At 38.0% G+C, this 288,358-nt stretch overlaps 2 protein-coding genes across 4 annotated transcripts; one reads left to right on the top strand and one right to left on the bottom strand.

The window, feature by feature from the left end:
• Positions 1-75,576: 75,576 nt before the first annotated feature.
• On the bottom strand, positions 75,577-220,601 carry LOC131821769 (hephaestin). Of its 3 annotated transcripts, none has more exons than XM_059158072.1 (21): positions 220,444-220,601; positions 211,447-211,649; positions 202,113-202,357; positions 187,006-187,218; positions 186,156-186,338; positions 184,813-185,067; positions 182,614-182,782; positions 181,000-181,136; positions 160,437-160,568; positions 149,371-149,582; positions 148,285-148,435; positions 146,052-146,264; positions 122,860-123,073; positions 119,982-120,121; positions 118,987-119,118; positions 87,501-87,607; positions 85,990-86,215; positions 83,268-83,407; positions 82,222-82,384; positions 79,235-79,279; positions 75,577-76,650 (listed from the first exon to the last, which is right to left on the bottom strand). In XM_059158072.1, exons 2-21 carry the CDS (start codon positions 211,620-211,622, stop codon positions 76,418-76,420), a joined length of 3,486 nt encoding a protein of 1,161 aa, XP_059014055.1. In that variant the 5' UTR covers positions 211,623-211,649; positions 220,444-220,601; the 3' UTR covers positions 75,577-76,417. The 3 variants fall into 3 exon arrangements, with proteins under 3 accessions (XP_059014055.1, XP_059014056.1, XP_059014057.1); XM_059158073.1 differs by having other exon boundaries at positions 220,356-220,472; XM_059158074.1 differs by lacking the exon at positions 220,444-220,601 and adding an exon at positions 211,777-212,114.
• A 1,408-nt stretch (positions 220,602-222,009) lies between these two features.
• Positions 222,010-268,341, top strand: LOC131820973 (hephaestin-like). Its single transcript, XM_059156801.1, has 9 exons — positions 222,010-222,024; positions 224,624-224,814; positions 226,144-226,388; positions 241,259-241,471; positions 242,139-242,321; positions 243,410-243,664; positions 245,695-245,863; positions 247,339-247,475; positions 268,120-268,341. Exons 1-9 carry the CDS (start codon positions 222,010-222,012, stop codon positions 268,290-268,292), a joined length of 1,581 nt encoding a protein of 526 aa, XP_059012784.1. The 3' UTR covers positions 268,293-268,341.
• The last annotated feature ends 20,017 nt before the right edge of the window (positions 268,342-288,358 follow it).

The raw sequence follows: 288,358 nt of genomic DNA, 5'->3' as shown, positions 1-288,358 counted from the left end.
TAAGATGCATAAACCTCTGCTCAGACTTATCCAAAAGAAAAGAGAAAGGACCTAAATTAGTAAAATCATGAACAGCAAGGGAGAAATCATGACCAATACCAAGGAAATAGAGGCAGTTATTAGAATTTATTACCAATAGCTATATGCCAAAAAACTAGGCAATCTGGAAGAAATGATTGCATTCTTAGACACTTATAAACTACCAAAACTGAAACAGGAAGAAATAGACAATCTGAACAGACCAATGGCTAGCAAAGAAATTGAAAAAGTAATTGAAACCCTCCCAAGAAACTAGAGTCCAGAGCCAGATGGATTCCCTGGAAAATTCAACAAAACATTTAAAGAAGAAATAATATCTATTCTTTTGAAGCTGTTTCAAAAAAAAAATGAAATTGAAGGAAAACTTCTAAACTTGTTCTATGAGGCCAGCATTACCCTGATCCCCAAACCAGACAAAGATTCCACCAAAAAGGATAATTACAAGCCACTATCCAGGATGAACATGGATGCCAAAATACTCACCGAGCTCCTAACCAATAAGACCCAAAAGTACATTAAAAGGATTACTCATCACAGCTAAGTGGGATTTATCGCTGGGATGCATGGGTGGTTCAACATATGCAAATAAATCAACATGATAGACCACATTAACAAACAGACAAAAACAATATGATCCTCTCAGTTGATTCAGAAAAAGCATTTGACAAAACAAAGTGTCATTTCCTGATTAAAACTCTTAAAATATAGGGATAGAGGGAACAAACCCTCTATCATAAAAACCTCTATCATAAAAACCATCCATAAAAAACCCACAGTGAATGTTATTCTCAATGGGGAAAAACTGAGAGCTTTTCCCTTAAGGTCAGGAAAATGACAGGGTTGTCCAATCTCAACATTATTATTAAACATAGTACTAGAAGTCATCAGACAAAAAGAAAAGAAAGAAAATGCATTCAAATTGGCAAAGAAGAAGTAAACTTTCTCTCTCTTTGCAGATTATATGGTACTTTATGTGACAAACCCAAAATACTCCACCCCAAAATAATTAGAACTTATACAGCAATTCAGCAACATTTCAGGATACAAAATAAATCCACAGAAATCAATTGCATTTCTATACACTAACAGTGTGACTGAAGGAGAAATTAAGGAATCAATTCCATTTACAATAGCACCCCAAATCATAAGATACCTATGAATAAACCTAACCAAAGAGGTAAAGGATCTATACCCTAGAAACTACAGAGCAATTATGAAAGAAATTTATGAAAAGAAAAGGAGATGGAAAAAAATATTCCATGCTCATGGATTGGAAGAATAAACATTGTTAAAATGTCTATGCTGGGGGTGCCTGGGTGGCTTAGTGGGTAAAGCCTCTGCCTTTGGCTCAGGTCATGATCTCAGGGTCCTGGAATCGAGCCCTGCATTGGGCTCTCTGCTCAGTGGGGAGTCTGCTTCCGCCCCCCCCCTCTGCCTGCCACTCTGTCTACTTGTGATCTCTCTCTGTGTCAAATAAACAAATAAAATCTTTAAAAAAAATGTCTATGATGCCCAGAGCAATCTATACTTTCAATGCAACCCCTGTCAAAATACCATTGACATTTTTCACAGAGCTGGAACAAACAATCATAAATTTGTATGGAACCAGAAAAGACCCTGAGTCCTTGGGGTTTTTTAAAAAAGAAAACCAAAGCTTAGGGCATCACAATGCCTGACTTCAAGCTATAATACAAATCTGTGATCATCAAGACACTATGATACTGACACAAAAACAGAAACATAGATCAATGGAACAGAATAGAAACCCCAGAAATGGACCCTAAACTTTATGGTCAATTAATCTTTGATAATTCAAGAATGTATATCCAATGAATAGACAGCCTCTTCAATAAATTTTACCCAGAAAATTGGACAGCACATGCAGAAGAATGAATCTTTGTCATTCCCTTACACCATACACAAAGATCATTCTCTTATACCAAGCACAAAGATATTATCAAAATAGATGAAAGACCTCAATGTGAGACAGGAATCCACCAAACTCCTATGGGAGGACAGAGTTAATAACCTCTTTTGCTGCTGCCGCTTGGAACAATTTGTTAAACTGTAACCCTTGGAGGATTTTACTAGTTGCCAAGCACATTTAGATATGGTCTTAAGAAATACATATACTGACAACAGGTCTTTGGGGAGAAGGACGATGTACGACTGTGAAGCTGGACAGCTGGGATGCCCGGCTCGCTCAGGGTGGAAGGCTGCCCCTTCACCGAGGCCAGGCATCCGGGAACGCCTGGCCCGCCCAGGGCGGAACGCCTCCTGCTTAAGGGAAGCCGAGCACCCAGGAATGCCCGGTCAGCTCAGGGTGGAACAAAAACTGCCCACTTCCCTTTTTCATTGCACTCCTTTCTCTTCCCAGACGTGCTCGTTGTTAGTTAGATGAGTCCTTTGAATGTGCTTGGTTAACTATAAACCTTACCCTCCTCCTTGCTTGCCTGCAAGATGTGACTAATGTTTGACCTTCATTAGTCCTTCTGTTGGCTATTGTTTTTTATCTAATAAAAGTGAGACTGGAATTGCTCATGGCAGCAGTCCTTTTCAACTGTTGTCCCCTGCTCCTAGTCTTTTGCAGCTGACTTGTTTGTGCCTAATTCTTCTCTCGTCGCCGAAGCGGCACTCTTTCACATTGGCCACATGACTTCTTTCAAGAAATGTCTCTAACGGCATGTGAAACAAAAGAAAAAAATGAACTTTGGGGATTCATCAAGATAAAAAGCTTCTGTACAACAAGCGAAACAGTCAACAACTAAGAGACAACCTATGGAATGGGAGAAGATATTTTCAAATGACAGTGCAGATAAGGGGCCACTATCCAAGATCTATAAAAATCTTCCCAAACTCAACACCCAAAAAACAAATAATCCAGTCAAGAAATGGGTAAAAGACATGAACAGGAACTTCTCCAAGGAAGACATGCAAATGGCTAACAGACACATGAAAAAATTTAAAATCACTAGCCATCAGGGAAATATAAATCAAAACCACATTGAGATACCACCTTACACCAGTTAGAATGGACAAAATTAACAAGACAGTAAAAAACAAGTGTTGGAGAGGATGTGGAAAAAGGAGAACCCTCTTACACTGTTGGTGGGACTGCAAGTGTGTGCAGGCCCTCTGGAAAACAGTATGTAGGTTCCTCAAGACGTTAAAAATAGAGCTACCCTATGACCCACCAATTGCACTACTAGGTATTTACCCCAAAGATACAGATGTAGTGAAAAGAAGAGATAGCTGCGCCCAAATTTTCATAGCAGCAATGTACGTAATAGCCAAACTGTGGAAGGAGCTGAGATGTCCTTCAACATATGAATGGATAAAAAAGATGAGTTTCACATATACAATGGAATATTACTCAGCCATGAGAAAGGAGGAATATCTACCATTTGCATTGACATGGGTGAAACTGGAGGGGATTATGTTAAGTTTAGTAAGTCAAGCAGAGAAAGACAATTATCATATGATATCATATGTGGAACATAAGGAATAGTGCAGAGACCAAAAGGGAAGTGAGGGAAGACTGAATGGGAAGAAATCAGAGAGGGAGACAAATTATGAGAGATTCTGGACCCTGGGAAACAAACAGGGTTACAGTAAGGAGAGGAATTAGTGTGTGTGGGGGGGTAACAACATGATGGGTATAAAGGAGGACACACATGATGATGAGCCCTGGGAGTTTATGCAACTAATGAATCATTGAACAGTACATCAAAAATTAATGATGTATTATATGTTGGCTAATTGAGCATAATAAAGTAAACATATGACTGATATCTCATGCTATTTGTCTTTTTTCTAACTTACTGGTTTTGCCTAATATTATACTCTCTAGCTCTATCCAAGTTTTCCAATGGCATGATTTCATTCTTTTTTATGGCTGAATACTATACCATGCTATATATAAAGCACATCTTCTTTACACATTCATCTATTGATGGATATTTGGACTGCTACCATAATTTGGCTAAGGTAAGTAATGCTGCTATAAACAAAGGATGGAATTATCTTTTTGAACTACCATTTCTGCATTTTTGGGGTAGATACCCAGTAGTGCAGTTGCTGAATTATAGAGTTATTCTATTTTTAACTTTTTGAGGAACCTCCTTAGTACTTCCTACAGTGGATGTGCCAGTTTGCCTTCTGACGAACAGTGCATAAGAGTTCCTTTTTCTTCACATCCTGGCCAATATCTGTTGTTTCTTGTGGTTTTGATTTTAGCCATTCTGACAGTTTTCAGATTAATCTCATTGTAATTTTCATTTGCATTTCCCTGATGATAAGTGATGATGAGGATCTTTTCTTATGTCTGTTGTCCATCCATATGTCTTCTTTGAAGAAATGCCTGTTCATTTCTTCGGCCCATTTTTTAAAATTTTATTTTATTTTTTCAGTGGTCCAAGATACATTGTTTATGCACCACACCCACTGCTCTGTGCAATACCTACCCTCCTTAATACCCACCTGGCTCACCCGTTCTCTCACCCTCCCCTTCCAAAATTCCGTTTGTTTCTCAGAGTCCACAGTCTCTCATGGTTGGTCTTCCCCTCCAATTTCCCCCAATTCACTTTTCCTTTCCTTTCCCTAATATCCTTCCTGATATTCCTTATGCAAATAAGTGAAACCTTATGATAATTTACTCTCTCTGCTTGACTTATTTCACTCAACTTAATCTCCAGTCCCATCCATGTTGATACAAAAGTTGGGTATTCATCCTTTCTGATGAAGGCGTAATTTTCCATTTTATATATGTGCCATTCTTCTTTATCCATTCATCTGTTGAAGGGCATCTTGGCTCTTTCCATAATTTGGTGATTGTGGCCATTGCTGCTATGAACATTGGGGTACAATATGGCCCTTCTTTTCACTATTTTACTAGGAGTAAATACCCAGTAGTGCAATTGCAGTGTCATAGGGTAGGTATATTTTTAACATCTTGAGGAACCTACACACTATTTTTCAGAGTAACTGTAACAGCTGGCATTCCCACCAACAGTGTAAGAGGCGTTCCCCTTTCTCCATATCTTCTCCAACACTTGTTGTTTCTTGTCTTGTTAATTATGTCTTCTTGTGTTGTTAATTTTTAAGTTGGATTATTTGATGTTTGGATGTTGAACTGTGTCAGTTCTTTATATCTTTTGGGTACTACCCCTTCAGCAGATATGTCATTTGCAAAGTATCCCATTCCATAAGCTATCTTTAAGGTGTGTTGATTGTTTTCTTTGTTTTGCTTTTTATTTTGGTGTGGTACCAATAGTTTATTTTTTTCTTTTATCTCCCTTACCTCAGTGGTCCAGTTTCATTCTGTTTTATTTAGCTGACCAGTTTTCCCTACACCATGTTGAGGAGACTCTTTTTCACATTGCATATTCTTTTGTGCTTTGTTAAAGACTAAATGGCCATAAAATTTGGGGTTCACTTCTGTTTTTTTTTTTTTTTTTTTTGTCTTTTCTGTTGGCTTATGTGTTTTTTTTTTTTTTTTTGGCAGTATCATTCTTTGATTACTACAACTTTAGAATATACCTTAATGACTAGTACTGTGATACCTACAGTGCTGCTTTTCTTTTTCAAAACTGCTTTGGTTATTCAGGTTCTTTGAAGTTTCATACAAATTTTAGGATTTTCTGGCTCTAGTTTTGTGAAAAATGATATTGTTATTTTTAAAGGTATTGTATTAAATATATCAATTGTTTTGGATACTGTAGACATTTTTAACAATTGTTGTTTTTCCAATCCATAAGCATGGAATATCTTTCCATTTCTTTGTGTCATTTTTAATTTCTTTCATCAGTGTTTTATAGTTTTCTGAGTATAGGTCTTTCACATATTTGGTGCAATTGTAAATGAGATTGATTTTTTACTTTCTCTCTACTGCTTCATTATTAGTGTATAGAAATACAACAGATTTCTGCACATTGATTTTGTATCTTGTGAATTTACTGAATTCATTTATCCGTTGTAATAGATTTTTTGGTGGAGTCATTCAGTTTTCTTTTTTTTTAATATTTTCTTTATATATTTGGCATAGAGAGAAAGAGAGACAAAGAGCATGAGTAGGCAGGGTGAGTGAGAAGTAGGTTCCATGCTGAACAGAGAACCAGACATGGGACTCTATCCCAGGTCCCTTGGATCATGACCTGAGCCAAAGGCAGATACTTAACCAACTGAGCCACCCAAGTGGCCCAAGTTTTAGGTTTTCTAAATATAATATTATGGCATCTGGAAATAGTGAAAGTTCACTTTTTCCTTACTTTTGGTGACTTTTATTGTTGTCATTGTTGTTGTGTGATTGTTTTAGCTAGGATTCCAGTACTATGTTGAATAAACATGATGAGAGTGGACATCTGAATTGTTCTTGACTTTAGGGGGAAACTTGCAATTTTTCCCCATGTTATGTTATGTTCCCTTATGTCAGCCATTAGATAGTCATATGTGGCCTTTATTATGTTGAGATATGTTCATCCTAAACCTACTTTATTGACGTTTTTAACATGAATGGATATAGTGTGTCAAATGCTTTTCTGTGTCTATTGGTATGATTTTATGGTTTTTATCCTTTCCCTTATTGATATGATATATCATCTTGCTTGATTTGTGAATACTGACCTATCCTTTCATCCAGGGAATAAATCCTACTTGATAGTGGTGAATGATTATTTTAATGTATTGTTGGATTAGGTTTGTTAGTATTTGGTTGAATATTTTTTCATCTATGTTCTCAGAGATACTGCCCTCTAGTTTTCTCTCTCTCTCTCTCTCTCTCTCTTTTTGTGGTCTCTTTATCTGGTTTGTGTGTCAGGGTTATACAGTCCTCATAGAATGAATTTGGCAGTTTTCTGTCTTCTAGTTTTTGGAATAATCTGAGAAGAATATGCATTAACTCTATATGTTGGTGATTTTGCTTGTGAAGTGCTTCATCCTGGACTTTTGTTTGTTGGGAGTTTTTTTTTTTTTATTATTACTGATTCAATTTTATTGCATATGATTGGTATGTCAAAGTTTCTATTTCTTCCTTCTCTAGTTTTATTAAGTTATGCCTTTCTGCTGGGAATGGCCAGCAATCCCTGTACCAGGGGATGGAATATTACTCCAAACTTTGCTGTGAACGAAAGGATAAAGAAACAGGGCCAACGCTCAGAGGAGAAGACCCTTTGCTCTTCTTTGCTCCTGCTTTTACTGGTTCTTCAGGATAATCACAAATATTTATCACCGTTTCTCAAGCACCAGATATGTGACAAGGGAACTTACTAAAACTAGGAAGATCTGTTTACCAGAAAGATAAGATATGCTAATCTGCACGTTCTATTAAACATACCCTAAGGGACCATGCATACATTTCTTAGAGCACAGGGCTGCTGTTTGGGCTAAGAAAGCTTTAGGGAAGGCAAAACCGTCTGGCATTCTAACGTGGAGTGGTCACACAGGTCTTGGAATTCCAAAAGCCTATCCCCCTTCTCCAAAACCTTCCTTTACCCCCAAGGGCCTCTGTGTTACATTTTAGCAGGCAAGGTATTATGGCTGATTTCATGCTCTACATTAACCCCAACAACTTTCCAGGTATTTAGCCATTTCTTCTAAGTTGTCCAATTTGAGGTCATAAAGATTTTCATAATATTCTGTTTCAGTTGCTTTCATTTCTGTGGTGTTGGTTGTTATTTCTCCTCTTTCATTTGTGACTTTGAGTGCTTTACATTTTTTTGTTTTGTTTTGCTTTGTTTTGATGGCTATAGCTTTATCAATCTTGTTGAAATTCATAAAGAACTAGCTCCTGGTTTCATTGATCTGGTGTTATTATTGTAGTTTAGTTTGTATGCCATTTATTTTTGCTCTAATCCTTATTTCCTTCCTTCTGATGGTTTTGGGTTTTGTTTATCCTTATTTTTCTTGCTCAGTTCAGTGTAAGTTTAGGGTTTTTTGTATGAGATTTGTCTTGTGTTTTGAAGTAGGCCTGTATTACCATCAAATTTCCTCATAGAATCATTTTTACTGCATCTCAAAGGTTTGTAACAAGTGTGTTTTCACTTTTATTTTTCTAAATTTTTAAAAATATTTTCTTTTATTTTTTGTTCTCCCATTCATTGTTAAGTAGGAAGTTATTTAACCTCCATGTATTTGGGGCTTTTTCTGATTTTTTGTGTATAGTTGATGTCAAGTTCCATGACTTTATTCTCAGAAAAGATGCATGGATCAAAACCACAGTGAGATACCACCTCACACTGTTAGGTCCATGATCAAAGGAGTGAGACAGATACAAAGCGAAGGTCAAGCAAACCTTTATTTCGCACCAAGCATAGAGAATCAAACCAACCATTCGGTGCCACCTCTTACAGAGAGAGCAAGCGACTCCCAGCCTCACAGACTAACTTTTATAGAGCAGAGGCCAGGTGGTTGAACCTGGCTACACACAGGTGGCCAATGAGATTCCAACACACAGAAAGCTGCACAGTCATGCTAGGTCACACACGGGTGGCCAATTGAATTATAATTCACCCCATAGCAGCTATTTGAACTAGTCTATAACATTGGTCAGAATTGGCACCCAAAAGGCGCCCAAAAGGTGGGGCCCACATTATTTCATAGCTAGGGAGACAGTATGCATACTCTAATGATTGGATGTCTCCACCTGGCCTTACTCATCCCTGCATCCGGCCTGTTACCTCCACTTGACCTGACCCACCCTTGTATTTGGACTCTGTTATCAGGGACTGGTTGACCATATTCTACTGGTTTCCTGGATTTGCTTTTAAGTAAGTTCCCCTGGCATGTGGCGGGGGTGGGGGGCGGCTAAATAGGCCCTTATGCCACCAGTCAGAAAGTCAGAATAGCTAAAATTAACCTTTACAACACCAGTCAGAATAGCTAAAATCAGGAAATGACAGATGCTGGTGAAGATGCAGAGAAAGGGGAACCCTCCTACACCATTGATGGGAATGCAAGCTGGTGCAGCCACTCTGGAAAACAGCATGGAGGCTCCTCAAAAAGTTAAAAATAGAGCTACCCTACAAACAAGCAATCACACTATTGGGTATTTACATTAAAGATACAAATGTAGTGATCCAAAGAGTCACGTGCACCCGAATGTTTATAGCAGCAATGTCCACAATAGTCAAACTAAGTAAAGAACCTAGATGTCCATCAACAAATGAATGTATAAAGAAGATGTGGTATTTATATACAATGGAATACTATGGAACCATCAAAAGAAATGAAATCTTGCCATTTGCAATGATGTGGATGGGACTAGAGGGTATTATCCTGAGCAAAATAAGTCAATCAGAGAAAGACAATTATCATATGATCTCCCTGATATGAGGAATTTTAGAGGCAAAGTGAGGGGTTTTGTTTGAGGGGTAGGGAAGGAAAAAAATGAAGCAAGATGGGATCAGGAGGGAGAACAATCCATAAGAGACTCTTAAACTCACAAAACAAACTGAGGGTTGCCGGGGGTAGCGGGGTAGGGAGAGGGTGATTGGGTTATGGACACTGGGGAGGGAATGTGCTATTATGAGTGCTGTGGATTGTGAAAGTCTGATGATTCACAGACTTGTACCATTGAGCTAATAATACAGTATATGTTAATTTTAAAATAATAACAAGAGAAAAAAAGTAAAGATGCATGGAATGACATCAATCTTCTTGAATTTGTTGAGGTTATTTTGTGGCTCAATATATGATATACTTGGAGAAAGTTCCCTGTGACCTTTAAAAAAAATGTGTACTCTGTTGTTTTCGGATGTAATGTTCTGTTAAATCAATCTGTTTCAATGTGTCTTTCAAAGCTACTGTTTTCATCTTGGTTTTTCCTTTGAATGATCTATCCAATGATATAAGCAGGGTGTTAAAGTCCCCTACTATACTGCATTACTAGCAATGAGTTCTTTTATGTTTATTATTAAAAGTTATTTTTTTTAAGATTTTATTTATTTGTTTGACAGAGATCACAAGTAGGCAGAGAGGAAGAGAGAGAGAGGAAGAAGCAGGCTCCCTGCTGAGCAGAGAGCCTGATGTGGGGCTCTATCCCAGGACCCTGAGATCATGACCCGAGCTGAAGGCAGAGGCTTAACCCACTGAGCCACCCAGGTGCCCCATATTATTAAAAGTTTTATGTATGTTTATTATTAAAAGTTTTATGTATTATGTACTCATTTGGTTGCATAAATATTTGCAATTGTTATATCTTCTTGTTGGAGTGTCCCCCTTTATTATTATGTAGTGTCCTCCTTCCCTATAGTTACAGTCTATTGTAGAGTCTATTTTGTCCAATGTAAATTTTGCTACTCCAACTTTCTTATGGCATTCATTTGTGTGATAACTATTTCCTCATCCTCTCATGTTCAACCTGCAGGTGTTTGTCAATCTGAGATGAGTGTCTTGTAGGCAGTATATAGATAGGTCTTGCATGTAATCTCTGTCAACCTAAGTTTTTTTAATTGGAGAACTTAGTCTATTTAGATTCAAAGTAATTATAGATAGATATGTTTTTATTGTCATTTTTTACTTGTTTTGTGGTATTTTTTATAGTTTTTCTCTGATCCCTTGTTCTCTTTCTTTCATGGCTTGCTGGTTTTATTTAGTGATATACTCTTTATCCTTTGTATACCTATTAGTGGTTTTTGAGTTATGGATACCATTAAGTATGTATATAATGCCTTTTCATATAGCAAGTCTATATTATTGGTGGTTATTTAAGTTCAAAGTCATTCTTTACTCCTCTACCCCTCACATTTTAGGTATATAGTGCCATAGTTTACATTATTTCATTTTGTGAATTCTCTTGACTTATTTTTTTACAGAAGAACTTATTTTTACTTCTTCTGTGCTTCTTAATTTTCATACTCTCCCATATGATCTTTACTTTCAACTCAATTTATCCCTTTTAATATATCTTTTAGGGCTGGCTTTGAGGTCATGAACTCCTTTAGTTTTTCTTTGAGAAATTCTTAATCTCTCCTTCTTTCTGAAAGATAACCTTGCTGGATAGAGTATTTTTGGCTGCAGATATTTCTCTTTCAATGCTTTGAATATATCGCGCTGCTCATTTCTAACTTGTTAAGTTTCTGCTGAAATACTCATTGAATGCCTTATGGGGTTTCTTTTCAATTGTAACTGTCTTTTTGTCTTGCTGTTTTTTTTTTTCTTTATCACTACTTTTTGCCATTTTGATTACAGTGTGTCTTGGTGTGCACCTCCACTTGTTGATTTTGATGGGTGATCTCTGTGCCTCCTGGATGTGGATATCTGTTTCCTTCTCTATATTAGGGATGTTTTCACCTATTATTTCTTCAAATAAATTTTGTGCATCATTTTCTCTCTCTTCTGTTGGGAATCACTAAAATGTGAATGTTATTACATTGAATTCTCTGTTTTCATTTTCTGTAATTCTTTTCTTTCTCTTGGTCAGATTGATTACTTTCTATTACTCAATCTTCTAGTTCATTACTTCATAACTCTGCTATTTGTTCTATCATATATATAATATTATTTATAAAATATATATATTTGTATTAAATATATATTTAATTTAATTAGCCATTAGTTGCTGATGTAGTGTTCAATAATTTATCAATTTCATACAACACCTAATGCTCATCACATCACCTGCCCTCCTTAATGCCCATCACTCAATTAACCCATCCCCCTACCACCACCTCCCCTCCAGCAAGCCTCAGTTTGTTTCCTATAGTTAAGAGTCTCTCATGTTTTTTTCCTCCCTCTCTGGTGACTTCCCATTCTGTTTTCCCTCCTCTCGCCTACAATCCTCTGTCCTGTTTATTATGTTCTACATATCAGTGAAACCGTATGATAATTATCTATCTCTCATTGGCTTCTTTTTCTCAGCATTATATCCTCCAGTTCCATACACATCAATGTAAATTCCAAGTATTCATTTTTTCTGATGCCTGAGTAATATTCCATTGTGTGTGTGTGTGTGTGTGTGTGTGTGTGTGTGTGTGTACCTCATATTGTCTTTATCCATCCATCTATCAATGAACATCTTGGCTCTTTGCACAGTTTGGCTATTGTCAACATTACTGTTATGAATATTAGGCTACAAGTTCCCCTTCAGATCACTACATTTGTATCTTTGGGGTAAATAGCTAGTAGTGCAATTGCTAGGTCACTCTATTTTTAACTTCTTGAGGAACATCCATACTGTTTTCCAGTATGAATCAAGTTTTCCAGAGTGGATCAAGTATATTTTCCAGAGTGGATCGAGTATATTTTTATTTAATTTATTGTGTTCTGATCTCCAATTATTTTTTATGTTTTTTTTTTCTCTTTAAGGGTTTCACTCATGTTCTCCTCTTTTTACTCAAGTCCAGTGAGTATCTTTATGATAATTACTTTAAATCAAATAATGTTATCGAGCCTGTTACTTATATTCATTTCACTTGGGTCTCATGCTGTAGTTTGTCCTGTTCTTTTGTTAGTGATATATTCTTCTGTCTTCTCATTTTGCCTAATACTCTGTGTCCTTTCGTGTGTGTTAGAAAGTCAATTATGTCTCTTGCTCTTGAAAGTAGTGGGAAGGACAAGCACTTTCAACTGGGCAGTGCTTATCCTCAACAGTAGACACATAGCCATCATGCACATCTGGACCAGTTGGGGTTTCTCCACAAAGCATATAGATGTGGGCAGGGGCTTTCTGCTGCAAGCTGTGGACACCGGTCTTCTTCCATAGGTAATATGCTGCTGCTAGAGAGAGTAGGACCAGACAGGGGTGCTCCATAAAGCTCATGCATGAAAGGGGTGCAATTTTAACAAGGTACACACATCTTCCAATGAATAGTGTGAGATGCAGTGTTGGCAATGTTTGTGTGGGACTTCTGGGATAAGGAATTCATGGCACCAGGACTGATGCACACCTAGCTGGTGGGAGGAAGGCATGGCAAAAGCAAGTTAGGTAGTGAGTGAGGCATTGTGCAGGTTCCTGCAGGTGGCTGTGTGTTTATGATGAGGGCTGGTGGAGGAAAATGATACCTGCTAGCTCTTTTGTTCCTGGAGAAATCCCTCAGTAAACTCTGAGATTACTAACTAACTCTATCTTCCAGAAGCCAATGTTTTCAAATTGTAACTTGACAGGCTATTTTCTGTGCTGCCTTTTTAAGGGCAAGAGCTCAGCTTCCTATAAGCCTCTGGGGCTTTCTCAGAGCTGAGCCCACTAAATTTTAAAGTTCCAGGTTTATGTCCTGCTGGTGGCAAGCACTCATTGGTGTGGTAGTTGGTTTCTTGTATTTCTATACACCTGGAGCACTCATCCTCTGGCAGTCAGATCCATGGAATTTAGGTGCCCACTGAGTCCTGGCCCTTCCTAACCTCTTTGAAATGGTCCCTTCTCTATAGTTAGTGGTGGAGTTTGTTTGGCCAGACTTGCATTCTTTTTCTGGGTAGTTCACAATGATACAAGTGCTATCTAGTTGTATCCATGGGATGAGGTGATTTTTAAGATCCTCCTACTCTGCCATATTCCCCAGAAGTGTAACATATTTTTTTTCATTTAAAGCCTATTTTATATCATATTAGCACACATATATCTGTTATCTTTTGGTTATTACTTGCATGGAATAATAAAGATGGAAAAATCTTTACATTATCAGTCTATGTGTACTGTATCTACAATAAATTTCTTGTACATGGCATATAGCTGGGTTGTGCTTTTGTACACTCAGCTGATTGGTCTTTAGTTGGGGGAATTTAATTATTTACATTTCATGTAATTACAAATTAGGAAGACTCTTGCCATTTTATTATTTGTTTTCTGCCTTATAGCATTCTTGTCCCTCATTTGTTCCCTTACTGCCTTTCTTTTGGTTTTATTTACTCACTCTTATAATGATGATGTTATAAGTGAAATTGTGTCCTCCCCAAAATTTATATATTGGTGCCTTAACTCTTAGTACCTAGATGTGACTGAATTTTGAGACAGTGTCTTTTAAAAAGATAGTTAGTTAAAATGAGGTCATTAGGGTGGGTATTAATTCAAAATGATTGCTCTCCTTATAGAAAGGAGATTAAGACATACACACACACACACACACACACACACACAGGAAAAAAGATGTGAAAATATAGGGAAAAGACAAGGAAACAGGCAAGAGAATAAACCACACCTGCTCAAATTTTGATCATGGATTTCTACCTCCAGAAAAGTGAGAAAATAAATTTTTGTTGTTTAAGCAAAAGTTTAACAAAGTATGTGGTACTTTGTTATGAAAATCATGCCAAACTAATATGAATTAACTTTGATTCCCTTCTCTATTCTATTTGTGTATATTATATAATTTATTTGTGCTTATCATGGGAATTATATAAAATATCCTAAAGTTATAACATTCTACTTTAAACTGATGTCAACTTAACTTCAATCACATACAAAAATTCTACTCCTTTACTTCTCTGTCCCACTCTTACTTTATATTTTTTGATGTCAAAATTAATTTTTTATGTATTGTGTGCAAATTAAAATAGATTTAGAACTATTTAATGCTTTTGTTTTTAAAATCATTAAAAAAAAGTGGAGTTATGAACCAGAATTATAATACTGATTTTTATATTTGTCCATGCATTTATTTTTACTGGAGTACTTTATATATTTGTATGACTTCAAGTTACTTTCTCATATATTTCCATTTCAATTTGAAAGACACCTTTACCACTTATCCTAAGGAAAGTCTAGTGGAAAGTAACTCCCTCAGCTTTTCTTTATTGGAGAATATCAATTTTTCTTGCATTTTTGTAGGACTGTTTTACTGGACATAAAACTATCAGTTGAGGGGCATCTGGGTGGTCAGTCAGTTAAGTGTCTGACTCTTGGTTTCAGCTCAGGTCATGGAACCGAGTCCCACATCTAGCTCTGTGATCAGCAGGGAGTCTGCCTGAAGATTGTCTCCCTCTGCCCCTCCCCCCATGCACACATATTCTCTCTCTAAATAAATAAATACATATTTTTAAAATTATCAGTTGACTTTTTTTTTCTGACAGTACATTAAATATGTCATCCCAATGTCTTTCAGCCTGCAAGGTTTTTCCTGAGAAATCCACTGATAATCTGACTGAGGATTTCTGGTATGTTATGAATCAGTTTTTTCTTTTATTTTAAAGATATTATTTGACTTTGGCTTTTAAGAGTTTGATTTTAATATTTCTTACCATGAATCTCTTAGGATTTTTCTTATTAAGAATTTGTTGTATATATCCATATATTTCCTCAAATTTGAGAAATTTTTAGTCATTATTTCAGTTATGATTTCTGTGCATTTCTCTTTCTTTCTTGTGAGATTCTTATAATGCCTATGTGGTCCCCTTCTTGGTGTCCCATAAGTACCTCAGGCTATGTTTACATTTTTTCATTCCTTTTTTTCTAGTTCTCAGACCCATTAATTAAAAATGACTTGACCTCGAATTTGCTAATTCTTTGTTCTGCCTGTTTATATCTGCTATTGATCTCTAGTGAACTTTTGAATTCAGTTATTTTGTTTTTCATCCTCCAAAATTTGTTTGATAGTTTTATTTAAAAAATAACTTCTTAATCTCTGAAAAAAAATCTAATTTTCTTCATATTTAATTTTCCTGATTTCCTTTAGATTTTGCCTAGATTTTCCTTGAGCTCCTTGAGTATGTTGAAGACATAGTTCCAAAAATCTTTGTCTAGTAAGTCAAAAGATTGTGTTTCCTTAGTGTCCTTTCTATAGATTTTTTCCCATTGAATGAGCTATGTCTCATTGTTTCTTTGTATACCTTGTGATCTTCTGTTGAAAATTTAATATTTGAAGAAAAGGAACCTCTCTCATTCTTTGCAGACTGGGTCCATGCCTAGGAAGACTTCAGCAAAATCAGACTTGTATGAAGAATTAAGGTGTTCTTGGACTTCTGGCTATCCTTTTTCTCTGAGCCTACACATACACTTTTTTTTTTTTTTGAGAGAGAGATAGAGAGAGAGAGAAAGAGAGAATGTGAGTGTTGGGGAGATGGACAGATGGAGAAAGAGAATCTTAAGGCGGCTCCACCCTCAGCATGGAACCTGACATGGGGCTTGATCTCAAAACACTAAGATCATGAGATCATGACTTGAACTGAAATCAAGAGTCAGATACTTTACCAACTGTACAACGCAGGTCCCTGACCCATCCATGTACATTTTATCCCTAATTCCCCCATACACACAGCTGTTACTAATTGTCTTAATTTTCATAAGTCTTTCAGTTGTGCATCTTTTGGAGGACCTCAGATATTCTATTGCATGATTTGGATTATAGTCATTTGTTGTCAGTTGTCTACAGGTCTGAATTTCAAGCAGATTTCACAGACTGTTGTGAGCATTGCTGCTTTCAATGCTCTTCATCCTAATATGTAAACTATGCTGTCTTTTTTTTTTCACTTTTATTTTATTCATAATTAGTTAACATACATGGTTATATTACTTTTAAGTAAACAATATAGTAATTCAACACTTCTATACATCACTGTGTGCTCATCACAAGTGCACTCTTTAGTTCCCATCACCTATTTAAACCATTCTTCCAACTTCCCTTCTGGTAACCATCAGTCTGTTCTCTGTAAGAGTGTGTTTCTTGATTTATCTCACTCTCTTTTATGTTTTCCCTGTGATTGTGTGCTTTTTTCTTAAATTCCACACATTAAAATAGTAATATGGTATTGGTTTTTCACTGACTTACTTATTTTAAGTAGTATTATACTATCTACCTCCAACCATGTCTTTGTAAATGCCAAGATTTCATTATTTTATGCACCAACAATATTACTTTGTATGCATATAACACATTTTCTTTATCCATAATTCAATATATGGGCATTTGTGTTGCATTCATATCTTGGTTACGGTAAATACTGCTGTGATAAACATAAGAGTGCTTGTAACATTTTGAATTTGTGTTCTTATGTTCTTTGGTTAAATACCTAGTTAGTGCAAGCACCAGATCAAATGGCAGTTCTATTTTTAACAATTCAAGGGAAATCCATACTGTTTCCATAAGTCAGAAAGGGCTGGCAAGACATATTCAGGGCACTAAATGAGATGAACAATCAGTCAAGAAGACTTTAACCAGCAAGGCTGACATTCAGAACGGATGGAGAGATAAAGAACTTCAAAAACCAGCAATGTTTAAAAGATTATCTGACAACCAAGCCAGCAATACAAGAAATACTAAAGGGGGTTGTATAAAAGAAGAAAGAACCCAAGAATTACATAAAACAGAAATTTCCAGAGACAATATATAGAAACAAGGACTTCTCGGGCAACATGATGTCAATAATAACTTTTTTTCAATTATCACTCTCAATTTGAGTGGACTAAATGATCCCATAAAACAGCACAGGGTTGCAGGCTGGATAAAATGAAAAAAACAAACAAACAAACAAAAAAACTGTCCATATGCTGTCTACAAGAGACATATTTGATACCTAAAGACACATCCAGACTAAAAGTGAAGGAATGGAGGAGCATCTTTCATGCCAATAGGCCTTAAAAGAAAGCTGAGGTAGAAATTCCCATATCAGATAAATTAGATATTAAGCTAAAGACTGTATTCAGAGATACAGAAGAACACTACATCATTCTTAAAGGGTATATCTACTAACAAGATCTAAGAATTGTAAATATTTATTCCCACAATATGGGAGCAGCCAACCACACAAGCCAAAATAAAGAGTTATATTGATACAGATACATTAATTGTAGGGGATCTTAACACATCACTCTCAGTAATATACAGATCATCTATGTGAAATCCAAAAAGAAGCAAGAGCTTTTAATGACACATTGGACCAGTTGGACCTCGTAGATATATACAGAACATTCCACCCTAAAACAACAGAACACACATTATTCTTGAGCACCCATGGAAATTTTCTCCAGAATATACCACATACTGTGTCACAAATCAGGTCTCCATTGATACCAAAAGATTGAGATTATTCCCTGTATATTCTCAGACCACAATGCTTTGAACCCGGAACTCAATCACAAGAAAACGTTTTGAAGGAATACAAACAATTGGAAGCTAAAGACCATCCCATTAAATAATGTTTGGATCAACCAGAAAATCAGAGAAGAACTTAAACAGTTCATGGAAACCAATGAGAATGAAGACACATCTGTCTAAAACCTATGTGATACAGCAAATGCAGTCCTAAGAGAGAAATATATAACATCAAAGCTTCACTCAAAAAAAAAAAAAAAAAAAAAAAAAAAAGAAAAGAAAGAAAGAAAATTGAAAAATCCAGAACACACCAGCTATCTTTACACCTTAAATAACTGGAGCATCAACAACAAATTAAGGCAATCTTATGCACAAGAATGGAAATAATTAAGATTAGAACAGGGATCAATGAGTTAGTAACCAGAGATACTATAGAACATGTCAATGACCTTAAAAGCTGATTCTTTGAAAGAATTAATAAGAAATAGATAAGCCACTGGCCAAACTAATCCAAAAGAAAAGGGCGAGGACCCAAATTAATAAAATTATGAATGAAAGGAGAGAGATCACAACTAACACTAAGGAAATAGAAAGAATCATAAGAAATTATTATAAACAGTTATATAACTAGTGGAACAGAGTACAGAGCCCAGATATGTACCTGCAACTCTATGATCAAATAATCTTTGACAAAGCAGAAAAAAATATACAGTGGAAAAAAGACAGTCTCTTCAATAAATGGGGCTGGGAAAATTGGACAGCTATGTATAGAAGAGTGAAACTCAAACATTCTCTTACACCATACATAAAGATAAACTCAAAATTGGTAAAAGACCTCAACATGAGGAAGGAATCTATCAAAATCTTGGAGGGAATATAGACAGCAACCTCTTTGACATCAGCCACAGAAATTTCTTTCAAGACATGTCTCCAAAGGCAAAGGAAAGAAAAGCAGAAATGAACTTTTGGGACTTCATCAAGATCAAAAGCTTCTGCACAGCAAAGGAAACAGCCAACGAAACAAAGAGGCAACCTATGGAATGGGAGAACATATTCGCAAATGACACTATAGACAGAGGGCTGATATCCAGGATCTACAAGGAACTCTTCAAATTCAACACTCAAAAAACAGGTAATCACATCAAAAAATGGGAAGAAAACATGAACAGACACTTCTTCAAAGAAGACATACAAATGGCTAACAGACACATGAAAAAATGTTCATCATCACTGGCCATCAGGGAGATTTAAATCAAAACCACATTGAGATACCACCTTACACCAGTTAGAATGGCCAGAATTAACAAGACAGTAAACAACTTGTGTTGGAGAGGATGTTGAGAAAGGGGAACCCTCTTACACTGTTGGTGGGAATGCAAGGTGGCACAGCCACTTTGGAAAGCAGTGTGGAGATTTCCCAGAAAATTAAAAATAGAGCTACCCTAAGATCCTGCAATTGCACAACTGAGAATTTATGCCAAAGATACAGATGTAGTGAAAAGAAGGGCCATCTGTACCCCAATGTTCAGAGCAACAATGGCCATAGTCGCCAAACTTTGGAAGGAGCCAAGATGCACATCAGCAGATGAAAATATCAAGAAGATATGGTCCATATATACAATAGAACATAAGGCTTCCATCAGAATGGATGAATATCCATTTTGTGTCAACATGGATGAGACTGGAGGAGATTATGTTGAGTGAAATAAGTCAAGCAGAGAAAGTCAATTATCATATGGTTTCACTTACTTTTGGAGCATAAGGAATAATATGGAGGATACTGGGAGAAGAGAAGTGAGTTGGGGGAAATAAGAGGGGGAGATGACCCATTAAAGTCTGTGACTCTGAGAAACAAACTGAGGGTTTTGGAGGGGAGAGGGGTGGGCGGTTGGGTGAGCCTGGTTGGGGGTATTAAGGAGGGCACATATTGCATGGAGCACTGGGTGTGGTTCATAAACAGTGAATCTTGGAACACTGAAAATAAATAAATTAAAAAAAAAACAGTTATATGACAAGAGGTTAAGCATCCCCAAAGAAATGGATGCAAGTGTGGTTCAACCTTCACAAATCAATCAATGTGATAGAACAAATCAATAAGAGAAGAGAGTAGAGCCACATGGACCTCTCAATTGTTGTAGAAAAAGCATTTGACAGGAAACAACATCTGTTCCTCATTAAAACTCTTCAAGTGTAGGGATAGTGGAAACATTCCTCAACTTCATAAAATCCATCTATGAAAAACCCACAGCGAATATCATTCTCAATGGGGAAAAACTGGCAGCCTTCACATTGAGTGAACATGACAAAGAGGTCCGCTCTTGTCTCTGTCATTGAACATAGTACTAGAATTCCTAGCAAGAGCAATCAGACAACAAAAACAACAAAAATAAAAAGTATTCAAATTGACAAAGAAGAAGTCAATCTCTCTCTTCAAGTATGACATAATAGTTTATATGGAAAACCCAAAAACTCCACCCCCAATTTACTAGAAATCATACAGCAATTCAGTAATGTGGAAGAATACAAAATGAATGCGCAGAAATCAGTTGCTTTCTTATACACTAACAATGAAAATATAGAAAGGGAAAATAGAGAATGGATGTCATTTACTATAGCACAAGAACCACATGATATCTGGGAATAAACCTAGCCAAAGAGATAAAGGATCTGTACTTGAGGAACTACAGAACACTCATGAAAGAAAATGAAGAAGAAACAAAAAGATGGAAAATAATTTAATGCTCACGGATCCAAAGAATAAACACTGTTAAAATGTCTATACAGCCCAGAACAATCTATACTTTCAATGCCATCCTGATCAAAATTCCACTGTCATTTATCAAAGTGTTGGAACAAACAATTCTAACATTTGTATGGAAAATGAAAAGTCTCCAAATCACTAAGGAAATGTTAAAAATTAAAAACAAAGCTGGGAGCATCAAGTTGCCTGACTTCAAACTTGAGTACAAAACTGTGATCACCAAGAGAGACCAGTACTGACACAAAAGCAGACATATACACCAATGGAACAGAATAAAGAATCCAGATATGGACCTTTAACTCTATGGCCACATAATCTTTGACAAAGAAGGAAAAAATATACAGTAGAAAAAAGACAGTCTCTTCAATAAATGGGGCTGGGAAAATTGGACAGCTATATATAGAAGTATAAAACTCAACCATTCTCTCACACCATACACAAGGATAAGCTTGAAATGGATAAAAGAATTCAGGAAGAGGCAGGAATCTATCAAAATTCTGAAGGAGAATATAGACAGTAACCTCTCTGACATTGGTCACAACAACTTTTTTTCAAGAGACATCTCCAAAGGCAAAGGAAAGAAAAGCAAAAATGAACTTTTGGGACTTCATCAAGGTCAAAACCTTCTACTCAGCAATGGAAACAGTCAACAAAACAAAGAGGCAAACCACAGGATGGGAGAAGATATTCGCAAATGAAACTATAGACAAAGGGCTTATATCCAAGATTTATAAAGAATTCTTCAAATTCAACACTCAAAAAACAGATAATCACATCAAAATATGGGTGGAAGACATGAACAGACACTTCTCCAAAGAAGACATACAAATGGCTAACAGACACAAGAAAAATGTTCATCATCATTAGCCATCAGGGAGATTCAAATAAAAACCACATTGAGATATCACTTTACACCAGCTAGGATGGCCAAAATTAATAAGACAGGAAACAACATGTGTTGGAGAGGATGTTGAGAAAGGGGAACACTCTTACATTGTTGGTGGGAATGCAAGGTGGTGCAGCCACTTTGGAAAGCAGTGTGGAGATTTTCCAGAAAATTAAAAATAGAGCTACCCTAAGATCCTGCAATTGCACAACTGGGAATTTAGGCCAAAGATACAGATGTAGTGAAAAGAAAGACCATCTGTACCCCAATGTTTATTGCAGGAATGAATGGCCACAATCACCAAACTGTGGAAAGAGCCAAGATGCTCTTCAACAGATGAATGAATAAAGAGGATATGTTGTATATATACAATGGAATATTATTCAGCCATCAGAAAGGATGAATACCCAACTTTTGAGTTAACATGGATGGGATTGGTGGAGATTATGCTGAGTGAAATAAGTCAAGCAGAGAAATTCAATTATCATATGGTTTTACTTACTTGTGGGGCATAACAAATAACATGGAGGACAGCGGGAGATGGAGAGGAGAAGGGAGTTGAGGGAAATTAGAAGGAGAGGTGTACCATGAGAGACTATGGACTCTGAAAAACAAACTGAGGGTTTCAGAGGGGGTGGGTGTCAGGGAATGGGTGAGCTTGGTGATGTGTATTAAGGAGGTCATGTATTGCATGGAGCACTGGGTGTGGTGCATAAACAATGAATCTTGGAACAGTGGGAAAAAAAATTGATTCCACAATTGGTGGCAAAAACGACATCCAGGTTAGGGTGTCCTAAAGTGAAAAATTTGTATCAATTATTTGAACCATCTAATATTCTTTCAATAAATTATCTTTCTTACTATTATATTAACTACAGAAATGTTCTGTTGCTTGGAACCAAGTACCCTGATAAAAAGAAAGATGATGAATGTTGATGAATAATGTTACTTGCAAAAATATCATGAGACAGTAAATGATTAATATCAAGACTGAAAATAAATAAGCTCACTTGGTTGAACAGGCACACCGTTGTAATTCCACTTCTTTTTTTGTTTGATTCTTTGTTTGTTTTTGTTTTTGTTTTGTTTTGTTTTCTGTGTTTGCCTTTGGTGTCAAATCCAGAAAGTCGTTGCCATGGCCAATGTCTAGGAACCTTGTTTTTTTTTTTTTTTTCTAGGAATTTTATGGATTCAGGCCTTATATTCCTCACTATATTGCACTTTTAGACTTTCTTTTTTTATATGATAGGATAGTGTTTGTTTTTTTCAGAGAAGGATTTTTTTTTAACATCAGAAGTTTGGAAACAATCTAAATTTCTATAATTTAAGAACCGTCCTGGGTTATCTAAGCTACATATTAAAATGATTAAGAATATTGATGTTGATTTGAGTCTCTGAATTTACTGTTCCCCTTACAGCCATGTATTCTCTTGCAACACATTTCTCAACACTCTTTCAGTTAAACCAGGGCACGTGATTACTATGAATAATGAATATTGAGCAGATATTGTTTATTTTTTTGCATGTGTTAATTTTTTAAAATATTTTATTTATTTATTTGACAGAGGGAGAGCGAGAGTGAGGTAAAACAAGCTGGGATAGTGGAAGAGGGAAAAGTAAGCTTCCTGCTCAGCAGGGAGCCCAATGAGGCGCTTGATCCCAGGATCCTGGAATCATGACCTGAGGCGAAGGCAGACGCTTAACAACTGAGCCACCCAGACACCCCTGCATGTGTTTATCCATATTTTGCAACATGATTTATTGATGAGACTGTCCTTACCTTATTGAATACTCTTAGCTTCTTTGTCATAAATTAATTGAGCATATTTGTATGGGTTTATTTCTGAATTTTCTATTTTGTTCTATTGATATATGTGTCTATTTTGTGCCAGTATCATCCTGTTTTGATTACTACAGCTTTGTAATATAATTTGAGGTCCAGAATTGTAAAGCCTTCAGTTTTCTTTTTCATTTTTCAGATTGCTTTGGCTTTTTGGGATCTTTTGTGGTTCCAATCAAATTGTAACATTTTTGTTCCAGTTCTATGAAAAATGCTGGTGTTGTTTTGACAAGGGATTGCATTAAATGTGCAGGTAGCTTTGGGTAGTATAGATATTATAACAATATTTGTTCTTCCAACCCATGAGCATGGAAGTATCTTTCCATTCCTTAGCATCATCTTCAATTTCTTTCATCATTGTTTTGCATATCTTTCATCTCTTTGGTTAGGTTTATTTCTATTTCTTCTTATTATTTATTTATTTTTATTTATTTTCAGAATAACAGTATTCATTATTTTTGCACCATATCCATGGCTCCATGCAATCCGTGCCCTCTATAATACCCACCACCTGGTACCACGACCTCCACCCCCCGCCCCTTCAAAACCTTCAGATTGTTTTTCAGAGTCCATAGTTTATCATGGTTCACCTCCCGTTCCAATTTCCTGCAACTTCCTTCTCCTCTCTAACTCCTCAAGTCCTCTATGCTATTTGTTATGCTGCACAAATAAGTGAAACCATATGATAATTGACTCTCTCTGCTTGACTTATTTCACTCAGCATAATCTCTTCCAGTCCCGTCCATGTTGCTGCAAAAGTTGGGTATTCATCCTTTCTGATGGAGGCATAATGGTCCATAGTGTATATGGACCACATCTTCCTTATCCATTTGTCCATTGAAGGGCATCTTGGTTCTTTCCACAGTTTGGTGACCGTGGCCATTGCTGCTATAAACATTGGGGAAGAGAAGGACCTTCTTTTCACTACATCTCTATCTTTGGGATAAATGCCCAGTAGTGCAATTGCAGGGTCATAGGGAAGTTCTATTTTTAATTTCTTGAGGAACCTCCACACTGTTCTGCAAAGAGGCTGCACCAACTTGCATTCCCACCAGCAGTGTAAGAGAGTTCACCTTTCCCCACATCCCCTCCAACACACGTTGTTTCCTGTCTTGTTAATTTTGGCCATTCTAACTGGTGTAAGGTGATATCTCAATGTGGTTTTAATTTGAATCTCCCTGAGGGCTAGTGATGATGAGCATTTTTTCATGTGTTTGCTAGCCATTTGTATGTCTTCATTGGAGAAGTGTCTGTTCATATCTTCTGTCCATTTTTTTGATATGATTATCTGTTTTGTGTGTGCTGAGTTTGAGGAGTTCTTATAGATCCTGGATATCAACCTTTTGTTTGTACTGTCATTTACAAATATCTTCTCCCATTCCGTCGGTTGCCTCTTTGTGTTCTTGACTGTTTCCTTTGCTGTGCAGAAGCTTTTGATTTTGATGAAGTCCCAAAAGTTTATTTTTGCTTTTGTTTCCTTTGCCTTTGGAGACATATCTTGAAAGAAGTTGCTGTGGCTGATATCAAAGAGATTACTGCGTATGTTCTCCTCTAGGATTCTGATGGATTCCTGTCTCACGTTGAGGTCTTTTATCCATTTTGAGTTTATCTTTGTGTACGGTGTAAGAGAATGGTCAAGTTTCAGTCTTCTACATATAACTGTCCAGTTTTCCCAGTACCATTTATTGAAGAGACTGTCTTTTTTCCGCTGTATATTTTTTCCTGTTTTGTTGAAGATTATTTGCCCATAGAGTTGAGGGTCCATATCTGGGCTCTCTACTCTGTTCCACTGGTCTATGTGTCTGTTTTTATGCCAGTACCATGCTGTCTTGGTGATCACAGCTTTGGAGTAAGCTTGAAATCAGGTAGCATGATACCCCAAGTTTTATTTTTGTTTTTCAACATTTTCTTAGCAATTCAGGGTCTCTTCTGATTCCAAACCAATTTTAGGATTATTTGCTCCAACTCTTTGAAGAATACCAGTGGAATTTTGATTAGAATCGCATTAAACGTATAGATTGCTGTAGGCAGTATAGACATTTTAACAATCTTTATTCTTCCAATCCAAGAGCATGGCATTGTCTTCCATCTTTTTGTGTCTTCTTCAATTTTTTGCATGAGTTTTCTTTAGTTCCTCGAATACAGATCCTTTACCTCTTTGGTTAGGTTTATTCCCAGGTATCTTACAGTTCTTGGTGCTATAGTAAATGGAATCAATTCTCTAAATTCCCTTTTTGTATTTTCATTGTTAGTGTATTAGAAAGCCATTGATTTCTGTACATTGACTTTGTATCCTGCCACATTACTGAATTGCTGTATGAGTTCTAGCAGTTTGGGGGTGGAGTCTTTTGGGTTTTCCATATAAAGAATCATGTCGGGGCGCCTGGGTGGCTCAGTGGGTTAAAGCCTCTGCCTTCGGCTCAGGTCATGATCCCAGGGTCCTGGGATCAAGCCCCGCGTGGGGCTCTCTGCTCTGCGGGGAGCCTACTAACTCCTCTCTCTCTCTCTCTGCCTGCCTCTCTGCCTACTTGTGATCTCTGTCTGTCAAATAAATAAATAAAATCTTTAAAAAAAAATAAAGAATCATGTCATCTGCGAAGAGAGAGAGAGTTTGACTTCTTCTTTGCCCGTTTGGATACCTTTTATTTCTCTTTGTTGTCTGAGTGCTGTTGCTAGGACTTCTAATACTATTTTGAACAAGAGTGGTGAGAGTGGACAACCTTGTCGTGTTTCTGATCTCAACGGAAAGGCTGCAAGCTTTTTCCCATTAAGGATGATATTTGCTGTGGGTCTTTCATAGATAGATTTGATGAAGTTCAGGAATGTTCCCTCTTTCCCTATAATTTGAAGTGTTTTAATCAGGAACATATGCTGGATTTTGTCAAATGCTTTTTCTGCATCGATTGAGAGGACCATGTAGTTATTCTCTCTTCTCATATTAATTTGTTCTCTCACATTGATTTATTTGCAAATGTTGAACCATCCTTGTAGCCCAGGGATGAATCCCACCTGGTAATGTGCTGTTGGATCTTGTTTGCTAGAATCTTGTTGAGAATCTTAGCATCCATATTCATCAGCGATATTGGTCTGAAATTCTCCTTTTTGGTAGGGTCTTTATCTGGTTTGGGGATCAGGGTAATGCTGGCTTCATAGAAAACAAAAAGGGGAGGGAGTCACCAGAGGCAACCCGTTGGAAAGTATTTCTTATTATTTTTGGTGCAATTGTAAATGGGGTTGTTTTCTTAATTTTTCTCTCTCTGCTACTTTCATTATTGAAGTATAGAAATGCAACAGATTTATATACATTGATTTTGAATCCTGTGACTTTACTGAATTCATTTATAAGTTCCAGAAGTTTTCTTCTAGATTTATTCAGGTTTTGTATATATAGTATCATGTCATCGGCAAATGGTGAAAGTTACTTCCTCCTTACTGATTTGGATATCCTTGTCTTCTTTCTGAGCTTAGGGAGAAAAAAATCTCAATTTTCCCTGTTAAGGGTGATGTTGCCTGTGGATTTTTCATATATGGCCTTTATTGCATTGAGATATGTTCCCTCCAAACTTACTTTGTTGAGAGTTTTTACCATGAATTAATGTGTATTTTGCCAAATGTTCTTTTTTTTTTTTTCTGTATCTATTGAAATGATCCTGTGATTCTTTTTTTTTTTTTTAAAGATTTTATTTATTTATTTGACAGAGCGAGAAATCAGAAGAAGGCAGAGCAGCAAGCAGAGAGAGGGGGGAAGCAGGCTCCCTGCTGAGCAGGGAGCCCAATGTGGGGCTCGATCCCAGGACCCTGAGATCATGACCTGAGCCGAAGGCAGAGGCTTAAACCACTGAGCCACCCAGGTGCCCCTGATCCTGTGATTCTTATCCTTTCTCTTACTGAGTGATGGAGCACATTTTACTATGTGTTGATGCGAACCTCTTTTGGTTGAGTTTTGGGGAGTTCCCTGTGCTGTCTCTGTGAATTCTGTTTCCTTCCACAGATTTGTGAAGTTTTCAGCTATTATATATTAAAATAATTTTCTACCCCCTCTTCTTCCAGGATCCCTATAATGTGAATGTTATTCATCTTATTGGTGTCACAGAGTTTCAAACTATTCTTTTTTGTTTGTTTCATTTTACTGTCCAGCTTGGTTGCTTTCCATTACTTTGTCTTCCTAATCATTGGCTGGTTCCATATCTTCTAATGTGGCATTGTTTCCTTTTTGTAGATTTTTTAAATTTCAGCTATTAAATTCTTCCTGCCCAACTGTTTTTTTTTTTTAATTTCCAATCTTTTTTTTTTTTTTTAATTCTCACTGACTTCTTCCACTTACTTCTCAATGTCAGTGAGTGTTTTTATGACCACTACTTTTTATTCTTATCAAGCATATTGTTTATCTCCATCGTATTTAGCTGTGTTCCTGTGATTTTTCTCTTTTCTTTCATGTGGGACATGTTGCTCCTTCTCTTTATCTTTTTCTATATCTCTTTGCTTGTTTCCACGTTTTACTTAGGTCAGGTATGTCTCCAGGTCTTGAATGTAGTGACCTTGAGTAGATGAGACCATTGTTACATGTGCCCTATAGAATGATTCTCCTTGGTCACTAGAACCAGGCATTTCATAGGTGTGAGCTTTATGGAAACCATTAGACCATTGTTACATGTGCCCTATAGAATGATTCTCCTTGGTCACTAGAACCAGGCATTTCATAGGTGTGAGCTTTATGGAAACCATTTCATTGGTGTCCAGTTGTGTCTGAGACACGAATGCCTTCATCCCACCTGGATGAAAAAACTTGATTTGCCTGTTGTGGGGACACTAGGCCAGGTTTGTTCCCAGTGCTATTGAGAGGCAGGTCTTCAGTCACCACAGTCTCATTGATAGACAAAGCTGACAGTAAGTTTAGTTGTCTGCAATTCTCTCCCCTGCCACAGCTTTAGGTGTACTCAATAGCAGGAGACTGCATGCTAGGTGTGGTGGTTCAGAGACTGCTCTGGAAGGATGCTTGCTGAGGCAGGTGAGTTGGATAAGGCAGGTACACAGGGGAATATTAAGGTAGAGCACGTGGCGTTAGCTTCTGTAAGCATCCAATGATCTTGGCTGGGGAAAGGGAATAGAAATGGCAACCACCTGCTCTTGGCCACCAGCAGCACTTTTGTTCCCAGGGAATTCTCCTGCAGATCCATGCCTTTCCAGAATAAATAAATCTTGTTTTACTACACCATAGTTTTGTGTGTGTGTGTGTGCGCGCGTGCGCGTGTGTGCTGTGTTTTCCCCAACTGTTGGTTCTGTGCTGTATTTCTGGCTGAATTATTTGGTAATCTGTCTCTTTAAGGGTGGGGACTCATCTTCCTAACACCTTTGGCTCTCTTGCAGTTAAGTCAGCTGATTTTAAACCTCTGCAATTCAAGTGCCACTGTTTTGTTTTGTTTTCCCCAAAGCCAGATAGTATAAGAATTTGTCTTCTCAATATAGTTCCCTAGTGTCAGGGATACCAGTTGTGGGGTCTGATCCTCTTGCTTTTTGTACATGTTATATCCCTCCTGTTTGTGGTTAGTTGCACCTGAGGTTTGGTTCTGAATCGCATCTCTGTCCCTTCTACCCTATTGATATTTGATTCTCTCTACAATTAGCTTTGGAAAATTTGTTCTGCCAGTCTTTCAGGTCATTTTTAGAGTTAGTCACATAGATGTAGTTGTTACCTCAGTGTGTCTGTGGGACACGGTGAGCTCAGAATCCTACTCTGCTATCTTTCCTGAGTCTCACTTTTGATATTTCTGTGTGTGTATGTGCATGATACTTGTTTGTTCAGAAGTGTGTTCTTTCATTTCCATGTATTTGTGTATTTTCCAGTTTTCTTCCTATTATTGACATCTACTTCCATAGAATCATAATCAGAAAATATCTGATTACTAACTTCTTGAATTTGGGGGGACTTGCTTTGTAGGGAAATAAGCATATTTTTTTTAAGTATTATCAGTGTTCATGGGGCTCTTGGGTGGCTCAGTCAGTTAAGCTTCCAGCTCTTGGTTTCAGCTCAGGTCATGATCTCAGAGTTGAGTGATTGAACCCTGTGTCAGACTCTGTTCTCAGTACAGAATCTGCTTGAGTTTCTCAATCCCTCTGGCTCTCCCTTCACTTGCTTTCTCTCTGAAATAAACAAAATCTTGAAAACATATGTATCTGTGTGCATTTGAAACAAATGTGTATTCTGGTACTGTTTAATGGAATGTACTGTATATGTCTGTTGATCCATTTGATCTATAATGTTGTTGAAATCCACTTTTTTTTAATTGATTTTTGGTCTGGCTGATCTATTATTGAGAGTAAAATATTACAGTCCTGACCTATTATTGTATTTCTGATTATTTCTCATTTTAGTTTTATTTATATTTGCTTCACATATTATGTGCTCTGATATTGGGTGCATAAATATTCACATTTGTTATTACTTCTATTTTTATTTAAATTAAAGGTAGCTAAAATAGAGTGTATTACCAGGTTCAGGGTAGAATTTAGTGATTCATCAGTTGCTTATAACATGCAGAGCTCGTTACATCAAGTGACCTCCTAAATTTCCATCACCCAATTACATCCCTACATCTGCCTCTACTCCTGCAACCCTCAGTTTGTTTCCTGTAGTTAAGAGTGTCCTATGGTTTGCATATCTCTGTTTTTATCTTGTTTTATTTTTCCTTCCCTTCCCCTATGTTCATTTTTTTCTTTCTTAAATTCCACATGAGTGAAATCATATGGAATTTGTCTTTCAGTAACTGACTTTTTTGCTTTGCATAATATACACTAGTTCTATCTACATCCTTGCAAATGGCAAGGGTTTCATTCTTTTTTTGGTTGAGTAATATTCCATTGAATATATACCACTTATTCTATATCCATTCATCCATCAATGGAAATCTGGACTCTTTCTATATTTTGGCAATTGTGGACACTGATGCTATAAACACTTAGGTGCATGTGCTTCATCAAATCACTATTTTTGTATCCTTTAGATAAATGTCTAGTAGTGAAATAGGCGGGCCATAGAGTAGTTCTAAATTTAAATTTCAAGGAACCTCCATACTGTTTTCCAGACTGGATGCACCAGTTTGCATTCCCATGAACAATGTGAAAGGGTTATCTTTTCTCCACATACTCACCAATATCTGTTGCTCCATAAGTTGTTAACTTTAGCTATTCTCACCAGTGTGATGTGATATTTCATTGTGGTTTTGATTTATATTTCTCTGATGTGAATGATATCAAACATATTTTCATGTGACTATTAGCCACTTGTGTATCTTCCTTGGAGAAATGTCTAGTCATATCTTCTGCCCATTTCTTAACTGGATTTGTTTGTTTGTTTGGGGGTTTCTTTATAGACTTGGGATACTAGCCCTTTATTTGATGTGTCATTTGTAAATATCTTCTCCCATTCCCTAGGTTGCCTTTTATTTCTGTTGATTGTTTCCTTTGCTATGAAAAAGACTTTTATCCAGGTGAAGTCCAAATAGCTCATTTTTGCCCTTCCTTCCCTTTCTTCTGGAGATGTAACTAGCAAGAAGTTGCTGTGGTTGAGGTTAAAGGGTTTGCTGCCCGTGTTCTCCTCTAGGATTTTGATGTCTCACATTTAGGTCTTTCACCCATTTTGAGTTTATTTTTGTGTATGGTGTAATAAAGTGGTTTAGTTTCATTCTTCTGCATGTGACTGTCCAATTTTCCCACCATTATTTACTGAAAAGACTGTCTTTCCCCACCTCCATTGGATATTCTTTCCTGTTTGTCAGAGATTAGATGACCATAGAGTGGAGGGTCCATTTCTGTTTATTCTGTTCCATTGATCTTTGTGTCTATTTTTGTTCCAATACCATATTGTATTGATAATTACAGAATACAGCTTGAAGTCCAGAGTGACACTTCCAAATTTGTTTTCCTTTTCAATATTTGACTATTCTGGCTCTTTACTGGTTCCATACAAATTTCAGACTTATTTGTGACAGCAGTATGAAAAACGCTGGTGCTACTTTGGTAAGGATTTTGTATTGACCGAGTAGAGTGCTTTGAGTAGTATAGCCATTTTATCTATATCTATCTATCTATCTATCTATCTATCATCTATCTATCATCTATTTATTTTTTATTGTGTTACATCAGTCACCATACAATACATCATTATTTTTTGACGTAGTGTTCCAAGATTCATTGTAGTATAGTCATTTTACCAATATTTGCTTTTCCAACCCATGAGTATGGAATGTTTTTCCCTTTCTTTGTGCCTTCCTCAATTTCTTTCATAAGTATTCTATAGTTTTCAAAGTACAGTTCTTTTACCTCTTTGTTTAGGTTTATTCTTAGGTATCTTATGAGTTTTGGTGTAATTGTAAATTGGATCAATTGCTTGATTTCTTTTTCTGCTGCTTCATTATTGATGTATAGATATACAAGAGATTTCTGCACATTGATTTTATATCCTACAACTTCGCTGAATTCATGTATGAGTTCTAGCAATCTTTTGGTGGAGTCTTGCAGATTTTTTTTTCTTTTTTTTTTAAATTTCTTTTCAGTGTTCCAGAATTCATTGTTTATGCAACATACCCAGTGCTCCATGCGATACATGCCCTCCATAATACCCACCACCAGGCTCACCCAACCTCCCACCTCCCTCCTTCCAAAACCATGAGATTGTTTCTCAGAGTCCACAGTCTCTCATGGTTCATCTTCCCCTCCAATTTCCCCCAACTCACTTCTTTCCATCTCCCTATGTCCTCTGTGTTATTCCTTAGGCTCCACAAATGAGCGAAACCATATAATAATTGACTCTCTCTGCTTGACTTATTCCACTTATCATATTCTCTTCCAGTCCTGTCCATGTTGATACAAAAGTTGGGTATTCATCTTTTCAGATTTTCTACATAGGGAATCATGACATCTTCAAATAGTGAAAAATTTGAATTCCTCCTTGCTGATTTGGATCTATTTTATTCCTTTTTGTTGTCTGATTGCTGAGGCTAGGACTTCCAGTCCTATTTTGAACAACACTGGTGAGAAGGGACAACCCTGTTGTGTTCCTGAACTTAGAGGGAAAGCTCTCATTTTTCCCTATTGAGGATGATATTAGCTGCGGGTCTCTCACACATTACTGTTATGATGTTGAACTATGTTGCCTCTATTCCTACTTTGGGGAGGGTTTTTGCCAAAAAAGGATGCTGTATTATTTCAAATGTTTTTTTTTTTTTTCCTGCATCTATTGAGAGGATCTCATGGTTTGCATCCTTTCTTTTTTAATGCATTGTATCAGGTTGATTGATTTGCAGATGTTGAATGAACTCTGCAGTCCAGGAACAAATCCCACTTTGTTGTGATGAATAATCCTTTTAATGTACTATTGGATCCTATTAGCTCCTATATTGTTGAGAACTTTTGTATCTATATTGATCACAGATATGAGTCTGTGATTTTCCTTTTTACTACAGTCTTTGTCTCATTTAGGGATCAAGGTAAGGCCGGTTTCATAGAATGAGTTTGGAAGTTTTCTTTCCATTTTTATTTTTTGGAGATTTTTCAGAAGAATAGGCATCAAATGTTCTTTAAATGTTTGGTAAAGGTCCCCTGGGAATCCATTGGCCTTAGACTCTTGCTTATTGGGAATATTTTGGATTCTGACTCAATTTCTTTGCTTGTTATGTGTCTGTTCAGATTTTTTATTTCTTCCTATTTCAGTTTTGGTAGTTAATATGTTTCTAGGAATTCATCCATTTCTTAAAGACTTCCTAATTTTTTTTTTGTTCCTATAATTTCTCCTAGTATTCCTTTATAATTTTTTCTATTTCTGTAGTGTTAGTTGTGATCTCTCCTCTTTCATTCATGACTTTATCGATTTGCATCCTTTCTCTTCTCTTTTTTATATGACTGGTTAGGAGTTTATCATCTTGTTAATTCTTTCAAATAGCTCCTAGTTTTGTTGATCTATCTTCCTTTTTTTTTTCTATATCATTGATTTCTGCTCTAATCTTTATTCATTCTCTTCTCCTGAAGGATTTATTTGTTGTGTTTATTTTCTTTTTTTTTTAATTTTTTTATTTTTTATAAACATATATTTTTATCCCCAGGGGTACAGGTCTGTGAATCACCAGGTTTACACACTTCACAGCACTCACCAAATCACATACCCTCCACAATGTCCATAATCCCACCCCCTTCTCCCAAACCCCCTCCCCCCGGCAACCCTCAGTTTGTTTTGTGAGATTAAGAGTCACTTATGGTTTGTCTCCCTCCCAATCCTGTCTTGTTTCATTTATTCTTCTTCTACCAACTTAAGCCTCCATGTTGCATCACCACTTCCTGATATCAGGGAGATCATATGATAGTTGTCTTTCTCTGCTTGACTTATTTCGCTAAGCATGATACGCTCTAGTTCCATCCATGTTGTTGCAAATGGCAAGATTTCATTTCTTTTGATGGCTGCATAGTATTCCATTGTGTATATATACCACATCTTCTTGATCCATTCATCTGTGGATGGACATCTAGGTTCTTTCCATAGTTTGGCTATTATGGACATTGCTGCTATAAACATTCGGGTGCATGTGCCCCTTTGGATCACTACATTTGTATCTTTAGGGTAAATACCCAATAGTGCAATTGCTGGGTCATAGGGCAGTTCTATTTTCAACATTTTGAGGAACCTCCATGCTGTTTTCCAGAGTGGCTGCACCAGCTTGCATTCCCACCAACAGTGTAGGAGGGTTCCCCTTTCTCCGCATCCTCGCCAGCATCTGTCATTTCCTGACTTGTTGATTTTAGCCATTCTGACTGGTGTGAGGTGATATCTCATTGTGGTTTTGATTTGTATTTCCCTGATGCCGAGTGATATGGAGCACTTTTTCATGTGTCTGTTGGCCATCTGGATGTCTTCTTTGAAGAAATGTCTGTTCATGTCCTCTGCCCATTTCGTGATTGGATTATTTGTTCTTTGGGTGTTGAGTTTGCTAAGTTCTTTATAGATTCTGGACACTAGTCCTTTATCTGATATGTCGTTTGCAAATATCTTCTCCCATTCTGTCAGTTGTCTTTTGATTTTGTTAACTGTTTCCTTTGCTGTGCAAAAGCTTTTGATCTTGATGAAATCCCAGTAGTTCAGTTTTTCCCTTGCTTCCTTTGCCTTTTGCGTTGTTCCTAGGAAGATGTTGCTGCGGCAGAGGTCGAAGAGGTTGCTGCCCGTGTTCTCCTCAAGGATTTTGATGGATTCCTTTCGCACATTGAGGTCCTTCATCCATTTTGAGTCTATTTTTGTGTGTGGTGTAAGGAAATGGTCCAATTTCATTTTTATGCATGTGGCTGTCCAATTTTCCCAGCACCATTTATTGAAGAGGCTGTCTTTTTTCCATTGGTCATTCTTTCCTGCTTTGTCGAAGATTAGTTGACCATAGATTTGAGGGTCTATTTCTGGGCTCTCTATTCTGTTCCATTGATCTATGTGTCTGTTTTTGTGCCAGTACCATGCTGTCTTGATGATGACAGCTTTGTAATAGAGCTTGAAGTCCGGAATTGTGATGCCACCAACGTTGGCTTTCTTTTTCAATATCCCGTTGGCTATTCGAGGTCTTTTCTGGTTCCATATAAATTTTAGCATTATTTGTTCCATTTCTTTGAAAAAGATGGATGGTACTTTGATAGGAATTGCATTAAATGTGTATATTGCTTTAGGTAGCATAGACATTTTCACAATATTTATTCTTCCAATCCAGGAGCATGGAACATTTTTCCATTTCTTTGTGTCTTCCTCAATTTCTTTCATGAGTACTTTATAGTTTTCTGAGTATAGATTCTGTGTCTCTTTGGTTAGGTTTATTCCTAGGTATCTTATGGTTTTGGATGCAATTGTAAATGGGATTGACTCCTTAATATCTCTTTCTTCTGTCTTGCTGTTGGTGTAGAGAAATGCAACTGATTTCTGTGCATTGATTTTATATCCTGACACTTTACTGAATTCCTGTATAAGTTCTAGCAGTTTTGGAGTGGAGTCTTTTGGGTTTTCCACATATAGTATCATATCATCTGCGAAGAGTGATAATTTGGCTTCTTCTTTGCTGATTTGGATGCCTTTAATTTCCTTTTGTTGTCTGATTGCTGAGGCTAGGACCTCTAGTACGACGTTGAATAGCAGTGGTGATAATGGACATCCCTGCCGTGTTCCTGACCTTAGCGGAAAAGCTTTCAGTTTTTCTCCATTGAGAATGATATTTACGGTGGGTTTTTCATAGATGGCTTTGATGATATTGAGGTATGTGCCCTCTATCCCTACACTTTGAAGAGTTTTGATCAGGAAGGGATGTTGTACTTTGTCAAATGCTTTTTCAGCATCTATTGAGAGTATCATATGGTTCTTGTTCTTTCTTTTATTGATGTGTTGTATCACATTGACTGATTTGCGGATGTTTAACCAACCTTGCAGCCCTGGAATAAATCCCACTTGGTCGTGGTGAATAATCTTTTTGATGTACTGCTGAATCCTATTGGCTAGTATTTTGTTGAGTATTTTCGCATCTGTGTTCATCAAGGATATCGGTCTATAGCTCTCTTTTTTGGTGGGATCCTTGTCTTGTTTTGGGATCTAGGTGATGCTGGCCTCATAAAATGAGTTTGGAAGTTTTCCTTCCATTTCTATTTTTTGGAACAGTTTCAGGAGAATAGGAATTAGTTCTTCTTTAAATGTTTGGTAGAATTCCCCGGGGAAGCCGTCTGGCCCTGGGCTTTTGTTTGTTTGGAGATTTTTAACGACTGTTTCAATCTCCTTACTGGTTATGGGTCTGTTGAGGCTTTCTATTTCTTCCTGGTTCAGTTGTGGTAGTTTATATGTTTCTAGGAATGCATCCATTTCTTCCAGATTGTCAAATTTGTTGGTGAAGAGTTGCTCATAGTATGTTCTTATAATAGTTTGTATTTCTTTGGTGTTAGTTGTGATCTCTTCTCTTTCATTCAGAATTTATTTATATGGGTCCTTTCTCTTTTCTTTTTGTTAAGTCTGGCCGGGGGTTTATCAATTTTATTAATTCTTTCAAAGAACCAGCTCCTAGTTTCGTTGATTTGTTCTATTGTTTTTTTGGTTTCTATTTCATTGATTTCTGCTCTGATCGTTATGATTTCATTCTTCTGCTGGGCTTAGGGTTTCTTTCTTGTTCTTTCTCCAGCTCCTTTAGGTGTAGGGTTAGGTTGTGTACCTGAGACCTTTCTTGTTTCTTGAGAAAGGCTTGTACCACTATATATTTTCCTCTCAGGACTGCCTTTGTTGTGTCCCACAGATTTTGAACCGTTGTATTTTCATTATCATTTGTTTCCATGATTTTTTTCAATTCTTCTTTAATTTCCCGGTTGACCCATTCATTCTTTAGAAGGATACTGTTTAGTCTCCATGTATTTGGGTTCTTTCCAAACTTCCTTTTGTGGTTGAGTTCTAGCTTTAGAGCATTGTGGTCTGAAAATATGCAGGGAATGATCCCAATCTTTTGATACCGGTTGAGTCCTGATTTAGGACCGAGGATGTGATCTATTCTGGAGAATGTTCCATGTGCACTAGAGAAGAATGTGTATCCTGTTGCTTTCGGATGAAATATTCTGAATATATCTGTGATGTCCATCTGGTCCAGTGTGTCGTTTAAGGCCTTTATTTCCTTGCTGATCTTTTGCTTGGATGACCTGTCCATTTCAGTGAGGGGAGTGTTAAAGTCCCCTACTATTATTGTATTATTGTTGATGTGTTTCTTTGATTTTGTTATTAATTGGTTTATATAGTTGGCTGCTCCCACGTTGGGGGCATAGATATTTAAAATTGTTAAATCTTCTTGTTGGACAGACCCTTTGAGTATGATATAGTGTCCTTCCTCCTCTCTTATTATAGTCTTTGGCTTAAAATCTAATTGATCTGATATAAGGATTGCCACTCCTGCTTTCTTCTGATGTCCATTAGCATGGTAAATTCTTTCCCACCCCCTCTCTTTAAATCTGGAGGTGTCTTCGGGCTTAAAATGTGTTTCTTGGAGGCAACATATAGATGGGTTTTGTTTTTTTATCCATTCTGATACCCTGTGTCTTTTGTCAGGGTGTTTAGCCCATTCACATTCAGGGTAACTATTGAGAGATATGTATTGCCTGTAAGGTGACTGTTACTGTATATGGTCTCTGTTCCTTTCTGATCTACCACTTGTAGGCTCTCTCTTTGCTTAGAGGACCCCTTACAATATTTCCTGTAGAGCTGATTTGGTATTTGCAAATTCTTTCAGTTGTTGTTTGTCCTGGAAGCTTTTAATCTCTCCTTCTATTTTCAATGATAGCCTAGCTGGATATAGTATTCTTGGCTGCATGTTTTTCTCGTTTAGTGCTCTGAAAATATCATGCCAGGTCTTTCTGGCCTGCCAGGTCTCTGTGGATAAGTCAGCTGCCAATCTAATATTTTTACCATTGTATGTTACAGACTTCTTTTCCCGGGCTGCTTTCAGGATTTTCTCTTTGTCACTAAGACTTGTAAATTTTACTATTAGGTGACGGGGTGTGAGCCTATTCTTATTGATTTTGAGGGGCGATCTCTGAACCTCCTGAATTTTGATGCTCGTTCCCTTTGCCATATTGGGGAAATTCTCCCCAATAATTCTCTCCAGTATACCTTCTGCTTCCCTCTCACTTTCTTCTTCTTCTGGAATCCCAATTATTCTAATGTTGTTTCGTCTTATGGTGTCACTTATCTCTCGAATTCTCCCCTCGTGGTCCAGTAGCTGTTTGTCCCTCTTTTGCTCAGCTTCTTTATTCTCTGTCATTTGGTCTTCTATATCACTAATTCTTTCTTCTGCCTCATTTATCCTAGCAGTTAGAGCCTCCATTTTTGATTGCACCTCATTAATAGATTTTTTGATTTCACCTTGGTTAGATTTTAGTTCTTTTATTTCTCCAGAAAGGGCTTTTATATCTCTCGAGAGGGTTTCTCTAATATCTTCCATGCCTTTTTCGAGCCCGGCTAGAACCTTGAGAATTGTCATTCTGAACTCTAGATCTGACATATTACCGATGTCTGTATTGATTAGGTCCCTAGCCTTCGGTACTGCCTCTTGTTCTTTTTTTTGTGGTGAATTTTTACGTCTTGTCATTTTGTCCAGATAAGAGTAAATGAAGGGGCAAGTAAAATACTAAAAGGGTGGCAACATCCCCAGGAAAATATGCTTTAACCAAATTAGAAGAGATCCAAAATCGTGAGTGGGGAGAAAGGGGATAAAAAGAGGTTCAAAAAGGAAGAAAGAAAAAAAAAAAAGAAAAGAAAAATAAAAGAAAAGAAAAGAAAAGAATTTTTAAAAAAAGAAAACACCTAAGAAAAATGTAAAAAAGAAAAAAATATATATATTAGATAAACTAGTATAAAATCGTTAAAAAAGAAAAAGGTAACAGTTAAAAAAAAAATTTTACCCGAAGGCGAGAAAGAAAAAAAAAAAATGAAAAAGAAAAAATTAAATTAACTGCAAGACTAAAAAAAATCACAGGAAAAAAGCCATGAGTTCCATGTTTGGCTTTCTCCTCCTCTGGAATTCTGCTGCTCTCCTTGGTATTGAAACCGCACTCCTTGGTAGGTGAACTTGGTCTCGGCTGGATTTCCTGTTGATCTTCTGGGGGAGGGGCCTGTTGTAGTGATTCTCAAGTGTCTTTGCCCCAGGCGGAATTACACTGCCCTTACCCGGGGCCGGGGTGAGTAATCCGCTCGGGTTTGCTTTCAGGAGCTTTTGTTCCCTGAGCGCTTTCCGTAGAGTTCCAGAGGACGGGAATACAAATGGCGGCCTCCTGGTCTCCGGCCCGGAGGAGCCGAGAGCCCAGGGCCCCACTCCTCAGTGCGCCCTCAGAGAACAGCGCCCAGTTACTCCCGTCTGCCTGCCCTCCGGCCATGCTCCGAGCTCACCGAGCCTGCGACCGGTTCAAGGTAACACGGAGCTGTGAGCTTACTGTCGGCTTTGTCTCTGTAGCCGGCTTTCCCGTTCCAATACCGCAAGCTCTGCGACACTCAGACACCCCCGATCCTTCTGTGACCCTGCGGGACCTGAGGCCACGCTGACCCCGCGTGGGCTTCGCCCCGGTTTAGCCTCTGGAGCGATGTCCCTCAGCGGAACAGACTTTTAAAAGTCCTGATTTTGTGCACGGTTGCTCTGCTGCTTGCCGGGAGCCGGCCCCTCCCCCCGGGGTCTATCTTCCCGTCGCTTTGGATTCACTTCTCCGCGGGTCCTACCTTTCAGAAAGTGGTTGTTTTTCTGTTTCCAGAATTGCTGTTCTTCTTCTCTTCGATCTGCCGATGGATTTTCAGGTGTTTGCAATCTTTAGATAAGCTATCTAGCTGATCTCCGGCTAGCTGAAGCAGTCTCAGCTTGCTACTTCTCCGCCATCTTGACTCCTCCCCCTGTTGTGTTTATTTTCTAGTTCCTTTATATGTAATGTTAGGTTGTATATTTGGGATTTTTCTTTCTTCTTGAGAAAGACCTGTATTGCTATATACTTCTGTCCTTGGACCATCTTTGCAGCATCTCAAAACTTCTGAACAGTTATATTTTCATTTTCATTTATTTTTTTTAATTCTTCTTTCATTTCCTGCTTGAAACATAATTCCTAGTAGGATGTTCCTTAACCTCCATGTATCTGTGGTCCTTCCAAATTTCTTCTTGTGGTTGATTTCAAATTTCATAGCATTGTGGTCTGAAATTGTGCATGGCATGATCTATATCTTTTTGTACCATTTGAGGCCTGATTTGTGATTCAGTATATGATCTATTCAGGAGAATGTTTCATGTGCCTTTGAAAACAATATGTATTCTGATGCTTTAGGATGAAATGCTCTGAATATATCTTTATAAGTCCAGTTGGTTGTTCAAATCCTTTGTTTCCTTGCTTATCTCTGCTGAGATGATATGTCTATTGCTGTGAATTGAATATAAAAGTATCCAACTATTATTGTATTATTATCAATGTATTTCTTTAAGTTTGTTATTAATTGATTTATGTACTTGGCTGCTCCCAAATTAGGGGCATAAACTTTTATGCTTTCTAGTTTTGTTGCTGTTGTTGTTGGATAGATCCCTTTATTAAGATATAGTGTCCTTCATTTCTTATCAGAGTTTTTGGTTTAAAATCTAGTGTTTCTGATAAAAGTATGGCTACTCCAACTTACTTTTTATGTCCATTAGTATGATAAATTTTTCATAACCCACTCACACTCAATCTGGATGTGTCTTGGGGTCTCAAATAAGTCTATTGTAAGCAGCATATCAATTGATCTATTTCTTTTCTTCCCATTCTGATACTCTATGTCTTTTACCTGGAACATTCAGTCCACTTTCATTCAGAGGAATTACTGAAAGATATAAGTTTAGTGCTATTGTATTAGTGTAAGTTTCCTGTAGATTGTCTCTGTTCCTTTATGGTATCTGTTACTTTTTTTTATTGTGTTATATTAGTCACCATAAAATACATCATTAATTTTTGATGCAATGTTCCAAGATTCATTGTTCATGTACAACACCCAGTGCTCCATGCAATACGCACCCTCTTTAATACCCACCACCAGGCTCATCCATTATCCCCCATTCCCTATAAAACCCTCAGTTTGTTTCTGAGTCTACAGTCCTGCATGGTTCTTCTCCCCCTCTTATTTCCCCCCTTCACTTTTCTTTCCTTCTCCTAATGCCCTTCATGTTATTCCTTATGGTCCACAAGTAAGTGAAACTGTATGATAATTGATATACTATGTTTAACTTATTTCATTCAGCATAATCTCTTCCAGTCCCATCCATGTTGATGCAAAGGTTGGGTATTCATCCCTTCTGATGGCTGAATAATATTCCATTGTATATATGGACCACATCTTCTTTATTCATTCATCTGTTGAAGGGCATCTTGGCTCTTTCCATAGTTTGGCGATTGTGGACAATGCTGCTATGAACAGTGGGGTACATATGGCCCTTCTTTTCACTAAATTTGTATCTTTGGGGTAAATACCCAGTAGTGCAATTGCAGGGTCATAAGGAAGTTCTATTTTAAATTTTTTGAGGAATCTCTACACAGTTTCCCAAAGTGGCTGCACCAACTTGCATTCCCACCAACAGTGTGAGAGTGTTCCCCTTTCTCCGCATCCTCTCCAACATTTGTTTCCTGCCTTATTAATCTTTTCCATTCTAACTGGTGTAAGGTGCTATCTCAATGTGGTTTTGAATAATGATGAACAGATTTTCATGTGTATGCTGGCCATTTGTATGTCTTCATTGGAAGAGTGTCTGTTCATGTCTTCTTTCCATTTTTTGACATGAGTATCTGTTTTATGTGTGTTCAGTTTGAGAAATTCCCTACAAAACTTGAATATCAGCCCTTTGTCTGTAGTGTAATCTGTGAATATCTTCTCCCATTTCTTGGGTTGCCTATTCGTTTTGTTAACTGTTTCCTTTGCTTGTAGAATCTTTTGATCTTGATTAAGTCCAGAAGTTCATTTTGGCTTTTGTTTCCCTTGCCTTTGGAAACACATTTTTTAAAATTTATTTTTAATTTATTTTCAGAGTAACAGTATTCATTATTTTTGCACCACACCCAGTGCTCCATGCAATCTGTGCCCTCTCTAATACCAACCACCTGGTTCCCCCAACCTCCCATGCCCCACCACTACAAACCCCTCAGATTGTTGAAGAGAGTCCATAGTCTATCATGGTTCAACTCCCTTCCAATTTCCCCCAACTCCCCTCTCCTCTCTATCTCCACATGTCCTCCATGCTATTTGATATGCTCCACAAATAAGTGAAACCATATGGTAATTGACTCTCTCTGCTTGACTTATTTCACTAAGCATAATCTCCTCCAGTCCTGTCTGTGTTGCTACAAAAGTTGGGTATTCATCCTTTCTGATGGAGGCATAATACTCCATAGTGTATATGGACCACATCTTCCTTATCCATTCGTCCATTGAAGGGCATCGTGGTTCTTTCCACAGTTTGGCGACCGTGGCCATTGCTGTACAGATGGCCCTTCTTTCCACTACATCTGTATCTTTGGGGTAAATGCCCAGGAGTGCAATGGCAGGGTCATAGGGAAGTTCTATTTTTAATTTCTTGAGGAACCTCCACACTGTTCTCCAAAGAGGCTACACCAACTTGCATTCCCACCAGCAGTGTAAGAGGGTTTCTTTTCTCCACTTCCCCTCCAAAACATGTTGTTTCCTGTCTTGTTAATTTTGGCCATTCTAACTGGTGTAAGGTGATATCTCAATGTGGTTTTAATTTGAATCTCCCTGAGGGCTAGTGATGATGAACATTTTTTCATGTGTCTGATAGCCATTTGTATGTCTTCATTGGAGAAGTGTCTGTTCATATCTTCTGTCCATTTTTTTGATATGATTATCTGTTTTGTGTGTGTTGAGTTTGTGGAATTCTTTATAGATCCTGGATATCAACCTTTTGTCTGTACTGTCATTTGCAAATATCTTCTCCCATTCCGTCGGTTGCCTCTTTGTGTTCTTGACTGTTTCCTTTGCTGTGCAGAAGCTTTTGATTTTGATGAAGTCCCAAAAGTTTATTTTTGCTTTTGTTTCCTTTGCCTTTGGAGACATATCTTGAAAGAAGTTGCTGTGGCTGATATCAAAGAGATTACTGCGTATGTTCTCCTCTAGGATTCTGATGGATTCCTGTCTCACGTTGAGGTCTTTTATCCATTTTGAGTTTATCTTTGTGCACGGTGTAAGAGAATGGTCAAGTTTCAGTCTTCTACATATAACTGTCCAGTTTTCCCAGCACCATTTACTGAAAAGACTGTTTTTTTTTTTTTTCCCACTGGATATTTTTTCCTGTTTTGTCGAAGATTATTTGCCCATAGAGTTGAGGGTCCATATCTGGGCTCTCTACTCTGTTCCACTGGTCTATGTGTCTGTTTTTATGCCAGTACCATGCTGTCTTTTTGATCACAGCTTTGTAGTAAAGCTTGAAATCAGGTAACGTAATGCCCCCAGTTTTATTTTGTTTTTCAAAATTTTCTTAGCAATTCGTGGTCTCTTCAGATTCAATACAAGTTTTAGGATTATTTGCTCCAGCTCCTTGAAGAATACCAGTGGAATTTTGATCGGAATGGCATTAAAAGTATAGATTACTCTAGGAAGTATAGACATTTTAACAATGTTTATTCTTCTGATCCAAGAGCATGGAATGGTCTTCCATATTTTTGTGTTTTCTTCAATTTCTTGCATGAGTGTTCTGTAGTTCCTCGAAAACAGGTCCTTTACCTCTTTGGTTAGGTTTGCTCCCAGGTATCTTATGGTTATTGGTGCTCTAGTAAATGGAATCGATTCTGTAATTTCCCTTTCTGTATTTTCATTGTTGGTGTAAAAGAAAGACACTGATTTCTGTACATTGACTTTGAATCCTGCCAGGCTACTGAATTGCTATATGAGTTCTAGCAGTTTGGGGGTGGAGTCTTTTGGGTTTTCCATATAAAGAATCATGTCATCTGCGAAGAGAGAGAGTTTGACTTCTTCATTGCCAGTTTGGATACCTTTTCTCTTGGTTATCTGAATGCTATTGCTAGGATTTCTAACACTATGTTGAACAAGAGTGGTGAGAGTGGGCATCCTTGTCGTGTTCCTGATCTCAACAGGAAGTCTGCAAGCTTTTTCCCATTAAGGATGATATTTGCTGTGGGTCTTTCATAGATAGATTTGATGAAGTTCAAGAATGTTCCCTCTATCCCTATACTTTGAAGTGTTTTAATCAGGAACAGATGCTGGGTTTTGTCAAAAGCTTTTTCTGCATCAATTGAGATGACCCTGTGGTTCTTCTCTCTTCTCATATTAATTTGTTGTACTACATGGATTGATTTGCGAATGTTGAACCATCCTTGTAGCCCAGGAATAAATCCCACCTGGTCACGGTGGATAATCTTTTTAATGTGCTGTTGGATCCTGTTTGCTAGGATCTTGTTGAGAATCTTAGCATCCACATTCATCAGTGATGTTGGTCTGAAATTCGCCTTTTTGGTAGGGTCTTTGCCTGGTTTGGGGATCTGAGTAATAGTGGCTTCATAGACAGAGTCTGGAAGTTTTCCTTCTGCTTCCATTTTTTGAAACAGCTTCAGGAGAATAGGTGTTATTTCTTCTTTGAAAGTTTGGTAGAATTCCCCAGGGAATGCATCAGGTCCTGGGCTTTTATTTTTGGGAGGTTTTTAATCACTGCTTCAATCTCATTACTAGATATCAGTCTATTCAGGTTGTCAATTTCTTTAAGGTTTAATTTTGGGAGTTTGTAGCTTTCCAAGAATGCATCCATTTCATCTAGGTTGCTTAGCTTATTGGCATATAACTGTTGATACTAACTTCTGATGATTGTATCTACTTCCTTGGTGTTAGTTATGATCTCTCTGATTTCATTCATAATTTTATGAATTCGGGCTTTCTCTCTTTCTTTTGGAATAGTGTGGCCAATGGTTTATCGATCTTGTTGATTCTTTCAAAAAACCAGCTTCTAGTTTCATTGATATGTTGTACTGTTTCTCTGGTTTCTACCTCATTGATTTCAGCTCTAATCTTGATGATTTCCCTTCTTATGTGTGGAGTTGGTTTGATTTCTTGTTGATTCTCCAGTTCTTTAGAGACAGCTGATGTTTTCTGGATTTTTCAATTTTTTGAGGGAGGCTTGGATGGCTATATATTTTCCCCTTAGGACAGGCTTTGCTGTATCCCATAGGTTTTGGACCAAAGTGTCTTCATTCTCATAGGTTTCCATGAATTGTTTCAGTTCTTCTTTGATCTCCTGGTTCATCCAAGCATTCTTAAGCAAGGAGATATGTAGCTTCCAGGTGTTTGAGTTCCTTCCAAACTTTTCCTTGAGATTGAGCTCCAGTTTCAAAGTATTGTGATCTGAGAATATGCAGGGAATAATCTCAGTCTTTTAGTATCGATTGAGTCCTGATTTGTGACCCAGTATGTGGTCTCTTCTTGAAAAGGTTCCATGTGAACTTGAGAAGAATGTGTATTCTGTTGTTTTAGGATGGAATGTTCTGTATATATCTATGAGGTTCATCTGGTCCAATGTGTCATTCAATGCTCTCGTTTCTTTATTGATTTTCTTCTTTGATGATCTGGCTATTTCTGAGAGAGGCTTGTTAAGATCTCCTACTATTAATGTATTCATATCAATATGACTTTTTATCTTGATTAATAGTTTTCTTATGTAATTGGCCGCTCCCATATTGGGGACATAGATATTTACAATTGTTAGATCATCTTGGTGGATAGTCCCTTTAAGAGTTATGTAGTGTCCTTCTGTATCTCTGACTACAGTCTTTAGTTTAAAATATAATTTATCTGGTATGAGAATTGCTACTCCAGCCTTCTTTTGAGGCCCATTGGCATGAAAGGTGCTTCTCCATCTCTTCACTTTCAGTCTGTGTGTATCTTTAGGTTCAACATGGGTCTCTTGTAGACAACATATGGATGGGTCCAGTCATTTTATCCAATCTGCAACCCTGTGCCGTTTTATGGGTGCATTTAGGCCATTCACATGGAGAGTAATTATTGATAGGTATGTTTTATTGATATCATGTTACCTTTGAAGTCTTTCTTTCTGTAGATTTTCTCTATATTTCTGTTCAATGCTATTCTTAGTATTTTTCCTCTTTTATAGAACTCCAATTAATATTTCCTGCAGTGTTGGCTTGGTGGTTGCATAGTCTTTTAAGCCCTGCTGGTCTTGGTAACTCTTTATCTCTCCATACATTTTGAATGTCAGTCTTGCTGGATGAATTATTCTTGGCTGCATGTTCTTCTCATTTAGTGCCCTGAATATATCTTGCCATCCCTTTCTGGCTTGCTAGGTCTCTGTGGACAGGTATGACGGTATTCTGATGGGCTTTCCTCTGTAAGTAAGGAGCCTCTTTGTCCTAGCAGCTTTAAAGAGATTATACCTACAATTATGGTTCCTCAATTTGACTATCAGGTGCCTTGATATATATATATATATATATATATATATATATATATATATATATATATATATATATGGAATCTATAATCTTGGGTGGAGTCCGTTTGGCCTCTAGTACATGAACTCTGTTTCCATTCACGAGATTGGGAAAATTTTCATGAAGAACTTCTTCCACTCTATCTTCTAGACTTCTTCCTTTCTCCTCCCCTTCAGGGATTCCAATGATTCTGACATTGGAACGTTTCATGGAATCCTTTATTTCCCTGATTCTGTTTTCATGGTTTCTAAGGTGTTTGTTCCAGGCTTCCTCCTGATCCTTTCTCTCTATCTGTTTGTCCTCCAAATCACTAATTCTATCTTCTGTCTCAGTTACCCTAGCTTTGAGAGAATTTAGATTAGATTGGAACTCATTGAGAGCATTGTGAAACTCAGCCGTGGTAGCTTTTAGCTCTGCCCTAACATTGTGAACATCATCTCTTGTCGCTTTCAGCTCAGCCCTAATCAATTCCATTTGGTCATCCATGGCTTTCTCCAACCTAGCTATTGCCTGGATAATTGTTAGCCTGAATTCTCTTTCTGACATATTGTCTATGTTGGTAGCCATTAGCTCTGTTGCAGAAGATCCATCCTCTGTATTTTTCTTCTTTGGGGCATTCCTCCTCCTAGTCATTTTGGTGAGAGGTGACTGAACAGATGTAGCTGGATGTATCGAATATGGTGCAGTCAGGGTGCCCCCTGGAACACTTCTGAGCAATCAGGATTCCCCACCCAAACAAGAGAAAAAAGAAAAGAAAAAGAAAGAAGAGAGAGAGAGAGAGAGAAACAGGAAACAAAGGGAAGATGAAAGAGAAGGTTCAGCCCATATGGCCCCCAATGTAAGATTTGTGAAGTATACAAACAAAAACAGACAAACAAAAAGACTGATAAAAGTATATGACAAAAGAAATATATATATATATATATATATATATATATATATATATATGCGCCAATAAAGGAAGAACCTCATCAAAAAGAACCCCAAGTGTAAGATTTATATACTATCAGGACGAGTACAAAAACACAGAAACAGTGGCGGAAGAAAAAGATGGGAGAGTCATTATAAATTATCAGTGTGGGCGAGGAAGGTTGTTTTGATTCTTCCTGGATGTATCTTGATATCTTTGTTAAAGGACTCAACTTCCCTAAGATAAGGGGGGATTAAATATTGGTTTACCTATAGGTGTAGTATTGACTGGGGAAAGGAGGTTACTTTGAAGTTTAACCCTATATGAATATTAAAAAATAAAAATAAAAATGGAATAAACTAGACTAAACTAAACTAAAATAAAAAATGGAAATTCAAAAAATAGAAATGCAAAAGACAAACAAAGGTGTATGTATCAAAAAGTTCAGGTTAGAAGGTTATTATGGAATTTGGTGTACTGGACAGCTCATTGTGATGGTAAATAGGTTAAAAAATTATCTATATATATATATATAAAATGAGCCAGAGTAGTGGGAACAAATTAAAAGTAAAAGTTGTCCTATGGAGTAGTGGTGGTTGTTCTCTTGTAGTCTTTTTTATTTTTTTTCTTTCCTGGTTGGTTTTTTGAGGAAAGGGCCTTCCACGTGTGTTTTCAGTCAATGATGTTCCCTGAGTTAAGTCATCCAGTCCCCCTCAAGGGGGTGGGCTCTGAGGAAACCGGTTTCTTCAGGTTTTTGTTCTCTGGAGGTTTTTATGTTTGTTCACTTTTTTTTTTTTTTCTTCTTGCCTTGACCGCTTTTGATGGGTTTTGTAGGTTTAGAGGAAAGCAAACTGCACCCTGACTTCCCTCTCAGAGAGAAGCCTCAGTCTGTTATTCTGTGGGTGTTGTAGAGCCCATATAAATTTCCCCTTGGCTGCTGGCAGAGCAGGTTCCAAGTCGCGGTCCCTGGGGACACAGGATCTTCTGCTTGTACTCAAAACCACAGCAGCGGCGGCTGTCTGGGCAGCTCCAGACTGCCAGAGAGGTTCCAAGCAGTGATCACACACTGAGATTTTCCCGCTGGCCCAGGCTGGGAGTGCCTGGTCTTTCTGGGTCTAAGAGCACCTGGATTGGGTGCACCTCTCTCAGGGGAGGCTGTGGGTTATGCACACATCTCAGGCTCTGAGAACGGGGCACAGGTCCGAAAGCACCAGGCTGGGCCTTCGTGCACCTCTCTCAGGGGAGAGTTTGGGGCACCAGTCTTAGGATCTGAAACAATGGCGCATGTCAAAGAGCGCCAGCTGGGCCTTTGTACCTCTCTCAGGGGAGGATGAGGGGTGCACGCATCTCAGGCTCTGTAGCAGGGCTCACGCATTTTGCCATCTGGCTTGGCTCCCATCCCCTCACAGGAGCCAGACCCCATGCAATCTCAGGCATGCTGGCAGCTCAGGGACCAAGACCTGGTTTCTCCACTGCACTCTCTCTGGCTCAGCACCAGCGGAGGCTGTCCTGGGATCAGGGACTTAAGCCCCTGTCCCTAGCCACCCTGATTCCCACAATTCCCCTCACCACGGTGATCTTTTGGTTTTTTTGGAGTGCTTTCAACCAGTCTCCAAGTTAATGCTGGTCCCCAGATGCAGGGCACTCTTGCTCATATTAGGGGTATTACTTTCCAACTGGTCACCTCTGGTGGCTCCCTCCCTCTTTTATTTTTTTTAATCTTCCGCTATCAGTCCACCATTCCCACTCTGCTTTACCTTCCCACTGGCGTCTTCTGCCCCTGTAGAGATCCAGATGTGCATAATTCTGATCTCAGGCTGATTTCATGGGTGATCGGAGTTCTTTGGTAGGTAATCAGCTCACTTTAGGGTACAGGTTGAAAAGGTGCCTCCTCCTACTTCCCTGCCATCTTGCCCCCCCACCCCTGGAGACACTTCTTGAAAGAAGTTGATGTGGCTGATGTTGAAGAGGTTACTGCCTATGTTCTCCTCTAGGATTTTGATGGATTCCGTATCATATTGAGGTCTTTCATCCATTTTGAGTTTATCTTTGTGTATAGTGTGAGATAATGGTCAAGTTTCATTCTTCTATACCTAGCTGTCCAATTTTTCCAGCACCATTTATTGAAGAGGCTGTCTTTTTTCCACTGGATCTTTTTTCCCACTTGTTGAAGATTATTTGACCATAGAGTTGAGGGTCCATGTCTGGGATGTCTACTTTGTTCCATTGGTCTGTGCCTCTTTTTTTATTTTTTAAGATTTTATTTATTTACTTGACAGAGAGAAATCACAAGTAGATGGAGAGGGTCTGTGCCTCTTTTTATGTCAGTACCATGCTGCCCTGGTGATCACAGCTTTGTAATAATACTTGAAATCAAGCAATGTGATGCCCACAGCTTTGTTTTTCTTTTTCAACATTTCCTTAGGTCATTTCTGGTTCCATACAAATTATAGGATTGTTTGTTCCAGTGCTTTGAAAAGTGATGGTGGTATTTTGATCGGGACGACATTGAAAGTAGATTTCTCTGGGCAGCACATTTTAACAATGCTTATTTTTCTGATCCATGAGCGTGGAATGTTTTTCCATCTTTTTGTGTCTTCTTCAATTTCTTTTGTGAGTGTTCTGTAGTTCCTTGAGTATATATTCTTTACCTCTTTGGTTACATTTATTCCCAGGTATCTTATGGTTTTTGGTGCTATTGTAAATGGAATCAATTCTCTAATTTCACTTTCTACAGTTTTCATTGTTAGTGCATAAGAAAGCAACTGATTTCTGTGCATTGATTTTGTATCGTCTCACATTACATTACAGCAATTCTGTTTTATGAATTCTAGTAATTTGGGGGTGGAATCTTTTGGGTTTTCCATATAACATATTATGTCATCTGCAAAGGGAGAGTTTGACTTCTTCTTCACCAATTTGAATACCTTTTATTTTTTTGTTGTTTGATTGCTGTTGCTAGGACTTCTAGTACTGTGTTCAACAACAGTGGTGAGAGTGGGCATCCTTGATGTGCTCCTGATGTCAGTGGGAGGGCTGTCAGTTTTTCCCCATTGAGAATGATATTTGCTGTGGGTTTTTCATAGATGGATTCTATGAAGTTGTGGAATTTTCCCTCTGTCCCTATACTTTGAAACATTTTAATCAGGAAGAGATGCTGTATCTTGTCAAATGCTTTTTCTGCATCAATTGAAAGGACCATTTGGTTTTTCTTGGTCATGGTGGATAATCTTTTCAATGTACTGTTGGATCCTATTAGTTAAGGATCTTGTTGAGAATCTTGGCATCCATATTCATCAGGGATATTGGTCTGAAATTCTCCTTTTGGATGGGGTCTTTGCCTGATTTAGGTATTGAAGTAATGATGGCTTCATAGAAAGAGTCTGAACGTTTTCCTTCTGTTTTTATTTTTTGAAACGGCTTCAGGAGAATAGATATTATTTTCTTTGAATGTTTGGCAGAATTTCCCAGGGATTCTGTCTTTTTGTTTGTTTGTTTGCTTGCTTTTGGGGGAGGTTTCTTGTTTTATTAGGAGGTTTTTGATCAGTGATTTAATATCATTACTAGATATTGGTCTATGCAGGATGTCAATTTCTTCCTGATTCAGTTTTGGAAGTTTATAGGCTTTCAGGAATGCATCCACTTCTTCTAGGTTATATTGGCAGATGACTGTTGATAATAGTTTCTGATGTTTGTTTTGATTTCCTTGGTGTTAATCATGATCTTTCCCCTTTCATTCATAATTTCCTTAATTTGGGTCCTTCTTTTTTCTTTTGGAATAGTTTGGTCCGTGGTTTATCGATCTTATTAATTCCTTCAAAGAACCAGCTTTTAGGGTTATTGACGTGTTCTACTGTATCTTTAGTTTCTAACTCATTGATCTTGGCTCCAATCTTAATTATTTCCCTTCTTGTACATGGGATTGGCTTAAATTGTTGTTTTTTGTCCAGTTATTTGAAGTGTAAAGAAAGTTAGTGCATTTGAGAGTTTTCTTTCTTTCTTTCTTTCTTTCTTTTTTTTTTTTTTTTTTTTTTGAATGAGGCTTAGATGGCTAAGTATTTCCCCCTTATGTCTGCCTTTGCCATATTCCTTAGGTTTTGGACCTTTGTGTATTCATTCTCATTGGTTTGCATGAATTGCTGAAGTTCATCTTTTATTTCCTTGTTTATCCAAACATTCTTGAGCAGGAGGTTTTTAGCTTCCAAGTGTTTGTATTACTTCCAAACATCTTCTTGTGATTGAGTTCCAGTTTCAAAACATTGTGGTCTGAGAATAGCAGGGAATAATCTGACTCTTTTGGTATCAGTTGAGACCTGATTTGTGACCCAGTATGTGGTCTATTCTGGAGAAAGTTCCATGTATGCTCGAGAAGAATGAGTATTCTGCTATTTTAGGGTGGAATGTTCTCTGTATATCTATGAGGTCCATCTGTTCTAATGTTTCATTCAAAACTCTTCTTTCTTTGTGGATTTTCTGCTTAGGTGATCTGTCCATGGCTGAGAGTGGATAGTTAAGATCCTTTACAATTATCATATTCTTATCAATATGACTCTTTATTGATTAACCATTGGCTTATGTAGTTTGTTATTCCCATGTTGGGGCCATAAATATTTACAGTTGTTAGATCTTCTTGTTGTTACTTTTCTTCTTTCCTTCCACTCAAATGTCCCATTTAATATTTCGTACAGTCTGGTTCAGTGATCACTAATTCCTCTGATCTTTGTCTTGGAAATTACTTATCTCTCCTATTCTGAGTGACAGCCTTGCTGGATAAAGTATTCTTGCTGCATATTTTTCTCGTTTAGCCCGTTGACTTTATCATACCACTTTCTGGCTTGTCAGGTTTCTGTGGAAAGGTCTGCTGCCTGTCTTATGTGTTCACCCTTGCAGTTCAACTTCTTCTCCCCCCAAACTGCCTTCAGAATTCTTTATCTATCTTTGTATTTTTCACATTGTACTATGATATGTTGTGAATTTGGCTTGTTCTTGATGAATTTGAGGGGAGTTTTCTGTGCTTTTTGGACTTGAATTCCCATTTCCTTCCCCAGATTAGGGAAGTTGTCAAATATAATATTTTCAAATAAACCTACTGATATTATTTCACTGTATGTAATTGTTGAATTACTGACGTCCACCCTTGTGATCTAATTGTTTTCTGCCCCTCTTCTTTTCAGTTTTATTATTTTCCATAATTTTATCTTCTGTATCACTGATTTGCTCTTCTGCTTTTTTATCTTCATTTTTATGGCCTCCACTTGGTACTACAACTCAATTATAACACTTTTAATTTTGGCCTGACTATGTTTTAGTTCTTTTATCACTACAGTGGGAAATTCTCTAGTGTCTTCTATGCTTTTTTTTTTTAAGCCCAGGTAGTATCTTCATAATCTTTTTCATATCTGCTTTGATTAAATCCCTGTTTGTGAGTACTACTTCTTATACTTTCTTTCAGGGTGAATTTCTCCATCTTATCATTTTGTCCAGAAATGAAAAGAAAGATGAAAAGGAAGAAACAAAAACAAAAACAACAATAACAAAAACAACAACAAACTAGATCTTGTCCATGTTTTGGTCTGCTTATTAAAAGAAACTAGATATAAAGATAAGAAAGAAAGAAAGAATATGAAATACAATGAACAGAAAAAACATATAATATGTATATAAAAATAAAAATTAAGAAAGAATTAAAAATAAGGAAAAAATGAAAAAAAAATGAAGAATAAAAGTAAAAGAGATGAAGCTTTGCAACCTAGGTGAGGTTTGGTGGGCTGAGGTCCGGAGCCGATGGCCAAGAAAGAATTCTTGAGACATCTTTGGTGCAAAATGGTGGTTTATTAAAGCACAGGGACAGGACCCTTGGGCAGGAAGAGCTGCTGCCCTGGGCTGTGAGGGATGGCAGGTTATATACCTTGCGGTTGGGGGAAGGTGAGGGGAAGGGAGGTTTCAACGGAGTTTTCATATGTTAAAGAGGGCCTACAAGGTGCGGGGAGGAGGCCTTGCCCTTGTGGCTTGATCAATGTTGTCTTTAGGTCAGCCATTAACATCAAGAGAGTTGGGAGATTCTTGGTGGGGTGTTATGATCCTGCTATCATTTACATTCCCTTCTACCTCAGCCTCCTCCAGTTTATGGTGGGGAGGGAGACATTAGGGCTTGAGGAACTGAGTTATTTGCCTCTGGAAATTTGTGCTATTATTGATAAGGTTAACGTCCCTGTTTGTGGATCTCTAGGACATCTGTAAAGCAAGGGAGATTTCCTGTCTTGCAGTATTGTGATCTCTGCAAGTTAACTATTTATCGTTTTATGGCAATTGGGGTGCCTGAGGAATGCTACACATATTACAGAGGGGAGCGAGTGGAGAGGGGGATGCAAGGCGCCAGCTTTTGCTTTGTCTTCAGCCAGCCTCCTGCTTCCTCATCACATCCAGCCTGTGTCTGAGGTTTTGTTTTGTTTTGTTTGTTTGTTTAAATCTCAGGCATGTGACTGAGTTTCAAAACCTTAACTTTTAGGAACTCCTGTGGCAAGGATCCACACTGTTCCTCCTGGGGTCTTGCCAAGCTTCTGCCTTCTGCCTAACCCCAGGAAAGTGGTTGCACGAGTACACAGTGGTTTTCAATTTATGACAATACAGAGCAGAAAGTCTAGTACCGAGACTCACAGCTTCTACACTCCTATGCCTGGGAACAGCACAGCATTTAGGCCACTCCTGCTCTTCATGTGACCAGGGGCTCCTAAGACAATGGTGTCACACCTGGGATTCCACCTATTTTGCCACCTGAGCACCTTTAAGCTAGGCACGTCCCCCACTGTAGCAGACTTCTAAAAGTTCCAATTTTGTACTCCACTCCTTATAATACTTTGTGGTAGCCTCCATAACCAGGCTCCCTTCCCTCTGCTGTATCAACAGCTATATCCCATCAGATTCAAGTCTCCACACCTCCCAACTTCCAAAAGGTGGTTGCTTTTCTACTTGTAGCCTTGCAGTATTTTTTCTTTCCAACTTCCAATTGATTTCTCAGGTGTTCAAATGATTTGTCATTGGATCTTTTTTTTTTTTTTTAATCTATTCAGTCATTCTATGTCATTGGGTTGGAGATTTGGCATTTAAAGTAATAATGTTAGGGGTGTCTGGGTGGCTCAGTGGGTGCGGCGCAGATTGTGATCCCAGGATCCTGGGATCGAGCCCCGCATCATATCGGGCTCTCTAGTCAGTGGAGAGCCTGCTTCTTCCTCTCTCTGCCTGCCTCTCTGCTTACTTGTGATCTCTTTCTCTGTCCAATAAATAAATAAAATCTTAAAAAAGTAAAGTAACAATATTAGATAAAGACTAGTACTATATTGTTAATTATATTTCTCAATAGTTGTAGATTTTTGTTCCTTGATTCCTCTCATGCTGTCTTCCATTTTAATTAGATGAGTTTTTTGTGATGGTATACTTTAATTCCTTAACATAATCTTTTGTTACATACTACAGGCTTTCCTTGTGATTATCAAAAGGCTTAGGTGAAATATCAGCCTATTTTAAGCTTATAAGTTAACTTCAATAGCTTATAGAAAGTTTAATTTTTACTTCTTTCCTTTTACATTTTAGTTTTGTTGTTACAATATACATTTCTAATAACATGTATCCAATAAAAAATATTGTAGTTACAGTTATTTTAAATATGCTTTTTTTCAAACTTTTAAACTGAGGTTGTAAGTAATTTACACACCACTATTACAATATTAGAGATTCTGGCCTTGAGTATATATTTACTTGTACCAGTGAGTTTTACACAATAATATGTTTTTACATGTGAATCACCATCATTTCATTTCAATTTAATGAGCATCCCTTAGCATTTCTTGTGAGGAAATTTTACTGGTGTTGTACTCCCTCAGTTGTTTGTTTGTTTCTTTGGAAAAGTCTCTCTCTCCTTCATGGAGAGCTTTGTCATGTATAATATTCTTGATTGACTTTTTTTCTTTTATTATTTTGAGTATATCATCATATTCTCCTGACCTACCAAGTTTTTGCCAAAAAATTCACAAATAGTCTTATGGGACTTACTTCTATGTGATAATTGACAAGTCACTTTTCTCTTGAGGTTTTCAAATACTCTCTGTTTATGATATTTGACAATTTCATTTTAAAATGTTTTGTTTTAGCCCTTTTCCAAGTCGTATTTGCAGTTTTTTAGGCCTCATGAATTTAGATGTCCATTTGTCTCTTCATGTTTGGGGATTTTTCAGCCACTATTGCTTTAAGTTAGCACTATGCTATTTCACTTTTTCCTCTCCTTGGAATGTCATGATGTGTATTTTGTTTTGTCTTGTTTTGTTTGTTTTGTTTTTATAATATCCCACAAGCCGCACAGGCTTTCTTCACTCATTTTTTAAAAATCTTTTTATTTTCCTTTGTGCTCCTCTTACTAAAAAATGTCAAATGACTTGTCTTCAAGTTAATTGATACTGACTTCTGCTTGGTTTAGTCTGTTCTTGTGCTCCCTATTTAATTCCCCAGTGTAGTCATTTTGTTTTGAATATGAATTCTTCCTGTTTGTTGTTTTTTTATATTTCTTTAATTTATTATTTTTTCATGAATTATTTTTCTGGATTTGTTCAGTTGGTCACTTTTTCAGTTTGCTGGACTACTTTAAGAAAATTGTTCTGGGTTATTTGTCAGATAGTTTTTGGATCTATATTTTTTGAGGCTCAGTTATAGAAGCTTTATTAATTTCCTTTAGTGGCTCAATTTTTACTTAATTCTTCATAATCCTTATATCCTTACAATGGTATTTTCTCATTTGAGTAAGAAGTCTCTTCCAGAACTTACAAATTAACTTCAGCAAGGAAAGACCTTCACAAGTAAGCTTTGCTTAAGGTACTAAATGGTGCTTGCTTCGGCAGCACATATACTAAAATTAAGGTACTAAATGAATGAGTTGGTAGCATCCATGGGCACTCAGTACTTATTATCAGTGTCTGTAGTTGGGTGAAGCCAACTGTGGAGGTGGGTAACCACTGGCTGTGTTTTACAGTTATGTGGGTCCGCTGGCTAAGTGCAATACTGAATCATGGTCACTGGGTGGGTTTCTTGGTTTTAAGCTTGTCTGGCTTTATATTCAAGCGGAAACACTAGCTGGGCTCTGTAGTTACCTTTGTGTAAGTGGTGTTGAAGGCTGTGTTCAGTAATCAGGGATTGCTTTTGGTTGTCTACATGGCTAGGCAAGGTTATTAACAGTGCTTACAAGGTCACTGTGTAGATTTCCTGACTACACAGGTTTAGAGACTATGCTTAACAACTGGGCAGGATGATCCAACACTACATTAAAAAAAAATCATTCACCATGATCAAGTGGGATTTATTGCTGGTATGTAAGGGTGGTTCAACATTTGCAAATCACTCAATGAGACTTATCATATCAATAAGAGAATTGATAAAAAAACAATCAAATGACCATGTCGATAGATGCAGAAAAAGCATTTTACAAAGTACAACATCCATGCGTGATAAAAGTTCTCAACAAAGTAGGGTTGGAAGAAACATACCTGGGGGGGAGGAGTCAAGATGGCGGAGAAGTAGCAGGCTGAGACTACTTCAGCTAGCAGGAGATCAGCTAGATAGCTTATCTAAATATTGCAAACACTTGCAAACCCATCGGCAGATCAAAGAGAAGAAGAACAGCAATTCTGGAAACAGAAAAACAACCACTTTCTGAAAGGTAGGACTGGCGGAGAAGTGAATCCAAAGGGACGGGAAGATAGACCCCGGGGGGAGGGGCCGGCTCCCAGCAAGCAGTGGAGCAATGGGGCACAAAATCAGGACTTTTAAAAGTCTGTTCCGCAGAGGGACATCGCTCCAGAGGCTAAACCGGAGCAAAACCCACGCGGAGTCAGCATGGCCTCAGGTCCCGCAGGGTCACAGAAGGATCGGGGGTGTCTGAGTGTCACAGAGCTTGCGGATATTGGAACGGGAAAACCGACTACAGAGACAGAGCTGACAGTAAGCTCGCAGCTCGGGGTTACCTTGAACCGGTCGCAGGCTCAGTGAGCTCGGAGCACGGCTGGAGGTCAGGCAGACGGGAGTAACTGGGTGCTGTTCTCTGAGGGCGCACAGAGGAGTGGAGCCCCGGGCTCTCGGCTCTTCCAGGCGGAGACCAGGAGGCCACCATTTGTATTCCCATCCTCCAGAACTCTACAGAATGTGCCCAGGGAACAAAAGCTTCTGAAAGCAAACCCGAGCGGATTACACAGCCCGGCCCCTGGTAAGGGCGGTGCAATTCCGCCTGGGGCAAAGACACTTGAGAATCACTATACAAGGCCCCTCCCCCAGAAGATCAACAAGAAATCCAGCCAACACCCAGTTCACCTACCAAGGAGTGTGGTTTCAATACCAAAGAGAGCAGCAGATTTCCAGAGGAGGAGAAAGCAAAGCACGGAACTCATGGCTTTCTCGCTGTGATTTTTTTAGTCTTGCAGTTAATTTAATTTTTTCTTTTTCTTTTTTTTCTCTTTTTCTGCTAATTTTTTTAACTTTTACCCTTTTATAACGTTTTTAAACTAGTTTATCTAATATATATATTTCTTCTTTTTTATATTTTTCTTTATTCATTTTCTTTTTTTAATTCTTTTCTTTTTTTTTTCTTTTCTTTTTTCTTTCTTTCTTTTTGAACCTCTTTTTATCCCCCTTTTCCCCCATCACGATTTGGGATCTCTTCTGATTTGGTTAAAGCATATTTACCTGGGGTTGTTGCCACCCTTTTAGTATTTTACTTGCTCCTTCATATACTCTTATCTGGACAAAATGACAAGGCAGAAAAATTCACCACAAAAAAAAGAAGAAGAGGCAGTACCCAAGGCTAGGGACCTAATCAATACAGCATTGGTAATATGTCAGATCTAGAGTTCAGAATGACAATTCTCAAGGTTCTAGCTGGGCTAGAAAACGGCATGGAAGATATTAGAGAAACCCTCTCAGGAGATATAAAAACCCTTTCTGGAGAAATAAAAGAACTAAAATCTAACCAAGTTGAAATAAAAAAAGCTATTAATGAGGTGCAATCAAAAATGGAGGCTCTCACTGCTAGGATAAATGAGGCAAAGAAAGAATTAGTAATATTGAAGACCAAATGACAGACAATCAAGAAGCTGAGCAAAAGAGGGACAAACAGCTACTGGACCATAAGGGGAGAATTCGAGAGATAAGTGACACCATAAGACGAAACAACATTAGAATAATTGGGATTCCAGAAGAAGAAGAAAGAGAGAGGGGAGCAGAAGGTATACTGGAGAGAATTATTGGGGAGAATTTCCCCAATATGGCAAAGGGAATAAGCATAAAAATTCAGGAGGTTCAGAGAACGCCTCTCAAAATAAATAAGAATACGCCCAACCCCATCACCTAATAGTAAAATTTATAAGTCTCAGTGACAAAGAGAAAATCCTGAAAGCAGCCCTGGAAAAGAGGCCTGTAACATACAATGGTAAAAATATTAGATTGACAGCTGACTTATCCACAGAGACCTGGCAGGCCAGAAAAAGCTGGCATGATATTATCAGAGTACTAAACGAGAAAAACATGCAGCCAAGAATACTATATCCAGCTAGGCTATCATTGAAAATAGAAGGAGAGATTAAAAGCTTCCAGGACAAACAAAAACAGAGAATTTGCAAACACCAAACCAGCTCCACAGGAAATACTGAAAGGGGTCCTCTAAGCAAAGAGAGAGCCTACAAGTGGTAGATTAGAAAGGAACAGAGACAATATACAGTAACAATCACCTTACAGGCAATACAATGGCATTAAATTCATATCTCTCAATAGTTACCCTGAATGTTAATGGGCTAAATGCCCCAATCAAAAGACACAGGGAATCAGAATGGATAAAAAACCAAAACCCATCTATATGTTGCCTCCAAGAAACTCATTTTAAGCCCGAAGACACCTCCAGATTTAAAGTGAGGGGGTTGGAAAGAATTTACCATGCTAATGGACATCAGAAGAAAGCAGGAGTGGCAATCCTTATATCAGATCAATTAGATTTTAAGCCAAAGACTATAATAAGAGATCAGGAAGGACACTATATCATATGCAAAGGGTCTGTACAACAAGAAGATCTACCAATTTTAAATATCTATGCCCCCAACGTGGGAGCAGCCAACTATATAAACCAATTAATAACAAAATCAAAGAAACACATCAACAATAATACAATAATAGTAGGGGACTTTAACACTCCCCTCACTGAAATGGACAGATCATCCACGCAAAAGATCAGCAAGTAAATAAAGGCCTTAAACGACACACTGGACCAGATGGACATCACAGATATATTCAGAACATTCCATCCCAAAGCAACAGAATACACATTCTTCTCTAGTGCACATGGAACATTCTCCAGAATAGATCACATCATCAGTCCTAAATCAGGACTCAACCGGTATCAAAAGATTGGGATAATTCCCTGCATATTTTCAGACCACAATGCTCTGAAGCTAGAACTCAACCACAAGAGGAAGTTTGGAAAGAACCCAAATACATGGAGACTAAACAGCATCCTTCTAAAGAATGAATGGTCAACCGGGATATTAAAGAATTGAAAAAAATCATGGAAACAAAAGATAATGAAAATACAACAGTTCAAAATCTGTGGGACACAACAAAGGCAATCCTGAGATGAAAATATATAGCAGTACAACCCTTTCTCAAGAAACAAGAGAGGTCTCAGGTACACAACCTAATCCTACACCTAAAGGAGCTGGAGAAAGAACAAGAAAGAAACCCTAAGCCCAGCAGGAGAAGAAAAATCATAAAGATCAGAGTAGAAATCAATGAAATAGAAACCAAAAAAACAATAGAACAAATCAACGAAACTAGGAGCTGGTTCTTTGAAAGAATTAAAAAAAAATTGATAAGTCCCTGGCTAGACTTATCAAAAAGAAAAGAGAAAGTACCCAAATAAATAAAATCATGAATGAAAGAGGAGAGATCACAACTAACACCAAGAAATACAAACTATTATAATAACATACTATGAGCAACTCTACGCCAACAAATTTGACAATCTGGAAGAAATGGATGCATTCCTAGAAATATATAAACTACCACAACTGAACCAGGAAGAAACAGAAAGCCTGAACAAACCCATAACCAGTAAGGAGATTGAAACAGTCATTAAAAATCTCCAAACAAACAAAAGCCCAGGGCCAGACGGCTTCCTAGGGGAATTCTACCAAACATTTAAAGAAGAACTAATTCCGATTCCCCTGAAACTGTTCCAAAAAATAGAAATGGAAGGGAAACTTCCAAACTCATTTTATGAGGCCAACATCACTTTGGTCCCAAAACCAGACAAGGATCCCATCAAAAAAGAGAACTACAGACCAATATCCTTGATGAACACAGATGCGAAAATACTCAACAAAATACTAGCCAATAGGATTCAACAGTACATTAAAAGGATTATTCACCACGACCAAGTGGGATTTATTCCAGGGCTGCAAGGTTGTTTTAACATCCGCAAATCAGTCAATGTGATACAACACATCAATAAAAGAAAGAACAAGAAACATAATACTCTCAATAGATGCTGAAAAAGCATTTGACAAAGTACAGCATCCCTTCCTGATCAAAACTCTTCAAAGTGTAGGGATAGAGGGCACATACCTCAATATCATCAAAGCCATCTATGAAAAACCCACCACAAATATCATTCTCAATGGAAAAAACTGAAAGCTTTTCCGCTAAGGTCAGGAACACAGCAGGGATGTCCATTATCACCACTGCTATTCAACATAGTACTAGATGTCCTAGCCTCAGCAATCAGACAACAAAAGGAAATTAAAGGCATCCAAATCGGCAAAGAAGAAGTCAAGTTATCACTCTTCGCAGATGATATGATACTATATGTGGAAAACCCAAAAGACTCTACTCCAAAACTGCTTGAACTTGTACAGGAATTCAGTAAAGTGTCAGGATATAAAATTAATGCACAGAAATCAGTTGCATTTCTCTACACCAACAACAAGACAGAAGAAAGAGAAATTAAGGATTCAATCCCATTTACAATTGCAACTCAAACCATAAGATACCTAGGAATAAACCTAAACAAATAGGCACAGAATGTATACTCAGAAGACTATAAAGTACTCATGAAAGAAATTGAGGAAGACACAAAGAAATGGAAAAATGTTCCATGCTCCTCGATTGGAAGAATAAATATTGTGAAAATGTCTATGCTACCTAAAGCAATCTACATATTTAATGTAATTACTATCAAAATACCATCCATTTTTTTCAATGAAATGGAGCAAATAATTCTAAAATTTATATGGAACCAGAAAAGACCTCGAATAGCCAAAGGGATATTGAAAAAGAAAGCCAACTTTGGTGGCATCACAATTCCAGACTTCAGGCTCTATTACAAAGCTGTCATCCTCAAGACAGCATGGTACTGGCACAAAAACAGACACATAGATCAATGGAACAGAATAGAGAGCCCAGAAATAGACCCTCAACTCTATGGTCAACTAATTTTCGACAAAGCAGGAAAGAATGTCCAATGGAAAAAAGACAGCCTCTTCAATAAATGGTGTTGGGAAAATTGGACAGCCACATGCAGAAAAATGAAATTGGACCATTTCCTTACACCACCCACAAAAATAGACTCAAAATGGATGAAGCACCTCAATGTGCCAAAGGAATCCATCAAAATCCTTGAGGAGAACACAGGCAGCAACCTCTGCGACCTCAGCCGCAGCAACATCTTCCTAGGAACATCGCCAAAGGCAAGGGAAGCAAGAGCAAAAATAAACTATTGGGATTTCATCAAGATCAAAAGCTTTTGCACAGCAAAGGAAACAGTTAACAAAATCAAAAGACAACTGACAGAATGGGAGAAGATATTTGCAAACGACCTATCAGATAAAGGACTAGTGTCCAAAATCTATAAAAACTGAGCAAACTCAACACCCAAAGAACACATAATCCAATTAAGAAATGGGCAGAGGACATGAGCAGGCATTTCTGCAAAGAAGACATCCAGATGGCCAATAGACACATGAAAAAGTGCTCCATATCACTCGGCATCAGGGAAATACAAATCAAAAACCACAATGAGATATCACCTCACACCAGTAAGAATGGCTAAAATCAACAAGTCAGGAAATGACAGATGCAGGCGGGGATGCGGAGCAAGGGGAACCCTCCTACACTGTTGGTGGGAATGCAAGCTGTTGCAACCACTCTGGAAAACAGCATGGAGGGAGGTTCCTCAAAATGTTGAAAATAGAACTGCCCTATGACTCAGCAATTGCACTACTGGGTATTTACCCTAAAGATACAGACGTAGTGCTCCAAAGGGGCATGTGCACCCGAATGTTTATAGCAGCAATTTCCACAATAGCCAAACTATAGAAAGAACCTAGATGTCCATCAACAGATAAATGGATCAAGAAGATGTGGTATATATACACAATGGAATACTATGCAGCCATCAAAAGAAATGAAATCTTGCCATTTGCGACAACATGGATGGAACTAGAGCGTATCATGCTTAGCGAAATAAGTCAAGCAGAGAAAGACAACTATCATATGATCTCCCTGATATGAGGAAGTGGTGATGCAACATGGGGGCTTAAGTGGGTAGGAGAAGAATCAATGAAACAAGATGTTATTGGGATGGAGACAAGCCATAAGTGATCTTAATCTCACAAAACAAACTGAGGGTTGCTGTGGGGATGGGGGTTGGGAGAAGGGGATTGGGGTTATGGACATTGGGGCGGGTATGTGCTTTGGTGAGTGCTGTGAAGTGTGTAAACCTGGCAATTCACAGACCTGTACCCCTGGGGATAAAAATGTATGTTTATAAAAAAAAAATTAAAAAATTGAAACATACCTCAATATAATAAAGACCATATATGAAAAATCTATAGCCAACATCTTACACAATGGGAAAAATTGAGAACTTTCCCCTAAGGTTAGGAAGAAGACAAGGATGTCTATTCTTACCATTTTTATTCAATAGAGTACTGGAAGTCCTAGCCACAGCAATTAGATTAAAAAAAAAAAAAACACAAATCAGTATCAGTAAGGAGGAGGTAAATCTTTCATTATTTGCAAGTGACATGATGCTTTATATAGAAAACCTTAAAAATCCTTAAAAAAAAACACAAAAAAACAAAAAAACACTACTACTAGAAATGATAGTTGAATTCAGTACAGTTGCAGGGTATAAAATCAATGTGCAGAAATCTGTTGTAGGACAGCCTTGGTGGCTCAGTTGGTTGTGTCTACCTTCAGCTCAGGTCATGATCTCAGCATCCTAGAATGAAGCCCCACATCCAGCTTTCTGCTCAGTGGTGAGTCTGCTTCTCCCTCTCACGTTTCCCATGTGCTGTCTCACTTTTTCTCCCTCAAATAAATAAATAAATGAAATCTGTTTTATTTTTATACACCAATAATGAAACAGCAGAAAGAAAAAAATAAGAAAACAATCCCAATTACATTGCACCACAAATAATAAGATACCTAGAAATAAACCTAAGCAAAGAGGCAAAAGATATGTATTATGAAAAATATAGAACACTGATGAAAGAAATTAAAGACTACACAAATACATGGAAAGACGTCCCATGTTCATTGATTGGAAGATCAAATATTGTTATAGTGTTTATAATACACCAAGTAATTGACACAGTTAATGCAATCCTTATCAAAATGCCACCAGCATTTTTCACAGAGCTAGAATAGACAATTCTATAATTTATATGGAACCACAAAAGACCCCAAATAGCTAAGGCAGTTTTGAAAAAGAAAAAACAAAGCTGGAGGCATCACAATTCCAGACTTCAAGTGTTATTACAAAGAGGTAGTAATCAAAACAGTGTGGTACTGGCACAAAAATAGACACATAGATCAATGGAACAGACTATAAACCCCAGAAATATGCCCATTATTGTATGATCGTATAATCTTTGGCAAAGCATGAAAGAATATTGTGAAAACTTGTCAGTTATATGCAAAAGAAAGAAACTGTACCAATTTCTTTTACTATACATGAAAACAAACTCAAAGTGTTATTAAAGACCCAGTGCGAGACTGAAACCATAAAAATTTAAGAAGAGAGCACATGCAGGAATGTCTCTGACACCAGCTGTAGCAACTTCTTTCTAGATGTGTCTCTTGAAGCAAATACCATATGATTTCACTCATTTATGGCATTTAAGAAATGATACAAAGAGCAAAGAAAATAAAAAAGGAAGAGAGACAAATGCAGAAATAGACTCTTCCCTACTGAGAACAAACTGATGGTTACCAGAGATGAGGTGGGTGGGATAGGTGAAATAGGTGATGGGGATTAAGGAGTGTGTTTGTCATGATGAGCACTGGATGACATATTGAACTGTTGAATCATTATTGTGCACCTCAAACTAACACAGCATTATGTTAACTATACTTGTATTAACATAAAAATAAAAATAAAAAATAAAAAATATATTAAAATAAAATAAAAATAAAAACCAAATGGGCAAGGCTGTTATCTTGTTTCCCTGCTTGAATGGGGGTATAAGAATAGACTCCTCAACTTCCCCCATTTTCTGGCTAAGCATGAACCGAAGGCTATGCACAGCAGTTGGGTAGGGCTGTAAGTTTGCTTTCCTACTCAGGTGGGGCATTAAAGTAAGTTCCATGGTCAGTATGATAGACACCTAATTCAGGCAGAACTGCCAACTAAGCTCACTGGACAGACAGGGTCACCTCTTGGCTCTGCAGATGAGTAGAGCTGTTGGACAGAATCTCTGCTTGAGTACTGCTGCAAGTAAGAATATGGTCCACTGAAGTCTAAATACTGGTTACTATAAATCCAACCCCCAATCTATGTCTGTATCTGATCCCCAGGGTTTCAATTTTAGTTTTATATTTTATTGCCTTTTTTAAAGAACACATTTTTATTTTCTTATTGTTTTTATGTTTTTAGTTTTATTTTTCTGCTCTGATCTTTATGTTTTCCTTTATTTTGTTTGCTTTGGATTTACTTTATCTTCTATTTATAATCCCTTTATGTAAGAATTTATTTTTATCAACTTAAGAACATTTTTTCTTTTTTAAAAAAAATTTAAAATTTATTTAGAGAGAACACAAGTTCAGGAGGGCCAGAGGGAGAGGGAGAAAGAAAGAGAAGCAGACACCCCACTGAGCCTGGAGCCCAGTACTGGGGCTTGATCTCATGGCCCTGAGATCATGACCTGAGCTGAAACCAAGAGTCTGATGCTTAACTGACTGAGCCATCCACGTGCCCCTTTTATCTTTCCTGATGCATTTTAGTTCTTTAAGTTTCCCTCTCAACACTGCCATAGTTGCATTCCACACATTTTGATATATTTTGTTTTTAATTTTAATCAAGTCCATATTTTTAAATTCACCTTGAGATGTTTTCTAAATTTATTAATTATTTAGAAATGTATTTATTGATTCCTGTGTTTGAATATTTTCCTGTAGTCTTTCAGTTATTAATTTTTAATTTGGTTCCACTGTGCTCAGAGCAAACACAATGAATAATTTCGATCATTTTAGACTTGGTGTTTCCACTATATCATCTATCTTGATGAATGTTCTATGGTTATGTGGATAAGTGTGTATTCCACTTCTCTTGTTGAAGTGTTATATGTAAATGTCAGATTCTTCTGATTTATTGTATTATTCATATATTTTATATCTGCTTTTACCCTTATTTTGCATTTTCTATTTTTCTTTTTCCCCTTCTGATGTTCTAAGATTGTTTCTTTCATCAGTTGTCTTTTCTGGTTGAACAACTTTCTTTTAGCCATATTTTAAGGGTGGGTCAGTTAGCAACAAATTCTGTTAATTTTCATTGTCTGAGGATGTCTTTAATGCCACTTCAGCCTTAAAGGACAGTTTCATTGATAATTTGATTTGTGACTTACAGTTCTCTTTTTCAGCATTGAAAATGTCATGTTACTTCTTTCTGACCTCAAAAGTGTCAGATAGAAATCCTTTGTCATTCAAGTCAATGTTCCTCTATAAGTAATATGTTGTTTCCCTTTGGACATTTTATGTTATTTATTTATTTTTAACTGTACTTTTATTTATTTTTTATTATGTAATGTTAGTCATTGTACAGTACATCATTAGTTTTTGATGTAGTGTTCCATGATTTATTTTTTGTGTATAACACTGAGTGCTCCATGCAATATGTGACCTTATTAATACCCATCGCCAGGCTAACCCATCCCCTAACCCCCTCCCTTCTAAAATGCTCAGTTTGTTTCCCGGAGTCCATAGTCTCTCATCGCTCATCTCCCCCTCTGATTCCCCATCCCATCATTTTTCCCTTCCTTCTCCTAATGTCCTCCATGCTATTCTTATGTACAACAAATAAATGAAACCATTTAATTGACTTTCTCTGCTTGACTTATTTCACTTAGCATATCTCCTCCAGTCCCATCCATGTTGATGCAAAAGTTGGATATTCATCCTTTCTGATGGCTGAGTAATATTCCATTGTATACACAGACCACATCTTCTTTATTCATTTGAAGGGCATCTCAGCTCTTTCCCGAGTTTGGATATTTTGGAGATTGTTGCTATAAACATTGGGGTGCATGTGGCCCTTCTTTCACTACATTTGTATTGTTGAGCTAAATACTCAATAGTGCAATTGTTGGGTCATAGGGTAGCTCTATTTTTAACATTTTGAGGAATCTCCACCCTGTTTTCCAAAGCGGCTTTACCAACTTGCATTCTTACCAACAGTGTAAGAGGGTTCCTCTTCCTCTACAGCCTCTCCAACATTTGTTGTTTCTTGCCTTGTGAATTTTTGTTATTTTTACTGGTATAAGATGGTATCTCAATGCGGTTTTGATTTGAATTTCCCTGATGGCTAATGACGATGAGCATTTTTTCTTGTGTCTGTTAGCCATTTGTATGTGTTCTTTGGAGAAATGTCTGTTCATATCTTCTGCCCATTTTTCACTTTTTTTTTTTGTTTGTTTGTTTTTTGGGTGTTAAGTTTGAGAAGTTCTTTATAGATCTTGGTTATCAGCCCTTTATCTGTAGTGTCATTTGCAAATATCTTCTCCCATTCTGTGGGTTGCTTCTTTGTTTCTTGACTGTTTCCTTTGCTATGTAGAAGCTTTTGATCTTGATGAAGTCCCAAAAGTTCATTTTCATTTTTGTTTATTACCCTTGCATTTTGGAGACATGTCTTGAAAGAAGTTCCTGTGGCTGATGTCAAAGTAGTTAGTGCTATGTTCTCCTCTAGGATTTTGATGGAGGTTTTACAGTGAGGTATTTCATCCATTTTGAGTTTATCTTTGTGTATGGTGTAAGAGAATGTTTGGGTTTGTCTTCTGTATGTAACTCTCCATTTTCTCCAACTTCACTTATTGAAGAGACTGTCTTTTTCCATTATATATTTTTTCTTCTTATTTGACCATAAAGTTGGGGGTCCATATCTGGGCTCTCTCTTATGGTCCATTGATTAATATGTCTGATTTTGTGTCTGTACCATGCTCTCTTGATGATCACAGTTTTGTAACATAACTTGAAATAAGGCAACATGATGCCCCCAGTTTTGTTTTTCTTTTTCAACATTTCCTTAGCTTTGTTTTCTTTTTTTTTTTTTTTTCCAAAATTTCCTTAATGATTTGGGTCTTTTCCAGTTCCATACAAATTATAGGATTGTTTGTTCCAGCAATTTGAGAAATGCTGGTGCTATTTTGATCAGGATGGCATCGAAAGTGTAGTTTTCTCTGAACACATAGACATTTTAACAATGTTTATTTTTTCAATCCATGAGTATGGAATGTTTTTCATTTTTTTTGTGTCTCCAGTTTCTTTCATAAGTGTTCCATAGTTTCTACAGTATAGATCCTGTACCTCTTTGGTTAGGTTTATTCTAAAGTATCTTATGGTTTTTGGTGCTATTGTAAATGGTATTGATTCTCTAATTTCTCTTTCTATGAATACATTGTTAGTGTATAGTAAAGCAACTGATTTCTGTGCATCAATTTTGTATCCTGCCACATTACTGACTTGCTGTATGAGTTCTAGTAATTTGAGGGTGGAATATTTTGGGTTTTCCAGGTAAAGTATCATGTCATCTGTGAAGAGAGTTTGACTTCTTCTTTGCCAATTTGAATATATTTTCTTTTCTTTACTCTTTTTTTTTTTTTTTTTGTCTGATTGCTGTTGCTAGAACTTCTTGTACTATGTTGAACAACAGTGGTGAGAGTGGGCATCCTTGTTGTGTTCCTGATCTTAAAGGAAAGGCTGTTAGCTTTTCACCATTGAAGATGATATTCGCTGTGGGTTTTTCATAGATAGATTTTATGAAGTTAAGGAATGTTCTCTCTATCCCTATACTTTGAAGCATTTTAATCAGGAACAGATGTTGTATCAATTGAGAGGACCATGTGGTTCTTCTCTTTCCTCTTATTGATTTGTTCTATGACATTGATTGATTTGCCAATGTTGAAACACACTTGCCTCCCATGAATAAATCCCACCTGAGCATGGTGGATAATTTCTTTAATGTTCTGTTGGATCTTATTAGCTAGGATCTTGTTGAGAATATTGGCATCCATATTCAGCATGGATATTGGTCTGAAATTCTACTTTTTGGTGGGTCTTCTCATGGTTTGGGGATTGGGGTAATGCTGGCTTCATAAAAAGATACTGGACATTTCTCTTCTGATTCTATTTTTTGAAACAGCTTCAGGGAAATAGGCATTATTTATTCTTTGGATGTTTGGTAGAATTCTCCAGGGAATCTTTTAGGTCCTGGGCTCTTTTTTGGGAGGTTTTTGATCACTGTTTCAACCATGTTATTAGATATTAGTCTATTCAGGTTGTCAATTTCCTCCTGATTCAGTTTTGGAAATTTATAGGCTCCCAGGAATGCATCTATTTCTTCTAGGTTGCTTAACTTATTGGCATATAACTGTTGGTAATAATTTCTGATGATTTTTTCTATTTCCTTGGTGTTAGTCATAGTATCTTCCCTTTCATTTATAATTTTATTAATTTGGATTCTCTCTCTTTTCCTTTGGATTAGTTTGGCCAGTGATTTATCAATCTTATTGATTCTTTCAAAAAACCAGCTTCTAGTTTCGTTGATGTGTTCTACTTTATCTCTAGATTCTATCTCATTGATCTCTGCTATAAACTTGATTATTTCCCTTTTTATGTGTGGGTTGGCTAAATTTGTTGTGGATTTTCCAGTTCTTTATGGTGTGAAGAGAGCTGATGTATTCTAGATTTTTCACTTTTTTTTTTTTTTTTTTTTTTTTTTTTTTTTTTTGAGTGAGGCTTGGATGGCTATGTACATCCGCCTTAAGACCACATTTGCCATATCCCGTAGGTTTTGGACTGATGTGTCTTCGTTCTCATTGATTTCTATGAATGTTTGAGTTCTTTTTTGATTTTCTACTTGATCCAAATGTTACTAAGCAGGGTAGTCTTTCACTTCCAAGTGTTTGAATTCCACCCAAACTTTTTCTTGTGGTTGAGTTTCAGTTTCAAAACACTGTGGTCTGAGAATATGCAGGGAATAATCTCAGTCTTTTGGTATCAATTGAGCCCTGATTTTTGACCCAGTATGTGGTCTATTCTGGAGAAAGTTCCATGTGCACTTGAAAAGAATGAGTATTCTGTTGTTTTAGGGTGGAATGTCCTGTATATATCTATGAGGTCCATCTGGTCCCATGTGTCATTCAAAGCTCTTGTTCTTTATTGATTTTCTGCTTGGATGATCTGTCTATTACTGAGAGTGGTGTGTTAAGATCCCCTACAATTAATGTATTCATATCAATATGACTATTTTAATTAACAGGTGGCTTATGTAGTTGGCTGCTCCCATGTTGGGGGCATAAATATTTAGAATTGTTAGATCTTCTTGGTGGATATGCCTTTAATTTTTTTCCAACAGAAATGGAACACATTTTAATTTTCATAGGTTTTAGGGACAGCCTGGATGGCATACAAGTAAGAATTTCATTAAAGTTGTATAATATAAGAGGGAATACTTACTAAAATGGGATTTAAATTTCTCCACCTTTTAAGAATGATGTAATGTCCTTCTGTATCTCTGACTACAGTCTTTAATTTAAAATCTAATTTATCTGATATAAGAATTTCTATACCATCTTTCTTTTGCGTCCTATTGGTATGAAAGATGGTATTCATTCCTTCACTTTCAGTCTGCACGTATCTTTAGGTTGCAAATGGCTCTCTTGTAGACAGCATATGGACAGGTCCTATTTTTTTATCCAATCTGCAACTGTGTTCTATATTATGGGAGCATTTAGGCCATTCACGTTCAGACTGATTATTGAAAGATATGTTTTTATTGAAGCCATACCTGTGGAGTCTTTGTTTCTATAGATTGTCTCTGTAAATTTCTGCTCTATGTCACTCCTTATTCTTTTATAGAACCCCCATTAATATTTCCTGTAGACAGCTTGGTGGTCACATACTCTTTCAAACCTTGCTGGTCTTGGAAGCTCTTTATCTCACCATACATTTTGAATGTCTACCTTGGTGGATAAAGTATTCTTGGCTGCATGTTCTTCTCTTTTAGGGTCCTCAGTATGTTTTTCCAGCCCTTCTGGCTTGCCAGGTTTATTTGGACAGCTCTGATGTTATTCTGATGGATTTTCCTCTGTATTTAAGGAAATTCTTCCCCATAGCTGCCCTCAGAAGCTCTTGTCTAAAATAATGATTTGTCAGTTTCACAATTAAGTGCCTTGAGGACTTTCTAGATTCTAGGATCTTGGAGGGTCTTCTTTCTGCCTCTAGGACATGAACACTTGTTCCATTCCCCAGACTGGGAAAATTTACATCCAGAATATATTAAACTATATTTTTTAGTCTTCTCTCTTTTTCCACCCTCTCAGGGATCCCAATAATTCTGACGTTAGAACATTTCATGGCGTCATTTATTTCCCTAATTCTGTTTTCATGGCTTCTAAGCTGTTTCTTCCAGGCCTCCTTCTGATCCTTTTTCTATATCAGTCTGTCCTCTAGATCTCTAATTCTATCTTCCTCCTGGGTTACCCTATCTGTTAGAGTATATAAATTAGATTAGATCTCATTGATAGCATTTTTAACTTCTGCCTGAGTGGCTCTCACTTCTGCCCTTAAAGATTCTATGTTGTCACTAATGGTTTTCTCCAACCTAGCCATTTCCTGGATAATTGTTACCCTGAATTCCTTTTATGACATACTGTTTATGTCCATATCCAAATAGTTCTGTGGGAGAGGGCACAGTATCTTATTTTTTCCTCTCTTGGGTGTCCTCCTCCTAGTCTTTTTGGTGCTTTGGAACAATTGGAAGTCCCCACCAAAAAGAAAGAAAAAAAAAAGAAAAAGAGAGAGAATGAGAAAGAAAAGAGAGAGATAGAGAGGGAAAACCAGGTAGAATGAGCCCCAGAATTAAGATTTATGTGGTATATAAACAAAAACAGACAAGCAAGAAGATCAACCAAAGTAAATGACAAGAAAAATAAAACCCAGTCAGGATGAACCCCAAGAATAAGATTTATGTATACCAGAACAAGAACAAATACATAGAAACACTGACAGAAGAAAAAGATGGGAAAGTGTTTATAAATCCTCGATGTGGGTGAGGAAGTTCATTTTGGTTCTTTCTGGGTGTATATTGTTATCTTTGTTAACAGACTCAACTTTTCAGAGATAAAGGGAGATTAAAACTGGTTTGTATACAGGGGTAGTATTGAATAGGGAAAAAGGATTACCATGAAACTTATATCTATATGTATTTTTTTAAAAGAAAAAAGGAAAAAAAGGAAAGAAAAAGAAAAGCAATTATATGTATGAAAAAAGTTCAAGTTAAAAGGTTATTATGGAGTATGCTGTATTAAACCTCTAGTAGGTAGATTAAAGAAATTAAAAGAATAAGAATCATGAGAATGAATTAGAAATAAAAATTGTAACTATGAAATATACAGGTTTTAGGGCAATACTGGGAGCTTAATATATTGTTTTCTCCTGATGTTGGAGTTTTACAGTTTTAGGGGAACCCTGTGGTGGTTGTCCTCATTCTTTTGGCTGCCTTCAGGGGAGGGGCCTGTCACATTGTTTTCCAGTTAGTCTTGCTTGGGTTGAGTTGTCCTGCTCCTATCAAGGGATTGGGTTCTGTGGAAACCAGTTCTTCAGGCCTTTGTTCTCTGTAGTTTTGTTGTTGTTGTTGTTGTTTGTTTTGTGTGTGTGTGTGGGGGGGGTTTGGTGGCTTTTTGTGGCTTTTCGAGGTTTAATGGAAAGCAAACTGCATCCAGACCTTCACTTCAGAGAGAAACCTCAGTCTGCTCCCTTCTGGGTGGTCCAGAACACATAGATTCCCCCTTTGCAAACTCTGATGAACTATACAACCTCCCACAGATTGGTGCACATGCCCAGCCACTGTCTCAGGGGTCACCTGAAGCATCTGCTTGTCTCTACACCCCCTTGCTACTAAAGCTGGGAGAGATATTGGTCCAGGGAGCCCGCTACAGGTGGCTGCCTTTGTTGGGACTGCTGTCTGGGGACCAGGATAACCCATCTGGTGCACTCAGTGGTGTGGCTGCTGCCACAGGATTCTGACCAGAGATTGCGCTGAGTTCCTTCAGGTGTGGTCTGGGAGCATCCAGACCCTCAGCCAATCCTAGAGACTGCCAGATAGCATCCACACCAAGCTCTCTTAGGCATAGGTGGGGAGTGTGGTCAGATCCTGGCCACATAATGCACTCATAGCGCAAAAGGCTATGATCCTAGAGAGCACCCACCAGACTCCCTCACTTGCAGGTGGGAGCTTGTCCAGCCTAGTGGTGGTGCAAGCAGTGAGTGCACAGCCAGGTGCTCAGGGACCAGGAACTGGAGGCTCCACTGTACTTTCTCCTGCATGGGTGGTCACTGGCAGTGGCAGTCCTGGGAATGTGGGCTTAGGCCTGTGCCCATTACCAGCCAATTCTACCAGCTGCCCCTTAAGTTTTTTGCTCTTTTTGAATGCTTTTAACCAGACTCCAAGTTAATGCTGGTGCCCAATCACAGGGCACTTATGTATTGGTGTATTACTTTCCAATGTGTCGCTTCTGGTGGCTCCCTCCCCCTTCTGCTTATCATCTGATATCATTCCAAGCATTCCCATTCTGCTTTACCTCTCCACTGGTGTCTTCTGCCCCCGTAGAGATCCAGCAGTGTATAATCCTACATCTCAGGCTGATTTCATTGGTGTTCTGCTAGAGGAGACTGGTTGAAATAGGGTCTCCTACTTCTCCACCATCTTGCCCCTCATCCTTAACTTATGTTTTTTTTTTTTTTTAAGATTTTTTTTTATTTATTCATTTGACAGAGAGAAATCACAAGTCTGCAGAGAGGCAGGCAGAGAGACAGGAAGGGAAGCAGGCTCCCTGCTGAGCAGAAAGCCCGACATAGGGCTCGATCCCAGGACCCTGAGATCATGACCTGAGCCAAAGGCAGAGGCTATAATCCACTGAGCCACCCAGGCGCCCCCTTAACTTATGTTTTTAAAACATCACTTTTCTTCATGAAGAACCAAATGTAAGGGGCTAGGTTCAATGCAAGGAGAGTGATCAGGAGGCTACCAGTACAGTCCAGGTAAAAGATTTTTTTTAGGGGGGGTGCCTGGGTGTCTCAGTTGGTTAAGCCACTGCCTTTGGCTCAGGTCATGATCCCAGGGTCATGGAATCGAGTCCCGCATCAGGCTCCTTGCTCAATGGGAAACCTGCTTCTCTCTCTGCCTCTGCCCATCTCTCTGCCTGCTTGTGCTCTCTTTCTCTCTCTCTCTCTGATAAATAAATAAACAAAATCTTTAAAAAAAGATTTTTTTTATACTGGTGTGGTAGTAGAAAAAATAGAAACAAATGAATCATTTATAGTAATTTAGGAGACAAAACAGACAAGAATCACCAATATGTTAACTTCCGGGATTTCTGGCTTGATCAACTGAGTGAACAGAAGTGTCACTTAGTTGTCAAAAACATCTACATCCCCACTGGGAGAAAACCCACCATAAAAATACATCCCTTTTGGGCTTAGGTTTACATTTCCTGATCTGAAGCACAGTTTCACATCCAGAAGAAATGTTCCCCAATTCCACATACTTCTCCTTGTCTCATATTCATGATGATGACCAAGCTAACGAACACCCAGTTGCATGCAAATCATAGTTATTAACTATAGAGTCCCCAGTATGCACTGGGTTTTCCATATCTTCCACGTGAACAATAGGGCAAAAATTTTTGTTGTTAAATATATTGATTAAGCAATGGCTTAAATACTCTACCATTTGATTTTATAACTAACAACTTAAACTTTACATCACTTCCTTCCCCTGTTATGTGTCTGTTGTTTCCCGTGAAGGTCTCCAGAAAGCCATTGACTACTGTAAGCCAAAATGAATAATAGGTTTTAGACAGTGTTTTATTCTTCAACCTTCCATGTTATATGGCAACTGAGTACCAGTCTTGTGGGTTTCTACATTTGATCTGCAAAGGGTACCTAACTAGGCAGACGGGTTGCCTGAGAAGACAGGAAAAGTTGCAGTCAATCAAAGTTTCTATTATATACCGAATGAAACCAGGTATTTGGAGTCAAACAAATTAAGACATGAATCTTTGCTCAATTTCTAGCTAAATGACCTTGGGTAAAATTACTCCATCTGATCTTTTCTTTATTCATATATAAAACATATATCACCTTTATAGAACTAAAACAAGTCAAATACAATCAGGTATTAGGTGATTTGTAAAGTGTAAAGCACTGCCTATTTCAGTTATTATCTTCATTCTGCCTCTATGTCTTCTGTTCTCCACTTGTCATGTAAAATGGTATTAAGGATATTATAGTGAGGTCGGGTCATCTTATCTCATCCATGCTTTATATCTTGTCTGTCTGTGGTATCTGACCAAGGTTTCAGAGAGGCTTGAACTTATAGGTGACAAAGGAATATTGCTCAAAGGTACCAGAGAGAAGGATCCTCTCCTATTAAAAAGCTCCCCAAATTACAAATAGACCTCTTATACCCCCAATTTCAAAGGAGTCAATGAGATCTGTGATCACCTCTCCCTGCCCAGTGGACAGGTTTAAGCCCCCTATTTCCCTCTGGATAATATTTTTAGAATTAAAAAGTATTTTGGTACTTATGGGTTAAAAGATGGTACCAACCACTCTGATTAAGACAGCTTTTTCATTTCCAAAACACAAACATGCAAACTCCACAAACAGGGTAATCAAATCCATATTATACTCTCCCAGTGAGTTCTGTTTCCATCACAGTCACAAACACCCAGAGACCACAGGGATCATTAAAATCACTGTGTTCACTCTTATAGCCTTCCATCAAGTACTTGGATGTACAGGATTTGTTGCCTAAAATAGGGAAAGGACACCCAACATCGCCTTTATTGTAACTGTGCCAGAAACTTGGAGGACTTCCTGAGGAACTTCTGGCACCAGGGGTTGCAGGTACTAATAGCAACAATATTCTATCTACCCAAAATAGTTTTTATTCTTAAGGAAAATCAAAATAAAATTTTTATCTTCAAATACCACCCCACCCATTTTTCAGTATGCCTATTTTCTTAGTCCTTAGTTTAGAAGTGGATTATCTTTGCAGCTTACTTAGCCTTGATCAGAGTGAACTTGCCTAGACCATGAAAAGTAACAGAAACTTAATCAATGAGTTTTACCCTTGGTATCTACTTTGTAAGAAGAATCAGTTATTGGGAATTTCCAGATCTTCCAAGTGTCAGTGGTTGATATATACCAGCTGTTGAAATTTGTGATATAAGATACAAGGGAAATTCATTGCCCCAGCTGCCCATGTGGAGAAAAAAAAATAAAGAGAAAGTACATAACTTCCATGTAAATAAATAAGTGAAGAAATGCCAGATGATTTTGATTCCATCCTCTGCTCCTCTACCTCCCATGTCCCTTTGACAGTAGGGTCAGTTACTAGAACATGGCCTTCTGGGACTGCATTCAGGATGTATCATTGCAGGATTCAGTGTTACTGCTTGAGGGACAGAAGCTTGAAGCTGTCATCCAGGATGGACCTTCTGTTGCGTCGTAGCTTTCTTTGACGATACTGGTACCAGACCACACCACTAAGAGCCAGAGCAATGAGCAGGAGAATGACATTCATACCAATTAAAACAGAAGCCAGTATCTCAATATTCTTTACAGGGATCTTCATGCCCAGCATCCTCACATTTCCTTCTCCAATGTCTCTGAGGATTTTTTCTGAAATGGAATAAGAGAAAAATAGGAACCCTGAGTTGGAGAGTATTCCAATGGGGCACCATTTGCAGTCAATGCCTGGGAAAGAAGAAATAACTCCAACAAAACTGGACAGAAGAACTGCTACTATCCCTAAAAGACCAGCTGATGAAGACAGATTTATAGGCCACAAAGAATTTGTGTGACATGATGTCACAGCTGAGAAAGCCCTTAGGAATCACTGAGATCCCAAACCCTCCATAGAAAGATCTAAAACTCGGAGTAGAAAGGGCCTTGATATATTTCTCCAAATATATAAAGGCTCGTGATGTAAAAATAATAATAATGGAGGTAATTGGATTTGGTTTGCATGTTTCCAGAGGATAGAAGTGGGGGCAATGAGTAGAATCTTCAGGGAGGCAGTATGACTCAATCATCTAGCTTATCAATGCTCAGTTTGACTATTGGACCATGACAGCTACTTGCCACTGTGCTGTCTGGTCTCTCACCTTTTTGAGCCATGATAATACTGATGTCACATTGATCTTTCCAGGTGAAATAATCTTATTGTCTTAGTTCTTGGTATACAGACTTTTGCTGATCTCTAATTAACCCACAGAATAAAATTCAGAATTAAGCCAGGCATTCCAACTCTCACAGTCAAGCTCTAACTTGCCTCTTTTTTTAAGTTTTACCTTCTACTCTTAGCTACAATAACTCATTCTTTGTTTCCCAGAGTAAGTGACACTCTTTCAGGCTCCCAAGACTTTCTTAACACCCCTTCTCCCTCTTCATCTTTCTATACCCCTCTTAAATATTACAGGTCTCTGAAAAGCCATCTTCAATTTAGCTGGACAGTTAATGGTCCTTTCTTGTGTTCCCAAAGTATCCTTCCTGTTTGTATGCCCGTGATTTACTTGCCTGGGCCAAGTGAATTAATCTTCCTCACTTCTGGACTTCAGTCTTCTGCTTTATAAAATGGTGATAAGAACCATACTTAGCAGGGCACCTGGTGGCTCAGTGGGTTAAATCCTCTGCCTTTGACTCAGGTCATGATCCCAGGGTCCTGGGATCGAGTCCCTATTCGGGTTCTCTGCTCAGTGGGGAGTCTGCTTCCCCCTCCTCTCTCTCTCTCTCTCTCTCTCTCTCTCTCTCTGCCTGCCTCTCTGCCTACTTGTGATCTCTGTCTGTCAAATAAATAAAAAGTTTTAAAAAAGAACCATACTTCTTAGCTCAGAGGTTTCTTTTGAGATTAAAGTAAATTAATATTTATAAGATATTTAGCATTGAACCTGGAAGATAGCAAATGCACAATAAAGAATAGTTGTTATTTTTGCCCCCCTCCTTTTTTAACAATGTATACTAACAGTGCAATTATTGTTTTTGTGTCTCATTTCATATCTAGACACAAATCTCCTGGAGAGCAGTGAATATGTCTTACTAGATTTAGTGTCCCTGGAACTTAGTAGATGTTTGATAAATATATAAACAGATGAATGAACATTCTTAAAGAATGGAGAGAAGATGAAATATAATGAGTTCAAATGAAAACTGGAAAACATCCTAGTTCTGAGTTTATATTTTACCACTTAACTCCTCTTGTGACCTTGGACAAATTACCTTCCATCTCAGTTTCTTATGTACACAATTATTGGTACACAATTACAGTTTTTGAAGTTTTTTTTTTTCCAATTGTGGAACCTTTCTAAGAAGGACTTATAAATATATATGTACATAGAAGTATGAATTATGTATATCCAAATATACACATAAAATATGTATATACACACAAATATATATGTACATATACAAATACACACACACACACACACAAAAAAAATATATATATATATATATGACATTCCATTCTCTCAGCCTCATTTTACCTTACCCCAATCACACTAGGACATACCATAGTTCCCTGGTTGACAGTTTATAAGTTACTTAGGGAGATTATTAGGACTTTTCCAAACATAATTGAAAAAAATCGCCAAACTAAACTGATGATCTCTAACATTCTTACTAGCGCTCATAACTTTCTGAGTCTGGACTGAAAAAAGTCCAGGTTCAAATGGTGTGGGAGAGAGTGAAAGAACTATCTGGACCTAGTTTAGGTAGGACAAGAACTTCCACTTTTTTTGGGGGGGGGGGCAGAAATGGCTGGTTCCGGAGAGTCAACAATTTGGTATTCCATAGATACAAAAATAAAAATGGCTGAGGCAGACTGTAGCAGACTGTATGATGGTATTTGTACTAGTTTCGTACTGTTTATATGAGTACGTTAAGTCTGTCATAGCTTCTTCATGTCCAACCCAGAGAAACCCTGAATTTTCTTTCCCCTCACACATTAGGTGGGAAGCTAAGATAACCTTCAACTGGAGATGAGGCTGTTTTCCTCAACTTAGGAAGTTGGGAGTGGGGGCCAGAGATAATAAATCTGCTTAAAGAAGTTGAACCTTAGGTTCCTGGCTTTTGAAATGTTATATAAATCTCATAATGCTTCTCGCTAGTATTGTAGTCCACCTTTTGGTCAGTGAATCTCATCTTCCAGGGGCACTACACCAAGTACGTACTACATGTAACTATCCGGTTTATTTGTTATTCTTACCGTTTCCAGTCTCTTTGGTAATGGTGGTAATAGTGCTTATGTGTTCTGGAAAACAAAAAGAAATTAGTTAGTTTTATTATTCTTACTAATCCACAGGTTTGCTGTGGGCATTGGCATTGGTTAGAGGAATTTCTCTGTGGTATTCTGAGCAAAATGAAGGCACCTGGAATTAACTACCTTATGGTCAAAGTCAGTATTGGTATATGGATTTGATTTTGAGTAGTGACAAAAATATAAGCAAAAACATGGGCTTAGGAGTCCAAAAGGAAAGTTACTCCTCTGCTATTATGTACATATTTATTGGTACTTCCCATCCACATTCTTATTTTGTCACCCTTTCAAACTCCTTTCAGGAAATTTCTGCTCTTAGTCAAAAGCACATTCCAACATATCCAAACTCTTCTCGGGACACTGCTTCCTCTTCTGGCTTTAATGAGGCTGAGATCTTCTCTGAGAACTATGTTTCCTTTATATCCTCTCAATACTGCTTTGAGATAATTGTCCCTCCTTTTTTTGTGAGATATATATATATATATATATATATATATATATATATATATATATATATATATATATAAAATCTTGTTTAAAGCTTATATTATTTGTCTAGAAAACTCACAATCATTTTTTGTCACTGTTACTTGGTAGTTATTTTCATTCATGGAATAAATTTGGTACCTGGCTCAGTCTTCCTCTTCCTCAGTTCCCACCATTCACCACTCAAGTTTTTCACAGTTTCTGGACTTTTAACTCCAAATTTTACATCTACTCTTATCTATCAACACCTTCCATGGTCACATGGGACTTGTTATTTGGAACTGCTTCATCTCAGAAATATAAAATCTAATAACATCCTCCTGTTTCAGCGTTTGAATGCTACTTTTTCCATTTAGCCTGGTATCCTTACTTCATAAAGATCTCTAGCTCCTAGATTCTTCCATTTCCCCCCCAAAACTATTAGCTTCATCCTGTCTCCCCTCCCTTTCCTGGTCTATCTATACTTTATGGTCTATCACTTCAACTACTAATTAACCAGAAGTACTATAATTATCTACCAAAAAACACAGTAACTATGTTTTCCCTGTATTTTGTCTGACTTTGCTGAATACTGGTGGAGTAAAATCAGGTAATTGTAAACACCAGTATTCTTTGTGTCCAACTTTAGACCCTCAGTGATGCCTGCCAATAACCAATTTATTTTCCATCATTCAGAGTTAACTTTGTTTTCCCTTCTCTCAGAATGGTTATTTAAAACCTTAGTCCACTCTCTTGAAGTTCCTTATCTTACCAACCACATTTCACACTCAGCAGATGACTCTTTCTCCTTTCTCACAAATGAAGCAGAGATCATAAAACGTAAGTATTCTTTCTCACAAGACATTGGTCATTTTCTTTTTTTTTTTTTTCCCTCTCCTTTTAGTAAACAAACAAAAACTTACTCCAGTCTAATTTTTCATTCTAGCTCCAGTGTTCATCCCCTGTTTCCTCATTAGGAACATTGTTTCAACAATTAGTCCTTTCTTCCCTATCTGTCTTCAACTATAGCTGGCCAGTTATCACATATGCAGTTGGAGCAATATTGAATTAGACTATCGTGAGGTATAAACAAACAAATAAGCAAATAGGTGAACTTTATGGGCTGGCTTATTGTCAGAGAATATGAACTAACCTTAGTCATTGGCGATATGTATTGTGATAGTCTGTTGTCTATTAAATGGTCCAGATTTTGGATAACTCACCATAGACAGATAAAACCTGTTGTCTTCAATCTATAGCACCTTTTTAGAAGGATTTCATTTATTAATTTGAGAGAGAGAAATGATGAGTGAGGGGAAAGAGAAAGAGGGAGAAGGAAAAGCAAACTCCATGATGAGCAGGGAACCCCATATGGGGCTTGATCCTGGGTCCTTGGGATCACACGTGAGCCAAAGGAAACACTTAACTGACTGAGCCATTCAGGTGCCCTGAGCCTATAACATCTTGATGAAACATAAATTCATCACTTGACTTTGGTTCTAAGGACTGATAAAATACAACAAAGAATTCTGTGGACCTATCTCGGTAGTAAAGAATAGTACTAGAGTAGGAGTAGAAGTAGTAGTACTAGAGTTGAAGCCACATTTTAACACTATGGTTTACTAGAGAATAAAACTTGTCCAAGATACAGGCTATCATAATGGACAATTTCTCTTTCCCTGGGGGTAAATAGCAGAGTTGTGTTCTCTACCCTGGTTTCCTAAGCTTGTTTGAATGCCCAAAGACATGTTCAAACTTTCTGTTTCCACTGACAGAGAGCCAATGGATGGAAATCATAGACTCAGGTCAAGAGGCTCTTAAGCAGTTAATGACTCAAAGACACAAAGTCCATGGCAGCCTAAACTTCTATATTCTTGGTGATGAACAACAATTGTTTGGTAAAGAAATTACCCCAGCAATTCACTCTCCATATAAAAATATAAGACAAAACTTTTTTTTTTTTTTTTTTTCATTCTTGGTAGCATCTCTTTTGGGGTAAACTGTAATCGATGGCCAATATCTCCATCTAGCTTTAGACCAAATTGTTCCAAGACAGAAAGAAATTTTTCACAAGCCCCACAAATCAATTAAGAGGTGACTATTAGAATTATTTCTTCTTCTTTAAGGACTTAGTTGCAAGATTTCTTGAAATAGCACCTCTAATGACCCTTAAAATAATAAATTTATATTCAAATGAAATGTATTTCAAAGGAAACATATCTATGGTAAGCATCAATGCTTTGAGCCTAACAAGTTTCAGGCTGGGTCAACCAATGTGAAAGCAATAGGTGTCAAAGTAATCAGGAGGATGCAGGAACAAGGGGACAATGGAGAATGAGCAATATTAGTTGAGAGAACACTTGAGAGGGGCATGTTTTGTCTTAAGTCCTGGTTCTTCCAGGATCAGAAAGACAGGTGCAAGGGATTTCTAGTCTTCCCAAGACTTCCAATCTTGGGAAGTTAGAGCTTACCTCTTTGGGACAAGACAGTAAAGAGGGTCTCCATACCAGCATGGACATGATCAGAAACATGACAGTGCATCAGCCATGTCCCGGGGTTGCTGGCTACCATCTCCACAACCTCAAAGGTTCCTGGGAACAGATCCACCACATCTGCCCGGTAGCTCTCTCCATTCTACAATAAAGATTGGAGGTGGGTAAGAGGAAATGAAGGGTAAAGATAGAATCTCAGAGCTTATGGGAGCTAAAAAGCTTGGATGTCCCAATCAGGGACATGGGGCTCCAAAATTCATAGATCAGAGCGCAGCTTAAAGAGTCCAACTTATCCATCTTCCCAATAAGCCTACCCACACAAATTGAATCAACAGAGAAGGCCCTCTCTTCCTTTTTCTTAAAGTGTCACAAAGTAAAAAAAAATTCCAGCTTCCTCTGTGGGCTAAACTGTATCTCCATACTTTTCAGCAGACTGGGGAATTTGGCTTAAGCATTGACTCCCAGGAAGGAACCACATATTTCCTTCAGAAACTGAACTCAATTTAATTTCCTCTCTATGCTATCACCTTCGTCACACTTCTTTATCTTTAATTCTATACCAGTGTCTTCAACACTGCCCCCTTTCCTTAGGGCAAAATCTCCTTTTCTTTCAAAACCTGCATGTTGTTTCATGTAGTTCCTGAATTGAAGTTCTTTTAAAAATGGATTAAGAACTTTCATAGATTTTGAGATATCACTCTGAAATTTCTTGCTCGTAGGACCACTGTTCACTATCTCTCTAGCCCTTGTCTGATATCCAATTACATTGATTTCTACAACCTATTTATACCATAAACAAGCTACTCATTTCTTCTATACTAGAAGGGAAAGCTAAGGACTAGAGGGAAGTGACTGATCCTGGAATATACAGCCAAACTAGAATTCCCAGCTCAATTCTCCATGTACAAGACCTCTCCTCTTTCAACTAATATCTTGCTCCTTAACAAGTTATTCCCTTCTTCCTCAATGACTAACAAAGCATTCCTCTAATCATTCTTGAGGTACTCAGTGTTTTTCTCACTCACCCGATATAAGAAGCTCTCTGCATGGAAGTGGACTGTGTGTAGGTCAATATCTTGGCCCATGGCCAGCATGTACCAGGCCACTCGTTCTCCTTGGTACATGGTAAGACCCCTGAGGTTGCTGTAGAGCTTTCCATTAATGGCTGTAAAAAAGAAAGTCTCATTTCTCTCATTTTCATTTCCCATTGCCACTGCCTTAGGGCAAATCCCTATCATGACTGATGATAGCAATAGCTTCTTTTTAATATAGCACATCATTAGTTTTTGATATAATGTTCCATGATTCATTATTTGTGCATAACACCCACGGCAATAGCTTCTTAACTTCTGTAATCTCTATTCTATTTGTTTCCTTTCAGTTCATTTTACACATTGGTCTTATTGGAGTGATCTTTCTAAATGACTAATCTGACCATGTCATTCTACTGCTTAAAATACTATAATAGCTCTCTCCTGCCTAAAAGATGAAGACCACAGCTCCTTAGTTCAGCCAACAAGGTCCTTCAAAATATCAGCCTAAACCACCTCCCCCTGCTCATCTCTGATCTAAAACATTTATTCCAATTAGGGTGTTTTATTCACTAACCCCCATATATTCCCATATGCATGTTCTTTGTGTCCTTGCTCATGTTTCTGATCTTTACCCCTAGAAATACTGCCTTCTTTCATCCATCTTTTCAAATCCCAGTCAGAATTTCACCTTATCCAAGTACACTTTCTTGATCTACTTCTTCTAGCACTTCTCATTCGTTTCACCTCCTTCTACCTCTGAACCCCTACAATATTGTTTGTACCACTATTTGGAACTCACCAGAAACTCCATCTTTTAATTTGTGGAAGCTTATATCCCCAACTAGAAAATAGGCTCCTTGTAAGCAGGAAATGAATATATGTACTATACTAATATAGTTTCCTTGCATTCTTCAGAGCACCCAGGAGACACCTGAACCTATAATATATGCTAAATAACAAGACTTTGTCATGTTCTTAGACTTAATAATGATATTAATGCATGGGCCTCATTATCTGTTTCTTCCCAGGCTATATACTATGCTCTAAAGACAACAAATTACCCATAGCCATGTTGACTCCCATTGTCAGGACTATGTCCAGGACACATTTCTGTACCCCTTGTGTTCTCATGGAGGGGAAGTAATTTTTACTGTACATTATAAGAGGGGAAATAATGGAAGGAGAATTTATAGTCTGTCTCTGTTTTTACCCCAACTAATTGTGAATGTGAAAAAAGAAATTAAAATGATCAACTCCACCCCCTCTGAATCTTCTGTCTCTTGAATCTTCTGTCTCTTGAATCAGTCTGACCTCAGAAAAGAATGCAAATGAATTTACTATTCCATTATAGAGAAAATCCTGCCCCTGCAAAGGGAAAGGTATTGTTGTTTATTTATGTCAATGCCAGGGTTGGAGATTTATCAACTGAAGAGGTGGTATTAACAAGTCATTTAGTTTCAGAAATAAATTTAGTTTTCCAATTAGCCTTTTTAATAGACTCACACTTGATCTTAAGAATCCCTATCTTCTTCTTTTTTTTTTTTTCAATTTTAACTGCTTCAGGAATGTGGAAGAGAAGGGAAGAATATATTATTTATTTTCCCTCAGACCCCCAAATTATCTTCTTATCTCTAGTACCAGCATTCATAAAGAGCTCAACAAGTACCTGATAAATAAGCAGATGGACTGATACCTGAAGAGTTTAAATGAATGAAAATGTAAATAGATAGAAATGGGGATTAATCAAACAAATGGACACTAACAAGTTATAATTCCCCTTTTCTCCTGGGTAAATTATTTTTTCTGATTTGACAAAAGCTAAAAAGTTCACCTTGTTCATTTTGTGACTCCTCTATTCTAATGTGAATCACTTATATCTCTATCAAGGGTAAATAGCTAAAATCCATGTGACAATGAGATACTAATTTTGAGTTCTATTGGATTCACTATCAAAGCTGCACCTTATCCTCAAGTCAGGTCAAAGAAATGCTGCACTAGAAAGGATGGTGAGAAATTACTTCATACATTTCAATGTATTTAAATGTTCACTCTGAGATTTTCTCTTGTTTGTGAAATGATACACAGATCTCTGAAACAAAGGAAGGCTTGGATGTACAATTTCCTTCCAAAATTCACCCAAACATCGAAAAGCTCTTCATTGTATGCAGTATGAATCCAGCACTCTATACTCTAAGGATCTCTTCTCCAATTCTTCGATCTGTACATTGAAACTTTGTTTTGAAAGTAGACTAAAAGACAAACTGTCTTTCATCCATGTATATTGGAATCTATTGACAAAGTAGATCCCAGATCCAGAGCGGCAAAGAAATAAGATAATATTGAGAAACTAAACCCATGATTTTGAAGCAAAGGGGTCCTAATGCAGCCACTTCACCACGTATATTGAGGGTCATAAATTTCCATCTTCTTTTTCTAGTGTGTTAAAATATGCTGGTGCCACTACAACTTTATGGTGTCTCTCAGGCTCTTGCTTTATGGGCACCTGATCTAGTGTGGACTGCTTATCCACTTTGTGTATATAAATGCACAATAGTAGGAGACAGTTCTTCTAATCTGTCCACTTAACACCTTCCTATAATCCTCCCCATCCTTTCAAGAGTTATGCTCCCTTAGGTAGTGATGGGCCTATCTTATACCTGCATGCAACTAGTCAGGAGTTCTTTGGAAGAGGGATAGGTTCTTTTCTACAGACCATGCATTTTATTGCTCTCCAGAAAAGTCTCATCTTGTAGGTTAACATGGCCTGGCTCCTGGGGCCCATGGGCTGCTATATTCTCCTCCAGATACCAAGACTGGTTCTCATCAAAGATCAAGAATAGCAAGGCAAATTCTCTGTCCATGTCATTCCGGCCTCCATAAGGTTCCAGGGTGCCCTTTTGGCAGATGGTCAAGGGTCCAATCAGGCCACTATACATGTCCTGAGAAGGGAAAAAAGGAAGTGACAGTAAAAAACAACAACAACAAAAAAACAAAACAAAACAAAACAAAACAAAAAAAACGGATTTGTTCCTGGGGTTCCTGGGTAGCAGTGCTCTACAGGGTGCAAGACTGACGTCCAGTTCTACTGTGTTCAGCACTTTATCATAATGTCTTACATTTATAAGCACCCCTGATATGTACCTTAATTCATTCTCAGAATCATCTTGGGACAATACTTTAGCTAGGCTGGTCTATCCATTGATCACCAAACCCACAAGGCACTTTTACTATCCAGTATTTTTCCTTATGCTTTCTTTTTCAATCTTTTTTTTTTTCCTGTAATGCCCTCTTCTCTGCCATACACCTTAAATTATGAATACTTCTATTTAGATTTCAAGGTTTAAATTATATACACTTTCCATTGTGGTGCCTTCTCCAGGTTCCCTTTCATTATCTCCTCCTCCAAGCAGAAGTAATCACTCTCTCATGGACCCCCATAGCATTTTCTTTCATATGGCTTTTAAGGAGCTGCTATCTACCTATCTATCTATCTATCTATCTATCTAGATAAAGATCTACTATCTATAGATATAGATATCTATATCTTTATAGATAGATCTTTATCTATCTTTATCTATCTATATATAGATATATCTATCTATTGATCTACAGATATATATCTGTAAATCGATATATATCCTTAGATATCTAAGGATATCTTAGATATCTATAGATAGATATCTATAGATAGATATCCTTAATAGATAGATCGATAGATAGTAGATCTATATCTATCTATGTATTGAGCTATCTATATCCTTACATTTTTAATCACCCAAAGCACCAAATACTTAAAATGTCTCTCAATAAGTGATTGCTCTCAGCTGACTATGAACGGTTGGCTAGATAGACAAACTCATTTTCCAGATGAGGAAACAGGAAGATAATGACTCATCTAAAGTCACCCTAAAGGCAACAGTGAACCTAATTTGGGGCTAAAATTTGAATCCCTTGACAACAATCCTAGATCCTAGGTATATAGACTTTATGATCCAAAAAAAAAAAAAAAAAGAAAGAAAAGAAAAGAAAAAGAAACAAAGGAAAAAAAAAAAAAACACCTTAGGACAAATATGTGGTGCTACCTATTCTCTTCATCTCTCCTTCTATCTATTAAAATAAGCCTCATATTTGAGGAATTTTCCTCAAACTCTGGATTCCATTATTTCAGAGCTGGGCTCTACCCATTTATGAAACTCACCTCCAGGAAACCAATATTGTCTTTACCTTGATGGGATCCACTGCAGAATAATAGATCCAGGAAACACAAGCAGAATCATTGGGCCCTGGGCCAGATCTTTCTGGGATGTTCCATTGGTAAGTGAGAACCTCACCTAGGAAGGGTAATAAGGATTGCCAGTTGGGCCACATTATTTTTTTTTTCCTCCAACTCTCAGGTCCCCCAAGAAGCTGTGGTGGGTGAGTCTCAGGACTATTAAGATCTTTTTTTTTTTTTTTTTCTATTATTTCTGTACCAGTTTCCATTTTATTTTTGTGACTTTGTTTTTCTCCCTCCTGAGACACCCTTAGTCTCTCTCTTACTATCCTTATCTTTAAAAGCTCATGTCTGGGTGCCTGGGTGGCTCAGTGGGTTAAGCCGCTGCCTTTAGCTCAGGTCAGGATCTCAGGGTCCTGGGATTGAGTCCCGCATTGGGCTCTCTGCTCAGCAGGGAGTCTGCTTCCCTTCCTCTCTCTCTGCCTGCCTCTCTGCTTACTTGTGATCTCTCTCTGTCAAATAACTAAATAAAATCTTAAAAAAAAAAAAAAGCTTATGTCCAATCCTCTGGTAAAGCAGTTCTGATACTGTTCTGTTTATAATATACTCCTTCCTTTTTTGTCTCTGCTTTGTTCTCCTTAGTTAACCTGTTAACTACTGCTGCTTCTTATATTCAGCTGTTTCCCACAAGGCTCTGTCTCTAGTCCCCTTCTTCCTTTCTCAATATTTTCTCTATGGAAGCTTTTAGCTAACTTCTGGTGTCAATTATCATCTATTTACTGGTTACTCATAAATACTTAGCCAAACCTCTCTTGACATTAATCTGAAATTTTTAAATTAGATACTGGACATTGTTTAAAGATGGTCCTAACAATACATAAAAAACTAAAATTGTCCTGAATTCACCCCCTTCCTTTGAAAAACTAACGTGTTTACTTAATCTATGCTTCCAGTATCTAGGAATAAGAACAAAACCCTCTTACTTACCCAGATTCAAAACTTTAGTCTTGTCTTCCCACCTTTACACACTCCACATGCAACCAATAGTAAGTTCTATTGATTATAACTCTACAATACATTGTATTGCCATGTTATCCTCCTTCCATTTCCCAATAGTACTGTCATAGTATATACCATTATTTTCTCAAATGGACTATTACAAAACCCCCTAACATGTTTATCTGCCTCCAAGTTTTCTCCTCTCCAATCCATCTTCTAACTGATGTCATATTAATTTTTATAACAGTTTCATTGAGATATAATTTGCATATCTATAACTCGTTCATTTAAAGTGTACAATTCTATAATCTTTAGTATATTCATAGGATTTTATAATATCACCACAATCAGTTTTTGAAAGATTCTTACCATTAAAAAAATTATCTTCACTTTTTAGCCATTATTCTCTAATCACCCACTCTCCCAAGACCCAGACAACCACTAACCTACTTTATGTCTCTGTGGATTTGCCCATTTTTAGTATTTTATACAAATTCAATTATACAGGATAGATGTCAGCAAATTGGTAGACTAAGGAGGTTTTAAAGCTCACTTCTTCCCACAATAACAACAAAAATAAGGAAAATAAGGAATAAACAACTATATACCCACAAAAATATCTCTGAGAGCTGAGTGCTGTGAAGTGTGTAAACCTGGTAATTCACAGACCTGTACCCCTGGGGATAAAAATATATGTTTATAAAAAATAAAAAATTAAAAAAAAAGAATATAATGAAGAAATTGTACCAATCCAGCAGGGCAAAAACCTGAACATGGCAAAAAATTGTAAGAAGTATCTTACCTATATCATACCTGTCTGGTGCAGCTAGTACCAAGGAAGGACACACATGGGGAAAAAGAAAGGAAGGTGAACCACAGCATACCTCATCACCACCACCAGAGAGTCTTTCTTGGCACTAGCAGCAGTGACTGTGTTGCCTGCGGGCCATGCCCTTCTGCCACTTCCATAAGCAAGAATCCTAACTACTTTGCCCCAACACAATATCTGCCCCCTCAAAGCTTATCTTGCCCTCCAAGAAGGAGCTACTAAGGAGCCACTGTCAGTCTTCCCTCTACCCAATGAGTCATAGGTTATTTGCCTCCAGCTTCACAAGGAGTCATTGCTGCTGTGTTTCCTCAGGGAAGGAGCCGCTGCTGCTATACTGCCTTAGAGGAAGATACCAACACAGCATCCTCCCAACAAGAAGCTGCTACCATTCCATGCCCCACACTCACAACAAAAACTGCTGTCTTCTGCTCATTGCCTCTGTGGAAAGAACCATCAGTGTTGCATTTTCCAGGAGAAGAAACCATTGCTTTTCTCTGTGCCACCCCAGAAGGATTTGTAGTGCTCCGTATATCCCACCAGGAAGAAACTGCTTTAATTCCCCACCCAAAGGCCACAGGCACTGTTCCCCCAGAAGGAGACACCAACAGCTCCAACCCCCCAAGAAGGAGCCATTTATGTCCCATTCCCCCACTAGGAGCCACCACCTCTGTGTTCTCCCAAAGTAGAAGCCACTAATGCACTGATCCTCAACACAAGGAGCTGCTTTTGCTGAACTGCCAAAACTAGCCAGTTCTGTTATGGCTCCCTTATGCAGAAGGAACCATTGCTGCTCCACTCGACCCAGAAAGAGCTGCCACTTTTCACTTTCTTTATGGTATACTGTGAAACACAAAAGTTTTTAATTTTGAGGAAGTCCAATTTATTTATTATTTATTCACTTGTGCTTTTAGTATTGTATCTAAGAACAATTTTCTAACTCAAAGACACAATTTTTTATATTTTCTTTAAAAACTTTTGTAGCTTCATCTTTTATGTTTAGGTGTTTGATCTATTTTGAGTTAGTTTTTTTATATGGTAAGAGGTAAGGGGTCCAATTCCATTGTTTTGCATGTTGATATCTACTATGTATCAGCACCATTTGTTAACAAGACTATTATTTCCCCATAAATTTATCTTGGCACCCTTGTTAAAAATTAATTGATGATAAATATAAGGGTTTATTTCTGTAGCCTGAATTCTATTCCATTAATCTGTGTATTTTTATGCCATTACCACAAGTCTTGATTCCTGTAGTTTTGTGGAGGGGGTTGCATTTTTAAATAATTCATTCTCTTGTCAAGTCATTGATCTCAAAATACGGTGTCTTTGTTATATGAGCTGTAATTTAGAAGGGCTCTTCACAAATTGGAAATTAATAACTTTTGAGGAAACCAATAAAAAGCATGCCCTATTTCATTTTATTACTTCTCTTGGAGAAAAATGGAGTTTCTCTAAGTTCAACTTAATCAAAATACTTAATTTTTAGAGAAAATAATAAGATAGCCTAACTTTTATAATGTGCTTATAATGTATCAACCCATAGTATCTGAGAAAACTCTTCTTCAGAAATAGGTAAGCTACAGATGAAAAGGCTTGATTATGTTTGCTAATAAATTATTGCTAAAATTATATAGTTCATATTCTTTTTTCAAAATTACTAAGTACATCAATATAGCTTTTCCTAGTTAGTAAGGATTATTACAATTTCTTTCAACATGCTTACTATACATACATTCATGTATTAGAATTTTTTTCTAAAAATTCATAATGTAGAGAGTACCAAATCATACCAATAATGGCTTAAAATATATCAAGCTATATCACATTCTTGGTTAAGTCTAAGCTTAAACCCCCATAGTTCTGTAAGAATTCTAAATTTTAAAGTAGTTTTTATAAAAAGCATCCCCCTATATCCAATAATAGTGTAAAAAAACATTCAAGATATTATATCCATATATATTTAAATTAATTATATGTCTGAGTCTGAGACATGAGAATTACATGTCTGAAGTAAAGATATACTCCTACTGGGCCAGGATTTGGCCAAATTATATTGAGTTTCTTCTCTATGATAAACAAAAAGAATAGGATAATGAACCTAAAACTTGTGGAGTTTATATTTCAATGTAAGAGACTAACATAAGATAACAGGGGCACAATAATATACACTCTGAGAATTTAAGTAGCCATTGGCCCTGCAGCTCTTAGAAGTATATACGTAGAAATCATTGAAATACTTTTTCTGTACCCCAATGTTTATAGCAGCAATGGCCATGGTTGCCAAACTGTGGAAAGAACCAAGATGCCCTTCAACAGATGAATGGCTAAGGGAGATGTGGTCCATATACACTATAGAGTATTATGCCTCCATCAGAAAGGATGAATACCCAACTTTTGTATCAAGATGGATGGGACTGGAAGAGATTATGCTGAGTGAAATAAGTTATGCAGACAGAGTCAGTTATCATATGGTCTCACTTATTTGTGGAGCATAAGAAATAACACGGAGGACATAGGGAGATGGAGAGAAGGGAGTTGGGGGAAACTGGAGAGGGAGACGAACCATGAGAGACTATGGACTCTGAAAAACAATCAGGGTTTTGAAGGGGCAGGGGATGGGAGGTTGGGTGAGCCTGCTGGTGGATATTGTGGAAGGCATGTGTTGCATGGAGCACGGGGTGTGGTACATAAACAATGAATTCTGGTACACTGAAAAGAAATAATAATAAAAAAAAAAAAAAGAAGTGAGATTCAAAGAAAAAGTGTTTCAATTGATTTCTATGTATATGTTTCTAAGATTACTGTTGTTTTATAGTAAGTTTAGAAATTGGTAAGTGTAAGTTCTCCAACTTTGTTACTCTTTTTGAAGATTATTTTTGCTATGTGATATCAATATTTTCCAAATGTCTTTCTGTTCAAGTCATTCTTCTGTTCAAGCTTTTAATGGCTCCCTTATACCTATAAAATAAAGTTCAAAGAATTCAAGCATCCAAGCCCTTTCCAACTCAACCCTGGCTTATCTTTTAGCCTTATTTCTACTCTTCCTACTTCTTCAAAAAATACACTGACCAAACCTAATTAATTATTTACCTCTGAGCATATCCCACACTTTCACAACTTTGTGTTTTGATCATGTTATTCTTTTTACCTAAACCATCCTCCAACCTCTCCACTGAGTTTTGGACTCCTTTATTCAACTGCCTACTTGATACTAAAGGTTGTTTAATTTTCATCTCAAACTCAACATATAAAAATATATGTATTTGACTTCTCTCTCAAATCTACTCCTCCTATCTCAGTAGTGTAACAAGTTGTTAAAGTCAAAAATCAGGAGTTGTTTTTTTATTCTTTCCCCCTGTATCTCATATCCATCAGCACGTTCGAAGATATCTTCCTGAGAAATAGATCCCCATCCATGCACTTCTATTTGTCTCCACAGCGACTACCCTAATCCATAAAATAGTCTTCTGTCACCTGAACAAACATAATAGATATACAAATGGTCGCTCCCATAACACATACCCCACATAAAACAAATGTAATCTTTTAAAATATGAAGTAGACAATGCTACCCCTACAACAGCTTTCCATTACAATTACAATGAAATAAAAACTCTTTACTATGAATTGTAAGACTCAAGATAATATCTCTGATTTTTGTTTATCTCTCCAAATTCATTTCCTACTCTCATCCATGTTATTCAGTATGCTATAGCTATGCTACCTCCTTCTTACTTCTCAAACACACAGAGATTATTCCTGTTTCAAGATATTTATACCTGTGGCTCAAGATGTACTGAAATTTTCTTAATAGGTCTCATTCCTATGTATCATTCAAGTATCAGCCCAAACATCACTTCCTCATAAGGGCCTGTTCTGGTGATAGTAGCCAAGCTTTCACCTCTGTTTCCAGAATACACAAAGAATTCTTGAGTCAACAATACGAAAACAAACAACCCCATTAAAAATGGGAACATTTTTGAAAAGACATTTCACTATTTTGAACTCTAAAGAGCAGGAAGGTGGTGGCAGAGTAGGAAAATCCTAGGCTTGCTTTGTCCCATAAACACAATGAGATAACTATCAAATCAACCTAAATATCCCCAACATTAACCTAAAGCCTGACAAAACAGAAATCACAACTAAAAGAGAGAAGAGGTCACTTTAAAGAAAGTAGGAAGTGCGGAAACATGGTTAAGTGGAAATTGGACCACAATGGCTGTGGAGGGGAGGAAGAAGGGTGACAGAGAGAGGAGCACATGGGGAATTCATAAGAATATTTCCCCCAAATTACTGACTTGGAAAATGAAAGGGACTGAGTTTTGTGAGTTCTAACTATCACCCAGGCTTAAAGCCTGGAGATTTAAAGGTCTGTGGATTTGGCTGGGATAGATCCTAGAGGTCACTGCAGTGTTCCTGGAGAGAAAGCAGGAAAACAATTCTGGGGAAGACACCATGGAAACAGCTACCTGAAAAAGGCCTGGGGCACAGAGTGAGGAGATAATTTAGTCTTCTCAGAGTTTGTCCCTGAGAACCAATGTTCAGGAAGACACATGTCCAGGAACAAAGGAGCTGACTGACACCATCTTCCTCACCCACCCCTCAGTATAAACATAGAGCTGCCACCTGTGGGAAGCAATATAGCATTAGCACTCACTGTCCGTCTAACTTACTTACACAAAGTCCCACCACCAGTGCTTTTGTGGAACTGCCCTTCTCGGTCATGCTTGCCTCAGTCCCAGTGTGGGACTTCCCCAAGAAGACCAGCACAAACACCTTCCCACACCATGTATCCTGACCAGAGAGTTTTCAAGGCCTTTCTTCTGGTGGTGACAGGACTCATTTCACAAGAAAATTAGAGTACACCTAATTAAAACTCACCACATTCAGGCCAGAACTAAACACTGTCCACAGCAGGCAAAAAGAACCTCTAGGAACTTGCCTGAAGGAAATAACAGCCAAAACACAACAGCAGATTGCATACAGCACACAGCAGAGATACTCCCTGAAGCACCAGGTCTTGGGCAGTACATAACATCTTCTTCATAGGGACATTACTTTCAGAGGCAGGAGACATAACAGGCTTTGTCAAGACACAGTAGAAGGAAGACACATTTAGACAAAACATGAAGAAAGAGACATTTTTTTTCTCAAATTCAAGAAAAAGATGGGCTACAGCCAGAGATCTAAGCAAAACAGATATAAGTAACATACCTGATGAATTTAATTTAAATTCATTTAAATTAAATTAGAATTTAAAGCAATGTTTATAAGGGTTTCATTGGGCTTAAGAAAATAATAGAAGGCATCTGTGAGACCCTTACCACAGAGATAAGAGTTTAAAATTCAATCAGAGATGAAGAATGTAACAAACAATATTCAAAACATGTTTCATGCAATGAGCAACAGGATAGAGGAAATAGAGAAATGAATTTGAGACCTAGGAGGCAAAGTAATGGGAAGTAATGAAGTTGGACAAAAGAGAGAAAGAATTATGCAACAGGAGAATAAACTTTGGGAACTCAATTACTCCATCAAATATAATAATATTCATATTATGGGAGTCCCACAAGAAGAAGAGAGAAACGGGGGTAAAAATTATTTAAATAACTGAAAGCTTCCCTTATCTGGGGGAAGGAAACAGACATCTAAATCTAAGAGGCACAGAGAAGTCACATCAAAATCAACTAAAGCAGGACAACACCAAGACATACTGTAATTAAATTGGCAAAATACAATGATAAATAAAAATCTTAAAAGCAACAAGGCAAAAGAAGTCCCTAACTTATAAGGGAAAACCCAATAAAGCAAACCAGAGATCTTTCAACAGAATCCTGGCAAGCCAGAGGAAGTGGCATGGTATATTCAAAGTAATGAATGGGGAAAACCTGCAACCAATAATATTTTATCCAGCAAGACTATCAGTCAGAATAGGAGACTTGTATGTCTTCCTTGGAGAAATGTCTGTTCATGAGATACTCAACATCACTCAGCATCAGGGAAATACAAATCAAAACCACAATGAGATACTACCTCACACCAATCAGAATGCAAAATGAACAACTCAGGAAACAACAGATGTTGGCAAGGATGAGGAGAAAGAGGAACCTTCTTACACGTTGCTGGGAATCCAAACTTGTGCAGCCACTCTGGGAAACAGTATGGAGGTTCCTCAAAAAGTTAAAAGTACAACTACCCTATGATCAAACAATTGCACTACTAAGTATTTACCCAAAGGATGCAAAAATACTAATTTGAAGGGAAACATGCACTCCAATGTTTGCAGCAGCATTATCTATAATAGCCAAAATATGGGAAGAGACACATCTGGAAGAGCCCAATTGTCTATTGACAGATGAATGGATAAAAGAGATGTGGTGTATATATACAATGGAATATTATTTAGCCATCAAAAAGAATGAAATTTTTCCATTTGCTACTAGATACTATACTAGAGGGTACTAGAGGGTATTACGCTAAATGAAATAAGTAACACAGAGAAAGAAAAATATCATATGATTTCACTCATATGTGGAATTTAAGAAGCAAAAATAAAATAGAAGAAAACAGAAAGGGAAGCAAACCATGAGAGACTCTTAACTATAAGAAACAAACTGAGGGTTGCTGGAAGGGTGGTGGCTGGAGGGATGGGGTAATTGGGTGATGGACCTTAAGGAGGGCACTTGAAATAATGATCACTGTGCATTTATGCAACTGATAAATCACTAAATTCTACCTCTGAAACTAATAATAAAGTATATGTTAATTAAATTAAATTGAAATTAAAATTTGAAAAGTGAAATTAATTTAAATTAATTTAAAAAAAATCATTGAAGGAGAGATAGAGTTTCCCTGAAAAACAAAAACTGAAGGAGTTCATGACTACTAAAGTACCCCTGCAAAAAATAGTAAAGGGACACTTTGAATGCAAGGGACAATCCAAAAGTGACAGCATAAAGGCAAGAAACACAAAAGCAGTAAAAATGTAGAAAAAATAAAAAGTAAAAGCAGTAAAATGTGCTTTTTTCAAAATGCTTTTTAAAAAAGCAGTAAAAATGTAAAAAAGTAAAAAAAGAATCAGTGAATTAACTGACACACACAAAGGAAATGAAATATAATAGCATATAGCTGAAATGTATGGAGGAGAGGAGTAAAGAATGGATTCAAACTTGAATGACCATCAACTTAATATAGACAGCAATTTCCTGAAAGGGTTCTATATAAAATAATGGTAGCCATATATCAAAAATCACTAATAAACATGCAAAGAATAAAGAGAAAATATCCAAAAATATAACTAAATAAAAACAACAAAACACAAAAAAAGATAAAGAAAAAAAAGATCAGAGAACATCTATAGAAGCAACAAAAGAAGTAATAAAATGACAATAAATATATATCTGTCAATAATTACTTTGAATGTAAATGTTTTAAAGACTCCAATCTGGGACGCCTGGGTGGCTCAGTTGGTTAAGCAGCTGCCTTCGGCTCAGGTCATGATCCCAGCGTCCTGGGATCGAGTCCCACATCGGGTTCCTTGCTCCGCAGGGAGCCTGCCTCTCCCTCTGACTCTGCCTGCCACTCTGCCTGTGCTCTCTCTCTCTCTCTCTCTCTGACAAATAAATAAATAAAATATTTAAAAAAAAAAGACTCCAATCTAAGCATATAGGGTTTCAGAATGGATAAAAAAAAAAAGACCTATATATATGCTGCCTAGAAGAGATACATTTTAGATATAAAGACACCTACAGATTAAAAGGGAGAGGATGGAGAAACACATAAACAAATGAATAGTAAAAGAAACCCGAGGTAGCAATACTTCTATTGGACAAACTAAACATGAAAACAAAGACTATAACAATAGATGAAGAAGGGCAATATAACATAAAAAAGGGGAAAATCCAACAAGAATATGTAACAATTATAAATATTTAGGACACCATCATGACCATTCAAATGTATAAAACAATAACAAAAATAAAGGAACTAATTGATAATAATACAGTAATAGCAGTGTATTTGAACATCCCACTTACACCAGTGGGAAGATCATCTAAACAAAAAATCAACAAAGAAAATATGGATCTGAAGGACACTCTGGATCAGATGGAAATAACAGGTATACTCAAAACATTCCATACTAAAACAGCAGAATACACATTATTTCCTCACGCTTGGAATAATATCCAGGAAAGATCACATATTAGATCATAAATAAGGCCTCAATAAATACAAAAAGATTGAAATCATACTATGCAACTTTTCTGACCATAATGCTATGAAACTAGAAGTCAACCACGAGGAAAAAAAATCAGGAAGACCACAAGTACATGGAGGCTAAACAACATGCTACTGAACAATGAATGGGTAAACCAGGACATGAAAGAATGAATTAAAAAATACATGTTAACAAATGAAAATGAAAACGAAAACATAACAGTACAAAACTTTGGGATGCATCAGAAGTGGTCCTAAGAGGAACCTAAGAGGTCCTAAGAGGACCAATAACAACACAGGCCTACCTCAAAAAGCAAGAAAAATCTCAAATAATCATCCTAACTCTGAGCCTATAAAAACTAGAAAAAGAATAAAAAGCAAAGCCTAAAGCTAGTAGAGGGGAGGATATAATAAATATAATAAATATGTGTATTTATAATATAATATATATTATATATTATATAATTATTATAAATATATAAAAGCTAATAAAGATTAGAGCAGAAATACATGATATAGTAGCTAAAAAAGCAAATAACAAAACAGTTGAATGAAAGCAAGAGGTAGGTCTTTGGGAAAAAAAAAAAAAAAACTAAAACACAAAATTATAAACCTTTATTTAGACTTATCAAAAATTAAAGACAAAATAACCAAATACTTAAAATCACAAAAAAAGAGAGAAAACGTAACCAACACTACAGAAATGCAAATAAATATAGGAAAATATGAAAAATGATATACCAACAAATTGGACAACCTGGAAGACTTAGATAAATTCATAGAAACATATAACTGACAAAAACTGAAACAGGAAGAAATAAAAAACTTGAACAGACTGATAACGAACAAAGAAATTAAATCTGTAGTCAAAAACACCTAATGGGGCTTCTGACTCACTCAGGTGATAGAGCATGCGACTGTTGATCTCAGGGTTGTAAGTTAGAGTGCCACATTGAGTGTAGAGATTATTTAAAAATAAAATCTTAAACAAACAAAGAAAAACCTTCCAACAAACAAAAGCCAAAGACCAGATAGTTCCACAGGTGAATTCTGCCAAACATGTAAAGAAAAGTTAATATCTACTGTGTTTTTTTAAATTTATTTTTTATTTATTTTTATTATAACAGTATTCATTATTTTTTCACCACACCCAGTGCTCCATGCAATCCATGCCCTCTATAATACCCACCACCTGGTACCCCAACCTCCCACACCCCCGCCACATCAAACCCCGCAGATTGTTTTTCAGAGTCCATAGTCTCTCATGGTTGACCTTCCCTTCCAATTTCCCCCAACTCCCTTCTCCTCTCTAACTCCCCATGTCCTCCATGCTATTTGTTATGCTCCACAAATAAGTGAAACCATATGATAATTGACTCTCTCTGCTTGACTTATTTCACTCAGCATAATCTCTTCCAGTCCTGTCCATTTTGCTACAAAAGTTGGGTATTCATTCTTTCTGATGGAGGCATAATACTCCACAGTGTATATAGACCACATTTTCCTTGTCCATTTGTCCGTTGAAGGGCATCTTGGTTCTTTCCACAATTTGGCGACCGTGGCCCTTGCTGCTATAAACATTGGGGTACATATGGCCCTTCTTTTCACTACATCTGTATCTTTGGGGTAATTATCCAGGAGTGCAATTGCAGGGTCATAGGAAAGTTCCATTTTTAATTTCTTGAGGAATCTCCACACTGTTCTCCAGACAACAAAGAGAAATAAAAGGTATCCAAATTGGCAATGAAGAAGTCAAACTCTCTCTCTTTGCAGATGACGTGATTATTTATATGGAAAACCCAAAAGACTCCACCCCCAAACTACTAGAACTCATACAGCAATTCAGTAACACGGCAGGATACAAAGTCAATGTACAGAAATCAGTGGCTTTCTTATACACTAACAATGAAAATACAGAAAGGAAAATTAGAGAATTGATTCCATTTACTATAGCACCAAGAACCATAAAATACCTGGGAATAAACCTAACCAAAGAGGTAAAGGATCTGTACTCGAGAAACTACAGAACACTCACGAAAGAAATTGAAGAAGACACAAAAAGATGGAAGACCATTCCATGCTCTTGGATCAGAAGAATAAACTTTTTTAAAAATGTCTATACTCCCTAGAGCAATCTATACTTTTAATGCCATTCAGATAAAAATTCCACCAGTATTATTCAAAGAGCTGGAGCAAATAATCCAAAAAATTTGTATGGAATCAGAAGAGATCCCGAATCGCTAAGGAAATGTTAAAAAACAAAAATAAAACTGGTGGAATCACGTTACCTGATTTCAAGCTTTACTAAAAGCTGTGATCACCAAGACAGCATGGTACTGGTATAAAAACAGACACATAGACCAGTGGAACAGAGTAGAGAGCCCAGATATGGACTCTCAACTCTATGGTCAAATAATCTTCAACAAAACAGGAAAAAATATACAGTGGAAAAAAGACAGTCTCTTCAATAAATGGTGTTGGGAAAACTGGACAGCTATATGTAGAATGAAACTCGACCATTCTCTTACACTGTACACAAAGATAAACTCAAAATGGATAAAAAATCTCAATGTGAGACAGGAATCCATCAGAATCTTAGAGGAGAAGATAGGCAGTAATCTCTTCGATATCAGCCACAGCAACTTCTTTCAAGATATGTCTCCAAAGGCAAATGAAATAATACCTACTGTTTTGAAACTATTCCATAAACTAAGAATGGAAGAAAAACCTCCAAATTCATTCTATGATGCCAGCATTACCCTGGTACCAAACCAGACAAAGACACTACTAAAAAAGAGAACTACATGCCAATACTCCCAGTGAACACAAATGCAAAAATCCTCAATAAAATACCAGGAAACCAAATCCAATTATACATTTTAAAAAGTAATTCAAGACAATCAGTTGGAACTTACTCCTGGGTTGCAAAGGTGGTTCAATATTTACAAATCAATCAATGCAATACATCACATTAATAAAATAAATGATATAAGAGGGGTGCCTGGGTGGCTCAGAGGGCTAAGCCTCTGCCTTTGGTTCGGGTCATGATCCCAGGGTCCTGGGATCGAGCCCCGCATCGGGCTCTTTGCTCAGCAGGGAGCCTGCTTCCTCCTCTCTCTCTCTCTGCCTGCCTCTCTGCCTACTTGTGATCCCTATCTGTCAAATAAATAAATAAAATCTAAAAAAAAAAAAAGAAATGATATAAGAGCCATATGATCATTTCACTAAGTGAAGGAAAAGCATTTGACAAAGTACAACATCCATTCATGATAAAGACCCTCAACAAAACAGGGTTAGAGGGAACATACCTCAACAGGATAAGGGTCATATATGAAAAACCCACAGCTAATATCATCCTCATTGTGGAAAAACAGAATTTTCCCTCCACAGTCAGGAACAAGATAGGGATATCCAATCTCATCACAGTTATTTAACATAGTACTAGAAGTCTTGGCCTCAACAATCAGACAGCCAAGAAGAATAAAAGGTATCCAAATCAGTACCAAATAAATAAAACTTCCACTGGTTGCAGCTTGTATGATAACTAAATACAGAAAACCTGAGAGTCCGCCCCAAAACATTGGGAACTGATAAACGAATTTGATAAACTCACAGGATTCAAAATCAATGTACAGTAATCTGTTACACAGTGAAACAGCAGAAAGAGAAATTAAGGAATCAATCTCATTTACAATTGCACGAAAACCCATAAGATACCTAGGAATAAATTTAACCAAAGAGGTGAAAGTCCTTTACTCTTAAAGTTATAGAACACTGATGAAAGAAATTGAAGATGACATAAAGAAATGGAAAAATATTATATGTTCATATAGTGGAAATATAAATATTGTTAAAATGTCACTACCCAAAGCAATCTCCACGTTTTATACAATCCCTAACAAAATATCACCAGCCCTTTTTACAGAGCTAGAATAATCAATCCTGAAATTTGTATTGAACCACAACAGACCCCAAATAGCCAAAGCAACATGAAAAAGAAAAACAAGGCTGGAGGCGCCACAATCCCAGAGTTCAAGTTATATTGCAAAGCTGTAGTAATTCAAATAGTATAGTACTGGTATAAAAATAGACACATGTTCAATAGAACAAACTAGAAAACCCAAAAATGAACCCTTAACCATATGGACCATTAATATTTGACAAAGTAGGAAAGAATATATTATGGCATAAAGAATGTCTCTTCCACAAATGGTGTTGGGGAAAACTGGACAATAACATGTAAAAGAATAAAACTATATTCTTACAGCATACACAAAAATAAATTCAAAATGGATTAAAGGTCTTAACATGATATCTAAAACCATTTAAAAAATCCTAGAATAGAGCAGAGTAAGTTCTTCAAAAGTGGCTGTAGCAACTTCTTTCTAGATATGTCTTTTTAGACAAGGAAAGCAAAAGGAAAAAATAAACTATTAGGACTTCATCAAAATAAGAAGCTTCTGCACAACATCAAAAATGATCCACAAAACTAAAAGGTGACTTACTGAATGGGATAAGATATTTGTAAATGACAATTGATAAAGGGCTAGTTTCCAAAATATATAGAGAACTCAACACCCAAAAAAACTATAATCCTTTTAAAAATGAGCAGAAGACATGAATAGGCATTTTTCCAAAGAAGACGTCCAGATGGTCAACAGACATATGAAGAGATCCTCATTATCATTTATAAGAAAGTACAAATCAAGACTAAAATGAGATATTCCTTCACACCAATCAGAATGGCTAACTTCAACAACACAAGAAACCAAGAAACAACAAGTGTTTGCAGAGATGTGAAGAATGAGGAATCCTTTTGCTCTGTTGGTGGGGATGCAAGCTGGTGCAGCCACTCTATAAAACAGTATGCAGGTTCCTTGAAAATTGAGCACCTAAGTGACATGGTTAAGCATCCAACTCTTGATTTTGGCTCTGGTCATGATCTCAGGGTTGTGAGATCAAGCCCCGTGTTGGGCTCTGCATTGGGCTTGGAGCCTGGTTAAGATTCTCTATCCTTCCTTCTGTCCCTCCCTCCCTCTCTTAAAAAAAATAAAGTTAAAAATTGAACCACCATACAATCCTTTATTGCACTTATTTACTCAAAGAATACAAAAACACTGATTCAAAGGGATACATACACTCTGATGTTTATAGCAGTATAATCTACAATAGCCAGATTAAGGAAATAGCCCAAATGTCTATGACCTGATGAATGGATAAAGAAGATGTACACACACACACACACACACACACACACACACACACACAGAGGACTATCACTTATCCATAACCTTGCCATTTGCAAGGTCATGAATGAAACTAGAGAGCATTATGGTACATGAAATAGGACAGCCACAGAAAGACAATACCATATGGTTTGACTCATGTGGAATTTAAGAAACATGAGCAAAGGGACAAAAAGAGAGAGAGGCAAATCATAAAATAAACTCTTAATTATGGATAACAAACTTATGGCTACCAGAGGAGGGGTGTGTGGGAATGGGTTAAAAAGGTGATGAGGGGGATGCCTGGGTGGCTCAGTTGGTTAAGCAGCTGCCTTCAGCTCAGGTCATGATCCCAGCGTCCTGGGATCAAGTCCCACATCGGGCTCCTTGCTCAGCAGGGAGCCTGCTTCTCCCTGTGCCTCTGCCTGCCATTCTGTCTGCCTGTGCTCGCTCTCTCCCCCCCCTCTCTCTCTGATAAATAAATAAAATCTTAAAAAAAATGTGATGAGGCTTATGAGTGCGCTTGTCATGATGAGCACAAGGTAATGTATGGAAGTGTTGAGTCACTGTACTGTACACTGAAACTAATATTACACTGTATGTTAACTAACTGAATTTTTTTTAAAGATTTCTTTTATTTGTCAGACAGAGAGAGAGAACACAAGCAGGAGGAGCATCAGGCAGAGGAAGAAGCAGACACCTCACTGAGCAGAGAGTCTGACATGGGGCTTGATTCCAGAACCATGGTAGCTTGACCTGAGCAAAGGCAGATGCTTACCTGACTGAGCCATCCAGGCACCCCAGATTTAATTTTTAAGAGTTTTTTTTTAATTAAATTCCAGTTAGCTGGGACACCTGGGTGGCTCAACAGGTTAAGTGGCTGCCTTTGGCTCAGGTCATGACCCCAGAGTCCTGGGATTGAGTCCCACATTGGTCTCCTTGCTCATCAGGGAACCTGCTTTTTCCTCTGCCTGCTCTGCCTGATGCTCCCCCTGCTTGTGCTCTCTCTCTGAGTCAAATAAAATAAATAAAATATTTAAAAAGTAAATCTGTCATGTATAGAATATATTATGTGCATTTATAATAACTTTCATATTTTGTGGTGTCAACATTTTAAAATTACATATTTTATTTTGATACATGTGTCTATTCCCAGTTGCAAGCCCATACTCAAATTAGGTATAACCTCAGGTTTTGATCAGTGCTCTAATTTCCACCTGGATGCCTTATAGATACCACCCATTCAAACTGTTAAAAAATAACCTTATTGTCTTCCCCACTAAACAAATAAACAAAAACACCCCTTGTTTTCTGTTTTTATTTTCTTTGTGTGTGTTCCCACTATCCAGGTACTTAATACCAGAATATGCTTGTTTAACCTTAAACCAACCAACTCCCTCATCCCCTTGACTATCAATCTCTATATCTTACTGATGCTTCCTGGTGACTCACAAACCCAATTCTCTCAATCATAATTTTCTACCACCTTTGTTTAAGTCATTATCATCATTTGTATAGATTATTACAACAATTTCTAACTGGTTTTCCTGCTTTCAATGCATCTTTACATCCTTCCAGTCCATTTTAATCTGGCTTCTTTTCCACCAATTTATTAAAACTACCAGCTTCTCTAAGAGTAGAAGGGAGTTGGGGTAAATTGGAAGGGGAGGTGAATCATGAGAGACTATGGACTCTGAAAAACAGCTGAGGGTTTTGAAGGGGTGGGGAGTGGGACGTTGGGGTACCAGGTGGTGGGTATTATAGAGAGCACAGATTGCATGGAGCACTGGGTGTGGTGAAAAAAATAATGAATACTGTTATTCTGAAAATAAATTAATTTAATTTAAAAAAAAAACCTACCAGCTTCTCACCTATTGCTACATCCAATGGAAAATTTTTCATTCTTATTTAACCTCTCTGCAGCAGCTGAAACTGTTGATATTTTGTCCTTAAAATGATCCTCTTCTTAACTTCTTTGATACCACCTCCTCCTGGTTTTCCTTCTAAAATCTTGCTCACTTTTTCTCAGAGTTATTTTTCATTCAGTACCTCCTTTAAAAATTGATATTTTTTCAGGTCTTATCCTAGAAATATTACAATCTCATTTAATGCACTCTACTATCACAACTGTATTCATTAATTTGCCTTCAATTACTACTTAAATATTGTTAACTTTCAAATTTATTCTATGAGATCATAACTTTTTCCTGAGTTTCAGGCCTCTATATCTATTAGAGGCCTCTATTTGGTTGTCTTAGAGACATTTCAAATTCAACAGTCAAAAGTGTGCACATCATTATGCGATCTCTCCCATCCCAAGTCAGATTCCTCCCATGTTTCCTATCTTGGTTAATGACATCACTATTTAAACTTTAAGCCCCAAATCTGGGGACCATTCCACAATTTTCTTTCAAAAATGTGGATGTCTTTTAAGAATCCTTTCTTTTTCATCTTCAATATACAATTAGTCACTGAGTCTTGTTGATTTTACTTCATTGATCTTGTTTACAGCCTATCTATCCTCTTCCCTCTACTTCAACTTTCATCACTCTTACTATTAGGTCTTTACACATTGAATTCCCTACAACTGATCTTTTGGTTTTCTTGCTTTTCTTCCATGCTATCCCTTTACGTGTGTGTGTGTGTGTGTGTGTGTGTGTGTGTGTGTGTGTGTGTTCTTAGCCTTTAGATCAGCAGTTCTCACAGTGCATTGAGATTTCCTGATCCAGCAACACAAGAATTACCCAAGAACTTGTTCAAAAGAACAAATTCTTTAACCCCATCCCAGACCTACTGAAACAAAGATTCTAAGGATTGATCCCAGCAATTTATCCTTTAACAAACCTTCTAGATGATTCTGATGCTAGCTAAATTTTGAAAACTACTGATTTAAATCTCATTTGTGATATTATCTACTCTAGAAAATTGTCCTCAACCTTCAAACATTAAATTAAGTACCCTTTTCTTTTTTTCGTGTTTTTTTTTTTCTTTCTAGGTTATTATTTAAATCCGGGGTAGTTGACATACAGTATACTATTAGTTTCATGTGCAGTGACTCATCACTTACATGCAACATCCAGTGGTCATCACAATCGCCCCTTTAATACTAATCACCTATTTAACCTATCTTCCTTCCCACCTCCCTTCTGGTAACCATCAGTTTGTTCTGTATAATTGAGAGCCTGTTTCTTGGTTTGCCTCTCTTTTTTCCCTCCTATGTTCATTTGTTTTGTTTCTTCAATTTCACATGTGAATGAAATCATATGGTGGTGTCTTTCTCTGACGGACTTATTTTGCTTAGCACTATACCCTCTATCTTCATCCACATCATTGTAAATGACAAGACAGAAATTTTTTTATGGGTGATTAATATTCATTGTATATACATCACATCTTCTTTATCTGGTCATTAGCTAATGGGTGTTTGGGCTCTTTCCATAATTTTGTTTATTGATAATGGTACTATAAACATCCAGGTATGTATATCCATTTGAATCAATATTTTTGTAACCATTGGGTAAATGGCTGGATTATAGGGTAGTTCCATTTTTCACTTTCTGAGGAAACACCATCCTGTTTTCCAGAATAGCTGCACATCATTTTGCATTCCCACCAACACGACTAAGAGTGCTCTCCTTTCTCTGCATCAACTGCCACCACCTGTTGTTTCTTCCATTGTTAATATTAGCCATTCTAACTGGTGTGAGGTTATAGGTCAATAGAATTGTGATTTACATTTCACTGATGATGAGAGATGTAGATTATCTTTCCATGCATCTGTTAGCCATCTGTATGTCTTATTTGGAAAAATATCTACTCATGCCTTTTGCCCATTAATTAACTGGATTGTTTTAGGATGTTGAGATTGGTAAGTTCTTTATATATTTTGCACAGGAACCATTTATAAAATATGTCATTTGTAAGTATCTTCTCTCACTCTGTAGGCTGACTCTTAGTTTGTGGATTGTTTCCTTCACTGTGCAGAACATTTGTATCTTGATGAAGTCCCAGTGGTTTATTTTTGTTTTTGTTTCCTTGCTTCAGGAGACATACCCTGTAAAAAGTTGCTCAGTAAGTGTGATGTCAAAGTTTTGAACGTTGCTGTCCAGGTTTCCCAACACCATTTATGGAAGAGACTGTCTTTTTCTCCATTGGATATTATTTCCTGCGTTGTCAAAGATTGATTAGTCATATAGTTATGGATGCATTTCTGGGTTTTCTATTCTGTCCCATTGATCTATGTGCCTGTTTTGTGTCAGTACCATAGCAATTTGATCACTACATTGTTCCAATCCATGAGCACGAACATTTTCTATTTCTCTGTGTCATCTTCAATTTATTTCATTAGTGTTTTATAGTTTTCAGAGTGCAGATCTTTTATCTCTTTCATTAGGTCTATTCCTAGGTATCTTATTGTTTTTAGTACAATAGTAAATGGGATTGATTCCTTGATTTCTCTCTCTAGTGCTTCATTATTGGTGTAAAGAAATGCAACAAATTTCTGTCCATTGATTTTTGGTTTCTGTGACTTTAATGAATTTGTCTACCAGTTTTAGCAAATTTTTGATGGAGTTTTCTGAGTTTTCTATAGAGTATCATGCCACTTGCAAATAGTGAAAATTTGACTTCTTCCTTACTGATCTGAATGCCTTTTATTTCTTTTTGCTGTTTAATTATTGGGACTAAAACTTCCTGCACTATGTTAAATAACATTGATGAGAATGGACATCCCTGTCTTGTTCTTGACCATAGAGGAAAAGTTCTAAGTTTTTCCCCATTGAGTATATTAGCTGTGGGGTTTTATGTACATGTATTTTATTATGTTGAGGTATGTTCTCTGTAAACCTACTTTGTTGAGGATTTTTAACATGAATGGATGTTTTATTTTGTCAAATGTATTTTTGCATCTATTGAGAGAATCATTTTATCTTATCTTTTCTTTTATTAATGTAGCATGTCATGTTAATTGATTTGCAAATATTGAACTGTATTTGCAGCCCAGGGATAAATTTCACTTGATTATGGTGAATGATTTATTTAATGTACTGTTGGGTTTGCTTTACTAGTATTTTATTGAAGATTTTTCCATTTCTGTTCATCAGGGATATTGGCTTATATTTTACTTTTTTGTGGATTCTTTTTCTAGTTTTGGTATTAGGGTAATGCTGGCCTCAAAGAAAGAATTTGGAAGTTTTCCCTCCATTTCTATTTTTTGAAATAGTTTGAGAAGAATTAGTATTAACTTTTATTTAAATGTTTTGTAGAATTCATCTGTGACGCCATCTGGCCCTGGACTTTTGTTTGTTGGGAGATTTAAAAAAAAATAATCTATTTATTCATTTGATAGAGAGAGAGATGAGAGAGAAAGCATGTAAGCAGGGAGGGACAGATGGGGAAGAGTGAGAAAAAAATTTGAAGCAGAATTCTCACTGAGTGTGGAGCCTCACATGGGGCTCAATCTCACAGCTGAGAGAACATGACCTGAGCTGAAGCCAAAAGTCAGATATTGAACCAACTATGCCACCCAGGAACTGTTTCATGGGAGGTTTTGGTTACTGATTCAATTTATTTGCTGCTTAGTCTATTGTTTGAATTTCCCATTTTTCCTGTTTATGTTTTAGTAGATTATATGGTTCTAGGAATTTACCTGTTTCTTCCAAGTTGTTCAATTTGTTTACATATAGTTTTTTTTTTTTTTTTTGTATTCTCATAATTGTTTGTATTTCTGTGGTGTTGGTTGTTATTTCTCATCTATTTTTGTGATTTTATTTATTTGGCTACTTTCTCTTTTCTTCTTCATAAGTTTAGATAGAATTGTATAACTTTTGTTAATTTTTTTTTCCCAAAGAACCAGTTCCTGGCTTTATTGATCTGTCCTATTGTTTTGGTTGGTGTTGGTGGTGGTGGTGGGTTTTTTGTTTCTTTATTTCTATATCATTTATTTAATTTATTTCTGTTCTAATATTTATTATTTCAATTGTTCTGCTGGATTTAGGCTTCATTTCTTATTCTTTATGTAGCTCCTTTAGATGTAATACTGGGCTGTTTATTTGAGATTTTTCTTGCTTTTTGAGATAGGCCTCTACTGCTATATACATCCTCTTAAGGACCACTTTTGCTGTGTCACAAAGTTTTTAGAGCATTGTGGTTTCATTTTCATTTGTTTCCATGTGTGTGTGTGTGTGTGTGTGTGTGTGTGTATGTATGTATGTATATATATATATATATTTTTTAATTATTCTTTGATATCCTGGTGGTCTTTTAATTCTTTAGTAGCATGTTATTTAACCTTTATGTATTTGTGACATTTCCAAATTTTTTCTGGTGGCTGACTTCAAGTATCATAGAATTGTGATTAAAAATATGTATAGTATTGTCTCAGTCTTTTTCTACAGTTTGAGGCCTGATTTATGATCTAGTATGTGATCTATTCTGGAGAATGCCCCATGTGTACTTGAAAAGAATGTATATTCTGCTGTTTTAGGATAAAATGTTCTCAATAAATCTATCTGGTCTAGTGCGTAAATAAAAGCCATTGTTTCCCAGTTGATTTTCTGCTTAGATGATCTTTCCATTGTTGTGAGTGGGCTGTTAAATTCCCCTTCTATTATTGTATTATTATCAATGATTCCTTCATGTTTGCTATTGTTTAATATATTTAGGTGTACCCAAGTTGGAGGCATAAATATTTACAATTGTTAGATCTTCTTGTTGGATATTCCTCTTCTTCATCTCTTGTTACAGTTTTTGTTTTAAAAACAAAACTGTTGTTGGGGGAGAAGTCAAGATGGTGGGGAAATATCAGACGGAGATGACATCAGGTAGCAGGAGATGAGCTAGATAGCTTATCACACCATTCCAAACACCTACAAATCCAACAGGAGATTGAAGAGAAGAAGAGCAGCAATTCTAGAAACATAAAATCACTCACTTTCTGAAAGGTAGGATTGGTGGAGAAGTGAATCCAAAGTAATGGGCAGATAGACTGTTGGGGGGTAGGAGCTGGCTCCTGGCAAGTGGTGGAGCAACAGAGAAGTGGAGCACAAAATCAGAACTTTTAAAAGTCTGCTCCACTGAGGGACATCACACCAGAGGCTGAGGCGGGGTGAAGCCCACATGGGGACAGTGTGTCCTCATGTCCCATGGGGTCATGGGATAGGGACTCTCTGAGTGTCACAGAGCTCACAGGTATTAGAGTAGGGAAGCCAGCTACAGATATGGAGCTGAGGAATGAGCTCTCAACTTGGGGTTACCTTAAATTGTGATCAATGGCACAAGCCACTGTTCTGTGAGCAAGGACCCCACAAGTGCTGGGGAGACACTCCCGGAAGAATGTGGGGATCTGTGGTGTTCACAGACTCTAGGAGAGGCTGTGTGCCAGAGACAGAGATGCTTGGTCACAAGCGCAGCTGGAGGCCAGGGAGACAGGAGAGAATGAGCACTTTTCTCAGAGGGTGCAATGAGGAGTGGGGCCCCAAGCTCTCGCCCCCTCCGGGCCAGAGATTGGGAGGCTGTCATTTTTATTCCTGTCCTCCAGAACTCTACGGAAAGTGTTCAGGGAACTAAAGCTCCAGAAAGTGAACCCGAGTGGATTACTTAGCCTGGCCCCTGGTAAGGGTGGTGCAATTCTGTCTGGGGGCAAAGACACTTGAGAATCAATACAACAGGCCCCTCCCCCAGAAGTTCAGCAAGAAATCCAGCCAAACCCAAGTTCACTTACCAAGAAGAACAGTGGAATTCCAGAGGAGGAGAAAACAAAGCTTGGAATTCATGGCTTTCTCCCCATGATTCTTTAGCCTTGCAAAGTTAATTAATTTTTTTTTAATTTTATTATTTCTTCTGCTAAAATTTTTCTTAACTTTACCCTTTCCTATCTTGATGTTTTTAACTAGTTTATCTTAATACCTTTCATTAAAAAAAAAAAAATTTGAACCTTCGTTATTATAGTCATATTTTATCATTCATTGTATCTAACTTTATTTTTGTATACACATGGAATTTTTTCTTCTAAAAAAATTTGGGGTACTTGTAATAGATCAAAATATACCCTAAATCTATCAGGGGACTATGTTCTAGTCTCCAGCCTGAGCAAATTCTCTCCAGTTTTTTTCTTTATTCTCCCAACCTACTTATCAACATCTATTTTAAAATTTAAAAAATGTATATATACTCATATTCCATCCTTTCATTGTGTTTACCCCTATATATGATTTTCATTCTTTAAAATTTTGATAGGTAGTTTCTTCTAAGGGAACAAAATACTCCCAAGATTAAGTGGGCAACATTGTTCTATTAACCAGTCATATATATATATATATATATATATATATATATATATATATATATATATTCTTTTTTATATTTTTTTCTTTATTTACTTTCTTTCAATTTTTTTTCTGAACTTTTTATCCCCTTTCTTCCTCCCATTGTTTGGGGTCTCTTCTGATTTGGTTAAAACACATTTTCCTGGGGTCTTTGCCACCCTTTTAGTATTTTATTCACTCCTTCATAAATTGAAAAAGTGGAAAAATTCATCAAAAAAACACACAAAAAAACAAAAACAAAAACAAAACAACAACAACAAACAAAACAACAACAACAAAAAAAAAAAAAAAACAAGAGGCAGTACTGAAGGCTAGGGACCTAATCACTATGGACATTGGTAATATGTCAGATCTAGAGTCCAGAATGACAATTCTCAAGATGCTAGCCAGGCTTGAAAAAGACATGCAAGATATTAGAGAGACCCTGTATGGAGAAATAAAAGCCCTTTTTGGAGAAATAAAAGAACTAAAATCTAAACAAGTTGAAATAAAAAAAGGCTATATTTATTTATTTATTTATTTATATTTTGATAGAGGTGCAATAAAAAATGGAGGCTCTTACTGCTAGGATAAATGAGGCAGAAGAGAGAATCAGTGATATAGAAGACCAAATGACAAGGAATAAAAAAGCTGAGCAAAAGAGACAAACAACTACTGGACCATGAAGGGAGAATTCGATAGATAAGTGATACCATAAGATGAAACAACATTAGAATAATTGGTATTCCAGAAGAAAAAGAAAGAGAGAGGGGAGCAGAAGGTATATTGGAGAGAATTATGGTAGAGAATTTCCCTTATATGGCAAAGGGAACAAGCATCAAAATCCAGGAGGTGCAGAGAACCCCCCTCAAAAGCAATAAGAATAGGTCCACACCCAATCATCTAATAGTAAAATTTACAAGTCTTGGAGACAAAGAGAAAATCCTGAAAGCAGCCCAGGACAAGAAGTCTGTAACATACAATGGTAAAAATATTAAATTGTCAGCAGACTATCCACAGAGACCTGGAAGGCCAGAAAGAACTGGCATGATATATTCAGAGCACTAACTGAGAAAAACATGCAGCCAAGAATACTATATCCAGCTAGACTATCATTGAAAATACAAGGAGAGATAAAAAGCTTTCAGGACAAACAAAAACTTAAAGAATTTGTAAACATCAAACCAGCTCTATAGGAAATATTGAAAGGGGTCCTCTAAGCAAAGAGAGACCCTAAAAGTAGTAGGTCAGAAAGGAACAGAGACAATATACAGTAAGAGTGACCTTATAGGCAATACAATGGCTCTAAATTCATATCTCTCAATAGTTACCCTGAATTTAAATGGGCTAAATGCCACAATCACAAGACACAGGTTATCAGAATGGATTAAAACAACAACAACAGCAAATCCATCAATATGCTGTCTACAAGAACATAATTTTAGGCCCAAATACACCTCCGGATTTAAAGTGAGGGGGTGGAAAAAATGTACCATGCTAACAGACATCAGAAGAAAAATGCGGTGGCAAACCTTATATCAGATCAATTAGATTTTAAACCAGAGAAGAGGAAGAGATTTAAACCATAAGAGATGAGGAAGGACACTATATCATACTCAAAGGGTCTGCCCAACAAGAAGACCTAACAGTTCTAAATATCTATGTCCCTAACATGGGAGAGCCAACTATATAAACCAATTAATAACAAAATCAAAGAAACACATCAACAATAATACAATAATAGTTGGGGACTTTAGCACTCCCCTCACTGAAATGGACAGATCATCCAAGCAGAAGATCAACAAGGAAATAAAGGCTTTATATGATACACTGGACCAGATGGATACTACAGATATATTCAGAACATTCCATTCCAAAGCAACAGAATACATATTCTTCTCTAGTGCACACAGAACATTCTCCAGAATAATAGATCACATCCTGGGTCATAAATTAGGTCTTACACAGTACCAAAAGATTGGGATCATTCCCTGCATATTTTTAAACCACAATGTTCTGAAGCTAGAACTCAATCACAAAAGGAAATTTGGAAAGAACCCAAATACATGGAGACTAAATACCATCCTTTTAAAGAATGAATGGGTCAACCAGGAAATTAAGAATAATTGAAAAAAATCTCATGGAAACAAATGATAATGAAAACACAATGGTTCAAAATCTGTGGGACACAGCAAAGGCAGTCCTGAGAGGAAAATAGATAGCGATACAAGCCTTTCTCAAGAAACAAGAAAGATCTCAAATACACAATCTAACCCTACACCTAAAGGACCTGGACAAAGAACAACTAAAGAAAACCTAAATCCAGCAGGAGATGAAAAATCATAAAGATCAGAGCATAAATCAATGAAATTGAAACCAAAACAATAAATAAATAAAAACAATAGAACAAATCAACTAAACTAGGAGCTGGTCCTTTGAAAGAATTAATAAGACTGATAACCCCCTGGGCAGACTTATCAAAAATAAAAGAGAAAGGACCCAAACATATAAAATCATGAATGAAATCGAAAAGATCACAATCAACACCAAAGAAATACAATTATAAGAACATATTATGAGTAAGACAGTATACTACTGGCACAAAACCAAATGCATAGCTCAATGGAACAGAATAGAGAGCTCATAAATAGTCCCTCAACTCTATGGTCAACTAGTCTTTGACAAAGCAGGAAATAATGTCCAATGGAAAAAAGACAGCCTTTTCAATAAATGGTGCTGGGAAAATTGGACAGCCACATGCAGAAAAATAAAACTGGACCATTTCCTTACACCACACATGAAAACAGACTCAATATGGATAAAGGATCTCAATGTTAAGAAAGGAATCCATCAAAATCTTTGAGGAGAATGCAGGCAGTAACCTCTTCAACCTCAGCCACAACAACTTCTTCCTAGGAACATCGCCAAAAGGCCAGGGAAGCAAGGGCAAAAATGAACTATTGGGATTTCATCAAGATCAAAAGCTTTTGCACAGCAAAGGAAACAGTTAGCAAAACCAAAAGACAACTGACAGAATAGGAGAAGATATTTGCAGATGACATATCAGATAAAGGCCTAGTATCCAAAATCTATAAAAAGCTTATCAAACTCAACACCCAAAGAACAAAGAATTCAATCAAGAAATGGGCAGAGGACATGAACAGACATTTCTGCAAAGACGACATCCAGATGGCCAACAGACACATGAAAAAGTGCTCCACATCACTTGGCATCAGGAAAATACAAATCAAAATTGCAATGAAAGGACGCCTGGGTGGTTCAGTGGGTTAAAGCCTCTGCCTTTGGCTCAGGTCATGATCTCAGGGTCCCGAAATCAAGCTCCGCTTTGGGTTCTCTGCTTATCAGGGAGCCTGCTTACTCCTCTTGCTCTGCCTGTCTCTCTGCCTACTTATGATCCCTGTTTGTCAAATAAATAAATAAACAAAATCTTTAAAAAAATACAATGAGATACCACCTTCCACCAGTCAGAATGGCTTAAATTAACAAGTCAGGAAATGACAGATGATGGCAAGGATGCAGAGAAAGGGGAACCCTCCTACACCTCTTGGTTGGAATGGAAGCTGGTATAAGCACTCTGGAAAACAGTATGGAGGTTCCTCAAAAAGTTGAAAATAGAGCTACCCCATGTCCCAGCAATTGCACTACTGGGTATTTACCCTAAAGATACAAATGTAGTGATCCGAAGGGGCATGTGCACCTGAATGTTTATAGCAGCAATGTCCACAATAGCCAAACTATGGAAAGAACTAGATGTCCATCAACAGATGAATGGATAAAGATATAGATATATACATATATAGATATCTATATAGATATGGATGAATGGATAAAGATATAGATATATACCGATATCTATATAGATACCTATAATCATATCGGTATATATCTATATCTTTATCCATTCATCTGTTGATGGACATCTAGGTTCTTTCCATAGTTTGGCTATTGTGGACATATAGATATATATACAGATGTATACATATATAGATATATACATACATACATATATACATGTATATATATACAGATATCTATATAGATATACATCTGTATACATAGTATTCCATTGTGTGTGTATGTGTGTGTGTGTATGTATATATCTATATAGATATACAGATATATCTATATAGATATATACATACACACACACACATACACACACAATGGAATACTATGCAGCCATCAAAAGAAATGAAATCTTGCCATTTGCAATGATGTGGATGGAACTAGAGGGTATTATGCTTAATGAAATAAGTCAATCGGAGAAAGGCAACTATATGGTATCCCTGATATGAGGAAGTGGAGATGCAACGTTGGGGTTTTGGGGGATTGGGAAAGAATAAATGAAACAAGATGGTATCAGGAAGAAGACAAACCATAAAAGACTCTTAATGTCACAAAAGAAACTTAGGGTTGCTGGGTGGAGGGGGGAGAGAGAGGGTGGTGGGGTTATGGACATTGGGGAGAGTATGTTCTATGGTGAGTGCTGTGAAGTGTGTAAACCTGGCAATTCACAGACCTGTACCCCTGGGGATAATAGTACATTATATGTTAATAATTTTTTTTAAAAAAAAATTAAAAAGAATAAATAAAGCCTAGTTGTCTAAGTATCACTCCTCCAACTTTCTTTTGATGTCCATTTGTATGGTAAATGTTTCTCCATTCCCTCCTTTTCAATTTACAGATGTCTTTAGGTCTAAAATGAGTGTAGGCAGCATATATATGGGTCTTGTTTTTTTTGTTTGTTTTTTTTTTTTTTTTTTTTTTTTTATCCATTCAGACACCCTATGACTTTTGAAAGAGAGTTCAGTCCATTCACATTCAGAGTCATTATTGATAGGTATGTTTTTGTTGCCATTTTATTACTTCTTTTGTCACTTTTTTTCTGTATATTTTCTGTGTTCATTTATTTTCTTGTCACTTGTGGTCTTTTCTCCCTCTGCCCAAAGGGCCCCCTTTAATATTTCTTGCAGGGCTGATTTAGTGGTCACAGCCTCCTTTCTTTTTTATTTGTCTGGAAAACTCTTTATCTCTCCTTCTATACTGAATGATAATATTGCTGTATAGAATATTCTTGGCTGCATATATTTTTTCCCCATTCACCACAGTTTCTCTGGGGAGGTCTGTAGCTTAGATGGATCTTCCCTTTTAAGTTGGGTACTTCCACTGTCTTTCTACTGTTAGGACAATTTTGTGTAACACTATATTTTTATTACAATGTGTTTTGGTATTGGCCTACTTTTGTTGATTTTAATGGGAGTTTTTTTGTGCTTCTTAGATTTGGATGTCTGTCTCCTTCTCCAGAGTAGGAAAGCTTTTAGCTATCATTTCCTCAAATAAATTTTCTACCCTCTTTCCTCTCTCTTCTGGGATTTTTATGATATAAATGTTGTTTGATGATGTCACTGATTGTAAGTCTAATCTCATGTTCCACAATTCTTCTTTCTCTCCTTTGTTTAGCTTCATCATTTTTCATTTTTTTCTCTTCAATAATACTCATTTTTCCTCTGCTTCTTCTATCCTTGTGTTCATTACAATCAGTCTGTTTCAAATCTGTTATTATGTTTTTCATTTCTGACTGATTATTTTTTTAACTCTTTTATCTTTACATCAAGAGCCTCTCTGAAGTCTTCTATTCTTTTATCAAATCCAGGGAGTATCCTTAAGATTTTTGCTCTAAATTCTCCATCAGGCATGTCCATATATGCTTTGATTAGATCTCTGGCTATGACCCTATCTTGTTTCATTTGGGATTAATTACTCCATTTTGGCATTTTGTCTAAGTCACTATCTTCTGTGTGTTAGAAATTCTGTTGTGTTCCCTATTCCTGAGAGTAATGACCTTATAAAGAAGAGGTCATATAGTGTCTAGGACTTGACACTTCAGGGAGTGTCTCTGGTATGTGTTGTGTACACTCTGCTGTTGTGTTTTGGCTGCTCTATTCTTCAGGCCAGTCTTCTCTAAAGGCTTTTCTTGTCTGTATATGACATCATTTGGACCTTGGCCTGAATGTGATGAATTTTATCTAGGTTTATACTGGTCTACTTGATGAATGAGACATTATGTTTTTTCCACTATAATTGGAGCTTTACAAAAATATATGTTTAGGAGACATAGTATGGATGACTAACTCCACTGGGAGTTAGTCAAGTTGGAACAAGAAAGGCAGTACTGGTAGAGTACATATTTGTGGGACTTGGAATAAGCAGGTTAGGCAGTCAGTGACAGTGTTGTGCATTGTGCAGACACTAGTGCACGTGGTTCTGTGCTTATATGGAGGGTGGGGCAATGGCAACAGGCAGTTCCTTTCTCCCAGCAGGGGTGTTTCCTTGTTTGCTGCTTTCAGGAAATCACTTCCAGAAGAGCAAATAATCTCAGCTGCACATCCAAGTATTTTTTTTGGATCACTGTCTGTTCTTTTCATGCTGTCTGCTTCTGGGTTGTTTTCCTGCCTTCTCTCTAGGAGCATCTCAGTGCTTTCCAGACTCTAGGCCTGCCAAGTATGCTGAATTTTAAAACTTCAAACTTTTGGAACATGGTATGTGGGTGGGGGCCCACACTGGTCTTCTTGGAAGGCTCTTGCTGTTCTGGGACTGATGCAGGCTTATTCAAGGCATACAGCGTGGCACAAGCAAGCCAGGAAGTGTGTGTTGGACCAAGGTGCCCTTGACAGGTGGCTTCATGCCTATATGAAGGATCAAGGGAGGGCTATGGAATCCACTGGCTCTTTTTCCCTAAGAGACATCCTTGTCAATACCACCTCCCACAGACATGCTCCTAGAAGAGCAAGCAATCTCCCTCCTGCATGCCTTAGGTGCCTGCTGACCTTTAAAACTCCAGTCTCCAAGCCCTGTTTGTTTCAAAAGCTCATGATAATCAGCTGCTCTCATTTCTCCAGCCAATGACTTTGGGGTGAATTCTCCTTTTGCACTACCTTGTGTGCTCTACTCTCATATGCCTCTCTCTGTGACCAGGGTTCCTTCCTCTCTGCAGAATGCATGATCCATATCTCCCCTAAACTGTACCTCTGTACTTCTTGCCTTCTTCAGTGTGGTCTTTTCTCTCCCTCTATTTTTGGAATTTGTTCTGTCTATACTCAGGCTGATTTCTTAGGTATTCAGAATGATCCAATAATTATCTAGTTTTGTTCAAGGGACAAGAGGGGCCTTGGGTCCTCCTACTATGCTACCATCTTAGCTGTCCTCTTAGGTACCCTTTGTTATACTTTTCTGGCAAAATTTAAAAACACTCATTAACACAAAAGACACTGTATTACAATTACAACTTTACTTGTCTCTTAATAACCTATTTTTAAAGTAGGAACATGTATTATTTCCAACTGCATTCATAATTTCTAAAATTGTCTCTTTACCAACTAGGCTACCAGTAAGCATTTATTCAATGAATAAATGTGTAGAAGACAATTCAGTCAAGAACATGTCCACCCTACATTTTAGTATTAAGAACTTAGTATATGACCAGGTTTAAAATTTAATCTATAATAAGAAGATAATAACCTTCTCAATGACTGAGGTTAAGGATCAGTTTGTGGTCTGGGACAGGTCACTATCTAGCCATGATTAGAAACAGACTATAGCCAAGGTTAACTTCAGATCTAGAGAAGGTTACATTCTCAGTCTACATCCCGGCTTAAGTTCAGTACAAGGCTTCATGTGTGACCAGTATTAAGGATGTCTGGCTAAACTAAAGACCTAAGATATGTACCCTGTTCTGAGATAAAAAATTAATACCTCACAGAGATAAATTAAGGTTGTGTGCCCTGGTTAATATTCTTATTTAAGTTCTCAAAGAGCAATAAAAAAAAAAAAAAAGATCAAGCCAAGGGCCTGAAGCAGAGGTTCTACATGACCTTTTTCCCTTCAACTGTGTGTTCCCACTCACCAGGTGCAGCAGCCAGTGGCCATCCAGTACTAGATTCTAGCACTCCATGGGCATGAACAGAGTAGGGACGGCTGGCGTTATTCTTGAACACCACAGTTAAGATATCACCAACCTCTCCTTTCAGAAGTGGACCTAATATATGCAAAAGAAGAGAAAGTCACATTAGTAGAGTAGTGGTAACAGGGATACTAAAGGCATTGAAGAAAAGGACATACATATGGGGCTCCCTAGAATTAGGTGTTTCAGTCATTAGAATTAAAATCACAATTGGTTCATTTTTATTTTTTTTAGTTCAGAAGCCCTTACACAGACAATGGCACCTACAGGATGAGGGTACTTCAATAAGAAGACTGTGCCTCTACTTATCTCTACTTTCCCAGACCAAATTTCTATCTATTATCTATTATCTATTTTCTATTATCTATCTATCTATCTATCATCTTTCTCTATCTATCTATCATCACCTATCTATCATCTATGTAATTTCATCAGGATCTAGATAATTAGGACTCTATGGAATCACTATCAGTAAGGACTAAGAGTTTGGCACAGAGTAAACAAACAAACAAACAAACAAACACTGTTGGGTCCCTTCAAGGGCCAATAGCTTTCTTCTATGTGAGGGCAAGAATGAAGAAACTAACTGGCCCTTAATTAATAATTAAACTGGGGAGCAAGGATAATACTGATTCCCTGTACATCATTTTTCTTACTCTTTGATATTCTTAACTTCCCTTGTCTTTAGTATTTTTAAAACATGTATAACTGCCAGAGATCCCTAGGGATATTACTGGAAAAATATGGCTCATGTTGCATAGAATTCATAAATCTCTCCACTTTGATTGCTTATTTTTATGGCTGATTTTAAAATTATGACTACTGTTCCATTTACCATAAGGAGAAACTAATAGAAAGAAATAAAGAGGCCTTCCTGATATGACGTAGCCTTACTAGGAGCATCATAAACCTATAGATCCTAGGAGGAGCTAACTTACCTAATATTCCCAAGTGTTCCTCTGATCCAGTCCGTGGCCGAGGGATCTTGAATGTACCATCAGTGTATTCTCGGAATACAGCTTTCTTGTATCTGGAACCCAGGAGCCCATTCTGGTTACTCAGAAAGATGTGACCATAACTAGAGGAATCCAAAGAGTGGTATTAGCACCTGGCCTTGACCCCTTATTTTCAGGTATGAGAAAGCTAAGTCACACCCAACATCATATCACAGACAGAAGAAAGAGAAGACATATTCTTTCTAATGTCAGATTTCCCGCATTGGCTCTATAACTGCAATAAAGATACCAGATCTAAATACCTGTATATGTTTCCTTATTTATCATAATCTAGATTATAATTTGTAATATAATTTCTATGACAAGAACAATGGAAAAAGAATCAGAAGCTCTGGGTTTTAGCTCTCATCTCCGTTGGATGTCTCAGTTGGAATTATTTTGACAAACAGACAAGTTATAGGATGGAAGGAGAGCATTAACTGCTGCTGCTTCTGGAGAGCAAGGAATAGGAAGAGTTAAGGAGTAAATGGAATTTTACAGATTCCCCCTTATGGGATGCTTTCCTGTTTACAAATAACCGTACTTTTTTAATCATTTGAGATTTCCAGTAGAATAATGAGATAGGTAGAAGTAGAACCAGTAGTCCACAAGTGACAGAACTTATCTTCATTGATACCATCAGATAGAAAGGGAGCTAGAACTTGGATACAACTCTGCTGCTTCTTCCTTATTTCCTTCTAATCAAGTTCTTTCACTTTTTTTATTATTAATTTTTTATTTTTTATAAACATATATTTTTATCCCCAGGGGTACAGGTCTGTGAATCACCAGGTTTCACTTTATTGATTTATTGATTTATTTAAATTCAATTAGCCAACATATTGCACATCCTTAGTTTCAGAGGTAGAGTTCAATAATTCATCATATACCACATCACTTTAAAGATATGCAAACTAAGTACCAGGTAAGAAAAGTCACTTTCACCAACGTTGGCTTTCTTTTTCAATATCCCTTTGGCTATTCGAGGTCTTTTCTGGTTCCATATAAATTTTAGAATTATTTGTTCCATTTCTTTGAAAAAGATGGATGGTACTTTGATAGGAATTGCATTAAATGTGTAGATTGCTTTAGGTAGCATAGACATTTTCACAATATTTATTCTTCCAATCCAGGAGCATGGAACCTCATAATTAGAAACCCATTGAACAGACAGAATGAAACCCTGCACTGAGCAAGGAATTTTGGTGTGTTGGTATTAAAATGCTCTTAAGGAAGTAGCCTTCTTTTCTTAACATTTCATGACAGTTTCCCTTCCATTTTAAGAGTATAAATGTATAATGCTATTTCCCCCATGTGGAATTTTAACAAAATATAAAATTTATTCACCAAAAAAAAAAAAAAAAAAAAAGAAAAGTCACTTTCTCTATGTTTCAGAACAAGTTAGCAAGAAGATTTTATTTGTTTATTTATTTTATTCTATTTTGTTAACATGTAATGTATTATTTGCTTCAGGGGGTACAGGTCTGTGAATCATCAGTCTTACACAATTCACAGCACTCACCATAGCACATACCCTCCCTGATTCCACAACCCAACCACCTTATCACTCCCACCCCACACCCCAGCAATCCTTAGTTTGTTTCCTGAGATTAAGGGTCTCTTATAGTTTTTCTCCCTCCCTGGTCCCATCCTGTTTCACTTTTTTCCCCTCCCTTCCCCCCACTACCCTCAACACTTTAACAAACAGCAACTGACAAAGAAGACAGGAATTGCTAAAGAGTTGTGAGGGCACCAAAAATAATTATAGTGGAAATTGCTAAACTATACTTCAGTTTCTGTTCTCCTCTCCTTCCTTTTTAGCAGTAGAATCACCTAGATTTTAGCTGAATTCATGACCAGTTAACCATGGATGACAGATTACATTTTCCAGGCTTTATTTTTTAGTACAGTTGACATACAAAGTTGCATTAGCTTCATATGTACAACACAATGATTGGATAAATATATACATTAGCGCCATATTCACAACTATAGCTACCATTTGCCTCAGTACATCTCTATTACAAAATCATTGGCTATATTACTTATGATGTGCCTTTATTCTGTGACTTATTTATTGCATTACTGGAAGCTTGTATATCCTACTCCACTTCATTTATTTTTCCCAATCCTCCAACCTCTCCAAGTCCCAGACTTTCTTGCAGCTAGGTATGGCCACATTAGTAAGTTCAGAATAATGGATTATGAAAGAAAGTGATGTATACAACTTTTAGGTCATTACCTTACAGATACTGCTGCTTGCCCTGGACTGCTTTCACCCTTGTATGATTGTTGGAAAGGACTATAAGTAATATAGACATCTTTGTTTCAGAGAAAAAAGAAAGTATTATGGGTGACTAGTTTACCTACTGGCCATGGGCTGCTTATATTTATACTATTAAGAAATAAAATTCTACTCACACTACTCTATGTTGGAATTTTTCTGCTGTGCATCTTCGCTGTACCTTAGTGACATTTTGTCAAGTGACAGGTAAGCTTGGGGTGTTCAGTCCTTTGAGTAAGACCTCTATAATATTTAAATTATGTTGTAGGCACTATAAGCAACTAAAGGAAAAGAGTAAAAGATCAAGAGCAGGAAGATATGGGCAAAGTCTTTTACTTCAGACCCATCGGTATAGTACTATAGAAGAAGCACTGAGTTCCAGCTTATCAACATCTTAGTACATGTTCCAGATTTGCTGGTATCTTATTAGGTTACTTTAGATAACTGTTTCCTTTTCTTGGTACTTCAGTATCTTCTTTATCTGTAAAATGGTCCAGAGTCTCTAAAAGTGTGATCTCTTATTTTCTGAAACCTTACCTTTCCTCCTCAGACTGATTGTGCCATTCCAGTTCCCAGCTCCTGTCAGGACAATAGTCCCACTCCACCTCTTCTGCCATGATGTAGTAGATTCTTGCAGCCTGGTACCGTTGGTGATCATTAGTTTGATGAACAGGACACTGGGAGACATTATAGACTGCTTTCATCCCCGATTCTCTATGGCTGCCTGCCTGGCAATAAATTTCAAACATCCCTAAGGAAGAAACAGAGGGAAAAACCTGAATGTGAATATACCTGTGTAGTCCCTGGGGGATTTTCTGCCTTTTTCTAGGCATACGGTAGAGTGAGGGTAGTTTTATTAAAAATATATCTTCCCTGTGATCCTGCAATTGAATTACTGGCTATTTACCCCAAAGATACAGATGTAGTGAAAAGAAGGGCCATCTGTACTCCAATGTTCATAGCATCAATGGCCCCAGTCGCCAAACTGTGGAAAAAAACAAGATGCCCTTCAATGGACAAATGGATAAAGAAGATGTGGTCCATATATACTATGGAGTACTATGCCTCCATCATAAAAGATGAATACCCAACTTTTGTATCAACATGGATGGGACTGGACGAGATTTTTCTGAGTCAGGCAGAGAGAGTGAGTTAACATAGGGTTTGCTTATTTGTGGAGCATAAGGAATAACACAGAGGACATAGGGAGATGGAAAGGAGAAGGGAGTTTGGGGAAATTGGAGGGAGAGTTGAACCATGAGAGGCTGTGGGCTCTGACGAACTAACTGAAGGGGGTGGGAGGTTGGGTGAGCCTAGAGGTGGGTATTGTGGAGGGCACGTATTGCACAGAGCACTGGGTGTGGTGCATAAACAATGAATTCTGGAGCACTGAAAAGAAATTTAAAAACAAATATTTTTTTTTTGTGGAAAGAACCAAGATGCCCTTCAATGGACAAATGGATAAGGAAGATGTGGTCCATATACACTATGGAGTATTATGCCTCCATCAGAAAGGACAAAGACCCAACTTTTGTAGCAACATGAATGGTACTGGAAGGGATTATGCTGAGTGAAGTAAGTCAAGCAGAGAGAGTCAATTATCATATGATTTCACTTATTTGTGGAGCATAACAAATAGCATGGAGGACATGGGGAGATAGAGAGGAGAAGGGAGTTGGGGGAAATTGGAAGGGGAGGTGAACCATGAGAGAATATGGACTCTGAAAAACAATCTGAGGGTTTTGAAGGGGCAGGGGGTGGGAGGTTGGGGTACCAGGTGGTGGGTATTATGGAGGGCACGGATTGCATGGAGCACTGGGTGTGGTGCAAAAATAATGAATACTGTTATGCTGAAAATAAAAAATAAATTTTTTTAAAAAGTAAAAAAATAAAAGGGTGTAGGTAGTTTCAGATAAGTTTCTTCTATGCTTTGGATAAAAGAATATTATAACATTATGGAGAGCAGTGAGCACAGATGTTAACACCTCTGGCTCCAATGCTGCACTCCTTAGGTTTAAAATTAAACTCTGCCACAAGGATGGCTTTCCCAGGCTTATCACTGGAAGTTCCATATCCCTGTGGAAATTGCTCAGTTCTGAGCAAACTGGGATAGTTGGTCACCCAACCCTGACACTTGTTAGCTATTTAATCTTGAAGTAATTTTTAAGCCTCTGTATGTTTCAGTTCCCTCATGGTACAATGGGGATCAACTATTTTACTTATCTCACTGGGTTGTTTTAGAATGAAATAAAATAATATGCATATGTTGCTTAGCGTATTGCATAGTAAAAGTTAATATATGAAGCTATTAATAAGTAAATAAAACTACAATAATTATTATTCAAAAATATTCATTGGCCCATTAAAAACAAAAACAAAACAAAACAACAAAACCTTCTTGACTACTGGGATGCTTATATCAGAGGACTTCCCCCTCACCCGGGTGTGCCAATATTCATTGTTTATGTACCACACCCAGTGCTCCATGCAATATGTGCCCTCCTTAATACCCACCACCAGGCTTACCCATCCCCCAACCCCTTCCCCTCTAAAAACCTTTTTCTCAGAGGTTTGTGATCATCAGCTGTCATAGTTCTCTCATAGTTCATCTTCCCCTTCCAAATTCCTCCAATTCACTTTCCCTTTCCTTTTCCTACTGTCTGCCATGTTATTCCTTATGTTCCAAAAGCAAGTGAAACCATGTGATAATTGACTTTCTCTGCTTGATTTATTTCACTCAGCATAATCTCCTCCAGTCCCATCCATGTTGATGCAAAAGTTGGGCATTCATCCTTTCTGATGGCTGATATAATATTCTATTATATGAGAGGGCTTTGGAATAACTTTCCCTCAGTTTTTACAATAAAATATTTGGATATATGTTTTAAAAATCACTGTTGTAGAGCTGCCTAGAGCTGATATCAAGCCCCGTGTTTTTATGTCAAGGACATTAAGGCTCACAGAGTGTTGATCAGGAGAACCTGACTTTCTTAGAACATTTATTTTCATCATTCCTTCATTTGCTGCCCACTGCCTATCCCATCACTACAAACTTATTTCCCCTGGCTTTTAAAGGCCTCCATGAGCTAGCTCCAAACTATGGCTCAGTCCCAAATTCAACCAGTGATCCAACTAAATTTGTTCCTGAATTCCCTTATCACATATCTCATTTCTATCTTGGAATTTTCACTCATGTTGTTGCTCCCTTTCTGAAATGCACCTGCCCATCATTCCCACAAATACTTATAAGACCTCACTCATTCTCCAAGATCAAATTCATGTTTCCTCTCTTCCAGAAACCTCTCCATGGCTATTCTGGCTCACACCAACCTCTTCATTCTTGGCCTCTTTACTCTTGACACTCTTTACATCTAAACCACATGATTAAACACTAAGTGCTCCTTTCTTCACAAAACAGTTTTTTTTTTCCACTAGTTTATAGACTTTTTGAAAGAATCTACTCTTTCTTTCCACAACTACTTCCACTCTTCTATTTATCCTACCCTTCCACATCTATTCCATCAGTAAATACTATTGGCTTTTCCTCCCAAATTATCCTTCCATTTTCACTGTCTCCCCTAGTCAAAACCACCATTGTCTCTCACATGGAAACTTCAACAGCCTCCCAACTTTCTTCTCTGCTTCTTCCCCTTCTCTCTTCAACCATTCCTCACACAGGATTCGAGGCCCTCTTGAACAAATATGATCCAGAGCACATTGCTCCCTTGCTTCAAATACTTCATTCATACTCAGAATGCAAACCAAGCTCCTAACTACGGTCTATAAGACACCACATAATATGAATCTCACCAACCTATTTCATGTTAATCTTTTTCTTAGCTTACTACAATACAACCCTACTGATCTTTCACTCTCACCCTTGAAAGGCCATTCTTTTTTCCACCTTTGGACATTGGCACGTCCTTGTCCCTCTGTTTTAAATATTCTTCTTAGAAATCTTTATATCACTCCTTCCTCTTCATTATTTAGGTCTCAGTGTAAATATCACATTCTTCGAGAGGCCTTCCATGAACATCTTCTCTAAAGTAATGCCCTATAATTTTATCACAACACTATATTTTATTAACTTAATGATATATATCACAATCTAAAATTATCTTATTGCTTTATGTATGTGTTTTGACGTTTATTGTGGATATTCCCAGAGAGTAAGAATCATTCTGTTTTTTCATCCTTCTTCCCCAGTCTTAACACATAGAAGGTGTGCAATAAATATGCTTTGAGTGAATGCATGTGTGTGCAAATGAGTGGTTGCATATGTGGCCCAAAACTCGAGCTCAGTGATTGGTATGGAGAAGAAAGCCCAATGAAAGATGTCGGGGATGAGAACAAAAAGAAGACATTCTGGGAAGTTGTGAGCCTTTGGAATAGTTAGCACATCCTCTAAATTTTCTCATATGAACATTATTATCCAAGCTACTCTTTAAATATTCTTCTGTTTTTGGAATCTGTGTTTCCTCCTAACTTTTTGACAAATTCTTTTTCTGTTTCCTTATTTTGGCTTCTCTTCTCCCTTTTACCTCCTAAATATTGATTTCTGCTTTAAGTTTTCTTTCCTATAACATCACGTCTTGTGGACTAGAACTATGAGAACACTCAAAACCACTAGCCTGGACTTCTTCTCCAACCTCTACATTTCTACCCATAACTACCAACTGTGAAAGCCACACCACCTGAACCTCACCAGGAAGTTAAAAGTTGGTATGCCCTAAAATGAATACTTGCTACCCAAACCTTACTATCCTTCCCTGTTTCTGTACTTGCTCATTTGGTTAATGGTTGCCACTATATACATAGTATGCAAGCTGGAAACTTCAGGCATCTTTTTCTTGCTCAGCCCCTCATCAAAGTTACATAATTTCTTTCTCAAATATTCCTTAACTCTACCCCTTCTGTCCATCCTTATTGTTTCCACCCATTAGCAGGCTCTCATCAGATCTTGAAACAGCTTCCTAGTTTTCCTCCTCTTAAGACTTATTTCTCATTATTCCTCCACAGGGCTGCTGTTAGCATTTTGCTTGGGATTATTCTTTACTGTTTATGAGTGCCTTAAATATTGATGAAATTTTTTATCATTTCTGAATCCCACTATCTAAATAATAGTATCATCTCCTCCATACCCCAATAACTGTGACAACTAAAAGTATCTTCACACATTTCCAAACAACTTTTAGCATACCACCTTGAGTTGAGGGTCACTTAATAAAATAAGTTTGTATAACTTCTTCAAGAAGATGCTGATTCCAAGTCTGTCTATAAGTTTCCTACTAACTATAATATTGCTATCTTCTTTGGGCAGATGCTGCTTCCAAATCACTGCCTACAATAACATTTCTTCACCACCCATCCCCTATCTGTGTCTGATGACAGTTTACTCCCTCAAATGATCAGTATGAGTGCCTGATTCTCTAGGAAAGCTTTACTACACAAGTCAAGCAGAGTTTGTTATAGTTTTGTGTGTGTTACTATAGCTCCTGGAAAGATCATATCATATCCCTTTCACACTAACTGTGAGCTGCCTAGTTAATCCTCACATCCTTAGTATCTAGATCAATAAGTGGAAGAAAATGGATATTTATTATGTTTTGTGAAAATGTTATTGTAAAATAAAGGAAAAACAAAAAAATAGGAATAAAAAGGAAGGAAAAACAGAGGAAGACAGAGGAGGAAAGAAAAGATACAGAGTGAAGCAAAAGAAAAAATAAAACAGGGGAAAGGGAAAAAAATTAAAAAGAGAGAAATAGAGACAAAGAAAGAAATAAAGAGGGAAATGGAGAAAAAGGAAAGCCAAAAAAGAGGGAAAAATCAAAGGAAGAAATAAAAGGGGGAAAAAAAGAAAAGTGAGGGGAAGGAAGGAAAAGAGAAAAAGAAAAGAAGGAAGACTAGAAAGAAGATGGAAGACTGGAAGAAGAAAATGAAAATGAAGAAAAGACAAAAAGTAAGATGGAGATAAAATAGAAGGAAGGAAGGAAATAATGATCAGAAATAAGAAATGAGAGGAAAAAAGAGATAAGAAAAAGAAAAGTTTATGAGAGAGGAAGAGGAAAAATGAGAGAGGGGAGGAAAAAGGAGCAGTGAAAGAAAAAATTTTAAAGGGTGTGGGGAAGAGGGGAATAATGCATAAAGAAAGTTCCAATAGTGAAAGAAAGGAAAGGTCTTTTATCAATCTTGGATTTCAACTCTTAGACTGTAGGGTCATTTCTGAATATCTCCTTCTATTCTGTAGGTTGCCTCTTTGTTTTGTTGACTTGTTTCCTTTGCTGTGGAGAAGATTTTTGATCTTGACAAAGTCCCCAAAGTTCATTTTCACTTTTGTTTCCTTAGCCTTTGGAGACATGTCTTGAAAGAAGTTGCTATGGCCAATGTCGTAGAAGTTAGTGCCTATGTTTTCCTCCAGGATTTTGATGGATTCCTGCCACACATTGAGGTCATTCATTCATTTAGAATTTATCCTTGTGTATGGTGTAAGAGAATGACCAAGTTTGATTGTTCTCTACATAGCTGTCCAATTTTCACAGCATCATTTTTTGAAGAAACTGTCTTTTTTCCACTGGATATTTTTTATTGCTTTGTCAAAAATTATTTGAGCATAGAGTTGACGACTCATATCTGAGCTCTCTACTCCGATCCATTGGTCTTTGTGTCTATTTCTGTGCCAGTACCATGCTGTCTTGGTGATCACAGTTTGTAATCAAGCTTGAAATCAGGCAACGTGATGCCCCCAGAACTGTTTTTCTTTTCCAAAATTTACTTGGTGTTTTGGGGTCTTTTCACAATTGACACTATAGACAAAGGGCTGAAATCCAAGATCTATAAAGAACTTCTCAAACCCAACACCCAGACACCAGATAATCATGTCAAAAAATGGGCAGAAGACATGAACATGTGCCTTCCTCTCCAAAGAAGACATACACATGTCTAAAGACACATGAAAAATGGTAAATCATCATTAGCCATCAGGAAAATTAAAATCAAACCACATTGAGATACTACCTTGCACCAGATAGAATGACAAAATTTGTTTCCAAGGCAGGAAACAACAAATGTTGGAGAAGATGTGGAGCTCGGGGATCCCTCTTACACTTTGATGCTAATGAAAGTTGGTGCAGCCTCTTTGGAAAACATTGCAGAGGTTCCTCAAAATATTTTTTAAAAAAGCTACCCAATGACCCTGCAATAGCACTACTGGGTATTTATACCAAAGATACAGATGTAATGAAAAGAAAGGCCACCTTATACCAATTAGAATGGCCAAAATTAACAAGACACTAAACAACATACGTTGGAGAGGATGTGGAGAAAGGGGAACTCTCTTACAATGTTGGTGGGAATGCAAATTGTTGCAGACACTTTGGAAAACTTAAAAGAGATGAACATTTTTTCATGTGTCTGATAGCCATTTGTATGTCTTCATTGGAGAAGTGTCTGTCCATATCTTCTGCCCATTTTTTTTTATATGATTATTTGTTTTGTGTGTGTTGAGATTGAGGAGTTCTTTATAGATCCTGGATATCAACATTTTGTCTGTACTGTCATTTGAAAATATCTTCTCCCATTCCGTGGGTTGCCTCTTTGTTTTATTGACTGTTTCCTTTGCTGTGCAGAAGGTTTTGATTTTGATGAAGTCCCAGAAGTTTATTTTGGTTTTGTTTCCTTTGCCTTTGGAGACATATCTTGAAAGAAGTTGCTGTGGCTAATATCGAAGAGATTACTGCTTATGTTCTCCTCTAGGATTCTGATGAACTCCTGTCTCACGTTGAGGTCTTTTATCCAATTTGAGTTTATCTTTGTGTATGGTGTAAGAGAATGGTCGAGTTTCATTCTTCTACATATAGCTGTCAAGTTTTCCCAGCACCATTTATTGAAGAGACTGTCTTTTTTCCACTGTATATCTTTTCCTGTTTTGTCAAAGATTATTTGACCATAGAGTTGAGGGTCCATATCTGGGCTCTCTACTATGTTCCACTGGTCTATGTGTCTGTTTCTATGCCAGTACCATGCTGTCTTGGTAATCACAGCTTTTAGTAAAGCTTGAAATCAGGTAACGTGATGCCCCTGTTTTATTTTATTTTTTCAGCATTTCCTTAGCGATTCAGGGTCTCTTCTGATTCCATACAAATTTTTGGATTATTTGCTCCAGCTCTTTGAAGAATTCTGGTGGAATTTTGATTGGAATGGCATTAAAATTATAGATTACTCTAGGCAGTATAGACATTTTAACAATGTTTATTCTTCTGATCCAAGAGCATGGAATGGTCTTCCATCTTTTTGTGTCTTTTTCAATTTCTTTCATGAGTGTTCTGTAGTTCCTCGAATACAGATCCTTTACCCCTTTGGTTAGGTTTATTCCCAGGTATCTTATGGTTCTTGGTGCTCTAGTAAATGGAATTAATTCTCTAATTTCCCTTTCTGTATTTTCATTGTTAGTGTATAAGAAAGTCACTGATTTCTGTACATTGACTTTGTATCCTGCCACGTTACTGAATTGCTGTATGAGTTATAGTAGTTTGTGGGTGAAGTCTTTTGGGTTTTCCATATAAAGAATCATGTCATCTGCGAATAGAGAGAGTTTGACTTCTTTATTGCCAGTTTGGATGCCTTTTATTTCTCTTTGTTGTATGATTGCTGTTGCTAGGACTTCTAATACTATGGTGAACAAGAGAGTGGGAATCCTTGTCGTGTTTCTGATCTCAAAGGGAACGCGGCAAGCTTTTTCCCATTGAGGATATTTGCTGTGGGTCTTTCATAGATAGATTTGATGAAGTTCAGGAATATTCCCTCTATCCCTATACTTTGAAACGTTTTAATCAGTAACAGATGCTGGATTTTGTCAAATACTTTTTCTGCATCAATTGAGAGGACCATGTGGTTCTTCTCTCTTCTCTTATTAATTTGTTCTATCACATTGATTGATTTGCGAATATTGAACCATCCTTGTAGCCCAGGAATGAATCCCACTTGGTCATGGTGGATAATATTTTTAATGTGCTGTTGGATCCTGTTTGCTAGGATCTTGTTGAGAATCTTTGCATCCGCATTCATCAGTGTTATTGGTCTTTTTGGTAGGATCTTTGTTCATCATCACTAGCCATCAGGGAGATTCAAATTAAAACCACATTGAGATATCAGCTTACACCAGTTAGAAGGGCCAAAATTCGCAAGACAGGAAACAACATGTGTTGGAAGGGATGTGGAGAAAGGGGAACCCTCTTGCACTTTTGGTGGGAATGCAAGTTGGTGCAGCCTCTTTGAAGAACAGTGTGGATATTCCTCAAGAAAATAAAATTAGAACTTCCCTATGACCCTGCAATTGCACTCCTGGGTATTTACTTCAAAGATACAGATGTAGTGAAAAGAAGTGCCATCTGTACCCCAATGTTTATAGCAGCAATCGCCACGGTTGCCAAACCGTTGAAAGAACCAAGATGGCCTTCAACAGACGAATGCATAAGGAAGATATGGTCCATATACACTATGGAGCATTATACCTCCATCAGAAAGGATGAATACCCAACTTTTGTATCCACATGGATGGGACTGGAGGAGGTTATGCTGAGTGAAATAAGTCAAGCAGAGAGAGCCAATTATCATATGGTTTCACTTATTTGTGGAGCATAACAAATAGCATGGTGTACATGGGGAGTTAGGAGAAGGGAGTTGGGGGAAATTGGAAGGGGAGGTGAACCATGAGAGACTATGGACTCTCTTCAACAATCTGAGGGGTTTTAAGTGGTGGGGTTGGTGGGAGATTGGGGGAACCAGGTGGTGGGTGTGGATGGCAGTGGGTATGTATGGTGGTGGGATTGCATGGAGTACTGGGTGTGGTACAAAAACAATGGATACTGTTATGCTGAAAATAAATAAAAAATGAATAAATAAGAAATTTTAAAATTTAAAATAGAGCTACCCTATGACCTGGCAATTGTACTACTGGGTATTTACCCCTAAAGATACAGATGAAGTGAAAAGAAGGGCTATATGTACCCCTATGTTCATAGCAACAATGTCCACAATAGCCAAAGTGTGGAAAGAGCCAAGATGCCCTTCAACAGGTGAATAGATAAAGAAAATGTTGTCCAGATATACAATGGAATATTACTCAGCCATCAGAAAGAATGAATACCTAACTTTTGCATCAATAAGGATGGGACTGGAGGAGATTATTCTAAGTGAAATAGGCCAAGCAAAGAACATCATTTATCATATGGTTTCACTTACTTGTGGAACATAATAAATAATGTGGAGGACATTAGGAGAAGAAAAGGAAAGTGAATTGGGGGAAATCAGAGGGGGAGAGAAACCATAAGAGACAGTGAACTCTGAGAAACAAACTGAGGGTTTTAGAATGGAGGGGGATGGGGGGATGGGTGAGCCTGGTGGTGGGCATGTATTGCATAGAGCACTGGGTGTGGTGCATAAACAATGAATCTTGGAACACTGCATCAAAAACCAGTGATTATTTTGTGGTAACTAACATAACACAATATTAAAAAAAAAAAAAAAAAAGAAAGGAAATAGATGCTGAAGGACTAGGGCAATTATAAATATTTTTTTTTTCTCTTTGGTGTTGAGAACTCTAACATGAATTTGATGAAAAATAAGACATTACAAGCCCTAGCTTTGTATCTGCAAATTTTACTATTAAAATTCTAGTGTCATTAGTTCTATTGGAAGACCTGAGGTACCTAAGATAATATTTTTAAATACAATCGTTCATTTCTATTAAGTGTAATATAAACTTACTAAAATTTAAAACAAAGCAAAAGGAGGATAAAAAGCCACCAATAAACCCAATAAACCCACAGGACTCAAACATTCTTGACACTTTGCTGCATTCTTTTCTGGTCATTTTTGTTTCCAATTTTTTAAACATAACTGTAAGCATCCAGTACACAAAGTGCTGAATACTCCTGGTAAGGTTTTTAAGTCATCTGCAAAGCTGCTTAATTACATATGTGTATTTACCCAAATAACTTTTACATGGTAAAATGTTAGACATAGATGGAATCTAAAGAAACACTCTACTCAGGGGTAGGGGGCAAGATGGAGGAGAAGGAGGAGGCACTGTTTCAACTGGTCCCCTAAAGTGAGCGGATTATCTACCAAAGAACTCTGATCACCCATGAAATTAGCCTGAGATTAGAATTATACATTTCTGGATCTCTATGGGGAGAGAAGACACCAGCGGACAGGTTAAAGCAGAGTGGGAACATTGGACTGATATTGGAAGATAAACAAAAGGGGGATGGAACTACCAGAAGCGACCCATTGGAAAGTAATACCCCAATATGAGAGTGCCGTGTGATTGGGGACCAGCATTAACTCGGAGTCTGGTTAAAAGCACTCAAAAAAAGAGCAAAAGATCTTAAGGGGAAATTGGTGGCATTGGGCAGTTAGGGACAGGGGCTTAAGCCCACGGGCCCAGGACAGCCACCACTGGCACTGTGCCAGAGAGAGTGCCATGAAGGAGCCAGGCCTTGGTCCCTGAGCCACAAGCACTGAGAGCATCTGGGTGACAGCACACGTGAGAGAGTCTAGTGTGGATGCCAGCTGGTGCTCTCTAGAACCACAGCCTTTTGCACTTTGCACACATGCTGTGCAACAGGGGTCTGAGTTGCTCCACACCCTCCCCTGAGAGAAGTCCATGCAGGCACTAGCTGGTGCTCTCTAGGGCCAGCGAGAGTCTGAACACTCCAAGCCCAGGCCAGGGTGAAAACCTCAGCATGCTGTCTTTGGTTGGGAACTCTCTGGTGGTCTGGACCTGCCCAGACAGCCACAGAAGAGGCAGCCACTGGAAGCCAGCTCCCTGGACTAGTACTTCTTGTGGTTTTGGTAGTACTAGGGTATAAGTGGGAGCTCCTGAGACCCCTGAGACTGTGGTTGGGGTCATGCTTTGCTGGTGGGAAGTGGAAGAGGGGGAGTTTATGTGCTCTGGAGCACCTAGAGGAAAACAGTCTGAGGCTTCTTTCTGAGATGGAGGTCCAGGTGCAGTTTGCTTTCCTCTTAACCTCAGAAGAACCGCCAAAAGCACCAAGGGGAGGAAAAAGAAAAAAAAAAAAAACCCTCCAGAGGGGAGAGACAAGATGGCAGGGAAGTAGGAGGAGGCGCCCTTTCAACCTGTACCCTAAAGTGAGCTGATTACCCTCCAAAGAACTCTGATCACCCACGAAATCAGCCTGAGATCAGAATTATACACGTCTGGATCTCTACCGGAGCAGAAGACGCCAGTAAAGCGGAGTGGGATAGTAGGACTGATATCAGAAGATAAACAAAAGGGGGAGGGAGCCAACAGAGGCGACCCACTGGAAAGTAATATCCCAATATGAGAGTGCCCTGCATCTGGGGACCAGCATTAACTCTGGAGTCTGGTAGAAAGCACTCAAAAAGAGCAAAGGATCAGCGGGGGGAAATTGCAGGAATCGGGGTGTTAGGGTCAGGGGCTTAAGTCCCCAGACCCAGGACAGCCACCTCTGGCGCAGAGCCCAAGAGAGTGCGGCAGAGAAACCAGGTCTTGGTCCCTGAACCACCAGCATGCCTGAGAGCACGTGGCGCCGGGCTCCAGTGAGGGCCTGGGAGCCTCCTCAGCCAACAGAAGCATTTAGTTTAGTCTAGTTTATTCCTTTTTTTAATTTTTATTTTCTAATATTCATATAGAGTTAAACTTCAAGGTAATCCCCTTTCCCCAATCAATGCCACCCCTATAGGTAAACCAAATCCTAATCCCCCTTTATCTTAGGAAAGTTGAGTCCATTAACAAAGATATCAAGATACATCCAAGAAGAATCAAAACAACCTTCCTCACCCACACTGAGAATTTAAACTACTCTACCATCTTTTTCTTCCACCAGTATTTCTGTGTTTTTGTATTTGTCCTGATAGTATATCAATCTTACACTCGGGGTTCTTTTTGATGAGGTTCTTCCTATATTTGCATATATATAATTTTTTCTCTTGTTATATACTTTTATCAGTCCTTTTGTTTACCTGGTTTTGTTTATATACTTTATAAATCTTACCTTAGGGCCCATTTGGGCTCAACCATCTCTTTTTATCTCAACTTTCGTTCCTGTCTCTCTCCCTCTCTCTTTTTTTCTGTTCCTTTTCTTTTTCTTCTCATTTGGGTGGGGAACCCTGGTTGCTCAGAAGTGTTCCAGGGTGCACCTTGACTGCACCACAGCTACACCCGTTCAGCCATCTCTCACCTAAATGACTAGGAGGAGGAATGCCCAACAGAAGAAAAATACAGAGGATGGACCTTCTGCAACAGAGTTAACAGCTATCAACATAGACAATATGTCATAAAGAGAATTCAGGCTAACAATAGCTAGGTTGGAGAAAGCCATGAGTGACAAAACGGAATTGATTAGGGCTGAACTGAAAACGACCAGAGATCATGTTTTCAATATTAGGGAAGAGCTGAAAGCTACCAGGGATGAGCTTCACAATGCTCTCAATTAGTTCCAATCTAATCTAAATTCCCTCAATGCTAGAGTAACTGAGACAGAAGATAGAAGTAGTGATCTGGAGGACAAACAGATAGAAAGAAAGGATCAGGAGGAATCCTGGAGCAAACAGCTTAGAAGCCACGAAAACAGATTCAGGGAAATAAATAATGCCATGAAATGTTCCAACATCAGAATTATTGGAATCCCTGAAGGGGAGGAGAAAGAAAGAGTCTAGAAGATAGAGTGGAACAAGTTCTTCATGAAAATTTTCCGAATCTCGTGAATGGAACCAGTGTTCATGTACTAGAGGCCGAAAGGATTCCCCCCAAGATTACAGATTCTCAAAAGTCCTCGAGGCACCTAATAGTAAGAATGAAGAATTATGATTGTAGGCAGAACCTCTTGAAAGCAGCTAGGACAAAGAAGATCCTTATGTACAGAGGAAAGCCCATGAGAATAACGTCAGACCTGTCCACAGAGATCTGGCAAGCCAGAAAGGGCTGGCAAGATATATTCAGGGCACTGAATGAGAAGAACATGCAGCCAAGAATACTTTATCCAGCAAGACTGACATTCAAAATGGATGGAGAGATAAAGAGTTTCCAAGACTGGCAAGGCTTAAAAGACTATGCATCCACCAAGTCTATACTGCAGGAAATATTAAGGGAGGTTCTATAAAAGAGGAAAAAGCCCAAGAATAGCATTGAACAGAAATATAGAGACAATCTACAGAAAAACTTCAAAGGTAACACTATGTCAATAAAAACGTATTTATCAATAATCACCCTCAATGTGAATGGCCTAAATGCGCCCATAAAATGGAACAGGGTTGCAGACTGGATAAAACAACAGGACCCATCCATATGTTGTGTACAAGAGACCAATTTTTAACCTAAAGATACACCCAGATTGAAAGTGAAGGGATGGAGAATCATCTTTCATGCCAATGGGCCTCAAAAGAAGGCTGAGGTAGCGATTCTCATATCAAATACATTAGATTTTAAAGACTGTAGTCAGAGATACTGAAGGACACTACATCATTCTTAAAGGGACTATCCACCAAGATGATCTAACAATTGTAAATATCTATGCCCCCAATATGGGAGCAGCCAATTACATAAGAAAACTGTTAATCAAGATAAATAGTCATATTGATATGAATACACTAATCGTTGGAGATCTTAACACACCTCTCTCAGAAATAGACAGATCGTTGAAGCAGAAAATTAATAAAGAAACAAGAGCATTGAATGACACATTGGACCAGATGGACCTCATAGATAAATACAGAACATTCCACCCTAAAACAACAGAATACGCATTCTTCTCAAGTGCACATGGAACCTTCTCCAGAATAGACCACATACTGGGTCACAAATCAGGACTCAACCGATACCAAAAGACTGAGATTATTCCCTGCACATTCTCAGATCACAATGCTTTGAAACTGGAGCTCAATCACAAGGAAAAGTTCCGAAGGAACTCAAACATTTGTGCTAAAGACCACCTTGCTTAAGAATGCTTGGATCAACCAGGAGATCAAAGAAGAACTGAAACAATTCATGGAATCCAATGATGATGAAGACACTTCGATCCCAAACCTATGGGATACAGCAAAAGTGTTCCTAAGGAAGAAATACATAGCCATGCAATCATCCCTCAAAAAAATTGAAAAATCCAGAACACAGCAGCTGTCTCTACACCTTAAAGAACTGGAGAAACAACAACAAATCAAACCAACTCTACACATAAAAAGGGAAATAATCAAGATTAGAGCTGAGATCAATGAGGTAGAAACCAGAGATACAGTACAATGTATCAATGAAACTAGAAGCTGGTTTTTTGAAAGAATCAATAAGATTGATAAACCATTGGCCAAACTAATCCAAAAGAAAAGAGAGAAAGCTCAAATTCATAAAATTATGAATGAAAAGGGAGAGATCACAATGAACAACAAGGAAGTAGAAACAATCATCAGAAGTTATTATCAACAGTTATATGCCAATAAGCTAAGCAACCGAGATGAAATGGATGCATCCCTGGAAAACTATAAACTCCAAAAATTGAACCAGGAAGAAATTGACAACCTGAATAGACTAATATCTAGTAACGAGATTGAAGCAATGATCAAAAACCTCCCAAAAAAAAAGAGCCCAGGAACTGACGGATTCCCTGGGGAATTCTTCCAAACTTTCAAAGAAGAAATAACACCTCTTCTCCTGAAGCTGTTTCAAAAAATTGAAGCAGAAGGAACACTTTCAGACTCTTTCTATGAAGCCAGCATGACCCTGATCCCCAAACCAGGCAAAGACCTTACCAAAAAGGAGAATTTCAGACCAATATCACTGATGAATATGGATGCTAAGATTCTCAACAAGATCCTAGCAAACAGGATCCAACAGCACATTAAAAAGATTATCCACCATGACCAGATGGGATTCATCCCTGGGCTACAAGGATGGTTCAACATTTGCAAATCAATCAATGTGATAGAACAAATTAATAATGGAAGAGAGAAGAACCACATGGTCCTCTCAATTGATGCAGAAAAAGCATTTGAAAAATCCAGCATCTCTTCCTGATTAAAACGCTTCAAAGTATAGGGATAGAGGGAACATTCCTGAACTTTATCAAATCTATCTATGAAAGACCCACAGCAAATATCATCTTCAATGGGAAAAAGCTTGCAGCCTTCCTGTTGAGATCAGGAACAAGACAAGGATGCCCACTCTCACCACTCAAGTTTTCGCTTTTGTTGAACCAAGATGCCCTTCAACAGACGAATGGATAAGGAAGATGTGGTCCATATACACTATGGAGTATTATGCCTCCATCAGAAAGGACGAATACCCAACTTTTGTAGCAACATGGACGGGACTGGAAGAGATTATACTGAGTGAAATTAGTCAAGCAGAGAGAGTCAATTATCATATGATTTCACTTATTTGTGGAGCATAACAAATATCATGGAGGACAAGGGGAGATAGAGAGGAGAAGGGATTTGGGGGAAATTGGAAGGGGGAGGTGAACCATGAGAGACTATGGACTCTGAAAAACAATCTGAGGGCTTTGAAGGGGCCGGGGGGGGGGGGTGGAAGGTTGGGGTACCAGGTGGTGGATAATATAGAAGGCACAATTGCATGGAGCACTGGGTGTGGTGCAAAAATAATGAATACTGTTATGCTGAAAATAAAAAATAAATTAAAGAAAAAAAGAAAAAAAAACCTCTCCAGAGAACAAAAGCATGAAAAACCTGTTTCCTCAGAGCCCAGCCCCTTTATAGTGAGCAGGAGGACTCAACTCTAGCAAGACTGCCTGAAAAACAATGTGGCAGGCCCCTCCCCAAGAAAGAGAGCAAAAAACAAACAAACAAACAAAGAAGAGGACAACCACCACAGGGTCTGCATAAAGCTGTAAAACCACAGTATCAGGAGAAAAGAAGATATGAATCTTCCAGTATGCCCCAAAGTCCTGTATACTTCATAGATTCAACTTTTATTTTTAATTTGTTCCCACTATTCTCACTCTTCTTAATTTTTTATAGTTAGCCTATTTACCATCACAATGAGAGGTTCAGTACAACAAATTCCACAATAACCTTTAACTTGAACTTTTTTGATACATATACCTGTGTTTAACTTTGCTTTTCTATTTTTTCTTAATTTTCATATAGAGATAAGCTTCAGGGGAACTCTTTTTTCCCAGTCAATACTACCCTTATATATAAACCAGTTTTAATCCCCCTTTATCGCTGGAAAGTTGAGTCCTTTAACAAAGGTATCAAGATACACCCAGGAAGAATCAAAATCAACTTCCTTACCCACACTGAGAATTTATAACCACCCTCCCATCTTTTACTTATGTCAGTGTTTCTGTGTATTTGTTTTTATTCTGGTAGTGGAAAAATCTTATACTTGGGGTTCATTTTGGCTGGGTTCCTTTTTTTTTTCTTGTCATTTACATTTGTGAGTCTTTCTGTTAGTCTGTTTTTGTTTATATACTTTATAAATCTTACCTTTGGAGCCCATTCAGGCTGGGTATCCTTTTTTATTTTTTTTTTCTTTCTTTTTCTTCTCCCCCCCCCCATCTCTCTCTATATATTTCTTTTTTTTTCTTTTTTCTTTCTTTTATTATTATTATTTTTGTGTGTGTGTGTGTGGGGGGGGAATCCTGATTGCTCAGAAGCATTCCAGGGTGAAACTTGACTGGACCATAGGTGATACATTCAGCTCCACATCTCCTCAGCCATCTCTCACCAAAATGAGTAGGAGGATGAATGACCAACAGAAGAAAAATTCAGAGATTTCCCTCTCCAACAGAGCTATTGAATATGGACATAAACAGTATGTTGGAAAGGGAATTCAGGCTACCAATTATCCAGGCAATGGCTAGGTGGCAGAATGAAATCCATTGGGGCAGAAGTGAAAGCCACAGGGAAGATGGTAACAATGTTATCAATGAGTTCCAATCTAATCTAAATTCTCTAACACCTAGGGTAACTGAGGCAGAAGATAGAATTAGTGATCTAGAGGATAAACTGACAGAGAAACAGGATCAGAAGGAGACCTGGAACAAATAGCTTAGAAGTCATGAAAACAGAATTAGGGAAATAAATGATGCCATGAAACGTTCCAACATTAGAATTTTTGGAATCCTTGAGGGGGAGGAAAAAGAAAGAAAACTAGAGGATATAGTTGAAAAAATTCTCCATGAAAATTTTCCCAATCTGGGGAATGGAACCAGTGTTCATGTACTAGAGGCAGAAAGGTTTTCCGTAAGATCACAGAATCTAGAAAGACCTTGAGACACCTGACTGTGAAAATGATGAATCATAATTTTAGACAAAAGCTCTTGAAAGCACTTTGGGGAAGAGATTCCTTACATAAAGAGGAAGGCCTACCAGAATAACTTCAGACCTGTCCACAGAAACCTGGCAAGCCAAAAAGGGCTGGCAAGATGTATTCAGGGCACTAAATGAAAAGAACATGCAGCCAAAAATACTTTATCCAGCAAGACTGACATTCAAAATGGATGTAGAGATAAAGAGCTTCCAAGACTGTCAAGGTTAAAAAGAGTGTGTGACCACCAAGATGGCACTCCAAGAAATATTTTCTAAAAGAAGAAAAAGTAAAACCAACAAGAATACCACTGAACAGAAACTTATGGGGACAATCTATAGAAAGAAGAACTTCACAGGTAACACGATGTCAATAAAAACATATCTCTCAATAATCACTCTCAATGTCAATGGCTAAAAGATGCCCATAAAATGGCACAGGGTTGCAGATTGGATAAAACAACAGGACCCATCCATATGTAGTCTACCAGAGACCCATTTTGAACCTAAAGATACACCCAGAATGAAAGTGAAGGGATGGCAAGCATCTTTCCTGCCAATGGGCCTCAAAAAAAGGCTGGGGTAGCAATTCTCATATCAGAAATTAGATTTTAAACTAAAGACTGTAGTCAGAGATACAAAAGGACACTACATCATTCTTAAAGGGTCTATCCACCAAGAAAATTTAACAATTGTAAATATTTATGCCCCCAGTATAGGAGCAGCCAACTACATAAGACAACTGTTAATGAAAATAAAGAGTCATATCAATATGAATACATTAATAGTAGGGAATCTTAACATGCCACTCTCAGTAATAGACAGATCATCCAAGCAGAAAATTAGTAAAGAAACAAGAGCATTGAATGACACGTTGGAGCAGGTGGGCCTCATAGATAGAGAACATTCCACCCTAAAACAACAGAATACTCATTCTTCTTGAGTGCACATGGGACCTTCTCCAGATTAGACCACATACTGGGTCACAAATCAAGGCTCAACCGATACCAAAAGACTGAGATCATTCCCTGCATATTCTCAGATCACAGTGCTTTGAAAATAGAGCTCAACCACAAGGAAAAGTACGGAAGGAATTCAAACACCTGGAAGCTAAAGACCACCTTGCTTAAGAATGTTTGGATCAACCAGGAGATCAAAGAAGAACTTAAACAATTCATGGAAACCAATAAGAATGAAGACACTTCAGTTCAAAACCTAAGGGATACAACAAAAGCGGTCCTAAGGGCGAAATACATAGCCATCCAAGCTTCCCTCAAAAAAAAAAAAAAGAAAAAAGAAAAAAGAAAAAAAAGAAAAGAAAAATCCAGATCACACCAGCTGTCTTTAGACCTTAAAGAACTGGAGAATCAACAACAAATTAAGCCAACTTCACACACAAGAAGAGAAATAATCAAGATCAGAGCAGAGATCAATGAGTTAGAAACTGGATACAGTAGAATGTATCAATGAAACTAGAAGCTGGTTTTTTGAAAGAATCAATAAGATCTATAATCCATTGGCCAAACTAATCCAAAAGAAAAGAGAAAAGACCCAAATTAATAAAATTATGAATGAAAAGGGAGAGATCACAACTAACACCAAGGAATTAGAAACAATCATCAGAAATTATTATCAAATTACATGCCAATAAATTAAGCAACCTAGATGAAATGGATGCATTTTTGGAAAACTACAACTTCCAAAACTAAATCAGGAAGAAATTGACCACCTGAATAGACCAATATCTAGTAATGAGATTGAAGCAGTGGTTAAAAACCTCCCATGAAGACAAGAGCCTAGGACCTGATAGAGTCCCCAGGGAATTCTACCAAACATTCTAAGGAGAACTAAAACCTATTCTCCTGAAGCTGGTTCAAAAAACTGAAGCAGAAGGAATACTTCCAGACCCTTTTTATGAAGCCAGCATTATCTTGATCCCCAAACCAGGCAAAGACCCCACCAAAAATGAGAATTCCAGACCAATATCACTGATGAATATGGATGCTAAGATTCTCAACAAGATCCTAGCAAACAGGATCCAACAGCACATTAAATAAATTATGCACCACGACCAGGTGGGATTTATCCCTGGGTTGCAAAATTGGTTCAACATTTGCAAATCAATCAATGTGATAGAACAAATCAATAAGAGAAGAGAGAAGAACCACATGGTCCTCTCAATTGATGTAGAGAAAGCATTTGACAAAATCCAGCATCCGTTCCTGATTAAAACGCTTCAAAGTATAGGGATAGAGGGAATATTCCTCAACTTCATAGAATCTATCTATGCAAAACCCACAGCAAATACCATCCTCAAAGGCAAAAAGCTGACAGCCTTCCCTTTGAGATTAGGAACACAACAAGGATGCCCACTCTCACCACTCTTGTTCAACATAGTATTAGGAGTCCTAGAAACAGCAATCAGACAACAAAGATAAATAAAAAGTATCCAAATTGGCAAGGAAGAAGTCAAACTCTCTCTCTTCACAGATGGCATGATACTTTACCTTGAAAACCCAAAAGACTTCACCCCCAAATTGCTAGAACTCATACAGCAATTCAGTAATGTGGCAGAATACAAAATGAATGTAAAGTAATCAGTTGCTTTCTTATACTCTAAAAACAAAAATAAAGAAAGGGGAATTAGAGAATCAATTCCATTTACTATAGCAACAAGAACCACAAGATACCTGGGAATAAACCTAGTCAAAGAGGTAAAGGATCTGTACTCAAGGAACTACAGAACACTCATGAAAGAAATTGAAGAAGACACAAAAAGATGGAAGAACCATTCCATGCTCATGGATCAGAAAAATAAACATTATTAAAATGTGTATACTGCCTAGAACAATCTATACTTTCAATGCCATTCTGATCAAAATTCCACTGGCATTTCCCAAAGAGCTGAAGCAAACAATCCCAAAATTTGTATGGAACCAGAAGAAACCGCAAATTGCTAAGGAAATGTTGAAAAAGAAAAAAAAAAAAAAACTGGGAGCATCACCTTGCCTGATTTCAAGCTTTACTACAAAGCTGTGATCACCAAGACATCATGGTACTGGTACAATAACATACACAAAGACCAGTGGAACAGAGTAGAAAGCCCAGATATGGACCCTCAACTCTATGGGCAAATAATCTTCGACAAAGCAGGAAAAAATATACAGTGGAAAAAAGACAGTCTCTTCAATAAACTGTGCTTGGAAAATTGGACAGCTATGTGTAGAAGAATGAAACTCGACCATTCTCTTACACCATACACAAAGGTAAGCTTGAAATGAATAAAAGACCTCAATGTGAGGCAGGAATCCATCAGAATCCTAGAGGAGAACATAGGCAGTAACCTCTTCAATATCAGCCACAGCAACTCCTTTCAAGATATGTCTCCAAAGGCAAAGGAAACAAAAATTAAAATGAATTTTTGGGATTTCATCAAGATCAAAAGCTTCTGCACAGCAAAGGAAACCATCAACCAAACAAAGAGGCAACCCGCAGAGTGGGAGATGATATTCGCAAATGACAATACAGACAAAGGACTGCTATCCAGGATCTATAAAGAACTTCTCAAATTCAACACACACAAAACAGATAATCATGTCAAAGAATGGGCAGAAGACATGAACAGATAATTCTCCAATGAAGACATACAAATGGCCAACAGACACATGAAAAAATGTTCATCATCACTGGCCATCAGGGAAATTCAAATCAAAACCATGTTGAAATGCCACCTTACACCAGTTAGAATGGCCAACATTAACAAGAAAATACACAACGTGTTTTGGAGGGGAACCTTCTCACACTTTTGGTGGGGATGCAAGTTGGTGCAGCCACTTTGGAGAACAGTGTGGGGATTCCTTAAGAAATTAAAAATAGAGGGGCGCCTGGATGGCTTGGTGGATTGAAGCCTCTGCCTTCAGTCCAGGTCACAATCTGGGATCGAGCCCCACATCGGGCTCTCTGTTCAGTGGGGAGCCTGCTTCCTCCTCTATCTCTGCCTGCCTCTCTGCCAGCTTGTGATCTCTGTCTGCCATATAAATAAATAAAATCTTTAAAAAAAAGAAATTAAAAATAGAGCTTCCCTATGACCCTGCAATTGCACTACTGGGTATTTACCCCAAAGATACAGAGGTAGTGAAAAGAAGGGCCATCTGTACCCCAATGTTCATAGCAGCAATGGCCACAGTCGCTGAAATGTGGAAAGAACCAAGATGCCCTTCATCAACTGACAAATGGATAAGGAAGATGTGGTCCATATACACTATGGAGTGTTATGCCTCCGTCAGTAAGAATGAATACCCAAGTTTTGTATCCACATGGATGGGACTGGAAGAGATTGTGCTGAGTGAAATATGTCAAGACAAGTCAATTATCATGTGGTTTCATTTATTTGTGGACCATAAGGAATAAGACAGAGGACATAGGGAGATGGAGAGAAGATGGGAGTTGGGGGACATTGGACGTGGAGATGAACCATGAGAGACTATGGACTCTGAGAAACAATATGAGAGTTTTGGAGGGGAGAAGTGTGGAGGTTGGGTGAGCCTGGTGGTGGGTATTATGGAGGGCATGTATTGCAAGGAGCACTGGGTTTGGTGTATAAACAATGAATTCTGGAACAATGAAAAGAAATTTTAAAAAAAAAGAAACATTGTACTCATTTTTTTTTCATATAATAAAGATAGGGAAATGAAGGGAAGTGAGAGAGGAATAGGGAGTCTGGGGAAGGGGCGTGTGGGGGAGAGGAACAGGAAAGAAAGGAGGGAAGAAAAGAGGAAGATAGAGAATGAAGGTGATGGATGGAGTTAGGGGAGTGGGACAGAGAAAGAAAAGAAGGAAGAAATGCAGCCAGAGCATGCAAGTTGCTTAGATCAAAATTAAATAGCAAATTAATGAAAGAGTTTGGACTAAAATTTCTTATGATCTGATTCCTGGTATGAAACTGTCACAGTACCTTCCACCCCACTTCTACCAGAAGTTGACAGAAATTCTCACAGAATATCAGAATTGAAAACACTTATAAGTATACCTCCTGGACCTCCCTCCCAGTGCAAGCACTGTACCTATACAATCTCTACATAGTATGGGACTACACAGTCAAGTCCACCCTCTACCTATATGAGAATTCCCCTGATGCTGGGCAGCATCCTTACTTCTTTCCTTTAGTTTCAGAAAAAGAACTTCCTCAGCTTTTTACTTTCTGTCTGCAGCTTAGAGAAAAATTCAAATAACCAGAACAGAGTGCACATTGAAAAAAGAGAAGACAAAGCTGTTTTTAAAAACCTCCCATTTACCCTCAACATGTCTTCTTTTCTTTTCTTTTCTTTTCTTTTCTTTTCTTTTCTTTTCACCAGCCCCCCCCCCCACCATCTAACACCATACCCAACAGAGCCTCCCAGTCTAGGGCTGGCTGTTAAGGGACTTACCAGGGTTGTCAGGCTGCATGATGGCCATGACAAAGGTATGAGGAAAGAGCATGGCTGCACTCTTCCTCATGCCCTGAAGCTTCACAGTGTTGCCCTGGAACATGACCCCATGCACATCAGTTTCTGTTCCCAGGCCAAGCAGGTGCCATGCCACTGTGTCACCCTTGCACATGTCCAGGTTGGGCAAGTTAGAGAACAGAAACCCATTAATGGCTGAAAAAGAAAACGTAAGACAACAGAAAGATGAGACCAGACTACTCAGGCACTGACCTACAGCATAACGTCAGCTCTATACTATGGTTTTCCCACAATTTGAAATTTCTGAGTCATCTTAAACTATCCTGCCTTCTTCCCTAAGTCATTCTAGCTGTACTTATAAAGATCTGCCTTTTGGGGATGCAGAATGTTTCCTCTTCCTAGAATAAATTTTCTCTCAGGTCCCTCTACAGAAAACTATTACTCATCCTTCACATCCGTGTTCAAATGTCACCTCCTCTGTGGAGTAGAGTTATTTCTCTCTCTCTCCTACTCTATCATTTCCATGAAACTCCTCCCACACACACAAAATTCTTCCATATCACTTACCACAGAGCACAGAGTCCAATGATTTACTTACAAATTTATCTCCCACACAAGATTGACCTAGCAGGAATCACATTATTTTTTTCTCTATCAGTGTGACCACGTAATCACCTGGCATGCTGCCTGGTGCTACTTAGGTGGTCCATGAGTTCAAACTGAAATGAACTTGGTTCATAGGATTGGTTTACTTTTTCCAGGTGATATAATTGATTATGGGACCCAAGAGATGGAGTCATAAGAAAACATACTCATTCATGACTCCCTCCCATCTTACATACTCCTCTTGAAAACACAGGGAGGCCTGCTTTAATTTGATCCATTTTCAATGTTCCCTTCCTCTGGAACCACTTTTAATAAGTAACCTTACTTGGTAATCCCCATAGATGCTGATGATAACATTGTTAATCTCCTGATTCTGTTTCCTTTTCCTGTCGTTTCTAATTGCAGATCTATTTAGCCTTTGAACCCTGGCTCAAGCACTCCTTTCTTCCAGGAATCCTTTAATTGGATTCTCCTTCATTAATGTTCTCCTCCTATGAACTCCATGTCACTTGAAAGCTATTTCACACAATGTAGCACTTAATTATAGTTGATCTTGGTATGTTCTATATTTTTTGCATGAGTGTTATTTGTCTTATTTTATTGCAAATGCTGGGAACTTTTTGCAAACTGGGACCATGCCTTCCCATTCACTCACCCACCCACCTACCTACCTACCCATTAATTTGGTAGTTCACTTGTTCAATAAACATTTAGTATGTATTGGAAAGTGTAGATAATGCAGTGATCAGCAACAAACGATTCTCACTTTTTAAGGAAACTACACTCTAGTATGTCAAAAGCTGTATATCAAATAACTATATAGAACATGCTATTAAAATATTCTGATTAAAATGCAATAGGGGTTCAGAAGAGGATGTCATCATCCTGGGATTGGGTGGTTAAAAACAATGGTTACATGGATGAAGTAGCTTTTGAGTAGGACCTTAAAGAATGGAAATAATTAGACAAACCATAAGTGACTCTTAATCTCACAAAACAAACTGAGGGTTGCTGGGGGGAGGGGGCTTGGGAGAAGGGGGTGGGATTATGGACACTGGGGAGGGTATGTGCTTTGGTGAGTGCTGTGAAGTGTGTAAACCTGGTGATTCACAGACCTGTGCCCCTGGGGATAAAAATACATGTTTATAAAAAATAAAAAAAAAAAATTAAAAAAAAGAATGGAAATAATTTCCACAGGTTAAGGGCAAAAATGTAAAGAGAGGCATTTCAACTGGTTGGCAAAGCATTGTAAAGGCATCAAGTCAGAAAAGTACAAGGTATGTATATATTGAAAAAAATAGCCCAATTTGGCTGGAGTATAGAGAACCATGGAGAGTCAATACACTCTCTAGTGTATTCATGGTTTATAATCCTCATTTCACAACATATTTTTCCAGTGTTCCCCATACTGTGTAACACAGGACATAGTACATCCAAGTTCTAAACCTAAGAACTATTGCTTTAGCTTTAATTCTTCAATCCAGCTCATGTTTTGGGTAGAGCTGACCAATGGGATCAGTGCTTTCAAGGATGGGACATGATTATGTTTAGGTTAGATTTTTACTTATAACCTCTCAACTGTAGCTCGGGGCAAAAGCACTCCCCATACCATGCATCCGATTGGAGTCTTGGAAACCCTTGACATCCTCTGAGAGCAGTCGTGAATCCAACATAGCAGCTGCTTGATTGGCATTGCTGTACCAGCTCTTGTTCTCATCCAACACAGTAAAAAGGAGAAAAAATTCCTTATCCACCCCTTTCTGTAGGTCCGTGGAAGAGAAAGAATGACAATGGTTTCAGCAGTTGTGGGTTGTGCAACTCCAGACCCAATGAGCCCTGATTCATTCCCATCTCTTTTTCCAGACACAGAGACCAGCCCATACCTCTTGCCTAGAGCTGTAGTTGTTGCTAAGCAGGTTTTCCTCAGGTAATTTCAAATTGAATGTGAGTGATACAGGTTAGAACAAAGTGACAAGACAGGAGGGGAAGAATGTATGAAAGGGGACAGGGAAGAAGCACAAGATGGTGATTATGGACAAGTACAGAGAGTGATAGAAGATAGCTTGAGTAAAGGAGTGGGGAAAGGTGGTTAGCAGATCAGGAAAGAACTCTAGTCAGAGGGGATTAGAAAATTAAAGTAAAGGGCATATAATTGTTATTAATGTACTATTATTATCACTATTATCATTATTACTTCTAACATTTACTGAGTGTTTACTAGGTAATCCAGACACTGTGATAAGCACTTCATATGGATTATTTTAATTAATCCTCATAGGAACCTAAGATGCTTTTTTTCATTGTTAACACTTTACTACAGATGAAGAAACTGAGGCAAAGAGAGATTAAGTAATATACAGCTAGAATGATGAGCTGGACATGAAAGAACACAAGCAAATATTAAAAGAGATTTAAGAATTAGAGTCAAGTGTTAGAGAACACTGAGGCTTAAAAAATGAAGAGATGAGAGGATACAGAACAGAAAGGAATAGAGACTAAGAAAGAAATTTTTGTGAGTGAAAGAATAGCATGAAAAAAACATGAGCTCACCAACTATTAATTTCTGATTAAATAGATTGGTTATTTCTTTTCTATTCACACATCTCTAGAACACATTTCCACTTTCAACTCCTATTTAGCAACACAGCCTTATTTTCCTCCAAGCAGGCTTTCCAGCCAAAAACAGTAGTAATACCTGTTTGCCATCTGCACCCAATGCACCAGTCTTGCACACCAACAGGGGACCCACCAGACCAGAATTTGTGTCTCTTATGGGATCTGCAGCAGAGAAGTACATCCAGGTGAGACAGGCAGGATCCTGAGCAGTAGGGCCAGCATGGGAGGGGACTGTCCAGCGGTATGTTACTTTCTCAAAGGGCTTGGCCACCAAGCCAGGGTAGGATGAGCCTGCAGGGGGTAGAAAATGGGACTCATCATCACATGAGCTAGAGTGAGAATCATCAGCTCTAAAATGTGGGGTAAATATTATAAACTAGAAGGCATTTTGGAGAAATAGCAATATGCAAATAGAATATTAAAAAGGATCCTGGATAGGAGTGAAAAGACAATAGTTAGTTTCTGGTTCTGACAATAGTTGCTATATAAACTGGGGGAATTTAAATTTCCCAGGTTTCAGTTTTCTAAGCTCAAGGGACTAAGGATTAAAAGAGCCTTTAAAACGTAATTGGAGGCTCTAACTGCTAGGATAAATGAGGCAGAAGAAAGAATTAGTGATATAGAAGACCAAATGACAGAGAATAAAGAAGCTGAGCAAAAGAGGGACAAACAGCTACTGGACCACGAGGGGAGAATTCGAGAGATAAGTGACACCATAAGACGAAACAACATTAGAATAATTGGGATTCCAGAAGAAGAAGAAAGTGAGAGGGGAGCAGAAGGTATACTGGAGAGAATTATTGGGGAGAATTTCCCCAATATGGCAAAGGGAACGAGCATCAAAATTCAGGAGGTTCAGAGAATGCCCCTCAAAATCAATAAGAATAGGCCCACACCCCGTCACCTAATAGTAAAATTTACAAGTCTCAATGACAAATAGAAAATCCTGAAAGCAGCCCGGGAAAAGAAGTCTGTAACATACAATGGTAAAAATATTAGATTGGCAGCTGACTTATCCACAGAGACCTGGCAGGCCAGAAAGAGCTGGCATGATATTTTCAGAGCACTAAACGAGAAAAACATGCAGCCAAGAATACTATATCCAGCTAGGCTATCATTGAAAATAGAAGGAGAGATTAAAAGCTTCCAGGACAAACAACAACTGAAAGAATTTGCAAATACCAAACCAGCTCTACAGGAAATATTGAAAGGGGTCCTCTAAGCAAAGAGAGAGCCTACAAGTGGTAGATCAGAAAGGAACAGAGACCTATACAGTAACAGTCACCTTACAGGCAATACAATGGCACTAAATTCATATCTCTCAATAGTTACCCTGAATGTGAATGGGCTAAATGCCCCTGTCAAAAGACACAGGGTATCAGAATGGATAAAAAAACAAAACCCATCTATATGTTGCCTCCAAGAAACACATTTTAAGCCCGAAGACACCTCCAGATTTAAAGTGAGGGGGTGGAAAAGAATTTACCATGCTAATGGACATCAGAAGAAAGCAGGAGTGGTAATCCTTATATCAGATCAATTAGATTTTAAGCCAAAGACTATAATAAGAGATGAGGAAGGACACTATATCATACTCAAAGGGTCTGTCCAACAAGAAGATTTAACAATTTTAAATATCTATGCCCCCAATGTGGGAGCAGCCAACTATATAAACCAATTAATAACAAAATCAAAGAAACACATCAACAATAATACAATAATAGTAGGGGACTTTAACACTCCCCTCACTGAAATGGACAGGTCATCCAAGCAAAAGATCAGCAAGGAAATAAAGGCCTTAAACGACACACTGGACCAGATGGACATCACAGATATATTCAGAATATTTCATCCCAAAGCAACAGAATACACATTCTTCTCTAGTGCACATGGAACATTCTCCAGAATAGATCACATCCTCGGTCCTAAATCAGGACTCAAACGGTATCAAAAGATTGGGATCATTCCCTGCATATTTTCAGACCACAATGCTCTAAAGCTAGAACTCAACCACAAAAGGAAGTTTGGAAAGAACCCAAACACATGGAGACTAAACAGTATCCTTCTAAAGAATGAATGGGTCAACCGGGAAATTAAAGAAGAATTGAAAAAAATCATGGAAACAAATGATAATGAAAATACAACGGTTCAAAATCTGTGGGACACAACAAAGGCAGTCCTGAGAGGAAAATATATAGCGGTACAAGCCTTTCTCAAGAAACAAGAAAGGTCTCAGGTACACAACCTAACCCTACACCTAAAGGAGCTGGAGAAAGAACAAGAAAGAAACACTAAGCCCAGCTGGAGAAGAGAAATCATAAAGATCAGAGCAGAAATCAATGAAATAGAAACCAAAAAAAACAATAGAACAAATCAACGAAACTAGGAGCTGGTTCTTTGAAAGAATTAATAAAATTGATAAACCCCTGGCCCGACTTATCAAAAAGAAAAGAGAAAGGACCCAAATAAATAAAATCATGAATGAAAGAGGAGAGATCACAACTAACACCAAAGAAATACAAACTATTATAAGAACATACTATGAGCAACTCTACGGCAATAAATTTGACAATCTGGAAGAAATGGATGCATTCCTAGAAACATATAAACTACCACAACTGAACCAGGAAGAAATAGAAAGCCTGAACAGACCCATAACCAGTAAGGAGATTGAAACAGTCATTAAAAATCTCCAAACAAACAAAAGCCCAGGGCCAGACGGCTTCCCGGGGGAATTCTACCAAACATTTAAAGAAGAACTAATTCCTATTCTCCTGAAACTGTTCCAAAAAATAGAAATGGAAGGAAAACTTCCAAACTCATTTTATGAGGCCAGCATCACCTTGATCCCAAAACCAGACAAGGATCCCACCAAAAAAGAGAGCTATAGACCGATATCCTTGATGAACACAGATGCGAAAATACTCAACAAAATACTAGCCAATAGGATTCAACAGTACATTAAAAAGATTATTCACCACGACCAAGTGGGATTTATTCCAAGGCTGCAAGGTTGGTTCAACATCCGCAAATCAGTCAATGTGATACAGCACATCAATAAAAGAAAGAACAAGAACCATATGATACTCTCAATAGATGCTGAAAAAGCATTTGACAAAGTACAACATCCCTTCCTGATCAAAACTCTTCAAAGTGTAGGGATAGAGGGCACATACCTCAATATCATCAAAGCCATCTATGAAAAACCCACCGCAAATATCATTCTCAATGGAGAAAAACTGAAAGCTTTTCCGCTAAGGTCAGGAACACGGCAGGGATGTCCATTATCACCACTGCTATTCAACATCGTACTAGAGGTCCTAGCCTCAGCAATCAGACAACAAAAGGAAATTAAAGGCATCCAAATCGGCAAAGAAGAAGTCAAATTATCACTCTTCGCAGATGATATGATACTATATGTGGAAAACCCAAAAGACTCCACTCCAAAACTGCTAGAACTTATACAGGAATTCAGTAAAGTGTCAGGATATAAAATCAATGCACAGAAATCAGTTGCATTTCTCTACACCAACAGCAAGACAGAAGAAAGAGATATTAAGGAGTCAATCCCATTTACAATTGCATCCAAAACCATAAGATACCTAGGAATAAACCTAACCAAAGAGACACAGAATCTATACTCAGAAAACTATAAAGTACTCATGAAAGAAATTGAGGAAGACACAAAGAAATGGAAAAATGTTCCATGCTCCTGGATTGGAAGAATAAATATTGTGAAAATGTCTATGCTACCTAAAGCAATCTGCACATTTAATGCAATTCCTATCAAAGTACCATCCATCTTTTTCAAAGAAATGGAACAAATAATGCTAAAATTTATATGGAACCAGAAAAGACCTCGAATAGCCAAAGGGATATTGAAAAAGAAAGCCAACGTTGGTGGCATCACAATTCCGGACTTCAAGCTCTATTACAAAGCTGTCATCATCAAGACAGCATGGTACTGGCACAAAAACAGACACATAGATCAATGGAACAGAATAGAGAGCCCAGAAATAGACCCTCAAATCTATGGTCAACTAATCTTCGACAAAGCAGGAAAGAATGTCCAATGGAAAAAAGACAGCCTTTTCAATAAATGGTGCTGGGAAAATTGGACAGCCACATGCAGAAAAATGAAATTGGACCATTTCCTTACACCACACACAAAAATAGACTCAAAATGGATGAAGGATCTCAATGTACGAAAGGAATCCATCAAAATCCTTGAGGAGAACACGGGCAGCAACCTCTTCGACCTCTGCCGCAGCAACATCTTCCTAGGAACAACGCAAAAGGCAAGGGAAGCAAGGGAAAAAATGAACTACTGGGATTTCATCAAGATCAAAAGCTTTTGCACAGCAAAGGAAACAGTTAACAAAATCAAAAGACAACTGACAGAATGGGAGAAGATATTTGCAAACGACATATCAGATAAAGGACTAGTGTCCAGAATCTATAAAGAACTTAGCAAACTCAACACCCAAAGAACAAATAATCCAATCAAGAAATGGGCAGAAGACATGAACAGACATTTCTGCAAAGAAGACATCCAGATGGCGAACAGACACATGAAAAAGTGCTCCATATCACTCGGCATCAGGGAAATACAAATCAAAACCACAATGAGATATCACCTCACACCAGTCAGAATGGCTAAAATCAACAAATCAGGAAATGACAGATGCTGGCGAGGATGCGGAGAAAGGGGAACCCTCCTACACTGTTGGTGGGAATGCAAGCTGGTGCAGCCACTCTGGAAAACAGCATGGAGGTTCCTCAAAATGTTGAAAATAGAACTGCCCTATGACCCAGCAATTGCACTATTGGGTATTTACCCTAAAGATACAAATGTAGTGATCCAAAGGGACACATGCACCCGAATGTTTATAGCAGCAATGTCCACAATAGCCAAACTATGGAAAGAACCTAGATGTCCATCAACAGATGAATGGATCAAGAAGATGTGGTATATATACACAATGGAATACTATGCAGCCATCAAAAGAAATGAAATCTTGCCATTTGCGACAACATGGATGGAACTAGAGCGTATCATGCTTAGCGAAATAAGTCAAGCAGAGAAAGACAACTATCATATGATCTCCCTGATATGAGGAAGTGGTGATGCAACATGGAGGCTTAAGTGGGTAGAAGAAGAATAAATGAAACAAGATGGGATTGGGAGGGAGACAAACCATAAGTGACTCTTAATCTCACGAAACAAACTGAGGGTTGCCGGGGGGAGGGGGTTTGGGAGAAGGGGGTGGGATTATGGACATTGGGGAGGGTATGTGATTTGGTGAGTGCTGTGAAGTGTGTAAACCTGGTGATTCACAGACCTGTACCCCTGGGGATAAAAATATATGTTTATAAAAAATAAAAAATTAAAAAAAAAAATAAAAATAAAAATAAAAATAAAAAGGCAAGCAACCGTGAAAAAAAAAAAAAAAAAAAAACGTAATTGGAGAAGGAAGAGAAAAATGAAGTGGGGCAAATCAGAGGGGGTGCGGAACCATGATAGACTATGGATTGAAGGAAACAAACTGAGGATTTTAGAGGGGGAGGTGGGTAGGGGGATGGGGTAACCTGGTGATGGGTATTCAGAAGGGCATGCATTGCATGGAATACTGGGTGTTATACACAAACAATTAATCATGGAACATTACATCAAAAACTAATGATATACTGTATAGCAATTAAATGTAACATAAAACAACAACAATAATAATAATAACACTTTGTAATACTCTCACTTGAAAACATACATTCATCTGCTCTCGTATCCTTACCGCTGTTTAAAAATATCCAGAGACAGGCAATTCACTACCCACCTTCATAGTTTGTTTCATCTTTGAATGGTTCTGATTGAACACATTCTCCTTTCCAGATGTATGCATGAGTAGATACAAATATATATCTACGAATAGAATGTATGTGTTTAAAAACACAAGCACGAAGGCTGCAATTCCTTAAATGGACACAAGTTATGGTCAAACAATACATAGAAATTTTATTTTAAAATTTTAAACTTAGTAGTGCAATTGTGGGGTCATTGGGTAGTTGTATTTTTCACTTTTCAAGGAACCTCCATACTGTTTTCCAGAGTGGCTGCACCATTTTGCATTTTCACCAATAGTGCAAGGTTCCCCTTTCTCCACATCATCACCAACATCTGTTGTTTCTCATGTCATCCTGACAGGTGTAAGGTGATATCTCATTATAGTTTTAATTTGTGTTTCCATGATGATAAGTAATGTTGAGCATCTCTTCATGTGTCTATTGGCCATCTGGATAAGTTCTTTGGAAAAATGTCTACTCATGAATAGTAATTCAAAAGGATACATCCACACTGATGTTTACAGCAGTATTATTTACTATAGTCAGAAGGAAACAGCACAAGTGTCCATTGAATGAAGAATGGATAAGGAAGATGTGTTATTTATCTATATCTATCTATATCTATAAATATACATATGTATACATATATGTATATACACACACAATGGAATATTATTAAGCCATAAAAAGAATGAAATCTTGTCATTTGCAATGCCTGGAGTTAGAGAGTATTGTGCTAAGTGAAATCAGTCATCTAGAGAAAGACAAATACCACATGATTTCACTCTTACGTGTAACTTAATATACACAATAAATGAGCAAAGGGGGAAAAAGAGATGCAAACTAAGATACAAATACTTAACTGTAGAAAACAAATTAATAGTTACAAGAGCAAGTGGTGAGATGGGTGAAATAAGTGATGGGGATTAAGGAGTGACTTTGTGGTGATGAACACCAATTGTATAATTGTTGAATTATTATATTGCATACCTGAAACTAGAATTACACAGTATGTTAACTAACTAGAATTTAAATAAAGACTTTAAAAATAAAATAACATTTTAAATCTATTAGTAATCAAAGAAGTATAAATGAAAATAGCTACATACTGAATATAATCAAAACAAAACAAAACATAATAAAAACAGAAAAGTATAAACTGGTGAATTTGAGATGAAATAAATGTAAAAGAGTTCTTGCTGAAAAAAAAAACCTACATAAATTTTTTGCCTGTCAGTTTAGCAAGACTTTACACATTATAGTAATCCATGCTGTTGAGAAGTGGCTCAAATGGCACCTACCCCTCTCACTCAACTATAGAAAGGGTGAGTTTAAATGAGAATACCCCTTTAGGAAAAAATGTTAACAAAATGTATCAAAAGCCCTAAGAAGGTTCAGACTTACAAGAAAATAAGATGTACAATAGACACTGAAAAGAATGACCAACCTAATACAAATTGAAACAATAGCGATTTTGGTTATTGTGTTTGCTTACAAGATTGACATTTGACAAAGATGAAAATGGCTGCCTTGTGCTGCTACTTTGGATGCAAGCCCAAGATTATGGGACTAAAAATTTTTCCAGAGATCAACTTGGATGTTGGTATCAAAAATTTTAATGTGTGTACCTTCGGACACAGCAATTCAATATGTTAAAAATATATTATGAGGAAATATTCATTAAAGAGTGAAAAGAAACATACACAAAGATATTTGTAGTAAGAACTTATAACAAGTGGTATAATTTAAGATGGCCTTAACATCCTTTCTTATTCTTTTATTATTCCCAACTTTTAAAATTTTCAAGCATACAAAAACCATTAAAGGATAGATTGTACAATAATCATCCTACCAGCTGGAGTTGATTGTTAACACTTTTCCATCTTTAATTTATCTACATCTGTGTCTATGTATATCTACACATGCAAACACACACACACACACACACACACACACACACGCACAAGCTTTTGATTGTTCACTTTTGCTAAATCATTTGGAAGCATGATGACAGTAGATCAGTAACTTTATCCCATATTGGCTCAATAACATTACTACACCTAAAACAAATCCTAATATCATCTAACATGTAGTCTATATCAGAAATTTTCCAGTCATCTCCAGAATGTCGCCTTTTTAAAAAGATTTTACATATTCATTTTGAGAAAGAGAGAGAGGAGGGGTGGGAGGGAGAGGGATAAGCAGACTTCTCCACTCAGGAGTCCCAAAATGTCTCTTAAGGCTATTCCTTTTTTAATAACCAGGATCAGACAAAGTTCACTTGTTTGTCTTCTCTCTAATTTTTTCCCCTATAGCACTAAATTTTTGAAGTGACTAGACCAGTTGCATTGTAGAATGTTCTTTTTTTTCTAGATTTGTCAGTAACTTTGTCCCTAATACTTTTTGTATTTTTCTATATTTTTGGCTTGGGATTAGCATGTATTAACATTCTCAGAGAAAACAAGAACTTAATATCCAATAATCCAACTTCTAGGATTCTCTCCTGAGATGGTAATCCAAATAAAATACAAGAATTTATTATTTTTAACACAATTTACAGCATTTAAAAATAACAAAAACAAGCTAAATGTTCAAATAACAGAAGATAAGGTAAATAAATTATGGTATATCCATGTGATAGGGTATTTTATAGTCAGTAGCAAGTTTGTAACATTACAATGGGATGAGAAAATTGATACAGTAAAAACTTACTGTTTTACAGTAAGTAAAAACAGTAGGATACAAACATACACAAACCACATGATCACAAAAATATCAATATATATGTATTCATAAGCACAGGAAAACATTAGAAGGTGTAACAAAAAGTAATGGCAAACTTATCTATGAATGATATTTATTTTTATAATTTTCCATTTTTTCAAAATTCCATAAAACATATATGTTACTTTCATAATCAGATATATGTTTTTTTTGTTCTGTTTTGTTTTAATTCCAGTGTAGTTAACATACGGTGTCATATTAGATTCAGGTGTCCAATATAGTAATCTGACAGTTTCATATATCACCTGAAGCTCATCAAGACAAGTGAACTCCTTATTTTCCATCACTTATTTCACCTATCCCCCCCACTCGCCTGTCCTCTGATAACCATCATTTTGTGCTAAATAGTTAAGAATCTGTGTCAAAGTTTCTCTCTCTCCCTCTTTTTTCCCCTTTGTTTCTTTGCTTTGTTTTCTAAATTACACGTGAGTGAAATCATGTGGTATTTGTCTTTCTCTGACTTATTTCACTTAGCATTACACTCTCTAGCTCCATCCCTGTTGGTTCAAATCACAAGATGTCATTGTTTTTCATGGCTGAATAATATTCTAACACACACACACATACACACACACACATACACCACTTCTTTATCCATTCATCTATTGATAGGCACTGGGTCTTCTTCCATAATTTGGCTATTGTAAATAATGGTGCTATAAATATAGGGGTGTGTGTGTCCCTTTGAATTAGTGCTTTTGGAATTTTTTAAAGTATTTATTTATTTATTTGTTTATTTATTTTGATTGTTTTTGTTATAGTATTAATAGCTGCTTTTATTTAAATTCCAGTTAGTTAACATACAATGTAATAATAGTTTCAGTTGTACAACCCTTACATACCACACCCAGTGCTCATCACAACTGCACCCCTAAGTCCCCATTGCCTATTTCCCCCATCTCGCCCCCCACCTCCCTTCTGTGACCTTCAGTTTGGTCTTTTCCTCTATGGTCAGGAAGAAGACAGGTATGTTTACTCTTACCACTGTTATTTAACATAGTGCTGGAAGTCCTAGCCACAGAAATCAGACAACAAATATAAATAAAAAGCATCCAAATCAGCAATGAAGAAGAAAAACTTTCACTATTTGCAGATGACGTGATACTCTATATAGTGTTTTTGTATTTAGGGGATAGATACCCAGTAATGCAATTACTAGACCATAGGGTAATTCTACTTCTAACTTTTGAAGAACCTCCATACTGTTTCCACAGTGCCTGCACCAGTTTGCTTTCCCACCAGAGGGAAAGAAGTTTCCACTTTCTCCACACTCTTGCCAACACTTATTGTTTCTTCTGTTGTTGATTTTAGCCATTCTGACAGGTCTGAGGTGATATCTCATTGTAGTTTGATTTGCTTTTCACCAATGAAGAGTGATGTTGAGCATCTTTTCATGTATCTGTTGGCCATTGAGATGTCTTATTTGAACATGAACAAAAATGTCTGCTCATGTCTTCTGCCCATTTTTTTAATTGGATTACTTAACTTTTGAGTGTTGAGTTATGTAAATTCTTTAGATATGTGGGATACTAACCCTAAAGGTCATATATGAAAAAACCCACGTGAACATCATACTCTGGGGAAAAACTGAAAGCTTTACACCTAAGGTCCAAAGGAAGACAAGCATGTCCACTCTAAGTACTTTTATTCAACATAGTACTGGAAGTCCTAGCCACAACAATTAGACCACAAACAGAAATAAAAAACACACAAATTTGCAAGGGATAAGTAAAACTTTCACTATTTGCAGATGACATGATACTTTATAATGAAAACTATAAAGACAGCATCAAAAAAACTACTAGAACTGATAAATGAATTCAGTAAAGTCATAGAAGTCGATGTGTAGAAATCTGGTGCATACCTATACACTGATAATGAAGGAGCAGGAACAGAAATTAAGAAAATAATGCCATTTACAATTGCACCAAAATAATAAGAACTTAGAAATAAACCTAACCAAAGAGGTGAAAGAACTGTATTCCGAAAAATATAAAACACAGATGAAAGAAATTGAAGATGACACAAAGAAATAGAAAGACATTCCATGCTCATGGATTGGAGGAACAAATATCATTAAAATGTCCATCAGGGATACTTGGGTGGCTCAGTTTGTTAAACATCTGACTTTGGCTCATGTCATGATCTCAGGATCCTGGAACTGAGCCCCACATAAGGCTCCATGTTCAATGGGGAGTCTGCTTGTCCCTCTGCCACTCCCCCACTCATGCCTTTTCTCTCTCTCTCTCTCTCAAATAAATAAGTAAAACCTTTAAAAAATGGTACAACTTTAAAAAATAAATTAAAATTTTAATCAGAATATATTTAAATATATTTAAAATAATGTGTCTCTTATTGAACCCAGTCCTGCTTCACTATATTATCATGGATCCATTTAACAACATCCATGTAGGACAATCAATTCTGTCTCCTTCTTCATTCCCTCCCTTATTTATTTTTCCTCTAGAGCTATCTGTTATTACCTGCAGCTCACATTAGTTGGAAACCCTGCTTGCTCACCATCATTGTACACAGTTCCCTCGTAGTCTTTCTCATAGAAGACTCCATGAGGCTGTATACTGAATGGCTGGGAAGCACGGTTGTAAAAGACCACCTGGATGGTGTCACCAACCTCAGCCCGGATCACTGGCCCTGGAATATGGGAAGGAGAGACAATAGGAATAAAAACAGAGATGACAAGGGGGATGGAAACCAAATAAGAAGGAAGGAAAGAAAGGGGAAGTGAAAGAGATATTTAAAATCCTCTATTTTCTTTTTTTTATTAATTAATTTATTTTCAGAAAAACAGTATTCATTATTTTTTCACCACACCCAGTGCTCCATGCAATCCCTGCCCTCTATAATACCCACCACCTGGTACCCCAACCTCCCACCCCCCCGCCACTTCAAAGCCCTCAGATTGTATTCCAGAGTCCATAGTCTCTCATGATTCACTTCCCCTTCCAATTTACCCCAACTCCCTTCTCCTAACACCCCTTGTCCTCCATGATATTATGCTCCACAAATAAGTGAAACCATATGATAATTGACTCTCTCTGCTTGATTTATTTCACTCAGCATAATCTCTTCCAGTCCCGTCCATGTTGCTACAAAAGTTGGGTATTCATCCTTTCTGATGGAGGCATAATACTCCATAGTGTATATGGACCACATCTTCCTTGTCCATAAACTCAAATTGGATAAAATCCTCTATTTTCAATAATAATAATAATCCCTTCCTAGTGTATTACAATTTACAGTTATAAAAAGCATTTTAAAATCCATTATCTCATTTTGATCTTCAAACATCATATACAGGGCAGGGGATATTTTCACTTTACAAATAAGGAAACTACAGCTGAAAGATGTGGAATTGATCTCCCAAATTCAAATAACCGATTAGGAACAGAATAACGACTTAAAGCCAGGGCTTTCTCCCACCCCACTGTCAGATTCAATCCTATTTTCCCTACAGTTATTGTCCTTCTTCCTATAGCTGAATTTCCTGGTAGGATCCATCTCAATATCTGATCTAGACTCAATCCTAAAACATTTCTGAGCATTTAGAATTATTATATCTATGTATAGTTCTTGAAATAGGTAGCTGAGCCATGATTCCTGGAGTTTTCTTTGTTCTGTGACCCACTACCTCTGACCTAGGTTGGGTCACCTTTGAGATTAACCAGAAATATCAAGACAATACTCTAAGCATTTATGCTGGCTCAGACCCTCATTCAGTGTTTCTAGCTTGTTTTCTACTCAATTTCTACAGCTAATGCTACACCTCTGATCCAAGAAGCAAATGAAAATTACTCAATTTCTACACCTAATGCTACATCTCTGACCCAAGAAGCAAATGAAAATGAAAACATAGCATAGCAAAACACGAGATGCCATGGGAAATGGGCTAAGGGAGAAATGTATAGCTATGAATATTCACATTAAAAATGATCTCAGATTAACAACTTAACTTTAAGACTTAAGGAATTAGGAAAAGAAATACAAATTAAACTCAAAGATAGAAGGAAGGAAATAGCAAAGACAAAACATAGACAAAATACAGAATAGAAAAACAATAAAGAAAATCAATGAAACCAAAAGTTGGCTCTCTGAAAACATCAACAAAATTGAAGAACTCTCAGTGAGATGGACTAAGGGAAGAGAGGAGACTCGAATTACTAAAATCAAAAATGGAAAGGGAGGATATTACTACTAATTATACTGAGATATATATATATATATATATATATATATATATATATATATATATATAATACAAACTATATTTATATATTATATATATATGTATATGTTATATATATGTTACACCAACAAATTGGATAACCTAGATGAAATGGACAGAGCCCTAGAATAGAAAACCTACCAAGACTAAAGCATATAGAAATACAAAATCTGAATCTTACCATAACTAGCAAGGAGATTTTTTTTTCTTTATTTTTATTCTTACTTTATCACACTGTAGTTAACATACAGTGTTACATTAGTTTCAGGTGTACAGTATAGTGATTCAACACTTCCATTCAACATCTGAAACTCATCAAAAGGTGCATCCTCCTTAATCCCCATCACTTATTTCACCCATCCCCCACCAACCTCCCCTCTGGTAACTGTTAGTTGGTTTTCTATAGTTAAGAGTTGGCCTTGTGGTTTGCCTCTCTTTCTCTTACTTTTCCTTTGCTCATTTATTTCTTAAATTCCTCATATGAGTGAAATCATATGGTATTTCTCTTTCTTTAATGACATTTTTCATTTAACATTTTTCTCTGTAGCTCCAATCATTTTGCTGCAAAATGGCAAGATTTCATTTTTTCTGGATGAATAATACTCCATTGTTTATATATACAACCTCTTCAATTGATGGACACTTGGGCTGATCCTGTATATATTTTGCTGCTATAAACTTATGGGTATGTATATCCCTTTGAACTACAGTTGTTGTATTTTTTGGTAGATATTCAGTAGAAGGATTACTGGATTGTTGGATAGTTCTATTTATAACTTTTTGAGGAAAATCAATACTGTCTTTTACAGTGTCTTCACCACTTTGCATTCCCACCAACAGTGCAAAAGGGGTTCCTTCTCTCCAAACCCTCACCAACACTTCTTGCTTCTTGTGTTGTTGATTTCCGTCGTTCTGACAGATGTGAGGTGTTACCACATTGTGGTTTTAATTTTATTTGCCTAATGATGAGTGATGTTGAGCATTTATTCATGTGTCTGTTGCTTATCTGGATTTCTGCTTTGGAGAAATGTCTGTTTATTTCTTCTGCCCACTTTCTATTGAATTATTTCTTTTTTGAGTGTTGAGTTGTGTAAGTTCTTTATATATTTTGGATACTAACCCTTTATTGGATAAGTCATTTGCAAATATCTTCTTCCATTCTGCAGGTTGCCCTTTTTATTTTGTTGACTGTTTGCTTTGTTGTACAGAAGCTTTTATTTTGGTGTAGTCCCAATAGTTTATTTTGCTTTCATCTTTCTTGCCTGAGGAGACATATTTAGAAAGAAGTTGCTACTAGCAATGTCAAAGAGGTCACTCCCTGTGCTATCCTTTAAGATTTTTATGGTTCTAGGTCTCACATGTATGTCTTTAATCCAGTTTGAGTTTATTTTTGTGTATTGTGTAATTAAATAGTCTGGCTACATTCTTTTGCATAGAGCTGACCAGTTTTGCTAACATCGTTTGTTGAAAATACTGTATTATTCAGTGGGGATAGTCTTTTAAGCAAATGATGCTGTGAAAACTGGATTTCCATATGCAAAAGAAAGAAGCAGGACTCCTATTTAATACCGTATACAAAATTAACTCAAAATGCATCAAAGACCTGGAGAGGAGAGGAGTTAGAATGAGTAGGGGACCCTAAGTTTGTCTAGTCCCTGGAATCAGCTTGATAGTTGTCAAATCATTCTAAATACCTACAAGATCTGAGAAAATAAATGCTGCCATTCTGCCAATAGAAAAAACAACTACTTTTGGCAAAGTAGGAGGTGTGGAGACATGAATCTGGTGTGATATATTTGAGGAGATGGCAGCCAAGAAGGGAACCAGCTTAAGGAGGGTAAACCAAAGTACTAGAAGCAGCAGAGTACAAAATCAGAACTTTAAAAGTCTAGTATTGTGGAGGACAACCCTGGCTTAAAGTTCAAGTGGCAAAGTGAGGTGGAATCCTAGGTGGTGCAGTGTAGTCTCTGGGTACTCATGGTTACAAGAAGAATGGGGTTGTCTGTGTGGAGCAGATTTCCCAGGCATCAGAGTGGGGAAACTGGCTGAGGACTGTGAGTCTTGGCACAGGCTTTTTGCTTTGTGTTGCCATAAACTGCGAACCACTTCATGATGGTGCAACTGCTCTTTGGCAGGGGCCCAAGAAAAGGCAGAAGTAAAAGCAAGACCCCATCCCTCCCCTGGGGAGAACAGCATGGATCTGCACAACAAGAGTCCATAAAATTTGGATACTTGAAACTCAATTATATGCCTCAGATAAAAAATCACAGGCTGGGTGAACACAGATTTCAGACAGAAACTAGAGAGACAAGAGTGATTGCTTCTTTATGAGTGCTCACTGAAGAGTTGGGGAAGAACTTTCAGTTCTGGGGTAGAGAGTAGGGCACCAGCATTTTAATCTTGCCCATCTTTGCTGAAAGACTTCAGGGAGCAAAACAGCACCACATAGTGGAATCTGTTGCCTCATACACTAAGCCTGGCCCCCTGGCAAAAGAGGCACATTTCCACAACTGCAAGGGTATCTGGGAATCAGCTCAACAGGCACTTCCACCAGAAGACCAGCAGGAATAACTGGCTAACACCAAGTTTACAGATCATAGAGATCTAAGAACTTCTTCTCTTGGGAAAAACAGTATAAAGCATTCACTTTTTAAAAAAATTCTTTAGTCTTTCAGGTTTATTTTTTTGAACTATTATCTTATTTTTTCAATTCATATATATATATATATATATATATACACATTATATATATATATATATATATATATATATATATATGTCATTGTATTGTATTATGTGTGTGTGTGTGTGTGTGTGTGTGTGTGTGTGTGTGTGTTTCCTTCTTTCCTGTTTTGGGATCTAGTTTCTTTTTTCAAGCAGATTAAAATACACCCAAGATCTAGTTTGTTTTGTTTTGTTTTGTTTTGTTCTATTTTCTTTCTTGTTTTATCTTGCTTTGTCGTCTTCTTCTTCTTCTTCTTCTTTCTTCTTTAAATCTCAGTTGTTGTTGCTACTGCTGTCTTTTCTTTCTGTCTTCTATTCTTTTCTGGACATAATGATGAGATGAAAAAATTCACCCCAAAAGGAAGAACAGGAGGTAATACTCACTGAAGATATTAATCAATACAGATATAAGTAAAATGTCTGCCCCTATAGGGGCACATGGGTCATTCTTTGTTAAGAATCTTCCTTTGTCTCAAGTCATGATCTCAGGGTCCTGGGATTGAACTCCACATCAGGCTACCTGCTCAGCAAAGAGTCTGCTTCTCTCCCTCCTTCAGCCCCTTCCCACCCTTCCTGTGCTCTCGTTCTATCTCTATCTCTCTCAAATAAATAAATGAAATCTATTAAATAAATTATTATAAATATGCTAGCTGGGCTTGAAAAAAACATAGAAGACACTTGAGAACTCTTTACTGCAGAAATAAAATAATTAAATCTAATTAAGCTGAAGTTAAAATGCTATTACTAAGATGCAGTCAGATATGGAGGCTCTAACAGGAAAGGAAGAACAAGGCAAAAAGGTAGCCAGTGATATAGAAGATAAAATTATAGAGAATCAGGACTTTTAAAAGTCTTCTCCATGGAGGGACATCGCTCCAGAGGCTAAACCAGGGGGAAGCCCACATAGGGTCAGAAAAACCCCAGGTCCCGCGGGGTTGCAGAAAAACCGGGGGTGTCTGAGTGTTGCATAGGTTGCAGGCATTAGATCAGGGAAGCTGGCTACAGTGACAAAGCCTAGGAGTGAGCTCTCAGCTCAAGGTTACCTTGAACCTGTCACAGGCTGGGTGAGCTCGGAGTGCGGCTGAAAGCCACGGAGATGGAAGGGATTGGGTGCTTTTCTCCAAGTGCGAGCGATTGAGCGCTTTCCTCCAAGCGTGACCAGAGGCCAGGGAGACCGGGGTGGTTGGGCGCTTTTCTCTGAGGGCACACTGAGAAGTGGGACCCCGAGCTCTTGGCTCCTCCGGGCTAGAGATTGGGAGGCCACCATCTTTATTCCCATCTTCCAGAACTCTACAGAAAGCGCTCAGGGAACAAAAGCTCCCGAAAGCAAACCTGAGCGGATTACTTAGCCCAGCCCCTGGTAAGGACAGTACAATTCCGCCTGGGGCAAAGACACTTGAGAATCACTACAACAGGCCCCTCTCCCAGAAGATCAACAAGAAATCCAGTCAAGACCAACTTCACTCACCAAGGAGAACAGCAGAATTCCAGAGGAGGAGAAAGCAAATCTTATCTGGACAAAATGACAAGGCAGAAAAACTCACCACAAAAATAAATTAACAGGAGGCAGCACCGAAGACTGGGGACCTAATCAATGCAGACATTGGTAATATGACAGATCTAGAGTTCAGAATGATGATTCTCGAGGTTCTAGCGGGCTCAAAAAAGGCATCGAAGATATTAGAGAAACCCTCTCCAGAGAGATAAAAGCCCTTTTTAGAGAAATAAAAGAACTAAAATCTAACCAGTTGAAATTAAAAAAGCTATTAATGAAGTGCAATAAAAAATGGAGGCTCTTACTGCTAGGATAAATGAGGCAGAAGAAAGAATTAGTGATATAGAAGACCAAATGACAGAGAATAAAGAAGCTGAGCAAAAGAGAGACAAACACATACTGGACCATGAGGAGAGAATTCAAGAGATAAGTGACGCCATAAGATGACACAACATTAGAATAATTGGGATACCAGAAGCAGAAGAAAGAGAGAGGGGAGCAGAAGGTATATTGGAGAGAATTACTGGAGAGAATTTCCCTAATATGGCAAAGGAAACAAACATCAAAATCCAGGAGATGCAAAGAACATCCCTCAAAATCAACAAAAATAGGTCCACACTTTGTCACCTGATAGTAAAATTTATAAGTCTTAGCGACAAAGAGAAAATCCTGAAAGCAGCCTGGGAAAATAAGTCTATAACATACAAAGGTAGAAACATTAGATTGGCAGCAGACCTATCCACAGAGACCTGTCAGGCCAGAAAAAACTGGCGTGATATATTCAGAGCACTAAATGAGAAAAACATGCAGCCAAGTATACTATATCCAGCTAGGCTATCACTGAAAATGGAAGGAAAGATAAAAAGCTTACAGGACCAAAAAAAAAAAAAAAAAAAAAAAAAAAAAAAAAAAAAAAAAACTGAAAGAATTTGAAAAAAACAAACAAACTCTACAGGAAATATTGAAACGGGTCCTGTAAGCACAGAGAGAGCCTAAAAGTAGTAGATCAGAAAGGAACAGAGACAATATACAATAACAGCCACCTTACAGGCAATACAATGGCACTAAATTCATAACTCTCAATGGTTACTATGAATTTTAATGGGCTAAATGCCCCAATCAAAAGACAAAGGGTATCAGAATGGATTAAAAAAAAATCAACATACTGCCTACAGGAAACTCATTTTAGACCTGAAGACACCTCCAGATTTAAAGTGAGGGGTTGGAAAACAATGTACCATGCTAATGGACATCAGAAGAAAGCTGGGGTGGCAATCCTTATACCAGATCAATTAGATTTTAAACCAAAGGGTATAATAAGATATGAGGAAGGACAATATATCATACTCAAAGGGTCTGCCCAACAAGAAGACCTAACAACTTTAAATATCTATGCCCCTAACATGGGAGAAGCCAACTATATAAACCAATTAATAACAAAATCAAAGAAATACATTGACAATAATACAATAATAGTAGGGGACTTTAATACTCCCCTCACTAAAATGGACAGATCATCTAAGCAAAAGATCAATAAGGAAATAGAGGTCTTAAATGACCAACTGGACCAAATGGACATCACAGATATATTCAGAACATTACATCTCAAAGCAACACAATATACATTCTTCTCTAGTGCACATGGAACATTCTCCAGAATAGATCACATCCTGGGTCCTAAACCAGGTCTCAAGCGGAATCAAAAGATTGGGATCATTCCTTGCATATTTTCAGACCACAATGCTCTGAAGCTAGAACTCAATCACAAGAGCAACGTTGGAAAGAACCCAAATACATGGAGACTAAACAGCATCCTTCTAAAAAATGAATGGGTCAACCAGGAAATTATAGATGATTTGAAAAAATTCTTGGAAACAAATGATAATGAAAACACAAGGGTTGAAGATATGTGGGAAACAACAAAGGAAGTCCTGAGAGGAAAATATATAGTGGTACAAGACTTTCTCAAGAAACAAGAAAGGTCTCAAATACACAACCTAACCCTACACCTAAAGGAGATGGAGAAAGAACAAGAAAGAAACCCTAAACCCAGCAGGAGAAGAGAAATCATAAAGATCAGAGCAGAAATCAATGAAATAGAAACTAAAAAAAACAAAAACAAACAAACAAACAAAAAAACAATAAAGCAAATCAACAAAACTAGGAGCTGGTTCTTTGAAAGAATTAATAAGATTGACAAACCCCTGGCCAGACTTATCAAAAAGAAAAGAGAAAGGACCCAAATAAATAAACTCATGAATGAAAGAGGAGAGATCACAACCAACACCAAAGAACTAAAAACAATGATAAGAACATACTATGAGGAACTCTATCTCAACAAATTTGACAATCTGGAAGAAATGGATACATTTCTAGAGACATATGAACTACCACAACTGAACCAGGAAGAAATAGAAAACCTGAACAGACCCATAACCAGTAAGGAGATTGAAACAGTCATCAAAAATCTCCAAACAAACAAAAGTCTAGCGCCAAACGGCTTCCAGGGGAATTCTACCAAGCATTTAAAGAAGAATGAATTCCTATTCTCCTGAAACTGTTCCAAAAAATAGAAATGGAAAGAAAACTTTCCAAATTCATTTTGTGAGGCCAGCATCCCCTTGATCCCAAAACCATACAAAGATCCCATCAAAAAAGAGAATTACAGACCAATATCGTTGATGAACACAGATGCGAAAATTCTCACCAAAATACTGGCCAATAGTATCCAACAGTATATTAAAAGGATTATTCACCACGACCAAGTGGGATTTATTCCAGAGCTGCAAGGTTGGTTCAACATCCGCAAATCAATCAATGTGATACAATACATTAATAAAAGATAGAATAAGAACCATATGATACTCTCAATAGATGCTGAAAAAGCATTTGACTAAGTGCAGCATCCCTTCCTGATTAAAACTCTTCAAAGTGTAGGGATAGAGGGCACATACCTCAATATTATCAAAGCCACCTATGAAAAACCCACGGCAAATATCATTCTCAATGGAGAAAAAATAAAAGCTTTTCTGCTAAGGTCAGGAATATGACAAGGATGTCCGTTATCACCACTGCTGTTCAAAATAGTACTAGAAGTCTTAGCCTCAGCAATTAGTCATAAAAAAAAAGAAATTAAAGGCATCCAAATAGGCAAAGAAGAAGTCAAATATCTCTCTTTGCAGATGATATGATACTCTATATGGAAAACCCAAAAGACTCCACTCCAAAACTGCTAGAACTTCTACAGGAATTCAGTAAGGTGTCAGGATATAAAATCAATGCACAGAAATCAGTTTCATTTCTCTACACCAACAACAAGACAGAAGAAAGAGAAATTAAGGAGTCAATCCCATTTACAGTTGCACCCAAATCCATAAGACACCTATGAATAAACCTAACCAAACAGGCAAAGAATCTACACTCAGAAAACTATAAAGTACTCATGAAAGAAATTGCAGAAGACACAAAGAAATGGAAAAATGTTCCATGCTCCTGGATTGGAAGAACAAATATTATGAAAATGTCTACTCTACCTAAAGCAATCTACACCTTTAATGCAATGCCTATCAAAATCCCACCAATTTTTTTTAAATAAATGGAACAAATAACCTTAAAATATATATGGAACCAGAAATTACCTCAAATAGCCAAAGGAATTTTGAAAAAGAAACCCAAAGTTGGTGGCATCACAATCCCGGACTTCAAGCTCTATTACAAAGCTGTCATCATCAAGACAGTATGGTACTGGTACAAAAACAGACACATAGATCAATGGAACAGAATAGGGAGCCCAGAAATAGAACCTCAACTCTATGGTCAACTAATCTTCAACAAAGCAGGAAAGAATGTCCAATGGAAAAAAGACGGCCTCTTCAACAAATGGTACTGGGAAAACTGGACAGCCTCATGCAGAAAAATGAGAGTGGACCATTTCCTTACACAACACAGGATAATAGACTCAAAATGGATGAAGGAACTCAATGTGAGGAAGGACTCAATCAAAGTCCTTGTGGAGAACACTGGCAGCAACCTCTTCAACCTCAGCCACAGCAACTTTTTCCTAGGAACATCGCCAAAAGGCAAGGGAAGCAAGGGCAGAAATGAACTATTGAGATTTCATCAAGATCAAAAGCTTTTCCACAGCAAAGGAAACAGTTAACAAAACCAAAAGACAACTGACAGAATGGGAGAAGATATTTGCAAATGACAGATCAGATAAAGGGATAGTATCCAAAATCTATAAAGAGCTTATCAAACTCAACACCCAAAGAACAAATAATCCAATGAAGAAATGGGCAGGGGACATGAACAGACATTTCTGCAAAGAAGACATCCCAATGGTCAACAGACCCATGCAAAAGTGCTCCACATCACTCAGCATCAGGGAAATAAAAATCAAAACCATGATGAGATACCACCTCACACCAGTCAGAATGGCTAAAATTAACAAGTCAGGAAATTACAGATGATGGCGAGGATGCAGAGAAAGGGGAACCCACCTACACTGTTGGTGGTAATGCAAGCTTGTGCAACCACTCTGGAAAACAACATGGGTGTTTCTCAAAAAAAGTTGAAAATAGAGCTACCCTATGACCCAGCAATTGCACTACTGGGTATTTACCCTAAAGATACAAATGTAGTGATCCAAAGGGGCACGTGCACCCGAATCTTTATAGCAGCAATGTCGACAATAGTCAAACTATGGAAAGAACCTAGATGCCCATCAACAGATGAATGGAAAAAGAATAGGTGGTATATATATACAATGGAATACTATGCAGCCATCAAAAGAAATGAAATCTTGCCATTTGCGATGACATGGCTTGAACTAGAGGGTATTATGCTTAGGGAAATAAGTCAATTGGAGAAAGACAACTATCATATGATCTCCCTGATGTGAGGAAGTTGAGATGCAATGTGGAGGGTTTGGGGGGTAGGAAAAGAATAAATGAAACAAGATGGGATCAGGAAAGAGACAAGCCATAAGTGACTCTTAATCTCACAAAACAAACCGAAGTTTTCTGGGGGGAGGGGTGTATGGAGAGTGTGGTGGGATTATGGACATTGGGGAGGGTATGTGCTATGATGAGTGCTATGAAGTGTGTAATCCTGGCAATTCACAGACCTGTACCCCTGGGGCTAATAATATATTATATGTTTATAAAAAAAAATAAAATAAATTATAAAAATATATTTAGGTGGAATGTGGTGATAAAAAAAAGAAGGAATGGAAAAAACTAATAAAGAATGAATGGGTCAACAAGGAAATTAAAGAAGGATTTAAAAAATACATGAAAGCAAATGAAAATGTGGTAGTTCAGAACCATTGGGATGCAGCAAAGGTGGTCCTAAGAGGCAAGAATATAGCAATAAAGGCCTTTCTCAAACAAGTAAATTCTCAAACATACCACCTAACCTTACTTACTCCTAAAGGAGCTAGAAAGGGAACTACAAATGAAGCCTAAATATAGCAGAAGGGAAATAATAAAGATTAGAAGAGAAATCAAAGATATACAAATAGAAATGACATTCTAACATTTTGATAAAACTAGGATCTAGGATTGATAAATCCCTAACCAGTCATATTAAAAACATAATAAATAAATAAAAGAAAAAGAAAGATAGGACCCAAATAAATAAAATCATGATAGAAAGAGGAGAGACCAAAACCCACACTGAAGAAATAGAATTATAAGAAAATATTATTACCAATTATATGCCAACAAATTAGGCAATCTGGAAGAAATGGATACATTCTTATAAACTAAAAAACTACCACATTAAAACAGGAAGAAATAGAAAATCTGGACAGACCCATAACCAGCAAAGAAACTGAATCAGTAATCAGGGGTGCCTGGGTGGCTCAGTGGGTTAAATGTTTGCATTTGGCTTGGGTCATGATCCCAGGATCCTGGGATTAAGCCCTGCATTGGACTCTCTGCTCAGTGGGTAGAGTGTTTCTCCATCTTCTGTTCCTCTGCTTACTGCTCTGCCTACTTGTGACCCCTCTCTCTCTGTGTCAAACAAACAAATAAATAAATAAATGAAATAAAATATTTTTAAAAATAAATTGAATCAGCAATCAACAATCTACTATCAAACAAGAGTCTAGGGCTGGACGGCCTCCCAGCGCTTTAATTGCCAAACGTTTAAAGAATTTAAAGAATTAAGGAAATTGTCAACTTCTGCCCTCTTGGTGGAAATATAAAATGGTACAGACACCGTGAAAAACATTATGGTGGCTTCTAGGAAATTAAAATTTAAAATTAAGTAGGAGGAGTCAAGATGGCAGGGAAGTAGCAGGCTGAGACTACATCAGCTAGCAGGAGATCAGCTACATAGCTTATCTAAAGATTGCAAACACCTGCAAATCCATCAGCAGATCGAAGAGAAGAAGAACAGCAATTCTGGAAACAGAAAAACAACCACTTTCTGAAAGTTAGGACTGGCAGAAAGTGAATCCAAAGCGACGGGAAGATAGATCCCGGGGGGAGGGGCCGGCTAACAACAAGTGGCGGAGCAACGGAGCACAAAATCGGGAATTTTAAAAGTCTGCTCCACTGAGGGACATCGCTCCAGAGGCTAAACCGGGGCAAAGACACCGTGGGGTCATAGAAGTATCGGGGGTGTCTGAGTGTCGCAGAGCTTGCGAGTATTGGAACGGGAAAACCAGCTACAGACACAAAGCCGACAGTAAGATCACAGCTCGGGGTTACCTTGAACTGGTCGCAGGTTCGGTGAGCTCGGAGCACTGCTGGAGGTCAGGCAGACGGGAGTAACTGGGCGCTGTTCTCTGAGGAAACACTGAGGAGTGGGGCCCCGGGCTCTCGGTTCCTCCGGGCCAGAGACCAGGAGGCCGCCATTTGTATTCCCATCCTCCTAAACTCTATGGAAAGGGCTCAGGGAACAAAAGCTCCTGATAGCAAACCCGAGCGGATTACTCAGCCCGGCCCCTTGTAAGGGCGGTGCAATTCCGCCTGGGGAAAATACACTTGAGAATCACTACATCAGGCCCCTCCCCCAGAAGATCAACAAGAAATCCAGCCAAGACCAATTTCACCTACCAAGGAGTGTGGTTTCTATACCAAAGAGATCAGCAGAATTCCAGAGGAGGAGAAAGCAAAGCACGGAACTCATGGCTTTCTCAATGTGATGTTTTTAGACTTGCAGTTAATTTAATTTTTTTCTTTTTCATTTTTTTCTCTTCTTCTGCTAAATTTTTTTTAACTGTTACCCTTTTCCTTTTTTGAACATTTTTTTAACTAGTTTATCTAATATATATATTATCTTTTTTATATTTTTCTTTATTCGTTTTCTTTTTTTAATTCTTTGTTTTATTTTTTTTTTCTTTCTTTCTTTTTGAACCTCTTTTTATCCCCTTTCTCCCTCCTCACGATTTGGGATCTCTTCTGATTTAGTTGAAGCATATTTTCCTGGGGTTGTTGCCACCGTTTTAGTATTTTACTTGCTCCTTCATATACTCTTATCTGGACAAAATGACAAGGTGAAAAAATTCAACACAAAAAAAAGAACAAGAGGAAGTGCCGAAGTCTAGGGACCTAATCAATACAGACATTGGTAATATGACAGATCTAGACTTCAAAATGACAATTCTCAAGGTTCTAGCGGGGCTCTAAAAAGGCATGGAAGATATTAGAAAAACCCTATCTGGAGATATAAAAGCCCTTTCTGGAGAAATAAAAGAACTAAAATCTAACCAAGTTGAAACCAAAAAAGCTATTAATGAGGTGCAATCAAAAATGGAGACTCTCAATGCTAGGATAAATGAGGCAGAAGAAAGAATTAGTGATATAGAAGACCAAATGACAGAGAATAAAGAAGCTGAGCAAAAGAGGGACAAACAGGTACTAGACCACGAGGGGAGAATTCGAGAGATAAGTGACACCATAAGATGAAACAACATTAGAATAATTGGGATTCCAGAAGAAGAAGAAAGAAGAGAGGGGAGCAGAAGTTATAATGGAGAGAATTATTGGGGAGAATTTCCCCAATATGGCAAAGGGAACGAGTATCAAAATTCAGGAGGTTCAGAGAACGTCCCTCAAGATCAATAAGAATAGGCCCAGACCCCGTCACCTAATAGTAAAATTTACAAGTCGTAGTGAGAAAGAGAAAATCCTGAAAGCAGCCCGGGAAAAGAAGTCTGTAACATATAATAGTAAAAATATTAGATTGGCAGCTGACTTATCTACAGAGACATGGCAGGCCAGAAAGAGCTGGCATGATGATTTCAGAGCACTAAACGAGAAAAACATGCAGCCAAGAATACTATATCCAGCTAGGCTATCATTGAAAATAGATGGAAAGATTAAAATATTCCAGGACAAAAACTGAAAGAATTTGCAAACACCAAACCAGCTCTACAGGAAATATTGAAAGGGGTCCTCTAAACAAAGAGAGAGCCTACAAGTGGTAGATCAGAAAGGAACAAAGACACTATACAGTAACAGTCATATTACAGGCAATACAATGGCACTAAATTCATATCTCTCAATAGTTACCCTGAATGTTAATGAGCTAAATGCCCCAGTCAAAAGACACAGGGTATCAGAATGGATAAAAAACCAAAACTCATCTATATGTTGCCACCAAGAAACTCATTTTAAGCCCGAAGACTCCTCCAGATTGAAAGTGAGGGGGAGGAAAAAAATATACCATGCTAATGGACATCAGAAGAAAGCAGGAGTGGCAATGCTTATATCAGATCTATTAGATTTTAAGCCAAAGACTATAATAAGAGATGAGGAAGGACACCACATCATACTCAAAGGGTCTGTCCAACAAGAAGATCTGACAATTTTAAACATCTATGCGCCCAACGTGGGAGCAGCCAACTATATAAAACAATTAATAACAAAATCAAAGAAACACATCAACAATAATACCATAATAGTAGGGGACTTTAACAGTCCCCTCACTGAAATGGACAGATCATCCAAACAAAAGAACAGCAAGGAAATAAAGGCCTTAAAGGACACACTGGGCCAGATGGACATCACAGATATATTCAGAATATTCCATCCCAAAGCAACAGAATACACATTCTTCTCTAGTGCACATGGAACATTCTCCAGAATAGATCACATCCTCGGTCCTAAATCAGGACTCAACCGGTATCAAAGGATTGGGATCATTCCCTGCATATTTTCAGACCACAATGCTCTGAAGCTAGAACTCAACCACAAGAGGAATTTTGGAAAGAACCCAAATACTTGGAGACTAAACAGCATCCTTCTAAATAATGAATGGGTCAACCAGGAAATTAAAGAACAATTGAAAAATAAATCATGGAAACAAATGATTCAAAATCTGTGGGACACAACAAAGGCAGACCTGAGAGGAACATATATAGCGGTACAAGCCTTTCTAAAGAAACAAGAAAGGTCTCAGGTACACAACCTAACCCTACACCTAAAGGAGCTGGAGAAAGAACAGGAAAGAAACCCTAAGCCCAGCAGGAGAAGAAAAATCATAAAGATCAGAGCAGAAATTAATGAAATAGAAACCAAAACAACAATACAGCAAATCAACGAAACTAGGAGCTGGTTCTTTGAAAGAATTAATAAAACTGATAAACCCTTGGCCAGACTTATCCAAAAAAAAAGAGAAAGGACCCAAATAAATAAAATCATGAATGCAAGAGGAGAGATCACAACTAACACCAAAGAAATACAATCTATTATAAGAACATACTATGAGAAACTCTACGCCAATAAATTTGAAAATCTGGAAGAAGTGGATGCATTGCTAGAAACATATAAACTACCACAACTCAACCAGGAAGAAATAGAAAGACTGAACAGACCCATAACCAGAAAGGAGATTGAAACTGTCCTTAAAAATCTCCAAACAAACAAAAGCCCAGTGCCAGATGGCTTCCCAAGGGAATTCTACCAAACATATAAAGAAGAACTAATTTCTATTCTCCTGAAACTGTTCCAAAAAATAGAAATGGAAGGAAAACTTCCAACCTCATTTTATGAGGCCAGCATCACCTTGATCCCAAAATCAGACAAGGATCCCAACAAAAAAGAGAGCTACAGACCAATATCCTTGATGAACAGAGATGCGAAAATTCTCACCAAAATACTAGTCAATAGGATTCAACAGTACATTAAAAGGATTATTCACCACGACCAAGTGGGATTTATACCAGGGCTGCAAGGTTGGTTCAACATCCGCAAATCAGTCAATGTGATACAGCACATCAATAAAAGAAAGAACAAGAGCCATATGATACTCTCAATAGATGCTGAAAAAGCATTTGACAAAGTGCAGCATCCCTTCCTGATCAAAACTCTTCAAAGTGTAGGGATAGAGGGCACATACCTCAATATCATCAAAGCCATCTATGAAAAACCCACCGCAAATATCATCCTCAATGGAGAAAACCTGAAAGCTTTTCAACTAAGGTCAGGAACACGGCAGGGATGTCCATTATCACCACTGCTATTCAACATAGTACTAGAAGTCCTAGCCTCAGCAATCAGACAACAAAAGGAAATTAAAAGCATCCAAATCGGTAAAGAAGAAGTCAAGTTATCACTCTTCGCAGATGATATGATACTATATGTGGAAAGCCTAAAAGACTCCACTCCGAAACTGCTAGAACTTGTCCAGCAATTCAGTAAAGTGTCAGGATATAAAATCAATGCACAGAAGTCAGTTGCATTTCTCTACACCAACAACATGACAGAAGAAAGAGAAATTAAGGAGTCAATCCCATTTACAATTGCACCCCAAACCATAAGATACCTAGGAATAAACCTAACCAAAGAGGCACAGAATCTATAGTCAGAAATCTATAAAGTACTCATGAAAGAAATTGAGGAAGACACAAAGAAATGGAAAAATATTCCATGCCCCTGGATTGGAAGAATAAATATTGTGAAAATGTCTATGCTACCTAAAGCAATCTACACATTTAATGCAATTCCTATCAAAGTACCATCCATCTTTTTCAAAGAAATGAAACAAATAATTCTAAAATTTATATGGAACCAGAAAAGACCTCGAATAGCCAAAGGGATATTGAAAAAGAAAGCCAACGTTGTTGGCATCACCATTCCGGACTGCATGCTCTATTACAAAGCTATCATAATCAAGACATCATGGTACTGGCACAAAAACAGACAAATAGATCAGTGGAACAGAATAGAGAGCCCAGAAATAGACCCTCAACTCTATGGTCAACAAATCTTCGACAAAGCTGGAAAGAATGTCCAATGGAAAAAAGACAGCCTCTTCAATAAATGGTCTGGGAAAATTGGACAGCCACATGCAGAAAAATGAAATTGGACCATTTCCTTACACCACACACAGAAATAGACTCAAAATGGATGAAGCACCTCAATGTGCGAAAGGAATCCATCAAAACCCTTGAGGAGAACACAGGCAGCAACCTCTGCGACCTCAGCCGCAGCAACATCTTCCTAGGAACATCGCCAAAGGCAAGGGAAGCAAGGGCTAAAATGAACTATTGGGATTTCATCAAGATCAAAGCTTTTGCACAGCAAAGGAAACAGTTAACAAAATCAAAAGACAACTGACAGAATGGGAGAAGATATTTGCAAACGACCTATCAGATAAAGGACTAGTGTCCAAAATCTATAAAGAACGTAGCAAACCCAACACCCAAAGAACAAATAATCCAATCAAGAAATGGGCAGAGGATATGAACAGACATTTCTGCAAAGAAGACATCCAGATGACCAACAGACACATGAAAAAGTGCTCCATATCACTCGGCATCAGGGAAATAGAAATCAAAACCACAAAGAGATATCACCTCACACCAGTCAGAATGGCTAAAATCAACAAGTCAGGAAATGACAGATGCTGGCGAGGATGCGGAGAAAGGGGAACCCTCCTACACTGTTGGTGGGAATGCAAGCTGGTGCAACCACTCTGGAAAACAGCATGGAGGTTCCTCCAAATGTTGAAAATAGGACTGCCCTATGACCCAGCAATTGCACTACTGGGTATTTACCCTAAAGATACAAACATAGTGATCTGAAGGGGCACGTGCACCTGAATGTTTATAGCAGCAATGTCCACAATAGCCAAGCTATGGAAAGATCCTAGATGTCCATCAACGGATGAATGGATAAAGAAGAAGTGGTATATATACACAATGGAATACTATGCAGCCATCAAAAAAATGAAATCTTGCCATTTGCGACAACATGGATGGAACTAGAGCTTATCATGTTTAACGAAATAAGTCCAGCAGAGAAAGACAATTATCATATGATCTCCCTGGTATGAGGAAGTGGTGATGCAACATGGGAGCTTAAGTGGGTAGGAGAAGAATCAATGAAACAAGATGGGATTGGGAGGGAGACAAACCATAAGTGACTCTTATTCTCACAAAACAAACTGAGGGTTCCTGGGGGGAGGGGGTTGGGAGAAGGGGGTTGGGGTTATGGACATTAGGGAGGGTATGTGCATTGGTGAGTGCTGTAAAGTGTGTAAACCGGGTGTTTCACAGACCTGTACCCCTAGTATAAAAATGTATATTTATAAAAAATTTTTAAAAATTTTAAAAAATTAAGTAAAATTATGATAGGACTTAGAATTTCCACTTCTGTGACTATATTGAAATGTAAACAAAGCACGTGTCAAAAGCATATACATATTCATGGTAGCATTATTTCCCATAACTAAAACATGGAAGCAATACAAGTGTCCAATAATGGCTGATTGGATACACAAAATATGAACATACCGTGGGATATTATTAATCCATGAAAAAGAATGGAATCTTGTGATTTGCAAGAGCATAAATGGAGCTAGAGAGTATAAAGCAAAATTAAATAAATCAATCAAAGAAAGACAAATATGATATGATCTCCCTCATATGTGGAATTGAAGAAACAAAACAAGGGAACAATAGAAAGGGAGAGAATGAGAAACCAAGAAATACACTCTTAACAATAGAAAACAAGCTGATGGTTACCAGATGAGTGGAGATGGATGGTTAGAGAAAAAAAGTGATGGTGACTAAAGAGGACACTTGTCTTGATGAGCACCAGATGATGTATGGAATTGTTGAATCACTATTTTTCACCTGATACTAATAAAACACTGTCTGTTAACTATATTGTAATTAAAATTTAAAATCTTAGTAAAACAATAAAGGCATGGGGATGATGCTAAGGGAAAAGGAGGAAATTCTGTATATGTTGCAATGTGGATAACACTTGAAGACTTTATGCTAAGTGAAATCAGCTGGTCACAGAAAGACAAATATTGTATGATTCCTCTTATATGAGATACTTAGAGTAGTCAAAATCATATAGACAGAAAGTTGAATGGTTGTTGCCAGGATTGATGGGGAGGGAATAATGAGAAGGTATTGTAGATACAGAGGTAGGTATAGAGTTTCAGTTTTGTAAAATGGAAAGAGTTATAAAGATGGATGGTGGTGATAGTTACACAACATTATGAAGGTATTTAATGCCACTGGAGTGTACACTAAAATGGTTAAGATGGTAAATTTTATGTTATGTGTATTTTGCCCCAATAAAAATATTGAAGAATAAAAAAATACTGAGACTCATACTGAAAACCAGCTAATGATAGCTTAATAGTCACTGTCTGCCATCTTTCCCAAAGTGGTTTTCTGCTCTTTATATCTTCCTGTCTGGCAGATGTAAGGCCTATTGTCCATGTTCAGATCTCCTAGAATCAACTGTCACACACTTATTCCCAGAACATGCCAATTACATTACTTCCATTGACAAAATTTTCTTCCATCTAATGTATTTTACTTCCTGGCTCTACCAAGTGGCTAAACCACATGAAACTTTGCTCTATCTTTTCAATACTGTGCTTTACACAAATCTGTGCTGCTGGGAACCTTATCCAACACCAGGTTTTAAGCTTTGTACTGCATCCCTCACTACAGCAAGCATGTCTGCATATAATGTCGATCTGTTCCTGGCCTCATATTGCCAAGAACCTGGACATTCTTACTGCATTAAATAGATATTCAGAAATACACCTGAAGAAGCCCTTCTAAAAGTGAAATCTGTATAGCAGTGCTACCAAAAGATGCTCACTAATTAAAGTTTCAGTAATTAAATATGATAAATTTTACATACTCTATTCCCATCTTGGATATATTTTTTTAATTTTTTTAAATATTTTTTAATTTATTTATCTGACAGATCACAAGTAGGCAGAGAGGCAGGCAAAGAGAGAGAGAGGAGGAAGCAGGCTCTCCGCAGAGCAGAGAGCCCGACGCGGGGCTCGATCCCAGGACCCCGGGATCATGACCCGAGCCGAAGGCAGAGGCTTCAACCCACTGAGCCACCCAGGTGACCCCCATCTTGGATATTTTTGATGAACAAAAATAAATACAAGTCTCTGAGAAGCTCTGCAGCAAAGAATACTATTTGACCACATTTAACCTAGTATTTGGCAAACACACTCAGACTCACAGCCGCTTTTTTCCACCAAACACTTATCCCTTGGAACTCAGTTTGAGAGATGCCTGTTTCAAGTGTACCTCTGAGGTACCCCCAGGCTCCAGTTTCTAAACCCTCTCCAGTTCTCAGGTTCCAGTCAATGAATTTCATAAGTTAAAGATTCCTCACCCAGGATTCCAAGATGCTTATTTTCCTCCAGCTCCACCTTTTCCTGAAATGTCTCATCTTGGAAGGCTTCATATCGGACTTTCCAGTAAGTGCCCCCAATCCGACTGGAACTCTTCTGGAAGAATTTATCTGAGCCACTGGCATATAAAAAAAAGCAAATGTTACATGACTTAATTGTGTCTCAAATAGATCCCCATCTCATCCTCAGTCTCATCAAGTTATAGATATTTAGGAAGAACCTCAGAGATCCTCCAGGTTAAATTCCACCCAATGAAGATATCTCCTTTGATGGCACCACTAATAAGAAATACACAGAGTCTCAAGGATGTGGAGAAATTGTCAAGTCTTGAATTTTTTAAAAGTCAAGGGACTTTATTTCGGAGAAAGCAATCCCTCTTACTGTTGGATAGTTTTAATGGTTGGAGTTCTTTTTTATAGTAGGCTAAAATCTTCTCTTGTAAATTTCAGACAATGGGACCAGTTCTGCCCTCTGAAGTGAAACAGCCTTACGTCTGTCCGAATCATCCTCAAGTAGTCAAGATCATTTCTCGCCTTAATTTAATATATATATATATATATATATATATATATATATATATATATATATATATTTCATTTCAAGGCACCTGGGTGGGTCAGTCAATTAAGCAACCGATTTCAGTTCAGGTCATGATCTCAGGGTCCTGGGATTGAGTCTTGTGTCTGGCTCTGCACTCAGCCAGCGGTCTGCTTTTCCCCCTCCTTCTGCCCCTCCTTCTGCTTGTGCTTTCTTTCTCTGTATCACTCAAATAAATAAATAAAATCTTTTAAAAAATATTCTTCATTTCAAAATGAAAGCCTGCTAAATTAGCAAGCGCAGTTGGGAGATTTCTAGAAGCTATGCTGAGACCCAAGTCCTTATTTGCTTATGGTTTCCTCAGATTCATCCCATTATTTCTTACTGGAAGAATAAATATGATGGGTTCCCTAGAATATTCCTCCCCAAATTCTCCTAGTCTTTTACTAAGTACCTCTTCTGTAAAAGACCACAAATCATTGAGAGCCCAGTGAGTCATTATAACTTAAGACCTAGTGTCTGAATAGGGAACTAATCTTCTACCTTATTTTGCCTACATCTGAGTAATGGAGGAGACGGGAAAATTTGGAGAAATAACTCTAAAAGGATGATAATGGAATGGCTACAAGGCAGGTTGCTCCTGCTCTTCCTGTATTTCTCTGAATGCTTTTTATACTCCTGATCAAATGCCTCTTTCATATTATAGAAAAGTAAGGAAGGGGAAATGAGGTAAACAATGAGTAAAATAAAGGAGAGTTGGATAAATGCCTTTCAACTCTTCTGGTTTCTTTTGGGTCTTATTTTCTTAATGAAGCCTGGGATCATAGCAGAAGCTATCTCAAACTGTGCTTGAACCCTTTGCTGAGGATATGACGTAACCCTACAGAAATTCAAGAGCACACTCTCTGGGGGACCACAAGAATTTGGCTAACAGTTGTTATACAAGTCCAAGCAGACAATGATTGCAACGCCCAAGTGAAGTGAGAGATTTGAGAGGTAGTAATTAATAGGTGTTGGGCTGGGCCCAAGGGAGGGGGAGGAAGCTCACTGTCTCTTACCTGCCCGGTTCCCTCAAATTCTTCCCAGTACTCCCATCATGCCCCATTGGGCCATAGTTCCATAGAATCTCATGGGCCTCAATGAAGTACTGCCGAACTTTGCCTGTGAGTTGGTTCATAGGAGAGGTCGTGGAGCAAGATTTGACCTTGTAGAGTGCTTGCATGCCATCTGGAGGAAAAACATCAAGGCTGGCTCCATTCCACCCAACAGGTTTTGTAGGCAGATGACCCATCTTTTCCATTCTAATGTTTTTCCCTCCCACATTTCACTAGGCCACTTTCTCTCACTCCTCAAGAACCTAGCTAAGAGAAAGGGAGGCTATGTGAGAATTCAAGTACCTTTACCTGCTAACCACAACTGACTCATTTACCAGATCGTCATTCCTGCTTCTGCAAAAGGCTTACATTGTAGCAACAATTGTAGCGTTTGAACTCAGAACACTTGGGTTCCAGTCTAATTGTTATCAATTTCTGTAGGACTTTTGGCCAGTCACTCCCTAGAGTTGAACTTTAACCCCTGTTTTGTAAATGAGAGAATAGGGATGTCTATCACACTGGACTGGTAGAAGCACCACATTTTAAAAAGGGGGAGTAAGGAAAAAAAAGGGAGTAAGTTAAGGAGTAAGTAAAGTGGGAAGCTCCCCAAATAATGGAACAACTTCTATACGTGGCGATGAAACTTCAGACTTGGGAATGTCAGGAAGATTTGCATTCTAAATAGTACCTCCAAATGTGGAAAAATGTACATCAAGGCATGGGGATAATAGATGATACTGCCTTGTATTTTCTTGGCAACTTACATAGGTCATTCAAGAATACTATTTGAGGTGAGACGTTTGAGTCTCACATCATCCAAAGAAAATTTGAAAATTGCAAATTAGAAATTTGAGGTTAAAAAGGAGGAAAATATAATATCATTCTTTTGTTAAATATGTGCTACATGCCAAGCCTTGAGCCAGGTGCTTTATATATCCTTCAATCCTCATAACCATCATGTGAAATAGACTTTTAATGTCCCCTCTTGCAGATGAAGAAAGCAAAAGATCAGAGAGGTTAAATGACTTGCCCAAATTTAAACGACTAGTCAGTGGTGAAACTGAGGCTTAATCTCCTATTTTTTAAAGCCAAATTTAAAAGCACATTTTCTTCTTTCAGAGAAGCTATATGAGTTACCAAAGTTAATTAAACCACTGGTAGAATGAAGATTTGAATTCAGGCTTATCTGGCAAACCCTAAGACCCATATTTGTTTCACTATTGTGCTGCACCCCTAACCCCCATTTATATTCATTCATACCCTCTTACCCAGGTATCTTTAGGACCAAGGGAGAGCCCTGGATCATGGAGCATGGGTAAGTGGCCTCTGTTGTTCAAACCTACCACCACGGACTCATTATCCTACTAGTCTACAACTCCTTACCTCAAATCCCTACTCAAATCTATTTTCATATATGCATAGTACTTTCCTGACACCTACCTAATTTATTGTATATCAAATAATTCTAGAAATTAAGAGCTAACAAGGGTCTTAGTGATTATTTAGACCAAACCCCTCATTTTACAGGTGTGGCAAATGAGGCTTATACATGGGAAGGGACTTATACAAAGTCATACAGTAAGGTTTTCAGAGAGCTGAGATAATAACTCAAATCTTCTAATCTCTTGCCTAGTGTTCTTTTCATTGTCTCATACATTCTGCCTCTCCTCTGAGGTTCCTAGATGCACTATGCCATTACTTCAACAATTTTCACTGTCAAAACACAAACCTTCTGCCCCTATTACTATTGGGTCCCAACTAGAGTGTCACTATTTGCCCACAAGACTCTATGATCTCCCAAAGAAGGCTTCATCTTCTTCAGTCTCTCCTTCCCTCCATTTAACTAGCAGCAAATACCTCCAGGTCTTAATTCCTAAGCATTCTGAGCAAAGAAGAACAATTTAAAAATCTGATTATCCATCTCTATACCATCTTATGTTAGAGATGAGGGAGATAAAACCCAGAGAAATGTTCCTGAGGTCGCCCTGCAAGTTAATGGCTGATCCTGGGGAAATCTGGCTAGGTCCCCAAATTGCAATCTAATATTTCATCCTTTATGTCTAGCTGGCTCATCTGAAAGACCTATCTTATGGCTTCAGCTCCTGATGATTATTAATGCCATCTCCGTTCTATACTTCAAGTGTCAAATATGTTGGATCTCACCTTGCAAGTGACTGTTCACTTGACAGCTAATCAACCATGTGCCAGGTTCCTGAGGCACCATCTCAGCAGTCACAAAGGTGGCTGGAAAGATGTGAGCCACATCAGTGCGGTGGCCCCGGATGGTCAGTATCTGCCCATGAAAGAAAGCTGTGTGGACATCTACTTCATTGCCCATGCCAAATAAGTGCCATGCCACACGCTTCTGTGTACACATGCTTAGATCTGGTAAGTTCCCAAAGACAAAGCCATTGATTGCTACAAAGGAAAATGCAAAGAAAATACCAGAGTTAGGAGATGGGAGATTTGCCATCTGCCATCCATTCAGATGAATTTTATTAAAAAACCTACTGTACTGACTATATACCTTATTTAATTTAAAATCTCCTAAACAGCCTGGTAAAATAGGCAGATATCATTGATCTCAAGCAAAGAGTGAGACAACCAAGGCGCAGAGAAGTGAATTTACTTCTCTCCCAAGGCCACAGAGCTAAGTAGTAGAACCAAGATTCCAATTCAGCAATATGAGGAAGCTTTCTAATGAATGGGGTTTGTTTTGCAAGTTATTCTTCCCTTCCAGGCCAATTTCCTTCTGAAATTTCCATAGGATAATTTTCAAGTTAGGTAATTACCATGGTTATCAAAGGTAATTTGCGTAAAATCCCAGAGAAGTTGGAACTGTTGAAACCATCCTTTACATCTTCCCTCTGACTTTTCACCTTCCTATGGGATTGCCTGGCTTTGAGACCATCTCTGGCACCAAAGGGACATAAATTTCTTTCTTAATTAAACAAAAAATAAAATCAATTTGTTTGTACTACTAAAATCAGTTATCTACCCATGCCTCAAGGCTTTTGTGTCTTTAGTTTGTTTTAAATTTAATTGCAGTAAACAACTTCCTTACAGCCAACAATTTTCCCCCCAAAAGATGGTATTTATCCCAAACTTTATAGGACAAAGAAGTACTGACTAACTATATCAGGGGGCAACCTTCACCCTGAGGGACTGGGAATAAAGTACATGACTTTGAAATCAATAACCTAGGCAAGATACCTAATGGCAAGAGCACCTCTCTGCAGTGAGACAGACCAGTGTTGGAATTTTAGCTGTGCATTTTTTTTTCTGCTCTGTAATCCTGGAGCCTCAATTTCCTCATAGGAAAAACAAGGAAAATTTACCTAGTACTTAACTAGTACCTAGTTCCTGTGAGGGCTAAAAACAGGAAAGAGGTACCTACTACTTTTAGTTCTTATGAGATATATGGAAGTACCCACCAAATGCTAGGCCCAATGTAAACCTTCCATCAGTCTTTACTGTCATGGCGTGGCCACCCTCTCCCAGCTCACCGTGCATCCTATTGCTTTCCTGAAAGGCTGCATCTTCTTTGTCTACTGAGGTAGGATCTGAGCAGTAAGTGACAATGTTCTCATCAATATGCCAGCTAAGGTTCTCATCTACCACACTGAAGAACAGGAAGAAATCATTATCCACATCCTTCCGCTGTCGAGGGGAATTCTCATCTAGAGTACCTAGAGTAAGTAAGAAATGTGCTTTTGAGAACCTTCTCTCCTTAGTACCAGCAACCTTCAAGGGGTACTCATGAAAGTAAATAGAAAGATGGGGCCTTAGGAGTCTTTTGTCAACAGAAAAGCAGATAAGGTCTTCTGCCCCTAATTTCTATTTCCCCAGTTAAACACAATTCAGTTGAGCCTAGGACTTGAAGATTGGATGTATAGGACCTAGAATAATTTCCACCCACCATACCTGCCTGTATCTTCAACCCAGGGCCTTAATCTAACCATTCTCCTACAACACCCAGGTCTTCCAGGTCTGCCAATACTTAAACATACCATATGTCCAACGAAGTTCCCCAGTACTCTCCTGATCCCGATGGCTACACTTTTGATCCAAACCATACTTAAACTCCTATCACACACTTTGTTTCTGTGATTTGACTCCCATAATTACTACCTCGAGGTTTTAAAATGAAATTGAGAAACTATCAAAATTTTTAAAAGGTAATGAAGTAGGGAAAATAGTGGAAAACATTTAGCAGGGTTTATTCCTGCTAATAAACAAGGGCACTGAATTAACATCCCTTCAGGTTGCTGTTTAGTATGTAAGTGATTCAGCTACATCACTTTTTCCTGTAGATATCCCACACTGCATCTCAATAGATCCCTGTGAGGCCTGTACCTCTTTTACATGTGATAAGGGGTCCAATGAGGCCAGTTGCAATGTCTCGTGGAGCATCTACATGAGAATGGTAGATCCAGGTGAGGCATGCTGGGTCAGCATCAGTGGGTGCATGTCCTTCTGGGATGGTCCAGTTGTAAATGTGACTGCCTCCCGGAGGAACAGAGTCATCAGCTTTTAACCGACCAGAGGAGCCATCTGGGTATAAAGAGCCTAGAAAATGAAATTGTGCATGCCCAGTCTCAGGGTGAGTGAGAGGGAGCCTGGCATATATAGAAGCCAAGAGAGGGCTGACATATGGGACAGTGGCCCTCACAACCTGAGGATACACATTCAGGTAATATGCAGCTGAAGAATCCCAGACCTCACATCAACAATGGGCAGAAAGGTGACAACCATTGGAGAAGGAGCCATGGCCATGGAAAGTGCTTCACAGCCTGATCCAGTAGTATCCTAGTATAAAACCAGTGGCACAGAAGTGAGAAAGAAAACAGAATTCCCCCCCCCCCCATCAAGCACTCACTTTGGAAAACAGAAAGCAATTACAGAATTTCAATATATTTTTTTTATTTTTTATAAACATAGATTTTTATCCCCAGGGGTACAGGTCTGTGAATCGCCAGGTTTACACACTTCACAGCACTCACCAAAGCACATATCCTCCCCAAAGTCCATAACCCCACCCCTATTCTCCCAACACCCCTCCCCCCAGCAACCCTCAGTTTGTTTTGGGGATTGAGTCCATTATGGTTTGTCTCCCCCCCAATCCCATCTTGTTTCATTGATTCTTCTCCTACCCACTTAAGCCCCCATGTTGCATCACCACTTCCTCATATCAGGGAGATCATGTGATAGTTGTCTGTCTCTGCTTGACTTATTTCGCTAAGCATGATACGCTCTAGTTCCATCCATGTTGTCGCAAATGGCAAGATTTCATTTCTTTTGATGGCTGCATAGTATTCCATTGTGTATATATACCACATCTTCTTGATCCATTCATCTGTTGATGGACATCTAGGTTCTTTCCATAGTTTGGCTACTGTGGACGTTGCTGCTATAAACATTCGGGTGCACGTGCCCCTTTGGATCACTACATTTGTATCTTTAGGGTAAATACCCAGTAGTGCAATTGCTGGGTCATAGGGCAGTTCTATTTTCAACATTTGGAGGAACCTCCCTCCATGCTGTTTTCCAGAGTGGTGACACCAGCTTGCATTCCCACTAACAGTGTAGGAGGGTTCTCCTTTCTCCGCATCCTTGCCAGCATCTGTCATTTCCTGACTTGTTGATTTTAGCCATTCTGACTGGTGTGAGGTGATATCTCATTGTGGTTGTGATTTCTATTTCCCTGATGCCAAGTGATACGGAGCACTTTTTCATGTGTCTGTTGGCCATCTGGATGTCTTCTTTGAAGAAATGTCTGCTCATGTCCTCTGCCCATTTCGTGATTGGATTATTTGTTCTTTGGGTGTTGAGTTTGCTAAGTTCTTTATAGATTTTGGACACTAGTCCTTTATCTGATATGTCGTATACAAATATCTTCTCCCATTCTGTCAGTTGTCTTTTGATTTTGTTAACTGTTTCCTTTGCTGTGCAAAAGCTTTGATCTTGATGAAATCCCAATAGTTCATTTTTGCCCTTGCTTCCCTTGCCTTTGGCGATGTTCCTAGGAAGATGTTGCTGCGGCTGAGGTCGCAGAGGTTGCTGCCTGTGTTCTCCTCAAGGGTTTTGATGGATTCCTTTCGCACATTGAGGTGCTTCATCCATTTTGAGTCTATTTCTGTGTGTGGTGTAAGGAAATGGTCCAATTTCATTTTTCTGCATGTGGCTGTCCAATTTTCCCAGACCATTTATTGAAGAGGCTGTCTTTTTTCCATTGGACATTCTTTCCAGCTTTGTCGAAGATTAGTTGACCATAGAGTTGAGGGCCTATTTCTGGGCTCTCTATTCTGTTCCATTGTTCTATTTGTCTGTTTTTGTGCCAGTACCATGCTGTCTTGATGATGATAGCTTTGTAATAGATCCTGTAGGCTGGAATGGTGATACCACCAACTTTGGCTTTCTTTTTTAATATTCCTTTGGGTATTCGAGGTCTTTTCTGGTTCCATATAAATTTTAGAATTATTTGTTTCATTTCTTTGAAAAAGATGGATGGTACTTTGATAGGAATGGAATTAAATGTGTAGATTGCTTTAGGTAGCATAGACATTTTCACAATATTTATTCTTCCAATCCAGGAGCATGGAACATTTTTCCATTTCTTTGTGTCTTCCTCAATTTCTTTCATGAGTACTTTATAGATTTCTGAGTATAGATTCTGTGCCTCTTTGGTTAGGTTTATTCCTAGGTATCTTCTGGTTTGGGGTGCAATTGTAAATGGGATTGACTCCTTAATTTCTCTTTCTTCTGTCTTGTTGTTGGTGTAGAGAAATGCAACTGATTTCTGTGCATTGATTTTATATCCTGACACTTTACTGAATTGCTGGACAAGTTCTAGCAGTTTTGGAGTGGAGTCTTTTGGGTTTTCCTCATATAGTATCATATCATCTGCGAAGAGTGATAACTTGACTTCTTCTTTACCGATTTGGATGCTTTTAATTTCCTTTTGTTGTCTGATTGCTGAGGCTAGGACTTCTAGTACTATGTTGAATAGCAGTGGTGATAATGGACATCCCTGCCGTGTTCCTGACCTTAGTGGAAAAGCTTTCAGGTTTTCTCCATTGAGGATGATATTTGCGGTGGGTTTTTCATAGATGGCTTTGATGATATTGAGGTATGTGCCCTCTATCCCTACACTTTGAAGAGTTTTGACCAGGAAGGGATGCTGCACTTTGTCAAATGCTTTTTCAGCATCTATTGAGAGTATCATATGGCTCTTGTTCTTTCTTTTATTGATGTGCTGTATCACATTGACTGATTTGCGGATGTTGAACCAACCTTGCAGCCCTGGAATAAATCCCACTTGGTCGTGGTGAATAATCCTTTTAATGTACTGTTGAATCCTATTGACTAGTATTTTGGTGAGAATTTTCGCATCTCTGTTCATCAAGGATACTGGTTTATAGCTCTCTTTTTTGATGGGATCCTTGTCTGGTTTGGGGATCAAGGTGATGCTGGCCTCATAAAATGAGTTTGGAAGTTATCCTTCCATTTCTATTTTTTGGAACAGTTTCAGGAGAATAGGAATTAGTTTTTCTTTATATGTTTGGTAGAATTCCCCCGGGAAGCCATCTGGCCCTGGGCTTTTGTTTGTTTGGAGATTTTTAAGGACTGTTTCAATCTCGTTCCTGGTTATGGGTCTGTTCAGGCTTTCTATTTCTTCCTGGTTGAGTTGTGGTAGTTTATATGTTTCTAGCAATGCATCCACTTCTTCCAGATTTTCAAATTTATTGGCGTAGAATTTCTCATAGTATGTTCTTATAATAGTTTGTATTTCTTTGGTGTTAGTTGTGATCTCTCCTCTTGCATTCATGATTTTATTTATTTGGGTCCTTTCTCTTTTCTTTTTGATAATTCTGGCCAAGGGTTTATCAATTTTATTAATTCTTTCAAAGAACCAGCTCCTAGTTTCGTTGATTTGCTGTATTGTTTTTTTTGGTTTCTATTTCATTGATTTCTGCTCTGATCTTTACGATTTCTCTTCTCCTGCTGGGCTTAGGGTTTCTTTCCTGTTCTTTCTCCAGCTCCTTTAGGTGTAGGGTTAGGTTGTGTACCTGAGACCTTTCTTGTTTCTTGAGAAAGGCTTGTACCGCTTTATATCTTCCTCTCAGGACTGCCTTTGTTGTGTCCCACAGATTTTGAATCATTTGTTTCCATGATTTTTTTCAATTTTTCTTTAATTTCCTGGTTGACCCATTCATTCTTTAGAAGGATGCTGTTTAGTCTCCATGTATTTGTGTTCTTCCCAAACTTCCTCTTGTGGTTGAGTTCTAGCTTCAGAGCATTGTGGTCTGAAAATGTGCAGGGAATGATTCCAATCTTTTGATACCAGTTGAGTCCTGTCTTAGGATCGAGGATGTGATTGACTGTGATTTGAACATTCTGATGAATGTTCCATGTGCACTAGAGAAGAATGTGTATTCTGTTGATATGGGATGGAATGTTCTGAATATATTTGTGATGTCCATCTGGTCCAGTGTGTCCTTTAAGGCCTTAATTTCCTTGCTGATCTTTTGCTTGGATGATCTGTCCATTTCAGTGAGGGGAGTGTTAAATTTCCCTACTATCATTGTATTATTGTTGATGTGTTTCTTTGATTTTGTTATTAATTGGTTTATATATTTGGCTGCTCCCACGTTGTGGGCATAGATATTTAAAATTGTTAGATCTTCTTGTTGGACAGACCCTTTGAGTATGATATAGTGGCCTTCCTCATCTCTTATTATAGTCTTTGGCTTAAAATCTAATTGATCTGATATAAGGATTGCCAATCCTGCTTTCTTCTGATGTCCATTAGAATGATAAATTCTTTTCCATCCACTCAATTTCAATCTGGAGGTGTCTTCAGGCTTAAAATGTGTTTCTTGGAGGCAACATATAGATGGGTTTTGGTTTTGTATCCATTCTGATACTCTGTGTCTTTAGATTGGGGCATTTAGCCCATTACCATTCAGGGTAACTATAGAGAGATATGAATTTATTGCCATTATTTTGCCTGTAAGGGTCCTGTTACTGTATATTGTCTCTGTTCCTTTCTGATCTACCACTTGTAGGCTCTCTCTCTGCTTAGAGGACCCCTTCCAATATTTCCTGTAGAGCTGGCTTGGTGTTTGCAAATTCTTTCCGTTTCTGTTTGTCCTGGAAGCTTTTAATCTCTCCTATTTTCAATGATAGCCTAGCCGGATATAGTATTCTTGTCCGCATGATTTTCTCGTTTAGTGCTCTGAAAACATCATGCCAGCTCTTTCTTGCCTGCCAGGTCTCCGTGGATAAGTCAGCTACCAATCTAATATTTTTACCATTTTATGATACAGACTTCTTTTCCTGGGCAGCTCTCAGGATTCTCTCTTTGTCACTAAGGCTTGTAAATTTTACTGTTAGGTGATGGGGTGTGGGCCTATTCTTATTGCTTTTGAGGGGCATTCTCTGAACCTCCTGAATTTTCATGCTCATTCCCTTTGCCATATTGGGGAAATTCTCCCCAATAATTCTCTCCAGTATACCTTCTTCTCCCCTTTCTCTTTCTTCTTCTTCTGGAATCCCAATTATTCGAATGTTGTTTCATCTTATGGTGTCACTTATCTCTCAAATTCTCCCCTCGTGGTCCAGTAGCTGTTTGTTCCTCTTTTGCTCAGCTCCCTATTCTCTGTCATTTGGTCTTCTATATCACTAATTCTTTCTTCTGCCTCATTTATCCTAGCAGTGAGAACCTCCGTTTTTGATTGCACCTCATTAATAGCTTTTTTGATTTCAACTTGGTTAGATTTTATTTCTTTTATTTCTCCAGACAGAGATTTTATATCTCCAGATAGGGTTTCTCTAATATCTTCCATGCCTTTTTCGAGCCCATGTAGAACCTTGAGAATTGTCATTCTGAACTCTAGATCTGACATATTACCAATGTCTGTATTGATTAGGTCCCTAGCCTTCAGTACTGCATCTTGTACTTTTTTTTTTTTTTTTTTTTTTTTGGTGGTGAATTTTTCCGCCTTGTCATTTTGTCCAGGTAAGAGTATATGAAGGAGCAAGTAAAATACTAAAAGGGTGGCAACAACCATAGGAAAATATGCTTTAACCAAATCAGAAGAGATCCCAAATCGTGACTGGGGAGAAAGGGGATAAAAAGGGGTTCAAAAAGAAAGAGAGAAAAAGAAAGAAAATAAAAGAATTAAAAAAAGAAAACAAATAAAGAAAAGTATAAAAAAGAAAAAAAATATATTTATATATATATTACATAAACTAGTTAAAAAACGTTAAAAAAGAAAAGGGTAAAGGTTAAAAAAATTAGCAGAAGAAGAGAATAAAAATGAAAAGACAAAAATAAATTAACTTCAAGACTAAAAAATCTCAGGGAGATAGCCATGAGTTCCGTGCTTTGCTTTCTCCTCCTCTGGAATTCTGCTGCTCTCCTTGTTATTAAAACTGCACTCCTTGGTAGGTGAACTTGGTCTTGGCTGGATTTCATGTTAATCTTCTGGGGGAGGGGCCTGTTGTAGTGATTCTCAAGTGTCTTTGCCACAGGCGGAATTTCACCACCCTTACCAGGGGCCGGGCTGAGTATCGGCTCGGGTATTTGCTTTCAGGAGCTTTTGTTCCTTGAGCGCTTTCCGTAGAGTTCCAGAGGATGGGAATACAAATGGCGGCCTCCTGGTCTCTGGCTCAGAGGAGCCGAGAGCCCGGGGCCCCACTCCTCAGTGCATCCTCAGCGAACAGCGCCCAGTAACTCCGGTCTGCCTGAACTCCGGCTGTGCTCCGAGCTCACTGAGCCTGTGGCCTGTTCAAGGTAACACCGAGCTGTGAGCTTACTGTCAGCTCTGTCTCTGTAGCCGGCTTTTCCATTCCAATACCTGCAAGCTCTGCGACACTCAGACACCCCCAATCCTTCTGCCCTATGGGACCTGAGGCCACGCTGACCCCATGTGAGCTTTGCCCTGGTTTAGCCTCTGGAGCGATGTCCCTCAGTGGAACAGACTTTTCAAAGTCCTGATTTTGTGCTCCGTTGCTCCGCCGCTAGCCAGGACCCAGCCCCTCCCCCCGGGGTCTATCTTCCCAACGCTTTGGATTCACTTCTCCGCCAGTACTACCTTTCAGAAAGTGGTTGTTTTTCTGTTTCTAGAATTGCTGTTCTTCTTCTCTTCGATCTGCTGATGGATTTGCAGGTGTTTGCAACCTTATATAAGCTATCTAGCTCATCTCCTGCTAGCTGAAGTAGTCTCAGCCTGCTACTTCTCTGCCATCTTGACTCCTCCTCCGGCTATCAGGCCCTGTGCACTGAGGGCTTCCTGTGCGACGTGATGCTGGATGCTGAGGGCACCGAGTTCCGGGCGCATACGTCGCTGCTCTGCTCGCATGTTCCAGCGACTACTTCAGGGCTCTGTTCAAGAGCCACACCCAGGAATCCAGGGCCAGCATGATCCACATACACGTTATGTTGGCGGCCGGCCTGCAGCGCTTGCTGGATTTCATTTATACGGCCTGGCTGCCACTGTCCATGGACACGGTGGAAGTCACGCTGGAGGCCCCCAGCTACCTGCAGGTGACTGAGGCGCTGGGGCTGTGTGGCTGCTACCTGGAGCGCCAGCTGGCTCCGGAGAACTGCTGCTTTGCAGCCAGCATGGCGGCGCGCTTTGGCCTGGCCCACCCAGAATTTCAATCTTTTAAAAAGATTATATATATAGGGGGAGGAGTCAAGATGGCGGAGAAGTAGCAAGCTGAGACTGCTTCAGCTAGCCGGAGATCAGCTAGATAGCTTATCTAAAGATTGCAAATACCTGAAAATCCATCAGCAGATCGAAGAGAAGAAGAACAGCAATTCTGGAAACAGAAAAACAACCACTTTCTGAAAGGTAGGACCGGCGGAGAAGTGAATCCAAAGCGACGGGAAGATAGACACCGGGGGGAGGGGCCGGCTCCCGGCAAGCGGCGGAGCAACCACGCACAAAATCAGGACATTTAAAAGTCTGTTCTGCTGAGGGACATCGCTCCAGAGGCTAAACCGGGGCGAAGCCCACGCGGGGTCAGCGTGGCCTCAGGTCCCGCAGGGTCACAGAAGGATCGGGAGTGTCTGAGTGTCGCAGAGCTTGCGGCTATTGGAACAGGAAAGCCGGCTACAGAGAAAGAGCCGACAGTAAGCTCACAGCTCGGTGTTACCTTGAACTGGTCGCAGGCTCGGTGAGCTCGGAGCACGGCCTGAGGTCAGGCAGACGGGAGTAACTGGGCGCTGTTCTCTGAGGGCACACTGAGGAGTGGGGCCCTGGGCTCTCGGCTCCTCCGGGCTGGAGACCAGGAGGCCGCCATTTGTATTCCCGTCCTCCGGAACTCTACGGAAAGCGCTCAGGGAACAAAAGCTCCTGAAAGCAAACCCGAGCAGATTACTCACCCCGGCCCCGGGTAAGGGCGGTGTAATTCCGCCTGGGGCAAAGACACTTGAGAATCACTACAACAGGCCCCTCCCCCAGAAGATCAATAAGAAATCCAGCCGAGACCAAGTTCACCTACCAAGGAGTGCGGTTTCAATACCAAGGAGAGCAGCAGAATTCCAGAGGAGGAGAAAGCCAAGCACGGAACTCATGGCTTTTTTAGTGTGATTTTTTTTTAGTCTTGCAGTTAACTTAATTTTTTCTTTTTCATTTTTTTTTTTTTTTTATTCTCGCCTTCGGGTAAAAATTTTTTTTTTTAACTGTTACCTTTTTCTTTTTTAACGATTTTTTACTAGTTTATCTAATATATATATTTTTTTTCTTTTTTACATTTTTCTTAGGTGTTTTCTTTTTTAAAAAATTCTTTTCTTTTCTTTTTTTTTTCTTTTTTCTTTTTTTTTTCCTTCTTCCTTTTTGAATCTCTTTTTATCCCCTTTCTCCCCACTCACAATTTTGGATCTCTTCTAATTTGGTTAAAGCATATTTTCCTGGGGTTGTTGCCACCCTTTTAGTATTTTACTTGCCCCTTCATTTACTCTTATCTGGACAAAATGACAAGATGGAAAAATTCAACACAAAAAAAAGAACAAGAGGTAGTACCGAAAGCTAGGGACCTAATCAATACAGACATCGGTAATATGTCAGATCTAGAGTTCAGAATGACAATTCTCAAGGTTCTACATGGGCTCGAAAAAGGCATGGAAGATATTAGAGAAACCCTCTCGAGAGATATAAAAGCCCTTTCTGGAGAAATAAAAGAACTAAAATCTAACCAAGGTGAAATCAAAAAATCTATTAATGAGGTGCAATCAAAATTGGAGGCTCTAACTGCTAGGATAAATGAGGCAGAAGAAAGATTTAGTGATATAGAAGACCAAATGACAGAGAATAAAGAAGCTGAGCAAAAGAGGGACAAACAGCTACTGGACCACGAGGGGAGAATTCGAGAGATAAGTGACACCATAAGACGAAACAACATTAGAATAATTGGGATTCCAGAAGAAGAAGAAAGAGAGAGGGGAGCAGAAGGTATACTGGAAAGAATTAATGGGGAGAATTTCCCCAATATGGCAAAGGGAATGAGCATCAAAATTCAGGAGGTTCAGAGATCGCCCCTCAAAATCAATAAGAATAGGCCGACACCCCGTCACCTAATAGTAAAATTTACAAGTCTCAGTGACAAAGAGAAAATCCTGAAAGCAGCCAGGGAAAAGAAGTCTGTAACATACAATGGTAAAAATATTAGATTGGCAGCTGACTTATCCACAGAGACATAGCAGGCCAGAAAGAGCTGGCATGATATTTTCAGAGCACTAAACGAGAAAAACATGCAGCCAAGAATACTATATCCAGCTAGGCTATCATTGAAAATAGAAGGAGAGATTAAAAGCTTCCAGGACAAACAAAAACTGAAAGAATTTGCAAATACCAAACCAGCTCTACAGGAAATATTGAAAGGGGTCCTCTAAGCAAAGAGAGAGCCTCCAAGTGGTAGATCAGAAAGGAACAGAGACCATATACAGTAACATCACCTTACAGGCAATACAATGGCACTAAATTCATATCTCTCAATAGTTACCCTGAATGTGAATGGGCTAAATGCCCCTGTCAAAAGACACAGGCTATCAGAATGGATAAAAAAACACAACCCATCTATATGTTGCCTCCAAGAAACTCATTTTAAGCCCGAAGACACCTCCAGATTTAAAGTGAGGGGGGGGAAAAGAATTTACCATGCTAATGGACATCAGAAGAAAGCAGGAGTGGCAATCCTTATATCAGATCAATTAGATTTTAAGCCAAAGACTATCATAAGAGATGAGGAAGGACACTATATCATACTCAAAGGGTCTGTCCAACAAGAAGATTTAACAATTTTAAATATCTATGCCCCCAACGTGGGAGCAGCCAACTATATAAACAAATTAATAACAAAATCAAAGAAACACATCAACAATAATACAATAATAGTAGGGGACTTTAACACTCCCCTCACTGAAATGGACAGGTCATCCAAGCAAAAGATCAGCAAGGAAATAAAAGCCTTAAATGACACACTGGACCAGATGGACATCACAGATATATTCAGAATATTTCATCCCCAAGCAACAGAATACACATTCTTCTCTAGTGCACATGGAACATTCTCCAGAATAGATCACATCCTCGGTCCTAAATCAGGACTCAACCGGTATCAAAAGATTGGGATCATTCCCTGCATATTTTCAGACCACAATGCTCTAAAGCTAGAACTCAACCAGAAAAGAAAATTTGGAAAGAACCCAAATACATGGAGACTAAACAGTATCCTTCTAAAGAATGAATGGGTCAACCGGGAAATTAAAGAAGAATTGAAAAAAATCATGGAAACAAATGATAATGAAAATACAACGGTTCAAAATCTGTGGGACACAACAAAGGCAGTCCTGAGAGGAAAATATATAGCGGTACAAGCCTTTCTCAAGAAACAAGATTGGTCTCAGGTACACAACCTAACCCTACACCTAAAGGAGCTGGAGAAAGAACAAGAAAGAAACCCTAAGCCCAGCAGGAGAAGAGAAATCATAAAGATCAGAGCAGAAATCAATGAAATAGAAACCAAAAAACAATAGAACAAATCAACGAAACTAGGAGCTGGTTCTTTGAAAGAATTAATAAAATTGATAAACCCCTGGCCCGACTTATCAAAATGAAAAAAGAAAGGACCCAAATAAATAAAATCATGAATGAAAGAGGAGAGATCACAACTAACACCAAAGAAATACAAACTATTATAAGAACATACTATGAGCAACTCTACGGCAATAAATTTGACAATCTGGAAGAAATGGATGCATTCCTAGAAACATATAAACTACCACAACTGAACCAGGAAGAAATAGAAAGCCTGAACAGACCCATAACCAGTAAGGAGATTGAAACAGTCATTAAAAATCTCCAAACAAACAAAAGCCCAGGGCCAGACGGCTTTCCGGGGGAATTCTACCAAACATTTAAAGAAGAACTAATTCCTATTCTCCTGAAACTGTTCCAAAAAATAGAAATGGAAGGAAAACTTCCAAACTCATTTTATGAGGCCAGCATCACCTTGATCCCAAAACCAGACAAGGATCCCACCAAAAAAGAGAGCTATAGACCCATATCCTTGATGAACACAGATGCGAAAGTACTCAACAAAATACTAGCCAATAGGATTCAACAGTACATTAAAAGGATTATTCACCACGACCAAGTTGGATTTATTCCAGGGCTGCAAGGTTGGTTCAACATCCGCAAATCAGTCAATGTGATACAGCACATCAATAAAAGAAAGAACAAGAACCATATGATACTCTCAATAGATGCTGAAAAAGCATTTGACAAAGTGCAGCATCCCTTCCTGGTCAAAACTCTTCAAAGTGTAGGGATAGAGGGCACATACCTCAATATCATCAAAGCCATCTATGAAAAACCCACCGCAAATATCATTCTCAATGGAGAAAAACTGAAAGCTTTTCCGCTAAGGTCAGGAACACGGCAGGGATGTCCATTATCACCACTGGTATTCAGCATCGTACTAGAGGTCCTAGCCTCAGCAATCAGACAACAAAAGGAAATTAAAGGCATCCAAATCGGCAAAGAAGAAGTCACATTATCACTCTTTGCAGATGATATGATACTATATGAGGAAAACCCAAAAGACTCAACTCCAAAACTGCTAGAACTTATACAGGAATTCAGTAAAGTGTCAGGATATAAAATCAATGCACAGAAATCAGTTGCATTTCTCTACACCAACAGCAAGACAGAAGAAAGAGATATTAAGGAGTTAATCCCATTTACAATTGCATCCAAAACCATAAGATACCTAGGAATAAACCTAACCAAAGAGACACAGAATCTATACTCAGAAAACTATAAAGTAATCATGAAAGAAATTGAGGAAGACACAAAGAAATGGAAAAATGATCCATGCTCCTGGATTGGAAGAATAAATATTGTGAAAATGTCTATGCTACCTAAAGCAATCTACACATTTAATGCAATTCCTATCAAAGTACCATCCATCTTTTTCAAAGAAATGGAACAAATAATGCTAAAATTTATATGGAACCAGAAAAGACCTCGAATAGCCAAAGGGATATTGAAAAAGAAAGCCAACGTTGGTGGCATCACAATTCCGGACTTCAAGCTCTATTACAAAGCTGCCATCATCAAGACAGCATGGTACTGGCCCAAAAACAGACACATAGATCAATGGAACAGAATAGAGAGCCCAGAAATAGACCCTCAACTCTATGGTCAACTAATCTTCGACAAAGCAGGAAAGAATGTCCAATGGAAAAAAGACAGCCTCTTCAATAAATGGTGCTGGGAAAATTGGACAGCCACATGCAGAAAAATGAAATTGGAACATTTCCTTACACCACACACAAAAATAGACTCAAAATGGATGAAGGACCTCAATGTGCGAAAGGAATCCATCAAAATCCTTGAGGAGAACACGGGCAGCAACCTCTTCGACCTCTGCCGCAGCAACATCTTCCTAGGAACAACGCAAAAGGCAAGGGAAGCAAGGGAAACAATGAACTATTGGGATTCATCAAGATCAAAAGCTTTTGCACAGCAAAGGAAACAGTTAACAAAATCAAAAGACAACTGACAGAATGGGAGAAGATATTTGCAAACGACATATCAGATAAAGGACTAGTGTCCAGAATCTATAAAGAACTTAGCAAACTCAACACCCAAAGAACAAATAATCCAATCAAGAAATGGGTAGAGGACATGAACAGACATTTCTGCAAAGAAGACATCCAGATGGCCAACAGACACATGAAAAAGTGCTCCATATCACTCGGCATCAGGGAAATACAAATCAAAACCACAATGAGATATCACCTCACACCAATCAGAATGGCTAAAATCAACAAGTCAGGAAATGACAGATGCTGGCGAGGATGCGGAGAAAGGGGAACCCTCCTACACTGTTGGTGGGAATGCAAGCTGGTGCAGCCACTCTGGAAAACAGCATGGAGGTTCCTCAAAATGTTGAAAATAGAACTGCCCTATGACCCAGCAATTGCACTATTGGGTATTTACCCTAAAGATACAAATGTAGTGATCCAAAGGGACACATGCACCCGAATGTTTATAGCAGCAATGTCCACAATAGCCAAACTATGGAAAGAACCTAGATGTCCATCAACAGATGAATGGATCAAGAAGATGTGGTATATATACACAATGGAATACTATGCAGCCATCAAAAGAAATGAAATCTTGCCATTTGCGACAACATGGATGGAACTAGAGCGTATCATGCTTAGCGAAATAAGTCAAGCAGAGAAAGACAACTATCATATGATCTCCCTGATATGAGGAAGTGGTGATGCAACATGGGGGCTTAAGTGGGTAGGAGAAGAATCAATGAAACAAGATGGGATTGGGAGGGAGACAAAACATAAGTGACTCTTAATCTCACAAAACAAACTGAGGGTTGCTGGGGGGAGGGGGTTTGGGAGAAGGGGGTGGGATTATGGACATTGGGGAGGGTATGTGCTTTGGTGAGTGCTGTGAAGTGTGTAAACCTGGCGATTCACAGACCTGTACCCCTGGGGATAAAAATATATGTTAAAAAAAAGATTATATATATATATTTATATATATATATATATATATGTATACACACACACACACACACACACACACACATATATATATATATATAATGTTCAGTTAGCCACATTAGTTTTTGATGTAGTGTCCAATGATTCATTAGTAATGTATAATGCCCAGTGCACATCACAACCCGAGCCATCCTTAATATCCATCACCCTGTAATCTAAAGCCAAATTAAGTTCCTCCTAACATTAAAAATAGAACTACTCTATGATCCAGCAATTACACCAATAGGTATTTACCCTCTAAAATACAAAATACCAATTTGGAGGGGCTACCAACACCCCTATGTTTATGACATGATTTACAATAGCCAAATTATGGAAGCAAGCTAAGTGTCTATCCATTGATGAACGGATAAGGGTAAGGTGTATATATATACAATGGAATATAATTTAGTCATACAAAAGAATGAAATATTGCCATTTGCAAAGACGTGAGTGGAGCTAGAGAGTATTATGTTAAGCAAAATATGTCAGTCAGAGAAAGAAAAATACCATATAATTTCACTTACATGTAGAATTTAAGACATAGATCAAATGAGCAAATGGGAAAAATAAAGACAAACCAAGAAATAGCTATAAACCTCTTAGCTACAGGGAACAAACTGACGATTACCAGAGGGGAGGTGGGTAGGGAGATGTGTGAAATAGGTGATAAAAATTGAGGAGGGAACTTGTGATAAGCACCAGTTGAGGTATGGAATTGTTGAATCACTGTATTGTTTTTCTGAAACTAATACAACACTATACGTTAACTATAGTAGACTTTAAATTAAAAAACATGAAACCAACTTAATAATCAGTTGGTCCACTTACCCTTTTTATGGAGGATAAAATAGGAAAACTAACTTGTCCAAGGCTATACAGGAATTAGTGGGCCGGTCAAAACCTGGATTCCCTTCATACATTAGTCACTCACTGTTGTGTCATTATTATAGGCCACTGGGTGTGAGATACATATTAGTAAACTGCTCTTAAGAAAAAGAAATGGACCTTTCAGAAGACACGATACTGGAATAGTGTCCCTTTATATTCACAGCACACTCTCTTCTTTCCAAAGAACAGCCAATTATTTTATGGAAATGTCATTCAAGTAATTCTTCATGATAAAAGACAGATTGAATCTCCATATACCTAATGAAAAATACGAGGCCCAGAGAGGGGAAGTGGCTTGTCCAGAACCACAACATATGAACAGCAGAAGTGATAACATTAGTTATCAGTTTTTCTGGGAATGACCCTGCCACCTCAGATCAATAAAGAGGAAAAAAGTCTATTTTCATTCCTAGCTCCTCTCTCTTAAATGTTAGTAAAAGAAATGCAGTATCTATTGTGAAAGGGAGAAAGAAAGGGTGGTCTGATTTACCTTCTGAGTCCTTTTCATAGAAAACGCCATGGGGGTGTATGGTGTAGGGGCGAGAGGCAAAATTCTTCAGGTGGATAAGGATGACATCTCCCACCTCAGCCTGCAACACTGGTCCCAAGAAACCCAACCAAGCTGGCTGGACCATTTCATCCATGTATGTGCCATCTCTGTATTCCTTGTAAATGGTTTTCTTGTAACTGCTCCCTATGCGGTTCTTGTCAGAATTTAGGAAGCTGGAAGCTACTCTGGGAAGGAAGAAGAGAAAGACTCATAATTTTGCCACCATCTTTAAACCTCTGGAGAGTTCTTTTCCAGAAGAAGCTGGCTAAAAATGACGATTTTTGTTTAAAGCAAAACAAGAGAAAACGAGATTGTACTGACCAAAACACAGAAGGTTAGAGTCTAACTTTTAGACAATGGGAAGCATTAAATTAAGGCACATAAAATTGGGGCACCTGGGTGGCTTAGTCAGTTAAGTGCCTGCCTTTGGCTTGGGTCGTGATCCCAGGGTCCTGAGATTGACCCTTGTATTGGGCTCCCTGCTCAGTGGGGAGTCTGCTTCTCCCTCTCCCTCTGCTCCTTCCCCTGCTTTCTCCCTCTCTCTTTCTCTCTATCTCCGTGTGTGTGTCTTTCGATATCTCAAATAAATAAACAAAAAACTGTAAAAAAAAAAACATTTAAAATGCTAATATTTGACCACTTTTAACCTCCAAATAAAATCAATTTCACACAGTTCAACCTAATATATAGTAATGGGGAAAAAATCAAATATGAACTGACTCTTTTTAAGTGATTAAATCCAAGTCTATATGGCCTGACTTTGCATCATCTTGCTATATATATGAGATCTTATGATATAGCTGTTAAGGTCACAAATGTTAGAGCTCGGATGACGTGATTAAATGCCCATATTGTTACCTAAAAATCTGTGGGAATTTGAACCAGTTACTTAACTACTTTAAGCACAATTTCCCCATCTGTAAAATGGACATAATCATAGTACCAAGTTCAGACACAATAATGATGACTAAAAAAATTAAAATATATGAAGAGCTTAGGACACAGTGCCTGAAAAACAGTAAAAGCTTAAGAGATGTTAACTGTTATTTCAAAATATTGGGGATAGGGAGGGGGAGGAGCAAGATGGCAGAGGAGTAGGAGACCTAAATTTTGTCTGGTCTCAGAAATTCAGTTAGACAGTTATCAAACCATTCTGAACACCTACAAATTCAACGGGAGATCAAAGAAAAGAATAGAAGCAATTCTATGAACAGGAAAGCATCTGCTTTCTGGAAGGAAGGACCTGTGGAAAAGTGAATCTGAGGCAATATACTGAATGATAGACCATGGTTGGGGAGGGGCCAGGTCCTGGCAAATGGTAAATCAGCAGAGCACAAAATCAGAAGTTTTAGAAGTGAGTTCCACTGAGGGACATTGCTCCAGAGGTTAATCAGGGGGTGAAGCCCTCACTGGGACTGTTGGTCTCAGGATCTGCAGGGTCACAGAAAGACGAGGGGTGCCTGAGTATGGCAAACACCCAAGTCTTGAAGTGGGGAAGCCAGCTGCAGTGATGGAGCTGAGGAGTGGGCACTCAGCTCAGGATTACCTTAAACCATTATATGAGGCACCTTCAGACCACTCTTCAAGAAGGGACCCCACAAGTGGAAGATACTGGGAGACTCCTCTCCCTTCTCCACCAGGAGGGGCAGTGCAGGAGCACACTGCAGGAATCTGCTGGGATTGGAGATTCCTAGTGGGACCATATGCCAGAGATAGAAACACTTGGTCACAGGCTGGCTGACCACAGAGTGTGGTGAGAGCACAGGGATACAAGAGTGATTGTTTTTCCCTGAGGATGCACTGAGGAGTAGGACCTTGAGCTCTTGGCTCCTCTGGCTCAGAGATTGGGAGGCTGCCATCTTCATTCTTGTCCTCCAAAGCTATACAGAAAGCATTCGGGGAACAAAATCTACTGAGAGCAAACTTGAGCAAATTGTTTAGTCTGGCCCCTGGCAAGGGAAGTGCAATTCCGCATTGTGCAAAAATATTTGACAGCCACTGCAATGCCCCCCCCCATAATATCAGCAAAAACATCCAGCTAAGACCAAATTTACTGATCAATGAAAACCGCAAAACACCAGTGGTTGGGGAATACAGTTACATAGAACTTATGTGTCCCCCCACCCCATAATTCTTTTGTCTTTCAAAGCTAAATTTTTAAAATTTTCCTCATTTTTCCTTTGTCTATTTTTTCCTCATTCCTATTTTAACCATTTTATCATATCAATGCCTTTTAAAAATTTGTTTTTTAATTTTCATTTTTATAGTCACATTCTATCCCTTCATTGTATTTAACCTTATTTTTATATACATGTAAGATTTTCTTTCTTTAAAATTTTGGGATAGTTTCTTCCAACAGCCAGAAATATTCCTGAAATCTAGCATATGGCTTTGTTCTAATGTCCAGCCTAATCACATTCTCATTAAAAAAAAAAAAAAATATATATATATATATATATATATATATATATATAGTATTTATTCATTTGACAGACAGAGATCACAAGTAGGCAGAGAGAGAGAAGGAAGCACGCTCCCCACTGAAGAGAGAGCCTGATGTGGGGCTCGATCCCAGGACCCTGGAATCATGACCTAAGCTGAAGGCAGAGGTTTTAACCCACTGAGCAATCCAGGCACACCAACATTCTCATTTTTTTAAATCAACCAACTTATCAATTCCTTTTCAAAAATCGTTTTTTTAATTTTCATCTTTTGAGTCATAGTCTATCCTTTCATCAATTTTAAACATAACATACATATGTGTATGTACACGTATATGTTTACCCTTGCACATATATATGTATACATATAAATATATATAAGTTTTTCCTTCTTTAAAATTATGGGAGGCAGATTCTTCCAACAGATCAAAATTAACCCAAATCAAGTGTGTGGCTCTGTTCTATTAACCAGCCTACATATATATATATATATATATATATATATATATATATATATATATATATATTTTTTTTTCCTTTCTTCTTTCCCCAGGTTTGGGTCCCATCTTATTTGGTAAATATATATTTTTCTGAGGTCGTTGTTGTTACCCTTTTAAAACTTTGCTCTCTCATTCATCTATTCTTGTCTGGACAAAATAACAAGGCTGGAAAACTCACCGAAAACAAAACAAAACAGAACAGAAAAACGAAGAGGCAGTATCGACAGCAGGGGACCTAATTGATACAGATATTAGTAAGATGTCAGAACTAGAGTCCAGAATGATGATTATAAAGATACTATCTGGGCTTGAAAAAAGCATAGAATATTCAAGGGAATCCCATTCTGGAAAAATAAAAGCGATTTGGGGAGAAATAAAAGAAAAAAAATACAACCAAGTAGAAATCAAAAAAGTTATTAATGAGGTGCAATAAAAAACTGAGGCTCCTACTGCTAGTATAAATGAGGCAGAAGAGAGAATTAGTGATACCAAATGATGGAGAATAAGGAATCTGAGAAAAAGAGAGTGAAACAACTACTCTATCAGGCAGGGAGAAATTGAGAGATAAGTGATGCCATAAGAAAAAACAAATGTATTAGAATAATTGGGATCCCAGAAGAAGAAGAAGAAAGGGAGGGGAAAGAAGGTATATTGAAGAAATTATAGCAGAGAATTTCCCTAATTTGGGGAAGGAAGCAAGCATCAAAATCCGGGAGGCACAGTGAGCCCCCTCAAAATCAATAAACATAGGTCAACACTTCATCATCCAATAGTAAAGCTTACAAGTCTCAGAGACAAAGAGAAAATCCTGAAAGCACCTCGGGAAAAGAGACCTATAAACTACAAAGGTAGAAATATTAGATTGACAGCAGACCTATCCACAGACACCTGGCAGGCCAGAAAGGATTGGCATGATATATTCAAAGCACCAAACAAGAAAAATGTTGGGTCAAGAATACTATATTCAGCTAGGCTGTCATTGAAAATAGAAGGAGAGGTAAAAAGCTTCCAGGCCAAACACAATATAAAAGAATTTGCCAACACCAAACCAGCCTTACAGGAGATATTGAAGGGGATCCTCTAAGCAAGGAGAGAGCCTAAAAGTAACAGACCAGAAAGGAATAGAGACAATATACAGTCACATTACTGGCAATATAGTGTCACTAATTTCATATCTTTCAATAGTTACCCTGAATGTAAATGGGTTAAATGTCCCAATCAAAAGACACAAGGTATCAGAATGGATTAAAACAAAACAAAACTAGCAAGACCCATCCATATCCTTTCTACAAGAAACTCATTTTAGACCCAAAGACACCTCCAGATTTAAAGTGAGGGAATGGAAAACAATATACCATGCTAATGGACATCAAAAGAAACTTGAGGTGGCAAACCTTATACCAGACAAGCTAGATTTTTAAACCAAATACTATAATAAGAGATGAGGAAGGACATCATATCATACCTAAAGGGTGTGCCCAACAAGAAGATCTAACAGTTTTAAATATTTATGCCATTAACATGGGAGAAACCAATTATATAAACCAATTAATAACAAAATCAAAGTAACACATTGACAATAATACAATAATAGTAGGGGACATTAACACCCCCTCACTGAAATGGACATATCATCCAAGCAAAAGATCAAAAAGGAAATAAAGGCTTTATATGATACATTGGAACAGATGGACATCACAGATATATTCAGAACATTCCATCCTAAAACAACAGAATACACGTTCTTCTCTAGTGCGCATGGAACATTCTCTGGAAGAGAGCACATCCTGGGTCACAAATCAGGTCTCAACTGGTACCAAAAGACTGGGATCACTCCCTGCATATTTTTGGACCACAGTGCTTTGAAACTAGAGCTGAACCACAAGAGGAAAGTTGGAAAGAACTCAAATACATGGAGGCTAAAGGGCATCCAACTGAAGAATGAATGGGTCAACCAGGAAATTAAAGAAGAATTGAAAAAAAATTCATGGAAACAAGTGAAAATGAAAACACGACTGTTCAAAGCCTTTGGGATGCAGGAAAGGCGGTCCTGGGAGGAAAGTATATAGCCATGAAAGCCTTTCTCAGCAAACCAAGAAGGTCTCAAATACACAACCTAACCCTATACATAAAAGAGCTGGAGAAAGAACAGTAAACAAAGCCTAAACCCATCAGTAGAATAGAAATTATAAAGATGAGAGCAGAAATCAAGGAAATAGAAACCAAAAGAACAATCGAGGAGAGCAATGAATCTAGGAGCTGAGTTCATTGAAAGAATTAATAATATTGACAACCCCCTGGCCAGATTTATCAAAAAGATAACAGAAAGGACTCAAATAAATAAAATCATGAATGAAAGAGGAGAGACCACAACCAACACCAAAGAAATACAAGCAATTATAAGAACATATTATGAGCAACTATATGCCAGAAAATTTGACAATATGGAAGAAATGGATGCATTCCTAGAGACATATAAATACCAAAACTGAACCAGGAAGAAATATAAAACCTGGACCGACCTATAACCAATAAGGAGATTGAAGCAGTCATCAAAAATCTCCCAAGAAACAAGAGCCCAGGGCCAGACGGCTTCCCAGGGGAATTCTACCAAACATTTACGGAAGAATACCTAGTCTTCTAAAACTCTTCCAAAAAAATAGATATGGAAGGAAAACTTCCAAACTCATTTTATGAGGTCAGCATTACCTTGATCCCAAAACCAGACAAAGACCCCATGAAAAAGGAGAATTACAGATGAATATCCCTGATGAACATGGATGCAAAAATTCTCACCAAAATACTAGCCAGTAGGATTCAACTGAACACTGAAAGGATTATTCACCATGACCAAGTGGGATTTATTCCTGGGCTGCAATGTTGGTTCAACATCTGCAAATCAATCAATGTTGCACAGTACATTAATAAAAGAAAAAACAAGAACCATATGGTATTCTCAATAGATGCTGAAAAAAAAAAAAAAACTTGATGAAGTACAGCATCCTTCCTTGAACAAAACTCTTCATGGTGCAGGGATAGAGGATACATACCTCAATAGCATAAAAGCCATCTATATGAAAAACCCACAGTGAATATCATTCTGAATGGGGAAAACCTGAGAGCTTTTCCCCTAAGGTCAGGAACATGGCAGGGCTGTCCACTATCACCACTGTTATTCAACATAATACTAGAAGTCATAGCCTCAGTGATCAGACAGCAAAATGAAATAAAAGACATATGATCAGCAAAGAAGAAGCCAAACTCTACTCTTTGCAGATGATATGATACTTTATGTGGAAAACCCAAAAGACTCCACCCTAAAACTGCTAGAACTCATACAGGAATTCAGTAAAGTGTCAGGATATAAAAAGCAATGCACAGAAATCGGTTGCATTTCTATACTCCAACAAGACAGAAGAAAGAGAAATTAAGGTGTTGATCCCATTTACACTTGAACCCAAGGCCATAAGATACCTAAGAATAAATCTTACCAAAGAAGCAAAGAATCTGTACTCTGAAAACTACAGAGTACTCATGACAGAAATGGAAGAAGACACAAAGAAATGGAAAAACGTTCCATGATCATGGATTGAAAGAACAAATGTTGTGGAAATGTCTATGCTACCTAGAGCAATCTGCACATTTAAAACAATCCCTCCCAAAATGCCATCAACTTTTTCCCCAAGAAATGAACCAAATAATCCTAAAATTTATATGGAACCAGATAAGACCCCAAATAGGCAAAGGAATGTTGAAAAAGAAAAGCAAAGCTGGTGGCATCACAATTCCAGACTTCAAGCTCTATTACAAAGCTGTCATCATCAAGAAAGTATGGCACTGGCACAAAAACAGACATATAGATTAGATCAAGGGAACAGAATAGAGAGCCCAGAAATGGACCTTCAGATCTATGGTCTACTAATCTTCGACAAAGCAGAAAAGAATGTCCAATGGAAAAACGATGGTCTCTTGAACAAATGGGCAAATGGGTTGGGAAAATTGGACAGCCACATGCAGAAGAATGAAACTGGACTATTTCTTTACAGCACACACAAAAATAGACTCAAAATGGATGGAAGACCTCAACGTGAGACAGGAATCCATGAAAATCCTTGAGGAGAACACAGGCAGCAACCTCTTCAACCTCAGCTGCAGCTACTTCTTCCAGAAACATCACCAAAGGCAAGGGAAGCAAGCACTAAAATGAACTATGCGGACTTAATCAAAATCAAAAGCTTTTGCACAGCAAAGGAAACAGCCAACAAAACCAAAATACAACTGACAGAATGGGAGAAGATATTTGCAAATGACATCTCATATAAAGGGCTAGTATCCAAAAATCTATAAAGAACTTATCAAACTCAACACCCAAAGAACAAATAATCTGATCAAGAAATGGTCAGAAGACAGGAACAGACATTTCTGCAAAGGCATGCAGTTGGCCGACAGGCACATTAAGAAATGCTCAACATCACTCAGCATCAGGGAAATACAAATCAAAACCCCGGTGAGATACCGCCTCACACCAGTCAGAATGGGTAAAATTAACCAGTCAGGAAATGACAGGCATTGGTGAGGATGCAGAGAAAGGGGAAACCTCCTACACTGTTGGTGGGAATGCAACTGGTGCAACCACTCTGGAAAGCAGTATGGAGTTTCCTCAAGTAGTTGAAAATAGAGCTACCCTATGACCCAGCAATTGCACTACTGGATATTTACCCTAAAGATACAAATGTAGTGATCTGAAGGGGCAGGAGCACTGCCATGTTTATAGCAGCAATGTCCACAATAGCCAAGCTGTAGGAAGGGCCTAGATGTCCATCAACAGATGAATGGATAAAGAAGATGTGGTATGTATGTGGTATATATATATATATATATATATATATATATATATATATTTCCATTGCATGCATATAGATGCATGTATATATATATATAATTCCATTGCATGCATATAGATTCATATAGCCCTTTATATGAGATGTCATATAGATGCATGCAATGGAATACTATGCAGCCATCAAAAAACAAAACAGAATCTTGCCATTTGCAATGATGTGGATGGAGCTATAGGGTATTGTGCTAAGCAAAATAAGTCAATCAGAGAGAGACAATTATCATATGATATCAGTGATATGAGGAATTTGAGAGGCAGTGTGGGGGGTCATGTGGAAGGGAGGGAATAATGAAATAAGATGTGATCAGGGAGTGAGAAAACCATAAGAGACTCTTAATCTCAGGAAACAAACTGAGGGTTGCTGGAGGGGAAGGGGGTTGGAGGGATGGAGTCACTGGGTGATGCTCATTGGGAAGGGTATGTGCTATAGTGAGGGAAATAAACACAGAAATACATAAAATAATAAAATTGGGGATGGGACTTAATAAAGTTATCCCTAAAGGACACCTCTAATAAATAAGTCTGTGTTACTCCAAAACTAGATGGATAAGTAGGTGGTTTGTCAAAAACAAACAAACAAACAGAAAGTGTAGCTGCTTTTCTAACTCTAATACATACTAGGGATCTTTTAGATATTATATTCAACTTTGGAAAATTCTGAGGATTTGAGGAGGTAAAGTGATTCATGATCACAAAAGATTCTTTAATACATTAGTTTTTAACATATATTTGAAGAACATAGCAAGGCTCAAACATTAAGAAATACTAATCTTATGGAATCTTTGAAAGGCAGAATGGTGAGAAGAGTACTAGCATTGTCCAAGTTAAGTTCCAGTTCTTCTGTTTACTAGCTATAGGACTTGGGCAAGGCTCTTGATCTCCTTGAATCTGTTTTCTCATCTGTAAGATGAGAATATTCATACTCACCTCCTCGAGCTTTTGTGATAATTATGTGAGAGAAAGCATGTATATTTCTAGTATGGTGACTGTTGCAGAGACACTGTTACATAATTCATAGCTACTACTATTATTACCTTGATTCTGAGGCTTACCACATTTTTTTTCACATTTTCACATATCCAATATCAATGTAGTTCCACTAAAGTATAGGAGCATAGTTCCAACACACACATCTTATGAATATTGTATATATTTCATGTTTCTTTCTTTTTTTGAATGCATGGTAGATACCATTTTCAAATCAAGAGAATATGGAATATCATTTAAGACCCTAAAAACGCTGAGGCACCTCAGTGTGGAAAAGAAGACTCCTTGTAGGTTGCTGTCTCCTGAGTCAAATAACTCTTACCAGCAAATGTACCACTGATTATATGGCCATGAAGATCAAGAGCTGGCTGCTAACACACCCTGAGTAAAAGATATTTAAAAGGCTACCTCTTGACCTCAAGGGATCCACAAATGATTACACATACGTGTCGTCATCCAGAGTCTGGTTCCTGATGATGTTCCTTCCCTTGGGAGCATAGTTCCACTGCACATCCTGGATGGCCAAGTAGTAAACTCGAGTGGCCCCATCAGTTGGATGGGGCCACAAAGGTTGCATCAAGAACAGAGTCCAGATGAGATGGCCTGGTTCCATGGCCCACATTATTCTGGGAATCTGTCAGATGAATAGCTGTTAAGAGAGAAAGAAAACAAAGGTCTTTGCCTGTGTCTGAAAAACTGAAGAGGCAAGAGCCAAACCAATTACCTGAGAAAGAAAAAAAAAAAAAAAAAGAATTAGCTCAGAATCTCTCCCTTACCTGATCTCTTTCAATTCAAGAAACATTCAATGATCTGTGTATATTGGACTTTGGAGACCAAAGTTGAAAGGCCACTTATAGTGATAATCATGCATCGCTTCTTTCAGATTAGAAATCTGGATACAGTCCCTTCAGCAGTGTAAAAGGAAGAATGTAATCTGGCCCAAGAATTAGGAAACGGGCACCAGAAATTTGGTTGGGTCACTGACTCACTCACTGGCACCTAAATCAAGTCACCAATTCTCCCTATACCTCTTTTTCCTTTGTTGCCACTTTCCATCCTCTATGAATTGTTTAAAAACAAATGAGAATTCACCAAAAAACGTTTACTGGAATGTTCATAGACCTAAAAAAAGAAATAACCAAAATGTCAATGAACACTAGAATGAATGAGTAAACTGTATTTTATTTATACAGTGGAATTCTATATAGCAATGATGATGAATAAACTACAACTACAAATAAAAAAAATAGATGTCTCTCACAAATATAACATTGCAGAAAGAAATAAGACACCAGATACCAAACAAAAGTATATACATACTGTATGATTTCATTTAGGTAAAGTACAAAATCAGATAAAACTTATCTATGCTGTTAGAAGCCAAGATAGTGTTTGCCCTTTAGGAAGAGATAAGTGACTGGGAAAAGAAGAGGATAAATGCTTGTAGGTATGCTATATTTATTGATCTACATACTGGCTACATGGGTGTGTTCCATTTGTGAAAATATATTGTGCTATGAATTTAGCATTTGTGCACTTTTCTGAATTTGTAATATGCTTCAAAAAAGTAAATAATGAAACAAAAGAAGTGAAAGTATGTGAGGGAAATGTTAGCATCTTAGAAGAAATGTTCTCTGCTATGCACAAACACATTTTATTAGAACAATTCCTGAGTCAGAGTCAGAACTGAGTCTCTAGTCTTTCAATCCAGTACATCAGCCAAAAGGCTGGACTTCTTGGGGTTGGGATGAAGCCTTCAGTCAAATCATACACAGCTACGGTCAAAACCAGAAATATAGACAATAATATAAATACACAAATACATAAATTCATGCAGTCTTATATAAAAGCAGACATAAGTGCATGCAGTATTATCTAAAACAGAAATGCAAACACTTGCATGCACACATAAAATCGCACTGTCACACAGAGTCTTATACTTTAATAACAACAACAATAAATCAATATTATTGTGTGTGAATGGCAAACCAGATACTATTCTATGAGTTTTATATAGATTAAATCATTAATCCTCACAACCACACTATGAAACATATGCCATTATTATCCCCAAATTACAGAAGAAGAAACTGCATGACAGAAGTGTAAAGGAATTTGCCCAAGGTCACCTCATTAACAATCAGTAGAATTGAGTTGTGAGCCCAGAAAGTATGACTTCAAACTCGTGTTCTCGATCACCATACTATACCACCTTCCACAAAATATACTCATATACATATAAGCACAGAGAACATGCATCTACTTATAGCCATAGATATATCTGTGAAAGTCCCATCCACTCTGCAATATGTAACCACATGTTGTTATAATCACTTCTAGAAATACACATATACTCATATAGCAAAAGATACACCTAGTTAATCTCATTCATGATGAGGGTAATACATATCGAAGCTACCATTCATTGAGAGATCACTATATGCTAAACACAATGTTCAGTGGTTTATATAAATAATTTCACTGAATTCTAGTCCTATACATATGAGATAGTGACTATTAATCAAAAATAGAAAATCAAAGGTATATACAGACTTACATATATTAATATGACGATTAATCAAGAATAGAAAATCAAAATATATACAGACTCACATAGAAAATTCCCAGATATTTACTCTGGCTAGACCTAGATATTTACCCTGGTTAATAAACAGAACAATAGACTCCCCTACAAAATCTCAGTACCTTCCCCATACAGCAATGGATCAAGTGTTAATTCCAAGTCTCCATATGACATTTGGCAGAAAACACTTGATATAGAGGAGGACCTGCTCCTGGGTTTTTCTTTCCAAAACCTGGGTCTCCCACTGACCAGTTGTGTAGACTTGGGTAATACATAACCACTCGAAACTTGTTTTCCTACTTATAAAATATGTATAATAATGTTAACCTTGTAGAAGTAAATTAGAAAAGTTACGTGAAAGGGCCCCAGTATGATTCATGTTTAGAACATAACAAAGTAACTGCTGGTTTCCTTCTCTTTCTCCCACCTGACTACACTTTATTTATCTCTACTCTCTCCTGACAAACCATATGTTCTACATTTCTACTCTAAGGGCTAACTTAAATCCTAATTTCCCCAGAAAGCCCCTTGTAGGCTCTCCATAACAGTGACCTCTGATAGACCACTTACTCTCTATAACACCCAACTGCATTAAGTTGGACTTTATATTTGTGTTACCATTCTGTGAGTTGGCTCATGAACTGTCTTTATTTATCAGATTGGACTATAAACTCTTTGAAGATGTATGTCATATCTTAGAGGTCTTTGTGTATCTATTGCCAAAAATGGTGATGGGGGCTCTGTAGTTATACCATAAACAGCTACTACTAGAGTGCCATAAGCTGACACAAACATACAATTTCCCACCAGTTGACTCTGGTTCAAGTTTGCCACTGATTTCAAAGAGTAATTCTTGGCAATTCACTTTATTAAGCCCAAATTTCCCTACCTATAATATAATGGAGCTGCCCTATACAGTTCTTAACTTTTGGGGGTCATGAGTGTTTGAGAATATAATGAAATGCAAAAATGCAGAACTACAAAAATATGTTTTACATAAAGAGCTCTCAAAGAATCCTTTTTAGCTCTCACAGTCTGCCAATACTCCCACTCACTGATAAAACACAGGTACATTTACATATGTCTAAATATAGTCCCACATAAGTAACACAAATGCCCTGGAACACTTGACAGGAAAGGGGTGTCATTTGTTCAATAAAAGTTTGGATATAACCTAGGCATCGTTTAAACTCCCCTTTCAGAAAGATGCCAGCAAAGTTGTTGTACCTTTTTTTCTTATTATTTATTTTTTATTTATTTTCGGCATAACAGTATTCATTATTTTTTCACCCAGTGGTCCATGCAATCCGTGCCCTCTATAATACCCACCAGGTGGTACCCCAACCTCCCACCCACCCTCCAATTCAAACCCCTCAGATTGTTTTTTAAAAGTTGTTATACCTTAAACTCACTTAACTAGAGAGAAAACTGCCCTGGGTAAGAGCTTCACAATTAGAGAATTCCATAATAAATGTGAAAATATTCTGTAAATAAACCAGTACAGACCTTCAGCATACAATGAGCAACCATTCAAAGGTGGTGACTAGCGTTGGTGGTATAGTGGTGAGCATAGCTGCCTTCCAAAGGTGGTGACTAATAACCAAAAGAGCTAGACAATAAAACCTGATAAAAAATACTACCTAGCATTTGCCTAGCACTTCCCACTATATAGTATGATTTTTATATCTGCCATTTTTAAATTCTCAAACTTTTGTAAGATAAGGATTGTCTTCCCTGTTTCACATCCAGGACACAGGGTTTGAAATCAGACTACCTAAACCAATCCTAGCTCCACTTTTCCTGTGTGACTTGATAAACTATTTCATTTCTCTAGACATAGTCTTTTCACCTTTTAAATTGAATTAATACTATTAGCTATATTGCAGAGTAGTTGGAAGATTAAATGAATATTAATCTATAAGTGCATAGGACTTAAGTAAGTGATCAAGTGCCTAAGTAAGTGATCAAAAAGTATTAGTGGCTATTACTATTACAGATGGAAATAGGTTTAGAAATGAAATTTACCAGGATCACTATGATTTAACATTTTATATATAGGCACAACATGTACACACTCATAATTTCCCACACACAGCAACACATGTTAAGCATACAGGACATGTATTTGGCTGAGATTAGTCTCTTTGGAAACAACATGATATAATGAAAAATATCAGAACTTTTGAGTCAGATAGACAGGTTTGAATACTGTTTTCAGTTGTAGTTGAATGAGATAGCATTGAGAATTTAATAGTCACCTGAAAAAAAAAAAAAGTTTTCTTTGTCTCTACTGATTTCCTCTTTTTCTTCCCAAAGCTGTATTTGTTGTTGCTATTATTGTTGTTATTGTCATTTTTAATTTGGCTTTACAATACACTATAAGAACAGAAGAAAAGAAAACCCATAGAATTCCTTAAGGATCACCTGGATATTTAATGGTAAAAACTGAAAATCTTCAGACCCTAGAGAAAAATAGGCTCTATTTCTGGAATCATCATGTATTAGTTGTATGACACTGAGCAAGTCATCTGTATCCTGAGCCATGCATGGCAATGATCTCTTAAATAGAGATAGTCTCTGCTTTGGGTTCCTCATTAGTTTGCTGTGAAAATTTGATAAGTTAAAGTATGTAAATCCTTATGTAATCTTTTCACTTGGGCAGGGATATTTTCTTTCAGCTGAATCCAGAGAAAGAAGTCCTAAAGAAAGGCCAGACTCAAGAGAAAAAATGAAAGGGAAAGGTTAAAAAAAATGAAATATGTAAGGTAAGGAAGAGTCCTGGGAGAAAGCCAAAAGAAGACAGAAAAAGAAATGAAGAAAGGAAGAAGAAAAAGAAAGAAAGAAAGAAAGAAAGAAAGAAAGAAAGAAAGAAAGAAAGAAAGAAAAAGGAAGAAATGAAGGAAAGAGAGAGGGAGAAAGAAAAGAAAAGTAGAAAAGAGAAGAAAGGAAAGACAAGAAATACAGAATGAAGAGGTGCCCAAAGTAGGAGAGGTGGAAACAGAGAGAGGGAGAGATGGAGATGGAAAAAGAGAGAAAGAGAGAAAGGGTGAATGAATTTCAGGGCTACTTGGAATTAGACATAGTTTAATTATATACCCTTGAAAATAGCCTTAGGGAGAAATTTAGCAGCAAATCAAGTCTCATCTTCCTTAACCTCATCTTCCTGTCATCAAAATGCCACATGGGCCTGGTCCCCATTGCCCAAAAGAATTTGCATTACTGTTTTTCCTAGGATTTGCAAGTTGTTCCCTTAATGCCACAGTGTTCTTTTCTCTCCCTCCATCCTTCTTCCTCTGCTGGGCTACACTGGACTGAACAGGCTCTTCTAGACAAAAGATCATTCAACTGAACACAGGAGTGCTGAGCTAATTTTAGAGGTTTTTCTCTAAGCCTGACAGCCCTTCTAATAGAACTCTCCATCAAGATTGACCTTTGATTCTCTGTTTTCTTAATGTTTTAATATTTTTTCTTCACCCTGTGACTCAAAACAAAACAAACAAGCAAAGAGGAAAGAAATGAGGGGGGGGCGGTGCAGAGCAAACCAAGAAACAGATTCTCAACTATAGAGAACAAACTGATGGTTAACAAAGGGGAGGTAGGTGGGGAAGGGTTAAATAGGTAACAGTGATTCAGGAGTGCACTTGTGATGAGCACCAATGTTGTATGGAAACATTGGATCACTATATTGTACACCTGAAACTAATAGTACATTGTATGTTAATTAACTATAAGTTGAGTAAAAACTTTAAAAAAATAGATTCCATATAGGGATTTTCTCACCTTCAGTAGGTATCGGCTTTTCTTTTCTGGGAGGGAAAATGCAGAAAATGTTAAAAGCCCCAAAGCGTTCCAGATAGTACAAGTACAATTCATATTATTATTTAATCATTTTACTGTATCCTAGCATGCCAAAGATGGGAAAATTGAGGCCCAGAGAGGAAGAAACTCACCTGAAATCCTGCAAGCCAGTACTAGACCCTAAGATTTCTGATTCCCCAGCCTGGCAATAATGTCCAGTGTGTCACCACAATACCATTCCTGGGACAATATGATTCCACTGCATATTGGTGTTTCTGGTAATAAGACTGCTTTATTTCCTCATACCTCAGTTGCAGTATCATAGAAAGTAAACTAATTTTAAATTAGATGACCTGGATGCAAATCCTTCTTCTTTCCTGTAATTGCTATGTGACCTTTCAACAAATCACCTTTACCTACCTGAGCCTTAGTTTTCTCATCCAAAAATGGGAGTATTTATTTCACAAGACTGTTTCAAAGTTAAAACAAAATCATGGATTTGAGTTCCTAGCAAAGAGCTTGGAATACAATAGATGCTTAGTAAAAAGCTCAAATGTGTTATAGATTCATATATCTATAAAGACTTTCAGAAACCAACTTTTATCAATCCCTTCATGTGACATATAGAAAACTGAGGTCAGAGAGGTAAAGGGATTTGCTCAAAGTCAAGCAGCCAGTTACTGGCAAAGCCAGAAGATGAACCCATGTTTTCTAAAATATTTCTGCTATTTAGACACTAAACATGAGTAACAATTTTGATTTAAAACTGATAGTTTGGTTTAGCTATCATTTATTGGCTTATTCTACACCAATTCGGATCTTAAAATATAAAAACCAAGTGGTTGTTTTTAAGTGTTTGAGGTTCCCATTTATGTAGTGCGAAGATCTATCACCTAGATAAACTCCTCAATTTGTGAAGCAGAAAATGAGTACATTATTTCAACAAGAAAATTAACTATTTTATAAAACTCTGTGACTATCACTAAAGCAGTCACGCCAGTGTGGTCCTGGTAATTTTGGTGAGAGAAATGAAAGGAGCCTCTTGTTCACTTTAACTTTCCTGCCCACCCAGCCAAGCTTCCTCCACCCTCTTTGACACTGACTTTCCCAGTGACCTAGGAGTCCCCTAAACCCAGCCAAATAAAGGTTTTTGCAAAGAAAGGAAAGTGAGGTAGGATTTGGAAAGAGAGGAAACAAAGCTTACCTTTGCTAGGGTAAACCCTTCTATATTTATGTCAGCAGCCCAGTGATGCTAAACTGCAGCCCCTGGTATGAGTTGGCCAGCCCTGCTCGGTCAGTATCCTGAGTTACAGATCCTCTCTCATAAATAAGCCCAAGGTTCCAATTTGGCCGGTGTTACTGTAGTGAAATGAATAGAAGAGAGGGCAATGCTGGGTGCTTTTTTTCCCCACAAAAGTAAACTTTTGGAATGTCTTGCTTGGCCCAGTTGGGTACAAAACCTGGGATGGTTCTTTGATCGTATCTGGGTGTTTTAACACATCCCAGTTAGGATCTCAGGAGGAATTACAAGAGGGTGGGCTGCATTTTTCTTATCAAAGCTTGATAGTTGGTCTTTGCTGAAAGGGGGAGGAGAATGCACTGTCAGTGCGAACAAAGCTCACGGTCAAATTCCATCAGCCCTCTAATAACATGGAGGGCATTAAGAGAAATAAAGGAAAAGAGAACTGGGGGAATTCAGAGAGTAAGATGAAGAATGAGAGACTGGACTCTGAGAAACAAATTAAGGGTTTTGGAAGGGAGGGGGTGAGGGGATGGGTGAGCCTGGCGGTGAGTATTAAGGAGGGAATGTATTGCATGGAGCACTGGGTGTGGTGCACAATCAGTGCATCTTGGAACACTGAGAAAAACAAAATTAAATTAAGATGTTAAAAAAAGAAATGGGGTCTTTTGGAAGACTTATTAGATGTGCAAAGGGCCCCCACACCCACCAAATTTTTTCCTTCTGCTGTGAAACACAGTTGTAAGCCCTGCCTGTTATTCTAAGGCATGGTTGCTTGATAATAGAAAAAAAAAAATGAAACTGGTAGTAAAATGAAGAGCTTTATACATGCCAGGCCCTATGATAACTACTTTACAAGCATTCTTTAAGTCTCATAATCATCTTGTGAAACAATTACTCTAATTCTTATTTTACAGCTGAAGAAAACCAGGCTCTGAGAAAGAAGGTAACATGTACAAGGTCACATTGTTAGGAAGTTAAAAGAGAAGGGGAATTTTACTGGGCCCCTCTAGACTTTTAGCCACCACATTATCATGCTGTGTTGCTAAGGGGAGAAACAAGATAACTTTTTTGAGATGAAGAAAGTGACTTCAAAATTATGTGCCTGCTGTGCACCAGTCACGGTTAGAATTTTTTTTTAATGTACATTAACTCCACCTCTCCCATTTCTAGCAATTCCTAGAGTGAAAACCCAGGACTGTATTACCAACATTTTCCCTCAAGGAGAACAAATGTAGCTAAAATATAGTCTGGATTAACAGAGATCAATATCCTAAAACCTACGAAAACCCAGAAAAATTGGAAATATTAAATTTATTAAAAAATACCGTAAAAAAGCAAATGGGCCCTAAAATTCAGGAGAAAATGTGAGTCCGGATTATTTTTTTTTTTAAATCTAAGGCCATCCTTATTCTTACCAGAAAGAGGGTAATGAAAAATGACTAGCCTAAGTCAGATCACCTAGGTTCCAGGCCTGGTTTGCTCTGGCGGTAATCAACCATGTGGCCTTGGTTCAGACTCTTCTTTTCTCCTGGCCTCAGTTTCTCTGTTTGTACAAAGAAGACCTTGAATTAGATATGGACCCTCCCAACTCTATAAATTTATAGATCTGGGATTCTATGAAGATAACATACTTTTTACATTAAGAGTAGAAAAGAAAGGTTTCAAAAAAGCAAAGTATAAGGAAAGAATAGGTACAGAGTAATTTGTGGAGAAAAGGTAAAGTTCCATACCTCTTTGGAAAGGACTGCATCTACCCACGAGACCCAGGTATTAGAAGGAGACAGATATGATGGTGGTTATACCACCTAATATCCTTACTTTGTGATGAGATCTTGGCTAGAAGCAAATGCTGTTCTCTAGGCAGGCTCAACACATTTTTCTCTCCTGGATTTGAAGTGTCTGGATCAGGGTCCAAAGAGGAGAACTTTCAAAGACTGAGCTGATGGGACAAAGTATGGGTCATAAACCAGTGAAGGTACTTAAGGGTGCCTATAAACTTAGAAGCTTACCCCACAGACTGCACCCCAGGCTTAGCCAAGTAGAAGCAATCAGAAGGGAAAAGGGAGGAGTCACAAGTTACAGTTCACTCAGAAAAGATTAGTGATCAAAGCAAGCTGAATCAGGCCATAGCAGCCCTTGGGGTTATCTACCTCTTCCCCTACTTGGCACATATGTAGACCTTGAAGTTACAAGGGGAAGGTGGTGAACAAACCCATTAAGCTGAGATCCAAGTCCAGGCTCTAAGACATTTATGACAGGGAGTGGAGGGGATAAGGCCTCTGTTCTGACTCATAAAATACAACAAGAAACAGATCATATAGACACACTTAAGTCAACACAGTGAAGGCAGCAGGAGGCCAACAAGACTAGGTTTCTGAGCTTATATTAGTCATTCAGCAATTCACTGTGAGGGCACACAGTGCCTATGTCTACAAATCCTGGGTGCAATTCTGGAACCTTTCCTCAGGGGTCACCTAAAGAATGTATAAGTCAACACCTGTAGAACAGCAGTTGGTTAACTAGTTCAGTAAGGGAAAAGTTAGTAAATATTTTATTTGGAGAACATATAGCCTTTCTCTGTTATAACTATTAAAATGGCCCATTACAGCACATTAGGTATATCTATGAACAAGTAATAGTTAATTTTAAAAACAAGGAGCAGGACAGATTTGCCCCACAAGCTATAGTTGGAATACTCATGCTGTAGACTGATTTGCAATATAAAAACATGCAACATGGCAGCTTATTAAGAGCACAGAAACTAGAATCAGACATCCTGGATACAAATCCCAACTCAACAACTTCCTGAGTCTATGACATTGGAAAAATCATTAAATCTTTCTAAGCCTCAGTTATACCTCTGTAAAGTTGATATTATAGTATCTGTTAATAGGGCTTTTATGAAAAGTGGAATAAAATTAATCATATGAACTATTTAACACAAAGTTTGACAAAAAGTAAATTCCAGAAAATAAGTTATCATTTCAAATTTTAATAAAGAAATTAATCTAAATTTTCCTTTCTTATTCTTAGAAAACAAGTTGTACTAATTCATGCAAAAAAAAAAAGAATATTTCAAGGATCTTGGTTCTAGTTATATTACTAAAGAAAACATAGATAATCTTGGACAAGTCATTTTGCCTTTATGGGACTCAATTACTTTACCTATAAAATGCAGAAGTTGATTTAGAGTTACCATTTTTCAAAATTATTTTTTGAAAAAAATTATTTCCCTAGAAAGAATGTTATAATAAGCCCTCACTATCTATAGAAGGTGAAGGTGGAGATTTCCTAGTGGGAATAAGAGAAAGAAAATGGGCAGGCTAAGGCAATTTAGGGACCTGCCCATTTGTATGGCTGCCCCCTCAGACAAGGTGGTTAGCCATGGAGCACCAGCAAGTAATCTTTCTCACTCTAAAGGCACATTTGAGAAGCACAAGACCAGAATGTACTTAAAAGTCCTTTAAGTCTCGGGGCACCTAGGTGGTTCAGTGGGTGAAGCCTCTGCCTTTGGCTCAGGTAGTGACCTTGGGGTCCTAGGATCAAGCCCTGCATCAGGCATTCTGTTCAGCAGGGAGCCTGCTTCCCCCTCTCTCTCTGCCTGCCTCTCAGCCTACTTGTGATCTCTCTCTCTCTCTCTCTCTGGAAAATAAATAAATAAAATATTTTTTAAAAAGTCATTTAAGTTTCAAAACACAAAAGCAACCTGCTGATTAGGAAAATATATTTACAAATGATATATCCAATAAGAAGTTAATATCCAAGTAAGGCTGGTTTGGTGTTGGCAAATTCTTTTAGATTGTGTTTGGCCTGGAAGCTTTTTACCTCTCCTTCTATTTTCAATGACAGCCTAGCTGAATATAGTATTCTTGACCCAACATTTTTCTTGTTTGGTGCTTTGAATATATCATGCCAATCCTTTCTGGCCTGCCAGGTGTCTGTGGATAGGTCTGCTGTCAATCTAATATTTCTACCTTTGTAGTTTATAGGTCTCTTTTCCCGAGGTGCTTTCAGGATTTTCTCTTTGTCTCTGAGACTTGTAAGCTTTACTATTGGATGATGAAGTGTTGACCTATGTTTATTGATTTTGAGGGGGCTCACTGTGCCTCCCGGATTTTGATGCTTGCTTCCTTCCCCAAATTAGGGAAATTCTCTGCTATAATTTCTTCAATATACCTTCTTTCCCCTCCCTTTCTTCTTCTTCTTCTGGGATCCCAATTATTCTAATATATTTTTTTTTCTTATGGCATCACTTATCTCTCAATTTCTCCCTGCCTGATAGAGTAGTTGTTTCACTCTCTTTTTCTCAGATTCCTTATTCTCCATCATTTGGTATCACTAATTCTCTCTTCTGCCTCATTTATACTAGCAGTAGGAGCCTCAGTTTTTTATTGCACCTCATTAATAACTTTTTTGATTTCTACTTGGTTGTATTTTTTTTCTTTTATTTCTCCCCAAATCGCTTTTATTTTTCCAGAATGGGATTCCCTTGAATATTCTATGCTTTTTTCAAGCCCAGATAGTATCTTTATAATCATCATTCTGGACTCTAGTTCTGACATCTTACTAATATCTGTATCAATTAGGTCCCCTGCTGTCGATACTGCCTCTTCGTTTTTCTGTTCTGTTTTGTTTTGTTTTCGGTGAGTTTTCCAGCCTTGTTATTTTGTCCAGACAAGAATAGATGAATGAGAGAGCAAAGTTTTAAAAGGGTAACAACAACGACCTCAGAAAAAATATATTTACCAAATCAGAAGGGACCCAAACCTGGGGAAAGAAGAAAGGAAAAAATATATATATAATATATATATATATATATATATATATATATATATTATATATATATGTAGGCTGGTTAATAGAGCAGAGCCACACACTTGATTTGGGGTTAATTTTGATCTGTTAGAAGAAACTGCCTCCCATAATTTTAAAGAAGGAAAAACTTATATATATATTTATATGTATACATATATATATGTGTAAGGGTAAACATATACATGTACATACACATATGTATGTATGTGTAAAATTAATGAAAGGATAGACTATGACTCAAAAGATGAAAATTTTAAAAAAAGATTTTTGAAAAAGAATTGACAAGTTGGTTGATTTAAAAAAATGAGAATGTCGGGGTGCCTGGATGGCTCAGTGGGTTAAAGCCTCTGCCTTCATCTTAGGTCATGATTCCAGGGTCCTGGGATCGAGCCCCACATCAGGCTCTCTCTTCAGTGGGGAGGGTGCTTCTTCCTCTCTCTCTGCCTACTTGTGATCTCTGTCTGTCAAATGAATAAATACAATCTAAATGAGAATGAGATTAGGCTGGACATTAAAACAAAGCCATATTCTAGATTTTGGGAATATTTTTGGCTGTTGGAAGAAACTATCCCAGAATTTTAAAGAAAGAAAATCTTACATGTATATAAAAATAAGGTTAAATACAATGAAGGGATAGAATGTGGCTATAAAAATAAAAATTAAAAAACATTTTTAAAAGGCATTGATATGATAAAATGTTTAAAATAAGTTAAAATAGGAATGAGGAAAAAATAGAAAAAGGAAAAAATAAGGAAAATTTTAAAAATTTAGCTTTGAAAGACAAAAGAATTATGGGGTGGGGGGACACATAAGTTCTATGTAACTGTATTCCCCTACCACTGGTGTTTTGCGGTTTTCATTGATCAGTAAATTTGGTCTTAGCTGGATGTTTTTGCTGATATTATGGGGGGGGGCATTGCAGTGGCTGTCAAATATTTTTGCACAATGCAGAATTGCACTTCCTTTGCCAGGGGCCAGACTAAACAATTTGCTCAAGTTTGCTCTCAGTAGATTTTGTTCCCCGAATGCTTTCTGTATAGCTTTGGAGGACAAGAATGAAGATGGCAGCCTCCCAATCTCTGAGCCAGAGGAGCCAAGAGCTCAAGGTCCTACTCCTCAGTGCATCCTCAGGGAAAAACAATCACTCTTGTATCCCTGTGCTCTCACCACACTCTGTGGTCAGCCAGCCTGTGACCAAGTGTTTCTATCTCTGGCATATGGTCCCACTTGGAATCTCCAATCCCAGCAGATTCCTGCAGTGTGCTCCTGCACTGCCCCTCCTGGTGGAGAAGGGAGAGGGGTCTCCCTGTATCTGCCACTTGTGGGGTCCCTTCTTGAAGAGTGGTCTGAAGGTGCCTCATATAATGGTTTAAGGTAATCCTGAGCTGAGTGCCCACTCCTCAGCTCCATCACTGCAGCTGGCTTCCCCACTCCAAGACTTGGCTGTTTGCCATACTCAGGCACCCCTCGTCTTTCTGTGACCCTGCTGACCCTGAGACCAACTGTCCCAGCGAGGGCTTCACCCCCTGATTAGCCTCTGGAGCAATGTCCCTCAGTGGAACTCACTTCTAAAACTTCTGATTTTGTGCTCTGCTGATTTACCATTTGCCAAGACCCGGCCCCTCCCCAACCATAGTTTATCATTCAGTATATTGCCTCAGATTCACTTTTCCACAGGTCCTTCCTTCTAGAAAGCAGATGCTTTCCTGTTCATAGAATTGCTTCTATTCTTTTCTTTGATCTCCCATTGAATTTGTAGGTGTTCAGAATGGTTTGATAGCTGTCTAACTGAATTTCTGAGACCAGACAAAATTTAGGTCTCCTACTCCTCTGCCATCTTGCTTCTCCCCCTCCCTAACCCCAATATTTGAAATAATAGTTAACATCTATTAAGCTTTTACTGTTTTTCAGGCACTGTGTCCTAAGCTCTTTATATATTTTAATTTTTTTTAGTCATCATTATTGTGTCTGAACTTGGTACTATGATTATGTCCATTTTACAGATGGGGAAATTGTGCTTAAAGTAGTTGAGTAACTGGTTCAAATTCCCACAGATTTTTAAGTAACAATATGGGCATTTAATCACGTCATCCGAGCTCTAACATTTGTGACCTTAACAACTATACTATAAGATCTCACATATATAGCAAGATGATGCAAAGACAGGCCATATAGACTGGGATTTAATCACTTAAAAAGATTCAGTCCATATTTTATTGTTTCCCCATTACTATATATTAGGTTGAACTGTGTGAAATTGATTTTTTTGGAGGTTAAAAGTGGTCAAATATTAGCATTTTATATGTTTTTTCTTACAGTTTTTACTTTATTTATTTGAGATATTGAAAGACACACACAAGCAGGGGAAGGTGCAGAGGGAGAGGGAGAAGCAGACTCCCCACTGAGCAGGGAGCCCAATACAAGGGTCAATCTCAGGACCCTGGGATCACGACCCAAGCCAAAGGCAGGCACTTAACTGACTAAGCCACCCAGGTGCCCCAATTTTATGTGCCTTAATTTAATGCTTCCCATTGTCTAAAAGTTAGACTCTAACCTTCTGTGTTTTGGTCAGTACAATCTCGTTTTCTCTTGTTTTGCTTTAAACAAAAATCGTCATTTTTAGCCAGCTTCTTCTGGAAAAGAACTCTCCAGAGGTTTAAAGATGGTGGCAAAATTATGAGTCTTTCTCTTCTTCCTTCCCAGAGTAGCTTCCAGCTTCCTAAATTCTGACAAGAACCGCATAGGGAGCAGTTACAAGAAAACCATTTACAAGGAATACAGAGATGGCACATACATGGATGAAATGGTCCAGCCAGCTTGGTTGGGTTTCTTGGGACCAGTGTTGCAGGCTGAGGTGGGAGATGTCATCCTTATCCACCTGAAGAATTTTGCCTCTCGCCCCTACACCATACACCCCCATGGCGTTTTCTATGAAAAGGACTCAGAAGGTAAATCAGACCACCCTTTCTTTCTCCCTTTCACAATAGATACTGCATTTCTTTTACTAACATTTAAGAGAGAGGAGCTAGGAATGAAAATAGACTTTTTTCCTCTTTATTGATCTGAGGTGGCAGGGTCATTCCCAGAAAAACTGATAACTAATGTTATCACTTCTGCTGTTCATATGTTGTGGTTCTGGACAAGCCACTTCCCCTCTCTGGGCCTCGTATTTTTCATTAGGTATATGGAGATTCAATCTGTCTTTTATCATGAAGAATTACTTGAATGACATTTCCATAAAATAATTGGCTGTTCTTTGGAAAGAAGAGAGTGTGCTGTGAATATAAAGGGACACTATTCCAGTATCGTGTCTTCTGAAAGGTCCATTTCTTTTTCTTAAGAGCAGTTTACTAATATGTATCTCACACCCAGTGGCCTATAATAATGACACAACAGTGAGTGACTAATGTATGAAGGGAATCCAGGTTTTGACCGGCCCACTAATTCCTGTATAGCCTTGGACAAGTTAGTTTTCCTATTTTATCCTCCATAAAAAGGGTAAGTGGACCAACTGATTATTAAGTTGGTTTCATGTTTTTTAATTTAAAGTCTACTATAGTTAACGTATAGTGTTGTATTAGTTTCAGAAAAACAATACAGTGATTCAACAATTCCATACCTCAACTGGTGCTTATCACAAGTTCCCTCCTCAATTTTTATCACCTATTTCACACATCTCCCTACCCACCTCCCCTCTGGTAATCGTCAGTTTGTTCCCTGTAGCTAAGAGGTTTATAGCTATTTCTTGGTTTGTCTTTATTTTTCCCATTTGCTCATTTGATCTATGTCTTAAATTCTACATGTAAGTGAAATTATATGGTATTTTTCTTTCTCTGACTGACATATTTTGCTTAACATAATACTCTCTAGCTCCACTCACGTCTTTGCAAATGGCAATATTTCATTCTTTTGTATGACTAAATTATATTCCATTGTATATATATACACCTTACCCTTATCCGTTCATCAATGGATAGACACTTAGCTTGCTTCCATAATTTGGCTATTGTAAATCATGTCATAAACATAGGGGTGTTGGTAGCCCCTCCAAATTGGTATTTTGTATTTTAGAGGGTAAATACCTATTGGTGTAATTGCTGGATCATAGAGTAGTTCTATTTTTAATGTTAGGAGGAACTTAATTTGGCTTTAGATTACAGGGTGATGGATATTAAGGATGGCTCGGGTTGTGATGTGCACTGGGCATTATACATTACTAATGAATCATTGGACACTACATCAAAAACTAATGTGGCTAACTGAACATTATATATATATATATGTGTGTGTGTGTGTGTGTGTGTGTGTGTGTATATATATATATATATATATATATATATATATAATCTTTTTTTTTAACATATATTTTTATCCCCAGGGGTACAGGTCTGTGAATCGCCAGGTTTACACACTTCACAGCACTCACCAAAGCACATACCCTCCCCAATGTCCATAATCCCACCCCCTTCTCCCAAACCCCCTCCCCCCAGCAACCCTCAGTTTGTTTTGTGAGATTAAGAGTCACTTATGGTTTGTCTCCCTCCCAATCCCATCTTGTTTCATTGATTCTTCTCCTACCCACTTAAGCCCCCATGTTGCATCACCACTTCCTCATATCAGGGAGATCATATGATAGTTGTCTTTCTCTGCTTGACTTATTTCGCTAAGCATGATACGCTCTAGTTCCATCCATGTTGTCGCAAATGGCAAGATTTCATTTCTTTTGATGGCTGCATAGTATTCCATTGTGTATATATACCACATCTTCTTGATCCATTCATCTGTTGATGGACATCTAGGTTCTTTCCATAGTTTGGCTATTGTGGACATTGCTGCTATAAACATTCGGGTGCATGTGTCCCTTTGGATCACTACATTTGTATCTTTAGGGTAAATACCCAATAGTGCAATTGCTGGGTCATAGGGCAGTTCTATTTTCAACATTTTGAGGAACCTCCATGCTGTTTTCCAGAGTGGCTGCACCAGCTTGCATTCCCACCAACAGTGTAGGAGGGTTCCCCTTTATCTGCATCCTCGCCAGCATCTGTCATTTCCTGACTTGTTGATTTTAGCCATTCTGATTGGTGTGAGGTGATATCTCATTGTGGTTTTGATTTGTATTTCCCTGATGCCGAGTGATATGGAGCACTTTTTCATGTGTCTGTTGGCCATCTGGATGTCTTCTTTGCAGAAATGTCTGTTCATGTCCTCTACCCATTTCTTGATTGGATTATTTGTTCTTTGGGTGTTGAGTTTGCTAAGTTCTTTATAGATTCTGGACACTAGTCCTTTATCTGATATGTCGTTTGCAAATATCTTCTCCCATTCTGTCAGTTGTCTTTTGATTTTGTTAACTGTTTCCTTTGCTGTGCAAAAGCTTTTGATCTTGATGAATCCCAATAGTTCATTGTTTCCCTTGCTTCCCTTGCCTTTTGCGTTGTTCCTAGGAAGATGTTGCTGCGGCAGAGGTCGAAGAGGTTGCTGCCCGTGTTCTCCTCAAGGATTTTGATGGATTCCTTTCGCACATTGAGGTCCTTCATCCATTTTGAGTCTATTTTTGTGTGTGGTGTAAGGAAATGGTCCAATTTCATTTTTCTGCATGTGGCTGTCCAATTTTCCCAGCACCATTTATTGAAGAGGCTGTCTTTTTTCCATTGGACATTCTTTCCTGCTTTGTCGAAGATTAGTTGACCATAGAGTTGAGGGTCTATTTCTGGGCTCTCTATTCTGTTCCATTGATCTATGTGTCTGTTTTTGGGCCAGTACCATGCTGTCTTGATGATGGCAGCTTTGTAATAGAGCTTGAAGTCCGGAATTGTGATGCCACCAACGTTGGCTTTCTTTTTTAATATCCCTTTGGCTATTCGAGGTCTTTTCTGGTTCCATATAAATTTTAGCATTATTTGTTCCATTTCTTTGAAAAAGATGGATGGTACTTTGATAGGAATTGCATTAAATGTGTAGATTGCTTTAGGTAGCATAGACATTTTCACAATATTTATTCTTCCAATCCAGGAGCATGGAACATTTTTCCATTTCTTTGTGTCTTCCTCAATTTCTTTCATGATTACTTTATAGTTTTCTGAGTATAGATTCTGTGTCTCTTTGGTTAGGTTTATTCCTAGGTATCTTATGGTTTTGGATGCAATTGTAAATGGGATTAACTCCTTAATATCTCTTTCTTCTGTCTTGCTGTTGGTGTAGAGAAATGCAACTGATTTCTGTGCATTGATTTTATATCCTGACACTTTACTGAATTCCTGTATAAGTTCTAGCAGTTTTGGAGTTGAGTCTTTTGGGTTTTCCACATATAGTATCATATCATCTGCAAAGAGTGATAATGTGACTTCTTCTTTGCCGATTTGGATGCCTTTAATTTCCTTTTGTTGTCTGATTGCTGAGGCTAGGACCTCTAGTACTATGTTGAATACCAGTGGTTATAATGGACATCCCTGCCGTGTTCCTGACCTTAGCGGAAAAGCTTTCAGTTTTTCTCCATTGAGAATGATATTTGCGGTGGGTTTTTCATAGATGGCTTTGATGATATTGAGGTATGTGCCCTCTATCCCTACACTTTGAAGAGTTTTGATCAGGAAGGGATGCTGCACTTTGTCAAATGCTTTTTCAGCATCTATTGAGAGTATCATATGGTTCTTGTTCTTTCTTTTATTGATGTGCTGTATCACATTGACTGATTTGCGGATGTTGAACCAACCTTGCAGCCCTGGAATAAATCCAACTTGGTCGTGGTGAATAATCCTTTTAATGTACTGTTGAATCCTATTGGCTAGTATTTTGTTGAGTACTTTCGCATCTGTGTTCATCAAGGATATGGGTCTATAGCTCTCTTTTTTGGTGGGATCCTTGTCTGGTTTTGGGATCAAGGTGATGCTGGCCTCATAAAATGAGTTTGGAAGTTTTCCTTCCATTTCTATTTTTTGGAACAGTTTCAGGAGAATAGGAATTAGTTCTTCTTTAAATGTTTGGTAGAATTCCCCCGGAAAGCCGTCTGGCCCTGGGCTTTTGTTTGTTTGGAGATTTTTAATGACTGTTTCAATCTCCTTACTGGTTATGGGTCTGTTCAGGCTTTCTATTTCTTCCTGGTTCAGTTGTGGTAGTTTATATGTTTCTAGGAATGCATCCATTTCTTCCAGATTGTCAAATTTATTGCCGTAGAGTTGCTCATAGTATGTTCTTATAATAGTTTGTATTTCTTTGGTGTTAGTTGTGATCTCTCCTCTTTCATTCATGATTTTATTTATTTGGGTCCTTTCTTTTTTCATTTTGATAAGTCGGGCCAGGGGTTTATCAATTTTATTAATTCTTTCAAAGAACCAGCTCCTAGTTTCGTTGATTTGCTGTATTGTTTTTTTTTTTTTTTTTTGGTTTCTATTTCATTGATTTCTGCTCTGATCTTTAAGATTTCTCTTCTCCTGCTGGGCTTAGGGTTTCTTTCTTGTTCTTTCTCCAGCTCCTTTAGGTGTAGGGTTAGGTTGTGTACCTGAGACCTTTCTGATTTCTTGAGAAAGGCTTGTACCGCTATATATTTTCCTCTCAGGACTGCCTTTGTTGTGTCCCACAGATTTTGAACCGTTGTATTTTCATTATCATTTGTTTCCATGATTTTTTTTCAATTCTTCTTTAATTTCCCGGTTGACCCATTCATTCTTTAGAAGGATACTGTTTAGTCTCCATGTATTTAGGTTCTTTCCAAACTTCCTCTTGTGGTTGAGTTCTAGCTTCAGAGCATTGTGGTCTGAAAATATGCAGGGAATGATCCCAATCCTTTGATACCGGTTGATTCCTGATTTAGGACCGAGGATGTGATCTATTCTGGAGAATGTTCCATGTGCACTAGAGAAGAATGTGTATTCTGTTGCTTTGGGATGAAATATTCTGAATATATCTGTGATGTCCATCTGGTCCAGTGTGTCGTTTAAGGCCTTTATTTCCTTGCTGATCTTTTGCTTGGATGATCTGTCCATTTCAGTGAGGGGAGTGTTAAATTCCCCTACTATTATTGTATTATTGTTGATGTGTTTCTTTGATTTTGTTATTAATTGGTTTATATAGTTGGCTGCTCCCACGTTGGGGGCATAGATATTTAAAATTGTTAGATCTTCTTGTTGGACAGACCCTTTGAGTATGATATAGTGTCCTTCCTCATCTCTTATGATAGTCTTTGGCTTAAAATCTAATTGATCTGATATAAGGATTGCCACTCCTGCTTTCTTCTGATGTCCATTAGCATGGTAATTTCTTTTCCACCCCCTCACTTTAAATCTGGAGGTGTCTTCGGGCTTAAAATGAGTTTCTTGGAGGCAACATATAGATGGGTTGTGTTTTTTTATCCATTCTGATAGCCTGTGTCTTTTGACAGGGGCATTTAGCCCATTCACATTCAGGGTAACTATTGAGAGATATGAATTTAGTGCCATTGTATTGCCTGTAAGGTGATGTTACTGTATATGGTCTCTGTTCCTTTCTGATCTACCACTTGGAGGCTCTCTCTTTGCTTAGAGGACCCCTTTCAATATTTCCTGTAGAGCTAGTTTGGTATTTGCAAATTCTTTCAGTTTTTGTTTGTCCTGGAAGCTTTTAATCTCTCCTTCTATTTTCAATGATAGCCTAGCTGGATATAGTATTCTTGGCTGCATGTTTTTCTCGTTTAATGCTCTGAAAATATCATGCCAGCTCTTTCTGGCCTGCCAGGTCTCTGTGGATAAGTCAGCTGCCAATCTAATATTTTTACCATTGTATATTACAGACTTCTTTTCCCGGGCTGCTTTCAGGATTTTCTCTTTGTCACTGAGACTTGTAAATTTTACTATTAGGTGACGGGGTGTCGGCCTATTCTTATTGATTTTGAGGGGCGATCTCTGAACCTCCTGAATTTTGATGCTCATTCCCTTTGCCATATTGGGGAAATTCTCCCCATTAATTCTTTCCAGTATACCTTCTGCTCCCCTCTCTCTTTCTTCTTCTTCTGGAATCCCAATTATTCTAATGTTGTTTCGTCTTATGGTGTCACTTATCTCTCGAATTCTCCCCTCGTGGTCCAGTAGCTGTTTGTCCCTCTTTTGCTCAGCTTCTTTATTCTCTGTCATTTGGTCTTCTATATCACTAAATCTTTCTTCTGCCTCATTTATCCTAGCAGTTAGAGCCTCCAATTTTGATTGCACCTCATTAATAGATTTTTTGATTTCACCTTGGTTAGATTTTAGTTCTTTTATTTCTCCAGAAAGGGCTTTTATATCTCTCGAGAGGGTTTCTGTAATATCTTCCATGCCTTTTTCGAGCCCATGTAGAACCTTGAGAATTGTCATTCTGAACTCTAGATCTGACATATTACCGATGTCTGTATGGATTAGGTCCCTAGCCTTCGGTACTGCTTCTTGTTCTTTTTTTTGTGTTGAATTTTTACGTCTTGTCATTTTGTCCAGATAAGAGTAAATGAAGGGGCAAGTAAAATACTAAAAGGGTGGCAACAACCCCAGGAAAATATGCTTTAACCAAATTAGAAGAGATCCAAAATTGTGAGTGGGGAGAAAGGGCATAAAAAGAGGTTCAAAAGGAAGAAAGAAAAAAAAAAAGAAAAAAGAAAAAAAAAGAAAAGAAAAGAATTTTTTAAAAAAGAAAACACCTAAGAAAAATGTAAAAAAGAAAAAATATATATATTAGATAAACTAGTAAAAAATCGTTAAAAAAAATTTTAAGCGAAGGCGAGAATAAAAAAAAAAATGAAAAAGAAAAAATTAAGTTAACTGCAAGACTAAAAAAAAATCACACTAAAAAAGCCATGAGTTCCGTGCTTGGCTTTCTCCTCCTCTGGAATTCTGCTGCTCTCCTTGGTATTGAAACCGCACTCCTTGGTAGGTGAACTTGGTCTCGGCTGGATTTCTTATTGATCTTCTGGGGGAGGGGCCTGTTGTAGTGATTCTCAAGTGTCTTTGCCCCAGGCGGAATTACACCGCCCTTACCCGGGGCCGGGGTGAGTAATCTGCTCGGGTTTGCTTTCAGGAGCTTTTGTTCCCTGAGCGCTTTCCGTAGAGTTCCGGAGGACGGGAATACAAATGGCGGCCTCCTGGTCTCCGGCCCGGAGGAGCCGAGAGCTCAGGGCCCCACTCCTCAGTGCGCCCTCAGAGAACAGCGCCCAGTTACTCCCGTCTGCCTGACCTCAGGCCGTGCTCCGAGCTCACCGAGCCTGCTACCGGTTCAAGGTAACACCGAGCTGTGAGCTTACTGTCGGCTCTTTCTCTGTAGCCGGCTTTCCTGTTCCAATAGCCGCAAGCTCTGCGACACTCAGACACTCCCGATCCTTCTGTGACCCTGCGGGACCTGAGGCCACGCTGACCCCGCGTGGGCTTCGCCCCGGTTTAGCCTCTGGAGCGATGTCCCTCAGCAGAACAGACTTTTAAATGTCCTGATTTTGTGCGTGGTTGCTCCGCCGCTTGCCGGGAGCCGGCCCCTCCCCCCGGTGTCTATCTTCCCGTCGCTTTGGATTCACTTCTCCGCCGGTCCTACCTTTCAGAAAGTGGTTGTTTTTCTGTTTCCAGAATTGCTGTTCTTCTTCTCTTCGATCTGCCGATGGATTTTCAGGTGTTTGCAATCTTTAGATAAGCTATCTAGCTGATCTCCGGCTAGCTGAAGCAGTCTCAGCTTGCTACTTCTCCGCCATCTTGACTCCTCCCCCTATATATATAATCTTTTTAAAAGATTGAAATTCTGGGTGGGCCAGGCCGAATCGCGCCGCCATGCTGGCTGCAAAGCAGCAGTTCTCCGGAGCCAGCTGGCGCTCCAGGTAGCAGCCACACAGCCCCAGCGCCTCAGTCACCTGCAGGTAGCTGGGGGCCTCCAGCGTGACTTCCACCGTGTCCATGGACAGTGGCAGCCAGGCCGTATAAATGAAATCCAGCAAGCGCTGCAGGCCGGCCGCCAACATAACGTGTATGTGGATCATGCTGGCCCTGGATTCCTGGGTGTGGCTCTTGAACAGAGCCCTGAAGTAGTCGCTGGAACATGCGAGCAGAGCAGCGACGTATGCGCCCGGAACTCGGTGCCCTCAGCATCCAGCATCACGTCGCACAGGAAGCCCTCAGCGCACAGGGCCTGATAGCCGGAGGAGGAGTCAAGATGGCAGAGAAGTAGCAGGCTGAGACTACTTCAGCTAGCAGGAGATGAGCTAGATAGCTTATATAAGGTTGCAAACACCTGCAAATCCATCAGCAGATCGAAGAGAAGAAGAACAGCAATTCTAGAAACAGAAAAACAACCACTTTCTGAAAGGTAGTACTGGCGGAGAAGTGAATCCAAAGCGTTGGGAAGATAGACACCGGGGGGAGGGGCTGGGTCCTGGCTAGCGGCGGAGCAACGGAGCACAAAATCAGGACTTTGAAAAGTCTGTTCCACTGAGGCACATCGCTCCAGAGGCTAAACCAGGGCAAAGCTCACGTGGGGTCAGCGTGGCCTCAGGTCCCATAGGGCAGAAGGATTGGGGGTGTCTGAGTGTCGCAGAGCTTGCAGGTATTGGAATGGAAAAGCCGGCTACAGAGACAGAGCTGACAGTAAGCTCACAGCTCGGTGTTACCTTGAACAGGCCACAGGCTCAGTGAGCTCGGAGCACAGCCGGAGTTCAGGCAGACCGGAGTTACTGGGCGCTGTTCGCTGAGGATGCACTGAGGAGTGGGGCCCCGGGCTCTCGGCTCCTCTGAGCCAGAGACCAGGAGGCCGCCATTTGTATTCCCATCCTCTGGAACTCTACGGAAAGCGCTCAAGGAACAAAAGCTCCTGAAAGCAAATACCCGAGCCGATACTCAGCCCGGCCCCTGGTAAGGGTGGTGAAATTCCGCCTGTGGCAAAGACACTTGAGAATCACTACAACAGGCCCCTCCCCCAGAAGATTAACATGAAATCCAGCCAAGACCAAGTTCACCTACCAAGGAGTGCAGTTTTAATAACAAGGAGAGCAGCAGAATTCCAGAGGAGGAGAAAGCAAAGCACGGAACTCATGGCTATCTCCCTGAGATTTTTTAGTCTTGAAGTTAATTTATTTTTGTCTTTTCATTTTTATTCTCTTCTTCTGCTAATTTTTTTAACCTTTACCCTTTTCTTTTTTAACGTTTTTTAACTAGTTTATGTAATATATATATAAATATATTTTTTTTCTTTTTTATACTTTTCTTTATTTGTTTTCTTTTTTTAATTCTTTTATTTTCTTTCTTTTTCTCTCTTTCTTTTTGAACCCCTTTTTATCCCCTTTCTCCCCAGTCACGATTTGGGATCTCTTCTGATTTGGTTAAAGCATATTTTCCTATGGTTGTTGCCACCCTTTTAGTATTTTACTTGCTCCTTCATATACTCTTACCTGGACAAAATGACAAGGCGGAAAAATTCACCACCAAAAAAAAAAAAAAAAAAAAAAAAAGTACAAGATGCAGTACTGAAGGCTAGGGACCTAATCAATACAGACATTGGTAATATGTCAGATCTAGAGTTCAGAATGACAATTCTCAAGGTTCTACATGGGCTCGAAAAAGGCATGGAAGATATTAGAGAAACCCTATCTGGAGATATAAAATCTCTGTCTGGAGAAATAAAAGAAATAAAATCTAACCAAGTTGAAATCAAAAAAGCTATTAATGAGGTGCAATCAAAAACGGAGGTTCTCACTGCTAGGATAAATGAGGCAGAAGAAAGAATTAGTGATATAGAAGACCAAATGACAGAGAATAGGGAGCTGAGCAAAAGAGGAACAAACAGCTACTGGACCACGAGGGGAGAATTTGAGAGATAAGTGACACCATAAGATGAAACAACATTCGAATAATTGGGATTCCAGAAGAAGAAGAAAGAGAAAGGGGAGAAGAAGGTATACTGGAGAGAATTATTGGGGAGAATTTCCCCAATATGGCAAAGGGAATGAGCATGAAAATTCAGGAGGTTCAGAGAATGCCCCTCAAAAGCAATAAGAATAGGCCCACACCCCATCACCTAACAGTAAAATTTACAAGCCTTAGTGACAAAGAGAGAATCCTGAGAGCTGCCCAGGAAAAGAAGTCTGTATCATAAAATGGTAAAAATATTAGATTGGTAGCTGACTTATCCACGGAGACCTGGCAGGCAAGAAAGAGCTGGCATGATGTTTTCAGAGCACTAAACGAGAAAATCATGCGGACAAGAATACTATATCCGGCTAGGCTATCATTGAAAATAGGAGAGATTAAAAGCTTCCAGGACAAACAGAAACGGAAAGAATTTGCAAACACCAAGCCAGCTCTACAGGAAATATTGGAAGGGGTCCTCTAAGCAGAGAGAGAGCCTACAAGTGGTAGATCAGAAAGGAACAGAGACAATATACAGTAACAGGACCCTTACAGGCAAAATAATGGCAATAAATTCATATCTCTCTATAGTTACCCTGAATGGTAATGGGCTAAATGCCCCAATCTAAAGACACAGAGTATCAGAATGGATACAAAACCAAAACCCATCTATATGTTGCCTCCAAGAAACACATTTTAAGCCTGAAGACACCTCCAGATTGAAATTGAGTGGATGGAAAAGAATTTATCATTCTAATGGACATCAGAAGAAAGCAGGATTGGCAATCCTTATATCAGATCAATTAGATTTTAAGCCAAAGACTATAATAAGAGATGAGGAAGGCCACTATATCATACTCAAAGGGTCTGTCCAACAAGAAGATCTAACAATTTTAAATATCTATGCCCACAACGTGGGAGCAGCCAAATATATAAACCAATTAATAACAAAATCAAAGAAACACATCAACAATAATACAATGATAGTAGGGAACTTTAACACTCCCCTCACTGAAATGGACAGATCATCCAAGCAAAAGATCAGCAAGGAAATTAAGGCCTTAAAGGACACACTGGACCAGATGGACATCACAAATATATTCAGAACATTCCATCCCATATCAACAGAATACACATTCTTCTCTAGTGCACATGGAACATTCATCAGAATGTTCAAATCACAGTCAATCACATCCTCGATCCTAAGACAGGACTCAACTGGTATCAAAAGATTGGAATCATTCCCTGCATATTTTCAGACCACAATGCTCTGAAGCTAGAACTCAACCACAAGAGGAAGTTTGGGAAGAACACAAATACATGGAGACTAAACAGCATCCTTCTAAAGAATGAATGGGTCAACCAGGAAATTAAAGAAAAATTGAAAAAAATCATGGAAACAAATGATTCAAAATCTGTGGGACACAACAAAGGCAGTCCTGAGAGGAAGATATAAAGCGGTACAAGCCTTTCTCAAGAAACAAGAAAGGTCTCAGGTACACAACCTAACCCTACACCTAAAGGAGCTGGAGAAAGAACAGGAAAGAAACCCTAAGCCCAGCAGGAGAAGAGAAATCGTAAAGATCAGAGCAGAAATCAATGAAATAGAAACCAAAAAAAAACAATACAGCAAATCAACGAAACTAGGAGCTGGTTCTTTGAAAGAATTAATAAAATTGATAAACCCTTGGCCAGAATTATCAAAAAGAAAAGAGAAAGGACCCAAATAAATAAAATCATGAATGCAAGAGGAGAGATCACAACTAATACCAAAGAAATACAAACTATTATAAGAACATACTATGAGAAATTCTACGCCAATAAATTTGAAAATCTGGAAGAAGTGGATGCATTGCTAGAAACATATAAACTACCACAACTCAACCAGGAAGAAATAGAAAGCCTGAACAGACCCATAACCAGGAACGAGATTGAAACAGTCCTTAAAAATCTCCAAACAAACAAAAGCCCAGGGCCAGATGGCTTCCCGGGGGAATTCTACCAAACATATAAAGAAGAACTAATTCCTATTCTCCTGAAACTGTTCCAAAAAATAGAAATGGAAGGATAACTTCCAAACTCATTTTATGAGGCCAGCATCACCTTGATCCCCAAACCAGACAAGGATCCCATCAAAAAAGAGAGCTATAAACCAATATCCTTGATGAACAGAGATGCGAAAATTCTCACCAAAATACTAGTCAATAGGATTCAACAGTACATTAAAAGGATTATTCACCACGACCAAGTTGGATTTATTCCAGGGCTGCAAGGTTGGTTCAACATCCGCAAATCAGTCAATGTGATACTGCACATCAATAAAAGAAAGAACAAGAGCCATATGATACTCTCAATAGATGCTGAAAAAGCATTTGACAAAGTGCAGCATCCCTTCCTGGTCAAAACTCTTCAAAGTGTAGGGATAGAGGGCACATACCTCAATATCATCAAAGCCATCTATGAAAAACCCACCGCAAATATCATCCTCAATGGAGAAAACCTGAAAGCTTTTCCACTAAGGTCAGGAACACGGCAGGGATGTCCATTATCACCACTGTTATTCAACATAGTACTAGAAGTCCTAGCCTCAGCAATCAGACAACAAAAGGAAATTAAAAGCACCCAAATCGGTAAAGAAGAAGTCAAGTTATCACTCTTCGCAGATGATATGATACTATATGAGGAAAACCCAAAAGACTCCACTCCAAAACTGCTAGAACTTGTCCAGCAATTCAGTAAAGTGTCAGGATATAAAATCAATGCACAGAAATCAGTTGCATTTCTCTACACCAACAACAAGACAGAAGAAAGAGAAATTAAGGAGTCAATCCCATTTACAATTGCACCCCAAACCATAAGATACCTAGGAATAAACCTAACCAAAGAGGCACAGAATCTATACTCAGAAATCTATAAAGTACTCATGAAAGTAATTGAGGAAGACACAAAGAAATGGAAAAATGTTCCATGCTCCTGGATTGGAAGAATAAATATTGTGAAAATGTCTATGCTACCTAAAGCAATCTACACATTTAATTCCATTCCTATCAAAGTATCATCCATCTTTTTCAAAGAAATGGAACAAATAATTCTAAAATTTATATGGAACCAGAAGAGACCTCAAATATCCAAAGGGATATTAAAAAAGAAAGCCAAAGTTGGTGGTATCACCATTCCAGCCTACAGGCTCTATTACAAAGCTATCATCATCAAGACAGCATGGTACTGGCACAAAAACAGACAAATAGATCAATGGAACAGAATAGAGAGCCCAGAAATAGGCCCTCAACTCTATGGTCAACTAATCTTCGACAAAGCTGGAAAGAATGTCCAATGGAAAAAAGACAGCCTCTTCAATAAATGGTCTGGGAAAATTGGACAGCCACATGCAGAAAAATGAAATTGGACCATTTCCTTACACCACACACAGAAATAGACTCAAAATGGATGAAGCACCTCAATGTGCGAAAGGAATCCATCAAAACCCTTGAGGAGAACACAGGCAGCAACCTCTGCGACCTCAGCCGCAGCAACATCTTCCTAGGAACATCGCCAAAGGCAAGGGAAGCAAGGGCAAAAATGAACTATTGGGATTTCATCAAGATCAAAGCTTTTGCACAGCAAAGGAAACAGTTAACAAAATCAAAAGACAACTGACAGAATGGGAGAAGATATTTGTATACGACATATCAGATAAAGGACTAGTGTCCAAAATCTATAAAGAACTTAGCAAACTCAACACCCAAAGAACAAATAATCCAATCAAGAAATGGGCAGAGGACATGAGCAGACATTTCTTCAAAGAAGACATCCAGATGGCCAACAGACACATGAAAAAGTGCTCCGTATCACTTGGCATCAGGGAAATAGAAATCACAACGACAATGAGATATCACCTCACACCAGTCAGAATGGCTAAAATCAACAAGTCAGGAAATGACAGATGCTGGCAAGGATGCGGAGAAAGGAGAACCCTCCTACACTGTTAGTGGGAATGCAAGCTGGTGTCACCACTCTGGAAAACAGCATGGAGGGAGGTTCCTCCAAATGTTGAAAATAGAACTGCCCTATGACCCAGCAATTGCACTACTGGGTATTTACCCTAAAGATACAAATGTAGTGATCCAAAGGGGCACGTGCACCCGAATGTTTATAGCAGCAACGTCCACAGTAGCCAAACTATGGAAAGAACCTAGATGTCCATCAACAGATGAATGGATCAAGAAGATGTGGTATATATACACAATGGAATACTATGCAGCCATCAAAAGAAATGAAATCTTGCCATTTGCGACAACATGGATGGAACTAGAGCGTATCATGCTTAGCGAAATAAGTCAAGCAGAGACAGACAACTATCACATGATCTCCCTGATATGAGGAAGTGGTGATGCAACATGGGGGCTTAAGTGGGTAGGAGAAGAATCAATGAAACAAGATGGGATTGGGGGGGAGACAAACCATAATGGACTCAATCCCCAAAACAAACTGAGGGTTGCTGGGGGGAGGGGTGTTGGGAGAATAGGGGTGGGGTTATGGACATTGGGGAGGATATGTGCTTTGGTGAGTGCTGTGAAGTGTGTAAACCTGGCGATTCACAGACCTGTACCCCTGGGGATAAAAATCTATGTTTATAAAAAATAAAAAAAATATATTGAAATTCTGTAATTGCTTTCTGTTTTCCAAAGTGAGTGCTTGATGGGGGGGGGGGGGATTCTGTTTTCTTTCTCACTTCTGTGCCACTGGTTTTATACTAGGATACTACTGGATCAGGCTGTGAAGCACTTTCCATGGCCATGGCTCCTTCTCCAATGGTTGTCACCTTTCTGCCCATTGTTGATGTGAGGTCTGGGATTCTTCAGCTGCATATTACCTGAATGTGTATCCTCAGGTTGTGAGGGCCACTGTCCCATATGTCAGCCCTCTCTTGGCTTCTATATATGCCAGGCTCCCTCTCACTCACCCTGAGACTGGGCATGCACAATTTCATTTTCTAGGCTCTTTATACCCAGATGGCTCCTCTGGTCGGTTAAAAGCTGATGACTCTGTTCCTCCGGGAGGCAGTCACATTTACAACTGGACCATCCCAGAAGGACATGCACCCACTGATGCTGACCCAGCATGCCTCACCTGGATCTACCATTCTCATGTAGATGCTCCACGAGACATTGCAACTGGCCTCATTGGACCCCTTATCACATGTAAAAGAGGTACAGGCCTCACAGGGATCTATTGAGATGCAGTGTGGGATATCTACAGGAAAAAGTGATGTAGCTGAATCACTTACATACTAAACAGCAACCTGAAGGGATGTTAATTCAGTGCCCTTGTTTATTAGCAGGAATAAACCCTGCTAAATGTTTTCCACTATTTTCCCTACTTCATTACCTTTTAAAAATTTTGATAGTTTCTCAATTTCATTTTAAAACCTCGAGGTAGTAATTATGGGAGTCAAATCACAGAAACAAAGTGTGTGATAGGAGTTTAAGTATGGTTTGGATCAAAAGTGTAGCCATCGGGATCAGGAGAGTACTGGGGAACTTCGTTGGACATATGGTATGTTTAAGTATTGGCAGACCTGGAAGACCTGGGTGTTGTAGGAGAATGGTTAGATTAAGGCCCTGGGTTGAAGATACAGGCAGGTATGGTGGGTGGAAATTATTCTAGGTCCTATACATCCAATCTTCAAGTCCTAGGCTCAACTGAATTGTGTTTAACTGGGGAAATAGAAATTAGGGGCAGAAGACCTTATCTGCTTTTCTGTTGACAAAAGACTCCTAAGGCCCCATCTTTCTATTTACTTTCATGAGTACCCCTTGAAGGTTGCTGGTACTAAGGAGAGAAGGTTCTCAAAAGCACATTTCTTACTTACTCTAGGTACTCTAGATGAGAATTCCCCTCGACAGCGGAAGGATGTGGATAATGATTTCTTCCTGTTCTTCAGTGTGGTAGATGAGAACCTTAGCTGGCATATTGATGAGAACATTGTCACTTACTGCTCAGATCCTACCTCAGTAGACAAAGAAGATGCAGCCTTTCAGGAAAGCAATAGGATGCACGGTGAGCTGGGAGAGGGTGGCCACGCCATGACAGTAAAGACTGATGGAAGGTTTACATTGGGCCTAGCATTTGGTGGGTACTTCCATATATCTCATAAGAACTAAAAGTAGTAGGTACCTCTTTCCTGTTTTTAGCCCTCACAGGAACTAGGTACTAGTTAAGTACTAGGTAAATTTTCCTTGTTTTTCCTATGAGGAAATTGAGGCTCCAGGATTACAGAGCAGAAAAAAAAATGCACAGCTAAAATTCCAACACTGGTCTGTCTCACTGCAGAGAGGTGCTCTTGCCATTAGGTATCTTGCCTAGGTTATTGATTTCAAAGTCATGTACTTTATTCCCAGTCCCTCAGGGTGAAGGTTGCCCCCTGATATAGTTAGTCAGTACTTCTTTGTCCTATAAAGTTTGGGATAAATACCATCTTTTGGGGGGAAAATTGTTGGCTGTAAGGAAGTTGTTTACTGCAATTAAATTTAAAACAAACTAAAGACACAAAAGCCTTGAGGCATGGGTAGATAACTGATTTTAGTAGTACAAACAAATTGATTTTATTTTTTGTTTAATTAAGAAAGAAATTTATGTCCCTTTGGTGCCAGAGATGGTCTCAAAGCCAGGCAATCCCATAGGAAGGTGAAAAGTCAGAGGGAAGATGTAAAGGATGGTTTCAACAGTTCCAACTTCTCTGGGATTTTACGCAAATTACCTTTGATAACCATGGTAATTAGCTAACTTGAAAATTATTCTATGGAAATTTCAGAAGGAAATTGGCCTGGAAGGGAAGAATAACTTGCAAAACAAACCCCATTCATTAGAAAGCTTCCTCATATTGCTGAATTGGAATCTTGGTTCTACTACTTAGCTCTGTGGCCTTGGGAGAGAAGTAAATTCACTTCTCTGCGCCTTGGTTGTCTCACTCTTTGCTTGAGATCAATGATATCTGCCTATTTTACCAGGCTGTTTAGGAGATTTTAAATTAAATAAGGTATATAGTCAGTACAGTAGGTTTTTTAATAAAATTCATCTGAATGGATGGCAGATGGCAAATCTCCCATCTCCTAACTCTGGTATTTTCTTTGCATTTTCCTTTGTAGCAATCAATGGCTTTGTCTTTGGGAACTTACCAGATCTAAGCATGTGTACACAGAAGCGTGTGGCATGGCACTTATTTGGCATGGGCAATGAAGTAGATGTCCACACAGCTTTCTTTCATGGGCAGATACTGACCATCCGGGGCCACCGCACTGATGTGGCTCACATCTTTCCAGCCACCTTTGTGACTGCTGAGATGGTGCCTCAGGAACCTGGCACATGGTTGATTAGCTGTCAAGTGAACAGTCACTTGCAAGGTGAGATCCAACATATTTGACACTTGAAGTATAGAACGGAGATGGCATTAATAATCATCAGGAGCTGAAGCCATAAGATAGGTCTTTCAGATGAGCCAGCTAGACATAAAGGATGAAATATTAGATTGCAATTTGGGGACCTAGCCAGATTTCCCCAGGATCAGCCATTAACTTGCAGGGCGACCTCAGGAACATTTCTCTGGGTTTTATCTCCCTCATCTCTAACATAAGATGGTATAGAGATGGATAATCAGATTTTTAAATTGTTCTTCTTTGCTCAGAATGCTTAGGAATTAAGACCTGGAGGTATTTGCTGCTAGTTAAATGGAGGGAAGGAGAGACTGAAGAAGATGAAGCCTTCTTTGGGAGATCATAGAGTCTTGTGGGCAAATAGTGACACTCTAGTTGGGACCCAATAGTAATAGGGGCAGAAGGTTTGTGTTTTGACAGTGAAAATTGTTGAAGTAATGGCATAGTGCATCTAGGAACCTCAGAGGAGAGGCAGAATGTATGAGACAATGAAAAGAACACTAGGCAAGAGATTAGAAGATTTGAGTTATTATCTCAGCTCTCTGAAAACCTTACTGTATGACTTTGTATAAGTCCCTTCCCATGTATAAGCCTCATTTGCCACACCTGTAAAATGAGGGGTTTGGTCTAAATAATCACTAAGACCCTTGTTAGCTCTTAATTTCTAGAATTATTTGATATACAATAAATTAGGTAGGTGTCAGGAAAGTACTATGCATATATGAAAATAGATTTGAGTAGGGATTTGAGGTAAGGAGTTGTAGACTAGTAGGATAATGAGTCCGTGGTGGTAGGTTTGAACAACAGAGGCCACTTACCCATGCTCCATGATCCAGGGCTCTCCCTTGGTCCTAAAGATACCTGGGTAAGAGGGTATGAATGAATATAAATGGGGGTTAGGGGTGCAGCACAATAGTGAAACAAATATGGGTCTTAGGGTTTGCCAGATAAGCCTGAATTCAAATCTTCATTCTACCAGTGGTTTAATTAACTTTGGTAACTCATATAGCTTCTCTGAAAGAAGAAAATGTGCTTTTAAATTTGGCTTTAAAAAATAGGAGATTAAGCCTCAGTTTCACCACTGACTAGTCGTTTAAATTTGGGCAAGTCATTTAACCTCTCTGATCTTTTGCTTTCTTCATCTGCAAGAGGGGACATTAAAAGTCTATTTCACATGATGGTTATGAGGATTGAAGGATATATAAAGCACCTGGCTCAAGGCTTGGCATGTAGCACATATTTAACAAAAGAATGATATTATATTTTCCTCCTTTTTAACCTCAAATTTCTAATTTGCAATTTTCAAATTTTCTTTGGATGATGTGAGACTCAAACGTCTCACCTCAAATAGTATTCTTGAATGACCTATGTAAGTTGCCAAGAAAATACAAGGCAGTATCATCTATTATCCCCATGCCTTGATGTACATTTTTCCACATTTGGAGGTACTATTTAGAATGCAAATCTTCCTGACATTCCCAAGTCTGAAGTTTCATCGCCACGTATAGAAGTTGTTCCATTATTTGGGGAGCTTCCCACTTTACTTACTCCTTAACTTACTCCCTTTTTTTTCCTTACTCCCCCTTTTTAAAATGTGGTGCTTCTACCAGTCCAGTGTGATAGACATCCCTATTCTCTCATTTACAAAACAGGGGTTAAAGTTCAACTCTAGGGAGTGACTGGCCAAAAGTCCTACAGAAATTGATAACAATTAGACTGGAACCCAAGTGTTCTGAGTTCAAACGCTACAATTGTTGCTACAATGTAAGCCTTTTGCAGAAGCAGGAATGACGATCTGGTAAATGAGTCAGTTGTGGTTAGCAGGTAAAGGTACTTGAATTCTCACATAGCCTCCCTTTCTCTTAGCTAGGTTCTTGAGGAGTGAGAGAAAGTGGCCTAGTGAAATGTGGGAGGGAAAAACATTAGAATGGAAAAGATGGGTCATCTGCCTACAAAACCTGTTGGGTGGAATGGAGCCAGCCTTGATGTTTTTCCTCCAGATGGCATGCAAGCACTCTACAAGGTCAAATCTTGCTCCACGACCTCTCCTATGAACCAACTCACAGGCAAAGTTCGGCAGTACTTCATTGAGGCCCATGAGATTCTATGGAACTATGGCCCAATGGGGCATGATGGGAGTACTGGGAAGAATTTGAGGGAACCGGGCAGGTAAGAGACAGTGAGCTTCCTCCCCCTCCCTTGGGCCCAGCCCAACACCTATTAATTACTACCTCTCAAATCTCTCACTTCACTTGGGCGTTGCAATCATTGTCTGCTTGGACTTGTATAACAACTGTTAGCCAAATTCTTGTGGTCCCCCAGAGAGTGTGCTCTTGAATTTCTGTAGGGTTACGTCATATCCTCAGCAAAGGGTTCAAGCACAGTTTGAGATAGCTTCTGCTATGATCCCAGGCTTCATTAAGAAAATAAGACCCAAAAGAAACCAGAAGAGTTGAAAGGCATTTATCCAACTCTCCTTTATTTTACTCATTGTTTACCTCATTTCCCCTTCCTTACTTTTCTATAATATGAAAGAGGCATTTGATCAGGAGTATAAAAAGCATTCAGAGAAATACAGGAAGAGCAGGAGCAACCTGCCTTGTAGCCATTCCATTATCATCCTTTTAGAGTTATTTCTCCAAATTTTCCCGTCTCCTCCATTACTCAGATGTAGGCAAAATAAGGTAGAAGATTAGTTCCCTATTCAGACACTAGGTCTTAAGTTATAATGACTCACTGGGCTCTCAATGATTTGTGGTCTTTTACAGAAGAGGTACTTAGTAAAAGACTAGGAGAATTTGGGGAGGAATATTCTAGGGAACCCATCATATTTATTCTTCCAGTAAGAAATAATGGGATGAATCTGAGGAAACCATAAGCAAATAAGGACTTGGGTCTCAGCATAGCTTCTAGAAATCTCCCAACTGCGCTTGCTAATTTAGCAGGCTTTCATTTTGAAATGAAGAATATTTTTTAAAAGATTTTATTTATTTATTTGAGTGATACAGAGAAAGAAAGCACAAGCAGAAGGAGGGGCAGAAGGAGGGGGAAAAGCAGACCGCTGGCTGAGTGCAGAGCCAGACACAAGACTCAATCCCAGGACCCTGAGATCATGACCTGAACTGAAATCGGTTGCTTAATTGACTGACCCACCCAGGTGCCTTGAAATGAAATATATATATATATATATATATATATATATATATATATATATATATATTAAATTAAGGCGAGAAATGATCTTGACAACTTGAGGATGATTCGGACAGACGTAAGGCTGTTTCACTTCAGAGGGCAGAACTGGTCCCATTGTCTGAAATTTACAAGAGAAGATTTTAGCCTACTATAAAAAAGAACTCCAACCATTAAAACTATCCAACAGTAAGAGGGATTGCTTTCTCCGAAATAAAGTCCCTTGACTTTTAAAAAATTCAAGACTTGACAATTTCTCCACATCCTTGAGACTCTGTGTATTTCTTATTAGTGGTGCCATCAAAGGAGATATCTTCATTGGGTGGAATTTAACCTGGAGGATCTCTGAGGTTCTTCCTAAATATCTATAACTTGATGAGACTGAGGATGAGATGGGGATCTATTTGAGACACAATTAAGTCATGTAACATTTGCTTTTTTTTATATGCCAGTGGCTCAGATAAATTCTTCCAGAAGAGTTCCAGTCGGATTGGGGGCACTTACTGGAAAGTCCGATATGAAGCCTTCCAAGATGAGACATTTCAGGAAAAGGTGGAGCTGGAGGAAAATAAGCATCTTGGAATCCTGGGTGAGGAATCTTTAACTTATGAAATTCATTGACTGGAACCTGAGAACTGGAGAGGGTTTAGAAACTGGAGCCTGGGGGTACCTCAGAGGTACACTTGAAACAGGCATCTCTCAAACTGAGTTCCAAGGGATAAGTGTTTGGTGGAAAAAAGCGGCTGTGAGTCTGAGTGTGTTTGCCAAATACTAGGTTAAATGTGGTCAAATAGTATTCTTTGCTGCAGAGCTTCTCAGAGACTTGTATTTATTTTTGTTCATCAAAAATATCCAAGATGGGGGTCACCTGGGTGGCTCAGTGGGTTGAAGCCTCTGCCTTCGGCTCGGGTCATGATCCCGGGGTCCTGGGATCGAGCCCCGCGTCGGGCTCTCTGCTCTGCGGAGAGCCTGCTTCCTCCTCTCTCTCTCTTTGCCTGCCTCTCTGCCTACTTGTGATCTGTCAGATAAATAAATTAAAAAATATTTAAAAAAATTAAAAAAACATATCCAAGATGGGAATAGAGTATGTAAAATTTATCATATTTAATTACTGAAACTTTAATTAGTGAGCATCTTTTGGTAGCACTGCTATACAGATTTCACTTTTAGAAGGGCTTCTTCAGGTGTATTTCTGAATATCTATTTAATGCAGTAAGAATGTCCAGGTTCTTGGCAATATGAGGCCAGGAACAGATCGACATTATATGCAGACATGCTTGCTGTAGTGAGGGATGCAGTACAAAGCTTAAAACCTGGTGTTGGATAAGGTTCCCAGCAGCACAGATTTGTGTAAAGCACAGTATTGAAAAGATAGAGCAAAGTTTCATGTGGTTTAGCCACTTGGTAGAGCCAGGAAGTAAAATACATTAGATGGAAGAAAATTTTGTCAATGGAAGTAATGTAATTGGCATGTTCTGGGAATAAGTGTGTGACAGTTGATTCTAGGAGATCTGAACATGGACAATAGGCCTTACATCTGCCAGACAGGAAGATATAAAGAGCAGAAAACCACTTTGGGAAAGATGGCAGACAGTGACTATTAAGCTATCATTAGCTGGTTTTCAGTATGAGTCTCAGTATTTTTTTATTCTTCAATATTTTTATTGGGGCAAAATACACATAACATAAAATTTACCATCTTAACCATTTTAGTGTACACTCCAGTGGCATTAAATACCTTCATAATGTTGTGTAACTATCACCACCATCCATCTTTATAACTCTTTCCATTTTACAAAACTGAAACTCTATACCTACCTCTGTATCTACAATACCTTCTCATTATTCCCTCCCCATCAATCCTGGCAACAACCATTCAACTTTCTGTCTATATGATTTTGACTACTCTAAGTATCTCATATAAGAGGAATCATACAATATTTGTCTTTCTGTGACCAGCTGATTTTACTTAGCATAAAGTCTTCAAGTGTTATCCACATTGCAACATATACAGAATTTCCTCCTTTTCCCTTAGCATCATCCCCATGCCTTTATTGTTTTACTAAGATTTTAAATTTTAATTACAATATAGTTAACAGACAGTGTTTTATTAGTATCAGGTGAAAAATAGTGATTCAACAATTCCATACATCATCTGGTGCTCATCAAGACAAGTGTCCTCTTTAGTCACCATCACTTTTTTTCTCTAACCATCCATCTCCACTCATCTGGTAACCATCAGCTTGTTTTCTATTGTTAAGAGTGTATTTCTTGGTTTCTCATTCTCTCCCTTTCTATTGTTCCCTTGTTTTGTTTCTTCAATTCCACATATGAGGGAGATCATATCATATTTGTCTTTCTTTGATTGATTTATTTAATTTTGCTTTATACTCTCTAGCTCCATTTATGCTCTTGCAAATCACAAGATTCCATTCTTTTTCATGGATTAATAATATCCCACGGTATGTTCATATTTTGTGTATCCAATCAGCCATTATTGGACACTTGTATTGCTTCCATGTTTTAGTTATGGGAAATAATGCTACCATGAATATGTATATGCTTTTGACACGTGCTTTGTTTACATTTCAATATAGTCACAGAAGTGGAAATTCTAAGTCCTATCATAATTTTACTTAATTTTTTAAAATTTTTAAAAATTTTTTATAAATATACATTTTTATACTAGGGGTACAGGTCTGTGAAACACCCGGTTTACACACTTTACAGCACTCACCAATGCACATACCCTCCCTAATGTCCATAACCCCAACCCCCTTCTCCCAACCCCCTCCCCCCAGGAACCCTCAGTTTGTTTTGTGAGAATAAGAGTCACTTATGGTTTGTCTCCCTCCCAATCCCATCTTGTTTCATTGATTCTTCTCCTACCCACTTAAGCTCCCATGTTGCATCACCACTTCCTCATACCAGGGAGATCATATGATAATTGTCTTTCTCTGCTGGACTTATTTAGTTAAACATGATAAGCTCTAGTTCCATCCATGTTGTCGCAAATGGCAAGATTTCATTTTTTTGATGGCTGCATAGTATTCCATTGTGTATATATACCACTTCTTCTTTATCCATTCATCCGTTGATGGACATCTAGGATCTTTCCATAGCTTGGCTATTGTGGACATTGCTGCTATAAACATTCAGGTGCACGTGCCCCTTCAGATCACTATGTTTGTATCTTTAGGGTAAATACCCAGTAGTGCAATTGCTGGGTCATAGGGCAGTCCTATTTTCAACATTTGGAGGAACCTCCATGCTGTTTTCCAGAGTGGTTGCACCAGCTTGCATTCCCACCAACAGTGTAGGAGGGTTCCCCTTTCTCCGCATCCTCGCCAGCATCTGTCATTTCCTGACTTGTTGATTTTAGCCATTCTGACTGGTGTGAGGTGATATCTCTTTGTGGTTTTGATTTCTATTTCCCTGATGCCGAGTGATATGGAGCACTTTTTCATGTGTCTGTTGGTCATCTGGATGTCTTCTTTGCAGAAATGTCTGTTCATATCCTCTGCCCATTTCTTGATTGGATTATTTGTTCTTTGGGTGTTGGGTTTGCTACGTTCTTTATAGATTTTGGACACTAGTCCTTTATCTGATAGGTCGTTTGCAAATATCTTCTCCCATTCTGTCAGTTGTCTTTTGATTTTGTTAACTGTTTCCTTTGCTGTGCAAAAGCTTTGATCTTGATGAAATCCCAATAGTTCATTTTAGCCCTTGCTTCCCTTGCCTTTGGCGATGTTCCTAGGAAGATGTTGCTGCGGCTGAGGTCGCAGAGGTTGCTGCCTGTGTTCTCCTCAAGGGTTTTGATGGATTCCTTTCGCACATTGAGGTGCTTCATCCATTTTGAGTCTATTTCTGTGTGTGGTGTAAGGAAATGGTCCAATTTCATTTTTCTGCATGTGGCTGTCCAATTTTCCCAGACCATTTATTGAAGAGGCTGTCTTTTTTCCATTGGACATTCTTTCCAGCTTTGTCGAAGATTTGTTGACCATAGAGTTGAGGGTCTATTTCTGGGCTCTCTATTCTGTTCCACTGATCTATTTGTCTGTTTTTGTGCCAGTACCATGATGTCTTGATTATGATAGCTTTGTAATAGAGCATGCAGTCCGGAATGGTGATGCCAACAACGTTGGCTTTCTTTTTCAATATCCCTTTGGCTATTCGAGGTCTTTTCTGGTTCCATATAAATTTTAGAATTATTTGTTTCATTTCTTTGAAAAAGATGGATGGTACTTTGATAGGAATTGCATTAAATGTGTAGATTGCTTTAGGTAGCATAGACATTTTCACAATATTTATTCTTCCAATCCAGGGGCATGGAATATTTTTCCATTTCTTTGTGTCTTCCTCAATTTCTTTCATGAGTACTTTATAGATTTCTGACTATAGATTCTGTGCCTCTTTGGTTAGGTTTATTCCTAGGTATCTTATGGTTTGGGGTGCAATTGTAAATGGGATTGACTCCTTAATTTCTCTTTCTTCTGTCATGTTGTTGGTGTAGAGAAATGCAACTGACTTCTGTGCATTGATTTTATATCCTGACACTTTACTGAATTGCTGGACAAGTTCTAGCAGTTTCGGAGTGGAGTCTTTTGGGCTTTCCACATATAGTATCATATCATCTGCGAAGAGTGATAACTTGACTTCTTCTTTACCGATTTGGATGCTTTTAATTTCCTTTTGTTGTCTGATTGCTGAGGCTAGGACTTCTAGTACTATGTTGAATAGCAGTGGTGATAATGGACATCCCTGCCGTGTTCCTGACCTTAGTTGAAAAGCTTTCAGGTTTTCTCCATTGAGGATGATATTTGCGGTGGGTTTTTCATAGATGGCTTTGATGATATTGAGGTATGTGCCCTCTATCCCTACACTTTGAAGAGTTTTGATCAGGAAGGGATGCTGCACTTTGTCAAATGCTTTTTCAGCATCTATTGAGAGTATCATATGGCTCTTGTTCTTTCTTTTATTGATGTGCTGTATCACATTGACTGATTTGCGGATGTTGAACCAACCTTGCAGCCCTGGTATAAATCCCACTTGGTCGTGGTGAATAATCCTTTTAATGTACTGTTGAATCCTATTGACTAGTATTTTGGTGAGAATTTTCGCATCTCTGTTCATCAAGGATATTGGTCTGTAGCTCTCTTTTTTGTTGGGATCCTTGTCTGATTTTGGGATCAAGGTGATGCTGGCCTCATAAAATGAGGTTGGAAGTTTTCCTTCCATTTCTATTTTTTGGAACAGTTTCAGGAGAATAGAAATTAGTTCTTCTTTATATGTTTGGTAGAATTCCCTTGGGAAGCCATCTGGCACTGGGCTTTTGTTTGTTTGGAGATTTTTAAGGACAGTTTCAATCTCCTTTCTGGTTATGGGTCTGTTCAGTCTTTCTATTTCTTCCTGGTTGAGTTGTGGTAGTTTATATGTTTCTAGCAATGCATCCACTTCTTCCAGATTTTCAAATTTATTGGCGTAGAGTTTCTCATAGTATGTTCTTATAATAGATTGTATTTCTTTGGTGTTAGTTGTGATCTCTCCTCTTGCATTCATGATTTTATTTATTTGGGTCCTTTCTCTTTTTTTTGGATAAGTCTGGCCAAGGGTTTATCAGTTTTATTAATTCTTTCAAAGAACCAGCTCCTAGTTTCGTTGATTTGCTGTATTGTTGTTTTGGTTTCTATTTCATTAATTTCTGCTCTGATCTTTATGATTTTTCTTCTCCTGCTGGGCTTAGGGTTTCTTTCCTGTTCTTTCTCCAGCTCCTTTAGGTGTAGGGTTAGGTTGTGTACCTGAGACCTTTCTTGTTTCTTTAGAAAGGCTTGTACCGCTATATATGTTCCTCTCAGGTCTGCCTTTGTTGTGTCCCACAGATTTTGAATCATTTGTTTCCATGATTTATTTTTCAATTGTTCTTTAATTTCCTGGTTGACCCATTCATTATTTAGAAGGATGCTGTTTAGTCTCCAAGTATTTGGGTTCTTTCCAAAATTCCTCTTGTGGTTGAGTTCTAGCTTCAGAGCATTGTGGTCTGAAAATATGCAGGGAATGATCCCAATCCTTTGATACCGGTTGAGTCCTGATTTAGGACCGAGGATGTGATCTATTCTGGAGAATGTTCCATGTGCACTAGAGAAGAATGTGTATTCTGTTGCTTTGGGATGGAATATTCTGAATATATCTGTGATGTCCATCTGGCCCAGTGTGTCCTTTAAGGCCTTTATTTCCTTGCTGTTCTTTTGTTTGGATGATCTGTCCATTTCAGTGAGGGGACTGTTAAAGTCCCCTACTATTATGGTATTATTGTTGATGTGTTTCTTTGATTTTGTTATTAATTGTTTTATATAGTTGGCTGCTCCCACGTTGGGCGCATAGATGTTTAAAATTGTCAGATCTTCTTGTTGGACAGACCCTTTGAGTATGATGTGGTGTCCTTCCTCATCTCTTATTATAGTCTTTGGCTTAAAATCTAATAGATCTGATATAAGCATTGCCACTCCTGCTTTCTTCTGATGTCCATTAGCATGGTATATTTTTTTCCTCCCCCTCACTTTCAATCTGGAGGAGTCTTCGGGCTTAAAATGAGTTTCTTGGTGGCAACATATAGATGAGTTTTGGTTTTTTATCCATTCTGATACCCTGTGTCTTTTGACTGGGGCATTTAGCTCATTAACATTCAGGGTAACTATTGAGAGATATGAATTTAGTGCCATTGTATTGCCTGTAATATGACTGTTACTGTATAGTGTCTTTGTTCCTTTCTGATCTACCACTTGTAGGCTCTCTCTTTGTTTAGAGGACCCCTTTCAATATTTCCTGTAGAGCTGGTTTGGTGTTTGCAAATTCTTTCAGTTTTTGTCCTGGAATATTTTAATCTTTCCATCTATTTTCAATGATAGCCTAGCTGGATATAGTATTCTTGGCTGCATGTTTTTCTCGTTTAGTGCTCTGAAATCATCATGCCAGCTCTTTCTGGCCTGCCATGTCTCTGTAGATAAGTCAGCTGCCAATCTAATATTTTTACTATTATATGTTACAGACTTCTTTTCCCGGGCTGCTTTCAGGATTTTCTCTTTCTCACTACGACTTGTAAATTTTACTATTAGGTGACGGGGTCTGGGCCTATTCTTATTGATCTTGAGGGACGTTCTCTGAACCTCCTGAATTTTGATACTCGTTCCCTTTGCCATATTGGGGAAATTCTCCCCAATAATTCTCTCCATTATAACTTCTGCTCCCCTCTCTTCTTTCTTCTTCTTCTGGAATCCCAATTATTCTAATGTTGTTTCATCTTATGGTGTCACTTATCTCTCGAATTCTCCCCTCGTGGTCTAGTACCTGTTTGTCCCTCTTTTGCTCAGCTTCTTTATTCTCTGTCATTTGGTCTTCTATATCACTAATTCTTTCTTCTGCCTCATTTATCCTAGCATTGAGAGTCTCCATTTTTGATTGCACCTCATTAATAGCTTTTTTGGTTTCAACTTGGTTAGATTTTAGTTCTTTTATTTCTCCAGAAAGGGCTTTTATATCTCCAGATAGGGTTTTTCTAATATCTTCCATGCCTTTTTAGAGCCCCGCTAGAACCTTGAGAATTGTCATTTTGAAGTCTAGATCTGTCATATTACCAATGTCTGTATTGATTAGGTCCCTAGACTTCGGCACTTCCTCTTGTTCTTTTTTTTGTGTTGAATTTTTTCACCTTGTCATTTTGTCCAGATAAGAGTATATGAAGGAGCAAGTAAAATACTAAAACGGTGGCAACAACCCCAGGAAAATATGCTTCAACTAAATCAGAAGAGATCCCAAATCGTGAGGAGGGAGAAAGGGGATAAAAAGAGGTTCAAAAAGAAAGAAAGAAAAAAAAAATAAAACAAAGAATTAAAAAAAGAAAACGAATAAAGAAAAATATAAAAAAGATAATATATATATTAGATAAACTAGTTAAAAAAATGTTCAAAAAAGGAAAAGGGTAACAGTTAAAAAAAATTTAGCGGAAGAAGAGAAAAAAATGAAAAAGAAAAAAATTAAATTAACTGCAAGTCTAAAAACATCACATTGAGAAAGCCATGAGTTCCGTGCTTTGCTTTCTCCTCCTCTGGAATTCTGCTGATCTCTTTGGTATAGAAACCACACTCCTTGGTAGGTGAAATTGGTCTTGGCTGGATTTCTTGTTGATCTTCTGGGGGAGGGGCCTGATGTAGTGATTCTCAAGTGTATTTTCCCCAGGCGGAATTGCACCGCCCTTACAAGGGGCCGGGCTGAGTAATCCGCTCGGGTTTGCTATCAGGAGCTTTTGTTCCCTGAGCCCTTTCCATAGAGTTTAGGAGGATGGGAATACAAATGGCGGCCTCCTGGTCTCTGGCCCGGAGGAACCGAGAGCCCGGGGCCCCACTCCTCAGTGTTTCCTCAGAGAACAGCGCCCAGTTACTCCCGTCTGCCTGACCTCCAGCAGTGCTCCGAGCTCACCGAACCTGCGACCAGTTCAAGGTAACCCCGAGCTGTGATCTTACTGTCGGCTTTGTGTCTGTAGCTGGTTTTCCCGTTCCAATACTCGCAAGCTCTGCGACACTCAGACACCCCCGATACTTCTATGACCCCACGGTGTCTTTGCCCCGGTTTAGCCTCTGGAGCGATGTCCCTCAGTGGAGCAGACTTTTAAAATTCCCGATTTTGTGCTCCGTTGCTCCGCCACTTGTTGTTAGCCGGCCCCTCCCCCCGGGATCTATCTTCCCGTCGCTTTGGATTCACTTTCTGCCAGTCCTAACTTTCAGAAAGTGGTTGTTTTTCTGTTTCCAGAATTGCTGTTCTTCTTCTCTTCGATCTGCTGATGGATTTGCAGGTGTTTGCAATCTTTAGATAAGCTATGTAGCTGATCTCCTGCTAGCTGATGTAGTCTCAGCCTGCTACTTCCCTGCCATCTTGACTCCTCCTACTTAATTTTAAATTTTAATTTCCTAGAAGCCACCATAATGTTTTTCACGGTGTCTGTACCATTTTATATTTCCACCAAGAGGGCAGAAGTTGACAATTTCCTTAATTCTTTAAATTCTTTAAACGTTTGGCAATTAAAGCGCTGGGAGGCCGTCCAGCCCTAGACTCTTGTTTGATAGTAGATTGTTGATTGCTGATTCAATTTATTTTTAAAAATATTTTATTTCATTTATTTATTTATTTGTTTGTTTGACACAGAGAGAGAGGGGTCACAAGTAGGCAGAGCAGTAAGCAGAGGAACAGAAGATGGAGAAACACTCTACCCACTGAGCAGAGAGTCCAATGCAGGGCTTAATCCCAGGATCCTGGGATCATGACCCAAGCCAAATGCAAACATTTAACCCACTGAGCCACCCAGGCACCCCTGATTACTGATTCAGTTTCTTTGCTGGTTATGGGTCTGTCCAGATTTTCTATTTCTTCCTGTTTTAATGTGGTAGTTTTTTAGTTTATAAGAATGTATCCATTTCTTCCAGATTGCCTAATTTGTTGGCATATAATTGGTAATAATATTTTCTTATAATTCTATTTCTTCAGTGTGGGTTTTGGTCTCTCCTCTTTCTATCATGATTTTATTTATTTGGGTCCTATCTTTCTTTTTCTTTTATTTATTTATTATGTTTTTAATATGACTGGTTAGGGATTTATCAATCCTAGATCCTAGTTTTATCAAAATGTTAGAATGTCATTTCTATTTGTATATCTTTGATTTCTCTTCTAATCTTTATTATTTCCCTTCTGCTATATTTAGGCTTCATTTGTAGTTCCCTTTCTAGCTCCTTTAGGAGTAAGTAAGGTTAGGTGGTATGTTTGAGAATTTACTTGTTTGAGAAAGGCCTTTATTGCTATATTCTTGCCTCTTAGGACCACCTTTGCTGCATCCCAATGGTTCTGAACTACCACATTTTCATTTGCTTTCATGTATTTTTTAAATCCTTCTTTAATTTCCTTGTTGACCCATTCATTCTTTATTAGTTTTTTCCATTCCTTCTTTTTTTTATCACCACATTCCACCTAAATATATTTTTATAATTTATTTTATTTTTTTTTATAAACATATAATATATTATTAGCCCCAGGGGTACAGGTCTGTGAATTGCCAGGATTACACACTTCATAGCACTCATCATAGCACATACCCTCCCCAATGTCCATAATCCCACCACACTCTCCATACCCCCCTCCCCCCAGAAAACTTCGGTTTGTTTTGTGAGATTAAGAGTCACTTATGGCTTGTCTCTTTCCTGATCCCATCTTGTTTCATTTATTCTTTTCCTACCCCCCAAACCCTCCACATTGCATCTCAACTTCCTCACATCAGGGAGATCATATGATAGTTGTCTTTCTCCAATTGACTTATTTCCCTAAGCATAATACCCTCTAGTTCAAGCCATGTCATCGCAAATGGCAAGATTTCATTTCTTTTGATGGCTGCATAGTATTCCATTGTATATATATACCACCTATTCTTTTTCCATTCATCTGTTGATGGGCATCTAGGTTCTTTCCATAGTTTGACTATTGTCGACATTGCTGCTATAAAGATTCGGGTGCACGTGCCCCTTTGGATCACTACATTTGTATCTTTAGGGTAAATACCCAGTAGTGCAATTGCTGGGTCATAGGGTAGCTCTATTTTCAACTTTTTTTGAGAAACACCCATGTTGTTTTCCAGAGTGGTTGCACAAGCTTGCATTACCACCAACAGTGTAGGTGGGTTCCCCTTTCTCTGCATCCTCGCCATCATCTGTAATTTCCTGACTTGTTAATTTTAGCCATTCTGACTGGTGTGAGGTGGTATCTCATCATGGTTTTGATTTTTATTTCCCTGATGCTGAGTGATGTGGAGCACTTTTGCATGGGTCTGTTGACCATTGGGATGTCTTCTTTGCAGAAATGTCTGTTCATGTCCCCTGCCCATTTCTTCATTGGATTATTTGTTCTTTGGGTGTTGAGTTTGATAAGCTCTTTATAGATTTTGGATACTATCCCTTTATCTGATCTGTCATTTGCAAATATCTTCTCCCATTCTGTCAGTTGTCTTTTGGTTTTGTTAACTGTTTCCTTTGCTGTGGAAAAGCTTTTGATCTTGATGAAATCTCAATAGTTCATTTCTGCCCTTGCTTCCCTTGCCTTTTGGCGATGTTCCTAGGAAAAAGTTGCTGTGGCTGAGGTTGAAGAGGTTGCTGCCAGTGTTCTCCACAAGGACTTTGATTGAGTCCTTCCTCACATTGAGTTCCTTCATCCATTTTGAGTCTATTATCCTGTGTTGTGTAAGGAAATGGTCCACTCTCATTTTTCTGCATGAGGCTGTCCAGTTTTCCCAGTACCATTTGTTGAAGAGGCCGTCTTTTTTCCATTGGACATTCTTTCCTGCTTTGTTGAAGATTAGTTGACCATAGAGTTGAGGTTCTATTTCTGGGCTCCCTATTCTGTTCCATTGATCTATGTGTCTGTTTTTGTACCAGTACCATACTGTCTTGATGATGACAGCTTTGTAATAGAGCTTGAAGTCCGGGATTGTGATGCCACCAACTTTGGGTTTCTTTTTCAAAATTCCTTTGGCTATTTGAGGTAATTTCTGGTTCCATATATATTTTAAGGTTATTTGTTCCATTTATTTAAAAAAAATTGGTGGGATTTTGATAGGCATTGCATTAAAGGTGTAGATTGCTTTAGGTAGAGTAGACATTTTCATAATATTTGTTCTTCCAATCCAGGAGCATGGAACATTTTTCCATTTCTTTGTGTCTTCTGCAATTTCTTTCATGAGTACTTTATAGTTTTCTGAGTGTAGATTCTTTGCCTGTTTGGTTAGGTTTATTCATAGGTGTCTTATGGATTTGGGTGCAACTGTAAATGGGATTGACTCCTTAATTTCTCTTTCTTCTGTCTTGTTGTTGGTGTAGAGAAATGAAACTGATTTCTGTGCATTGATTTTATATCCTGACACCTTACTGAATTCCTGTAGAAGTTCTAGCAGTTTTGGAGTGGAGTCTTTTGGGTTTTCCATATAGAGTATCATATCATCTGCAAAGAGAGATATTTGACTTCTTCTTTGCCTATTTGGATGCCTTTAATTTCTTTTTTTTTTATGACTAATTGCTGAGGCTAAGACTTCTAGTACTATTTTGAACAGCAGTGGTGATAACGGACATCCTTGTCATATTCCTGACCTTAGCAGAAAAGCTTTTATTTTTTCTCCATTGAGAATGATATTTGCCGTGGGTTTTTCATAGGTGGCTTTGATAATATTGAGGTATGTGCCCTCTATCCCTACACTTTGAAGAGTTTTAATCAGGAAGGGATGCTGCACTTAGTCAAATGCTTTTTCAGCATCTATTGAGAGTATCATATGGTTCTTATTCTATCTTTTATTAATGTATTGTATCACATTGATTGATTTGCGGATGTTGAACCAACCTTGCAGCTCTGGAATAAATCCCACTTGGTCGTGGTGAATAATCCTTTTAATATACTGTTGGATACTATTGGCCAGTATTTTGGTGAGAATTTTCGCATCTGTGTTCATCAACGATATTGGTCTGTAATTCTCTTTTTTGATGGGATCTTTGTTTGGTTTTGGGATCAAGGGGATGCTGGCCTCACAAAATGAATTTGGAAAGTTTTCTTTCCATTTCTATTTTTTGGAACAGTTTCAGGAGAATAGGAATTCATTCTTCTTTAAATGTTTGGTAGAATTCCCCTGGAAGCCGTTTGGCGCTAGACTTTTGTTTGTTTGGAGATTTTTGATGACTGTTTCAATCTCCTTACTGGTTATGGGTCTGTTCAGGTTTTCTATTTCTTCCTGGTTCAGTTGTGGTAGTTCATATGTCTCTAGAAATGTATCCATTTCTTCCAGATTGTCAAATTTGTTGAGATAGAGTTCCTCATAGTATGTTCTTATCATTGTTTTTAGTTCTTTGGTGTTGGTTGTGATCTCTCCTCTTTCATTCATGAGTTTATTTATTTGGGTCCTTTCTCTTTTCTTTTTGATAAGTCTGGCCAGGGGTTTGTCAATCTTATTAATTCTTTCAAAGAACCAGCTCCTAGTTTTGTTGATTTGCTTTATTGTTTTTTTGTTTGTTTGTTTGTTTTTGTTTTTTTTTAGTTTCTATTTCATTGATTTCTGCTCTGATCTTTATGATTTCTCTTCTCCTGCTGGGTTTAGGGTTTCTTTCTTGTTCTTTCTCCATCTCCTTTAGGTGTAGGGTTAGGTTGTGTATTTGAGACCTTTCTTGTTTCTTGAGAAAGGCTTGTACCACTATATATTTTCCTCTCAGGACTTCCTTTGTTGTTTCCCACATATCTTCAACCCTTGTGTTTTCATTATCATTTGTTTCCAAGAATTTTTTCAAATCATCTATAATTTCCTGGTTGACCCATTCATTTTTTAGAAGGATGCTCTTTAGTCTCCATGTATTTGGGTTCTTTCCAACGTTGCTCTTGTGATTGAGTTCTAGCTTCAGAGCATTGTGGTCTGAAAATATGCAAGGAATGATCCCAATCTTTTGATTCCGCTTGAGACCTGGTTTAGGACCCAGGATGTGATCTATTCTGAAGAATGTTCCATGTGCACTAGAGAAGAATGTATATTGTGTTGCTTTGAGATGTAATGTTCTGAATATATCTGTGATGTCCATTTGGTCCAGTTGGTCATTTAAGGCCTCTATTTCCTTATTGATCTTTTGCTTAGATGATCTGTCCTTTTTAGTGAGGGGAGTATTAAAGTCCCCTACTATTATTGTATTATTGTCAATGTATTTCTTTGATTTTGTTATTAATTGGTTTATATAGTTGGCTTCTCCCATGTTAGGGGCATAGATATTTAAAGTTGTTAGGTCTTCTTGTTGGGCAGACCCTTTGAGTATGATATATTGTCCTTCCTCATATCTTATTATACTCTTTGGTTTAAAATCTAATTGATCTGGTATAAGGATTGCCACCCCAGCTTTCTTCTGATGTCCATTAGCATGGTACATTGTTTTCCAACCCCTCACTTTATTTTTTTTATTTTTTTTTTTTTAAGATTTTATTTATTTACTTGTCAGAGATAGAGGGAGAGAGAGCGAGTGAGCACAGGCAGACAGAGAGGCAGGCAGAGGCAGAGGGAGAAGCAGGCTCCCTGCTGAGCAAGGAGCCCGATGTGGGACTCGATCCCAGGGTGCTGGGATCATGACCTGAGCCGAAGGCAGCTGCCCAACCAATGAGCCACCCAGGCGTCCCCCAACCCCTCACTTTAAATCTGGAGGTGTCTTCAGGTCTAAAATGAGTTTCCTGTAGGCAGTATGTTGATTTTTTTTTAATCCATTCTGATACCCTTTGTCTTTTGATTGGGGCATTTAGCCCATTAAAATTCATAGTAACCATTGAGAGTTATGAATTTAGTGCCATTGTATTGCCTGTAAGGTGGCTGTTATTGTATATTGTCTCTGTTCCTTTCTGATCTACTACTTTTAGGCTCTCTCTGTGCTTACAGGACCCGTTTCAATATTTCCTGTAGAGTTTGTTTGTTTTTTTCAAATTCTTTCAGTTTTTTTTTTTTTTTTTTTTTTTGGTCCTGTAAGCTTTTTATCTTTCCTTCCATTTTCAGTGATAGCCTAGCTGGATATAGTATACTTGGCTGCATGTTTTTCTCATTTAGTGCTCTGAATATATCACGCCAGTTTTTTCTGGCCTGACAGGTCTCTGTGGATAGGTCTGCTGCCAATCTAATGTTTCTACCTTTGTATGTTATAGACTTATTTTCCCAGGCTGCTTTCAGGATTTTCTCTTTGTCGCTAAGACTTATAAATTTTACTATCAGGTGACAAAGTGTGGACCTATTTTTGTTGATTTTGAGGGATGTTCTTTGCATCTCCTGGATTTTGATGTTTGTTTCCTTTGCCATATTAGGGAAATTCTCTCCAGTAATTCTCTCCAATATACCTTCTGCTCCCCTCTCTCTTTCTTCTGCTTCTGGTATCCCAATTATTCTAATGTTGTGTCATCTTATGGCGTCACTTATCTCTTGAATTCTCTCCTCATGGTCCAGTATGTGTTTGTCTCTCTTTTGCTCAGCTTCTTTATTCTCTGTCATTTGGTCTTCTATATCACTAATTCTTTCTTCTGCCTCATTTATCCTAGCAGTAAGAGCCTCCATTTTTTATTGCACTTCATTAATAGCTTTTTTAATTTCAACTGGTTAGATTTTAGTTCTTTTATTTCTCTAAAAAGGGCTTTTATCTCTCTGGAGAGGGTTTCTCTAATATCTTCGATGCCTTTTTTGAGCCCGCTAGAACCTCGAGAATCATCATTCTGAACTCTAGATCTGTCATATTACCAATGTCTGCATTGATTAGGTCCCCAGTCTTCGGTGCTGCCTCCTGTTAATTTATTTTTGTGGTGAGTTTTTCTGCCTTGTCATTTTGTCCAGATAAGATTTGCTTTCTCCTCCTCTGGAATTCTGCTGTTCTCCTTGGTGAGTGAAGTTGGTCTTGACTGGATTTCTTGTTGATCTTCTGGGAGAGGGGCCTGTTGTAGTGATTCTCAAGTGTCTTTGCCCCAGGCGGAATTGTACTGTCCTTACCAGGGGCTGGGCTAAGTAATCCGCTCAGGTTTGCTTTCGGGAGCTTTTGTTCCCTGAGCGCTTTCTGTAGAGTTCTGGAAGATGGGAATAAAGATGGTGGCCTCCCAATCTCTAGCCCGGAGGAGCCAAGAGCTCGGGGTCCCACTTCTCAGTGTGCCCTCAGAGAAAAGCGCCCAACCACCCCGGTCTCCCTGGCCTCTGGTCACGCTTGGAGGAAAGCGCTCAATCGCTCGCACTTGGAGAAAAGCACCCAATCCCTTCCATCTCCGTGGCTTTCAGCCGCACTCCGAGCTCACCCAGCCTGTGACAGGTTCAAGGTAACCTTGAGCTGAGAGCTCACTCCTAGGCTTTGTCACTGTAGCCAGCTTCCCTGATCTAATGCCTGCAACCTATGCAACACTCAGACACCCCCGGTTTTTCTGCAACCCCGCGGGACCTGGGGTTTTTCTGACCCTATGTGGGCTTCCCCCTGGTTTAGCCTCTGGAGCGATGTCCCTCCATGGAGAAGACTTTTAAAAGTCCTGATTCTCTATAATTTTATCTTCTATATCACTGGCTACCTTTTTGCCTTGTTCTTCCTTTCCTGTTAGAGCCTCCATATCTGACTGCATCTTAGTAATAGCATTTTAACTTCAGCTTAATTAGATTTAATTATTTTATTTCTGCAGTAAAGAGTTCTCAAGTGTCTTCTATGTTTTTTTCAAGCCCAGCTAGCATATTTATAATAATTTATTTAATAGATTTCATTTATTTATTTGAGAGAGATAGAGATAGAACGAGAGCACAGGAAGGGTGGGAAGGGGCTGAAGGAGGGAGAGAAGCAGACTCTTTGCTGAGCAGGTAGCCTGATGTGGAGTTCAATCCCAGGACCCTGAGATCATGACTTGAGACAAAGGAAGATTCTTAACAAAGAATGACCCATGTGCCCCTATAGGGGCAGACATTTTACTTATATCTGTATTGATTAATATCTTCAGTGAGTATTACCTCCTGTTCTTCCTTTTGGGGTGAATTTTTTCATCTCATCATTATGTCCAGAAAAGAATAGAAGACAGAAAGAAAAGACAGCAGTAGCAACAACAACTGAGATTTAAAGAAGAAAGAAGAAGAAGAAGAAGAAGACGACAAAGCAAGATAAAACAAGAAAGAAAATAGAACAAAACAAAACAAAACAAAACAAACTAGATTTGGGTGTATTTTAATCTGCTTGAAAAAAGAAACTAGATCCCAAAACAGGAAAGAAGGAAACACACACACACACACACACACACACACACACACACACACATAATACAATACAATGACATATATATATATATATATATATATATATATATATAATGTGTATATATATATATATATATATATATGAATTGAAAAAATAAGATAATAGTTCAAAAAAATAAACCTGAAAGACTAAAGAATTTTTTTAAAAAGTGAATGCTTTATACTGTTTTTCCCAAGAGAAGAAGTTCTTAGATCTCTATGATCTGTAAACTTGGTGTTAGCCAGTTATTCCTGCTGGTCTTCTGGTGGAAGTGCCTGTTGAGCTGATTCCCAGATACCCTTGCAGTTGTGGAAATGTGCCTCTTTTGCCAGGGGGCCAGGCTTAGTGTAAGAGGCAACAGATTCCACTATGTGGTGCTGTTTTGCTCCCTGAAGTCTTTCAGCAAAGATGGGCAAGATTAAAATGCTGGTGCCCTACTCTCTACCCCAGAACTGAAAGTTCTTCCCCAACTCTTCAGTGAGCACTCATAAAGAAGCAATCACTCTTGTCTCTCTAGTTTCTGTCTGAAATCTGTGTTCACCCAGCCTGTGATTTTTTATCTGAGGCATATAATTGAGTTTCAAGTATCCAAATTTTATGGACTCTTGTTGTGCAGATCCATGCTGTTCTCCCCAGGGGAGGGATGGGGTCTTGCTTTTACTTCTGCCTTTTCTTGGGCCCCTGCCAAAGAGCAGTTGCACCATCATGAAGTGGTTCGCAGTTTATGGCAACACAAAGCAAAAAGCCTGTGCCAAGACTCACAGTCCTCAGCCAGTTTCCCCACTCTGATGCCTGGGAAATCTGCTCCACACAGACAACCCCATTCTTCTTGTAACCATGAGTACCCAGAGACTACACTGCACCACCTAGGATTCCACCTCACTTTGCCACTTGAACTTTAAGCCAGGGTTGTCCTCCACAATACTAGACTTTTAAAGTTCTGATTTTGTACTCTGCTGCTTCTAGTACTTTGGTTTACCCTCCTTAAGCTGGTTCCCTTCTTGGCTGCCATCTCCTCAAATATATCACACCAGATTCATGTCTCCACACCTCCTACTTTGCCAAAAGTAGTTGTTTTTTCTATTGGCAGAATGGCAGCATTTATTTTCTCAGATCTTGTAGGTATTTAGAATGATTTGACAACTATCAAGCTGATTCCAGGGACTAGACAAACTTAGGGTCCCCTACTCATTCTAACTCCTCTCCTCTCCAGGTCTTTGATGCATTTTGAGTTAATTTTGTATACGGTATTAAATAGGAGTCCTGCTTCTTTCTTTTGCATATGGAAATCCAGTTTTCACAGCATCATTTGCTTAAAAGACTATCCCCACTGAATAATACAGTATTTTCAACAAACGATGTTAGCAAAACTGGTCAGCTCTATGCAAAAGAATGTAGCCAGACTATTTAATTACACAATACACAAAAATAAACTCAAACTGGATTAAAGACATACATGTGAGACCTAGAACCATAAAAATCTTAAAGGATAGCACAGGGAGTGACCTCTTTGACATTGCTAGTAGCAACTTCTTTCTAAATATGTCTCCTCAGGCAAGAAAGATGAAAGCAAAATAAACTATTGGGACTACACCAAAATAAAAGCTTCTGTACAACAAAGCAAACAGTCAACAAAATAAAAAGGGCAACCTGCAGAATGGAAGAAGATATTTGCAAATGACTTATCCAATAAAGGGTTAGTATCCAAAATATATAAAGAACTTACACAACTCAACACTCAAAAAAGAAATAATTCAATAGAAAGTGGGCAGAAGAAATAAACAGACATTTCTCCAAAGCAGAAATCCAGATAAGCAACAGACACATGAATAAATGCTCAACATCACTCATCATTAGGCAAATAAAATTAAAACCACAATGTGGTAACACCTCACATCTGTCAGAACGACGGAAATCAACAACACAAGAAGCAAGAAGTGTTGGTGAGGGTTTGGAGAGAAGGAACCCCTTTTGCACTGTTGGTGGGAATGCAAAGTGGTGAAGACACTGTAAAAGACAGTATTGATTTTCCTCAAAAAGTTATAAATAGAACTATCCAACAATCCAGTAATCCTTCTACTGAATATCTACCAAAAAATACAACAACTGTAGTTCAAAGGGATATACATACCCATAAGTTTATAGCAGCAAAATATATACAGGATCAGCCCAAGTGTCCATCAATTGAAGAGGTTGTATATATAAACAATGGAGTATTATTCATCCAGAAAAAATGAAATCTTGCCATTTTGCAGCAAAATGATTGGAGCTACAGAGAAAAATGTTAAATGAAAAATGTCATTAAAGAAAGAGAAATACCATATGATTTCACTCATATGAGGAATTTAAGAAATAAATGAGCAAAGGAAAAGTAAGAGAAAGAGAGGCAAACCACAAGGCCAACTCTTAACTATAGAAAACCAACTAACAGTTACCAGAGGGGAGGTTGGTGGGGGATGGGTGAAATAAGTGATGGGGATTAAGGAGGATGCACCTTTTGATGAGTTTCAGATGTTGAATGGAAGTGTTGAATCACTATACTGTACACCTGAAACTAATGTAACACTGTATGTTAACTACAGTGTGATAAAGTAAGAATAAAAATAAAGAAAAAAAAATCTCCTTGCTAGTTATGGTAAGATTCAGATTTTGTATTTCTATATGCTTTAGTCTTGGTAGGTTTTCTATTCTAGGGCTCTGTCCATTTCATCTAGGTTATCCAATTTGTTGGTGTAACATATATATAACATATACATATATATATAATATATAAATATAGTTTGTATTATATATATATATATATATATATATATATATATATATATATCTCAGTATAATTAGTAGTAATATCCTCCCTTTCCATTTTTGATTTTAGTAATTCGAGTCTCCTCTCTTCCCTTAGTCCATCTCACTGAGAGTTCTTCAATTTTGTTGATGTTTTCAGAGAGCCAACTTTTGGTTTCATTGATTTTCTTTATTGTTTTTCTATTCTGTATTTTGTCTATGTTTTGTCTTTGCTATTTCCTTCCTTCTATCTTTGAGTTTAATTTGTATTTCTTTTCCTAATTCCTTAAGTCTTAAAGTTAAGTTGTTAATCTGAGATCATTTTTAATGTGAATATTCATAGCTATACATTTCTCCCTTAGCCCATTTCCCATGGCATCTCGTGTTTTGCTATGCTATGTTTTCATTTTCATTTGCTTCTTGGGTCAGAGATGTAGCATTAGGTGTAGAAATTGAGTAATTTTCATTTGCTTCTTGGATCAGAGGTGTAGCATTAGCTGTAGAAATTGAGTAGAAAACAAGCTAGAAACACTGAATGAGGGTCTGAGCCAGCATAAATGCTTAGAGTATTGTCTTGATATTTCTGGTTAATCTCAAAGGTGACCCAACCTAGGTCAGAGGTAGTGGGTCACAGAACAAAGAAAACTCCAGGAATCATGGCTCAGCTACCTATTTCAAGAACTATACATAGATATAATAATTCTAAATGCTCAGAAATGTTTTAGGATTGAGTCTAGATCAGATATTGAGATGGATCCTACCAGGAAATTCAGCTATAGGAAGAAGGACAATAACTGTAGGGAAAATAGGATTGAATCTGACAGTGGGGTGGGAGAAAGCCCTGGCTTTAAGTCGTTATTCTGTTCCTAATCGGTTATTTGAATTTGGGAGATCAATTCCACATCTTTCAGCTGTAGTTTCCTTATTTGTAAAGTGAAAATATCCCCTGCCCTGTATATGATGTTTGAAGATCAAAATGAGATAATGGATTTTAAAATGCTTTTTATAACTGTAAATTGTAATACACTAGGAAGGGATTATTATTATTATTGAAAATAGAGGATTTTATCCAATTTGAGTTTATGGACAAGGAAGATGTGGTCCATATACACTATGGAGTATTATGCCTCCATCAGAAAGGATGAATACCCAACTTTTGTAGCAACATGGACGGGACTGGAAGAGATTATGCTGAGTGAAATAAATCAAGCAGAGAGAGTCAATTATCATATGGTTTCACTTATTTGTGGAGCATAATATCATGGAGGACAAGGGGTGTTAGGAGAAGGGAGTTGGGGTAAATTGGAAGGGGAAGTGAATCATGAGAGACTATGGACTCTGGAATACAATCTGAGGGCTTTGAAGTGGCGGGGGGGTGGGAGGTTGGGGTACCAGGTGGTGGGTATTATAGAGGGCAGGGATTGCATGGAGCACTGGGTGTGGTGAAAAAATAATGAATACTGTTTTTCTGAAAATAAATTAATTAATAAAAAAAAGAAAATAGAGGATTTTAAATATCTCTTTCACTTCCCCTTTCTTTCCTTCCTTCTTATTTGGTTTCCATCCCCCTTGTCATCTCTGTTTTTATTCCTATTGTCTCTCCTTCCCATATTCCAGGGCCAGTGATCCGGGCTGAGGTTGGTGACACCATCCAGGTGGTCTTTTACAACCGTGCTTCCCAGCCATTCAGTATACAGCCTCATGGAGTCTTCTATGAGAAAGACTACGAGGGAACTGTGTACAATGATGGTGAGCAAGCAGGGTTTCCAACTAATGTGAGCTGCAGGTAATAACAGATAGCTCTAGAGGAAAAATAAATAAGGGAGGGAATGAAGAAGGAGACAGAATTGATTGTCCTACATGGATGTTGTTAAATGGATCCATGATAATATAGTGAAGCAGGACTGGGTTCAATAAGAGACACATTATTTTAAATATATTTAAATATATTCTGATTAAAATTTTAATTTATTTTTTAAAGTTGTACCATTTTTTAAAGGTTTTACTTATTTATTTGAGAGAGAGAGAGAGAGAAAAGGCATGAGTGGGGGAGTGGCAGAGGGACAAGCAGACTCCCCATTGAACATGGAGCCTTATGTGGGGCTCAGTTCCAGGATCCTGAGATCATGACATGAGCCAAAGTCAGATGTTTAACAAACTGAGCCACCCAAGTATCCCTGATGGACATTTTAATGATATTTGTTCCTCCAATCCATGAGCATGGAATGTCTTTCTATTTCTTTGTGTCATCTTCAATTTCTTTCATCTGTGTTTTATATTTTTCGGAATACAGTTCTTTCACCTCTTTGGTTAGGTTTATTTCTAAGTTCTTATTATTTTGGTGCAATTGTAAATGGCATTATTTTCTTAATTTCTGTTCCTGCTCCTTCATTATCAGTGTATAGGTATGCACCAGATTTCTACACATCGACTTCTATGACTTTACTGAATTCATTTATCAGTTCTAGTAGTTTTTTTGATGCTGTCTTTATAGTTTTCATTATAAAGTATCATGTCATCTGCAAATAGTGAAAGTTTTACTTATCCCTTGCAAATTTGTGTGTTTTTTATTTCTGTTTGTGGTCTAATTGTTGTGGCTAGGACTTCCAGTACTATGTTGAATAAAAGTACTTAGAGTGGACATGCTTGTCTTCCTTTGGACCTTAGGTGTAAAGCTTTCAGTTTTTCCCCAGAGTATGATGTTCACGTGGGTTTTTTCATATATGACCTTTAGGGTTAGTATCCCACATATCTAAAGAATTTACATAACTCAACACTCAAAAGTTAAGTAATCCAATTAAAAAAATGGGCAGAAGACATGAGCAGACATTTTTGTTCATGTTCAAATAAGACATCTCAATGGCCAACAGATACATGAAAAGATGCTCAACATCACTCTTCATTGGTGAAAAGCAAATCAAACTACAATGAGATATCACCTCAGACCTGTCAGAATGGCTAAAATCAACAACAGAAGAAACAATAAGTGTTGGCAAGAGTGTGGAGAAAGTGGAAACTTCTTTCCCTCTGGTGGGAAAGCAAACTGGTGCAGGCACTGTGGAAACAGTATGGAGGTTCTTCAAAAGTTAGAAGTAGAATTACCCTATGGTCTAGTAATTGCATTACTGGGTATCTATCCCCTAAATACAAAAACACTATATAGAGTATCACGTCATCTGCAAATAGTGAAAGTTTTTCTTCTTCATTGCTGATTTGGATGCTTTTTATTTATATTTGTTGTCTGATTTCTGTGGCTAGGACTTCCAGCACTATGTTAAATAACAGTGGTAAGAGTAAACATACCTGTCTTCTTCCTGACCATAGAGGAAAAGACCAAACTGAAGGTCACAGAAGGGAGGTGGGGGGCGAGATGGGGGAAATAGGCAATGGGGACTTAGGGGTGCAGTTGTGATGAGCACTGGGTGTGGTATGTAAGGGTTGTACAACTGAAACTATTATTACATTGTATGTTAACTAACTGGAATTTAAATAAAAGCAGCTATTAATACTATAACAAAAACAATCAAAATAAATAAACAAATAAATAAATAAATACTTTAAAAAATTCCAAAAGCACTAATTCAAAGGGACACACACACCCCTATATTTATAGCACCATTATTTACAATAGCCAAATTATGGAAGAAGACCCAGTGCCTATCAATAGATGAATGGATAAAGAAGTGGTGTATGTGTGTGTGTGTATGTGTGTGTGTGTTAGAATATTATTCAGCCATGAAAAACAATGACATCTTGTGATTTGAACCAACAGGGATGGAGCTAGAGAGTGTAATGCTAAGTGAAATAAGTCAGAGAAAGACAAATACCACATGATTTCACTCACGTGTAATTTAGAAAACAAAGCAAAGAAACAAAGGGGAAAAAAGAGGGAGAGAGAGAAACTTTGACACAGATTCTTAACTATTTAGCACAAAATGATGGTTATCAGAGGACAGGCGAGTGGGGGGGATAGGTGAAATAAGTGATGGAAAATAAGGAGTTCACTTGTCTTGATGAGCTTCAGGTGATATATGAAACTGTCAGATTACTATATTGGACACCTGAATCTAATATGACACCGTATGTTAACTACACTGGAATTAAAACAAAACAGAACAAAAAAAACATATATCTGATTATGAAAGTAACATATATGTTTTATGGAATTTTGAAAAAATGGAAAATTATAAAAATAAATATCATTCATAGATAAGTTTGCCATTACTTTTTGTTACACCTTCTAATGTTTTCCTGTGCTTATGAATACATATATATTGATATTTTTGTGATCATGTGGTTTGTGTATGTTTGTATCCTACTGTTTTTACTTACTGTAAAACAGTAAGTTTTTACTGTATCAATTTTCTCATCCCATTGTAATGTTACAAACTTGCTACTGACTATAAAATACCCTATCACATGGATATACCATAATTTATTTACCTTATCTTCTGTTATTTGAACATTTAGCTTGTTTTTGTTATTTTTAAATGCTGTAAATTGTGTTAAAAATAATAAATTCTTGTATTTTATTTGGATTACCATCTCAGGAGAGAATCCTAGAAGTTGGATTATTGGATATTAAGTTCTTGTTTTCTCTGAGAATGTTAATACATGCTAATCCCAAGCCAAAAATATAGAAAAATACAAAAAGTATTAGGGACAAAGTTACTGACAAATCTAGAAAAAAAAGAACATTCTACAATGCAACTGGTCTAGTCACTTCAAAAATTTAGTGCTATAGGGGAAAAAATTAGAGAGAAGACAAACAAGTGAACTTTGTCTGATCCTGGTTATTAAAAAAGGAATAGCCTTAAGAGACATTTTGGGACTCCTGAGTGGAGAAGTCTGCTTATCCCTCTCCCTCCCACCCCTCCTCTCTCTCTTTCTCAAAATGAATATGTAAAATCTTTTTAAAAAGGCGACATTCTGGAGATGACTGGAAAATTTCTGATATAGACTACATGTTAGATGATATTAGGATTTGTTTTAGGTGTAGTAATGTTATTGAGCCAATATGGGATAAAGTTACTGATCTACTGTCATCATGCTTCCAAATGATTTAGCAAAAGTGAACAATCAAAAGCTTGTGCGTGTGTGTGTGTGTGTGTGTGTGTGTGTGTTTGCATGTGTAGATATACATAGACACAGATGTAGATAAATTAAAGATGGAAAAGTGTTAACAATCAACTCCAGCTGGTAGGATGATTATTGTACAATCTATCCTTTAATGGTTTTTGTATGCTTGAAAATTTTAAAAGTTGGGAATAATAAAAGAATAAGAAAGGATGTTAAGGCCATCTTAAATTATACCACTTGTTATAAGTTCTTACTACAAATATCTTTGTGTATGTTTCTTTTCACTCTTTAATGAATATTTCCTCATAATATATTTTTAACATATTGAATTGCTGTGTCCGAAGGTACACACATTAAAATTTTTGATACCAACATCCAAGTTGATCTCTGGAAAAATTTTTAGTCCCATAATCTTGGGCTTGCATCCAAAGTAGCAGCACAAGGCAGCCATTTTCATCTTTGTCAAATGTCAATCTTGTAAGCAAACACAATAACCAAAATCGCTATTGTTTCAATTTGTATTAGGTTGGTCATTCTTTTCAGTGTCTATTGTACATCTTATTTTCTTGTAAGTCTGAACCTTCTTAGGGCTTTTGATACATTTTGTTAACATTTTTTCCTAAAGGGGTATTCTCATTTAAACTCACCCTTTCTATAGTTGAGTGAGAGGGGTAGGTGCCATTTGAGCCACTTCTCAACAGCATGGATTACTATAATGTGTAAAGTCTTGCTAAACTGACAGGCAAAAAATTTATGTAGGTTTTTTTTTTCAGCAAGAACTCTTTTACATTTATTTCATCTCAAATTCACCAGTTTATACTTTTCTGTTTTTATTATGTTTTGTTTTGTTTTGATTATATTCAGTATGTAGCTATTTTCATTTATACTTCTTTGATTACTAATAGATTTAAAATGTTATTTTATTTTTAAAGTCTTTATTTAAATTCTAGTTAGTTAACATACTGTGTAATTCTAGTTTCAGGTATGCAATATAATAATTCAACAATTATACAATTGGTGTTCATCACCACAAAGTCACTCCTTAATCCCCATCACTTATTTCACCCATCTCACCACTTGCTCTTGTAACTATTAATTTGTTTTCTACAGTTAAGTATTTGTATCTTAGTTTGCATCTCTTTTTCCCCCTTTGCTCATTTATTGTGTATATTAAGTTACACGTAAGAGTGAAATCATGTGGTATTTGTCTTTCTCTAGATGACTGATTTCACTTAGCACAATACTCTCTAACTCCAGGCATTGCAAATGACAAGATTTCATTCTTTTTATGGCTTAATAATATTCCATTGTGTGTGTATATACATATATGTATACATATGTATATTTATAGATATAGATAGATATAGATAAATAACACATCTTCCTTATCCATTCTTCATTCAATGGACACTTGTGCTGTTTCCTTCTGACTATAGTAAATAATACTGCTGTAAACATCAGTGTGGATGTATCCTTTTGAATTACTATTCATGAGTAGACATTTTTCCAAAGAACTTATCCAGATGGCCAATAGACACATGAAGAGATGCTCAACATTACTGATCATCATGGAAACACAAATCAAAACTATAATGAGATATCACCTTACACCTGTCAGGATGACATGAGAAACAACAGATGTTGGTGATGATGTGGAGAAAGGGGAACCTTGCACTATTGGTAAGAATGCAAAATGGTGCAGCCACTCTGGAAAACAGTATGGAGGTTCCTTGAAAAGTGAAAAATACAACTACCCAATGACCCCACAATTGCACTACTAAGTTTAAAATTTTAAAATAAAATTTCTATGTATCATTTGACCATAACTTGTGTCCATTTAAGGAATTACAGCCTTCGTGCTTGTGTTTTTAAACACATACATTCTATTCGTAGATATATATTTGTATCTACTCATACATACATCTGGAAAGGAGAATGTGTTCAATCAGAACCATTCAAAGATGAAACAAACTATGAAGGTGTGTAGTGAATTGCCTGTCTCTGGATATTTTTAAACAGCATTAAGGATACGAGAGCAGATGAATGTCATCTGTAAAATCAGGTTGTGAAAATAAAATGAAAGAATGTATATAAAAGACCTAGTACAGAACATTTCATAAAGTAAGTGATCAGTTAATACTAGTTTCTTTTCCTTTACTCCCTCTACTTTCCTTACACCTGCCTGTCCACTCCCCCCTACTAAGAATCTGTCAATAAGTAAGGATTGAACAATGCAGGAATAATGTCTTTCATTACGATAAAATAACATGTTGAGTGAGAGAAGGGATGCCCATACAAAGTGATATATCACTTAAGAGAAGGGAGAAGTCATTTTCAAAGTGTGGGCATCAGGATAAGCTTCAGGAAGGTGATACCATCTTCCTTCCCATTCCCATTTCTCTACCTAAAAACTTGAATGTCATCCAACATTCCTGATTTTTCTCCCACTCTCCACACTCATTGCATTGACAAAACCTGTCCTATTTATATTATAAATATTTTTAAAGGATTTTATTTATTTATTTGTTTGAGAGGGAGAGAGAAAGCATGAACAGGGTGAGGGGTAGAGGAAGAAGCAGACTCCCTGCTGAGGAGGGAGCCTGATGTGGTGCTTGATTCCAGGACTCCAAGATCATGACCTGAGCCAAAGGTAGATACTTAACAAATGGAGTCCCCCAGACATCCCTAAATATCTCTCATTATTAGAAAGAGCACAGGGAGTGAGAGATAAAGGGAGAGGGAGAGATATAATCTTAAGCAGGCTCCATCCCCAACACGGAACCTGATGCAGGGCTCAAATTTATGACATTGAGGTCATGAACCCAAGATCATGACCTGAGTCAAATCCCTAAATATCTTTTGAATCCACCTACTTCTCTACTGCTCCACTGCCATAACCTTAGTTTGAGCCATGTTCGTGTCTTAATTGGATCCCTGCAATAACTTCCTTATTGTCCTTTTTGTTTAATCCCTGCCTTGCACATTCTGCTCTTCAAATAACAGCCAAAACTACTTTTCCAAAACCACAAAGGTGATTATACTTTCCCCTTACTTAACACCCTACAGCATTGTTTCCTGTAGTGACTGAAATTGGAATAATATGGAGTTTATCAGGACCCCTAGGGAGGGATGACATTCAAACTGGTGAAATATGTGTGTGTATGTATATGTGAATGCACATATGGGAATATCTCTAAGATATACCATTAAGTACAATGCATGGTACAAAAGAAGGAGAATCTTGTGCTCGAACATTTTTTGGGGAAGAGGAGGGTCAAAGGGAAAAATAATCTTAAGCAGGCTTCTTCCAGCATGGACCCTGTCTCAGAGCTCCATTTCACAACCTTGAGATCATGACCTGAGCTGAAGCCAAGACTCAGACACTTAAACAATTGAGCCAACCAGATGTCCCTTGAGTTGGCTTTATAGATACACATATGTACACACATAAATCCACACACATCTATGTATATGTATATACTAACATAGTAAGGTCAGGTATTTTTATCTGGAAGTGATCAAAATATACGCTTTAAATAGTGGTTTCCTTTAGGGAGAGTGACCTAGTTGGGGAGGAGGATGATTTGAATTTTACATGTTGAACTGCTTAAATTTTAAAACTTCATGGGAACTACAGAACACTCGTGAAAGAAATTGAAGAAGACACAAAAAGATGAAAAAGCATTCCATCTCATGGATTAGAAGAATAAACAATGTTAAAATATCTATACTGAAATAAGTCAAGCAGAGAGAGTCATATATCATATGGTTTCATTTATTTGTGGAGCTTAAGGAATAATGTGGAGGACATGGGGAGATGGAGAGTAGAAGTTAGTTGGGGGAAATTGGAGGGGAAAATGAACCATGAGAGACTGTGGACTCTGAGAAACAAACTGAGGGTTTGGAGGGGAGGTAGGTGGGGGGTTGGGTGAGCCTGGTGATGGGTATTATGGAGGACACGTATTACATGGATCACTGGGTTTGGTGCATAAACAATGAATTCTGGAATACTGAAATACATACATACATACATACAATGTCTATACTTCCCAGAGCAATCTATACTTTCAATTGTATACCAATCAAAATTCCACTGTCATTTTTCAAAGTGCTGGAAGAAACAATCCTAAAATTTGTGAAGTACCAGAAAATACCCTGAATTGCAAAGGAAAAACAAAACTGGGGCATCACGTTGCCTGATTTCAAGCATTACTACAAAGCTGTGATCACCAAGACAGCATGGTACTGGCACAAAGACACATAGACCAGTGGAACAGAGTAGAGAGCCCAGATATGGTCCCACAACTCTATGGTCAAATAATCTTCAAGAAAGCAGGAAAAAATATACAGTGGGAAAAAGACAGCATGAAAATAAACTCGAAATGAATAAAAGACCTCAACATGAGGAAGGAATCTATCAAAATCCTAGAGGTGAACATAGGTAGTAGCCTCTTCAACATCGGCCCCAGAAACTTCTTTCAAGACACCTCTCCAAAGGTAAAGGAAACAAAACCGAAAATGAACATTTGGGACTTCATCAAGATTAAAACCTTCTGCACAGCAAAGGAAACAGTCAACAAAACAAAGAAGCAACCCACGGAATGAGAAAAGATATTTGCAAATGACACCACAGACAAAGGGCCGATATCCAAAATCTATAAAGAACTCCTCAAACTCACCACTCAAAAAAACAGATAATCACACCAAACAATGGGCAGAAGACATGAACACACACTTTTCCCAAGAAGACATATAAATGGCTAACAGCCACATGAAAAGATGTTCATCATCATTAGCCATCATGGAGTTTCAAATCAAAACCACATTGAGATACCACCTTATACCAGTTAAAATGGCCAAAATTAACAAGACAAGAAACAACAAGTCCTGGAGACGATGTGGAGAAATGGGAACCCTCTTACACTGTTGGTGGGAATGACAGTTGGTGCAGCCACTTCAGAAAACAGTGTGGAGATTCCTTAAGAAATTAAAAATAGAGCTACCCTGAGACCCTGCAATTCCACTATTGGGTATGTACCCCCAAAATACAGATGTAGTGAAAAGAAGGGCCACATGTATCCCACTGTTCATAGCAGCAATGGCCATAATCATCAAACTGTGGAAAGAGCCAAGATGCCCTTCAACAGACGAATGAATAAGGAAGATATGGTCCATATATATATAATGGATATTACATAGTTATCGGAAAGGATGAATATCCAACTTTTGTATCAACATGGACTGGACTGGAGATGATTTTGATGAGTGAAATATGTCAAGCAGAGAAAGTCAATTATCATATTGTTTCACTTACTTGTGGAGCATAAGGAATAACATGGAGGGCATTAGAATAAAAGGAAAAGTGGATTGGGGTAAATCATAGGGGGAGATGAGCCTTGAGAAACTGTGAACTCTGAGAAACAAACTGAGGGTTTCGGAATGGAGGAGGTGGGGGATGGGTGAGCCTGGTGGTGGCTATTAAGGAGAGCATGTATTACATGAAGCACTGGGTATGGTGCATAAGCAATGAATCTTGGAACACTGAAAAATAAAGTAAAAATTTTTAAAAATAATAAATAAATAAAAGAGAGTACTGTATTTATATACCATATGATGGTGCTATAAAAAACTGAGAATCTAAATTTCCATCAGGGAAATAGTTAAGTATTAAGTATAAAATATAATACGTAATCTTGAAGTTATAATTTCAAAAGTTGTTTTTGTGGCTTTTTATAAGTGAATAAAATAAAATGGGGTTATTCTACTTGGGTACTGTAGCTTTATTAAAAAAATACACATTTGGACAAGGACTAAAATGGAACAAGTTAAAAATAGAAAACAGAAAATGCATAAAAAAGAAAACTTCACACATTAATCTTTTTTTAATTTAATTTTTTAAATTTATTTTCAGTGTAATAATATCCATTGTTTTTGCACCACACCTAGTGCTCCATGCAATACGTGACCTCTCCAATACCGACCACCTGGTTCCCCCAACCTCCCACCCCCCGCCCCTTCAAAGCCCTCAGATTGTTTTTCAGAGTCCATAGTCTCTCATGGTTCACCTCCCCTTCCAATTTCTCTCAACTCCCTTCTCTCTAACTCACCTTGTCCTCCATGCTATTTGTTATGCTCCACAAATAAGTGAAACCATATGATAATTGCATACATTAATCTTTAAAAAGTTTTCTGGAAAATGAATATAAACTCACTTTTGTTTCTTTCTTTGTATTTCTATGCATGAGAAAGAAACTTAAAACTGGAGCACTGGGTGTGTTGCTTAAACAATGGATTCTGGAAAACTAAAAAGAAATTTAAAAAAATAAAAAATAAAATTTATGACTTCATTTTATTTTTTAAAATATTTTTTATTCAAATTCAATTGATTAACATATAATGTAATATTGATTTCAGAGGTACAGGCTTGTGATTCTTCAGTCTTATACAATACCCAGTGTTCATTACATCACATGCCCTCCTTAATGTCCATCACTGTTACACCTTCCCTCCACACTTCTTTCCTCCAGCAACCCTAGGTTTGTTTCCTATTATTAAGAGTCTCTTATGGTTTGTCTCCCTTTCTGGTTTTATCTTGTTTATTTTCTTTTCCTCTTTTACCCTATGATTCTCTGTTTTGTTTTGTTTTGTTTTGTTTGCTTGGTTGGTTGGTTGGGTTTTTTTCACTAGCATTAAAGTCAAACTCTTTGACATGACCAATATGGCCATTTGTGATCTGCTCCCTCCTAATCTTTATAGATCACCATTTTGGCCTTTTTCATCTCATATGCTATGTTCCACCCAAGCCAAAGTTCTGTCAGTTTCACATTTTCCCAAGGTGTTATGCTCTTTCTCTTACCTCTTGGCCTTATGTGTTGTTATATTTGACTCAATTTTGCTTCACCTTATTCATTTTCCCACTTATTTTGTGGGTCTCAGTTTAGAATTTCCTTCTTCAAGAAGTCTTCCATGACTTCCTGTGTTTCTATATTAGATGTTCCTGCCATATGCTCCTAATGCACGTTGTATATTTAACCACAGGTCATTCAATTTTTTTCTTTAACTGCCAGTCTTTAAACCTTATAATGGAAGCCCTGTGAGGTCAGGGATTTCTTTCAGGCTTCCCACAATAGACTCAGAGCCTAGTAAAGCATTTGATACAGACTTGTGCTGAATATGCTACATGAGTGAAAGTATGATGAACAAAATGTAATAATAAGATAGCTTTTGACCTGGGCTTCATAGTTCGCAAAATTCTCCTAGAAAATTTTTGCATTTTTAGGCTTCATGTTTAAGAAGATGACTTAGGTGTTACTTTTCCAGATTTGAGGTTGACTTAGATATGACTGATGCTTCATTGTTTAGTCAACAAGATTCTTATCAAAATACCTGTTACATGTCACTGTCAGTCCCTCTGCTATTCTAATGCACCTACTGTAATGGTTCTAACTTTTTTCTTCTAAGTATCTGACCCCATTTTCTTGAGGTATTTTGAGTTTGCCTAGTTATCAAAAAGAGGCATCAGAAGACCTGAAGTGTGCTTGGTTCTAGATTAGGTTATCTCACAGTGCTCTTAAAAGAGTTGCATTAACCTGTTTTATATTTTGGATTAAGCAACCATGTAGCCTCCCATTCAAAGAAAGAATTCTTTTAAAAGCCATTTATTTATTTATTTATTTATTTATTTATTTGGAAGAACGAGAAAGAGGAGGGTTGGGGGAGAGCAGGAGCATGAGAAAGAGTCTTAAGCAGACTCCACACAGAGCACAAAGGCTGACTCAAGGATGATCTCACCATCCTGAAATTACAACCTGAGTTGAAACCAAGAGTTAGATACTTAACTGACTGTGCCATGCTGGCACCACTCAAAGAAAGAATTCTTAGTAAGATAAATCTGAAACTTCTTATATAACATTCTTTCCAAATGACTTCACAAACTCTGCTTGGATTCCTCCAATAACTGAAAGCTTATAATCTTTTAAGGCAACATATTCAATTTCTGGATTGTTTTTCCTTAGATGAAATAGCCAAACATATTTCTTCTTTTACCTTCTATTCATTGGTTCCCTTTTCTATTGAATTTAGGACTCCTGAGCAGTGCCACCTTGCCATTTGTTAACCACAAAATAGCTGTTCTCTTGTGGACAGTGTTTATCCTCCTGGGCACCTACAATGAAGTCCTGGCTCCCAAGTACCATCTGGTCTCTGTTCTCATGCCAGGACTTTCTTCAAACTGTGGTAGAATAATCCAGGATGCCATCTGCCTCTCCTAAACTTTCTAGCTCATTGCTTGTCCTTCCTTATTTGGCCTCTGTCTTCCCACTTGTCCTAAGATTCCAGCTTCTGGATTAAAGCCTATGAGCATACAGAAAATATGTGTAGGGATCTGAAAACAACTTATAGACCCTCTTAATTTGCATGAGTGATTTATGGCAACTTAACCATTTGGAAAAAAATATGCAGTTTCAAAATCAGGACTTCTATTTGCATGCAGAAAACACAGGAGTTATAACAATGCAACTGCTTCAGGAAAAATGGGCACAACCAAAACTTAGGGTATAGACCAGCCCAGATTGGAACTTTTCAGCTTTACTTTCCAAATTAATTGATCTTCATCTCTGGCAATCTGTTATTCTGCTACAGTGGAAAAGAAACTTGTTTGGGGGTAGAGGTAGGCAGAATAATTCCTCCCTAATCAAAAGAACTTGAAAATATATTAAGTTGCATGACAAAGAGGAATTAAGGTTGTAGATGGAATTAAGGGTGATAATTAGACACTATTTATTTATTTATTTAGAGAGAGATAGTGGCAGAGTGTATGAGTGGGGAAGAGAGGAAGAAGCAGGCTCTCTGGGGAGAAAAGGAAAATGGCAGCAGAGTAGGGGACCTTATTTCAACCACTCCACTGAATTTAGATAGATATCTACTAAACCGTAATGAACACCCACTAAATCAGTCTGAAATGTATCAATATATATCTGGGTAGGGAGAATAGATAGAAAAGTAGAGGCCCATATCTCAACTGGTCTACTGAATTGAGCTGGATATCTGCCAGGCCATTCTGAACACACATGATATCAGCCTAATATATAAGAAGATATATCTGGATCTCTACAAACAAGATATCACTGATGGTTGGTCTCCAGGCATGAAGCAAGGAGCCATGATTCTGTGGGCAAATATCAGAACATAAATGGAAGGGGGAGGGTTCTGCCATAAGCACTGGAGTCAGGAAAGTGAAATAATGGGAATGCCAAAATGTCCCATGCTGGCAACTGGCACAGACTGGTAGCAATGGGGAAAAAAACTTTACTCCATTCCCCTGACAGGACCCAGGAGCTGTGGGTATGTGTGCATGGCCCAGGGACAGATTCGAGTATTAGAAGCATAAAGGGAAGAGATGTGTCCAGCCCTGGGAGTGAGGGCTGGAAGTGCTGCTGTGAGGTGCACAAACCAGAATGGTGTGGTTTTTAGCAGCACGGGCAGATATGGAGACTGTGTGGCCTAAAGGGCTCACTGAAGAGCAGAGTGTGATTTCTTTGTTCTGACACAGATGTTAGGATATAGCCATTTCTGTTATGACTCTCAGAAGAGACAAGGAAAGTGGCCAGGGAACACCACCAGAGAACAAATCCTCTCCAAACCTGTTTTCATGGAGACCATCCTGCCCCCAAAACAGGATGCAAGGCAACTCTGTCCAAACAGGGTGGCCTAAGAAACAGCACAGTAGGCCCCTCCACCAGAAGACAGGCTGGAAGAGTAAGAGGATAACAAAACTAGTGTCTCCGTAAATTAGGTGCATCTGGCTTGGGTTATGGTTGATATTTTGGACTATGTACATTCCCTCAATCATCTCTTAAAAGAATGACTAGGGGGAGGAAATCCCAAAAAAATAAAAGAAGTGGAGACAATGGCTTCAGCCACAGATCTAATGGGTATGGTTATAAACAAAATGTCAGAGATATTCTTCATGATAACAATCATAAAATCAATAGTTAAGCTTGAGGAAAAAAAAAAAAAACTAGTGACAATAAAAAACCTCTAAAGGAAGAAATGAAATCTAATCAGAACAAACCTAAAAATGCTATGAATGAGATGCAGTTTAAAGTAGACAATTTAACAGCCAAGGTAAACGAGGCAGAAGAATGATTTAGTGATACAGAAGATAAATTGATGGAAAAGGCGGATTAGGATAAAAAGCTAGAAGCCCATGAGAACAGACATAGATAAATCAGTGATGCCATGAAAAGTTCCAATGTCCGAATTATTGGGATCCACGAAGGGGTGGAAGGAGAGAGAGAGAAAGGACTAGAAGGTATATTTGAGCAAATCATAGCTGAGAACTCTTCTAATCTGGGAAAGAAACAAGCATTTGTGTCCAAGATACTGAGAGGACCACTCCCAAAATCAATAAAAATAGACCAACATCCCTGCATTTAATAGTGAAACTTATAAATCTTAGAGTCAAGAAAGCTATCCTGAGAGCAGCTAGAGAGAAGAGATATATTATATGTGAAGAAAAGAACACCCAAATAACGTCAGACCTGTACACAGAGACCTAACAAGCCAGAAAGGTCTGGCAAGACATACTCAAGGTTTTAAAGGAGAAGAACATGAAGAAAATAATACTTTGTCAATCAAGGCTGTCATTCAGAAAGGACAGAGACAAATAACTTCCAAGACCAGCAAAAAATGAAAGAATATGTGGCCACCAAGCCAGCCCTTCAAGAAATATTAAAAGGGATTGCATAAAAGAAGAAAGATCCCCAGAGTAATATAGACAAGAAATTTACAGAGACAGTTTATAGAGACAGTGAATATACAGGCAATATGTTGGCAATAAATTAATAAATTTCAATATTTGCTCCCAATGTGAATGGGCTGAATGCTCCCACCAAAAGACACAAGGTGTCAGACTGCATAAAAAAGCAGGACAAGAGAGTCATTTTGAACCTAAAGACACTTCCATATTGAAAGTGTGGATAGAATCATTTATCATGCCAAAGGACCTCAAAAGAGATCTGGGATAGCAATTCTCATATCAGACAAATTAGATTTTAAACTAAAGACTGTAATAAAAGATGTAGAGGGACACTATATTATACCTAAAGGTTCTATCCAACAAGAACATCTAACAATTGTAAATTATAAATCCCCCAAAAGGAGAGCAGATAACTACATTAGCCAACTGGTAATCAAAATAAAGAAACATATTGATAATAATACATTAATAGCAGGAGAGCACAACACTCCACTCTCAAAAATACACAGGTCATCTAAGCAGAAGATCAACAAAGAAACAAGAGCTTTGAATGGCACATTGGACTAGAGAGACCTCATGGATACATATAGAACATTCCATCCTAAAAGAACAGATACTCATTCTTCTCGAATGCACGTGGAACTTTCTCTGGAATAGACCACATACTGGGTCACAAATCAGGTCTCCACTGATACCAAAAGATTGAGATTATTCCCTGCATATTCTCAGACCACAGTGCTTTGAAACTGGAACTCAGTCACAAGAAAAATAAAAGGAAGGAATTCAAACACATGGAAGTTAAAAAACATCCTGCTAAAGAATGATTGGATCAACCAGGAAATGAAAGAACTTAAACAATTCATGGAAACTAATGAAAACAAAAATACATCAGTCCAAAACCTATGGGATACTTCCAAGGCAGTCCTAAGGGGGAAATACATAGCCATTCAAGCTGACTTTAAAAATAGAGAAATCCCAAATGCACAATGCAACCTTCCTCCTAAAGGAGCTGAAGAAAAAACAGCAAATAAGACCGATATTACATGGGAGAAGGGAATTAATAATAATGATTAGAGCCAAGATCAATGAAATAGAAACCAGAAAAATGGTAGAACAAATCAATGAAAGTAAAAGGTGATTCTTTGAATAATTAATAAAATCAATAAACCTCTGGCCAGAGTTTTCCAAAAGAAAAGAGAAAGGACTCAAATTGATAAAATCATGATTGAAAGGGGAAAGATCATGACTAACACCAAGGAAATAGAAAAAAGAAATAGAAATTATTATCTCCAACTATATGCCAACAAATTAAGCAATCTGGAAGAAATGGATGCCTTCCTGGAAACTTATAAACCACCAAGACTGAAACAGGAAGAAATAGAGAGTCTAAACAGACAATAAACCAATAACGAAATAGAAGCAGTAATCAAAACCTCCCAAAAATAAGAGTTGTGAGACAGATGGCTCCCCATCTGAATTCTGCCAAACATTTAAAGAAGAAATCATATATTCTGCCCATTTTTTGACTTGATTATTTGTTTTTTGAGTGTTGAGTTTGAGAAGTTCTTTTAAAGATATCAGAGTGGGAGATGAACCATGGGAGACTACTGACTCCAGAAAAAATATTGAGGGGTTTAGAAGGGAGGGGAGTGGAAAAATAGGTGATCCTGGTGATGGCTATTAAGGAGGTCATGGATTGCATGGAGCACTGGGTGTTATATGCAAACAATGAACCATGGAACACCATACCAAAAAGTAATGAAGTACTATATGGTGACTAACATAACATAATAAAAAATAATAAATAAAAAAGAAATCATATATATTGTTCTGAAGCTATTTAAAAAAATAGAAGCAGCAGGAAAACTTCCAAATTCGTTCTATGAGGCCAGCATTACCCTTACCTCAAAAAAAGACAAAGATTCCATAAAGGGGAGAATTACAGACTAATATCCCTGATGAACAAGGATGCCAAAAAACTCAATAGGATCCTAGCTAATAGGATCCAACAGTACATCAAAAGGATTATCCATCACAACAAGGTGGGGTTTATTCCTGGGATACAGAGGTGGTTCAACATTCACAAAACCATCAATGTGGTAAAGCACATTGATAAAAGAGAATACAAAAACCATATGATCCTCTCAATTGATGCAGAAAAAGTATTTGACAAAATAACACTTCCTTTCTGGATTAAAACTTCTCTAAGTACAGAGAAATAGGGAGCATTCTTCAATATCAGAAAAACCATCTATAAAAAGCCTACAAGAAATATCATTATCAATAGAAGAAAAGTTCAGAACTTTTCCTGTAAGGTCAAGAGCATGACAAGGAGGTCCAATCTCACCATTATTGTTCAACATAGTACTAGTAGTCCTAGCCTCAGCAATCACACAACAAATATAAATAAAAGATATCCAAATTGGCAAATAAGAAGTCAAATTCTCTCTCTTCACAGATGACATGATACTTTATGTGGAAAACCCAAAAAACTCTACCCCCCTAAGTTATTAGAACCAATACAACAATTCAGCAATATGACAGGAAGCAAAATCAACACACAGAAATAAATTGCTTTTTTTATAGACTCACAATGTAACTGTGGAAACAGAAATTATGGATTAAATTCTATTTATAATAGCACCAAAAACCATAAAATAATTTGAAATAAACCTAACCAAAGAGGTAAAGGAACTATATCTAAAAACTACAGAATATGTATGAAAGAAATAGAGGAAGATACAAAGAGATGGAAAAACATTCAATTCTCAGGGATTGGAGGAAAAAACATTGTTAAATTGTCTATTCTGCCCAGAGCAATCTGTACATTCAATACCATCCCAATCAAAATACCAATGGCATTTCTCAAAGGCTGGAACAAAAAATCCTAACATTTTTATGGAATCTGAAAAGAACCAAATCACCAAGGAAATGCTGAAAAAAAAAAAAAAAAGCTGAGGGTATCGTGTTGCCTGATTTTAAGCTATGTTACAAAGCTGTGATTACCAAAAGAGCATGGTACTGGTACAAAAATAGAAACATTGATCAACAGAAGTTAATAGAGAGTCCAGATATGGACCCTCAATTCTATGGTCAACTAATCTTCAACAAAGCAGGAAAAAATATCAAAAAAAAAAAAAAAGGTCTCTTCAATAAATGAAGCTGGAAAACTTGGATGGACTCATGCAGAAGAATGAAACTCGACCATTCTCTCACATCGTTCACAAGAATAAACTCAAAATGGATGAAAGACTTCAAGGTGAGACAGGAGTTGATCAAAATCCAGGTGGAGAACATAGGCAGTAACCTCTTCAACACTGGCCACAGCAACTTCTTTCAAGTCATGTCTCCAAAGATAAGGGAAACAAAAACAAAAATGACCTTTCCAGATTTCATCAAGAAGAAAATCTTCTGCACAGCAATGGAAATAGTCAATAAAACTAAGAGGCAATCCACAAAAAGGTGAAGATATTTGTGAATGACACTGCAGATAAAGGGCTGGTATTCAAGATCAATAAAGAACTTCTCAAACTCAACAACCAAAAAACAAATAATCAAGTCAAAAACTGTGCAGAAAATATGAACAGACACTTCTCCAAAGAAGATGTACAAATGGCTAACAGACACATGAAAAAATGTTCACCATCATTAGCCATCAGAGAAATACAAATCAAAACCACAATGGGATACCACTTTATACCAGTTAGAATGACAAAAATTAACAAAACAGGAAACAACAAATCTTGGCAGGAATGTGGAGAAATGGAAAATCTCTTTCAAAGTTGGTAGGAATGCAAGTTGATGCAGCAACGTTGGAAAACAGTGTGGAGATTCCTCAAAAAGTTAAAAATAGGGTTACCCTATGACCCAGAAATTGCACTACTAGGTATTTATCCCAAAGACAGATGTAGTGAAAGGAAAGGGAACATGCACCCTAATATTCATAGCAGCACTTTCTGCAATAGACAAACCACAGAAGGAGCCGAGATGCCCTTCAACAGATGAATGGATAAAGAAGATATGTTTCGGAGGGACAAGATGGCGGGGGAGTAGGAGGAGGGGCCTTTTCAGCCGGTACCCCAAAGTGAGCTGATTACCTACCAAAGAACTCCATTCACCCATGAAATCAGCCTGAAATCAGAATCATACACGTCTGGATCTCTACAGGGGCAGAAGACACCAGTGGGCAGGTAAAGCGGAGTGGGAACGGCAGACTGATATCAGAAGATAAACAAAAAGGGGAGGGAGCCACAAGAGGCAAGCAGTTGAAAAGTAATACCCCAATAGGAGGGAGAGTGCCCTGCATCTGAGGACCAGCATTAACTTGGAGACTGGTTGAAAGCACTCTAAAAGAGCAAAGGATCACAGGGGGGGGGGGAATTGTGGGAATCGGGGCAGCTAGAGACAGGGGCTTAAGTCCCCGGTCCCAGGACAGCCTCCCTGGCACTGAGGCAGAGAGAGTGCGGCAGAGAAACCAGGTCTTGGTCCCTAAGCTGCCAGCATGCCCGAGAATGCATGGGTTCTGGCTCCTGTGAGGGGATGGGAGCCACGCCGGTCGGCAGAACACACGAGCCCTACTACAAAGCCTGAGATATGCGCGCATGTCCCTCATGCTCCCCTGAGAGAGTTACAAAGGCTCTTTGACCCACGCCATTGTTTCCAAAGCCTAAGCCTCGTTCCCCAAACTCTCCCCTGACAGAGGTGCGCAAAAGCCCAGCCTGGTGCTCTTGGACCTGCGCCCCGTTCTCAGTGCCTGAGACGTGCAGGCGACCCATAGCCACCCCTGAAAGAGGCGCGCGCAAGCTGGGTACTCTTAGACCCAGCGAGACCAGGCACTCCCAGCCCGGGCCAGCGGCATAATCTCTGTGTGCAATTGCTGCTTGGAACCTCTCTGGCGGTCAGGAGTTCCCAGACAGCTGCCATGCCTTGGCTTTGTGTCTGCAACTTGGAACCTGCTCTGCCAGCGGCCAAGGGGGAACTTATTTAGGCTCTGCACCCAATACTGAGGCTTCTCTATGAGAGGGAGATCAGGGTGCGGTTTGTTTTCTTCTAAAACTACAAAAACCATCAAAGGCAGTCAAGGTGAGAGAAAAAAAAAAGTGAACAAACATAAAAACCACCAGAGAACAAAAGCCTGAGAAAAAAAAAAAAAAAAAAAAAAAAACAGTTTCCTCAGAGTCCACCCCTTTGAGGGGGGAGGGAGGACTTAACTCAGGAAACTTTATTGACTGACAACCCACGTGGCAGGCCCCTCTCCCAGAAAACAAACCAAAAAAGGAAAAAAAAAAAAGAGAGAGAGAGAGAGAGAGAGAGAAAGGACTAAAAGAGAACAACCACTACTTCATAGGAAAACTTTTATTCTTCACTCATTCCCACTATTCTGGTTCTTTTTTTTTTTTTTTTTTTTTTTTTACACATAGGTAATTTTTTAACCTATTTACTATCACAGCGAGCTGTACAGTACATCAAATTCCATAATACCTTTCTAACCTGAACTTTTTGATACATACAACTATGTTTTACTTTTCATTTTTATTTTTTGAATTCCATTTTTTAAATTTTAGTTTAGTTTAGACTAGTTTATTCTTTTTTATTTTTATCCTCTAATATTCATATAAAGTTAAACTTCAAAATAATCCCCTTTCCACAATCAATACTACCCCTATAGGTAAACCAATTTTTAATCCCCTTTATCTTGGGAAAGTTGAGTCCTTTAACAAAGATATCAAGATACATCCAGGAAGAATCAAAACAATGTTCCTCTCACACACTAAGAATTTATAAGAACTCTCCCATCTTCTTCTTCCACCAATGTTTCTGTGTTTTTGTGTTTGTCCTGATAGCATATAAATCTTACACTTGGGGCTATTTTTGACAAGGTTCTTCATTTGCATATATATTTTTTTTTCTCTTGTCATATACTTGTATCAGTCTTTTTATCTCTTTTTGTTTGTCTACTTCATAAATCTTACCTTGGGGCCCATCTGGGCTGAACCTTCTCTTTCATCTTCCCTTTCT

The sequence above is a fragment of the Mustela lutreola genome, chromosome X (genome assembly GCF_030435805.1).
Source record: "Mustela lutreola isolate mMusLut2 chromosome X, mMusLut2.pri, whole genome shotgun sequence".
Taxonomy (NCBI): domain Eukaryota; kingdom Metazoa; phylum Chordata; class Mammalia; order Carnivora; family Mustelidae; genus Mustela; species Mustela lutreola.
The sequence above is the reverse complement of the archived record's forward strand: the minus strand, read 5'-3'. Positions and strand labels throughout refer to the sequence as shown.

What these genes read in the sequence shown, in the direction of transcription:
- LOC131821769 (XM_059158072.1), bottom strand. Translation starts at nt 211,622, where the DNA reads ATGTGGGCCATGGAACCAGGCCATCTCATCTGGACTCTGTTCTTGATG. An exon ending in CCTTATCACATGTAAAAGAG is followed by an intron (nt 186,339 to 187,005) that starts GTACAGGCCTCA and finishes TACTTACTCTAG; the next exon opens with GTACTCTAGATGAGAATTCC. An exon ending in CATGCAGCCTGACAACCCTG is followed by an intron (nt 123,074 to 146,051) that starts GTAAGTCCCTTA and finishes TTTCTTCCTTAG; the next exon opens with GGATGTTTGAAATTTATTGC.
- LOC131820973 (XM_059156801.1), top strand. An exon ending in AATTTGAGGGAACCGGGCAG is followed by an intron (nt 245,864 to 247,338) that starts GTAAGAGACAGT and finishes TTTATATGCCAG; the next exon opens with TGGCTCAGATAAATTCTTCC. An exon ending in TAAGCATCTTGGAATCCTGG is followed by an intron (nt 247,476 to 268,119) that starts GTGAGGAATCTT and finishes CCCATATTCCAG; the next exon opens with GGCCAGTGATCCGGGCTGAG.